The sequence below is a fragment of the Diabrotica virgifera genome, chromosome 1 (genome assembly GCF_917563875.1).
Source record: "Diabrotica virgifera virgifera chromosome 1, PGI_DIABVI_V3a".
Taxonomy (NCBI): domain Eukaryota; kingdom Metazoa; phylum Arthropoda; class Insecta; order Coleoptera; family Chrysomelidae; genus Diabrotica; species Diabrotica virgifera.
The window spans coordinates 118555883-118796213 of NC_065443.1; the positions used below are offsets into that span (position 1 = coordinate 118555883).

General features: G+C 33.7%; 5 protein-coding genes across 5 annotated transcripts; all 5 read left to right on the forward strand.

Moving 5' to 3' along the window:
* The first annotated feature begins 866 nt into the window (after positions 1-866).
* On the forward strand, positions 867-104943 carry LOC114349539 (ATP-binding cassette subfamily C member 4). Its single transcript, XM_028299946.2, has 11 exons — positions 867-1031; positions 27849-28082; positions 32222-32425; positions 37335-37561; positions 38264-38420; positions 44761-45345; positions 56053-56706; positions 63740-64100; positions 82916-83066; positions 87377-87607; positions 104010-104943. The coding sequence occupies exons 1-11, from the start codon at positions 955-957 to the stop codon at positions 104927-104929; spliced, it is 3801 nt and encodes a 1266-aa protein (XP_028155747.2). The 5' UTR covers positions 867-954; the 3' UTR covers positions 104930-104943.
* A 13422-nt stretch (positions 104944-118365) lies between these two features.
* Positions 118366-193121, forward strand: LOC114349541 (probable multidrug resistance-associated protein lethal(2)03659). The gene is made up of 11 exons (XM_028299947.2): positions 118366-118534; positions 125923-126156; positions 129608-129811; positions 132527-132753; positions 137630-137786; positions 143803-144387; positions 150347-151009; positions 167495-167852; positions 168186-168336; positions 171521-171751; positions 191709-193121. Exons 1-11 carry the CDS (start codon positions 118458-118460, stop codon positions 192632-192634), a joined length of 3813 nt encoding a protein of 1270 aa, XP_028155748.2. The 5' UTR covers positions 118366-118457; the 3' UTR covers positions 192635-193121.
* On the forward strand, positions 192860-193904 carry LOC114349526 (ATP-binding cassette sub-family C member 4-like). The gene is made up of 2 exons (XM_050660774.1): positions 192860-192914; positions 193393-193904. The coding sequence occupies exons 1-2, from the start codon at positions 192860-192862 to the stop codon at positions 193902-193904; spliced, it is 567 nt and encodes a 188-aa protein (XP_050516731.1).
* Positions 193905-199416: 5512 nt separating this feature from the next.
* LOC114324145 (3-hydroxyisobutyryl-CoA hydrolase, mitochondrial-like) lies at positions 199417-207875 on the forward strand. Its single transcript, XM_028271889.2, has 3 exons — positions 199417-199581; positions 206520-207498; positions 207632-207875. The coding sequence occupies exons 1-3, from the start codon at positions 199573-199575 to the stop codon at positions 207784-207786; spliced, it is 1143 nt and encodes a 380-aa protein (XP_028127690.2). The 5' UTR covers positions 199417-199572; the 3' UTR covers positions 207787-207875.
* Positions 207876-221305: 13430 nt separating this feature from the next.
* Positions 221306-230248, forward strand: LOC114324146 (3-hydroxyisobutyryl-CoA hydrolase, mitochondrial-like). The gene is made up of 3 exons (XM_028271890.2): positions 221306-221421; positions 225020-225998; positions 230035-230248. Exons 1-3 carry the CDS (start codon positions 221410-221412, stop codon positions 230187-230189), a joined length of 1146 nt encoding a protein of 381 aa, XP_028127691.2. The 5' UTR covers positions 221306-221409; the 3' UTR covers positions 230190-230248.
* Positions 230249-240331: the final 10083 nt, after the last annotated feature.

Sequence of the window (240331 nt, forward strand, 5' to 3'; positions counted from 1 at the left end):
GAATATAAATACCATGGAGCAAGGGTCGGAGCGAGGATACAATCCATTGCTCTTCGTAGTGAGCAAACCCATAGGATGCTTCGCCATTACCTACGTGTTCTCTACTCTTCTTTATTGAATAGAAACGTGGACACTAAAACAAGTGCTTATAAATAAGTTAACCACCTTTGAATTTTGGTGTTACAGAAGAATCCTACGAATATCATGGCTTCAAAGGATGTCAAACCTGATAACCTGAAAATAAAGAGAAGGATATAAAAACGAAGCGGCAATAATATTAACTATCAAAAGACAAAAAGTTGAGTACTTAGAGTATGTGATAAGAGGGCAAAAATACTCAATATTACAACTTATTATGCAAGGCAGAATTCTAGGAAAGCGAAATGTGGAAAGGCAAAGAAATGGGAAGACGGGAAATGGTTTGAATGCAATGAAGTAGTGCAGAATTATTTAGAATGTATGTTAACAGGGTCTGTATAAATAGCCAGGATCATTTCAAATCGATAGGAGATGGAACTTGAAGAAGAAGAAGACATAGATATGGATACAAGGCCTCAAATCTTGAGCAAAATCAAGCTTAGCAAAATCTATTAAAGCATTCGAAATGTATGTTTAAATATAATTACTCCATGTCTGCTGCTTTGGAATAACCTATAAATTCTTAGGCAACTTGTAAAAACTAAGGGACTAATATTTTTTGATCAAGAACGTCCTGTTAAAGAACGCAGTATAATAGGGAAATAAATGAAAACTCTTTTGAACACCCAGTAAAAGGACAAATAATCTATTATCTTCTAAAACAAATGTTACTTTGTACGTTAAAAAATTAATCAGACTAAATCAAATAACGTTGATCTATTACAAAAATAAAGAACTGGCTGATATTTACTTCTTCTTGATAAGATATTTAGTTTAATTGGAGTCTAGTCAGTCAATGTTAAGTATCTGTGAACAATGGATCATTGTCAAAGAGAGAGGAGAAAACCTAATCCTAGAGAGACAGCTAACATCTTCTCTTTTTTAACTTTTGCGTAAGTAGATGACGATTTCAAACCATTGTTCTAACTAATCTAATACACTTTGAAAATAAACTGCAAGGAAACAATGCTTTTATATTGTTCATCTTAATGCTAATATAATATTTATATGAAAATTGAAAATTCTTACCTACTTGATAGATAAATACTGTTCAATAAATGTTTCTTTCTAGCATCTCTTCCATTGAATTTTTTTCATGATCCTTTGTGTTAGTATGAACTTTTAAAATCCATTTCCAATTTCCACGAATATTTTCCTTTCGGACAGGTCTGTTTTGAAGTAGCAAACCCTGTTTGAAGTAGCTAGTGTCGATGCTCGCACCAGCCCAGGGGGACGGACGGCTTAACGTACTACTACTTTTATACTCTCTGAAGCACGGTGAACAGCTCGTATCATTTTTAGAAATGAAAATGTCGGTGCCTGGGAATCGAACCCGTCCACAGAATTCTCCATTGATGTTGATACATCATATTATAAGTATTGATATACTAGTTTTGGCGAAATCGTCAGCATATCGAAGATATTTTTCAATTATTATTTCGATGTCTCTAACTTTTTATCTTAATTTAACTGGTTCTATTCCTTAGGACACTTTTACTTCAGCTTATGCACTTACATATTAGTATGATACAATTGATCCAAATGAGTTGGTCTTCTCGATGAGTCGTTGTAGACCCAAGTCTGATGCTGTTGATATTTACGCCATTCACGTTGACTCCATCCTGAGAATATTCCAGTGCCTCTTTAAATAGAAACTCGTAGTAAAGATTAAACAGCAGAGGCGACAAAACACATCCTTGTTTAACTCCCGTCCTAATTTCTACTTCTGCGGATGTGGAACTTCCTAATCCTAACTTTGGAGTTTGGTTCCAGTACATGGCCATTCAAAAATTAAAATTGACGTGTTGTAAGATTTGTTATAAAGTCTTATGTATGTTTCCGACATAATGAATTCATTCCACAGATTTGCATCATACTGTATTATATAGTTCTTTTTCTTCTTCTTCTTCTTCTTCTTCTTCTTCTTCTTCTTTTTGCATAAACATGACTCTGTCTGTTTTTTCAATGTGCCTCTAGTAAGTTGTCGTTCTATCGTTTTCGTGGTCTTCCCCTGATCGTCTTCCTATAGGGGAACCGTGTCTCGCTGTCCTGACTATCCTATTTATTGCCATTCGGCTTATGTGGTCATTCCATTCTATTCTTCTGTTTCTTGCCCAGTTATTAATGTTATACACCTTGCATCTCCGTCGTAACTCTGTAACTGTTTTGTAAATTCTGCCTTTCATTTATTTTCCGATATTTTTATTTCTCCATATTGTGTCATTCAGGCAACCTGCGGCTCTGTTTGCTCTATTCACTTGATCTTCCACTTCTGTTTCGAGCCTTCCGTAGCTAGATAGTGTGATTAGTAGGTATTTAATCTCCATCACGTGTTCTATTATCTGACCTTCTAGCTCCAATTTACATCTTATTGCATATGCTGTTATAACCATGCATTTTGTCTTTTCTGAGGAAATTAACATGTTAAATTTTCTGGAAATTACGTTGAATTGGTGCAGCATACGTTGTAAATCATCTTCACTTTGAGAGATTAGTATTGCATCGTCCGCATAGCACATTATTGTTGTTTTTTCTCCCATTTGGTATCCTTTTTTAGTTCTTACTTTTTTTATTATTTTGTCCATGATCAGGTTGAACAATAAAGGACCCTTATCCATTGCCGGCTTCGATTGGGTCAGTTAATTCATCGTCCACTTTTACTTTTATTGTGTTGTTCTGGTAGATGTTTTCGATCGTTTTAATTATTCCTAGAGGTACCGCTCTCGAGTATAACAAATGGATAACGTCCTTTAATGTGACCCTGTCAAATGCTTTCGTAAGGTCCACGAAACATAAATATGCCGGTTTGTTGTATTCCAACGATTTCTCTTGAACTTGCCTCATTATAACTGCCTTGTTGTTCTTCTATTAATGTTATAATTTTATTCAATTTGTTTGTTATCACTTTGGTTGTTAATTTTAATGTTGTGTTTAATAAGTTAATTCCTCAGTAATTCTCCGGGTCCCATTTGTCTCCATTTTTGAAGAGATGTATTAGGATGCTTGATCTCCATTCTTGCGGTATTCTATTTTGTTTGATTATTTTTTTAATTTTTAATAGTTGTTTAGTTAGATCTTGTCCTCCGTACTTTAGGAGTTCGCTCGATATTCTGTCCTCTCCTGGAGATTTTCTATTTTTTAATTTTCTTAATGCTTCCTTTACCTCTGTCTCCTCGATGTTTATTTCTTCGTTTGTTGTAACTTCAGGTGTTGGTGGTTCATTATCATCGCCTTTAGCAACTAGAGATCGGAAGTAGTCTGCCCATGTTTCCTTCTGAATGTGTTTCGCTTTTATTAATTCGTTCATCTCCTTTCTTTGCCTTCTAATCATTCTCCATACTTCCTTTTGTGTTCCGTAGAAGTCGTGTTCCATCTGTTTTGAGAAACTCTGCCAGTGCTCCCTTTTTATTTGCCTCACTAAAGTATTCGTTTCTTTTCTGATTCGTTTGTAGTGGTTGTATGCCTGTTGTGTTTGTTTCGTTCTGTATTGTAGAAAGGTTTTCTTCTTTTCTTCACATTTTATCTTAACGTCCTCTCTAAACCACGGGGTTTTCTAATTTAATATGTGAGTATTCGTTACTTTTCTCTCTCCAAGTGATTCTGTTGCAGCGTTGATTATGTTCTCTTTGAGTTTTTGCCAGCTCTCATCGATGTTATCGTTTTCAAATATTCCATTCTCAGCAATCTTCTCTGATATTATTTTCCTGTATAAGTATTCCGTGAATTCCGTATGCAGTCCTTCGACTTTGATTTTTGTTTGTGTTGGTGCCGCCCTCTTGGTTGTGAAATATTTCATAATGATTCCTATTTTACATAATACTAAGCTATGGTCGCTACCTACATCTGCTGAGTTGAGGCATCTTACGTCGATTATTTTTGATGGATGTATATCTCTGTTGGTTACAACATAATCTATCATAGATCTTTGTCCACGGTTGTTATTGAATGTATATTTGTGTTGGTCTTTGTTGTCAAAAAATGTGTTGTTTATTCTAAGTTCGTTATTCGTGCAAAAGTTTATCATCAGTTCTCCATTTTCGTTTTTAACATTTTCATTGTGTTTTTGCTTAATTCCGGGTATTTCTTGGTTACCCATTCAAGCGTTAAAATCCCCCAGTATTATCATCTTCCCTCTAACTTGATCTACTACTTGTTGTAATTCGTTATAAAAGATTTCCCTTGTTGTTTGAGGCTTGTTATTTTCTGGGCCGTATACTCCGATGATGTTCAGGTCCTCCTTTTCCATTCTAATTTTTGCTGTGACAATTTTTTCCGATATATATTGACACTCTGATGTGATTTTGGTATTTTTTATGTATTAGTAATGCTACACCTTCTTTGGCCCTGTTTTCTTTTGCTACTCCACTGTAGATTAGGTATATATTCGCCTAATTTTGATTGTCATTTTCCTTTCTTTTTTGTTTCCTGTAGAGCATATATCTATTTGTTTCTCTTTTAATACTTGGATGATTTCTTGATCTCTAGTGTTGAGTGATCTGATGTTCCATGTTGTAATTCTCATCAATGTTTTTCTTTTGTCCTTATTTCTCGCCATGGTCGTCTTCATATGATCAATCCGGTTCCAAGGCTTCACATTGTTTCTTTGAGCAGTATTCGTTTTTCCGATTGGTAGGTTGCTAACCGTGCCAATCAACCCTCCACATTTTATCTGGGCTTGGGACCGGCTGTGGTCACCGCAGAGCTACTCGATCCACCCTGCAGTGTTTGTATTATATAGTTCTACTTGCAAATTCATTAAAATGCTAAATTAAGCAAAAATACCGGTTATTACCAGAGAACGGCAGTTCTCGTCAGTGGCGCACACACACATTCCCATACACGCGACACTATATATATGACATTTTCGATTTTCTAAATCTGGCTGAATTGAAAATTGGGCCCAACTCCCATCTTAAACTTCAGGAAAAGACTCACCCATTCATATGTCAACCATCCATTTTGGTCCAAGGGTGTGGATTTTACGGCCCTTCCTATTTAGAGTCTGTTTTTCGTTCTCATCCCCAAAACTCCCAAAAACTTCAAAAATTTAAGTCCGACCTTTGCTGCTTCGAACAGTACTGATCATTACCTTTGCAACGCATGTCTAATTTTGAAAATCGGTTATCCCATTCAAAAGTTACCGAGCTCAGAAATATGACTCATTTTCTATTTAAAAAAAAAAATTTGGTGGATATGTATATATGTATGTGGAAAAGTTAAACCGATCTGAATTTTTTCTGTGTTTGAAGAGGGGGTCAGGGCCGATTCAGAACCGGTGTAGTTTTTAAATTTTGACCAACCATAAGCCAACTATAGGACTTGGTAGGTACAAAATGACATATTTTTTGGGGGTATATATCTTCGGTTCAAGAAGAGACAGGAGAACCGCAAATGCACCAAATCAATAGTGTTGAGTTATGCTTTCAAATGGTGTTTAAGCCATCAGGATCAGACATACACACGGCTCAGTATAGCCGAAAAACTGAAAAACAAACTTTGAAAATTTTGGTTTTTCGACAATTACTCAAAATTTCAACCTACGAATTGCGCCAATAACTGAGCGTTTGTTAAAGGATTCTAGACGAATCTAACGGTGTATACCTCATATCCGGGAAAATTCAAATTTTTAAGTTATAGGCTTCATAAGTATGATTATATTTATTTCCTATGGGAAAAACGGTTTTTCAAGCTCAATAATTCCTGTAATAGCTTTAGTTATTATACTTAACCTTAGATGCGTCAGATACTACTTGTCAATACGTTTCAAACTCATGTTTAGTGATCAAAATCGGTTAAGCCATTTAGAAGTTATTAAACTACAAAAGTATAATCCAATTAACGATTATTCTCGAAATGGTTTATGTAGTTGTAGTGGTTACGACGCTAAATTTGATCTGGCAACGGGCAATCCGAGTATATTTACCGACCATCCCAATATTTATTCAATCTATTTCGAATAGAAAAAAATCTAGTATACATTCGATGGACACTAGATCACTTGGGAGATAATGCGACAAAGGCGACCATTTATAAAGCTTAACGTGTAATCGAGAAACATTGCATTCAACTGCATACATTTAATTTATAAATAACTTTGAAAAACTCCTGATACAAGAATAAAAAACCGCTAAACGTCGTAAAAATGAGTGGCGCATAAAATATTCCAGCTACAAAAGATCTGATATGAATACTACGTGGCGAGAAAACGTATTTTCATTTTGATGCAAAAAAAATTCTAGTTTTATTTTAAAAGATTTTTTCATAATATTTGCTAAATTTGAAGTAAACGCGCCACAAAAGAGTTTCAAAATTCAAACTCTTTTGTGGCGCGCGTTTTACTTTAAATTGAGCAAATATTATTAAAAAAATATTTTAAAATAAAACTAAAATTTTGTTTTGCATCAAAATGAAAATACATTCTCGCGCCATGTAATATTCATATCAGATCTTTTGTAGCTGGAATATTGTATGCGCCACTCATTTTTACGGCGTTTAGCGGTTTTTTATTCTTGTTTAAATACACGAATGAATTTGCATTTCTATTTCTAAAAATATTTGCAATGTACCTATTAAATATTTGTCTTTTATACTGTGTCAGTATATTTTGTTAAGCTGAAAAAAATCTTGTTGTGACATACCAGCCACTTTGATTTATATTATGTATTTGAATGTATTTAAATATATTTATTGAACAAACCAGATATCTGACGGAGTTTCCAAAAGCTTATCTTAAACGTACTTAAATTTACGTGGTAATTATAAAACGTGACAAAATAAAATTAGATATCGAAATTATATCTACGTAAACAAAAAAATAATTCATTCTTTGATAATTTAAATATTAAAAGGTCCATAATCTTCGAGATTTCCTTTTCCTTTACAGTTTCCTGATTGCTTTGTACTTACCTTCTACATTTCCAGAGCGTCGTCTGGTTTTGCAAATATTTTCATACCCAACCTGAAATTTGACCTTCTTCTTCTTTTACGGCACTACAGCCCAAATTGAGCCTTGGCCTCCTTTATTTTTTGCCTCCACCCTTGCCTGTCTGTGGCTGCTCTTCTCCATACACGGACTCCTAAAAGGGCTTGTGCGTCGCTGTTTACTGTGTCTTCCCATCGCTTTCTTGGCTTTCCAACCGGTCTCTTTTCCTGCATTCTAGCATTCAGTGCTCTTTTTGGTAGCCTATCCTCTCCCATTCTTATCATATGTCCGGCCCATTGCAATCTTTGTATTCGAATGAAGTCTGATAGGGGTGCTTCCTTACAAAGTTGATAAAGTTCGTTCTTGTATCAACTTCTGAAGATTCCGTTTTCCCTCACAGGTTCTAGTATTCTCCTCAATACTTTTCTTTCGAATGTGTCGAGTTTGTTTTTGTATGTTTCTTTCAGGACCCATGCTTCACTGCCATAGCATGTTTTTGGTCGAATTAAAGTTTTATAGATTCTCATCTTTGTATTTCGTTGGACACTTTTAGACCGAAATATATGGGATAGGGCAAAATAAGCTCTGTTTGCCCGCGTTATGCTCTTACGTATTTCTCCATCTTCTGATCCGTCGGCATATATTTCTACTCCCAGGTATGTAAACTTTCCAACCGTTTCAATGTTATCTTCATGTATATTGTTGTGTGGGACTATATTTCTTCTTGTCTGAGTCAATATTTTTGTTTTTTCTGTGTTAATTTCCAGACCTAGCATTTTTGTTTGTGTTTTTAACTCTGCGTATGTTTCCTGTGCTCCTGTTAATGTTCTACTCATAATATTAATATCATCGGCATAAGCGTCCAGTTGAACCGTTCGGTTGGTCAGTAGGTTTCCTCGTCCAGTTTGCAATGTTGGGGCCAGCCCATCTCCCTGCTTTAGTCTCTGCGAAATTTTGAAAAAGTCTGTCCGGTGGTTTTGTATTCGTACACATGCCTAAGTTTCATCCATTGTGGCTTTAATGAGTCTTATTAGCTTGTGTGGTATTGCCAATTTAGCCAATATATAGTATAGTTTGTTCCTTTTGACTAAGTCGGATGCCTGTTTGAAGTCTACAAATACGTTGTGAACATCAATATCGTGTTCCCATGATTTGCTCAAGACCTGTTTGACTGTAAATATTTGATCCAGTGTCGATCTTCCCCGTCGGAAGCCCGTCTGATAGTCTCCAATAATATTTTCTGCTAGTGGTTGGAGCCGCTGGTTTATAATATACGTGAGGACTTTATATGCTGTACATAGTAGAGAGATTCCAACGCAGTTTTTGCACTGGAGTTTGTCTCCTTTTTTATAGATCGGGCATTCTATACTTTTCTTCCAGTCGTCAGGTATTTTCTCTTCTTGCCATATGTCTTTGATAAGCGCGTGGATGTGATTTGCTAGGTGGTCGCCACCTACCTTATAGAGTTCTGCTGGTATTTCGTCAACTCCCGGAGCTTTATTGTATTTCTGGGCCTTAATAGCTTCGAGAACTTCCTCTATAGTTGGAGCTTCTACTCCATTATCTACTTCATTCTCTTCTACGTAGTTCATACCCATTTCATCTTCCATGTCTACTTGACATGATGACACTTGAAATTTGACCTGTCTATACTAATTGTTCTGCAGTTTTAGATAATTGGTCATATTTTACATAGATGATAATGAGTTGAAGGACATAACATGATTGTTCTGAATACATGATTCAAACTATTAGCCAGATCATACACGTAAAAATCGCCACGAGAACATAATATAAAACTGCATCAGAAATCTCTTCTTCTTCTTATTCTTATTCTCTTCTTTTTGTGTAGACATGACTCTGTCTGTTTTTTTAATGTGCCTCCAGTAAGTTGTCATTTCTTCCTATTGGGGAACAGTCTTTCGCCGTCCTTACTAGTCTATTTGTTATCATTCGACTTACGTGGTCATTCCATTCTACTATTATACAGAGTGGGCCAAAGAAAAGAGTACACCTCGATATTTGGCAGTATTTATTAGATTTTAAGGAAATAAAAAACAGGAAAATTTTTGATTTAAGGGGGACACATTTTTACGGTACCAACATCTGTCATTTGTCAACTCCCTCTCTTCCACCTTCACCACCCCTTATTTTTAAATAAGGAATAGGGGTCGTGTGATAGCTCATTTGAATGTTTATTCAATTCTCTCTTCAGTAATATCAACATTGACATAAACATTTATACAAGGTGTCCAAGAAAAATTATTTTGAATTAAATTAATTGACACAAAAAGAAGAATGTATGTAATTTATTTAACTCAAAATACATTCTACTGCTGACAGAAAACAGAAAAAAATGTTTATTTGATAAATAAACATTGTTTGTTGCTTAAATTCAATATTCAACCTACCAAGAGGCAGATGGGTGGAAGCTTGAACATTGAAATTAAGCGGAAAGCAGTGTCTATTTATCAAAAAACATTTTTTTCTGTTTTGTGACAGCAATAGAATGTATTTTGAATTAAATAAATTACATACATTCTTCTTTTTGTGTCAATTTATTTAATCCAAAATAATTTTTCTTGGACACCCTGTATAAATATTTATGACAATGTTGATATTACTGGATAGAGAATTAAATAACCTTTCAAATGAGCTATCACCCGACCTCTAATCCCTATTTAAAAATAAGGGGTGAGGGAAGTGGAAGGGAGGGAGTTGACAAATGACAGATATTTGTACCTTAAAAATGTGTCTCCCTTAAATAAAAAATTTACCTGTTTCTTTATTTTCTTAAAATATAATAAATACTGCCAAATATCGAGGTGGACTCTTTTCTTTGGCCCACTCTGTGTGTGTTACTCTCTTATTAGCGTTGTTCACCTTGCATCTTCGTCGTATATCTACACTTTTAGCTCTATCCCATAGCGTATTACCATTCATTTTTCGAAGGGTTTTCATCTCTTTTGTTTTTAGCATTATTTTTGTCCTCTCTGTAGGGTGATAGGTATAGGTCTGTGTAGGTGTGTTTTTGTCCTCAGGTCATGTTTCTGCAGCGTATTCCATTATTGGTCTGATTACTGTTTTGTAAACATTGCCTTTCATTTCTTTTCTGAAATTTTTATTTCTCCATATGGTTTCATTCAAGCAACGTGCGGCTCTGTTTGCTCTATTCACTTGATCTTCCACTTCTGTTTCGAGCTTTCCGTAGCTGGATAGTGTGATGCCCAGATCAGGCGCGGAACCCAGTGGGGGGGTCAATGGAGTTAATTGCCCCCTCCTTGAAACCTCGCCTGGTGTCTACTGACATTTATTTTCTTTCATTCTTTCTCATAATCCATAGTACTTTTCAGGGCGTTGGATGTCGGGTTCCGTCTCTTATCCATTTCTTCCAAGCGCTTCTATTGGTGACCAGGTTCTTCATATCCCTTATACTCATATGTCTCCTTTCACATAATATGCTGGATCTAGTCTATCCATGTCTTCCTCGGCCTTCCCTTTTTTCTTTTGTTTCTAAATTTGGCTTCATGCACCTTCTTTGTTAGTCTCTTTTGCTATATTCGTTGTATGTGGCCAAACCAGCTCAATTGTTTGTTTTCGATCTTCATCATTATCGGTTCTTGTTCCAGATCTTTTTTTATTTTATAGCTTCATTTCTGAATCTATCAAACTTCGTATGACACTTTTTTTTAAGAAAGAGATAATTACGATTGAATAAAACCCCCGAATAAGAGCTGCTTTTAGAAGGATGTCCAAATTATTATGCAACCATGACCTAAAATTCGCATTAAGGATCCCTCTACTTCGATCCTTCGTGTGCTCGGTCTTACTGGATGGTGTCTAGTTTTGGACTGTGAATAAAATCGATCTAAATCGCCTTCAGGCTTTCGAGGTGTGGTGCTATAGAAGAATTTTAAGAGACTCTTGGGTGGAGAAGATTCGAAACTCCACAATACTAGAACGTCTCAGCAAGACTACTAATATTAAAAAAGCATCCAGAAAAGAAAAGCAGGCGTATTTCGGACATGTAATGAGAGGTCCCAAATATAAGTTGCTACAAAATATTATGTAAGTGAAAATAGCAGGCAAACGCAGTCCAGAACGAAGAAGAACTTCATGGTTGATTTAGTATGGCAGTGAATTAAATTAAGATAGCTATGATGGTAACCAACGTTTTGAAAGGACATGGTTCATGAAAAAGAAGAAAATAACAGTCCACCCCGAAAAAGAATCCTTATTTTTATCCATTAAGAATTATATTTCATTGCCCCCTCCTTACAAGGTTGCCGGATCCGCCGTTGGCCTAGATATTTAAACTCCATGACTTGTTTAATTATCTGACCGTCTTTCTATAATAATTTACGTATTAGTAGATTTGCTGTTATAACCATGCACTTGGTTTTTTGGGAAAATTAACATTTTAAATTTTCTGCCGGTTATATTAAATTCGTTGTACCTTGTAATTCTTCTTCACTTTGAGAGATTATATAGTACTGCGTCGTCTGCATCTTTACCTTAACGTGCTTATCCGTCACGAATGTTGGCGATCATCATGGCAATCTTTATCTTATCTGCAACAGCGCGGAAAAGCTGCACCCTAATAATAAGTTGTGTTTTACCAGGCTCTGAGGTTCTTTAACCAGGATGTCATTCTTCTTCCTGGACCTTGTTTTCCAAATATTTTTCCTTGCGGAATGGCTTGTAAGAGGGCATAACTGGATTCATTTCGCATTATGTGTCCGAAGTTTTCGAACTTTCGAGATTTGATGGTGGTCAGTATCTCTCAGTTCTTCTTCATTCTTCTGAGGACTCCTCATTTGTGACCCGATCAAATGCTTTCAAATTTCTGCACATATCTTCGTTCTAGGTTCACAATTCAACACCATAAAAAAGACAGAGAAGACGTGGCATCACAGCATTCTTAGTTTTATCCCAAGAGAGAGATTATGGTTCTTGAAGAAGGTCCCAATCCAGCTGAAGGTTGATCTAGCTTTGCCAATGCGCGCTCTGCATAACTGATAACTTTAAGTTGTTTTTCTCCCATTTAATATCCGTTTTTAGTTCTTACTTTTTTATTATTTCATCATGATCAATTTGAACAATAGAGGACTCAGGGAATCCCCCTATCTCATCCCATTATCAGCTTCAACTGGGTCAGTCAGTTATTCTTCTACTTTTACTTTTATTGTGTCGTTCACATACTTCTGTTTCATAGTTTATGAAAAGTCCTTTGATAAATTCAAGTACGAAAAACTACAGACTGTTTATAAAAAAGAATATCGATCCCCGTGGTACGTAGAGCATATCAAAAAATGAGAAAGAAGGTCTATTCAGGAAAAAAATAGTAGAAAAAAAATGTGTTATACTAACATGAATGGAAGTCCTAGTACAATCTTGTCAGTATTATCAGAAATACTGCTATTGAAATACTTGAAAAAACAAGTTTGAAAATAATGAGACCGTTTGAAAATAATGAAACAGTTTAAGTAAAAATAAAGCAGAAACGAAAGTAATATAAACACTGGCAAGAAAATAAAATAAAACACGAAAATTATACCACAAAATATAAAACAAATGCAGAATTTATTTCTAGACAAATTTCCTACAAGAAAATAATTTTTAAGTGAAAAAGTGTAAGTTTAGCTTATAAATATGTTTTGGGTTTTTTTGGTATATCATTGTTTTCAACTTACTAAAGAAGTAAAAATCTTCCCTTGTAGATGGTATATAATTTATTTAAAATTTTCTAAAATAGATCCAAGTTGGACTCAAAGTGGGTACATCACTAGTACAATACAAACAAACGTTTTCGGACTAATCAGTCCATCATCAGGTTAAAGCTAAAGATCCAAAGTAGTTGAAACTAGCTACTGAGGTAGGTCGAATGACCTTACCAATATAAAAAATTAGCCATTTTTTATATTGGTAAGGTCATTCGACCTACCTCAGTAGCTAGTTTCAACTACTTTGAATCTGGAGCTTTAACCTGAGGATGGACTGATTAGTTCGAAAACGTTTGTTTGTATTGTACTAGTGATGTACCCACTTTGAGTCCAACTTGGATCTATTTTAGAAAATTGTAAATAAATTATATATATCATCTACAAGAGAAGATTTTTACTTCTTTAGTAATTGTTATTATGGTATACAGCCAAAGAGAGGGATTCATTCCTTTTTATTTTATTTGTTTTCAACTTGTTTTTGATTGTTTATTAAATTTTCGTAAAAAATTAAATTGTGTAAATTACTATAATTAAATTAGAGGCGCGTCATAAAATGGAAATTTTAAACAAGTGATTATTTACAAATGATAAGAAACAATAGCTTCTTTCAGCTGCAACAAGATACAATGAAAATGCTATTATTTATCTAAAGTTGGAATAATATTTAATAGTCACTAACTACATTATGGGATTTTTAAACAAATATTAAAAAATCAATATTTATGTACATATTTATATTTTATATATTTATATAAAATTAATGTATCTCTTTAACGAAGTTCTCGTCAGTTATAATTTTATTCATCATTTCTTTACATTAATTTTCATATCTTTAAAATACTCATAACATATATTATTATAATAAAAACTATCGATATTACGAGTAAAAATTGCCAAAAATAGTTGGAGAAAATGTAATCTCAAATCTCAAAATCGGTATACGCTAAAAAAATGAATTTTCTCGGCTTCCCATGGAGCAATTTTCTTCATTCTTTTTTGTTCCCAAGTAACTCGAGTAGAGCCCTCTATCTAACGCATTATTAAATGTCAAACTTGTTTTTGTTTTATTATAATAGATTAATTTATTTATAAGAAAAGAAAACTACATATTTTTCCAGTTGTAGACTTTTTTTAGATAAACTTACTACAAGTGTACCTGTTAACGTTAAAAAACAAATATTCTCATTTAAAAGCTGTATAATTATTTAAACAATCTTTATTTAAACAAATTAAAAATTTTTGTTATGATAAATAAATTAATTTATTATAACAAAACATAAGCAAGTTTGGCATTTAATAATGCGTTAGTTAGATGTCTCTACTCGAGTTCTTGGGAACAATAAAATAATGAAGAAAATTGCTCCATGGGAAGCCTAGAAAATGCATTTTTCTACGGCCGTGCTAAAAGAGCCACTTTCACGCACGCATTTTGTTTCCGAAAGTTGCACTTTCCCGCACGGCGTGCGTGAACGTAAATTTTCCCGCACGGCGTGGGGGAAAGTAAAATACCTTGTAATATGGCATTCTAATATATTATAATACATGCAATAAACTAATATTTAGATATTATTTACTAATTTATTTCAAATTTATCTTATCGTTTTAATTATATTGAAAGTTTGGTTTTGACAACCTTGTCAAAGAATTAATTTGTGTATTTTCACTTCTAAATAAAAATTGATATAACTCTATTTTTTGTGGCTTTTTTCCAAACGTACGGCCCTAGAAAAAATATTGTTCCTAACTCATGCGGAAAGTGTCTTCCCCGCTCTCGTCTGCTTGCCCGAACTCCGCTATCGCGTCGTTCGGGTCAACGGCAGTCTCGTGCGTGAAAGTATCACTTTCCGCACTAGTTAGGAAAATAACTAATTTTTAACGTATACCGATTTTGAACTTTTAGATTACATATTTGAGATTACATTTTTTCCAACCTAATTTTAGATTGGAATTTTGCTATTTTTGGCAATTTTCACTCGTAATATCGATAGTTTTTATTATAATAATATATGTTATGAGTATTTTAAAGATATGAAAATTGGTGTGGAGAAAGAGGACAAAAATGTAAAGGTGATGGTTTAAAACTTATGATCCTATTGTTTATATGTTTGCCGCAAATACCGGTCAACTTTGACCGGCTGTATCTCAGGAACCACTCATTACAATTAAACTTTTTTTCTTTTAAAAGAAGTGTCCTGCCTCTTTTTCTCCAATACCGTTCTTATGATTTAATTTAATTTAATATTTCCCGAGATATTCTATTTGTTTATTAGCCAAAAAATTGTTCATAATTTTAAAATATTCCTGAGGCCGTTTAGATAGACCAATTTCAATTCTGTAAAGTACATTAGATAGGTACAGTGTATTTTTGTACAAAAATCATAGTTATTCTTATGTATAATAATTATTGTGGTTATATTAGCGACCGTAAATCTTTAATTAACCACTCAATTGTTGCTAAACTGTTTATTCAATTTACATCGGCTTCTGGAATCGTAATATATACGAAATGAGCTTTTATATTACCAAGTTATTTAATTATTGATAAACAATTACTTATCTAAAACATTAGTTGAAAATTAAAGATTTTGTTGGAAAAACCCGAATTTTCCGGGGAAAATTTTCGTCGAAGTAAATCGGTAAGAACACGTTTATATGCAAAATTTAATTACGGTGAATTTTTTTGTGAATGTTTTTGGTGTAAAATTAAAATCTTTGGAGTTATAGAGCAAAAATTGAAAAAAAAAACACTACTTTCGGGCGCCATTTTGTTTATAAAAAAAGTAGCATACTATCTGCGGACTTTGCGTACCTATATTATTAATATATACAATCATAAGATTCGATTCCAGCAATAAAATTGCTGGTAAATAAATTTTCCCAAAAATGGCCTATTCTCCGATAATCTGCCAGACTAACAAGGTATTCTTGCACACTGTATAATATAGTTACTAACACCAGAGATTTTCTGAAATAACACGTATATTTAAAATCCCTGTTAATTATGTTGTTAGAGGCCACAGGGATTATTATGCAATGAAAATAATTAATAACACTAACAAAACTGAACATATTTTCAACTACATTAGATTTGTGAAATATCAACATTGGAAATTCCCTGTTATGTAATTCACTACTAAGGTAAATAATTTAGACCTGATGCAATCCCATTGTTATATAAAATTTATCATTATCTTCAACTTCTGACTTCTGGGGTTATTTCTATAAGTAAATATCTTATTCTCATCTTCCACAAATTTACTTTAAATACGCTTAGCGTGTGGTTAATTATCTTTATTTATAACTGTCTCAGATACGACCATTTGGGAAATGAATGTGAGAAAAAACAATCCAAAGAGCTGAAGAACTAAAGATTTCTTACATCAGAAAACAAATTCTGGTTAAAACCTAAATCCGAGCCTTCTACAATTTACAAAGCAAACGGACGGTAAATGAATAGACATGGGTAATCTAAAATAAGCATTCCAAGACACCTCAATTTGTCTAGGTAAAAATCTAAACAATTTGATCCCTAGTAGGTAATCAATGTATGAGTAAATGAAGGCAATTAAAACAAAGAAAGAAACTTCTGTTGGAGTGTAAGTAAAGAGAGTAATAAACTCCAACAGAAGTAAGGAAAAAGAAAAGGTATTTTGATTACTTAGTTAATTGTAACCAGAAGAAGAACTTCTGTTGGAGGGAAGGTAAAGAGAGTGATAAACTCCAACAGAAGTAAGGAAAAAATAAATAACTAGTGGATGCTAATAGAAAAAGAAATGACTAGAGAGGTGAGGTGGCTTCTCACGAGAGAAGCCGAAGTAGTAAAAATACTACTTGTGCAGTAGTATTATGTAGGGGGGAAATAATGATAAAATGATGAAGTTGAGGAAAGGGGAATCAAAAGGGATAGAAGTAGAAGTATAAAGAGACATAGGCAAACTGAAGAGAGTTGGCTAGCAAGAGATACAAGAGAACAACTTGACACTCAAGGGTGGATACGGCTCGTTTGCATGCCTGTCGAAGAACAGTAGCTCAAAGTAGATAATGATGACTAGCAAAGGTAAATACTGAAATAAGAATAATGTTCTGAAAATAAATAAAGATGAATAATTGCTAAATAAGAACAAGCTAAATAAAACTAACAAATCATGGGCGCCAAGAAAATGATCTTGGATCACTATCCCAGGTGTCTTACACTGCTGTCAAATATTATATATATTAAATCAGTAAACATGAACATAAAGGAATAATAAAATAAATGATATACAAAATAAGTAAATATTTATTAAAAATAACTACCTAGATTTTTGACAATCTTTGAGTTAAACAATGCATGTAATGTGACTCTAACATGAAAAAAGTTATCGTTAAATATGATATATCATATAACAACAGTCCTGTTATATGTATATACAAAACTTAAATACCTCTTACATATACATAAGGTACAACTCATATGAGACTTCTACCAAATGGTTATAGTACGCTTGCTACGTACCACTAAATTGAAACCGACAAAGATGAAAATAATACAAATTAATAGACGAGAAAATACTATAATCACTTAATCAAAGTTAATGAAGAAAAGTTATAGAAATGAAGTTAAGATAAATACCGAAACGACGAATTAACCGAACAAATGAAGTAAAGCGAATAAATAATAAAATATTTGGGAAAAACCATGTAATATTACACAATAAATATCAAACCAATAATAAAGTATAAAACCTAATTTTTTTAGGCTAATTCCTGTGCACAAGAACTTACCGTAGATCGTAAATAAGTTGGGAACCTAATACATTAATATACAAATATGTCATATAAAAAAACAAAAGTAAGCTAAATCTGGAAAAAAATTAATTAACATAGTGCATTAAACCGAGAGTCTGAAATATAAAAACCAATAGTTACTCAAATCACACCAAACTGAGTGTTCCCAAACAAACCCATTCCTAAAATGAAAAACCAAAAGGTTCCCAGAAAATGAGCACTAAGATAGTGCCAAACCATGCTTCCTGTAAGCACAGGTGTAGAGACCGAAGATGAAGCTGGAACGCTTCGCTTGCTCCCAGGTGACTGACTATGTAGCCGGAATAGGTTCCTCTCAGGTGGGTGAGGGTCTATGATTTCTCATGTTCGTTTTATATTACTTTCCCAAAAGGCGGGAATAAACTCCTAGTGGACTGCCATTTTCCCTGGTTCAAGACACATCTGGATACTATAATATTATTTTAAAGACAAACTGGGAACAGTAGACACAAATGCTTAATTAATTTATGGAGATATTCTCCGCTATTTTGGGTACTGGTACTTCACTATTCCGGCCCACGAGTCAAGTCAAGTGACGAGCGAAATGTCCTTCTCCGCCAAGGTAAACGTCAAACTCTCAGAGCGCGAGGTCATATTCGCCACCAGAGGCGTAGAGTATGTTCCGTACATAGAAATGTGACGTCACGTAAATTTAATTACGACAAAATTGGAGAATTTAATTAAGCGACCAAAAGAAAATAATTATAAAAATATTTAAAGAGCTAATTTCGTAACGTGAACCGTTACATAATGAAACACAGTTTAATATTTAATTTCGTTTCATAGACAAACACCATCTCTTTGTGCAAATCTCGTTCTCTTGAACTCCTCAGAACAGCCCGTGGTGTGCTATGAATCAAAACCATATCTCCCTGTCATGTAGTCATAGCTGACTACTTTTTTAGTTATTGTAGACCTGTAGGAAGAAAACCTACCTGTTTCCTGCCTAGAGTGCGCGTCCGCTTTTTAATTATTAACAATTTAGTGCAAAAATCGCGATTTTTTCGATTTTTTGCACTCCATTTAAAAGCTAAATGATTTTTATTATATTATTTATTGAAGATAATTTATTTATTAAAGTATACCTTATCTTTTTCTATGATTAATAACGATAGTATGAATAAAATCATGGATTTTTGAAAAAAAATAATTTTTTCAAAAATTGTTTAAACAAATTAGACTGTTTATTAATTAATAAATGTCATACAAATTACATACAAATTAAAAAAAGAACGATCAATAGTTATTTTCCTAACAAGTGCAGAAAGTCATACTTTTCCTCACGCGACTGCAGTTTGCCGAACGACGCGAAGAGGGAGTTCGGCAAGCAGTCGAGTGCGGAAAAGAGATTTAAATTATAATAATTTACAAAAATACCTAAATGCTATTTACCCCTAGTACGTGGCTGAATAATTGGTTGCTTACTATTACCAAATTCTATTTACCTATTGTAAAAATACAACTAGAAATAGTCAATATAAGTTCTATTCGTTTCCGAAAAATTATAACCTTGAATTTGTACCTACTGTCAGTGAATTTAATAAATAGGAAATGGCTGTTGTCGGTGGACGTATTTCATATATATATATATATATATGTATATAGTTAGGTATAATGTATATCTACATTTAACTATATATAATATAACAATATAACTATACATAATATGTTATAACATAATTAACACAATATAACTTGAAAAATAAACACAATATTAGTTATAAATTCCAGTTAACATAAACAAAATGAGCTAATGTCACTGTCACTAAAATAAATGAGAAACGTCAAAATTTTTAGTAAATAAGATATAAACGTAAAAAATATACTGAAATTGTTAGAGTTAAAATTCCTTTAAAGATTTTTCGAAGTTAATTATTGATATAAATTACAATAATTATTGTATTAAATAAACAAGTTTAAGTAATTTTATTTGCAGTTTATATACGATTAACATTAAAAGTGGCATGCGCCACTTGAATCTAACTTCAGCCCGTGAGTAATGACCCGTGAGTTACTTCAGCCGAATTATTACTCACGGGTACAGTAATGGGTGCTATTATCTATGAAAAAATAGCAAGCAAGAAATGTTATTCAACCCGACCTGTGGGAGATGTCCACCCTATCGAAAAAGTACATTCGGGTGTAACAATTCATTGGGGCGAGGTGTTTTGACCCGAGTTTAAAACAGGGATCACCCCATTGCTCGCTGCAATGCCACAGGCCATCCCTTCCCCCCCCCCCATAGCACGCTGATGCGCGATGGGGGCACAACTATCGTAGCCAAATGCTCTTCACAATGGAATCCTGGGTAATAAGATTCCAATGTGGTGCCCTAATCGAATTACAAAACTAGGCCAGCGTGAAGCGCTCTATGCCTTTATCTTCTATTTACTTATCCGCGGTACCAAAATTGCTTGCTTGGGCCCCAAGTCATTGTACTAAGCCCCACTGAGCTCGGTCCAATGACTTGGTGCTCAAGAACTTTATGATTTTTTTGTTTTTTATGATTTTTTTGGTGGCTTACGCCTTTTTTGTTTTTTTTTTGTGTTTTTTTGTTTGGCTTGCGCCTTTTCCTCTATTTTCTTACCTGGTCGTGATGTTGGACCTACGCTTGGGTTGTGTGTTTCTTCGGCACTTGGTGTTTCGAGCTACGAACTGACTACTACTTTCACTTTTACTTTTTCTTTTACTTTGTCACTCTTTGTTTGCTTTATTTGATTCACTTTATTCGACTATTTGCTGTTTAGGACGTTTGTGTTTCCATCGGTGGAACGCGTCATACCCTAGCATCTCTCGCAGTATGTGACTTGGGTGGTGCTCCAGCTCCGCGAATTTGACCCTTGCCTTATCTGTCATCATTTCGGTGACTCTCACCTGTTGAAGTTCTCTAAGTAGGAATCTTTCTGCGACGTATCTTGGGACTCCGGCTGCTTCTCTTAAGCTGCTGTTGTGGACCGCTTGTATCTTCTTTTTGTGGGTGTTGCATACTTGTCCCAATGCGAGAGATGCGTATGTGAAAAAATAGCGAATAATGAGCATGTTATTAAACGGTCGTAGAAAAAATGATTTTTTCTACGGACAATATTTTTAAAGTTATTCTAAATTTTATAAACTACAAAATTTCACAAATTTGACATTAGGATTTTTGACTATATTAGATATTTTTTATCTTTTTTTGTACATTTTGATGCATCAGTTTTCTACTTTCATTTGGCATACGCAGAATTGCCCTATCTTCATTATTTTCTGTCTTGTATTATTGCAAAATAAAGGTCTCTGGGATAAACAATTAGAATAACTCTTAAACTAATTAATGGATCGGTCTCAAATTTTGAGGTCTTATTAAGTACCCCAATACCCAACTTTGGGTGAAACATTAAAGTTCAAAGTTTTTAAAGAGTAGTTTTAGTAAAAGTTATTAACAAATAACGATTTTCACTTATTTTACAGTTTTCGTAGCAATAAATTAACTTTTTAACTTTCAAAAATCGGCATTTTGAAGGTTTTTTAATGTTCTAAAAAATTAAATTTTGTTATTTTATGTGAACTATTTAGCTTTTGAATGAGGTGCAAAAAATCGAAAAAATTGCGATTTTTGCACTAAATTGTTAATAATTAAAAAACGCACGCGAACTCTAGGTAGGAATCAGGTAGGTTTTCTTCCTATACATTTACAATAACTAAAAAAATAGTCAGCTACCTGGATCTTTGAGTATCCCAAAGACGGTCTATTTCTAGCTTATTACCCTGGAGTATTAGCAAATTATTATGAATTAGTTTACACCTAAACCTATGAATTAGTTTACACCTGGGGATGTATGGGATGTATTATAGGGGTAGTACCTTTCTATCGGAACGGCCACATCGAGCGTCATGGACGGGAGATGGTTCTTGATAACTGGTCCCCATAAGACATCCAACTCTCATTTATGGCTCCTCGTGCCACATTCCGGGCAACTGCATTGGCCTGCAGGCTAAACTAAGTGAGGGTAACCAGATATGGTGAAATCTACCGAATGATTGCCGGTATATGCAATCCCACCACTTACTGGCCAACGGCTTCGGGCGGATGAGCTAGTATGTGGAAGGGCACTCTTTTGTCCTGAGATCGAGAAATCGGTCTCGAAGGCGGATGAACCAAGGATGGTCAACGGTGGAAGGATGCAGAAGGCAACGGGGAACCACTGCATTAAAGACTCATAGAGTACCCCTAGTTAAGTCATTACGGTGTACACCAAAAATAGTGGAAACTCTACTGATCATGGGAATCGGATACCAAGATCCGGCAGAGAGAGAAAAGCACAAGACTACAAGGCTCACTCGGTCGTAAACCTGCAAAATCCTTGTACAAAAATGCAGAAACCAACAACTTTAAGAGTTGCAACGTGGAATGTGAGAAGTTTGTTTTCTGCAGGAAAACTGGATAATGTTGAACAAGAAATGAATAGACTAAACATCGATGTTTTAGGAATCAGCGATACACAATGGCCAGGATCCGGGAAATGTTCAACACGAAATGATGGCGTATTTTATTACTCCGGAATCGACAACAACACCCATCGGTACGGAGTTGGAATCATCATTTCAAAGAAATGGAAAAATTCTCTGATTACCTGTACTCCTTACTCAGAACGCTTAATATTAATACAAATTAAAGAAAGACATAACTTTATAAATCTTATTCAAGCCTATGCACCAACAGCAGATAAAGATGACGATGAAATAGAACAATTCTACAACGACTTAGAAGAAATGCTGAAAGCAATAAAAAAGCAACACATTAACATAATAATGGGCGATCTTAATGCCAAGGTCGGTCAAGGTAAGGTAGGAGAACATGTAGGAAACTATGGACTTGGAAACAGAAACGACAGAGGAGATCGATTGCTTCAATTTTGCCAGAGCGAAGACTTCGTAATAACAAACACCCTTTTTAAATTACCTCCTCGGCGATTATATACATGGACATCTCCACAACATACCAAAGAAAAAATAGTGAGAAATCAAATAGACTACATTCTGATAGCAAGGAGGTATCGTAATGCTGTTAAATGTACTAAGACGTACCCAGGAGCTGATATAGGCTCAGATCATAATCCGGTAGTTACTGTGATAGAGGCGAGACCAAAAAAGATAAGGAGACTACAAAGAAAGACATTAGATTTAGTTAAACTTAGAAACAAAAATATACAACAAGAAACAGGAGAAGAAATAAATGAAAACCTCAGTTCAGTGCAACAACAAATTAACGATACAGATAACGTTAAACAAAAATTAAAGTACATAATAAATACAGCTATACAAACAGCAGGAAAGAAACATCTGACAAAAACGACAACAAAGAACAAGGGGTGGATGACACAGGACATACTAGACTTGATGGAACAAAGAAGAAATATGAAGAATTACCTAGACAAATACAAAGAAATAAACAAACACATAAAAAAGAGAATAAAAGAAGCCAAAGAGGCGTGGATTAAAGAACAGTGTGAAGAAATGGAAACCTATGAGAAAACGTACGATGCGTTCAATATGCACAAAAAAGTAAAAGAGATAACAGGAAGCATAAAGAAATGCCAAATAGGTAAACTTAAAGACAAAGATGGAAACCTTATTGTAGATCTAGAGAATAAAATAAAAAGATGGACAGAATACCTGAATGAATTATTTGAAGACGATAGAAACAACTTAACTCAGATAATCAATGCAACTGGGCCAGACATATTGAAAGAAGAAGTAGAATACGCAATAAGAAACGCTAAAACTGGAAAAGCAAACGGACCTGATGAAATCCCTACAGAACTGCTGAAGCTTTTGAATGTTCAATCCGTAACCATAATATTGCATATATTCAATACAATATACAGTACTGGTATAATACCACAAGAATGGTTGCTGTCTACGTTTGTCACCATACCGAAGAAAACTAAGGCAGTGCAATGTTCAGATCACCGAACAATCTCCTTGATGAGTCACCTGCTTAAAATATTTCTTAGAGTCATCCACAACCGAATCTATCAAAAACTAGACATCGATATTAACGATACACAGATGGGATTCAGAAAAGGATTAGGTACAAGGGATGCTCTCTTTGCCCTGAACGTCCTAACACAGAGATGCCTAGATGTTAACCAAGGGGTACACGCCTGCTTTATAGACTTTGAAAAGGCCTTTGACAAAGTACGCCACAGTAAACTCAAAGAAATCCTGGAGAGTAAGAACATTGACACCAGAGACATACAAATAATATTAAATCTGTACTGGAATCAGCGAGCTAATATAAAAATAGAAGACCAAACATCGGACGAAATAGAAATACGTAGAGGGGTACGACAGGGTTGTATATTGTCACCGCTCTTGTTTAATATCTACAGCGAACAAATATGCCAAGAAACTCTCTCATATGCAAACGAAGGGATAGTAGTCAATGGAGAAGTTATCAATAACATTCGATATGCTGACGATACTGTGATAATGGCAAGAACAGCGGAAGATCTACAACATCTAGTTGAAAGTATGAATGAGATATGTAATAACTACGGCATAAGGATGAACGTCAAAAAAACCAAGTATATGACCTTCAGTAAGAATCCAATAAATGACACTAGTATCACAATAAACGGTACCCAACTTGAAAAAGTAAACGAATACAAATACTTGGGAACCCTTATCAATGAAACAGGTGACCAAAATCACGAGATAAAAAGACGTATTGAAATTGCCAGGTCTACTTTTATAAAAATGAAACAATTATTTTGTAATCGTGATATTAGTATTCATCTACGAACTAGAATGTTAAAATGCTATGTATTCAGTACTTTGCTCTACGGTGTTGAGTCATGGACTCTTAAACAGAGGAATATTAAAAATCTTGAAAGCTTTGAGATGTGGTGCTACCGCCGTATACTAAGAATAAGTTGGGTGGATAAAATTACAAATGAAGAAGTAATACGCAGAATAAATAACAAGCCAGAAGTTCTACTGAATATAAAAAAGAGAAAACTTGAATACTTAGGCCACCTGATGAGGGGACAAAAGTACACATTCCTACAAAACATAATGCAAGGAAAAATCCAAGGACGAAGAAATCCAGGCCGTAGAAGAATGTCCTGGATGAGAAATTTGAGAGAGTGGTTTGGCTGTACCACTAACGAATTGTTCAAAACAGCAGTAAATAAAATTAGAATCGCCCTAATGATATCCAATCTCCGATAGGAGAGGCACTCAAAGAAGAAGAAGAAGTTTACACCTATCTATCCAGTTTAAGTCAAATAAAAAAATGAATACCTATTAGCATTTACAAGAACAGACTAAACAAAAATTTTCTACAGTAGAAATAAAATAGTCCTTAAAATTAACATAACGTTAAAGAGTTTATAAATGTTTTATTATGTTCATTTGGCAAAAAAGTATCCATGGCACGAGTAAAAAAATTTGAGTATTTGAAAGTTCACATAATTAGGACAACAGACAATTGGGAATTAAAATATTAGAATGATAATCCTCAAAGAAGCATCTTTAGAACTTTTTTATATTTTTTTTATCTTAATTGTGTGTTCACAGATACTTTAACGTGCTTGTTTATAAAAAACAGTTCTATATTTAAAATAGTCTAATAAAAGAATAAAAGAAGAAAGTACCCAGGAAATAAATTTAATAATAGCTGGTAGGTTTTTGGAATGTTTATTTCTTGACTCTTGCATATACTGCTATTTGCTATGGACTAGGGTCTGTCATTACAACCCTACTTATTGGATGATAAAGAAAACCAAATATCTTGAAAACTTTCATAATAGAACACACGGAAAAGAACAACGCAAATATCTTATTTTATTCGGTGAAGTTAGAAAATTGCTCCAGTTTAGATACTTATAGATCTATTCAGATATGTGACCATTCAACAAAAGAATAAGTATAGCAGCTGGGAATTTGTGTCTCATCTTTCTCTCTTGTCGTTTCCCTATTACTCAGAATCGTGATTTAATCCAATATTCTTAACAATTTTTCTCCATTGGTCTCTATCTTCAGCTACTCTAAGAGCTTCGCAGAATGAGTTTCCAACTGAATTATTTATTTGGTCGGATCATCTAGTTGGTGATCGTCCTCTTGATCTTCTCCACGGAACGTTTCCAGAAACAATTAATCTCTCTAAACTATCGTCACCTCGGCCAACCACGTGACCGAAGAATTGCAGAATTCATTGCAGACATATTGTTGACAGCATTTTTTAATCTTGAGTTGGTTTAGAATGGAAACGTTTGTTCCATGAGCTGTCCAACGTATGTGCCATTATGCTCCAGCATCACTCTCTGGAAGCAATTTTTAAAGAAGAAAGAGACGCAAATCAATATTGAGAATTCTGTAAATTAACACCGAATAACTATAAGACTCTCAAAAGTTGCGCTTACTTGCTCTTCACGTTGTTTGCTTGATCATGCCTGTGCGAATCTTCGTATTCAAAAATGAAATATGAAAAAAATGTTTAAATTGCTGAATAGAGCATTGAATAACCTTTAAAATGAGCTAGCACACGAACTTTATTCTTATTTAAAAAAATCATCGATTACGTCATCACACTCAGATGGATGACGTCACTAGTATAACATATAAGTCAAAAAAATCATAATTTAAAAATAAAAAATCGACCTGCTTCAGGATTTTTCCTTATAGTCGCCAATTTACGAAATAACGAATTTATTCCTTTCATTTGTATCATACCGTATATTACTTCACCTAGATTGCGGCCCGCAAGATGTGGCAATAACTACTATGTGGCCCATGGGAAAAAAGGTTGAGTATCGCTGCTTTAAAGAGTGCCCCTTCGAATAGATTACAGCAATTCCTCGTCAACTCAGTACTAGCCCATATTCATGTACGTATATAAAATGTACGTATAGAAATAATAAATCAGTGATGGAAATACAGGGTGTCCCGAAAATATGGGTCATAAATTATACCACACATTTTGGGGTCAAAAATAGTTCGGTTGAATCTGACTTACCTTAGTACAAATGTGCCCATAAAAAAGTTCCAGCCCTTTTAAGTTACAAACTGAAAATCGATTTTTTCAATATATCGAAAACTATTAGAGATTTTCTATTGAAAATGGACATGTATCATTCTTATAGCAGGAACATCTTAAAACAAAATTATAGTAAAATTTGTCCACCCCATAAAATTTTATGGGGGCTTTCTTCTCTTAAACCCCCCAAACTTTTGTGTACCTTCCAATTAATTCATTATTGTGGCACCATTAGTTAGACACAACGTTTCTAAAACTTTTTTGCCTCGTAGTATCTTTTCGATAAGCTAGTTTTTATCGAGAGGCGGCTTCTTTTTAAATATATTTACATAAAAATGTTATGGCGGTTTTGTTCCTTTAAACCCCCCAAATGTAACCACCTATTATTGTGGTACCATTAGTTAAACGCAGCGTTTTTAAAACTTTTTGCTTCTTAGTATTTTTTTGATAAGTCACCTTTAATCGAGATGTAGCTTTTTTTTCAAAATATACCTAAAAATGTAAGTTATAAATAAATTTTCAGATTATTAACAAGTGTCTATAATCATACTTAATCATATACAAATATGTGATGGATTCGACAAATATTCAAAATATCTCGATAAACACTGGCTTACCAAAGATGTACTAGGAGGCAAAAAAGTTTTAAAAACATTGTGTTTAACTAATGGTGCCACAATAATAATTTAATTGGAACAGACACAAAAGTTTGGGAGGTTTAAGGGAACAAAACCCCCATAAAATTTTTATGGGGTGCACAAATTTCACTTTCCTGCCATAAAAATTCCACATGTCCATTTTCAATAAAAAATCTTTAAGGGTTTTCGATATACGAAAAAAAATCGATTTTCATTTTGTAACTTCAAAGGGCTGTAACTTTTTTGTGTGCACTATTGTATATAAAGTAAGTGAGGTTCAATCAACCTATTTTGACCTGAAAATCTGTGGTATAATTTATGACCAATCTTTTCGGGACACCCTGTATAATGCGTTCCATATTAACCAACAACTAAACTAAGGGTACTCCACCCAATTCTTTTCCAGATACGTTATTCAGTTGCATGCTGTATATTGTGTATATTATGCTGTGCAGTGCATGCGCTTAGACTTTCTATTCCGCATCTTATCTCCTGCGAAGAGTAAAATTTGAGATTTCGTTTTTTGACACGATTAAATTCTTAGTACTTAGTTTGTCGAATATTATATTCCCTATTAACCATTAAATAATTATTTGCAGATATGTTGGAGGATTGTTTCGAAAAGCAGGTAAAGCTGACCTCACTGAGGAAGACATTTTTGAAGTCATCACAAACTGTAAGTCAAAAACTTGTGGTGATTATTTGGAACAAGAATGGATGAATGAGAAAAAATTGGAGAAACATCCTTCGTTGGTCAGAGTACTATGGAATTGTTATGGTTTGAAATATCTTCTGCTTGGCTTTATTGATTTTGTAGTTTGTACATCAAGGAGGTAGGATTAAGTTAGAATTTTCTCCTAGATTAAATTAGAATTTGGCTTACATACAGATAGGCAATATACGAATGGAAATCTTCTTTAGTTGACATACAAAAATAGCTTGCTGCGGTATACCTAGTTATATTAAAGGTCAAGAAGTGTACAGATATAATAGAAAGCTGCACATAAATTAGTGACCAGATAGTAAAAACATGATTAAAACTTGATAGACCAAACATTGGGCACATGGTCTTAAAATAAACACTGATAAAACAAATGACAGTTAATAAAATAATTGTTTAGTTGAATTGTGGCTTATTTCCCATTTAGAATAGTTAATTACAAAAATTCCACAAGGAAATAACTTCAGAACAACATATAATGACAGTTTCGCTTTTGTAATGATTTACGAATAAGAGAAGCTCTATATAGTTTCGCAACTCTTGATAAACATTGTCACAACCAACAAAAAGATGAGATAGCTTTCGACAAAGTTACACGACATAACAGTCTCATACAACGTCTAAAGTGAAAAAGACTTGGCAAAAATGATATTAACATGGTGAGAAATTTCTATTGGAACCAACAGGCTGTAGTAGCATTAGATGAAAATAGTAAGGATGCGCAAAAGATAAGCAGAGGAGCGAGACAGGGTTGTGTACTTTTACCATTACTGTTTATATGTACAACTCGTATGAATTCATTAAACAAGAACTTGAAAATTATACAAAAGGGATCAAGGTAAATGGTGAAACTATAATAAATAACATTCGTTATGCTGATGATACGGTCATTATGACTGAAAATAAGAAAGACCTGCAGAAGCTACTAAACACAATGTGTGATAAAGAGGAATAGTTTAGTTTAACAATAAACATAAATAAAACAAAAACCATGGTCATCAGTAAGATGGGTAAAGTAATAACAAACATCCAGATAAAAAAAAAGATATTGAAAGAGTGGGTAAAAGAATGAAATAATTAGGAGTCTGAATTACTGAAGACCTAAATGCGAATTTAGAAATTCGATCAAGAATAGAACAAACAAGAGCAATCGTTTTGAAGATGGGAGAATTTCTCAGTGATCAAATACTCAGACTGCAAATCCGATATCCGATGGTAAAATGTTATATTCATTCTTTTCTTCTTTACGGCATCGAATCTTGGACTGTTAATGTTGCCTTAAAACCTGGAAGCTTTTGAGATGTGGCCTTTTAGGAGCATTTTGAAAATACCATGGATCGATAATATTACGAACGAAATGGTGTTGCACAGAATGGAAAGAGATAGAGAACTTTTGACTAGCATTAAAATGAGAAAGACAGCATATTTTGGATGCATACTTATAAATGAGAAGTACAAGTCATTGCAGTTGAATCATCATCATCAGTAGCTCGCCAACACTTTTTGGGTCCTGGCTTGTTCTAGAAATTTTCGCTATTCTGTTCTGTTCCTTGATTTGTTCTTCCAGTGGGTAATCTCAAGTGTTTTCAGATCTTGTTGCACTTGTTCCATGTATCCATGTATGTAAGTTTGGGTCTTCCCTTTGACCTTCTCCCTACTGGTGTTTGCCTCATTATATGTGTTGGTGTTTCGGTCTCCAACATCCGTTCAACATGGCCCATCCAGCGCAGACGTCCGATCTTTATGGATGTTATAACGTCGGGTTCGTTGTATGCTGCGTATAGTTCAAAATTATATCTTCTGCGCCATACCTCATTTTCTTTCACCCCCTTATATATTTATGTGTCTGAGAATTTTTCGTTCAAACGTACCTAATAAGTTCTCATCGCTTTTCGACAGTGTCCATGTCTCTGATCCATATATAAGGACCGGCTTTATCAGGGTTTTGTATACTTTGCATTTGGTTTTTCTCGTGATGAAAAAGAGGTCCTGGTCTTTAAGAAACGCCAAATATAGACATCTGTTTGCAATGGGTATAGCCAACCTTCATGATTGGAGTCGTCACTAGAAGACCAGGAAGGGCTGACTGAAACTAAAAGGTGCATGTGTTATCTCCATTGCTAATAAAAATTCCCTTCAATCTTGTTTAGAAAAACATTTTTGTAACAACTATAACCTTCATGCTATTCCTCTAGCTTTTCGCTCAACTGCTCTACACTAAGATGTTTTAGAATTAATACGGTAGACAACAATAAAAACAATAATAAAATAACAAAAATACAACAACCATTATAAAATGATAGACAACATTTAAGACAATTTTATGAAGAACGAAGTAGGTAAGAATAAGACATGGATGACGACAGAGATTCTGCAACTAATGGAAGAAACAAGGAAAAACAAGAACGATAACTCCATGTATACAACATTACAGCGAGAGATACAGAGAAAGATCAGAGAAGCCAAACCGAAAGAAGTGGAGAAAAAATGTCAAGAAATCGAAAATCTGCAAAGTAAATACGACGACTTTAACGTGCATAAGAAGGTAAGAGAAATTACAGGCTAATGTAAAAACAGAAGAATAAATAAACTTGTTAATGACAATGGAGAGATAATCGTGGATAAAGAGAGTATCAATAATACCTGGAAAAATTACATACGAAATTTATTTTTTGAGGAGAGGGAGAACCAGTCCCCAATACCTACGGAAACAGGACCACCTATACTAGTGGTAGAAATAAGAGCAGCCATAATATCACTAAAAGAAGGTAAAGCTCCAGGACCAGACGTAGGACAATCTGAATTTCTTAAACTTCTTGATGATGAATATTTACGAATAATATGTAAAATCTTCAATAATATCTATGACACAGGACATATCCCAAAAGATTGGCTAGTTTCAGAATTTATTACCTTACCAAAGAAACAGGGAGCAAAAAAGTGCAGAGAATATAGGCTAAGCCTAATGAGCCATACATGAAAACTTTTTCTTAAAATTATACATCGTAGAATATACAAGCTATGCGAAGAGATAATAAAAGACACACAATTTGGATTCATGAACTTGCGATATTTACACCTGCTTTGTGAACTACCAAAAAGCATTTTATACAGTTCAACACCGAAAAATGATATATGTTCTAACAAAAGCCCAAATGGATGATAAAGACCGACGTATAATATAAAATTTATACTGGAACCAATCAGCCACAATACGAACGAATCTTGGAGGTTAACCAATGGAAGCGATCCAGATTCTACGAGGCGTTAGACAAGGTTGTATACTTTCACCTATTATTTAACCTATATTCAGAGGAAATATTTAGTGAAGCCTTGGAAAATTGCGAACATGGAATAACTCTAAATGGAGAACGCCTAAACAACATCCGCTATGTACACGACACCGTTATTTTTGCAGACAGTTTGAATAGTTTACAGCAACTAATAAACAAAGTAATTGAAGTAAGTGAAAGATTTGGACTTCAAGTAAATATATCAAAAACTAAATTTATGATCATCAGCAAAAATAAAATTAGAAACGCCCAACTAGTTATCAATAATACACCAGTGGACCGAGTAAAACAGTATACCTATCTTGGAACAATAGTAAACGAACAATGGGATCACTCACAAGAAATAAAATGTAGAATAGAAAAGGCTAGGAGTGCATTCAATAACATGGCCAAACTCTTTAAAAGCCACAACCTTAATCTCGAGATAAAAATAAGGCTCCTACGATGTTATATCTTCTCAATATTGTATTACGGAGTTGAATCCTGGACACTCACTAAAGCAATGGAGAAAAAACTTGAAACCTTCGAGATGTGGCTATACAGGCGAATCCTAAGGATATCATGGACGGACAAGATAACCATCGAGACCGTATTACGAAGAGTGGATAAAGAAAGAGTGGTGATGTATACCATTAAAAGGAGAAAGTTAGAATATCTAGGACACATAATGGGAAACGGCACTAAATACAGATTTCTGAAGGTAATCCTTCAAGGTAAAGTATTTGGAAAGCGAGGAATTGGGAGAAGAAGAATATCATGGTTAAAGAACCTGAGGAAATGGTTCTCCACAACAACAACTAATCTATTTAAAGCATCAGTTAATAAAATAATTATAGCCAGAATGATCGCCAATATTCGAAACTAATAGGCACTAAAAGAAGAAGAAGAATTAATACGAATTTAATAATTGTTTAACGTAAATATGAATATTATATATGTACATATTTTTAATTTTTAGTATCATGACACCTTACTTCATAAGTCATTTGGTTGGATACTTCTCGCCAGGACAAACGACATATACTCGAGAAGATGGATACTTTTATGGATATTCCTACCTGATATATATCTGTGTGGACACTGTTTATAATCATCAGTATTTGTTGTGGGTCCAAACGCTTGGAATGGAAGTGAGGACTGCATTTGCATCTTTGCTATACAGGTAAAGTATTTACTAAGTAGGTACTATATTAGTTCATTTATTAACTCAGCATTACAATCCCTAGGGATTATAGCTAACGCCATGACGTTCAAAATCCCATTCTTGGGTGAGTTGAATTACTCCTCTGTCATTTATAATTTGCCGTTGTCTTTACTGATGGCGTAACCCGTTTCCATTTCTTCCTATCCTTGCACTGAACTTTTCAATCTTTCACCTTCATTGCTCTTATGTCTTCTTCTGCATCATCCAGCCATCTTCTTCTGGGTATTCCTCTACACCTGGTCCATAGTGGTATCCAGTTAATTATCCTTCTCATAATATTTCATTGTGGGCCAGGGATGGGAAAAACCTACCAGTTTAAACCTAAAACCGGTTTTTTACTTCTCAATAGCCGGTTTTACCGGTTGTTGTTTGTCCCGGTTATAACCGGTTTTTTCTTTTTAAAGTAAAAACCGGTTATTAGGTTTTTAGGGTGATTAGGATTAGGTTAGGTATTATTTTGGATACAAATCATAATTATAATCCTCAAGTAATTATTCCAAACAAAACCATAATTCAAGTTTTATTTTATAAATACAAAAGCAAACTGAAAGTGCAAACTCACATCAGCCAGAAACAATTAAGTTTTATTATAATATTTCGTTGAAAAGATATTTGTAATCATAATATTTACATAAGAAGTGATTTGGTTGAAGTAGACGCAAACATCATCTATTTTTCACACTTGACTCTTGACATTGAAAGTGGGTGAATGACTTTTTCTGATTACCAAAAATAATATTCTGACTATGAATATCGAATTACCGATTACGAATACGAATCTCCAAGGATTTCCCTACGTTTTCAAAACGATACACCCATACAGGAAGTATTAAATGAGTTAAAATGTACCTATTATACAAATATATAAACGTGTTAAAAGAAATACATGATCAATTTTTTTGATGGTGGTAAAAATAAAAGATAAATTGCATTATCCAATTTATTTCTAAGTAAAATATTTATCTTGATATTAATTTTTTTAAATCGCATTTGAAAGAGTCTGGGAAATTTTTTATAAGTTTAAATGGTTGGGTTAAATTGTATACTGTTGCAATATGTATATATTAGTCTTACGCTATATTATATTTAATAATGATCAATAAATATATAATAATAATAAAATAATAAATAAATATAATAATTAATAGAATAAAATGATTTCATTAAAAATTGTGTTTTATTTATATTGATATTAATGTTCTTTCAATATAGTCCTGTCGCCAGGGGGGTACAACGGCCTCCTTAATTCAGATGGTCTTACCCAAGTTTTTTTTATGTATTTTGACCCGTAGAACACGGATTTTTTGGGTAACAGTTGATCCGGATGTCGATAAGTTTGTTATAAACAAAGAACTTGAGGAATTACATAAGAGCGATTTTTCGCAAAACAAAACATTTTGTTGTATTTTTTGGGTGATTCTCAGCAACAAATGATCTTACAATTTTTTTCGTAAGATGCATAGTTTTAGAGATAAACGCGGTTGAACTTTCAAAAAACCGAAAAAGTGCAATTTTTGAACCCGAATAACTTTTGACTAAAAAATAAAATAGCAATTTTGCTTATTGCATTTGAAAGTTCAAGTCAAATTCTATCGGTTTTGATTATTTGCATTGCTAAAAATTAAGTTTTTACTTGTTAAACAAAGCCATAAACACATAGTGTTTCCCGTTCCCAATGCATGCGTTTTAATGTACGTAATCTACGTAGAAATGATCTGTATGCGCGCCTACTCGTTCGATTTCAAATGGGAAATGCATTGAAAACATCATTCAATCACTATGTGTTTATATGTAGCTTTGTTTAACAATGAAAAAATTAATTTTTAGCAATGAAAGTAATCAAAACCGATGGAATTTGACTTGAACTTTCAAAATGCGGTAAGCAGAATTGTTATTTTATTTTTCAATCAATCCTACTTAGAAATAGCCCCGCTTGCACTTTTACCTCCTCTACGTACTCGTTCGATTTTAAATGAGAAATCATTGAAACATCACTCAAGCACTAGGTGTTTATAGCTTTGTTTTAACAATAAAATAATACATTTTTGGCAATACAAATAATTAAAACCGATATAATTTGACTTGAACTTTCAAATGCGGTAAGCAGAATTGCTATTTTATTTTTCAATCAAAAGTTTTTCGGGTTCAAAAATTGCAATTTTTCGATTTTTTTAAAGTTCAACCGCGTTTATGTCGAAAACTATGCACCCTACGAAAAAACTTGTAAAAACATTTTTTGCTTAGAATGACCCAAAAACTACAAAACAATGTTTTGTTTTGCGAAAAATCGCTGTTATGTGATTCCGCAAGTTCTTGGTTTATAACAATCTTATCGCCATCCGAATCGACTATTACACAAAAAATTCGTGTTCTACGGGTCAAAATACATAAGAAAAACTTGGGTAAGTCCATCTGAATTAAGGAGGCCGTTGTACCCCCACTGGCGACAGGACTAATAGTACTAATTTTGATCATATTGATATCGAGTATCGAGTCGAGTGGAGTATCGCAAACTAAAGTGCATTGTAAATGTAACATTGTAAACCTATTGGATTAAAAAAACCGAAAACCGGCTTTTGTAAAAACCGGTTTATTGGCCGCTTACAACCGCCGCAGGTTAAACCGTAGGCAAAAAAAACCGGTATAACCGAAAACCGGTGTTTTGTCAAAAACCGCCATCCCTACTGTGGGCGTCTCTGTATATGCCCTATCCATTCTAAGCGAAGAGATTTTATGTATCTGACTGCAGGGTGAGGCAGATAACTGGCCTATTAGAAATATCTCGAGAACTAAAGGCAACAGAATCATGAAAATTGGAATAAGGGGGTTTTGAAGGATGATCTATTAAATGAAAATATTTTCATCTCTTTGCAACTTCCGGTTAACTTCGTTTTTTTAAATGGGATACCCTGTATATTTTTACATTTTTGGATTTTCTTTGATGTCTTCTTTCTTAAAATATAAGGTTTTGTAATATTATACAGGGTATTTTAAAAGATAATTACGTTTTTTTATTAATTTCGTAGCAATATTCACACTCTGTAGAATTGTAGTAGTTTGACATCTAAAACTCTACTTACGTTCAAATGATTTTTAATATGCTCTACTATTGTTAAGAATCATTAGTATAGCTAAATTTTTAATTTTAGTATACAGTGTTGGTCGAGACTCGGAATGAGTATTTTCTGAGTTTTCTTAAATGGAACATCCTGTATTTTAGTATTGTAATGAAATGATATTTTATGGTACTTTTCTGTTTCTTAAGCATTCCCTATACCTAACTGCTTTAATTTGTGCTTAATTGTTAATCGTACCAACAATCTTAACTAAGTAGGTATTTCGATAGCTAAACCATTATTGGTAATTTTAAGGACCAGTCTGGATTAATATGTATTTATTTCTGAAAAATTATTTGGGATTGAGTATTTTCACGGCCAACCTAATAAAATTTTACGTATTTTTTGTTGCAATTAATGTTTAGTTTGAATCACCAATAACTCACAAATTAAAGCAGTTAGGTATAGGGAATGCTTAAGAAATAAAAAAGTACTATAAAATATCATTTCACTACAATACAAAAATATAGGGTGTTCCATTTAAGAAAACTCAGAAAATACTCATTCCGAGTTTCGACCAACCCTGTATACTAAAATTAAAAATTTAGCTATACTAATGATTCTTAACAATAGTAGAGTATATTAAAAATCATTTGAACGTAAGTAGAGTTTTAGATGTCAAACTACTACAATTCTACAGGGTGTGAATATTGCTACGAAATTAATAAAAAAACGTAATTATCTTTTAAAACACCCTGTATAATATTACAAAACCTTATATTTTAAGAAAGAAAACATCGAAGAGGATCCAAGAATGTAAAAATATACAGGGTGTCCCATTTAAAAAAAAACGAAGTTATAAGCAACTTCCGGTGTAACCGGAAGTTGCAAAGAGATGAAAATATTTTCATTTAATAGATCATCCTTCAAAACCCCTTTATTCCAATTTTCATGATTCTGTTGCCTTTAGTTCTCGAGATATTTCTAATAGGCCAGTTATCTGCCTCACCCTATATATTTTCTGTCTTTAATTCTTCTTCAATTTCGGCATTTGTGTTCATTATTATTTCTCTTGTTACGTTTTGGCTCAGTATTGTTCTCATTACTTTTCTTTCAAATTTCAAAAGGCTATCTTCGTATTTCTTGTTAATCGTCATTGTTTCCATTCCATTTGTAACAACAAGTCTTGATCTTATATAGGTTCATCTTTGTTCTCTTACTTAGAGTCTTGCTTTTCAGCAGATTTCTATTCATTCCATAAGTTTTTTTGTCATTTCAGAATTCTTTTAGATGAGATTTAACGATTTATTGGTTATAGAAGTTGATTTTTTTACAACTAATTTATTATTATATTCTTTTTTAACCTGACCAAATCTATCAACATGTCTAAAAAGGATCTAAGCTACTCAATTTGATCATGGACTATGTCATAAAGAGTCAATAAAATAAAAGGATACGGAATGGACAATAATGAAATTAAATTCTCTATTACGCAGATGCGGCAATATTGATAGCACTGAATGAAGATAGCCTTCAAATACTAGTTCAAGGATTTACTTCGGAACTTTTTCCAACCTAACTTCTCAACACAGTTTATTCATTTCTTTCTCTTCATTTATTTTACCTCCCTTGACAATCATCAGCTCCCTTTAGCCCCAAATATTTTTCTTGATAGTGTTCTAACTGAACCAACATCTGTATCTACTCATGGACGCGTCCTATAGGAGTTACAGACTCTCTTTCTAAGGAATTTGTATAATGCTTAATAATTAAAATAATTAAATTACATTGTTGCCATATTTATGTTTTAGGAAAGCTCTGAGGTTATCACCTGTCGCTGTAGCAGAAACCTCTTTGGGAAACATCGTAACACTGATAACAAGAGACGTACAGTCGTTTGTCGCAGTAATTTTTACCATCAATGATTTGTGGATTGCTATAACACAGACAGTTATTATATGTTACATGCTTTACTCTAAAATTGGAATTGCCTCGTTCGTGGGGATTGGAATTTTGTTATCATCTATCCCTTTACAAGGTAACGCGTATTTAATTTGTTAGTATATTAATATTACATTTACAATCTGATCATAAATGACCAATGAACAATGTTAATTTAACCTAAATTACTACTGTTGCATAAAATTAAGAACTTACTCTACAACGTTTCTTATCTCAACTCTCAAGATAGTGCAGTATTCTAACATGCACATGAGCACAAGCACTATACTCTGCTTTTCACTATCATTTTTGCTTTGTATTCTTGAATCTTTTTGGTTTCCAGTAGTATCAGGGAGCTGGATTGTCTCAATATTTTCATGCATATGAAGTCGTTGCTACGGACTTCCTGCCATGTTCTTGATGACTATAACCACAGTTTTCATTCTTAGGTCCTTATTGAGGTCACTTTTTGCCACGTATCAGAAATAAATCTACAATGCTCAATGTTTCTCTGTATTTTGTTCTGCTGGAATCTTTGTATTATTATTATATTCCTTGGTCTAGCACACCTCTGTAGTTGCATCTATATGACCTAGATGTAAATAACTCTCTATTCGACAAAATATAGACTCTCATAAATCTTAGTCCTCTAGTATTCTCAAAAGTAGATTTATATTGCTTTATGTAAGGGGGAAATTCCACTTTTTAATCTTAAAAACATTTTTATATGATTTCTGATTTTGTTTTAATACTTTGTTTAACAGTCAATTTTTATTTGATATTTTTTTTATTTTTACAGTACTTATAACTACTTTCATTGCAAAATGTAGGTTGGCAGGATGTAAAAAAACTGATGAAAGGTTGCAGCTTACTCAAGAAATTCTTACGACGATAAAAATAATCAAAATGTATACTTGGGAAAACTTCTTTTCCAGAAAAGTTTCACAGGCCAGGAAGTAAGTAAAGTTTATTGTTGTTACATTTATTCGTTTGTAGTATTCGTTTTTTTTTATATAATCGGTTCTCGATTTTGATTGTAGAATCGACTACCGATATACCAACATTATTCAACATATACAGGGTGTTTGGTAAAGAATGGGCCATAGCTTAACCTCAGGTTTCTGAGGTTAAAATAGGCCGATTTAAGCTAACTTACCTTAGTACAAAGTTTATAATAACCGAGATACAGGGTGTCAAAGTTAAACTTTTTTTTTATTTATTATTGAATATTTCCTGACAGGCATGATATATCAACACGAAATTTGGTATGTGGGGTTTTTTTGGACGAGAAAACTAAATTCCCTACCAAAAAGTATGTGTTGCCCAGAGGACGCTACATACGCCTTTCAGCACTCATTTAATACGTTCTATTTTTTTATCCGTCACTCCTTATAATTTTGACATTAAAATTTTACATCAGTCTTAATTCTTTTGGTCATCTCTGTCACGTAAGTTTATTAACAGTTGCACTCAAATTATATCACGCTTGTTTCAGTTTGTCCACTCCACTACCAATTACAAAAAACTCATATTTCGCTATCTCAGATATTTAGTAAATTTGGATTCTTCATTACATATTAACATTAACACACACTTAGACCTATATTAGTTAGCTTTCTTTCCATTATTCACTCATACAATAACCACTTAGTTGGAAGCCTAGCATGTTATATTTTCTAGAATTCTTTTTTTTTATTTCATTGAAAACAACATAAATTTCAATTAGATTTTGCTGCCACATATTTCATTCCCCCTTTTGGTTATTCATTCCATTACAAAATTTTATTCATTTCGTTATTTAAAATTAATTCTTTAACATTATCATTCACTTCCGGATCTTTATTTTATTTTAGTTAATTTAACTGCTTCACAACTGCTACCCAATCTTAACAGACAACAACAGAGTTTATTATTACAACAGTATGCAGCTGAATCTGAACACTTCCCATCTTGTTAGGCAACCAATAGTACATAAAAGTACAAATAAAAATAGTACAACATAAAATTAGAACTTTTCTTGATTTACCATCCAATCTTTCCACGTCAGGTTATTAATTGTTTACTATGTAGTATATATCTCTTTTTATTATACTAAATTAAAATGTCATCTTATCATTTTACAACCAATGACGTCACATTTTTAACCATGGATTATACCAACCTTAAATCCTACAATCCAAAAGTTTTTTCTGGAATAGAGAGTTGCTAATTTAGACTTTAAAATAGATTCTAATTTTTTATATTAATTTAATTACATTTTCAAACAGTTATTAACAACCATTACATTTTAATCAAAATCCGAACTTAAAACTACGCACTTTTTGAAGTTCTTAACCAAAAATTGCCTTTATCTTATCTTGTCATGTCACTCTTTGTCATGTCATATTGAAAGTACATTTCCTATATTATCAGTTGGTTTGTGCCCATTGAACTGGCAAATACCTAGTTTTTCGAGCAGGGAAGCATGTTGTCCTTTACGCATGTACTATTTTAATCCTTCAACATCGACTGGTATTCACCATATTTTATTTAAATATATCATGTAAACCATATATTATTATAATGTTACCACTCTAATTGGTGTGCTAGTTTCAAGTACTCAGCAGAATATAAGTATTCTCCACATGTTTTTTCTAATTAACAGTCACAATTTTAATTTTTTGCATTCAACTAACGTGGAAATACTTCATTCTAAGCACTGAAGATATTCTGAATTAGAACGAAAACGTTTTGCACGACTTTTTATGAAGTTTTTTAATAAACCATTTTATACCAGTATACAACTTGAAGTTTTTACTTCTGTATGTTTTTTTTATTAAAATTTTTATTTCCCTATTAGTTTTACTTAAAAAAGGTAATTCTTTCATCTCCCTAAACTCAACCGATTTCGAGATAAACGCATTTTAAATCTGCGGTGCAACATAATTTTTGGCATATCATTGTAGTTACACCTGAAAAATGACTTAAAACCATAAAATTGCCAAAAATGTATCACAAATTTCTTCAAATGGAATTTGCGATGCAATGACATAAATTTGAGAACTGGCACAGTTATTATAGTTTTAAGTTATTTTTCGTGTGTAACTACAATGATATTATGCTAAAAATGATGGTGTATCGCAGATTTAAAATGCGTTTATCTCGAAAACGGTTGAGTTTAGGGAGATGAAAGAAGTATACCTTTTTTAAGTAAAACTAATAGAAGAATAAAAATTTTAATGTCAAAATTATACAGAGTGAGAGATAAAAAAATGAACATAATAAATGAGTCCTGAAAGAAGTATGTGGCGCCCTCTAGACAACACATAATTTTTGGTAAGAAATTTAGTTTTCTCGACCAAATAAACCCCCACATACCAAATTTCATGTTATTATCTCATACCTGTCAGGAAATATTCAATAATAAAATAAAAAAAAATTTAACTTTGACACCCTGTATCTCGGTTATTATAAACTTTCTACTAAGGTAAGTTAGCTTAAATCGGCCTATTTTACCCTCAGGAACCTGAGATTAAGCTATGACCAACCACCCTGTATATGAAAATGCCACAGCAGCAATAAACCTCCACACCAATCTCAAAAAATAAAAAAAAATAAAACTAAAAAGGGAGTAAGACAAGGAGACAAAATCTCACCAAAACAATTCAATACCAAAAGATGTTAGAAGGGAAAAACAGAAAACCGCATTACGAAGTTGATGTGGAATTGGTCAGGACACGTCGCATAACAGAGTGACAAAAGATGGACAAAGAAGAGTTTAGAGTGGTGGCCAAGGGCAGACAAGCGGAGTCGTGTAAGATCACCTACCAAATGGACGGACACATTAAAAGAATAACGACAAACTGGATTGCAGCTGCGCAGGATAGAGAATAGTGGAGACATCTTGAGAAGGCCTATGTCGGACAGTGGAGAAATTTGGCTATGATGATGATGATGAGTACTCGTTGCTTTTTGTATATTTATACGATAGCCTATATATAATATATGAGGACATTAGAAGATGAGTCTGGGTATATACGTTCAGTCTAGAACCCGTTAGTTTTTTCCCCTTAAATTGAGTATGTACATCTATAAATACAAAAGCAATAAGAAAGAAGACTAAAACGTATTATTGTGATCTACCTTGATTAGTTAATCAATTAATTATCTCATTAATCAAACAAATCAAAACATAAATAAATTGTAAATCTCAGGGCTAAATTATGCTATCAATACTTACTTTCGTGGCTTCAAAATATTTCTCAGTGGCTTCCTAATAGGGATAGATAAAAGAGAATAAAATAATACACATATGAATTTTAATTAGAAATTATAAAAGTCGTTTATTTTATCAAACGGAAATAAATGTTTAATATTGCAAATTTTATTTATACTTCTATCTTTATTTTATCTAACAATTATGAAAATAGGAATCTTATTTCTTTTTGTCTCCAAATTTGTTTTTTTAAATAATTAACTATGAATCTCTCTACCTCTGCTATACAGGATTTTCTTCCTGTTCAAATTTTTTTGATATAAATGACTATAATGATTTATAAGTAACAAAATTGATTGAGGTTTGATGATTTTATAATAGTGAAATGTGTAGTTCAATATGCACTGTGGTATTTAATACGCAAAATCATACATTCATGTCTCAACAAAAAAAAAAAAAAAATAATAAAACTGACCTTTGCTGATGATTCGACAATGTCTTCACACAAAACACGTTTCCTTCTTTGCTGGTGTTGCGATCCAAAGAAACTCGTCCACGTTTTCCAATAATGTCCCTGCTCCTCTGCAAACTCGTTCTCCCTTTCCTCACTATGCCTCGTACAGTACTCGTTCGGGCTTTCTCCTGATGCAGTATCCCAACTTTTTAAAACACTGAAACAAACACTGGATACTTTAGATTCAAGGAGTTATATCATCTCTCAACTTGGCCTATTACTCGTTCCACGATATGCTTTCTTGTCACTTTTCCAAAAACCAAACGGCCTTTTACTTTTCTTGTACACTACACTCAAAACTGGACTCCTCCTTTCAATCCAACAAAACACACTGACCCACTCTCCTCATTTATTCTCATCCTTTTAAATCGTTCCCCTCCAGAATCAATTTTCTAACCAATCATAACAACTTTCAATCATGTCGTATTTACCAAAAAACTCTTTCCTTTTTCTAAACATGTCTTTATGGATCTCCAAGAAAAAATAATATTCCGACTATTTTAATTCTAGTTTCTACACTAATCATATTTTTATCTATGTTTAAGAATCTTAATCCACAGGTATATTTTAACTATCTATTATGTACCGTGCGGCTAATGAATTACCTACCCGCATATCTTGAAAAACTTAATGACCTATTCTTTTGTATAATAAAATAAGTATAATGTCCGTGGTTTTGATAAACAGTTCAAAGAACACTTTCTTAAACCAGCACCCTAATTGGTTACTTAAAATGCATTGTTCATGGGGCTAGTAAATAATTCTGCGAAAACACTTTCTTAAAAACTAGCTATAACTTTTTTTTTCAAAATTTGTCTTATACAGGGTGTTCAAACTTTATATGCTCGTGGTTGAGAAATATGAAAATTTTTATTTTAATTTGAATTTTAAATATAAATATAGTCTTTTATTGCTCATGTCAAATAGGAATATAACAGTAAATAGCAAATAAAATAAAATAAGAAAATATCATATAAACATGTTCGAACATATATACGTGCTGCCATCTACTGAAAGAATTGTTAAACGTTTAGTTCCTATGATCACCAACCATTTTGACTGTGGCGTTTACATACCCCCTTAATTCTAACTCATCAATTTCTACAAAATTAAAGTTATTAAATATATATCTATATTTATATTAAAAACGTGGAATATTATTATATTAGAATACTGGACAAATTGATCAATTGTAAAATATATAAAAGAAAAATATTTTTTTTGCGACTTGAGCGACTATATGAAAGCGTAACAGATAGAAGAAGAAATAACGGATGTCTGATGAGATAATAAGTATAAAGGACAAAAATTCAGAAAAAATACAACAAAATTTCGAGCTGATGAGAAACATGGTTGCGATGGAAATCTCATTTCGGAATCATCAATGATCTTAGAAAAATGGAATTACTACATAAAAAGATATTTGCATCGTACAGGACTGATGATCAGCTATATGGACAAGAAGAAAGAGGACCTTCTATTCTCAAATGAGAGATAGAAGATGTCATTGCAGTAGGTACTAAAAATCAACAGGGCAGTTGGTCCGAACAGTGTACAATGCGAAATACTAAAGATCCTATATAAATTAGTCACATATTTGCTTGGTAGTCTAGTTGTAATTTTCAACAGCATATATGTATATACTTGCAAAAAAATCCCGGAGAAATAGCTGCAGTGGTTGATTTATTACAATAGCAAAGAGTTACATATCCATAGATCCTAGTTTGGCTTTAGGACAGCTCTTAGAACTAGAGAAGCAGTTTCGCCCTCCTGGTGTTTGTACAGCGGTTTAGAGATGTTAATAAGGATATGTGTGGTTTTGAGAATTTAAAAGACTTTCTGGATTTTAGAAAAGCACGTGACGATATTAATCATGAACAGCTTATAGATATTCTACGAAAGTTGAGTTGAATTTTATCTTTCTCTATGTGAAGAAAATTTAACTCAACAACCCACGTGCTTCGTGGAAGGTCATATAATGCCTTAGTGTAGATCCTTAGTGATTTCATCCATCATCTGGATTTAACATTTAATACCTACACCTCTACATTTAGTGTAGATCCTTAGTGATTTCATCCATTATCTGGATTTAACAGTTAACACTATAATGTAAGACATTTAGTCGACATTTAAACGGTTTTAACCGATGTATTTTTGGTGGCTTAGCATGTAGAGCTTTTCAAGAACACTGATGATGCTCTCTTTAGAGAGAAAACGTTCTCTATTGTATTTGTAGCCCTTTTGTGGGGTTTTTACAAATAAATATACCTTTTATGCAGAAGATTTTTCTTCAAATTTCTGTAATTAATGGTATAAAGCCAGCTAGAGGTACAGGAAATTCTTCCTTGTGGCATTCTACGAAAGACACCTGTCTCTGGAGGAGGGGAAATATTTTGGCTAGCACTGTACAACTGAATTATGTACCTACCCTTTTTGTAAAAAAAAGAATATGAGGGCCCTAATAATTTGATCACCCACTGTAGGTCAATATACTAATAACTTAAATGATAAGTTTTTAATAATAAATAAATATTCATTGCCTTAGAATTTTTATTTTAAATTTTATTATCAAAAATTTCTCTTTCAGAGTCGAAATGAAAAAGCTTACATTAGCATTCTACCTCAAAAGAGTTCTAATCCTTAACGGAATATTATTTACAAACCTCGGTTTCTTCATGGTTATCTTGGCCACAATTTGGACAGGTGTATCAACCGACACAACAGTGATTTTCTTCGTCCTGTCTAACTTCAGATACCTTAGAGGATGGTTGGGAGGAGCAGTTCCATTTGGTTTAGGCTTAGGGAGCGAGTTCGTAGCATCATTTAAGAGAATATCTAAAGCACTAAATGCTGAAGAATTAAATAAAGATCAACACAGTGAGCAACTCATAGAAAAACCGCGTGTAGAGCTCGATGAAATCTCAGTGCAACTCAAAGGAGAACCAGTTTTGGACAATGTTTCCTTTACGATAACTTCTGGTTTGACTATGATTACTGGTGCTGTGGGATCTGGTAAGAGCTCCATTTTAAAAGTTATTCTGAAGGATTTGCCGTTGACGAAAGGTTTCGTTGAAACACAGGGAAGGATTTCCTATGCTTCCCAAGACCCGTGGCTGTTTCCTTCATCGATTAGGCAGAATATTTTATTTGGAGAACCATACAATGCACAACGGTAAGTACATTAGTTTTTCTTATAATATTAATATAATAAAATAGTAACACTTTCTGAGAAAAGTTATTAAAAAACTGCCTTTTTTTAATTGTTTTCAAAAGTTCTGTGAGCAAGCAAGCAAGCAAGCAATTTGATTTAACCCGACCTGTGAGAATGTCCACCCTCTCGAAAGAGTACATTCGGGTGTAACAATTCATTGGGGCGAGGTGTTTTGACCCGAGTGTAAACAGGGATCACCCCACCTCGCTCCAATGCCCCAGGCCATCCCTTTCCCCCCCCATAGCACGCTGATGCGCGATGAGGGCACAACTATCGTAGCCAAATGCTCTTCACAATGGAATCCTGGGTAATAAGATTCCATGTGGTACCCTAATCGAATGCAAAAATATTAGGCTCAGCGTGATGCGCTCTATACCTTTATCGTCTTACTTACTTAACCGCGGTACTAAAAATTGCTTGCTTGGGCCCCAAGTCATCGTGCTGAGCCCTATTGGGCTCCGCCCAATGACTTGTTGCTCGAGTTTTTATGTGATTTTTTTTTGTTTTATTATACTTTTTTGGGGGCTTACGCCTTTTTATTTTTTATATATATTTTTTTGGGGGCTTGCGCCCTTCTATAATTTTCTGTAATTGTCTTACCTTGAAGGTGATCGTGGTGTTGGATCTTCGTGTGTAACGCTATCTTCGGCACTTGTTTTTGAGCTACGAACTGACTACTATCACTTTTCACTTTTGTTCACTTTATTCCACTATTTGCTGTTTCGGTCTTCTGTGCTTCCATCGGTGGAACTCATCATACCTTAACATCTCTCGCAGTATGTGACTTGGGTGGTGCTCCAGTTCCGCGAATTTGACCCTTGCCTTGTCAGTCATGATTTCGGTGACTCTCACCTATTGGAGTTCTCTGAACAGGAATCTTTCTGCTACGTATCTTGGGACTCTGGCGGCTTCTCTCAAGCTGCTGTTGTGGACCGCTTGAATCTTCTTTTTGTGGGTGCTACATGCTTGTCCCCATGCGAGAGATGCGTATGTTAATACCGGTAGTGTAATGCTGTTTATCAATCTTAACCTTGTTTTTAGTCTTAGTTTGCTTTTTCTGCCTGTAAGTCCTCTTAGTGTTGCTTTCGCTATGTTGGCCTTATGGACTGTGGCTTCTACGTGTTTTTGGAAGGTTAATCCTTTGTCCATGATGACTCCTAGGTATTTAGCTTCATTTTTCCACTCGATGGGGGTGTTCTGTACCGTCAGCTGTTCCTCTGGTTGTTGTCTTCCTTTCTTGTATAGAACCGCTTGTGTCTTTTCCGAGTTGATGGCTATCTTCCATTTTATACTCCATTCCTCTATTTCTTGTAGTGCTGTTTGCAGGTTGGTCACTGCTATATCTACATTTCTGTGTTTGGCCGCTATCGCTGTGTCGTCGGCGTATAGGCTCATAAGGGTACCTGGTGTTCTAGGTACGTCAGCGGTGTATATCGTGTACAGCAGGGGTGACAGGACCGCTCCCTGGGGTACTCCAGCCTCCGGGTTCCCGAGTTCGGACAGGACTTGTCCTATCCGAACCCTGAAACTCCGGCCGCCCAAGTACGACGAGATTAGCCTCGTCATCGCCCCGCTGTACCCGTATCCCCTCATTTTGTATAAAAGCCCCTTATGCCATACTCTGTCGAACGCTTTGCTTACGTCCAGGAACGCTGCTCCAGTGTACTGCCTGTCGTTGAACCCAGCTGCTATGTACTCGGTTAATCTGAGTACTTGTAGCTCACTGGAGTGCTCTGCTCTGAATCCGAATTGAGCTTCTGGGATAATGTTTAGTCTATTTGTTTCCGCTTGCAGTCTGCTAAGAATGATTCTTTCCACTATCTTGCTGATCGCTGGAAGTAAGCTGATTGGCCTGTAGTTCTGCGGGAATGTGTGGTTCTTACCAGGTTTTGGGATCATAATGACATGGGCCATTTTCCACCTGTTCGGTAATATCTTATATCTTAGTATCGCGTTCACTATGTTTGTGAAGTATACTATAGCTTTTCTGGGCAAATACTTTAGGGCTCTGTTTGTTATTTCGTCTGGACCAGGCGCTTTTCTCGGTGAACTGTTTCTGATGTGTTCGTTGATTTCTTCCGGTGATGTTGGGGGAATGATGTCCTCTGGGTCTTCTGGTCCTTCTTCTTGTTCTTCGACTTCTTCCAGGAAGTCGTCGTCTTCGTTTTGATGGAAGTTTAGGTCGCATTCTCTTTCGAGTGTAGCCCTCATCGCCTCTACTTTATCCTCTATGGTGTATACCATGCCGTATCTTCCATGTAATGGGGGGATGGGTTTTCTGTCGCTTCTCAACATTTTTTGGAGCTTCCAAACGTTTTTCATGTTTGAGTCTAGTTCTTCCATCTCTTGTACAAAGTTATCCCATTTTTTGCTGCGGTGGAGTTGTAGGGCCGTTTTGACCTCTCTGTTTAATGTATTTGCCCAGGTTTTGTCTACTCGATTTCTTGTTCTTCTGGCTATTTGTTTCGCTCTATTTTTTTCCCTTATCAACTCTTGGATTTCTTGTGGTATGTCTTTGAACCTTCCCGTATGGATCTCGACTTCTTCCTCTGTTGTGCTGTTTCTGATTGCCTCTTGGATGATGTTTTCGAGCTCTAGGACTTTTACTTCTATTTCTTCAGGGTTATTTATAACTGGCACTATATTTATTCTTTCACTCACTAATCTTTTATAGTTCGTCCACTTTGTTTTCTTTTTTGTTCTTTTCGGTGGGTTTGTCTCTTCCCATGTTCCAATTTCTAGTAGAATGGGGTTGTGGTCTGTTGATCATTCGTCCAGCGTGATTAGTTCTGATTGTAGTCCTAGGTTTTTGGCCACAACTATGTCGATATGGGTGGGAAGTCCATTTCCTGGGAAGTGTGTTGGTTCTTCTGGGCCCATTGCCACTGTATCTTCGTTATTTTCTATGTAGCTATTTAGTAGTCTTCCATTTCTGTTCGTAGCTCTATCGTTCCAGTTGGGGGATCTTGCATTCAGGTCTCCTATTATGATGGATGTTTCAGCGATGTTAAGGAACGCATCTAGGTCATCGTCCATTAATGGGTGTTGTGGTCTTACGTAGGCTGATGTTCACTTCTACTGTTGTTGCCTCCATGTTAACTAGTGGTGGAGTCGTGAATCTGGTGTGAGTGATTCCCTTCTTAACTAGGATGGCCGTTCCTCCTGATCTTCTAGTGAGGTCGTTCCTATATACATCGTACCCAGGAAACTTTAGGTTGAAGTTGTTTGTTAGCTTGGTCTCCTGGATTGCTACGATGTCCATCTCATATCTGTTGGCGATTTCATCCATGATGTTTTGGTTCGTTGATATACCGCCCGGATTCCAGGAGCCTATCCTCAAATATCCCCTGTCTGTCAGCATTACTTCTGTGCCTCCCTGGTGCCTAGTATAACTTCTTTGACTACCCTAGTCACTATTCTGACTATGTAGTCTTCATCAGGGATCGCTGCTTGGTGTTGTTTATTCTGCGTGGCCTGGGCGTAGGTGGTGCCGGTAGCTTGTGGTCGTCTTGCTTGTGGTTGTTGTTGTTGCGGCCTCCTTGGTGGGGGTCTTCCCCACGTAGGGCATCTAGGGCATCCTCTGTAGCTGGCTGGATGGCTGCCTTTGCAGTTGGCACATGTAGCTTTGACTTCTTTGGCCCTTTTGCACATCTTAGTGGGGTGATCCTCACCGCATTTGACACACCTGGGATCCTTGTGGCACGCGTTCTGGGCGTGGTGGTAGCCCTGGCAGTTGAAGCACTGCGTTGGTCCTGTCGCTTTTCGAAGACCCTCTACCACGACCTTCATGTGGCACAGGTTGGTTATGCGCCTCGCCGCCTCGACGTCCCCCTGATCCAGAGTAATGACGAACATAGGTAGCTGTCTTCTTGGGCCGGCTCTTGTTGACAGGTACTTTGCTGCTTGGCAGTCAATGTTATATTGATCTGCCATGTCATTCTTGATGTCTTCCTCTTTGGTGTTCATTGGTAGCCCTCTTATTACCATTTTAGGCTTTACTTCTTCCTCGAATGGGAAGGCTATCCATTGTAGTCTCTTCTTAGGATCTTTTAGGGTCATATTCTTTGCATAATCCTCGATAATGTGGGTCATCTTACGATAATCTTCCGGGCTTTTCGCCTGGATGAGGGTTTCCCTTCCGCTTCTGGAGATCTTGTTTATCGTGATCACGCTTTGTTTCTGGGCTATACTGAGGATAGCCCCTGTCTCGCTCACGCTCTGTAATTTAATTACAGGCGGCTTTCGTTGACGGGTTACCTGTTGTTCAGGTAACGCGGCAGCTTCTTCTTGTTGGTTCGTCACCATTTGGTCCGACTCTGAATCATTGGGATGCCGTGCGGCAGGCGTATCTCCACCCGTGCTCGTAGATGGATGGATTGGTGGGGCATTCCCTCGGGGCAGATTGAAGGATTCTTCTGCTGGGGGTGAAGCAGCTCTCACGGCGTTGTTCGCTTGGAGTTCCCATGCCGTCGTCTCGTCTTTTGAGATTGGAGTCTTCAATTTTGGAAAATCTTCTCGAATTTTTTTAAGTCTTTCCTCTGCGGGTGACTTTTTAACTTCAGGGAGTGGCTGCGATTTTTCGACTTCGGGAACTGGCATCTGTTGGAAATTCTGTTGGGACTTCTCTATGAGTTTTCTCGTTGCTATTTGTTCTGCTAGCAGATTATCCAATCGGGCTGACATTTTCTTCATCTCTTCTTTTTGTTCATGGATTACGATCCTTAGTCTCTCGTTTTCGGCTCTTTGTTGGTCTCTCTCTGCAGTCATCGCCTCTAGCATCTTTCTCATCTCTTCTTGTTCATTCGTCTTTAGTACCTTCTCTTTTATGTCTTCGTTGGCTTCGCTCTCTTTTGGTTTCGCTCGTTTGGTGGTGCCTCTGACTGCCTGTTCCGCTTCGTCGTCCATGGGCTCTGCTTTTGGATTTTCTCCATCCTTCTTCGCTTCTGCGTCGTTCTTCGTTTTCTCCTCTTTCTTCTTTTTGGATTTCTCCTTTTTCCTCTCGCTCCTAGGTTTCTTGAAACCATTTTCATCCGTGGATGAGCAGTCGTCTGTGTCTGAACTTAATCCCTGAAACAGGTTTGGGCCCACTTTGCGTGAGCCCTCATAGATTGGCGGGGATTGCGCCATGGATTGGGGCTGTGATCGAGACCTGGCTCGATCAATCGTCTGGGGTTGGGGGCGAACGGTCCTAATATTGACGAAGCCTTTTTTTCTGCCGACTGGCCCGACGCCAGCTCGACTTCAGGGTTGGCTCCCTGCACCAAGCGCGGTAGATCACGTACCCAGACAGAACTAGATACGGGTTCCTCTTGCGTTTCTCAATCTACTGACCTAGGGGCCGGGGCTGCACGATGTAGGTTTCTAAAGAACTACACCTTGTAGTGTCGAGGTACAATGTTTTAAATTGCACCCATCCCTTACGGAGGCACAGTAGATATCCCGTAGCTGGCTCGCGTCGAGCCCGCTAATTCTTTTTCTGCTAGCCGATCTCTAGCTGTGGCGTCTCAGAGAATCCAATAAAATCAAATTCCCTCAGTTTCACCACATCCAGCCGATCGGCCTTTGCCTCTCCTTCTTGCCTAAGGCTTAGAAGTGCACGACTTCGCTATCACGCTTACATTCGTGATTGGAATGAAAATTCCTGCTAGTCGTACAACTTCTTCCACCGTTGGCTCCTTGTCGTCTTCTCGCCTCGGAGAGTGAAAACGCTCAACTGCTGCCTCGCTTACATTCAAGGCAGGACTGAAAAGTCCACAGTCGAGCTATCCCCACTTCTCGTTGGCTTCTCTTCGCTGCCGCTGCTCTGCTCCGCTCGCACGCGTGTTACCAGTCCAGTGGTCGGCACCAGACTTACTAAACTAACTTACTCACTAAAAGTTCTGTGATCTTAAATATTTTAGCTTTTATACCTTTATTTGCTTTTATTCTACTTCTACTCGGAACTTTTAACACAGCAATTCTTCTTCAACGTTAAAAATTCATTATTCATATTAAAATATGTAGCTAAGATACACATTCTTAAGGGGGTAAGGCCAAAACTTTGGCTCCAGTGATTTTTCAATGCATTCATTTCTTTTTTCGAATCATGAGAAAACTAATAAATATTTTTAAAAACTTTGAACGCAGAATGAAAGATAACATTATTACAATACCGACGGCCGAAAGTCCCTTAGAATAAACAGAAAGTTTCTTTTGAATGAGTTATTTGAAATTAATAATAACACTAAATTTTCCCTTTTTTTCACCCCTATAACTTATTAAAATAAATATTCTAGAAGTTTTCAGGGACTTTCGGCCCTCGGTAATAACGTAATCTTTCATTCTGCGTTTAAATTTTTCAAAAATACTTATTAGTTTTTAAGAATTAAAAAAAATGAGTGCATTTAAAAAGCATTGGAGACGAAATTTTGCGCCTACCCCCTTAATTTTTTCTGATTTGCCCCTTGTAGTAAGTCCGCTAACGGTAAAATATTGCAAAACCTCTAAACTTTAAAGAACCGCTTGGATTGACATACAATCTGGCATACACATATTTATGGGGAACTTATATTTTTTGGGAAAGCTCATTACAACTTTTTTTAAAGTGGCAAGTTTCTGGCATTAATTAAAAGTAAGGAAGTTACGCTCAAAATAAAGTCGATCCTTTCTTTTTGGTAAAAAAATCGTGATAATCACTGCCTAAATAGAATCACATATAAAATTAATCGTTACCATTTCACAAGTTGCTTTACTCGTTTTGTGTATTGTTTATTGCTTATTTTTGATGGGGATGTAGTTGAAAAGGCTTGAACTAGTCAATAATCACGAGTGTATGCAAATTTTGAATAGCCATATCGTAACCAATTTCGGCCTTACAAAAAATCAAAAAATTAAAAATATTCAGAAAAGCAAAACCTACATTTTTTTGCTCCTTGTGATTTTTGGTATTACTAACAAATTTTAAGTTATTTTGAAAAAATGGATATTTTTCAAAATTAATCATTTAAAAAAAAATTATTTTAAAACCAAATTATTTAAAAAATAAGCCTTTTTCTTCAACCGATGAAACTTACAAACCATATTATAAATAATACATAAGTAGAGTAACTTGTGAAGCGGTAACGATTAATTTGATTTAAGATGCTAATTAGGGGATGCTCTTGCCCAGTTTTCTTGACAAAAAAAGGGACCAACTTTATTTTACAAAAACAAAAATAAAGTTTATTTTATACACTTTACAAAAGTTGAAATGAGTTTTCCCCAAAAAGTGTACCGTTTTTTGGATATGAACCTATTTTTCATTAGCTACAACTTTTGCTTCTACTGGGTCTATATAGTTCATATCTCTCTCTTCAATCCTGACCCTCCGGAGGGAGTGTAGTGGTCGACGTGATGTCGTGTATTGTCCGTCTCCAAAGATCTCTGTCTCTGGTCATTTCTTTTAACTCATGCATAGGTCTTTTGCATATTCCTGTAATCTGATCGATTCATCTTGTTGGGGATCTTCTTCGTGATCTTCGGCCTTCCACCTTTCCTTGTATAATGAATCTTTCCATGTTTTCTGTGTTGGCTCTCATAACATGTCCAAAGTATTTTAATTGTTGGAGAAGGACTTTACTGGAAACTTTTAGCTCTCGTAAAATCGAATTATTTGTTCTATGGTCGGTCCAAGGAATTCGTAGCATTCGTCTCCAACAGAACATTTCAGTGGCGTCTATCTTTCTTCTTTCCGAATTTCTCAGGGTCCAAGATTCACATCCGTAAGTCAGTATTGGGAATATTAAGCAGTTGATCAACCTCATCTTTAACGCTCTTGAAATTTGACAGTCCTTCCGTATTGTGGTCATTTTTGCTATGGCGACTTTTCTAGATCACATCTACGTTTTATTTCTTCCTGTAGTGACCCTGTGTTTGTGATTAATGATCCCAGATATAAGTATGAGCTCACAACCTCAAACCGATCAATTGTGGTTATATGTGGATGATTGTTCTGTAGTCTATCCACTATCATGATCTTTTTTTTTGATATGTTTAATTGCAGACCAAATATTTGACTTTCGTTTTCAACCAGTCGTATAAGATCAATCAGCTCTGCTTGATTATTTGCAAGAAGGACTGTGTCATCTGCGAAACGTAGGTTGTTTATTTTATGACCATTTATTGAGATGCCTTTTTCCCATCCTTCAAGTGCTCTTCTCATAATATGCTCTCCATATAGATTGAATAATTGTGGAGATAGTATACATCCCTGTCTGACACCCCGTTCTGGATGAAATTCGTTTGAAAGTGTGTCAAGCACTTAAACTGATCCAGTAGTGTGTTCTTATAGTTCAGTCATAAGCGAAATAAGGTGTTGGGGTACGCCCACTTCTTTTAGTATTTGCCAGAAGTGTCTCCACTTGACCCTGTCGAACGCCTTACGATAATCTATAAAGCATATGTATAGTGGAATATTGAATTCCCTAGATTTTTCGATTATCTGTCTTATATTTAACAGGTGTTCTCTAGTACCTCTACCTTTGGTAAATCCAGTTTGCTCTTGTAGAATTTCTCTTTGAAGGAAAGTTTTTAGTCCCTCGTTGATTATATGTAGCATTATTTTACTGGCAAGTGATACACGAGAAATAGTTCTATCATTGTCGCATTTATGGAAGCTGCCTTTTTTATGAATTGTGGTTATTGTAGATTTTGTCCAGTCTTCAGGCCATTGTTTTGAATGCCATATTTGGTTACAGAGTAGATGAAGTAATTTTACGCCAGTTTCTTCTGTGGCTTTGAGCATTTCTGCTGTTATCATATCTGGACCTGGTGCTTTATTATATTTGAGCTTACTGATCGCGAGTCTTACTTCATTTTCAAGTATATCAGGTTCTTCTTCCACCTCGTCAGAGATTTGGTTAACAGGTTCTTGGCGTTGATCATCTTTAAATAGGTCCCTGCAATACGATCTCCATGTCTCTGCTATATCTTCTCTGTTTGTTCTCAGAGTTTCAGTGTTGTCTTCAATGGCCCAAATTCTGGCTTTAAAGTCTCTTGTTAAGTAGCGTATTTTTCTAAATAGATCTCTGGACTGATTATTCTGATCATGTCTCCCAATTTCTTTGCATACACCCTGGTAGTACTAGTTTTTGTCTGTCTTGCATCTTCGTTATATTTCTCTATTGAGGTTTCTTAAACTAGCTTTTTCCCTTTCACTATGCACGCCACTTTGACAAAGATTTCTTCTATTCTCAATTATTTGAAAGGTTTCATCTGTTATCCAGTGTTTCCGTTTCACAGGATTATTTATCTTTGGATGATCAATTGGTGTTGTTACACAATGTTTAAAAGTCTCCCATATTTCTTGTGATGTTCCGTTACGAATAGAGGGCATTATTTTTTGTACTTCCTGGAGAAGGTCGTCATTCTTTCTTAGTTCTATCCTATTTGTCTCTTTCCGTTTGTTGGGCGCTTTAAGTTTAAGCTTTACTTTAGCTACGAGTAGAGTATGATTGGATCCGCATATCGCCCCTGGATATGATCTAACTGTTTGAATTGACGATCTCCAGGGAATATTGGTAATGATGTAATCTATTTGATTTCTAGACCTATCTCCAGGATTTTTCCAAGTATAAAGTCGACGTACATGGTGTTTAAATCGAGTATTCATGATAGATTAATTGTTTGTGATAGCAAACTCGATTAAACGGTCACCTCTTTTGTTTCTCTGGCCTATACCGAACAGTGCATATATACACCATTTTTCACTTATTTAGAAGCAGCGTTTTTGCTAAAAATGTTTTTTGTTTCGATAAAATACTTACTTTTTGAGCTATTTGCAAAAAACCACCTAAAACGTGTTTTTTTTTGTTGAAAAATGAACATATTTATTCAGAATTAAGTCAGAAGTCTTAAATTGGTGAAAAAATGCTATAGAACAAAAGTTGCTTAGAATTAGTAAGTTTATCTATTTCCGGACTTATTTTGAAATTCACCCCCAGGGCACAATATCACTTTTTTTTATTTGACTTGTTAGCTATGTGTGTGCCAAATTTCATGACAATCCAAGCAAAATTTGGAGCAAAAGCCGTGATTCAATGTAATATTCACTAATCCATCCAAGTTTTCTCATTTTATCAAATGCATTGGTTATTCTTCTTTGTCTTTTGTTTCAATCAAATTTTTCTGTGACTCACCTGTTACTAGTTCTCCTGTGCATTATGCTTTACTTGTTAGTTAATATCTAGACCAAAATCTTGGCTTAGGTATTGGATTGGAACTTGAACAGCATTGAATGGCCTCCCCGGTCACCAGATTTGTCTCTCCTGATATTTTTGTTGAGACACTTAAAAAGACAAATCTATAAAACGCCACTCGTATCTACACGTCAAAGAATTGTCGACGAATGCCTCCACAAATTCACTTTCCACAAATACTTTGGATTGTTGAAAAACATTTCGAGCAAGCCTTTATGATTCTATGATAAAGGTGTAACTGGATTAGGGGTAAAAGTCAAATAATCAAAAATGCTGGAAAAATGTGCCCCCCTTTAATAAAAAATTGACCTGTTGCTGGGTTTTTGAAAAATATTGTCATAGTTCCTGATAATGCACTGTTTTGTTTTCGAACAACTCTGTTGCTCGTATTCCCTCTGTCTTTCCTTTTGCAACTTCTTATGGTAGGACCTATAACTAAATAACTATTTTTTAGGTATCAAGAAGTAGTCAAGGCCTGTGCTCTTCTATTTGATTTTAACCTCTTTGAAAACGGAGACGAGACTATATTAACTGACAATGGTCAAAACCTGAGCAAGGGTCAACAAGCCAGAATAAACCTGGCAAGAGCAGTATACAGAAACAGCGATATATACCTTTTAGATGACAGTTTGACCGCACTGGATGCTTCAGTTCAAGATCACATTTTTCACGAATGCATCCAGAAATTTTTAAAAGGAAAAATATGTGTTTTAGTGTGCCAAACAGCTTCTCAGATAAAAGAAGCTGATAACGTGATCATAATGGAAAACGGCAGAATTAAAGACATGGGTAAACCTACTGCCAGAATTATTCAACAAAGTTATATGATAGCAGATCAGGATGATAGTATAGAAAAAGAAGTCATTCATGATTCCAACCAGCCAACTATAGAAGAATCGAGTGAAAAAACGGGACTTATAGAAGCAGAACAAAGCACAGCAAGAACTAAAATTTATAAAGAACAGAAGAAGGAAGGTTCTGTTGATTGGTACGTGTATAAAAAGTTCATGATTTATGGAGGAGGAGTATTCTTGATTCTTTTGAACATAGTTATGAGAGGGTTCACTCAATTTACTACTACTTCAGCGGATAGACTTTTAACAAAATGGTAAGTAAAAAAACTAAATTATTTTATATTATTAACTATTAAAAATGGTTGATTATAGCATTTAAAATTATATACCACATTTATTTCCTCTTCTTTCTTTGTCTTTCACCAGCCATCCTTTTTAATTAACAGCTTCTCTGACTTTATCATTTCAGCCCTACCTTGTTCTTGTATATAATAAGGGAGTCTTCTACAGCTGTCGCCGCTTCTCGCATCCTAATTTCCAGCGTTTTCTGTCGAAGCAATCTTCAGTTTTTAGATCTCTGGCGGTCATTGCATCTTCAACATCTTCCCTTCAGGATCGTCTTGGTCTACCTGGTTTCCTTCTTGTGGGTGGAGTCCATTTTTCTATTTTTTTTGCCATCTACTTTCAGGCATTCTCTGAAGGTGTCCATACCAATTTAGACTTTTGGCTTCGATTGTGTCTATTATATGTAGATCGATTTCCATTTCTCTCCTAATATCTTCGTTTCTCACCCTATCAAGTCTAGTGAACCGACAACATCGTCTTCAATAGTTCATTTCCATGGCCTTAATTTTTGATTTATTTCTTTGGTTTATTTCCCAGAGTTCGGCGCCGTACAACCCAATACTTTCTATTATTGTTTTATATATTCTTCTTTTATTTTCTTTTGTTATTTTATTATTCCATAATAACCCGTGTATCTGTCTGGTGGCTGATCTTGCTTGGCCAATCCTATAATGTATTTCGTCGTTACTTCCTGCTTTTGAAGTTGTTTGGACTCCTAAGTATTTATAAGTTTCGATTGGGTTTATAGTTCCCATTTCAATTTGTAGGCTTTCTGGTGTTTCTCCTACAACTAAGTATTCGGTTTTTTGTATATTAATTGTAAGGCCCCACTTAGTGTACTCCTCTTCCAGTTTTCTGAGCATATAGTCTATATCACTCTCGTCTTCAACTAGAATAGCTTGGTCGTCAGCGAATTGTATTGTGTACAATCTATCGTCATCGATTGGGATGCCCATATTGCAGCACTTTCTTCTCCATGGTGAGAGTGCCTCATTTAAATTAATTATAAAGAGTGTAGGTGCTATGCAGCAGCCTTGCTTTAGACCCTTACTAATTGGAATTTCTCTCGTTAATTTGTTTCCAGTTTTAATGTTTACCGTCATATTTTTGTAAAGCTGTTGTACTGCTTGTATATTTTCTTGCTTATCCCTTGTTTTTTCATTGCTACCCAGAGCATTGAAAGTGGTACATTATCGTATGCCTTTGTCAGATCTATAAAGACTACATGGGTGGAAAAGTTGTGGGCTAATCTTTTCTCAATAACCTGCTGTTGAGAAAATATGCTGTCCATACAGGATCTGCCTGCACGAAAGCCATTTTGTTCTTCTACATCTGTCATCTCCTTTTCAATTTTATTTTTTATTATTTTTCCATAAAGTCGTGAGAGTGAGTTTATGCACTAAGCCCCCTATAATTTGAACAATTTTTTCTATATCCTTTTTTGTATATGTTGTTAATATTTGCTTTTGTACACTCCGGTGGTAAGTCATGGCCTTTATAGAATAAAGTGAACACATACGCCAGTAATTCTCGTAATACTTGTGGGCTGTGTTTTAGTAATTCGTTCGGTATTCCTTGTGGTCCGCATGACTTTCGATTTTTTAGGGTTCGTATTGCATTATTGACTTCCTGTACTGTTATTTCATCGTCTTCGTCGTATTCTACTTTATATGTTGTTGTACTGATGTTCGTGAATTGCGGTCTTGTTTCTGTCAAAAGTTGTGAGTAATGTTCGATCCAAGATCTTTCTTCTATTAAATATATTCTGCTTAGTTTCTTTTCTGTTTGATCTCAGATTTTTTACCGTTTTCAAACTTTACCGTTTGTTCATGTTATTTGATAATTTCCCTCTAACGTTCACCATATACATCATAATAGTCATATCAACACTATATTTGCATTTATTATTATTTAGACTTGGTTTTATGTTCTTTTCGAGAGGTAATAAATTTTACATTACTTAAGCTCTTTGGATCATTAGTAAAACGAATCAACAGAGTACTAAATATTTCCATAAGAGCAGCAAATCAAAAAGAACGACTTAGACTCAGTAATTACTATCCTTCAGATTTATAGATCAATAAAAATATTAATCACTTTTACGGACATGTTTGAATAATATTGTCTTTTTTGACTATCCTCTTGTACTCCATCTAAGACTTAGATAATCAGATGCTCGAACTTTTTACCATATTGGATGACCACCATTCCGACTTTGAACTAATTGACCGAACTCCCTTACTCCATGCTTACTCATTTTGGCTCACTATAACTCCCATTTTAATTTTGCAATGCCGATTCCAAGATCTTTCCTTTAAACTCTCCAGTATTTCGTGCTCTATCATACGGTGATTCAATAAAATGCACTTTTTAATTTTATAAAAAAATGACCCGATTCCTGTCATTTCATCCATCCTCCTTCAACTCTACAAGATGATACCTTCTTTTTCTTATGGTGCCTATCCGTTACGGATGTTGAACATGGCTATTTTTACTTTATTGCCTGCCACCCTAAAAAGTAGGATAATGGTCATCAAGTCAAACCATTTTCGTAGGTTATGAAGACAGAATACTCTTCTTTCTCCTGGTCCTGTTTTTTGAACCATATGTTAATGTTTTTAACAACAATTGTGAAAAACACATGAAAAGCATTAACATATGATTCAAAAAACAGGTCCAGGAGAAAGAAGAGTATTCTGGCTTCATAACCTACGAAAATGGTTTGACTTGATGACCATTATCCTACTTTTTAGGGTGGCAGTCAATAAAGTAAAAATAGCCATGTTCAACATCCGTAACGGATAGGCACCATAAGAAAAAGAAGGTATCATCTTGTAGAGTTGAAGGAGGATGGATGAAATGACAGGAATCGGGTCATTTTTTTATAAAATTAAAAAGTGCATTTTATTGAATCACCGTATGATAGAGCACGAAATACTGGAGAGTTGTAGAGAAAAGATCTTGGAATCAGCATTGCAAAATTAAAATGGGTTATAGTGATATATATATATATATATATATATATATATATATATATATTCGGTTTTATAACGTCTTACGACGTTGTCCGACTCCCAAACGCCACTCTATTCTGTCCTGAGTTAGGTCTTCATTTAGATTTCCAGCGCTAATCGCTTTCCTAACTCCCAGATTCCAGCTCTGTGGTGGTCGTCCTCGTTTTTTCTTCTCTGGGGGTTGCCACATCATAGTTTTATTTTTTATGTATAATTTTTAAAAAAGTTTCTGGATATGACTCATAAGATTTATTATTCGACAGTCTTAATATTTTTTCGCATTGGTTTTTGTTATGATACCCAATTGTATTGTTATTTTTACACAGTATTACTGTTAAAATTACATATACTGCTTAGTCACATTATAGGTATTTTTTTTCTTCTTCTTTTTCACACGTTAGATACATGATATGTGTTTACTGGGTAATATTTAGTCTTATTTTTGATTCTCTAAAGACCAGTTGGTTTGCCATTTCTTTGGTGGTCTTCCTGAGAGTCCTCTTCCGTGTGATTTCCCATCTCTTACAACTTTTGTAATTATATCTTTTCCCATTCTCATTACGTGTTCTCCCATTCTCATTACATGATTTATTTGCTGTTCTTCACTTATAACAATCATTCTCCTTAGTTGTTTGTTGTTTTTTTGTATACCTTTCGATATGATTTGCAGCTGTTTTCTATTTCTATTTCTATTTTTATAGTTGCCTGGGCTCGCCAGATCCAAGAATTTCGGTATCACTAAAGTTGAAGCTTATTTGTGTGCTCCTTATTGTTGTTTTCTGCACCCATTCCAGAATATTGGTACCCTGTACAAATGTGTACAGGTCTTTTGATTTTTGTAGCTTAATATATATGTTTCACATCTTCTGGTTCCTTTATTAAATCCCTTCTTTATTCAAAAATTATCTTACTGATGCGTGTCCAGTCAACATTTCTGTTACTGTTCTCAGTTTATTCCAGCCCATATTGAGCAGTCTTTCTGTTATTTTTGTATATAGTCCACCAATGAACATTTACCTATGTGTTTTGAAATTTTCTCCCGATATCCCTTATGACTTCCTCGAATGCAGTCAGCTACTGCCTTTCAACCTACAGCCTTTGGTGCTCCAAGGGTTAAGCCGCATTCTCACGGTTCGATTTTAGTTGATCAACTTTAGTGGATCAACTAAAATCGGTCAAGTTTGTTGTTCACACATTTTAAACAAAATTGATGAAAATAGTTTCAATAAAATGGCACCCAGTGTAGTTATACGTGAAAATATAAATATTATTAAAAAAAATGGATTACTCCTTTGAGTAACTAGGTACATTTTCAGTTGGAATTTACCAGCTGAACAGACGGTGTCGTGAATTGTAAGTTTTTGAATTCCCTCTTGTCTTCTTCGCTTCAGCATCCATCTGGCTTGCAATTTATAGAAGCCATGGAGGTGTTACCAGGGAAATGGACCAATAAGTTTTCAATTAAAAATCTTTTAGTAATATTTTTAATATTTTTCAATATTATTGTTTCTACTAGGTTGAAACCTTTGCCTATAAATATTATTAGTAGTTTACTGATTCAGCAACTCGGGAAAGTTGTGTTAAAATGGAATAAAGAACATCAAAAACATCAAAATGATCCAAAAGACAGCCATGGCTATGATATAATCTGTAACACTTTCTGACCACTTATGCCCATTTTGTTGATTTGAAGGATAAAAATTTAAGCAGACTGACGAGATAAGGATGATTCAAGTTGACCAACAAATGTTCATACGCTTGAAACGCGATTTAACTGATCTGAAAAATGTCGATGGTTTATAACTTAAACGATAAAGTTTGACTCTATCAATCTTTTGTTAAATTAACAAAAGTTGACCGATAAAAATTGAAGCATATTATGTTTCACAGCTTTTCTCATTCGATTTTAGTTGATCAACTAAAGTTGATAAACTAAAATCGAACCGTTACCTTTACAGATAGTTAATTTGTTCCCTTCAATCCTCTTTTATCAAATAAACCTGCTTTTTTACTGCCTTCGACACCCTAATGCTCTGGTACCCAAACAACCTCCACCGTGTTCCAATCTTCCAGTTAATTGAGTTCTCCGATACAGTCTGGAGTTAAGTCCGTGACATGCCAATTTGGATCGCACAAATCTTTGCTTGGAAAATGGTGCAACTCTCCCCAAAATAAAGCTTTTGCTAACTCTTGGGTTTTTGGAGAATATTCCTGCTCCCACGCCCTCTAGTTTTGCACCCGTTTGTATACCAGATTTTAATCTGGTGATTGTGGTATTTCCTGTGTCTCCATACATCCCTATCTGGAATAGGTCCCCTGTTGCTCCAGTCAATGGGAGCAAGAATAGGATATTACCTCCGAATTCTATCCTACTGCATAAATTTTAATGAAATTTTGGGCCTAGCCTCTACTTATCTCCTAATTCAAAGTCTACCCTATGCCGATGTGTGCTTTTATCTTGGGGGTGGTTCCCACCCCTTCTGAGGGGTTGAAAATTTTTTGGTTAAAATTATCACGGAATTCGCTATAGAACCTAATTCTAAGCAAAAACTGATCTATATATTTTTTTTTGAAAACTCAATACTTATTGAGTTATTCGTGGTTGAAAATAGACCATTTTCATCGAAACAATACCTTTTCGAAAGGTTTTGCGAATACCTTAAAAACTATGCATCTAACTAAAAAAACTATAATTGCCTCCATAACTATTCTAGTGATAATACAAAAAGAGATATGGTGGGTGAAAATAGTTTGTTTTTTGGTACATTCTCAAATTGGTGTATTCAACTTGAAATAACAGAGAAACGGTCGATTTTAGGTGTATAATGCTACCAATACCTTTTGTAGTGCTTGAAAAGATCTTTAAAATGAGCTATATTAAAGGCCCATTACATTAAAACTAAGCAAGATATGCTGAAAACAAAATTGATAACTAATGTGTTTTAAGAAAATAATGAGAAGTAATTTTAACCCCCATCCACCAAAATGTAAATACATCGTTTTCCTTCTACAATACCTTTTACTATAGTGTTATTTATATGTTGAGAAAGTTGGACGGCTTTAATGAATGGTTTTTGAAAAAAAAAGATCAAATTATAGAGAGCATTTTTAAATTTTCTTTAAAATCTTCCTTTTTCTCCATATAACTTGAAAATGATAAGAGTTACAGTAATGAAAAGAAAAAATAAATTTTTATCTGAAAAAACCCTACAGTTTTGTGTGGTATCTTTTTTTCGTATCTCTTATCATTTTCGAGTTAGATGGAGAAAAAGGAAGATTTTTAAGAAAATTTAAAAATGCACTCACAGGTTTTTTTATAACCTACAGAAATATGAAATATTTCATATAGTTTTTTTGTTAGATGCATAGTTTTTAAGGTATTCACAAAAATCCGCCCGAAAAGGTGTCATTTTTCAATGAAAATGGCCAATTTTCGACCCCGAATAACTCAAAAAGTATTGAGTTGTCAAAAAATAATTATAGAACAGTTTTTGCTTAAAATTAGATTTTCTAGCCTCTCCTGTGGATATTTTAACCAAAACATTTTTCACCAACGAGGAGGGGTGGGAACCACCCCCCAAGATAAAAGCGCACATCGGCATAGGGCAGACTTTGTTTTATGAGCTATTCCCTACTTACTGTGAAAATATCAAGTAAATCGATGTAGTAGGATGGAATTCGGAGCCAAATACCCTCATTGACTGCCGTATGTATGAATTTTTTGAATTTTTTTGTCATATGATCCGATTTATCAGTTCTGGTATTGCGTCCTCAACTTGATTGTCTGTTATTGTCATTAAATTACATTAGGCAGGAGCTAACCTTATCTAAGAATCCTCCTTCTTTATCCGGGCTTGGTGCTTTAACCGTCAATGGTGAGGATTGTTTCTGAGCTACTAGATCCATCTAGTCGCCATTCCAACTACAGGCGGAGTTTATCTTATGTATTTTAATTCTTATATTATAAATAAGAAATGTGTTATTTCAGGGTCGACAAAAAACAAGCAGTCATGACTATACAGAATAGTATTGCAAACATCTCAACAGAACAATTCAGCTACATGAATATAACACTGGAGACTGCTCAAGCCGAGGAACATACCACTTTTAGGTTCTATTATTTATGTTTACTAGCCTCTTCATCATTGGAATTACTTACGACATGGCTACTTTTAAGTTTCTGCAAAACGGCTTCGATCAATATCCACAAGGCCTTGGTGTATCAGATTAACAATTCGGTTATGCGATTTTTCGATACCCACTTGATCGGAAATATCTTGACTAGGTTTTCCCAAGATATGATGAATATTGATGAAAGTATTGCATATAACCTGGATCAGTTTTGCAGGGTAAGCAATGTGAATTAAAATGAATTAAAGGCAATTTATATTTTATTTTGTAACGTTACAAACGTCACATCTTTGATAATTTATTTCTAAATAATTGTTTTACTTTATTTTCTTTAATATTTTATTAGTAATAATTTTCTTCTATTTGTTTTACCTGTTTTCTTCGTTAAAAACTCGTTGGCGCCCTCTTTTATTATCCTCTTTTATTATCCTCTTTTATTACTCTCTTTTATTATCTCCTATTTAATATATCTCTTTTCATCTAAAATTTAAATCATCATACTGAACGTACCCCGTATATTCTTACTCTGTGAATATCTGTTTTAATACGAAACATACCCAACTTCCTACAGTTCACGCTGTCATTTCAATTCACAAAATAGTGGTGGTAATGTCATAAAAGGCAAAGAAGTTGGTTGAAATATTATTTTCAATTCGCTAGGGGAGTCTATTGTCGTTTTTTCGTTTCACTGGCTGAAATCAATAGAATAGAATAGAAATATGCTTTATTGTCACTGAAAGTTTTTACAATTTTATGGACAAAGCTTACATACAGTCAAAAGAAAAATAATGTCAACAACAAATAACAAATAACAACTACAATTTACTAAAATTAGATAAATCGTCAATATACAGTAAATATGATAGAAAACCAAAGACAAAAACAATTAATTGCAAAATTTATATAAATTGCAAATTGAACATACTTACAACAAATAAAATACAACATTAGGAATTGACAGTTTAAGCTACTGCGTATGAAACCCAATTTTCTTAGTTATTCATTAAGAAATTCTTCTATTGAATAATACGGTCTTTTAGATAGATAGGCTTTGGTCATTTTACGGAACTTTGGGAAAGATGTTGCAGATTTAAGTTTTAAAGGGAGATGGTTGTAGAGTTTTTTTGCGGAATATAATATAGATTTCTTTACTAACTCAGTGGATGGGATCGGTAAATAAATATCAAAGATTGAATTTCTGGTGTATCAAATTGAGCAGCTGTACTAGAACCCCAAAAAGGAAGACCATATCGAAGATGAGACTCGAACAAAGAAAAATATGTTATTTTAGAAGATGCTAAATTGAGTTCCCTTGAGACAGATCTTATTGCATAGCAAGCTGATGCGAGTTTCTTACTTAACGAATCGATATGAAGGGACCATTTGAGGTTGCTGTCTAAAAAAATACCAAGAAATTTTACAGAATCAACGGTAGTGATCTGGATGTTATTAAGATGCAAAGGTTGAAGAGCTCCTTTATAGGATAATGCTACTGTTTTACTTACGTTAAAAGAGAGTAAATTAGAGTCAGACCAGGTATTTATCGTCAATAGATCCAAAGTTATAATTTCATGAAGAGATGCAATAGTTGAGTTGCTCCAAGTGATACTGGTATCATCAGCAAAAAGAAAAATTTTCCCATCGATTTTTAAATTAGTGATGTCATTTATAAAGATAAGGAACAGAAGAGAACCCAACACTGAACCTTGCGGTACTCCACATACAATGTTTTTGAGACTAGAGTCAGTATCATTTGTTCTAACTAGTTGTTTCCTATTATTCAAGTAGGATTGGAACCAATTCAAAGAAATACTTCTAATTCCATACAAATTTAGTTAGTTTTTTAATCAAGATGTCGTGATTTACACAATCAAAAGCTTTGGCATAGTCACAGAAAACAGTGGCAGTATAAAGATTATTGTTTTGTGCTTGATAAACCTCATGTAGTACAGAAAACATGGCATCAGTGGTACATTTATTAGTTAAAAAGCCGAACTGATTTTGAGATAAAATGTTGTTATCAACGATAAAGGACATAAGTCGAGTTTTAATGAGTCTCTCAATAATTTTGGAGAGTGCCGGTAGTAAGGCAATAGGTCTATCCCAGCAAACAGACCGACGTGTTAATTACGTGAATTTTGGGTACATTTGTCACCAATATACGTAAATTGCTTACGTGAATTTCACGTGAAAATTTGGTTGGAATGTAGAATAGAATAGAAGTATGCTTTATTGTCACTGAAAATACAAATTTTATGGACAAAGCTTAATTAAAGTCAGAAAAAATAAATAAATAATATCTAACAATAACAATAACAAATACAATTTTCTGAAATTTGATAAATCGTCAATATAAAAAAAAAATATACATAAATACAAAATATAAGTTAATAAAGTAAAGAAAAGAAAACAAAATCGATATATTTGCAACAATTTATAGAAATTGCAAAGTGAATATACAACAAAGTAAACTATTTATAGACATAGGAACTAATAAGTTTAAGCTGCTGCATGTGACACCCAAATATAGATAAGTTTGGTTACTTGTACATTACTGTAATTTCTTAGTTAGTCATTCAGAAACTCTTCTATTGAATAATATGGTCTTTTAGATAGATGAGCTTTTGTCATTTTACGGAACTTGGGGAAAGATGTTGCAGATTTGAGTTGTAAAGGAAGATGGTTGTATAGTTTTTTTGCGGAATATAATATAGATTTCTTTAGTAACTCAGAGGACGGGATCGGTAAATAGACATCAAAATTTGAATTTCTGGTGGAGTAGTCATGACGAGGCCTTGCTGGAAAGACATGCATGTGTTTACGAATTAAGCAAACAGTTTCTAAAATATATAAAGATGTAAGGGTTAAAATGCCGTGATCTTTGAAGTAACTTCTGCAATGTGTTGTTCTTCTGAGGCCAAACAGATACCTTATTGCTCTTTTTTGTAATTTGAAAATAACATCTAACTGGGCAGCAGTACTACAACCCCAAAAAGGAAGACCATATCGAAGATGAGACTCGAACAAAGAAAAATATGTTAGTTTAGAAGATGCTAAATTGAGTTCTTTCGAAACAGATCTTATAGCATAGCAGGCTGAGGCGAGTTTCTTACTTAACACATCGATATGAAGGGACCATTTGAGGTTGCTGTCTAAAAAAATACCAAGAAATTTTACAGAATCAACGGTAGAGATCTGGCTGTTATTAACAAGCAGGGGTTGAAGAGCACTTTTATAGGATAATGCTACTGTCTTATCCACGTTAAAAGAGAGTAAATTAGAGTCAGACCAGGTTTTTATCGTAAGCAAATCAGAAGTTATAGTTGCATGAAGAGATGCAATAGTTGAGTTGCTCCAAGTGATACTTGTATCATCAGCAAAAAGAAAAATTTTTCCATCGATTTTTAAGTTAGCGATGTCATTTATAAAGATAAGGAACAGTAGAGGACCCAATACTGAACCTTGTGGTACTCCACATACAATGTTTTTGAGACTAGAGTCAGTATCATTTGCTCTAACTATTTGTTTCGTATTATTCAAGTAAGATTGGAACCAATTCAAAGAAATACCTCGAATCCCATAGAAATTTAGTTTTTTAATCAAAATGTCGTGATTTACACAATCAAAAGCTTTGGCATAGTCACAGAAAACAGTGGCAGTATAAAGATTATTGTTTAGTGCTTGGTAAACCTCATGAAACACAGAAAACAAGGCATCAGTGGTACATTTATTAGTTAAAAAGCCGAACTGATTTTGGGATAAGATGTTGTTATCAATGAGAAAGGACATGAGACGGGTTTTTATGAGTCTCTCAATAATTTTTGAAAGTACCGGTAGTAAGGCAATAGGTCTATAGTTGCAAGCATTAGATTTTTCACCACCCTTATGAAGGGGAATAATAATGGCTATCTTTAGGCACTCTGGGAATTTGCCTCTTTCAAAGGAATCATTAATTAGTGAGACGAGGTTTTCCAACACATTTTCTGTGAGATTTGAGAAGATTTTTATGGATAGTCCATCAGTACTACAGGATGATTTGCTTTTGATACTATTGATAGTTTGGATCAGTTCAGTTATATCGATTGGTCTTAAAAAGAATGAATTCGAGAACACTCCTGAATTGGGGAGATAGGAAATGGGATCTTTTTGTGGCAAAATAGTAGAAGTTATATTTTTACTCACATTAACGAAATATTTGTTTAGATTTTCCGGGTCTGGAAGGGCAAATGTTTGAACTGCGTGAGTTCTATTTCGAAGATCGTTTATTATGGACCAAGTTTCTTTTGCAACACTTTTAGAGCTTTCCATACGATTTTGATAGTAGGCTTTTTTAGCTGATTTGATGAGTTTTAGATAGGTTACCCTGTACTTGGTGATATATTGAGTGACAGAGACGTTGGTAGCAAATTTCTTGATATACAATAGTGAGCGCATATTTTTGGCTGATATGCGAATACCTTTTGTAGCCCAGGGTTTGTGATGTTTTGGCTTAATTGAAATTAAAGGAAATGCCTTATTGAAGATAGAGACAAGCTTTTCTATAAAATCGTTGAAATTATAGTCCACGTCCGCAGAAAGAAAATGCCACTCAGAAGTTAAGCATAAATTTTGAAATTTATGAAAATTCCCAGCGGAAAAAATCCTACCTAAACGTCGGGTTTTCGAGGAGGGTTTGCTGAAGATGTTAAACTTCGTAAATACTGCTTCATGATCTGATAATCCCGCATTAATAATTGTAGAGCAGACATCAAGGGGTGAGAAATCTGAGACAATATAGTCAATTATGGTAGATGAAGTTTTTGTAATCCTTGTAGGAGAATTAACGTGCATTGAGAGACCATATGATTCAAATATGTTGACCAAGGACATTTGGGTAGCACAAGCAGCATCATAATTAATGTTGAAGTCCCCGCATAGAATTTTTCTGCTTCTATGAGGCAAGTCATCTAACAAATTTAGCAGGTTCTGAAAAAATAGTTCCACAGGGGAGTCAGGTGATCTATAGATACAAATAATGTAAAGATTAAGATTTTTATTATAAACTAGGGAAAACTCAAAGAAGGCTTCATTTAACAGAAAGTCATATTTTGTAATCAGAGAAAAATCATTATTTCTAGAAAGAATTAGGGTGCCTCCATGAGCTGAACTTGGACGATCATACCTAGCAATTGTGGTATATTTTTCTACAAAAAAAGGCTCGTTGACTTCAAGCCAGTGCTCTGTAACCGCAACTATCGGGGGAAATCCTAATTCTTCCAGAAACAAAAATAATTCGTCAGTTTTATTTCTTATAGAACGAATATTAATCAGAACCATACTAAAGTTGTCATCACTAAAATTATTCGAGGTTTCTAGTTCCTCAGAACACGTCGTGTTATTTAAAAATTTCGTCTTGGAGAGCTAGTAGAATAATAATTTCGGTGACATTCCCTTGATTTTTGTAGATGTATGATTCTTTCTGAACTTAGAAAGGACCTATAAGCAACAAGATCAGCTTCCACCTCAGCTGGACCAATTCCATAGGCATCGTTAAATTCTAGAAGAATTTTTCTTAGTTCCTCAGTCTTGGTAGGTAGTCCTTCGGAAGCCAAAAATAGTTTCACACTGGTGTTGGTATATCCATCACAAAATACTGAGGCAGGCTGGTCGTGTAGGAAAGCAAGAGGTAGCTTAATTGCTTTTAATATATCCGGTTCCCTTAATCTTGCTAGAAGATATCGACTGTTTGAGTTATTGGTTAATCTAACTCTTGGTGGTGTTAAAGGATCCAAATTTATCGATGGTTCCAAAATATCTTTCTTAATGAAATTAATTTGGGAACGGAACGGATCTTTAGATTTGCAAATTTCGATGGCCTGCTTGTCAGTAAGTATATTTGTGTTTTGAACTTCATTTTTGTTTTTACTTGGAATGGTAATTGGATTTTCCAAGCTAACTGGGCTTCTGATGTGCTTCGGTTTCATATTTGCCTCAGATGAAGTTGTTGGTTCGGAGGATGAGGATTCTGTAGACCATTTAATGTTTACACCAGGTGGCCAAATTTCCTTATTAAATAATAAGTCAATAGATGTTTTAGACTTAATACCTATTTTGAATGAGGACCCTGTTGTTGTGTTGGCATCTTTAAGAAGGGCATAACATCTTATATATTCCTTGATACCTAGCTTCTCTTTAATGTAGTGAACTATTTGAATAGGAGTGTAAATTGGGGTTAAGTTGCTAATAACGACAAAGTGGCATTTATCTTCTACACTTTTTGATTTTGTGACTGGACTAGCTTCGAAATGTTGAGTGTCTTCGGTTTGAGTACTTGAAGTGGCATACACAATGTCTCTCTTCGATACATCTTTCTTCGTTGGTATAGCAGGTAGTTTATTTAAAAGATTACTCATTTGATTAGATATTTCACTTACTGTTGTTCTGAAGCTATTTTCTTGTGGCATTTTTACAATTTTAACTATTTAGAATGGGAAATAAGCCACAATATTATTAAAAAATGATTTTTTATTAACGTTTCGACGCCCAAATCGGGTGCCGTTGTCAAAATACAAAATACTATTAATATAAACAAAAATGTTGTTGCTTAGTAAAAAAATTCTTCTAATAATTTATTTAATTTGACTCATTTATATCGGCAATTCAGATACATATGATACATTTTAAAGTAGAAGACTTTAAAATGATATTGCCAATATTTATGAGTTGCGTTCCTGGGACGACTTTACTGAAAGATAGTTCATTCGATTACATGAAATCAACCCCAACTCAAGAATATCCGTCACAAAAAAAAAAAAAAAAAAAAAAAATCATAGCATGTGATCTTTCTTTAAAAAGACAACCACATGCAACGGTGACATTAAAATTCTCGCGTTAGAGATCTCATAGTAAATCACGAGGGAAAACCAGGAAAAACCTCGTGATACTATCCCGACATCGTAAGTATTTGGTCTTACATTTAATTTACTCTCAAAATTAATACCAAATTCTGACTTTACTATAATTTTGTTTAAATTATAAATAATATCAATAATACATGGGTATATAAGTAATACTAAAATATAAAATATGTACTAACTCGACTATTGACTTACTAATTGTGGTATTTTCTTTCTATTGACTTCCTCTTTCAGTATGGGTATCCACATCCTACTGCATTCCACCGAGGAATTTGCGACACAATTGGTTTCGTTTAGCATAATTAGAGCCGCTTCTTTGATTTTTCTCTTTTTACTATCTGTTTCTTTCAGGACTATACTTGAATCTCTCCACTGAACTCTATGTTCATTATCCCATGCGTGTTGACATATTTGAGATCTATCAAATTCTCTATTTTTAATATAAGATTGATGTTCACTTATTCTAACGATATTGGATAGTATCACGAGGTTTTTCCTGGTTTTCCCTCGTGATTTACTATGAGATCTCTAACGCGAGAATTTTAATGTCACCGTTGCATGTGGTTGTCTTTTTAAAGAAAGATCACATGCTATGATTTTTTTTTTTTTTTTTGTGACGGATATTCTTGAGTTGGGGTTGATTTCATGTAATCGAATGAACTATCTTTCAGTAAAGTCGTCCCAGGAACGCAACTCATAAATATTGGCAATATCATTTTAAAGTCTTCTACTTTAAAATGTATCATATGTATCTGAATTGCCGATATAAATGAGTCAAATTAAATAAATTATTAGAAGAATTTTTTTACTAAGCAACAACATTTTTGTTTATATTAATAGTATTTTGTATTTTGACAACGGCACCCGATTTGGGCGTCGAAACGTTAATAAAAATCATTTTTTAATAATATTGTGGCTTATTTCCCATTCTAAATAGTTAAAATATTTCACTTACGTTTGAAGAGAGCCTATCTAGTCCCAATTTTATCTCAGATGAATTTGAATCTTGGACTTGCACCTTAATCGTGTCATTGGAACAGCCGAAAAAAACTGACGATATATTGAAGATATCTTGTTCCATCTGCCTTATCGATTTTAAAAGATATTCAGGATTTAGCAGGTTATTTAATTTATGTATCTCGTCAATTTTTTTCGTAATATAGTCTAATTTGCCGTCATTTTTGGTTAATAAATCATATGTCTCGATGAAAATTGGCAAATTATCAGTAAGTTTTTTTGTAACTTGAATTAAGGCGTCAAAATTCTCTTGTGGTATTTGATTTTTTGAAAGATTGTTAATTTTTTCATTTAGATATCTGAGACTAGGCGAATCACATAAAGTACAGAAAAATCTTAAATGAGAATTTTTTGGGTCCAGTAGAGTTTTTGCCGTTGTTTTATTGAGACCAGAACATTTGATGCAAAAATACCGTTTACAATCTCCATGGCAACGTATCTGATATTTTTCGTTTTCAGAAAATTCAGCTAAGCAAATTTCACAATTTTTGGACGTCATGGTGTCAAGGTTAAATATTATACAAATATTTAACTAGGTCGTTTAAACTTGGTGATGTGATGATATTAATAAAAAAATAAAACACTTACAGCTAGTATTCACAACACATCAAATCAAAACAAATAACAAAATGTGTAAACACAAGAACAAAACAAAACATACAACCGTACGCTTCCAGTGCTGGTAAACGACTGAATATAACGGCTGGTAAACATGTCACATTGAAAATACGTTTTTAAATTACGTGAATAACTCGTCTTCAATAGACGTGTTATTTACCTTAAATAGCAATAAAATGTTTCAAAATGTTGCAAATACGTGTTGATTAACGTATTTTTTAGGGAATGTATATATTAGTATTCACGTGAAAGATACGTCCTCGGTTCACGTAAATAATTCGACCTTAATTAACTTATGAATCACGTAAATATTATCCTCATGTGATATAAATAAAACAAGCATAATATAAAGTATTAACAATGTATTTATTTAGTAGAATTTAGAGACTTTAAAACATTTGTCTTGTATAATTATTATACAATATAATGAACTAAAAATGGTACCGACCTAGTGACCTAGACACATTAAAAAATTTGCCAACACAAAACACAACACAGGTCACTTTTTATTTCTAGGAGGACACTTCGACACTTTCTTGTTTTTTTCTAATTGCATCATCGGTACTTCAACCCTCGAGCAGTGAGGTAAACGTTAATACGAAAGACATTATTATATATAAACCCGCCTAAAATAAAACGAAGGAAATGGGAAATAAAGCTCTTCACGTTTCACTTTCACTTTTTGTTGTGAGAAATATGAGAAGCTGATATAACAGGTTATGATCATCGATTTTAAAAATCGATTATTTTTAAATTACAGTTAAACTATTCTACTTACTTTAAATTAGTATTACGTATTTTCTTTTTGTTCTTAAATTTCTTCTACTATTAACTAATTGGTCTTACTAAAAATCTTTTTCAATACCAGAATAATATAAAAAATAATTCTATCGAAACGTATCTATTATTCGATAAATCTATTAATTTAGTTTTCGAACCAACTATGTCAATCATGTACCGTGGTCACGTGATAGTAATTAAAGGAGGAGAAAGGCTTGGTAGTACGTCATCACCGCGCACGATTTGAAAATTAAACTCAACATTATTTTAGCTCCTGTGATATTTTTAAAGAAAAAAATAGCAAAAATAGCGTCAAATCAAGGTTTAATTGAAATAGTTGTGCTAAATGATTTTAAAAGAGAAATCATAAAATTTTTGTTTAAATATTGGTATTATTTACATTACTTTTACGTGAAATACATCTAATTTTTCGACGTCCATAAAATACAGTGAGTAAAATTCAAGCGATACGTATTTAACCAACACCGTTGTAGAATTTTGTTTTCCAAAATATTTCTCAAAATTTAACCAAAGGAAGTTATTTCTGTTTCGTGATTATTACGTGAAATAAACGTACCTTTGCGATGTAACCGAAATTCACACCTATTATAAAAAACATGTACTATATTCGTCATTATGATTTTATATTATTCTAATGTCAAACATTTATAAAGGAAGCCCTAATATATAGGTGAATGATTTGGCACTGAAATACGTTTTATTCCCGTCATAAATCACCGAGTTACGTATTCGTTGAAATTTGCCGAAAATTTTACGTAATCATCACGTAACTGGGCTCAAACCTGTTTGCTGGGATAGTTGCAGGCATTAGATTTTTCACCACCCTTATGAAGAGGAATAATAATGGCTGTCTTTAGGCACTCTGGAAATTTATCTTTTTCGAAGGAATCATTAATTAGTGAGACGAGGATTTCCAACACATTTTCTGTGATATTAGAGAAATTTTTTATAGATAGTCCATCAGTACTGATGATTTGCTTTTGATACTATTGATTGTTTGGGTCAGTTCAGAGTTATCGACTGGTTTTAAAAATAATGAATTCGAGACCTTTCTTGAATTAGGGAGATAAGAAATGGGATCTTGTTGCGGCAAAATAGTTGATGTTATATTTTTACTCACATTAACGAAGTAATCCTACTTTCAGGATTTGGTAGGGAAAATGATTGAGCTGTATGAGTTTTATTTCGAAGATCGTTTATTATAGACCAGGTTTCTTTTGCAACACTTTTGGAGCTTCCCAGACGATTTTGATAATAGGCTTTTTTAGCTGATTTGACAAGTTTTAGATATGTTGTCCTGTACTTCGTGATATATTCAGTGTCAGAAACATTGGTAGTAAATTTCTTGATGAATAGAAGTGAACGCATATTCTTGGCTGATATGCAGATACCTTTCGTAACCCAAGGTTTCCGATGTTTTGGCTTAATAGGAATTAAAGGAAATGCCTTATTGAAGATGCGGAGAAGCTTATCTAGAAAAACACTGAAATTATAGTCCACGTCTATACAAGGAAACTGCCACTCAGAAGTTAAGCATAAATTTTGGAATTTACGAAAATTCAGGGCGGAAAAAATCCTACCTAAACGTCGTGTTTTTGAGGAGGGTTTGTTGAAGGTGTTAAACTTCGTATACACTGCTTCATGATCAGATAGTCCCGCATTAATAACTGTAGATCAGACATCAAGGGGTGAGAAATCTGAGACAATATAATCGATTATGGTAGATGTAGTTTCTGTAGTCCTTGTAGGAGAATTAACGTGCATTGAGAGACCATACGATTCAAATATGTTGACGAGGGATACTTGGGTAGCACAAGCAGCAGCATAATTGATGTTAAAGTCACCGCATAGAATTTTTATGCTTTTATGAGGCAGGTCATCTAACAAATTTAGCAGGTTCTGAAAGAATAGTTCCACTGTAGAGTCAAGTGATCTATAAATGCAAATAATGTAAAGAATTAAGATTTTTATTATAAACTAAGGAAAACTCAAAGACGGATTGACTTAACAAATAGTCATATTTTGTTACCAGAGAAAAATCATCAAAAAGGCCATGGACAAAGGTCGTTTTTCGTGCCCCACATTGGGCGCCAGTGAAACGAAAAAGGAGATGGACTACCCCAGCTAATTAAAATAATATTCGAAAATATTGCCTCAATCATCCAACATAGCCATCGCTACACCCTTAGCTTAGCTTAGTCTCTCAGGTGTGTGTTCGTCTTGTCCTAATCTTAGAAATGAACTATGAAAATTTAGAATGAAAGCAAACAAAACAATATTTTTAACTAATCATGTTTACTGTTCTTCTTCTTCTTTCTCATAATCCTTAGTGCCCTTCAGGGCGTCGGATGTCGGGTTCCGCCTTTTATCCACTTCTTCCAATTGCTTCTATTGGTGGCCAGGTTCTTCATATCCCTCATACTGATGTGTCTCCTTTCACCTAAAGCTTGGATCTGGTCCATCCATGTCTTCCTCGGCCTTCCCTTTTTTCTTTTGTTTCCCATTTTGGCTTCATGTACCTTCTTTGTAAGTCTATTTTGCTCCATTCGTTGTATGTGTCCAAACCAGCTTAATTGTTTGTTTTAGATCTTCCTAATTATCGGTTCTTGTTCCAGCTCTCTTCTTATATCTTCATTTCTGAATCTGTCAAACTTCGTAACTCCGGCTATTCTTCTCATCTATTTCATCTTGGTCGCGTTTATCATTGATTCATGTTTCTTTTGGACAATCCTTGTTTCCGCCCCATATGTCATTATCGGATTTACTATGCTGTTATATACTCTGAGTTTAGTTTTGTTGCTTATTTCTGACTTTCCAAAAATTGTATTATTTAAAGAGTAATACACGCTAGTTGCCTTCTTCAGTTTATTAGTTATTGCCAAGTCCGTTTTCCCATCATCTGTTATTATATATCCCAAATATTCAAAAGTAGATACATGTTCTATTACTTTTTCCTTTACTATTATATTAGTATTCCTTTCTCTTTTCTCATCTTCATTTATTATCATAAGTTTTGTTTTGTTGAGGTTCATTTCCATTTTTAATTTATGAATCTCTTTTTGCCAAATATCTATTAGTTTCTGCATTTTCTCTACTGTGTCTGTGATTAAAACTATATCATCAGCGTATAGAAGGGAGTTGATCTTTATTGCATTTAAGTTTTTATATCCTACTATGTATTAAAGGTTTCTTGTTTGATCTTTGGTATTTTTGATTAAAGTATCCATGACTATTATAAACAAGAGGGGGCTTAGTCCATCTCCTTGTTTAATTCCCTTATCCCATTTAAAAGTGCCTGATCTTTCTCCATTTATTTGTACTTGGCCTTCTACTTCCATATATATAGATTTTATGACTTTTATCATCTTTTTTGGTATATTATAGCTCTCCAATATTTTCCACAATATTTCTCTATTTATTGTATCAAATGCCGCCTTCAGATCGACGAACATGAGAAATAATTCATTCCCTTTAAGGCATTGTCTCTCTATTATATTTCTTATGATGTAGACGTTATCGTTTGTTTGACGGTTTGATCTGAATGCAGCCTGTTCGTCTTCCAATTTTTTCTCTATCACTGATCTTAGACGCTTCTCTATAATTCTCGTGTATACCTTGAAGGCGACCGATGACAAGCATATTGCTCTATAATTTTCGCATTCATTATGTTTTCCTTTTTTGTATATTGGTAGAACTATGTTCTTCTTCCAGTCATCTGGGATTTTCTCTGTACTCCATGCTTCCTTGCATATCTGTAATAGCCAGTCCCCTCCTTTTTCACCCATCCATTTTATCATTTCTGGATCTATTTGGTCCTCTCCTGCCGCTTTTCCAAGTTTAATATTGTTTATAGCTTCTTCCAGTTCTTCCTTCCTTTTACTCTCTGGTTCCTCTTCCTCCTCCAGTTCTGGTCTATTTCTTCCTGCTTCATATCTTTCTACTTCTTCGTGTTTGAATTTATCTTCGTAGTATTGTTTCCATACTTCTACTATTTCTGTAGTCTCTATTTTCAATTGGTTATTTTTATCTTTGATTCCATACTGTTCCCTGCCTTTTTTCCTCTTAAACCCTTTATACGGTTCCAGAATTTTCTTTTATCTGTTTTGTAATTTGCTTCCAATTCTTTTCCGAATTCTTCCCAGCTCAGATTTTTAAATCAGATATTTTATTTTTAAATTGATTTTTTAATTGATTTTAGGCTTACTTTATTTATTATGGTTTAAAGAATATTTATACTATTATAATCCAATACTTTAACCATCCAACCGTCCAGAGGATCCAAAATCTATTTTTAATAATAAAAATATGGAATATTCTTACCTTGAATTGCTACGCCTATGTTTATGTTATTGTTATTTTTGAGTACCTTATTAAATTCTGTCACCACGCGTCTTACTTGTTTGTAGGTTAATAAACTAAATTTACACTTCCACAATAAAATATTATGAATTTTCACTATGTAAATAATTTAAACCATTTAACTATTAATTAAGATTTATTCATTGTTGTTTGTAAGTTTTAAAACTTTTTTCAAAGTTTCACTTTTTACCACTAAAAACTTGATTTTTAGACGATCGATCTAATTATCCGTATCTTCTAATATATAGCCAGTGGCGGAACCTCCGTTTATTGTTCATAAAGATATAATAAAAATACATGACATTAAGTGCATTAACATATTCAAATTCTTGCCAAAAACTAACAATTTGTAGATTATACTTATGCATGGCTTTTGGTATCTGCTGATGGTAACTTCTTGATGTCGAATGGTACTGCTGTTGACTTCTTGTAGACCTGGGCAGATGTTCGGCCCTAGGCCCCTGCAGCTAGAGATGGTGGTCGTTGCAGTCTGGATGACATGTCCCTCGTTCTTGTATTGCCGGCGATTTGAGGATGTTTGAAGCTCCCGGAGGGAGAAAAGTAGTTTTATTCCCAAAAACTATAAAGACACATATCAATCATCAAGAAGAAAAACCAAAAACGAGAGTTTGCCAAATAATGGTAAAAGTAGTTATTGGCAAAAGAATAAAATAAATGGAATTAAGATTGATACTACTAGCATTGTTTATATAGGGATAGTTGGTCAGCCCAATAGAAAAATTTGTTTGATTAAAATTGAGACAGTCACTAGATCTCTCCACAATTTCTGTCAGAGGCGCAACGTCAAAATGCATAGACACCAAGTTGGATACGATCCTGTTCATAACACCCCAACTCGCATACATATTAAGAAAAATAAATATATATGGAAGAATATACTAGAATATATGTAGAAATTGAATTAATGATGTCATGCCATTATACATATTATAATGTATAGTAGCATGACATCATTAATTCAATTTCTAAATATACTCTTACTCTTCTATATATTTATTTTTATTAATATGTATGCGAGTTGGGGTGTTACGAATAGGACCGTATCCAACTTGGTGTCTATGCATTTTGACGTTCCGATCCTGACAGAAATTGTGGGGACATCTGGTGACTGTCTCAAATTGAATCAAACATATTTACCTATTGGGCTGACCAACTATCTCCCTATATAAACAATGCTACTAGTTAAAATTTGATTACTAAAAGCTTATCAATAGATAAAATGAAATACAGAAACCAAACACATGGTTGAACATTTGAAGGTTAGGTATAAAAAATATTGGAAAGACTGTTATAAGAAACTAGGTAGGCATGGAATTTAATGAGGAATATAATGATTGTAATAATTAGAATTCTTAGTATTCTTACCCCAAGAGAAAGATCGTCTAGAAATAAAATGTTTTAATTTTGAAGCTTCTTTGCCTTTTATGACATTACCACCACTATTTTGAGAATTGAAATGACAGCGTGAACTGTAGGAAGTTAGGCATGTTCCGTATTAAAACAGACCCAAGTAGCAATTTGTCGACGCGACAACGTTATCTACCGCGTGGCAACGTTTTCTTACAACGTTGTTATTGCCTAGAACAGCGGTTCTCAATCTTTTTGTGTCATGTACCACCAAATACTTTTTATTATTTTTGGTACCACCTAACTGAAATACATATCTAACTAGGTGATCTAATTAACTATAATAGTAATGCTGATTTTGGCTGTTTTTGCGTTTTGTGTACCACCTCAAAAAATGAAATGTACCACCAGTAGTACATGTACCACATATTGAGAACCGCTGGCCTAGAAGACGACCCTATTCTGCACTGATTTGGTGGACGATTTTTGAGTTGTCTTGACGTTGCCTAGGCAACTTCCTGTTTAAGCAACATCGTTTCGTATACGCGTTGCATAAGACAACTGAAGCGACTATAAAAAGCACCTGCGCGTGCAATGGTTGCTCAAGGAGTCAGACTAGTTATGTTTTTTTACCTATATTTTTAACACCTGTAAGGTGAATGCGAAAACCAAAAAGTAAACTGTTTTGACATCGTATTCGGTATTTAAATTTATATAAATACATAAAAGACTTATTACCTGATGTGAAATTTATAAACGCATCTCAGATTACCGTCAAATATGGATATTTCACCTTTAAAAAACACACGCGCTCCTTTTTTATGACAGTTTTGACGAAAAATATGCAAATTTAAAAAATCAAATTTTAATATAAAAGTCAAAATTTATGTTAAAGATGGTCTGTATAAATTTAATGTATTTATGGTGCTTTTAAAGATATCAGAAAATGCCTGCATTTTTTATATTCTGTGTTTTCATTTTCTTTACATTCCAAAAATCTCAAGTAAAACCAAAATGGCGCATTAAACAATATTACCAATATTACTAAAAAAATACCTTATCACCAACCTTAGACGGATAAGAAAACTTCCAATCGCCAACCAAACCCGGCTGCGCCGACTATCAAAACCATTTTAGAACGCACCCTCTTATTGGGTGACAGAGGTCATGTGACCAGTGTCAAAAGTGTATCATTCTCATTAACAGCGTTGTCACATTTAGTAGATTTCTACTTTTTTGGTAGATTTTTGATATTTTTTAAAAAATTCTATAGTTTATTTTTTAACCAGGAGGAGTAAACTTAAAAGGCAGATTCACGCCTAAGAAAATCACTAGAATAATAACCAAATACATCTTTTTTGGTTGATCATATCGGCCCTCAACGGTAATCCATAAATATTATATTATATTAAAACGTCGCTAAAGAGTTCTAAAAACGACTGCTTTTTATAAAAAAGCAGACTAACAATCTAAAAATTAAAAGAATAACACAGATAACAAAAAAATCGCCGGTATAACTTAACTAACCTATGAAATTCCACTAGTGTCAAAATTTGATAAATGTCATTAGTGTCAAAATTTTATAAGAGTGGAGTAAACTTGCCTGCAGTTGGATCAATTACAAACAAGCATTACGGCGCGGTAAATTTGAATCACTCCTCTTGGTTAAAAACAAACCATTAGTAGGCAATATTTTTTAGTAGATTTTTGGTATATTTCAACAGAATTTAATCCATTTTTTTCGAATCATGAGGAAACTATAATAAGTATTTTTGAAAAATTTAAACGCAGAATGAAGGACTGCATTATTTAGATAAACCAAAACGTTTCTTTTGAACGAGATATTTGGAATTAAAAGTCACACTAAATTTTTTCTTTTTTTCACCCCTGTAACTTATTAAAATAAACATTATAGAAGTTTTCAGGGACTTTCGGTCCTCGGTAATAACGTAATCTTTCTTTGTGCGTTTAAATTTTTCAAAAATACTTATTAGTTTTCTAAGGATTCGCAAAAAATGAAAACATTTAAAATACATTGAACATTTTAACAGACGACATTTTGCGCCTATCATCTTAAGTTAGCTGTTGTTTTTATTATAAAAAATCCCAAATATGTCCCAAGAATCCTTAAGTATATTTTAGTTTTTGATTTAGTAGATTTTAGCTAAAAAATGGTAATTACCAGTTGGTGGTTTGGAATAATTAGGTTTCCAATTTTAGGACATTTAGGACGGATGTGCATATCACTGTATTACTGTATATTTACATGGCCTAAAAAGAATCTACTGATTTTGTGAAAAAAAAAACTACTGAAAGAGTAAAAACTGACCTGGCAACCCTGTCTACGAAAGCTGATACAAAGATTAAGGTTATCAAATCTCAAATCTACTGATAAAACAATGGAATGGAAACCAGATATTAAAAAAACAAATAAACAGGTTGTAAAATAAATCGAAAATTTATATCAAAATAAAATATATAATAATAAGAAAAAAATAAGGTTATAAAGTAAATTCTTTTTCTCCTCTGGAAGTTGCCTCAAACGTGTCACACCTCTAGAACAACACAAGGGTCGTAACGTGACAGATAACTACACTACAGAGTCGGCCAGGGCGTAAATTAGTTTAGCATTATAACATTTTTAAGTCGTTGTGCTTGTTGAAAAAACTGAACCACACTGAACTGTGATATGTAGTTGTCACAATCATTGTGACACAATGGTAATAAATTAGTTGCCCGTATAACTAAAGGTTGTAACATCGTAATGTCAGTCGGGGTAGGGGACGTTGGCCGAAACAACTGAAAATGCTCTCAGGCAACGTTGTATACAGTGCATTTGTTTGTACTGACAACCAATGCGTCGAAAAATTGCTACTTGGGGATACTCACAGAGTAAGAATATACGGGGTACGTTCAGTATGATGATTTAAATTTTAGATGAAAAGAGATATATTAAATAGAAGATAATAAAAGAGGGTAATAAAAGAAGATAATAAAAGAGGATAGAGTTTTTAACGAAGAAAACAATTAAAACAAATGGAAGAAAATGATTACTAATGAAATATTAAAGAAAATAAAGTAAAACAATTATTTAAAAATAGAATATCAAAAATGTAACGTTTGTAATGTTACAATTTCGATTCCTAGGCATGGCATAATCTGCAGACAGCGCTATTTCTGGTATCACCATCGTCGGTATATATGCTTGCCCGCCTCTGAATCAACACAAAACCAAATTGCCTATTTAAGGGAAATTTTAAAGATAGGTTGAAATCCCCTTTGAGGACGCTGCAGCGGCATCTATTAAAAAAATTGAAAATAGGAAGGTCTCAGATACAGAATACATTATTAAAAATAATAATATACACTAATTTAAATCCAGAAACGTTCCTTATTTGAACCATTCTCTGTTAACATCCTGCATCTCCGCCTTCTACCATTTACAAGGTATAGAGAGGACGAGATAGAAAACGGAAAGGATTCTACAATATTCAATCACATTATGTTTTCCTTCATATAGGAAAAGGTACAAGAAATGGTTTCTATTACTCACAATCTGAGTAAAGATAGAAGTGAAAGGCAATTTATGTTTTATTCGATTTATAGATTTCCTTTCAATTGCCTTTCACTTCTACCTTTGCTCAGATTGTGAAAACTAAGAACCATTTCTTGTACCTTTTCCTATATGAAGGAAAACGGAACGTGATTGAATAATGTAGAATCCTTTCCGTTTTCTATTTCGTCATCTCTATGCCTTGTAAATGGTAGAAGGCAGAGATGCAGGATGTTAACAGAGAATGGTTCTAATAAATAAGGAAGGTTTCTAGATTTAAATTAGTGTACATTAATATTTTTAATAATGTATTCTGTATCCGAGACCTTCCTATTTTGTAATATATATATTATTTCTATACATATTTTTCCATACAGATCCACCAAAGTGTTCTTTAAATTTAAATTATCCTGAATTTTAGATGCTGTTCAGTATGGGTGGAATATTAACCCTGACGATTTTCATCAACCCTGCATTTGCAGTATGTGTCATTGTTGTGACTATCATGTTGTTTTGGGTAAGGAGTTGTTATTTGCCAGCAGGACGAAGTATGAAGAGATTGGAGGCATCATGTAAGTTTATACAGTATTTAAATTTAGTGCATAACTTCTAGGTTTTTTTAGGAGTTTGTTAATATTTGATTTTTTTTTATCATCATCATCATCAACAGCTATTTCATCTGTCGTCGGATGTAAGCCTCCCTTATGAGTGTCCATTCGTTACTGTTGGTTGTTTTTTGCTTCCATTCACGTCCAGCTATTCGCTTAATGTCATCAGTCCATCTGGCTTGAGGTCTACATCTACTTTTCTTATCTGATCTTTGTCGCCATTATCTTGGAACAATTATCTTCGTGCAACGGTTGTCTTTCATTCTTACTATGTATCCTGATCAGTCCCTTTTTAACATAGCCATCTTTTGGATTAAGTACATAAGTTACTTTTAGTCGCCTTCTTATTTCTTCATTGGAATTGAGGGGGTTAGAAGGAAAATGGTTTAAGTGCACCGATTTACTAAGTACAGATTCGCATACTTAAATGGTATTGGAGCTTGGTGGTAAAACGATTTAAGCATATTTCGCCCTAGAGTCGCCATCTATCGCCATTATATACAGTTCACTGAAAACAATTGCAGTTTGCTTTGGTAGTAAACAGGTTTAACCATGCGCTTGACCACAAAACTATTTTTAGTATTCTGTAAACAAAAGTAGTAATAAACGGGTTTAAGTGCGCTTGAACCGTTTTACCACAAAACTATTTTTAGTATCCTGTAATGTGTAAACACATGTTAATACAGGATAAATAAATATTAGATTTGTGACCAATTTTGAAGACTAATTAAGTATTATGCAACGTGCCAGTTGTAGTTACACTGTGGATAACATCTGGGACAAGAATTTTTAGTAATATTTAGTTAATATCTGCACTTGAACCGTTTTACCAGTTTATCAACACCATGTACCGATTCAAGTACATTTTTTTTATTAATTGAAAAAAAAAAGGAAGGATATAGTAAGATTAATAATATACCCTTGTATTTTTATCATTTTATAATACAATGTACATCAGACTTATTTTAGTTTAATGGCCCCTAGAATTTATAAAACTCAAACAACTTTGAAGCTGATTATCTCAGAACTATCAAAACTGCACTTAAACCCTTTTACGTCTGGCCACCTCAATTGCGATTGCTAAGTTTAATGTTGAGCATTCTCCGTTCCTTAGCTGCCTTGAAGTCATTTGAAGTTTGTGAATTGTGTTGTTGTTGTTAAAAGCCCATGTTTTAATCGCATACGTCAGAGTCTCAATACATACTGTTCAAAAGATTTTGCCTTTAAAGTATTTCGTAAGTTTGATTTAAATATTGTTAATAATCTTCCAAATTCTGTGCATGCTAGAGAATATCTTCTATTTAAATCAGCTTTTAAGTTAAGCTTTGATAATTGATGGATTCGACCGTTACTTGATGGAAGTTCATTTTATCTGACAATAAAACACTGAAAACGTTTGTTTTCTATACTTCCACAAAATTTATTATAACTAAGTGACTACAGCTGTTTCGGCAGAGTGCCTTTCTCAAGTGATATAGTTTACAATGTGTTTGCCTTTTTAAGTCTTCAACTGAAGAGCTCCCCACTCCTCAACCTCTTCAGTTGAAGACTTAAAAAGGCAAACACATTGTAAACTATATCATGTATACTATATCATGTATATATCATGTATGTTGTACAAATCATGCCTCTACTCTCTTTGCGCTAGAGCAAAAAAAGAGAGGTTGTTGCGAGTGGAACGTAGAATCTTGCGTAGATGCAACTACGAGCACTGGAGATATCCCTCAAACGAAATCCATAAAATCTCAAACATCCCCAAAATCACTGAGAGAATAAACTCTCTGAACAGGAACTTCACAATCAAAGTAATCAACGGTCCCCCCTCCGACACACAAGAATCTCTCAAATGTTCCTGTTCATCTTCCGGCCACGTATTCTACCGAAAGCCCAAACGCAAGAAGATTCATCTACCGTCTGCTCTAATGCAAACATGCATTGACGAACTCCCAGTAGAATACGAAAACATCCTCGAGGCTATCCCGTTAGCCTTCCGTACCCACCTATAACACATCCTCTTCCCTACCCCGAACAGGGAGAAGTTGGTTTTTTGCGGTTTCCCAACTTCATTGCACAATTATACCTGTTCGTCCCAAGAAAATAGCCGCAACTATTTTCATCACTCGAACGCTCACTGTCCACGCTGCGCTCAAAAGCCACCTCCTGACCGCCCACGAGGGCCGCTGGTTCTACCAGTTGGCGTACAATGGTTTCTAGGGAGACTGGTCGAGAGCAAAGCACGGACAGTACACGTAAATGTCTATGGAACCAACAACAACTCCATCAAACTTTCTTCTCTGTTGCCTTTTTAGCCTTCTGGACACCACCGTCCGGCATAACCCAGGAAACCAGAAACAGCAGGACACGACACTTGCCCCAGTGTGTTTTTCGGACTGTTTGCTTTTACGGCTACATTTTACATTTACTACAAACCCTGAAGAGGACTAAATCCTAAACGGGGACACTCATTGATAGCATTTCTACATAGCAATTTATTCTATACACGTAAATCAAACAATGAGAAGAAGAAGTAAACTATATCACTTGAGAAAGGCACTCTGCCAAAACAGCTGTAGTCACTTAGTTATAATAAATTTTGTGGAAGTATAGAAAACAAACGTTTTCAGTGTTTTATTGTTAGATAAGCTTTGATAGTTCAATTTTATGCCTTAAATACAGGGTGAGGCAAATAAAGGGCCTATTAGAAATATCTCGAGAACTAACGGCAACAGAATCATGAAAATTGGAATCAAGGGGTTTTGAAGGATGATCTATTAAATGAAAATATTTTCATTTCTTTGCAACTTCCGGTTATACCGGACGTTGCTTATAACTTCGTTTTTTTTTAAATGGAACATCCTGTATATTTTTACATTTTTGGATTCTCTTTGATGTCTTCGTTCTTAAAATATCAGGTTTTGTAATATTATACAGGGTATTTTAAAAGATAATTACGTTTTTTATTAATTTCGTAGCAAAATGAACACCCTGTAGAATTGTAGTATTTTGACATCTAAAACTCTACTTACGTTCAAATGATTTTTAATATACTATACTATTGTTAAGAATCATTAGTATAGCTAAATTTTTAATTTTAGTATACAGGGTTGGTCGAAACTCGGAATGAGTATTTTCTGAGTTTTCTTAAATGGAACACCCTGTATTTTAGTATTGTAATGAAATGATATTTTATGGTACTTTTTTATTTCTTAAGCATTCCCTATACCTAACTGCTTTAATTTTTGCTTAATTGTTAATCGCACCAACAATCTTAACTAGGTAGGTATTTTGATAGCTAAACCATTATTGGTAATTTTAAGGACCAGTCTGGATTAATATGTATTTATTTCTGAAAAATTATTTGGGATTGAGTATTTTCACGGCCAACCTAATAAAATTTTACGTATTTTTTGTTGCAATTAATGTTTAGCTGGAATCACCAATAACTCACACATTAAAGCAGTTAGGTATAGGGAATGCTTAAAAAATAAAAAAAGTACTATTAAATATCATTTCACTATAATACAAAAATACAGGGTGTTCTATTTAAGAAAACTCAGAAAATACTCATTCCGAGTTTCGACCAACCCTGTATACTAAAATTAAAAATTTAGCTATACTAATGATTCTTAACAATAGTAGAGTATATTAAAAATCATTTGAACCTAAGTAGAGTTTTAGATGTCAAACTACTACAATTCTACAGGGTGTGAATATTGCTACGAAATTAATAAAAAAAAACGTAATTATCTTCTAAAATACCCTGCATAATATTACAAAACCTTATATTTTAAGAAAGAAGATATCGAGGAGAATCCAAAAATGTAAAAATATACAGGGTGTCCCATTTAAAAAAACTAAGTTATAAGCAACTTCCGGTATAACCGGAAGTTGAAAAGAGATGAAAATATTTTCATTTAATAGATCATCCTTCAAAACCCCTTTATTCCAATTTTCATGATTCTGTTGCCTTTAGGTCTCGAGATATTTCTAATAGGCCAGTTATCTGCCTCACCCTATATACATAAATACGACTTTTCTATATCATTATTTTTGTCTGGTTGTATCCTCAGTTAGATCTAGAGATTCGTTTGTTAGATGTATATTTAGTTTTTCCTAAATTTGTGTTTTAATCCTATTTCTTTTGATTTTGTATTTTGATCTAAATTATAAATACTATATCATTTTATATTGTGATTTTCCGATACCAATAATTTTTCAAAATATAACCATCGAAAATCATTAGCTAACTAATTTCGTAATTTTCTTTTTTGCAGCTCGCAGTCCCATGTTAGGCCATCTGAACGCCACACTGGAAGGCTTAACTACCGTGAGAGCATCCAATGTTCAATCTATCCTCATCGAGGAATATGACAGACATCTAGATTTATACACGTCTGCCAATTTTACTTGGTACATGAGCTCGAGAGCTTTTGGATTTTTCGTCGATATGCTCAGTAATTTCTTCTTGATTTTCATCATAATGGATTATCTTTTCTTTAAAAGAGGTAAGTAATTTTAAAAATAAAAATACTACTCGTTAAATATAGATAGAGACGTCGCAATTTTGATATCTTCGCAGAAGGCTGAGAACGCAAGGAAATAAATGTATAATGCGCTATCTCCTTTCGCCTCTTTGGCAAACTCTGTGCAACAATGGAATACAGCATAATAATATGTTTCATTTCATAAAATTGAACGTGAAGTAAAACTCCCTGGTGTAGTTGGTATATTTAATAAAAATTTAAATTTTTTTTAAAAATACAAAAGGATTACGTTTGGAACGTTTTCGGACTTACCAGTCCATCATCAGTGAACCTAACAGTAAGTAATCCCACTTAATAAAATTGAAACGGGTGAAATTTTGAATGTTAAAAATTGAAAAGTGTGGCTAAGATTACTTACTCCCTGTCATTGCTAAATAGCCACAATGCCAAACACTGGCTCATATGTATGTTCCAACTACATATTAAAATTTGCAAAAGAATTTGGCCTAAATTGGATGCCAATGGATTACTACCAGCAACATGATGCTCTACCGTATCACATTAAGAGATTTTTTTTAAGTGATTAGGTATTCATTGAACCACGTTTAGTCTGTCAATGATTTAAGGGAGTAGAACTACTTCAAATGTCAGTGACATTGACATCCAGGAAAGGGCAATTTTTAATGTATTAACCAAGGTCAGAATTCAATGTGGTTACGGAAATTTAAGTTTTTGTCTGTGTTGAAATTTTAATTTTAATGTTAGAATTTAAATTTACTTTTTTAAATATTACAACAATTACTATAAAATTGACGATAAAATTAAATTTGATCGAAATTATTATACTATGGTAATGAAAACAAAATGTAAGATTGAATTCATGATTATAAGTAAAATTTTTTTTTGTATATAATCTTGGGGGTGAAAGTTAGAACGTTGAACAACGTTTAAATTCTAAAATTAAAATTAAAATTTCAACACAGACAAAAACTTAATTTCCGTAATCAAATTGGATCCTGACCTTGGTTAATACATTAAAAATTGCCCTTTCCTGGATGTCAATGTCACTGACATTTGAAGTATTTCTACTCCCTTAAATCATTGACAGACTAAACGTGGTTCAACGAAGACCTAATCACTTAAAAAAAATCTCTTAATGTGATACAGTAGAGTATCATGTTGCTGGTAGTAATCCATTGGCATCCATTTTGGGAAACATTCTTTTGCAAATTTTAATATGTAGTTGGAACATACATCTTAACCAGTGTTTGACATTGTGGCTATTTAGCCAGGACAAGGAGTAAGTAATCTTAACCACACTTTTTTATTTTTAACATTCAAAATTTCACCCTTTTCAATTTTATTAAGAGGGATTACTTACTTTTAGGTTCCCTGATGATGGACTGATAAGTCTGAAAACGTTCCGAACGTAATCCTTTTGGATTTTAATTCTTTTTTAATTTTTATTAGATATACCAACTACACCAGGAAGGTTTACTTCACGTTAAATTTTATTTAACTAGAAGGTATACAGCCAACCTTCGGGTATTATCCCGTTTTATTTATGTTTCATTTCAGATCAGAGATGATCCCCTTACGCACGTTTCAGTCTCCCCAGACCTCATCAGAGGGGCTACATGATCAGCTCTGAATCGAAATGAAACCAAACTGTCTATTTAAGCAGAATTATAAAAATAATTTTCGTCGTGGACGCTATAGCGACATCTATTAACAAAGTGAGAAGTCCCTGATATGTATATCTGAAAACTTCTACCGTGGAACTTATTTCTGGATACATCCTTAATCTCTGCCATTTACAATGTATAAGACAAGCATACGACGGATAAACGAGAGGAAAGGGAACAAGTGCAATACGTTTACAGAGTGTGAGCTTAATTTGTAATGAAATTTCTTACTTAAAAACAAATTTTTCAAAATATTTATTTCGTAATTGTTGTTTAATCTTCTTCTTTAGGTGCCGTGTCTGTATTCAGACGTTGGCCGTCATCATGTTTACAATTTCCTGAAATCCCTCTCTATCGGCTGCTACGCGAAATAATTCTTCTACTGTGCAGCCACACCATTGTCTAATATTACGCAGCCATGAAAGTTTCTTTCGACCAATCCATCTCTTTCCCTCCACTTTTCCTTGTATTATAAGGCGAAGCAGATGGTGTTTAGGTCCTCTAATTATATGGCCGAAGTATTCTGTTTTTCTCCTCTTTATGATGCTTATGAGCAGACGTTCCGAATTCATCATTTGAAGAACATCTTCATTGGAAGTGTGCGAAACCCACGATATCTTTAGGATTCGTCGATAGCACCACAATTCGAATGCTTCTATTTTGTTTAGCATTGTGGTTTTTAACGTCCATGTCTCACAACCATACAATAGGATAGACCACACATAACATTTCAGCACCTTCTTTCGAATATTCATCGACAGGTTTCTATTACATAAAAGTGGTTTCCAGGTCATAAAAGCCTTCCGTGATATTTCGATCCTAGTTATTATCTCTTCATCAGAGTCACAATTTACATTTAACCAGCTGCCAAGGTACTTGAAATGATTTACCCGTTCTAACTCCTCTCCATCAAGAGAAAGCTGACCTTGATCTATATTAATCTTTCCAACTGCCATCCACTTTGTTTTTGAAATGTTGATTTTAAGGCCTCTCCGATGGCTTGCTTCACTGACTAGATTTAGTAGTGTCTGAAGATCTTGTAAATTTTCAGCAAGAATGGCTGTATCGTCAGCGTATCTAATATTGTTGATTACTTCTCCGCCTAGCCTTACTCCCTCTTGTCTGTCATCCAAAGCCTCCCTAAAGATTTCTTCAGAGTACAGATTAAAATGTGTGTTGTTTAATAATAAAGATTAAATATGAGCTTAAATATTAATTATTTTTCTTTTAAATAAAAATTACTTTGGAAAACGTATAACTTGACCACACAAACAACTTGAGATTATTTAGTTTTTAACATACCATGAAAGATGAGATTACAGTTAACTTTCAAATGGTTCGTCTTCTGTCTCGGAACTATTATTATTCAGGGAATCTATTCTATCTTGATCACACTGTTCCTGCAAAAGGCAATGTTAGCAACCTTTTTTCCAATCCACTTGAGAAATTTTGGAGAGAAAATCATCGGAATATTTATCAAAATTTTAAAACTTACCGTCCACAAATAATAAGGGGATTCCAAATTGTCAGAGGTTAAAGAGTTTTATTAAAATTGCGTTTACACTCTGTCCGGTTTCAAGATGCCGTAAAAATAAATATAACCGACGACATTGAACGTTACGAGGAGCACGTCCAAATCATGATTTACAATGTATAAACATGTATTATAATCTTGGGCTCATAAATTATAAAACATACTTTGTATACGGTACCAGCAGACCGAATCATGTAATAGAAAATAGAAGCGAAGGAATTTAAACAACTTATTTGGACTATTGTTCATATTGGCGATAGGTAGATGATAGCTCTCGAATAGAACGGCGGTGAGGGGTACACACATGAATAATAAAATAAATTAATTTTTACTTGTGTTTATTTGTATTACAGTTAATACGTTTTTGAACGTATTTGAACGAGGTTTTCTAATAATGTGAATACGTTATTTTATTGCAATTAATTAAGAAAATTATGTAAAATGTGTAAACATGTGTTTCTCGTTTTTGATATATTAAGACGTTTATAAAAATGTTGTTCTTTTAAAATTAGGCAGATCATTATCCTCGTTAAGTTTGTCCACAGTAGGAATCTCGTTTCTAAAATATTCCTTACTACCCTATTTGTTGTCATTCGGCTTATGTCATATGTGGTCATTCCATTCTACTCTTCTGTTTCGTATCCAGCTATTAATGTTCTCCACCTTGCATCTCCGTCCTGTATCTGTAATTCTAGCTCTGTCCCATGGTGTCTTCTCATCGATTCTTCAGGTTTTCATCTCCGCTGTTTCGAGCAATCTTTATGCCCTCTCTGTGTCATGTCGTGTTTCTGCCGCTTATCTCATTATTGTGCCTGATGACTGTAAAGTTTGCGTTTCCTTTCTTTTCCGATATTTTTGTTAATTATGAGTAGCTGTATACTTTTTATTTTTTTATTTAGCTTAATACCTCGACAACTAATGGGCCATTGGCATGGTACAGTGATTTTGTAACCAGATAGTGTAATGTGTAGTATGTGTACTGAGTAAATGTCTTGTTATTTAGTAGAGTCGACTTCATTATCTTTACAAAGAGACGATGATTGTGTCCGAACGTTTGCGGTCCCTCCGGTGAGTTTCAATCCCACAAGGATAGAAACTATTTTCATGTAATTGACGATCTCGGGAAAAACATGCTAATCGACGTTGTCACAATTTACACCAGCGTTAACTTTTTTTTGGATAATTTTTAAAGTGAAAACTTTTAGCGACGTTGTGCACTTTTTGGAGGAAGAAAAAGCTTTGATTTCGCGTCTGATTGTTGCGACCAAGGGGTCATCCATAAACTACGTCGTTGAGAAGAGGGAGGGAGGGGGGCTTGCTTATTTCGACGATATACGACAGGGGGGTGGGGGGTATGAGTGCACATTCGACGTCGTTTAATATATTGGTATATTTAAATTTGTCGCTATTGTCTCTATAAATATAATTTTTTACTAGCTTTTACCAGCATTAAAGTATCAGATATTCGTATAAAAACGTACCTATAGTTTTTGAAATTAAATTGAAAATAAAACAAAACGTTTACGAATAAATACACCTTTGTTAAAATTAAAAAGAATTCTCTTATAGATACTTTTATCACATAAATTTCGTATTTATCAGTCACAGTCACATTAAAATAATATTAGGTAGCACCTTTGCAAAAGTTTAGCACAGGACAACAAACAGTAAGACATTGTTCTTTGAGTTTAAACAAGCGCTTCTATATACAGAAAAATGTTTGGAAGCAAACAATATTCAATTGCTAGTTTATAGGCTATTGATAATGTTCAAAATAAGAGAGCTAAAAGGAACTACAACGTTAACGGGATTTTATTGTCTCATATGGTCAATGGATCTCTAAATTTGAAAAAAACGCTGAGTGCTACCATTTAAATGGGTGCGTTTTTGAGAAAGGGGCGAATTAGTCCCTAGGCACAGGGTGCATTAGGGTAAGTTCTATGCAATTTTGGTACAAATATGTCTACAGAAAAATTGTTCCAGATTAAATTTACTATCGAAACATCACCTCTTAAAGTCAAAAATATTTTATTTTACAAAAATATATTCAAAAGAAAAGCAAGGAAAAACACGAAAGACAGCAATTTTGTTTTTTGCCCCATAACTTTTTTCCACAGGGATATAGGTATAGGCATTGCTTTAGTGAAAAATAACTTCTATTCTTCCTCTTTAAAATAAAGTTTAGTAAAAGTCTCTGGGATTTATAGCTTCTGAAATAGGATTTTTCAAAATTCGCCGCTCACATCATTTTTGGGACATTTACCCCATTATTTCGGAAACATTGTTCTGTAACTTTTTTCTACGCATTTCTAGGTATATGCAATGGTACATTTAGTAGAAAGAAAATTACCTTTAAAGGTCAATTACCTTTAAAATGGTCTATTGTATAAGGTTACACGACTCTTTATAAGCAAGCTATGCTTTTTCAAGGTTTTATACTTTTAATAATTTTTGATATTTTTAATGATTATTTTTTAAATTTCGCATTGTGAATATTTTCCTTGTAAATTTAGGTATGTACATTGTAAAGCTTGTTTTCTTTACTTTAAAATGGTGTATTGCAAAAAATTCTAGGACTATTTTAAACAAGATCTTCGTAGGATATCCAAGGGTATCCGTAATTAGAGAAAAATTTTAAATTTTTTTTATTTTTTTCAATTAGAAGAATATAATTGCATATTATAACATAATTTTTAATTCCAAATAACTTTTCTTAATAACACTTTTCGATATTGTGAAATATAAAGGTACTTTACTCTTGAGCGAAATTCATATTTTTTAATATACCTCGTACTCTATTGAAACAATTTTATATCTGATGATTGGATCTTAGGTTTTAGACTATGCAGAGCATTTTATAAACAATATTTTTTTTTATAAATTTAATAATAAAAAAGTTTTCCATGTGGTTTCAACTTAGTAGGACCTCTTGCATGTGTATATGTCACATTTTGAAAAAGCATACCTTGTTTAAAAATAGCCCTACAATTTTTTACGATACACCATTTTAAAGTAAAGAAAATAAGCTTTCTTTTTTATTGTACAATGTATATACCTAAATATACCATAAAAAACGTTATAATAAAAAATTTAGAAATAATCGTAAAATATATAAAAAATCATTAAAAGTATAAAACTTTGAACAACCATATCTTGCTTAAAAATAGCCATACAGCCTTCTATAGGAGATCATTTTAAGGGCAATTAACTTTTCTTCCTATTAAATGTAAGAATGCATATACCTAAAGCTACGTAGAAAAAAGTTACAGAACAATGTTTGAGAAGTAACAAGCAAAATGGGCCAAAATCGCTGTGAGTGGCGAACTTGGAAAAATCATATTTTGGAAAATATAAATCATAGAGACTTCTACCAAACGCCATTTTAAATAGAAAGGATGAAATATTTTTTTCCGTGAAGCAATGCCTATACCCACATCCCCGTGGAAAAAAGTTATGGGGCAAAAACAAAATTGCTATCATTTGTGTTTTTTCTTTCTTTTCTTTTGAATATATTTTTGTAAAAAAAAATATTTTTGACTTTAAAAGGTGATGTCTCGATAGTAAATTTAACCTGGAACAATTTTCCTGTAGACATGTTTGTACCAAAAGTGCATAGAACTCACCCTAATTCGCCCTGTGCCTAGGGACTAATTCACCCCTTTCTTAAAAACGCACCCCTTTAAATGGTAGCACTTCACGGGTTTTTATTATTTAGAGGTCCATTGACCATATGAAATAATAAAACCCCGTTAACGTTGTAGTTCCTTTCCAAAATACATAATCAATAGCCTATTATTTATGTGCTGCATACTGTGTGTGGAAAAACAGTTCTGAAAGAATGAATGGAAATAAAATATTGTGTTATATTTAGTAGTAAGTCGTATTTATACTTAGAGAAGATTTATAAGCAAAATCTTGATCCAATGCTATTTAAATGCATTCATTTTTTTCGAATGCTCAGAAAACTAATAAAAATTTTTGAAAAATTTAAACGCAGATTGAGAGATTACATTATTACCGAGGACCAAAAGTTTCTGAAAACATCTATGATGTTTATTTTAATAAGTTACAGGGATAAAAAAATATTTAGTCTGATTTTTAAGTTCAAAAATTTCATTCAAAAGAAACCTTTTGTTTATTCTAAGGGACTTTCAGCCCTCGGTAATAATGTAATCTTTCATTCTGCGTTTACATTATTCAAATATATTTATTAGATTTCTCAGGATTCGAAAAAAGAATGCATTTAAATAGCATTGGACCAAGATTTTGCGCCTACCCCCTTAATTGTTCTTGTTGTGATACATTCGCAAATAAAGTTTCAAGGTTGATTAAAAAAAACAGAAATAACATTGAATTTTTTTAAATCAATGAAAGGGGGGTCGTGTACTGCAATGACGACGTCGACATGGGGGGGGGGGTTCGTCTGTAACCGACGAATTACGAAGAAAGGGGGGAGGGTATTAAAAAGTCCAAATTTTTTACGACGTAGTTTATGGATGCCCCCCAACACTGCTATGATCGTGACGCTATACCATAGCTCCGTTGTTATTGATCTGGTTGGAGAGTGTGATGCATTAAATGAAAGGAGAGGGATAACGATTATATTAAGGTAGAAAAAACAAACAAGGCGACTACTAAAATGGCCCTTCATAGCATCTTCGTTATTAATGAATGTTTAGTTACATACGATATATCAGATGTCACTATGGATGAATATAGAATTACTATAAGACAGATTTTGATTTATTAACTTGAAGAAAGCCTTTGACCGAGTACAAAATGAACAACTGACTGAATATTAACATGTGACAAAGCAAATGAAAGGGGAGGATATAACGAATATATTAAGATAGAAAAAACACACAAGGCGACCAATAAAATGGCACTACACAGTATCTTCATTATTAATGAACGCATAGTTACATATGGATGAAAATACAGTGTATTCAAAATAAAGACGCACTGGAAATAAACAAACTAACGCTAAGTCACGTAAGAAGCCATATGCATGCGGTTTTCCTTATCTATTAAATTATTAAAATAATATGTTCAATAACAGATTTGTTTACTATGAATAACAAAGATAAATTGTAAATCATCATCATTCCTCAACCACTTCTGTATAAAGTTTCCCACTGTTTTTCTCAAGTCTGTTTGGTGGTCCACCTCGGTGTTTTTTATCTTCTTCAGGTCCTCATTCTATATTTTTTTGGTCCACCTATTACCATTTAAACGTGTACCAGTCTGTCTCCATTTGGCTTGTGCAATTTTGTCTATAACATCTGTCACTTTAGTCTTCTCTCTCTCTCTCTCTCTCTCTCTCTCTCTCTCTCTCTCTCTCTCTCTCTCTCTCTCTCTCTCACTATCCTATTTGGTACCATATCTCTTCTTGGTTACCATATCTCACATTGCCGTGCCGCATGTTAGGATTCAATCAGTTGTTTATTTTTTACTCAGCCAGAGGCCTTCTTCAAGTCAATAAATCAAAATTTATCTGATAGTAAATCTATTTTCGTCCAAAGTGACATCTGACATCTCGTAAATAACTATACGTTCATTAATAACGAAGATGCTGTGTAGGGCCCTTTTGGTACTCGCCTGTTTTTTCTATTTTCATATATTCTTTATCCCTTAACTTTCATTTAAAGCATCACACGGTCCAATCGGATCAATAATAACGGGGCTATGATATAGCGTCACGATGTTAGCGGTGTCGGTCTCAAAAATCTGATGCGAAATAAAAGTTTCTCCCAATCCAAAAAGTACACAACGTCACTAAAAAATCACCACTTCAAAAATGATACTCAGAATTGATAGAATACATAAGAAACAATCTGATTAACATTCACTAATAAGAGAAGAGAAAAATATTTTGTAAGAATGATATGAATTTGCGAAACTCTAAATATGAATACTGAAATGTTATGTATTTTCTGGTTTATTAAGAAAAATACGCATGGACGCTAAAAAGGAAATATAACTAGATATTGTAATATTATAAAAGCATTTGACACGTGGGAGTAGTATAGAAGAATTTTAAAAATAAGCTGGGTTGATACTGTTATGAACAACGACCATGTTTTAAAAAGGAATGAACAAACAAAATGAGATATTAACCATAGTTAAAATAAGAATTTGTGGTATCTGGTCGTTGTGGGAAACGAGATATATATGCGTTGTTGTAGATCATTATACAGGGAAAGGTAACGGACAGCAGAAACATATTATGTCGATGAGATATATTCTGCTTAGACAAATCGGAATATTGGTAAAATACAAATGTAGCTTGTAGCTTTGTGGTGCTGCTTATAGATAGTAATATTAAAATAAATGTGAAAATAGCCATGATGACCGCCACTTTTTGAGGGAGACAATACTTTTGAAGAAAAATAATAGGAAGAAGGTCCGTATTTAAATCATCTGGCAATGGTGTGTTTACAAAATGTACTTAATTTATCAAATTATAATGTATATTGGAGAGATCCTTAATATCAGTTTTACTATTGATGCAATTTTGGTCTTTCTTTACGTGAATCATCTCCAATATACATCTTTTGTTATAATTACATAAAAGCACATACTTATGTGGATGTGGTCTTCTATTGTCCATTTAACAGATTTTTTAAAAATAAAATCGAGATTGTAAATTGTAAATCGATTGTAAATAATCAAGAAAATATTAGTTTATTTTTTATTTTTTTATGTGTCCCAGACTAAATCTCCCAGGCTATATCTCGTAAACGAATAGAAATTTTCGAATGGGCCAAAAACTGATATATTCCATTTGTAATATGGAACACTGTAATATGGCGTAGAAAAAATCATCCCCTAAATATTCATCCCCTTAGTTACAACCCCTAACTTTTATTTTTAATAAAGATACCATAATTAAGAAAAATAAAAAATAAACTGATATTTTCTTGATTATTTACAAACCAATTTTATTTTTAAAAATCCTGTTTAATAGACGATAGATGATCACATCCAAAACTATAAATAGATATACAAGGTGCTATTAAAAAATTAAAGTTAGGGGTTGTAAATAAGGGGTGAATATTTAGGGGAGGATTTTTTCTACTCCATGTTAAAGTGTATGTATTACAAATGAAATATATCAGTTTTTGCCCCATTCCATTTGACAAAGTGGGCCAAAGAAAAGACTCCACCTCGATATTTGGCAGGATTTTATTAGATTTTAGGGAAATGACGAAACAGGTCGATTTTTTATCTAAGGGGGTCACATTTTAATAGTAGGTTCATTTGTCATTTGTCAACCCCCTGCTGTCCACTTCCCCACCACTTATTTTTAAATAGGGAATATGGGTCGTGTGCTAGCTCATTTAAAATGTTATTTAATTCTCTATTCAGTAATATAAACATTAACATAATTATTTATGCAGGGTGTCCAAGAAAAAAATATTTTAATTACATTAATTGACACAAAAAATAAGAATGTACTGTTGTGACAAAACAGAAAAAAAATGTTTTTTGATAAATATATACAATAAACATTGCTTTTCACTTAAGTTCAATGTTCAAGCTGCCACCAATCTGCCTCTTGTAGGCTGAATATTGAATTTAAGCGGAAAACAATACTTATTTGTCAAATAAACATTTTTCTCTGTTATCTGTCAGTAGTAGAGTGTATTTTGAGTTAAATAAATTGCATACATTCTTCTTTTTGTGTCAATTAATTTAATACAAAATAAATTTTCTTGAACACCCTGTATAAATAATTATGTCAATGTTAACATTATTGAATAGAGAATTGAATAAACTTTCAAATGAGGTAGCACACGACCCCTATTCCCTATTTAAAAATAAGAGGTGGGGAAAATGGAAGGGAGGGGGTTGACAAATGACAGATTTATGTAATTCTTCATTTCCTTAAAATCTAATAAATACTGCCAAGTTTTGAGGTGGACTCTTTTCTTTGGCCCACTCTGTATATATATTATATTTCATTACAAACTCTTCTATTATTTCGACAAAATGTCCGAACTTCTCAATTTCACAGAATACAAACGCGTCCCAAACGATCCCACTACATATCTAGAAAAACGACCAAATCCATTATAAATAAGTCCACTCTATTTCCAGATATCAAAAAATCTCTTAGACCCAGAGACAAATCGTCACGGATTCCAGGAATATACCATTTCATGCAGAATATATGAATACGAATCTATATTTTATGTAGTATATGCTTTTCTATTTCATTGGTCTTCGGAAAAACATTTCTTTTTCACCCTCAGATATACTAGTTAATTTTGACATTGTTTCTTTATTCACCAACATTTCTATTGATGAAACCGTCTCCATCTTTGACTCTAAACATCAAATTATCCAAGACACATTACCTATATCTTATAAAACACTGCATGCCTAATACATAATTTTCATTCCAAAACCAAGTCTATCGTCAAATCAAAGATGCCCTAACGGGATCCCCCTCTCTCCCGTAATAGCTGATATCTACATGAAACAATTCCTGGTGACATTTGTTATGTGGCTCATGCGAGTTTTATGGTTTTTCAAAATAAAATTCGGAAAACATAATAATATACTACTGCGTAATATTTTGAAATTAATCGTTACAGTGTCACAACAACGTTACAATTACTGCTTTATAATTTTTGTCAAGCCACACGTTTCCGTTTTCTTTTTACAGTTAAAAAGCTTATTTTTAATATAACTGATCAAATAGTATCTACTGATTTGAATTTTCTTAAAAACAATACTAACATTGCATATTTGATCTTCGTTATTAAAGTAAACAAATCTGCTATTTTGTAATTATTCTTTTAATAATTTAATAGAAAAGCAAAACCGCACGCTTACGATTCTGACGTGTTTCATGCTTTGGTTTGTTGATATCTCCTGCACCTCGAGTTCGGCTGTAGTGTAGGTATCATTAATTTACCGATTACCGATGTTATTTATTTTAAATACTATTTAGTTAGTGAATTAAGATAACTTCCTTGTTTATCAATTGTATGGGAATTCCTTATTTTAGGAAATATTTTGTCCAACACTATTTTTATTTATTTATTTATATATTAAAGTTTTATATTTAATCATTGACCTTTTGCACTGAAGTGCACTACACAATGTTTACACACCAGATAAGAAAATATTAAAAATATATTTATTTGCTATTATATTTGTATTTAATACTGTTTTCATTATTATTATCTATTGTTAATCCTGCTTCAAATTAAACAATACTTTTTGAGATTAATAACACATACTCTAGCAATGTTAAAATTACGAATAACCCATATAATATTATTCAGGTCTATGTTGCAACTAGTGACAAGTTAGAACAAGAAATCAAAAATTTTTATAACAATAAATGAATTAATGCGGCTGACAAAAAGGGGCGAGATAACGATGATCATGAAACAATAGTGGATCATGAAACAATAGTGGATATAGACTTGTACAGTTTTGCGTAGACAAAAACCTGCTAATAGCCAACACCCTTTTCAAACAACATCCTAGATGGCTATATACTTGGAAATCAGCTGCAGACAAAGAATTGTTAGGAATCAAATTATTTTGCTCGATCTTAATTTTAAGAAGTAAATAAAATCTACTAAAATATTAGTTGGAGCTGACATTCATAGTGATAAGTGATAACAATCCAGATATAATAAATTTTTGGGTAAAAAAATTTCTGAATGTTAGAAGGAAAAAACTGACCAGGAAAATTGATTAACAATTGAAGAACCTTGAAAGAAAAAAGGAAATAAATATCAAGGTTAAAAAAGAAATAGAAAAGATAGAGAACTTAAAGTACAGACAAACGTTGAAGTAACATGGATTACTTTAAAGACGAAAATAACAAAAATACAAAAAGAAGACATAGGGTTCATCAGAATCAACAAAACAGAAGAATATTGACCCCCCGGAGGAAGTGTAATGGTCGACGTGATGTCGCGTATTGTCCGTCTCCAAAGATCTATGTCTCTGGTCATTCCTCTTATCTCATGTATAGGTCTTTTGCATATTCCTGTAATTTTATCGATGGATCTTGTTGAGAATTTTCCTTGTGATCTACGGCCTTCCATCTTTCCTTGTATAATGAGTAAATCCAGTTTCTTTGTGTTTGCTCTCATAACATGTCCAAATTATTTTAATTGTTGAAAATGGACTTTACTGGAGAGTCATTGTCTAACTTTTACCTCTTTTAAAATTGAATTATTTGTCCTACGGTCGCGTCGTGTCGTTCCAAGGAATTCGTAGCATTCGTCTCCAATAGAACATTTCAGTGGCGTCTATCTATCTTCTTTCCGATTGTTTCAGAGTCCAAAATTCACATCTGTAGGTCAGCCCACATAACAATTTCATGTTCTTAGTAGATTCATAGAACATACTTTTCAGAAAAAGTATATACTAAGAATATGCGTAATTACCATTGCGAATGTGCAGAGCACATACTGAGTATATACTACATTACAGTACTTAAACGTTCCATGCATATACTTAGAATGTACTACCGCACTTCTTTTCAGTATATACTAAAAATATACTTTTTAGAACATTCCAAGGACGTGCTATAAACCTTCTATTTATATACTTAGAACGTACTACCGCACATCTTTTTAGTTTATACTAAGAACGTACTTTTTAGAATATTCCAAGGAAGTGCTATAAACCTTCTATTTATATACTTAGAACGTACTACTGCACATCTTTGTATTAGAAGAATATATTTTTAAGGATATTCTAAGAAAGTGCTATCAAGTGCTATATTGCTCAGAAGTATGTTTTCAGCATCACCTAATCTCATCTTAGGTTCTACTGGTTCTACCAAATACCTATTATATTTACATATTTTAATGGCAAATGTGAATGTAGTTAGTACCTACATTCTGCAATATTACTTAACAAGTAAGTACATATTTATAAATTTTAGTTATCTAGGTATAGAAACTATTATATTATAATATTTAGCTAAACTAAACTATGTATGAGTAACTAAAATTTATATACTTATATGTACTTACTTTTACTTATATGTATTTATTAAATAATATTGAGTTACCAAAATAGATTATTACTAGTACTTTATTATCATTCGTCTTCATCCTTAACACTGCCACACTGCATAGATAGATACATTGATACATATTTTCGATTTAATATATTTTACCGTTGTTCCCTACCCTGATCCATTCAGGTAAGAAATGGTCAGATTAAGACAAGACGGGGTTAGGGGGATATGTATTGTGGAAGTGGAATAACAACGGTGCACCGGTGAGTGTTGCCAAACGGAGGGAAATTTCACTTTTTGCGGGAATTTTTAACATAAAAGGTGATAAAGGGAAAAGTTAACTCAAAAGGGAATTTTTGTTCCAGTCCAAATTATTAAATATTAAAAAAAATCAAAATATTTGAAAATAATAATCTTCTCAGATTTTGTAAACAGGAGGGAATTTTTTGATAAAAGTGGGAATTTTTAAGGTTGACGGAAAAAGCTTACTCGATGGTTGGCAACACCAAAGCCTTTGGTTGTGGGTCGTGGGGTTTGGCATGCTTTGGTTCTGGAATGGCCCGTATCACAGCCTCCCGTATTGAATTGAATGTACCTAAATTCAAATTCCAACGATGTAAAAATACTCGTGATAAACTCGAAATGGTCAAGTTATTTCAATTATGCAAACGAGTTTTTAATAATAAACTTTAATACAATTAATGTTTAAACTTTCTTACCATACAACAATTTTGAAATGAAATTCGTCCAATATTACCTACATACATAAATTTTATTAATTATTCTAAAATATAACGAAGTTGATAATCTATAAGGCTAATATTATACTTCCAATACATACATATTATTTTTTAAATATTTTAAAAGTATCTACTTATAAGTATGTGTTAAGAATGTACTTATAAGTATGTGCTAAGAATACTCGATAAATGTATATTCTAAGAATAAACTTTTACGAATATTCAGAGTTACTACGTACACGAATGTACTCAGTATATTCGGTACGAGAATATACTTTAAAGTATATGCAAAGAACATGAAATTTAGAATGTTTTTTAAGGTACATGCTATGTTTGTACTAAAAAGAATATACTCCGACGAATGTTGGTAGTATATGCTTAGCGAACATGATGCGAACATCATTGTTATGTGGGAGGGTTGTTAATATTAAGCAGTTGATCAACATCATCTGTAACGTCATCGTTAACGTCTATGTCATATAGCATATCTAATATAGCTAACATAATAACAAGATTTTTATAAATAATATTACATATGCGACAAATATGTGAAAAGCTAATAAAAACTTATGCTAGAGGAGCCCAAGCGGGAATTTTTGCAGATTTTTGCAGTTACTCGAACGCGTCAGATTATCATATGGGGGGAAACCTTGTACCCTGTAAATGTACCTCTACCATATATTGGCTCTTAATACAGGGCAGTTCGTTTAGGTGGGTTCGAAAAAAAATCTATCCTTAAACTCGAAATCGTCAGATTAAGATAAGGTAAGTTAAGTACATGCAGAACAGTATACATTTCAAAAATGTGGTTTGAGCGGGGCTTAAGGAAATGGGTGTGTCACAAAGCTTCACAATAAAAAAGCGAATATTTCGAGAAATAAACGTCAGATAAAATACGTGCGAAAAATACGTCAGATAAAAAATTTTTCAAAAATCTCGCGAATGATACCAAACGCGACCCCCCCACGGAGAGGGGTGGGGGGTAAATTAAAAATTTTAAATACGAACCCCGCGATATTTCGCGAAATGAACATCAGATCGAAAAACTGCAAATTACACGTATTCAATATTTTTTAAAAATCTATCGAATATGACCAAAAACGACCTCCTTCGCAGGTGGGGTGGTTGTTTTAAAATCTTAAATAGGAGCCCCAATTGTTATTCCAGATTTGGATTCTTAACGTAAAAATAAGCAACTTTTCATTTTTTCGAATTATGGATAGATGGCGCTATAATCGGAAAAAACGATTGTTGGAAACGGAAAATTAAATTAAAAAATGGAAAGTCCCCACTTAAATGGAAAACTTTACTTAACTTTTTTTGGTTTTAGAACCTACTCTTCACAACCCAATAGGTCCCTATAACGCTCGAGTAACTGCAAATTTAGCATACTTTCCTCCCCTACTATTAAGATCATAAATAATATTTTGCCTGGTTATAACAAAATTATATTTTTTTATTTCAGATATTACTGCTGGTGATATTGGTTTATCTTTAACGCAGATTTCGCAATTATCTATAGTACTAACCTGGGGTATTAGAGTGTTTACCGAATTGGAAAACCACATGACGTCACTTGAAAGAGTTATAGAATATACAGATATCAAAACAGAAAAGAAGGACGGCACCACAGTTCAAAATTGGCCCAGTACAGGAAGTATTTCTTACCAAAACGTATATTTGGCATACGGTGATAGTGACAGCTTTGTGTTGAAAAACTTAAATTTTGAAATTAAACCTGGAGAAAAAATTGGTGTGGTTGGTCGTACTGGAGCCGGGAAATCGTCAATTCTTGCTACTCTTTTTAGGTTGTACGAAGTCAAAGGCAAGATAATTATCGATGGAGTTGATATTAAGACACTGGCTTTGGACTATTTGAGAAAAAATATTGTTGTGATACCACAAGATCCGATTTTATTTTCAGGAACTATCAGATCAAATCTAGACCCTCTGAATGAATTTGAAGATAAAGATCTCTGGCATACACTGGAAAGAGTTGGAATTAATACATCTATTGTCAGTTTAGAACAACCAATTAATAGCAGCATCATGAATTTCAGTTCTGGGCAAAAGCAACTGCTCTGTTTAGCTAGAGCTATCTTACGTAAGAATAAGTTAGTAGTAATGGATGAGGCCACAGCGAACATGGACCATGAGACTGATAGGATGTTACACAAGATTATTAGTGATAATTTTGCTGATTGTACGGTGTTAACGATAGCACACAGATTACATTCTGTGTTAGTATGTGATAAAGTAATGCTATTAGATAGAGGAGAAATGAAAGAATTTGATCAACCCCAAGAATTACTTAAGAATAGGAATGGAATGTTTTACAAAATGGTTAAGCAAGCAGGATTACTAAATTATTTAGATTCTAAATAAAATTTATATATCTATTTTAAGAATTTTATTTTTACCTACCTTATTCATCATCATCCCAGCGCTGGTAGAACAGCTAGACATTTAAAAAAACGTCTATAGCCCCAGGTCGACTCAGCTTGAATAAAATGAGTACCTTGGGTAAAACCAGGGGTAATAATAGGCGGTTTAAGCGTAGCACTGGCCCTGTTACCTTCCTTGTATACCGTAGGCCCTAGATATAGCAGACTACCCTGCTATAATCCTAAAGCCGCGTTAGCGGCATAAAACGGGATACTATTACAATATAATGCATCATCATTACTTTTGAGATTACCCCTATGTATTGCGGAAATTTTGTATTTTGCACAGATATGTCCTCTCTAGAGGTGTCACGTCAACTCTTGATATTCCTCTTCTACTACTTCCGGAAACTTATTATCATTTCGGCGTTGAGCATACCGTAACCAACTAGAATTCCTCTAATAACCAAATATTAATTTTATCCGTTTTTTTCATATCGTTTATCCATCAGAGTGCTCTCACTTCTATTATACATTATGGTACAAATGACAGGAATAAATTCGTTATTTCGTAAACCGGCGACAAAAGACAAATCGCAAAACAGGTTATTTTTATTTTTAAATTATGATATTTTGGCATATTTTGGCATATATAGGTACTAGTGACGTCATCCACCTGGGCGTGATGACGTAATCGATGATTTTTAAAATAAGAATAGGGGTCGTGTGCTAGCTCATTTGAAAGGTTATTAAATTCTATATTCAGTAATATAAACATTTACATAATTATTTATACAGGGTGCCCAAAAAAATGCATGTAATTTATTTAATTCAAAAAACATTTTACTGCTGCCACAAATCAGAAAAAAAATCTTTATTTCACAAATAAACTTTGCTTTTTGCTTGAATTAAACGTTCAAACTTCCAAGACACAGGTGGCTGGCGGGAGTTGGCTTAAACATTGAATTTAATCGGAAAGGAATGTTTAACTATTTGTAAAAAAACATTTTTTCTGTTTTCGGGTAACAGTAAAATATATTTTGAATTAAATAAATTACATACATTCTTCTTTTTTCGCAGATAATTTAATTAAATATTGTTTTTGGACAGCCTGTGCAAATAATTATGTAAAATATTTATAGTACCAAATAGAGAACCGAATAACCTTTCAATTGAGCTAGCACACGACTCCAATTCCTATTTAAAAAAATAATCGATTACGTCATCACGCCCAGATGGATGACGACACTAGTATGACATATATGCCAAAATATCATAATCTAAAAATAAAAATCGACCTGTTTCGTGATTTTTTCTTAAAGTTGCCGGTTTTGCGAAATATCGAATTTATTCCTTTCATTTCCACCATACTGTATGTGTTTGTTATAATTTACTTGACATTTATTTACGTCAATTATAGCTGGTTTTACAGCAGATTTATAGATTCCTCGCAGCTACATTAAATTTTTTATTACCACAGGAACTTTCTCCACTCATCTCTTTTTATTTCAGCCACCTCCTCTACTGCATGACTCTAAATCTGTTTCCTCGTTCCTTCGTAATAAAAATCCTAGGTCATTAGACCTATTACTTTTTATAATAATTTTACAATCTACCTACTTTAGAATTAACCTTAGGACACCGGTACACCATGGACGCTATACTTAGATGAAGGGAAATATGCTTTCAAATCTGGGCAAAACGTGAGATAGACTGAAACTAAGGACTAACTTCGGAGTTTCATTTGGATTAACCGTTTAATTAACATTTGATTATATTTTGTCCACATTTGGACTGATTTAGGATTACGTTGGACCGTAATTAAATGAGAAAAAAGAGTAAAAATTGGCAAAGCAAACAACAGATATAAATATAAAGCAATGCGAAAGTTATTAAAAATAGCTCACCCTTTAATAGGGGTCTCCAAAAACAATAGTGAAACTTTTATTACATACTGCTCAGCGAGATATTATGCCTTTTCATAGAGAAATATTTAAATTGGGAGAATACCGTTACTTTGAGAGAGATTAGTTACTATATTCAACATATTACAAATTACATCATTTTGGGAGTGCCTGCCGCCTAAATTTGAATTTAATCTGGGGTCACGTGGGCACCAAGACAGTAGTAGAAGTTTAAAAACAAAAAGTGTCCGAACTGAATTGGTAGATTTCGTAGCATTTAGGTAAACAGCTACAAAAGCGATAGTACAGATTTAGACAAAAACCACCGTCAACGTTATATTAGTCAAAACAGCGAGGTAGGTGGTTCTATCGGGGAATTATCTTATATCACCCGAGCGGTATTTTTTGAAAAGGTTTTATTACGGGCAAGTGCAGAAGAACCTAATGGTTAGTCAAAATAGATGAGTCTTAAATATTTTATTTTAAGTATTCGGGTCGAAAATGACAGTTTTCCGAAACACGTGGTGACCATTCTCAGAACTTGACAAACATTATGAGTCTAGCCAGTATCACAAACAGGCCTTAAAAAATTTAAAGTATTAAATATATACAAATAACCCAGATCATTACGTATGTAAAATAACGAGTATTAAATAAATATAAAACAGGATCGTATTTAAGTAAGTTCATAGTTAAATATGTACTAAGAAGAATAAATATAAAATATACACGAAGACATTTTGAAAAATGTTTAAATAAATACTAAATTCTTTTGTAAAGAGCGTTTGCGGACACCCTGTATTAAAAACCACATAAAAACTGAATTTCTTCTGGAAAAAATTAAATGTTTGTTTAATATTCTTATCTTATCTTCCCGTGTGTATGCATATTTAAGAAATTGATCTTCATTGCAAATCTAGAAATAATTACATCAGTTTTTTGTACAAATAGGCTCAGTTTCAAAAAAGAAAAACCAAGGGGAGTTTATCATAAACAAGCATGATTAGCAACAGAAGGACTATTTTATGTAAAGTTATGTCATAGTCTAGCGAAATATACAGGTTGTTTTATGTAGACATTAGATTAATCTCTAAAAATAAGCAGACTTGAAATGGGAAAATCCAGACTTAACTTTTATGTAAGTAATGAAAGACCTGTGAGGAATTTGATATGAAAATAAACATTAAACAACTAAAGTGATTTCAATCCGAAAAAACCAAAACGTACCTCAACCTTGCATAATAAATAGGCACCTTTTAGAACAGGTCAATAGATTTAAGTACGTGAGATGTTGGATCGATAGCAGCCTAAATCCTTATCTAGAAATAAGATCGAAAATAGGACAGGCCGGAAAATCTTTCGAAAAGATCAAAAAACTGCTTTGTGATTCTCGAATAAAACTCGAAATTCGACTACGTTTATTAAAACGCTACGTCTGGTTGACTCTTTTCTATGCAGTTGAGACATGGACCCTTAAAATGTCAACCGTAAATATTTTAAAGACCTTTGAAATGTGTTTTCAAAGGACAATCCTCAAAATTTCATAGCCATCGCATACCTCAAACGAACAAGTGCTGCATAGGATAGGCAAGGAAAGACAAGTTTTCAACACAGTGAAAGTTAGAAAAACATCATACCTAGCCACCTACTGAGAAATAATAAGTACCAATATGCTCAACTTATAGTGAACGAAAAGATCGAGGAAGAGAGTGGACTAGAAAGGAAGAGACTATCGTGGCTCAGAAACAACCGACAATTGACAGGGCTAACTTTGGAACAGCTAATAAGAACAACTGAAGACAGAGAAGAGTTTGAAATTGTAGTAGACAACCTCCATTTAGAAAAGGGCACTTTAAAAGGAATAATTAAAGACAATAGGTAAATTGAAAGAACACTCTGAGAAAAAATTGCGTCACATTAGTTATAAAAAATGTATGACAACGAATTCAAGAATGCAGGAAATACCGGATAAAATACTTGGACAACGATCAATGAAAATGGAACGTACAGGGCTGACGAGGTAAAACGGAAGACTTTACTAAAGGACTAGAACTGAATACATGGATGAAAACGAATCCTTTAAATGTTTGTTAAATTTGTATTATACCAATTACATGGTTGCTGATAATTTTATGGAATGTTAAAATTTTAAGTAGATTCACATCACGGCAATATAAAACTCCCAACTGAATAAATAAGACTCGCAAAAAGTTGTCTTGTATTTTGGTTATCGAAAACCAATTTTTTCAATCATAGAATGTGTCGACTAGCTTATCTTGTTGTGTATTAATTGTAAATACAATTTTAATTTCAATATAAATATTATTATTTTTAATTTTTAAATAAATAATTAATTAACTTATACACCCAAAATATTTGATATAAGATAATAATTGATTTTGTATACAAATCCTAGGAAACTTTCCTTGCCTGGTATTGTCGTGGATTTTTTAACGATATGGTTTCTCTAGATGTGCATAAATTCTCAGATATAGTCGGTTTGCTAAACTCAGACACAACTGGCTAGTGATAATTTTAGTAGGTAATTTTTTTGTTTTTAGCCAATTCTGCCAAGATTGGCAAAATTACTAACTATTTAGTAATTAATAACTATTTAGTAATTATTTTTTTGCAAAATTTACCAAATATGTAAAATTACCTACTAAAATCACTAGCCAATTGTGTCTGAGTTTAGCGAACCGACTATATAATCTTCTTCTTCTTTAAGAGCCATCTACGCGAGGAAGGGTGGCAATCATCATGGTTATTCTGACCTTCGTGTCAGCTGCTCTGAACACTTGCCTTGAGCTGCAACCAAACCATTCCCTCAGGTTCTTCAACCAGAAAACGCGTCTCCTTCCTATGCTTCTCCCACCTTCTATCTTTCCTTGAATTATGAGTCTCAAGATGTTATATTTTCTACCTCTCATCACATGTCTTAGATATTGCATATTCCTTTCTATTATTGTCTTTTCCATTTGCCTTTCTTTGCCTACTCTCCTTAACACTTCTACATTCGTGACTTTATCTACCCATGAAATCCTTAACACTCTGCTAAATGTCCACATTTCAAACGCTTAACCACAGAGAAACAGCCATAACCAGAGACTATTTAATATTAAAATCATAAAAAAAACGCTGGACGGAAGGGCCGCCCGGGAATTTTATCGTACCGATCTATTATCGTTATCGTACTAGATACTGGTATTCTATAAAAATAACAAAGTTATTTTGATATTTTAGAAACACCTTGTATACTTGAAAATATTTTATGGTCCTACGCATCATTAATTCCCGTATTTGAGAAAATGTTCGGGGACACACTATAGATTATTGCATAAATCAATAGAATATTAGTCATACTTTCATTTCAAATTAGTCCATTTTTCTGATAAATTAATAGTTTACAATATTTGCATTTTACTGCATGGATTGTAATGAAATTTTGGGAGTAGCCCAAAGCCCAATCTCCTAATTCAAAGTCTATCCTATATACTATGGCGCTTTTATCATGGGGGAGGTTCTCACCACTTCTCGGGGATAGAACATTTTTATTTTCGAATTGCATGGAGCAAAAGGAAGAATTTTAAGAAAATTTAAAAATGCGCTCTATAATTTGATCTTATTTTTTTCACCCGTCCAACTTTTTGAAAGTAGAAATAACACTATATTAAGAGGTATTGCAAAAGAAAAACAATGCATTTAAATTCTGGTGAATGAGGGGTTAAATGTATGTACTTCTCATTTTTCCTTAAAGTACATTAATCATATATTTTTTTGCACCATATCTCGCTTAGTTTGAATGTAACCGACATTTAACGGTGCTCGTTTTAAAAGCCTTTTCAAACACTATAAAAGCATGAGCACTTTGAGCATGCACCAAAAAACAAACTCTTTTTACCTACCATATCTCTTTTTGTATTATAAATAGAAAATTTACGAAGGAACGAATCTCTTTGTTATTTATAATTAAAAAAAATTTATATAGTGTTTTTAGTTTGATGCATAGTTTTTAAGGTATTCACAAAAAACCGTCCGAAAACGTGTCATTTTTAAATGAAAATGGCCAATTTTCAACTACGCATAACTCAAAAAGTATTGAGTTTTAAAAAAAAAGTATAGATCATTTTTGCTTAAAAATAGGTTCTATAGCCACTTTAATGCTTATTTTGACCAGTAAATTTTCTACCCCCTTGAAGGGGTGGGAATTGCCCCAAGATAAAAGCGCCATAGTATATAGGGTAGATTTTGTTTCTTGAACTATTCCCTACTTACTGTGAAAATATCAAGTACATCGATGTAGTAGGATGGAATTCGGAGCCAAATACCCTCATTGACTGCCCTAATAATGCTCTGCTATGATCGCGTGAGAGGGGACACACACAAGATTCTAGCAAAATTTCAATTTTCTGTAACTTTTTGAGTTTTTGAGTTAAAGCAACGAGTTTTATGTCATTGGAAAGATAATTTTACATTCTTTCAAAATATGTAAAAATATACAGGGCCTATGTAAAAAATTAAGATTTTTTTTTCATTTTCGGTAAAACCGGAAGACATATTGTGGGTAAAATTTATTGTGCTAATAGATAACAAAGTATTGTATATGTCTGCCAAATTTCAAATTTTAGTTTCTAATACAGAGGTAGTTACGGGCACTCGAATATTTTTTTATAAAAAATTCCTAACTCCCCTCCTATGAGGAGTTAAGACATATGACCAATGTTATTCAATTTACCCATAGGATATCAAAAATATATCAAAAAATAAACAAATTCCTTGGAGTCATTTTTGAGAAAATTTAGTTCAAATTTATGTCAAATTTTGACCCCTTAAATATAGGCAACCCATAACTTTTTCTGAAAAACGATAATATTCTTGTTATAGCCCCATCTTTAGGCTATATAAATGTTTTTTCAAATTAAATTTATCTTAAACAAGTTTTTAGATTGATAGGGAAATGTATCGGGTGGGCGGTCGGCCATGCTGGCCGCCATTTTGGATTTGGAAATGTCAAATTCCGTATTTCTATTTACCTATCGATGAGCTAACTTTAAGTTAAATTTCATTCGTTTCGGTCAAAAATTTGCAAAAATGGGCCCCAAATAACCCCCCTATTTCGGCCCCCCTTTGAGAGGTTTTTTTCAAAAGCTTAGTTTCTCGACAAAATTCTCTTAAACTTACTCATACCGAATTTCATCGAAATCGGTCCAGTAGTTTTTGCTGGGCGGTGGCGACATACGTACATACTTCCGACATGTTTTTTTTTATTTGCTTTTTAGACTTAGGGGGACTCAAAACGTCGAAAAAAAGTGAATTCTGAAAAAAATTTTTTTGCACGATCCTATAACTTTATCTATTATACTCATACTGCGTATGTAGTACGATAAAGTAAAACAGCTGGATCAGATGAAATTCCCAAAGACCTGATTAAAAACTCAGGGGAAAGATTATAAACAATCTAATAGTTAGAACATAGGGACCAGAAGAAATGCCCAAAGACTGGAAAGAAGGCACAATTATAACAAATTCTTCAGAAAGGCCTGAAAGGAGTACTTCTTCTTCTTCACGTGCCACTCCTAGCGGGGATTGGAAATCATCATGGTCACTACGATCATGGCTAATCGCACTACACCAGAACCATTTACGTAGATTGCGAAGCCACTGTATTTTTCGTCTTAATAATAATAATAATAATAATGGAGTTTATTTGTAACAAATAAATTGTACATGATAAAATAAACTCAGTTCCTCACTGAAGTTGTACATACAACTTGTGCGTGAGGGTTAAATTTTGATTATAAAATACACTAAATGATTTTAAAAATTACAAAAAGGAATAAAAAATAGTCTTTTTGCTCATCTCTCTTCAAATTTGGGCCCCTCTTCTCACTAATTCAGTTACTGAGAAATTTTGTTTATTGGACCTACGAAATCTTATAAAATTCAAGAAAGGATTTTGAATAATTTGCGATGGGACTCCTCTGGTGGGACTTCGTCTTCTACGAGAATTACCATGACTTTTTATTGTGTTTTAGCAATTTTTACAATAATTTGTACGATTTACAAACTTCTAAGTGACGTTTCAAAAAAAAAAAATAAATAAAAAAAAGTCTTTCCACACTTCTTTTGCCCTTAATTTTGCCCTGCATGATATCTCTTAAAAGTTCGTACTTTTCACCCCTCATAATGTGCCCCAAATATTCCAACTTTCTAGTTTTTATCTCATTTATAATTTCGCATCTTTTGTCTAAAGTATGGAGTACTTGCGTGTTAGTGACGCGGTCCATCCATGATATTTTGAAAATGCGCCTATAGCACCACATCTCGAATGCTTCGATGTTTTTTATGGTCGAATCTTTTAGTGTCCAATCTTCAACTCCATATAACCGGGCGGAAAAAACATAACACCGCAGCATTCGTTTTCGTAACTTTATTTTGATATCACGATTGCAAAAGGAGTACTAAGAGACTGTAACTCTTCTTAAGTTTCTCTCCTATGGAGCTACAGCTCTAGTCGGTCCCTGGCTTCAACTCAACTCAACTCGTCTGAACACAATATACAAAATACTCTCCAATACCCTGTATAGCCATTTATAATTAAGAACGTGGAAGAACTTCTTCGTGAATATTAAAACGGTTTTGGACCGGATATGTTAACAATTGTCCAGATTTTTGTGTCCAAATCAATGAATTTAACATTGCCATGAATAAACTTAACATTCCCCATAAATTAATAAGAATTGTAAAACCAAATATGAGTAAAATGATTTGAAGAATGCAAGTACAAATGGATCTGCACAAGCCTAGAAAACTTGGCGTCTTCTTCTTCTTGTAGTTCCTTCTCCTATCGGAGGTTGGCTATCATCACAGCTATTAGTACCTTATTGGCGGCTGCTCTGAAAATATTTGCTAAGCTGTAACTATACGATTTTCTTAAATTTCTCAACCAGGAAATTGTTCTTCTACCTATGGATCCTTTCCCCCTAATTTTACCCTACATTATGAGCCTTAATATCTCATATTTCGCACCTCTAGTAATGTGGCACAAATATTCCAGCTTTCTTGTTTTGATGTTCTTTATCACTCCGTAATCCTTTTGTAGCCTTCTTAACACTCCTGCATTCGTAACTCGTTGGATCCATCGTATTTATGGTGTATCTTATCTTAAATATAGCGTTAGAAAAGACCATAAGAGAGGTAGAGTTGCACAATAGGGGAACAATCTTTAATAAGTCAAAGCAGAGTATGGCTTACGCTGACGATTTGGATTTGATCTCACGCACCATACGAGGAATTAAAAATTTGAACCTTAAAATAAACGAAGAAAAACCCAGCTACTATAATTTTGAGGTAAAAAAGTTTACATATCTGGGTTTCATAGCAAGCAATAACACCACATCTAAGAAGTAAAACAAAGGATACTACTAGCGAACAAATATTATTTTGGACTAAAGAGGCAGCTAAAATAGAAGCTTAAATAAAAAAACCAAATTAACAATATATAGAACACTAACCTATCTTCTTCTTCTCTAAGTTCCATCTTCTATCGAAGGTTAGAAATCATCATGGCAATGCGGACCCTGTTGAACGTTGCTCTAAATAGCTCTGCACTACTGCATTCGAACGATTCCCGTAAGTTATTAAGCCAGTGCTGGCATATGGGTGAGAAATATGGAACATCTCCAAAACAAAATCTCAAATCTTCTGCTCGTGTTTGAAAGAAAGATCATCATCATCATCAATGGTGCTACAACCCTATGAAAGAGCCTCGACCTTCCCAAGTCTATTACGCCAGTAGCCAGTCTATCCATTGCCAACCGTTGCTAGTTTGCTGCGCCTATTTTTCTCCCATCCCCATCTACACCATCCTTCCATCTAAGTTTTGGCCTACCCCTATTTCTACTTCCCACAGGTTGTGACATAAGGATTCTTCTAGGAGGGTTGTTATGCTGTGATCTTGCTAGATGTCCTGCCCATCTTAGTCTTCCTATTCTTGTAAGAGATACTACGTCTTTACCACCAAATATATGTTTATATCTGTGGTATACCTAATATGTAGTTGTACCTCCTCCTCCAAATACCATTTTCGCAGATGCCACCGAATATTCCGCTTAGGATCCGTCGTTCAAATATAAGCAGAAGGTTTTCATCTGCCTTGGAGATGGTCCATGTCTCCGATCCATATGTCAACACTGGTTGTATATGGGTTTTGTATATGCTTATTTTTGTTTTTGGCTTAAGAGTAAAGAGTAGCGATCAACAGGTAGCAATAAAATATAACTTCGGGAGATAGTATCATAAACTTTGACATTTATCTAAGATTAATATTATTGACAATTTAACTCATAGGCGCGCTAAATGGAAGTAACCGAAAACAATTTTGTTACTAGTAAATAAATATTTATAAAAATAAACCCAAATGGGTGAAAATTTTATGTTAACCTAGGTATTTGTACGAAAAAATAATAATAAATAATAATTTCATTGTGAAGCGAAACGAGAGCAGTCTTGTTTTATTTAGTTCATAGAGCGCCAAAGGCACTCTAGAACACCCTTTAACCCTTCTTAGAGTCCCATCAGAGGTGCATATTTCATTCTCTTTGAACTACTAAAATTCGGGCTACCGTTATCGGTTCACAACGAAATGATGGCATGAATGCCGTGGCGGTATCTGCTAAAGACGAACGAAAGTTTTACTTCTAATATTAACAATATCAAAAATAAAATAAAACTTAGAACTAGTCTTCTGGTTAAACCAATCGTAGCTTGTGGCTTCTAAAATTTGCAAGCCAACGAATTGCCGGAGCTAAGAAGGCCGAGGGAACTCTACCAGGTTAAGTCGTACTTCATGGAATGATTATTACTTTGATTAGTTCTACTCGTAATCTGAGTATTCGGAACTAAGCTTTGTTGGAATTTTACCGTGCTGGACAGGCGGGAAGTGAGATGCAGCCTGATAGATCTTCCTCGGCATTGTTAGCTCCTGCACTTTTTATAAAAATACACTTTCTTCAATTTTTTTATCCGATGCCTAGATTTTGTGTCATTTTGGAACTACTAATGAAATAAAAAATTTTAGTAGTTCCAAAATTACACAAAATCTAGGCATCGGATAAAAAAGTTTATTTGAAGAAATTTTATTTTTTTGTTCTTCTTAATGGCGGTACAGGCTCGTTTTTTTAATATTGTATTTAATTACAGAGTAATTTCCACATATTAATATATTTTTAAAATTGGGCCCTGTACCGCCATTCTTTATTTTATTACGAATACGTGTGCCAAATATCTCGAAAAAATATTCAAAATTACAGCCGCCATCTTGGAACGCGTTTTTGCTACCTGTTGATCGCTACTGTATCACCTTTAGCAAAAATAAATTTTTTCGGGTTCAAAAATTGCAATTTTTCGATTTTAAGTTCAACCGCGTTTATCTCGAAAACTATGCATCCTACGAAAAAACTTGTCAGAACAGTTTTTGCTTAGAATGACCCAAAAAATACAAAAAAAAAATGTTTTGTTTTGCGAGAAATCGCTGTTATGTAATTCCTCAAGTTCTTTTTTTATAACAATCTTATCGACATCCGAATCAACTGTTACCCAACAAATTCGTGTTCTACGGGTCAAGATACATAAAAAAATCTTGGGTAAGACCATCTGAACAAAGGAGGCCGTTGTACCCCCTTGGCGACAGGACTATGAATATCTACCTAAAAAAAATTGGCATTTGTACTGTAGTCAGGATTTCTGTACCTAAACATAGATTTATTACGAATTTCATTTTCATGGGAAACAACTTTTCACACTTTTTTTATGTATGACAACAGTAGATTACTTCTCATAGGTACTTACATTGTTAAAATTTGTGGTGGCTCCAATTTCGATGTTCTCATAATTTTGGAACGGCTTTTAATGGACTTTTTCTTGGAATTATTCGCTTTATTTGTCGTTTGATTAACTTTTCCCATTTAGTTAAACTATTGATAATATGTTAAAAATAAAATATCCTCCTAAATCTTTATACTCGCATTAGAATTCGAAATGTTTTTACGTAAAATATACTTACCTACCTACATAGAACTGAACTAAAACACAATTAACAACAATCTATTATTTCAAACAGGCCAACAACTTATACAACAACAACAAAAATATAATAAATAACTATCAATAAACACTATTTTCCTATGAAACAACTATAACGAATTCTTAAATTAACACACTACTGCACTGGACTGATATCAATAAAGATGACAGAACAAATTAGAGAAAATCTGAGGCAGGTTTGTCAAAATGACACTGATAATTTCTCTATGTTGCCTAATTAGTTATTTAGTTATAATATGTTCGATTTCTTGTTAGAAATAAAAAATTTTAGTAGTTCCAAGATTACACAAAATCTAGGCATGCGATAAAAAAAGTTTATTTGAAGAAAGTTTATTATTTTTTTCTTCTTAATGGTGGTACAGGCTCCTTTTTTCAATATTTTATTTAGTTATAGAGTAATTTCCACGTACTAACATATTTCTAAAATTGGGCTCTGTACCGCCATTCTTTATTATATTACGAATATGTGTGCCAAATATCTCGACAAAATATTCAAAATTAGAGCCGCAATATTGGAACGCGTTTGCTGCTACCTGTTGCTCGCTACTGTAGCCTCTTAAGTTTCTGCTTCTCATATGTCTACTCAGTCCAAAATAGCATTTATTCGCTAGGATTATCCTTCGCTTGATTTCTTCCGTCATGACGTTCTCCTTGGTGATCAAGGAGCCTAAGTACATAAATTTGTCCACCACTTCAAAGGTAGAGTTATCAACAGTGAATTGATGACCGATGTTTCTGGCTCTATTGTTGGGTGTTGATGCCATCATCTTAGTTTTCACCTCTTGAAAGCAAGATACCAAGAGGAATAATGGGCACAATCTGTGAGAATGTTATTTAGAGAAGGCGATAAAATTTCGAATTATACGAAAAGGATAAAGAAATAATAAATGGTAAAGACGGAATATCTTTCATAAAAATAGGTAGGATTAGGTCATGTGTCAATAGCAAATCAAAATTACCTACTCACCCAGACAGACCCTATTAGCGGTACCATTACGAAAGAGAAGAGGTAGACCAACACTGAGATGGCGGAAAAATGTGGACGAGACGAGGGCGCAAGGTTGGCGATGAACAGAAACGAGTGGCGAAGTAGACTGAGGAAGTTCGAGGCTCAACTAGGACTGTGGCACCAGGCACCACTGATAATGATGAATGTGTCCAGCTATAATATAAGCTTAATTACTCTCACTTCTTAGAACTTCTTAGAAAAACTTGCAAAAAGTAGTAGAATAAAAAATATTCTGATTTTTGTCCCCCAGACTTGCGAAACATTAATACTATAAGTACTCGTACTTTAAATCTTAATTTAGATATTTAATAAAAAGAGAAAAACATTAGGTGATTTGCATTTTCACTCAAAACAAATATTTAAACTGATTAGTAATAATTGTATCAAACTAAAAATGACACTACAACGATTCTTATAAAAATAAAGTAGTTTAAGAATGTTTACCTCTTTGCGATAAGATATTTTTCAATTTCGTATTGTTCGTATTGTTACATTGTTTGTGCAACTTCAAAATGGATCACTGCAGAAAAGAACAGAAAAAAACCAATCCAAGGGAGACCGCTAATATATTTTCTCTACTTACTTTCGCGTAAGTTTTTATTTTTTTTATAAATTTAATATGAAAACTGTTCCAAAATGGTCAAACAAACGGGAATAGAGTTTAAGCACGTGTTAAGTGGATGCAAGAAGGGCAGAAAGAAATGTTTAATTTGGTAAAAATTCTCTTCTTGCTATTGTTTTCTTTTTATAATATTAATCTTATTCTATCTGCTTTATATTTCTATATCATTTGCCAAATTTAGTATATGTATCTAGCTTCGAATATTTCATTCAGATTCATTCAGAATTATGTTAATTTTATATTTTTAACTAATTCATTGTTCTCTAGTTTGTCTAATCGATGACAATTAATTTTTTATGTCTTTTTTGCAGAAAAAGTTATTAGTTAGTTTGAGTTTATTCTTCTTCCTTTTATTCTTTATAAGCTGTTCATTGGCGGACTAAAACCTCTACGAAAAGTTGTCACTCCATATTTTGCACGGTCGTCCGATATTTGTTCTGCCCATTGGTGATTTATCTATTGCTATTTTGACCACACGTGTCTTCACCATTCTGGTTATGTGGTTGTTCCATTCTTCTTTTTTCTATTTAGTGTCCATTCATTTATACACTAAGTGTTACATTTTCTTCTATTTTCACTACTCTTTCAATCTCTCAACGTTTTTCCTTTAATTCTTGTAAGTGCTCTCATCTCGACCATTTCCTATAGTCTTTGTATTGTGGCTCTGTCTGGTCTTATTTCTGATGCATGACACCATTAGTCTTCCACTATCTATCTATCTATCTATCTATCTAATCAGCCCTAAACATCCATCCTCCCCTTCCTTCTTCCATGCCTCTATATCTTGGGAAATTTGCATCCATTTTGACCCAGTGTGCTTCTTCAGGTCATCTGACCATCGCATTTGTGGCCTTCCTCTTTTTTGTTTGTGGTTCCACGGTCTCCAATGTATAATTGTCTTAGTCTATCTTTCATCCTTCTGCCGTAGGGTGTGTCCGGCGAACTTCTATTTAAGCTTTGCTACTTGGGTTGAGACATCTTTCACTTTTGTTTTGTTACGGATCCATTCGTTTCTTTTCCTGTCTGATAGTTTAATGTTCAGCATTTGTCTTTCCATGGATCTTTCTGTCTATGCTATTTTTTCCATATTTTGTTTTGTAAACGTCCATGTCTGAGAACCATATATTAGAACAGGGAGTATACATTGATAGAAGACTCTTGTTTTTAGATATTGCGGGTATTTTCTGTTCTTTAGAATATAAGACAGTTTTCCGAATGATGCCTAGGCGAATCTTATTCTTCTCTTTATTTCTTTGGTCTGATATTCTTTATTTAATCTAGTGATTTGTCCTAGATATATATACTCTTTTACTTGTTCTAATCTTATTTGTGCCACGTAATTATTAGTTCTTCTTGTTGATTGGTCATGGTTTTGTTTTACTGTAATTCATCTTCAGTCCTATCTTTATCGATTCTCTGTCTAGTTCTTCCATCATTCTTTGTAGTTCTTCACTTCTTTCTGTTATTAATACAATATCATCAGCATATCGTAAGTGATTCAGATATTGCCCGTTTATGTTTATACCCAAGCCATCCCGGTGTAGTTGTTTGAACACATCTTCTAGAGCTTGGTTGAATAGCTTGGGCGAGATGGTATCTCCTTGTCTTACTCCTCGGTTGATTTTAATAGGTTCCGTTTGTTTCATTAGCTTAATAGTTGTTGTTGCCTTATTATACAGTGAGCACGTAAAGGTTGGAATAGATTCATTTTCTCGAGAATGGACAACTTTGGAAAAAAATTCCGAAACAAGTCAATTTTTATTTTGGAATTAAGACTTTTTGGAATATATATCAAACTAGTGACGTCACCCGTCTGGGCGTGATGACGTCATCAATGATTTTTTAAATGAGATTAATAGGGGTCGTGTGATAGCTCATTTGAAAGGTAATTCAATTCTCTATTTAGTGATATAAGCATTAACATAATTATTTATACACGGGGTCCAAAAAAATTTTTTTGAATTAAATTTATTCACATAAAAAGAAGAATGTATGTAATTTATTTAATTCAAAATGCATTTTACTGCTCTCAGAAAACAAGAAAAAATGTTTATTTGAAAAATAACCGTTGCTTTTCGCTTAAATTAAATGTTCAAACTGTCAAGAGGCAGGTGGATGGATGCTTTAATATTGAATTTAAGCAAAAAACAATATTTATTTATCAAATAAATATTTTTTCCTATTTTCTAATAGCAGTAAAATGTATTTTGAATTAAATAAATTACACACATTCTTCTTTTTATGTCAATAAATTTAATTCAAAAACAATTTTTTTGGACACCCAGTATAAATAAATATAGGAATTTTTATATTACTGAATAGAGAATTAAATTACCTTTCAAATGAGCTATCACTTTACCCCTATTCTCATTTAAAAAATCATCGATGACGTCATCACGCCCAGACGGGTGACGTCACTAGTATGTTATATATTCCAAAAAGTCGTAATTTCAAAATACAAATTGACCTGTTTCGGAATTTTTTTCCAAAGTTGTCCATTCTCGAGAAAATGAATTTATTCCAACATTTACGTGCTCACTGTATATATTTGTAATTAAGTCGGTATATCTGTAGTCTATTCTGCTGTTTTGTAGGGAATTCTTTACTGCCCAGTGTGCCACACTATCAAATGCTTTTTCGAAGTCAATAAATGCAATGTATAGTGGGATATGATATTCGTTAGCTTTTTCGATTAATATCTTCATCGTTAAAAATTGGTCACTTGTACCGTTGATTGAGGTATTACCTCAATCAACGCTTGTCCTGAAGTTTTTTCTAAATCTGGCTTGTTCTCTTGCCTGGTATCCATCTAATTTAGTTGTTAATCTGTTTATTAATATCTTGGTTAATAGTTTGTACATCACATTTAGTAAAGTTATGGGTCTGTAATTCTTTAGATCCTTTTTATCTCATTTCTTAAATAGTAACAGTGTTGGGTATTTGTTTTGTCATTAGTATTTCACTTCCACTAGCTTTATAAAATTCCATCTCAGTGTTATTAGGTCGGTTTCGCTGTAGAGTGTTATTAAGGTGTTTATTTTCCTAACATATCTGCTTTTTTATTGATCTTTTACTTCTTTTTTCAGGTCTCTATAGCTGGACATTGTAAATTCAAGTTATTTTATTTCCATTACTTGTTCAATAGCCATCAATTTCTATATTATATTATATCTGATTGATTCTTTGCTGATTAATGTTGTTTTAATTTTCTAAGTTAAAACTCTCTTCTTAATACTAAATTCATCTGCTTGTATATTAAATCTATGGACAAGACTTTGTATACCATCTTCATCTTGGGCTATCAAGTATTTTATTTCTGTTTTCTATTCTGTATCCTCTTCATTTGTTGATACTTTTGATGATTTCATTTATGGTTAAACTGAAGAGCGTAGGGCTCCATGAGCCCCCTGTCTTATTCCGCTGCCCACGTCTATAGGTTGTGTAAGTTGTCCATCTATTCTGAATTCCGTGTTGTTAATATGACAGGTCTAGGTTTTATGATATTTCAATGAACTTCTCTATTTTACAGAAGATGGATTCAACCTATGAGTCTACCCTATCAAATGCTTGCTTCAAGTCAATAAGACACATAAAGTCTCGTTCTAGCGATTTCTCAGCAATTTGCTTCATATCGAATATTTCATCTTTAACCGATCTTTCAGTATAAAAATCCCGTTTCTCATTTGCTAAAATTGCTCTGTTTCATTCGTTCTTTTAAAATTTTAGTTGTTAAGATTTAGTTTAGTATTTAACCAACTTATAATCCTATATTTTTCTGGCTGTTTTTATTTTTTTTTTAATAGTAGAATTAGTTCGCTAGCTCTCCATTCTTGCGGCAATCTATAGCGCTTTATAACATTCTTAGTTAAAGTTGTTAATAGTTCGGTCATTGCTACTCCAAAATATTTCAGTAATTCGTTTGTCATTCCGTCTTTACCTGCAGCTTTTCTGTTCTTCAGCTTTTCAAATGTTTTTAACATCCTATTGTATTTCTCTCTTCTTCTTCTTCTTCTTCTTTTTGTATAGACATGACTCTGTCTGTTTTTTCAATGTGCCTCTAGTAAGTTGTCGTTCCATCGTTTTCGTGGTATTCCCACTGATTGTCTTCCTATTGGGGAACCGTCTCTCGCTGTCCTGACTACCCTATTTGTTGTCATTCGGTTTATGTGGTCATTCCATTATATTCTTCTGTTTCTTACCCAGTTATTAACGTTATCCACCTTTCATTTCCGTCGTATATCTGTACTTTTAGCTCTGTCCCATAAAGTCTTACCATCGATTTTTAGAAGGGTTTTCTTCTCCGCTGTTTCGAGCAATCATTTCGTCTTCTCTGTGTCGGGTCGTGTTTCTCCCGAGTATGTCATTATTGGTCTGATGACTGTTTTGTAACTTCTGCCTTTCATTTCTTTTCAGATATTTTTATTTCTCCATATTGTGTCATTCAGACAGCTTGCAGGTCTGTTTGCCCTATTCACTTGATCTTCCACTTCTGTTTCGAACCTTCCGTAGCTAGATAGTGTGATGCGTAAGTATTTAAACTCTATCACTTGTTCTATTATCTGATCTTCCAGCTCCAATTTACATCTTATTGGATCTGCTGTTATAACCATGCATTTTGTCTTTTTGGGGAAATTAACATGCTTAATTTTCTGGCGGTTATGTTAAATTAGTGCAGCAAACGTTGTAAATTATCTTCACTTTGAGAGATTAGTATTGCATCGTCTGCATAGCAGATTATTTTAAGTTATTTTTCTCCCATTTGGTATCATTTTTTAGTTCTTACTTTTTTTATTATTTCGTCCATGATCATTTTAAATAATAATAGACACAAGGAATCCCCCTGTTTATCCCATTGCCGGCTTCAATTTGGTCAGTTAGTTCTTTTTCCACTTTCACTTTTATTGTGTTGTTCTGGTAGATGTTTTAGATCGTTTTAATTATTCCTGGAGGTACCTCTCTCGAGTATAACAAATGGATAACGTCTTTTAATGTGACCCTGTCAAATGCTTTCTTAAGGTCCACGAAAGATAAATATGCCGGTTTTTTGTATTTCAACGATTTCTCTTGAGCTTGCCTCATTATAAATATAGTGTCAGTGCATGACCTTCCCGACCACTTTGGTTGTTAATTTTAATGTTGTGTTTAATAAGTTAATTCCTCTGTAATTCTCCGGGTCCGATTCGTCTCCTTTTTCGAAGACAGGTTTTAGTATATGCTTGATCTCCATTTTTGTGGTATTCTGTTTTGTTCTATTATTTTTTGTATGAGTTTTAATAGTTGTTTAGTTAGATCTTGTCCTCCGTACTGTAGGAGTTTGTTCGAAATTCTGTCCACTGCTGGAGATTTTCTATTTTTTAATTTTCTTAATGTTTCCTTTACCTCTCCCTCCTCGATATTTATTTCTTCAGGTGTTTGTCGTAACTTCAGGTGTTGGAGGTTCTTTTGTATTTGTACTATTGTATTTGTATTAACTTATTCATTTATTCATTTGTGGTAATATTTAAGTTCCTTTTTCCTCTGTATATAGGATAGATTTTTAGATAGTTAATCCATGTATCATTTTGTATGTGTTTTGGTCCTATTAGTTCCTTTACCACCGTTCACTGATCTCTTTAGAAAAAATTATGTTCCCTTTTTTCGAAAAAATTTCCCAGTGAATTTTTATCCTGCTTACATGACATGTGTATTGTTGTCTTGTATCTTTTGTCTTGGTTCACAAGTATTTCAAGTAAGTTTTTTTTTTCTTTACGTGTTTCCTTCGCTTTGGTAAAAAACCATGGATTTCTTTGCTTTGGGAACTATTTTTATTAATGTTCCTTTCACCAAGAACTGTCTTGACTGAAGCTAAGATATTAGATTTATTTTAAGATAATTGAAAGTGGCAAATTGTCTTAGAACTTATCCAACCTTATTAAGTGTCGTATCTTCTTGATCTTCAACTGAAGCCAAGTACCTACTGGGATTTTGCGTATCTGGCTGTGTTAGATCACCAACAACTATTACCACAAAATGATTCTTATTTAGACGGTCATATCATATTATTTTTTAAATGCTTTGTAGGAAGTGGTTTTATTATCTTTGTTCAACTCTGGTGCATACACTCCAATGACCAAGACGGGACCTCTTTTGGTATTTAATTTAACGGTAAAAATTCTTGAACTCTTCGTTGTTGGTATACTCTACACCACATCATCACATTGTTCTGCAAGTTTGTCGTTTCCTAAGAATTTTTGGATTAGTTAACAGTAGGATATTTATTCCTTTCCTTTTAAAGTTTTTTTGATTTCATCGAGTTTTTGTTGATAGTCTTCTTTCTATATTCGAGTTTATAGTCAGTATCTTGCAAAACAAACTTTCTCGCTTTCACTTTTTCGAAATATAGTACGTTCTTTAAAGGTAAAATATTGCAAAACCTCTAAATTTTTAAGAACCGCTTGGATTGACATAAAATTTGGCATACACATAGCTAACAAATCAAAGAAAAAAGTGATATTGTGCCGATGTGTGCTGTTGCATTACAGATCATAAAAACACAACATAAGTAAAGTAACTTGTGAAACGGTAACGATTAATTTCATTTAATTTGCTAATTGGGGGGTGATTTTCCTGATTTTTTGTGCCAAAACAAAAGGGACCAACTTTGTTTTGAGCACTATGCTTACATTTGATGCTAGAATTTTTTTTATAAAAACAGAAATAAAGCTTTTTTTAAACACTTTAAAAAAGTTGTAATGTGTTTTCTCCAAGAATGCTTCGAATATGGTCCTATTTTTCATTAGCTATAACTCTGCTTTTGCTAGGTATAGAGAAATAGAGACCTAATATATACACCGTTTTTTTTTCACTTTTTTATAGGCTACAGTTCTGCTAAGAATATTTTTTTCGACAAAATGCTTACGTTTTGAGTTATTTGCGAAAAACCGTCTAAAAACGTGGTTATTTTGTTGGAAAATGAACATATTCACTTACAAATAACTCGAAAAGTATTGATTTGGTGAAAAAACTCTATAGAACAAAAGTTGCTTGAGCTTAGTCAGTTTATCCATTTCGGGACTTATCTTGGACATATATTTCTTCACCCCCGAGATGGGGTGAAAGTCACCCCCAGGGCAAAAGCAGACATCGGTACCATATCACTTTTTTTCTTTGACATGTTAGCTATGCGTATACCAAATTTATTGTCAATCCAGGCGGTTCTTTAAAATTTACAGCAAAAACCGCGAAAGAATGTACCAATAAAATACTTTTTCTTTGTTTAACTAACATATTACAGTTTAGGATAATGTTTTCTGTAACTAGTACGTCTAAGGTCTTCTTTAAAAAACTATAAAAATTTTATGATTTTTTGGTTTCAGATATGTAGGAAGTTTATTCAAAAAAGCTTTTAAGCTCGACCTCCATGAAGACGATATCTATGAAGTATTAAATCAACACCGAGCCAAAAAATGTGGTGATCTATTAGAACGGGAATGGTTAAGTGAAAAAAATCGCTCAAAGAAGCCATCGGTTTCTCGGGTTATGTGGAGATGTTACGGCAAAAGATATTTGTTTAGAGGTTTCATTGATTTCGTTTTTAATACTATTAATAGGTAAGGTTTAAATTTCGTTTTTATTTAAATGATGTGTTTATATGGGATTAGCCACAGTTAGGTTGTGATGACAATTACATAGCTTACTTAAAAAAAGTTTCGATTTCCGTTCCGGAAATCGTTATCAAAAGAAATTTTGATAACGAAAGAAAACAATCATTTGTTGGTAAGTACACCGAGAGGAAAAAATTCTTGACATAAATAAACTTTATTTATATTTAAGAAAAATCGACTTGGCATATTGCCTAAGAAATATATCAAACCCATTTATCAGAAAGAAATTACACTTGATGTTAATTGATCTTATTAGTCATAAGAATATATTTTCTTGCCATTACAAAACTATTCTTTCTGAGCAATAATATTTCTTAGTAAGGAATATTATTATTATCTTACTATTAATAATTAATGTATATAATGTTAAGAAATATATTTCGCAGATATAATCATATATTTAGAATTAAGTTACCTAATATTTCTTGAAAATAAAGTTTTATTACATCGGGCGAAATAAATCATTGTGTTAAGGTAAAATCATTATTTATTAATAAAAACAAGATATAAAACGTTAATATTACATACAAATATTTTCTCCACTCTTAAACCACTGACTTCTACACAACAATAAAAGGATGCAGAGGCAAATCCAACTTCATCAATTTTCCTTTCTTTTGTTAATAGCACTTTGTATATCAGCAATTCACTAAAACACATCGTTATGTAGAAAGAGTAAACTTATTTTAATAATTTTTTTTTATAAAAATATAGATATTTATTTTGACAAATTTAGGAAATACGTACAAAAAAAAAACAAATACACGGCCCCACATAAGAACTATTAATACTAATAATAATTAATCATATTTAGTTCAAATATGGCATTATTTAACCTACACATAATTTAACCAATACACATTGTTTAGCTAAAACAAGAGGCCAAATACAACCAATGTAAAACATTGAAGCAGACATAATATGTAATTTTCTTTATTTTTATAATCTAAAAGAGACATCATACCTAAGCATTAAGAAATTTTATTACGGGAAAATATTATTAGTTTACATCTTAAGTCATTTAATACATATTAACTAATTCACAGTTTTCGGCAATAAAATTTATTAACCATTAAAATATTTCTTTTAGGCTAACTGATTCCTTTATCACAAATAAATGAACAGAAAACATCCTCAGCGTTGCAGCCGCCATGCTTGATATAGCGGTGTATTGTATATTTTTATAGAAGACGATACATTCAAGAAACCTATTATAGAAAAAGGCACTTACATGTATAAAGTTCTACCATTTCTGGAAGGCCCCGCAGTTGGTTAATAGCTCCCTATTGTTCTGAAGCTATATATTATATCATTCTGTCCCAGCTTTAAATTGTGGCTTATTTCCCAGTTAGAATAATAAGCTGCCTTTTTTCAGAGTTGTCCATCATTATACCTAAAAAGCATAATATAAAAATTCTATTATGTTTCTTTTATAACCATTCGGATACGCAACAATATTATTATTACATCTTAAATTACTCAATTTACTTTTATTGAATACCTATTATGTATTGAATACCTATATTATGTACGTACCTTCAAAATATCCGTTAATTTTTAAAGAACAACCACAAATCAAAAATCCATCTATATGAACATGAATTAATATCACGCCATCTTAATAAACACTGACGATTAAATCATACATAGTTAATCTGCGCAATTCTTTTGTGAAAGAATATCTATTTGCAAGTATTATTTCGGCTTAATGATAAAGTTTTTATTTTATAACCACAGTTACTACAGAGGGTATTTCTGAAGAATTATTTCTTGTGGTTTAAAATATTTATTTGATTGCAAGAAAATTTCTTGTTCACAAACATAAATGTAGATTAACTTAACATATATATTTCTTATAGTGAAAAATATTTGTAGTTTTCAATTTAAGAAAAAAACTTTAGGATAAGAAAATAAAAATGTAACTATTAATGCATTTCTCAGTATTGAAGAAATTATTTGTAAGAAATTATTAAATTCTGCTAAAAAAACTCGTTTCTTTATACGTGTACCGGTATGTTTAAGGTTAATATGATATGTTAAATTTTAAGAAAGATGGCTCAAAGAAATCAGTGTTTTAGGAGAAAAGAAATTGTTCTCTCATCCCAGTCACATCCCAGTTAACAAAATTATCATTATGTCACATCCCAGTTAACAAAAAATTGTACTTTGCCTATGATGGCTGTAGCTATGGCTGGAAAGATATGAGGGCGGATGTTTTTCTGCTCTGTGATATAATATCAATAATAATAACAATTGGCGATTGTGTTGTACACACTTTACTCACCTTAATTGTCATTACAACCTAATTATGGCCAATCCTATATAAACACAATATTTATCTCAAACATGTCACAAGTCAACAGTTATGATGAATGTATTGAAATTAATATCAAGTTTTGTAATTACAGTTCTTTTTTTAAATTCATTGAACTTGTTAACTGAACTGGCATCCAAAACTTATTTCGCTCGTTCCGAAGAAAAGTGTAGCAAATCAAATTTTTTTTTATCTTCACTTTTCTATAGGAATGGATAGTATATCTACTAAAGCACTGTCCCCTAAGAAAACTGTAATAATTAAGTTCGATCGTTATTAATTGCCTAGATGTCACATGACTCTCTATTCCTCGGAACAGATGCATCAGAATTTTCCGATCAAAAGTGTAATAATTGTAGTTAGGAAATATTGTTTAATTTAAAAGTGTAAACTTTAGTTTCGTGTTCCCCCAGTAAAAGCGTAAAATTTCGAGTTGCTGCTCTTATTATCGGAAGTTTTACCAATGTTTAAATATTTTACAGGGCTTCAGGTATATTTTGAGTTGATTATTAGATAATATTGATAGTGTATTTGATAAATAATTGATTTAAGACGTGAAATTAATAAAAAAATATTTATTGTTTATTATTTATGAAAGATCTAACCACAGAATACACTAGCACTAGGGTATATACTGTGATCCAAGTATTTTGTTGTTAAAGATGTTCAAAATTGAACCAAGCGTTCCATAGTAACAATATATTATTAAAAAAATCACTTAATAACTTTTCCTCTTTTCTCGATTAAGTATTATTTTTATTGTATAGTATATAAATTACTATAATTACTGAAAGAAAAGTTACATAGTTACTGAAAGAAAAATCATATTAATAAACTGAATTAATAATTTAAGCTATTATACAAGTAACAGTTATCCAATAACATTCAAAAGCCATCTCTTTAGTTAATGATCACAATGCCATTGTCAAGTAATGTTTACACATCCATACCAGTGAGAATTTTAGTACACGTAATTTGTCGTGTAAAGAAAGAAAAAGTAGGGATAACCGTAAAATATTTGCGTCTACACTCTTAAGCCTTAAAGATCATCAATATTTTGTGCAACTAATAATTTTTTTTCAGTATTATACGCCCATATGTGATCGCCCATTTCGTTGCCTACTTTGCTCCCGGCCAAACCGTTTTAACGAGGAATGACGCCTATTTTTATGGATGCGGCATTTTGGTCATCCACTTTGTGGCCTTATTTTACAACCACAATTATATGATATGGATTCAGATGTTTGCCATTGAGATGAGAACTGCGTTTTCATCCCTTTTATATAGGTAACATACAAGACATTATATCATATTATACACATTGAAAATTCTGAATTTATGTATTACTATACGTCTGCCAATTTATTAAGTTAAATCAATAATAATTAGGTACATTATTAATGTCATTTGGCTTTGGTACACGTATTGTTTAAATAAGCTGTTTAAGCGATTATTTTCTTTTTTTTATTATAACAATCGCTAGCGAACCTTATTCTTTTCAATGTTGAGTAGCTAGGGGAGAATAAAAGAACACATCTTTACTTGACGAAGACCCAGTTTACTCTCATTTATCAAATTTTATCCCAAATTTAGTTTAAATTTATACAAAAGCCGATACAAAGAAAAAACTTTACTAATACTAAAAAACACCTACTTTACTAAATGAATATGGAAACTGATTAATCACACAAATATTAACTTAAGACTCCACGCTAGTGAAATGACATTACAATATTTTGATATACCTACAGAGAAAAGGAGACATAGGCACAAAAATTAATATCTTCTCAACCAATGGGAAAATAAAAAATACATAACAAAATTGAAATAACATATAAGAAGATTCATTGAAAAAGAATAAGAGAAGGACGGACGCCCCATGAAAATATTGAGTTAACTTAATTCTGGAACAGGCAAAACTGACTAAATCCTGAATTAAGAAGTAGAAGAACAAGAAATAGATGAAATAATGAAATAAAATGAATCAGGGATACAGAATTTGTGTCCTAACCATGAGAATACTTGGCTACGCAGATGATGCTCTCTTAATAGCTGAAAACGCAGACGAATTACAACGCTTACTGCAAAAATTTAAAATAACCGCCCAGAAGTATAACCTGAGACTATTAACAGAGAAAACCCAATCGATGAGAAAATCGAAGAACCCCATTAGGTGTAAATTAGCAGTGGACGACCATATAATCGAACAGGTAACGTATTGTAGATACTTGGGTGTGGAAATATCTAGCGACTGGCATTTGTGTCAATAATCAAAACAGCAGGTAACAGAATTAGCGAGAATATCTGGTTTCTTGAGGGATATAATCTGGCGGAATAAATATATGAGCACTCAAAACAAAGTCAGCATTTATAAGACATGTGTTAGACCCGTACTGACATACGTAGCTGAAACAAGAGCTGAGACAACAAAGACCAAACAAATAATGAGAACAACAGAGATGAAAACCCTAAAATCCATAAGAGGTATCACACTCAGAGATAGGATACGAAACGAAGACACATTGAGAGAGCTAGGCGTAGTGAGATGGACAAGAGCACGACGACGCATGTGGAGAGACCACGTAGATCGGATGAACCCTGAATGAATGGCGAAATTTGCAAAGGCACAGAAGCCCAACAAAAAGCGACCCATAGGAAGACCCCAAAACGATGGTACGAGAGCTGGAACTCCAGATCGCAGCAGAGATTGTAAGAGAAGAAACATTACATAGTTGATGGACTCGACCGTTACTTGATGGAAGTTCATTTTATCTAACAATAAAACACTGAAAACGTTTGTTTTCTATACTTCCACAAAATTTATTATAACTAAGTGACTACAGCTGTTTCGGCGGAGTGCCTTTCTCAAGTGATATAGTTTACAATGTGTTTGCCTTTTTAAGTCTTCAACTGAAGAGGTTGAGGAGTGGGGAGCTGTTTGTCTCGAGTTGGTCATTCAGAATTATATCTGTATTTTTCAGTTTATTAATTTCCATAGATTCTAAAAAAGATAGCTTAAGGCCTTTATTTTGAATATGTAGAATTTGAAACTTTTCATTGAAAGAATGATTATGATCTAGAAGGTGAAGTGCGTATGTAGAAGTGTCTGTTTTTCTATTGTTGAATGCCCTTTTGTGTTCTGCTATCCGTTTGTCAGTTCTGCCAGTTTGACCGATGTACGTTTTCGGACAGTCACCACAAGTTAGTTTGTACACACCACTCTGTAGTTGCTTTCTCTTTCGGCTTTTATTGTTCTTAATATATTTGCTTAAGTTGTTGTTAGTTCTGAAAGCTGGTGTTATTCCTTTCTTTTTTATGTATCTGGCTATCTTTGTTGTTATCTTGCCAGTATACAATAGAAAAACAGACACTTCTACATACGCACTTCACCTTCTAGATCATAATCATTCTTTCAATGAAGAGTTTCAAATTCTACATATTCAAAATAAAGGCCTTAAGCTATCTTTTTTAGAATCTATGGAAATTAATAAACTGAAAAATACAGATATAATTCTGAATGACCAACTCGAGACAAACAGCTCCCCACTCCTCAACCTCTTCAGTTGAAGACTTAAAAAGGCAAACACATTGTAAACTATATCACTTGAGAAAGGCACTCCGCCGAAACAGCTGTAGTCACTTAGTTATAATAAATTTTGTGGAAGTGTAGAAAACAAACGTTTTCAGTGTTTTATTGTTAGAACATTACATAGTCCTATTAAAAGAAGAAGAAGTAGAGGAAGACAGTATTTTTTGTGTAAGATGAGGCAAAAACGTCAACAGCAGACTTGTGTTAGGTAACCTAACCGAGCACCATTAAGATGTTTTGAAAACTTACAGTTTTATGTCATGTATTCCTGCTTACCAGCAAGACTAGTGGATACGCATTAACTGGTTTTATAAATGAGAGCTTTTGTTTAACACGTACCTTAAACTTAAATGACGACCATGTTGATTTTATTATCAACTTTACTACAAACTCTGTTATAATTTGTTTTTTAGGAAAGCTCTAAAACTTTCATCAGCTGGTACAACCGACACAAATCTGGGAAATATAGTTACGCTGATCACCAGGGACGTCCAAGCATTTGTGACAGTAATTTTTAGTGTAAACGATGCTTGGGTATCTATAACGCAAGTTTTGGTCATTTGCTATTTGCTGTTCAATAAAGTTGGAGTCGTATCATTCGTAGGCATTGGAATTTTAATATCAGTTTTTCCTTTTCAAGGTAATATATACATTTGGTAACATAAGGTAAAGAAGGGAAATAAGAGATAAGCAAACGATGAACATTGCAGAGCTAAGTAATTTAAACAAAACTATTTCAAAAGCTATTAGGAAAGACACAAGGAACTTTAACACTAAAAAACAACTAACACCATAGAACAAAAGCCTTAAAGTTTTAAAACGAAAGATGAAGACAGGAACCAGGAACATTTATAAGCTAAAAAATAGACAAGGACATGCTGTAAAATAACAAAAAATCCTGAAAATTATAGAAGAGTACTTTAGAACATTATATCGTCGAGATGCTCACATTCCAGAGGTATATAGAAATCCCAGCCATACAAAATCAAGGATCAGAGAAACTTAATTATATAACCGAAGAGTAAATAGAATCACCGTTAAAAGGTATGAAGAACAACAAATGACCTGGAGAAGATGGCATTGTAAGTGAACTGATAACACTAAGGAGCGAATGCGTCATAAAATTTTTAAAAACTTTTTATAATGCCTGCCTCGTTGAAGGAATTGTACCAGAAAAATGAAATAGTGCCATTATGATAATATTTTACAAAAAAGGAGATGTAACACAAATTGCAAACTACATACTCATCAGCTTGTTATCTCATTTATATAAGCTCTTTACGGGAATAATTATTAACAGACTGGAACTAGACCAGTAAGGATCTGTTTTTAGGTGGATGTGAGAGATGGCATTCAGATTTTTGCGGATAAAGTTAGGTGATAACTTCGTTAATAATAATTGATTTATGCTTCTTCTCAAATATGCCCGAAACATTAATAAAAAAAAATAAAATATTTCAAAAAATTTTCGTTTTTTTTCTATTTTTTTGCTTATAACTTAAAAACTATTCATTTGAGAACAAAGTCCTATAGAAATAAAACAAAGATAATAAATTTTCTATCAGATGCGATTAGTTAAAAATGTGTTAATTTATCACCCTTGCTTCAAAATAGCAATAAATATAAAATAAGGGGGCAAAACAAGCTTGTCCTTATTCGATGATTTTCCATCACTTAGGTTACACTTGGAACCTTTCTAATTCGCTTAGAAAATTTTTGTAATGTGCTAAAACCGTACACCAAATTTCATTAAAATTAACTTACTAGATTTTGCATAATAATTTTGCAATCTAAACTTTTTTTTAAAAATTAAAATTTTTAAAATCTTGCACAACAAAAACTAGAACATACAAAGATTTGTCAATTTTTTTACATATAAAGAAGTACTTCACCTATCTAATGCACTTTACAGAATTAAAATCGGATTATTCAAGGAGCCTCAGCAATGTTTTAAAGTTATAAACAATTTTTTGGATTATAAACAAATTAGTGCTGTGGCCAGGAGGGGGTGCTACGGGCTCCTTTATTTAGATGGACTTACCCAAGTCTTTTTATGCATTTTAACCCGTAGAACACGAATTTTTTGGGTAACAGTTGATCCGGATATCGATAAGATTGTTATAAACAAAGAACTTGAGGAATTACATAAAATCGATTTTTCGCAAAATAAAACAGTTTATTGTATATCTTGGGTAATTCTAAGCAAAAAATGTTCTTACAAGTTTTTTCGTAGGATGCATAGTTTTCGAGATAAACGCGGTGGAACTTCTAAAAAAAAGAAATTGCAATTTTTGAACGCGAATAACGTTTGATTAAAAAATAAATTCTGCTGACAGCATTTGAAAGTTTAAGTAAAATTATACCGGTTTTAATTATTTGCATTGCTAAAAATTAATTTTTTTATTATTAAACAAAGCTATTTGTTAATAAGCCAAAAAATTGTTTATAAATTTAAAACATTGCTGGGGACCCTTAAATAATCAGATTTTAATTCTGTAAAGTGTGTTAGATAGGTAGAGCACCTCTTTATATGTAACTTTATATGTAAAAAAATTAGCCAACTTTTAAATGGTCTACTTTTTGTTCAGAAAGATTTAAAATAATTTGAACTTTTTTAAAAACATTTAGATTGCAAATTTATTATGCAAAATTTATTTGGTCGATTTTAATAAAATTTGTTACACGATTTAAGCATGTTACAAAGAATTTGATAAACGAATTACTAAGATTCTAAGTGCCACCAAAGTGGTTAAAAAATATTGAATAACAACAGACTTATTTTGCCCCCTTATTTTGTATTTATTGCTATATTGCAGAAAAGGTAATACCTTAAGACATTTTTTGCCAGTCGTATATCATACAAAATTCAATAATCTTTATTTTATTTCTCTACGACTTTGTTCCAAAACGAATCGTTTTAAAGTTATAAGCAAAGAAAGCAGAAAAAAATCGACGTTTTTCGAAATTTTTAAATATTCTAATTTTTTTTATTAATCTTCCGGGAATATTTGAGAAGGAGCAAAGTCAATTATTATTACTGAAGGTGTCACCTAACTTTATCTGCAAAAATCCGAATTCCACCTCTCACATCCAAAAATGGACGTTTTTTCGCAGATCCTTACTGGTCTAAACCTAAAGTTGGATTTTCACCAAACTTGTACTGGCGAAAAACATCTCAATTAATGTCACGTAAATTGAACAGGTGTATAGCTGTAAATATCTGGGCCACGAGATCAAACTAGGAAGAGATAATCAAACAACAGAGCTAAACATGACTGAAAATAAGACTGGCATGGGCGGCTTACGGAAAGCTGAGAGAAGTCCTTAGATCAGATATTCCCATGTGCTTCAGAAGAAAGGTCTTTGATCATTGTGTTCTCCCAGTTCTAACGTATAGAGCAGAAATATTGACCATTACCAGAAAAGTCTTCTTCTTCTTTTTGTATAGACATGACTCTGTCTGGTTTTTTAATGTGCCTCTAGTAACTTGTCGTTCCATCATTTTCGTGGTCTTCCCACTGATCGCTTTCCTATTGGGGAACCGTCTCTCGCTGTTCTGACTATCCTATTTGTTGTCATTCGGCTTATGTGGTCATTCCATTCTATTCTTCTGTTTCTTACCCAGTTATTAATGTTATACACCTTGAATCTACGTCGTATATCTGTACTTCTAGCTCTGTCCCATAGAGTCTTACCATCGATTTTTCGAAGGGTTTTCATCTCCGCTGTTTTGAGCAATCTTTTTGTCCTCTCTGTATCGGGTCGTGTTTCTGCCGCCTATGTCATTATTGGTCTGATGACTGTTTTGTGTAAATTCTGCTTTTCATTTCTTTTCCGATATTTTTATTTCTCCATATTGTGTCATTCAGGCAAACTGCGGCTCTGTTTGCTCTATTCACTTGATCATCCACTTCTGTTTCGAGCCTTCCCTAGCTAGATAGTGTGATGCCTAGGTATTTAAACTCCATCACTTTTTCTATTATGTTACCTTCCAGCTCCAATTTACATCTTATTGGATCTGCTGTTATAACCATGCATTTTGTCTTTTGTGAGGAAATTAACATGTTAAATTTTCTAGCGATTATGTTGAATTGGTGCAGCATACGTTGTAAATCATCTTCACTTTGAGAGATTGGTATTGCATTGTCCGCATAGCAGATTATTTTAAGTTGTTTTTCTCCCAGTTGGTATCCTTTATTAGTTCTTACTTTTTTTATTGTTTCGTCCATGATCAGGTTGAACAATAAAGGACTCAAGGAATCCCCCTGTCTTATCCTATTACCGGCTTCAATTGAGTCAGTTAATTCATCGTCCACTTTTACTTTTATTGTGTTGTTCTGGTAGATAATTTCGATCGTTTTAATTATTCCTAGAGGTACTTATCTCGAGTATAACAAATGGATAACGTCCTTTAATGTGACCCTGTCAAATGCTTTCTTAAGGTCCACGAAACATAAATATGCTGGTTTGTTGTATTCCAACGATTTCTCTTGAACTTGCCTCATTATAAATATAGCGTCAGTGCATGGTTCCCGACCTAAAACCTTGTTGTTCTTCTGCTAATGTTATAATTTCATTCAATTTGTTTGTTATCACTTTGGTTGCTAATTTTAATGTTGTGTTTAATAAGTTAATTCCTCTGTAATTCTCCGGGTCCGATTTGTCTCTTTTTTTGAAGAGAGGTATTAGGATGCTTGATCTCCATTCTTGTGGTATTCTGTTTTGTTCTATTATTTTTTTTATATTAGTTTTAATAGTTGTTTAGTAGATCTTGTCCTCTGTACTTTAGGAGTTCTTTGGATATTCTGTCCTCTCCTGGAGATTTTTTATTTTTTAATTGTCTTAATGCTTTCTTTACCTCTCCCTCCTCGATGTTTATTTCTTCGTTTGTTGTAACTTCAGGTGTTGGTGGTTCATAATCGTCGCCTTTAGCAAATAGAGATCGGAAGTAGTCTGCCCATGTTTCCTTCTACCAGAAAAGTAATCAATAAAATACAAGTGGCACCGAAAGAGAAGGAGATGTCAATGCTAAATATATCCCTCAGAGACAGAGTTTCAAATACAATTGTTAGGAAAAAAACTGGTGTTACGGACGCAGTTCAAAGGATTACAACATTGAGATGAAACTGGGCGGGACATGTTGCCAGATTCAAAGATGGAAGATGGACAAAGAACATTATATAATGGAGACCTAGATACGATGCTTTTCGTAATCCAGGACATCTTCTGACAAGGTGGTCGGGCAAAATCGTCGAGCACAACGTGATTCAGGGTGCTCAAGATATTAAGCACTGGAATTATTTACGGGAGGCCTATGTCCAACAGTGGATTCAAAACGGCTGACGATGATGTACATTTGGCACAAAACTTTTAAGATTGCAACAGACTTTCGCAAATTCGGGCATTCGCAAACCATAGGAAATTTCATTCACAAAGGGACCTATTTGGTGCTATTGTACTATTTTTGTTCTAATACGCTTATTATCTTATTTTTAAACATGTTTTTTGATTTTTAGTTTATATCAGTACGTGGGTAACGAAGTTTAGGCTGCAAACGTGCCAAAAGTCTGACGAAAGGCTACAACTTAGCCAGGAAATATTGTCTACGATAAGAATAATAAAAATGTACACCTGGGAACTGTTTTTTACCCAAAAAGTTACTAAAGCAAGAAAGTAAGTACGCAATGCAATGCATAATACATATATATTTTGTGATATATGTTTAATTATTACTGAAAACCGTGTTTTCTTCCAACACTCCTAACAAATTTTACCATTGGTCTCTCTCTTCAGCTATTCTAAGGGTTTCGCAGAATGAGTGGCCTGGTGAATTTGGTCGAACTATGCTGTTAGTGACCCTCTTTATGGTTTTTTCACCTAAACGTCTCCAGAGACAATTAACCCCAGTTTCACACACTAAGAATTTGAACGTGCGGTCGCTAGAACGCACGATCTCCAACGAGAAGGTTTCCTTCGTACTCCAAAAAGAGTAAATAAATTAAACATTAAAAATGTATAAACAGTTTAAATTTCAAAAAACGAATAAAATCCTTTATAAAACGTATATATTTAAAAATCCCTAAAAAGGGCTACAGCACAGAACTAGTTTTCGATTGGATGACCAATCATCATCAGTGCTTACGTGATCTAACATGCTAACCACCAAAATACAATATTATAAAAAGATATGGGTAAAAACTCTTTAAAAGTAATCCGTCAAGGAAACATAGATGAAATATGCGAACTTAAACATGGATGTTCAAAGTATTCCATGTAATATGCTCTAGGTACCATCTGAGCTCTAATTCGATTTGTTGTGACATTATGGTAGTCACTTGCTACCATACTGTCAACATGTGAACAAGTCGAATTAGAGCGCAGATGGTACCTAGAGCATATTACATGGAATATTTTTAACATCCATGCTTAAGTTCGCATATTTCATCTATGTTTCCTTGACGGATTACTTTTAAAGGGTTTTTACCAATATATTTTTATAATATTGTATTTTGGTGGTTAGCATGTTAGATCACGTAAGCACTGATGATGATTGGTCATTCAATCGACAACTACCCTCGAAAAAACCCTCCGGTGGGACCCACTCTAATATTTTTCTCGGTCAGCGAGTCTCATTCATTCTTTTAACGTGACCGAACTATGTCAGCTGTCTCCTTTCAATATCGTCTATTATAGTTTTTCCACCTTCATATGTTCTCTAATTGTTTCATTTCTTACATGTTCTAACCTTGAGACCTGACAACTTCTCCTGAAAAATTAAATTTCTGTACTAAGTAGCTTGCACTATTTCTTGCACTTATGTCCCAAACTTCTGCACCGTAGATTGTAGCGCTCTTCATTATACTTTCATATATTCTTCTCTTTGTTTCCTTCCTGATGTCTTTGTCCCATAAAATTGAATTGAGGGATCTAGTGATGCTTCTACCTTTATTGATCCTGTGTTGTATTTCATCTTCACTATTTCCTCGTTTGTTAAATATAGCTCACAAATATTTGCATTGTTTCACACCAACAATATGTCCTTGTTCCAATGGTAGGTTTTCAATGTCTTCGTTTCCCACTATGAAGTATTCTGACTTGTCCATATTTTATTACTAATCCTGCCTGTTGGTAATATTCATTTAGCTTCCGTATTATATAGCTTAAGTCATCTTGATCTTGGGCTATAACAACTTGGTCGTCCTCAAAGTATAATGTAAATAGGGAGGCGTCTCCCACTTTCAGTCCCATCGGTTTTACTGCTTTTGTCCACCTCTGTAAGGATTGGTCAAGATTTATTTTAAAGAGAGTGGGAGATAGACAACATCGTTGTCGGAGGCCTTTTGAAGTATTAAATGCCTCAGTGAAATTTTTGCCGTTTTTGATTCTGGTGTTAGTGGTCTCATATAACATTTTAGTTGCTTGTATGAGTTTTCCCTCGATACTGATGTCTTTCATTGACTTCCATAGTTCTATTATAGGGACACTATCATAGGCTTTTTCTAGGTCGATAAGAGCGATGTGGGTTTCCTGATTTTTCTGTATTCTTTTTTCTAGTGCTATTTTTAAAGTAAAGAGATTGTCTACCGTTGAACGTCCCGCAGGAAAACCAGCTTGTTCCTCAGCTTGTTTTCCTTGAATTTCTTGTTCTATTTCATTTCTTAATATCCTGGAGTATAATATTCCAATGGTGGTGATGACTGCGATTCCCCTATAGTTTTTGAGGTTATTCTTAGGTCCCTTCTTATGTATGGGAGTAATATGTGATGATAGTCATCCATCTGGTACTTTTTCTCCATTTAGACATCTTTCGAAAAGTTTTTTAAGCATATCTCATAGTTTGGGTGGTCCATATTTTATTAATTCAGGATTAATTCCTCCAGCCCCGGGTGCTTTCCGGGGTTTCATAGTTTTAATAGCTTCTTTCACTTTGCTTTTATCTAGTTCTATTTCGTGTTCTCTCCGTATATCATTCTCTTTTTCTTGTTCTCTTGTTATGTATTGTGGTCGTTTTTCTACTAATAATTCCTTAAAATGTTGTTTCCACTCTGCATCAGATATACTCTTAATTGTGTGCCCACCTTTTTGTGATGTTCTGACATTCTTTATCATCTTCCATGCTTCTGAACTCCTAGTTCCTCCTAATTGTTGATCTATGTATTCACATTTTTTAATCCAGGTTGCGTTTTTTCTTTTAATCACTTCTCTTTTTACTTCTCTATTTAGGTCCCTGTATTGTTGCTGAATCTCAATGTTTTCCTGATTTTGTAGACGTTGTAGGTGAAGTTGTTTTTCTTCTCTATTTTCTTCTCGATATCTTTATCCCACCATTCTGGTTTCTTTCCGTTTTCTAAGTTTTCTAGTGCGTCTTGTGCTGCTTGTTTTATGCATGTTTTTATGTGATTATATTTTTCTTCGGTTGTTCTTTGTCCTTGATTTAGTTTCTGTTCAAGTCTGTTACGGTACAGATATTGTGTACTTTCATGTTGTAAGCTGTCAATATTATATTTTTCTATTTCTGGATCATATGAATTCCTTTTGTGTTCTTTTTCTTCGGAGTTATTTTGTTTCAGTATAAATGGAACATATATTTTACCGATTACTAAGCAGTGATCTGATCCGCAATCAGCCCCTCTGAAAGCTGTAACATCCTGGATGCTAAATTTTGCATTTTGTCTCGAGATTAGATAGTAAATGATTGAATTAAGTCTACGTGTATGTTGGTACCAAGTAAATTTATGGATATCCTTATGTTCAAAGAACGTGTTGTATATTTTAAGTTCATACTCCTCGCATAGATTAATCAACCTTATCCCATTGTCGTTAATTCTCTCTTCTCCATATTTTCCCACCACATTGCTATGGTCTTGTTTGCCTACTCTGGCATTTAAATCTCCTGCTATAATCAATTCGTGAATATTCGGAACTAGTTCTATTTGATCTTTTAATAATTCTTCAAAATTGTTTTTTACTGCTACCTGGGCATCGTCATTGGGAGCATATACGCCTAGAATTATAATCGTTCTTTCTCTAATTGAGATGGTCAGTTTTATTATTCTTTCGTTTGTAGCTTCCCATGATTTTATTTGGTTTTTCCATCGTTTGCTAATCATTACTGATATCCCTGCTTTCGCTCTTTCACTTTTTGATACTCCCGTGTAGCAGTGTATATAATTCTGAAGATCTTCATTGAAGATGAGAGGATAATCAAGTCCAAGTTTCTTTTTTCTACTTCATAAGAATTCCTCTTTGTTTATTTCTAATTCCTTGTATATTCAAAAAACCAATATTCAATGTCCATTTTCGTTGCCGTATTCGTCTTTGATTAAAACAGTCCCGTTTCCGAGGTCAATTTCTGGGTGTTTTAGCATTTGTTTATTTTTTTACGGGTGTTGGGTTGCTGGCCCTACGACCTAACCCTCCTTTTTTCGGGCTTGGGACCGGCAAGAATGACCGTCAAGCTACTCGATCCACCCAACAGTCATTCCAGGCGGAGTTTGTAGCCCTTTTTATCTTTTATAAAGGATTTTATTCATTTTTTGTATTCTGGTATACAGCCAACTACAGGAAAACTCTTTCCTTGTGAATTTCAAATTTCGTTGCAACACGAAAATGCAGCAGCATTATATTCTAGTTCAATCAGAGAGTGCAGGGAAAGTCAATACCGGTTTCGGGGCTTTTTTGCCCTTTATCAGTAGACACATATCCTCTTCTCTCCGACTGAACTAGAATACTTCGACGCGTGCCGTCCCGGGTTGCAACGAACGAAATGGCTGAGGTGTCGTAGCGACGTCTGCTAAGAAACAAACTAAGTACTCAATCTAATAATACATAAACCGACAATAAATATCGTTCTACGAGCCCTAACAACTATATTTATGTTGGAACAAGCAGTTATTTTGTGAATAAAATGCCAATTTATCGAAATTCTTTTATTTAATTTTTTTTAAATGTAAATATGAAATTAACAATATTTTTTATGATTTACGGAATTATTTCTACGGTTTAATTATATATTTTATGTTGATTATTGTTTAATTAATTGTTTAATAATCGAAAACTGCTGACAACTAAATATTGGAACATTTTTAATTTTCCTCGCGTTTTAGCTTGCCTGGCGAAAAACGCGTGAAGTTTTATCAGCTTGACGGAAAGAAGGCTTTGAAATCAAACATACGAGTAGCTAGTTTGTTATCAACAATAATTTTAACCCGTCATTTGAGTATGAATAAATTAACAACTGTCAGTTTTATTATCAGTAAAGTACAATAATGGCACGTGGAAAACCTACTGATACAAAAGTGCGAGAAATTATTATTCATCAGTACCACAAACGGAAAGCAATGCGTGAAATTTCCAGTGAACTGACTCTAGCAACAACTACTGTGATTAATATAATTAAGAAATATGGTGAACTGCCAGTATTGATGTTCGCGGCAAAAGCTCAGGTCGTCCAAAAGCTGTTTCTCAAAGGAGTGTAAGACATTTAATCAGAATATGTAAGTCAGGAAGAAGAAATACACTACGAGAAACAACTGCTAGATGAAATATAGAAACTGGGATTAATGTTTCCAGAGAATGCTGTCGCAAATATATCAACAAAAGCGGTCTTAGTTTTTATAAGGTATGTTTGATATGTTCTTATTTGCGATATAAATTTTCAATTTTTTTATTTATTCGAATAGGCCAAAGAAAAACCATTGTTGACGGAAACTCAGAAAAGGAATCGTTATATTTGGGCTAAATCAAAACTTTCGTGGACCAAACTTGACTGGAACAAAGTTATCTATAGCGACGAAAGCAAATTTGATGTCTGTGTGGAAGATTACCGAAAGCGTGTGATTGGGGAAAAGACAGAAGCATTCCATAAAGATTGTCTCAAAAGGACTGTAAAGTTTCCACAGGGCATGATGGTGTGGGGTTGTATGTCGGCCAAAGGGGTGCGAACTTTACATTTTATTGAAGGCATAGTAAACGCAGCCAAATATCAAGATATACTTGAACATTCGTTTTTACCAAGTGCGGCAACGCTATATCCATCCGGAGATTTTATCTTTCAACAGGAAAGCCTCATGCCATATGGCTAAATCTACCAAAAAATGGATGGGAGAACATGACATTAAAGTTTTGTCACATCCTTCTAGTAGCCCGGATCTTAATTAAATAGAGACTAGAAACACTTTGGCACAAAATGAAATAACGTCTAAGAAATAACCCTCAGCGTACTTTGCCACAACTACGTACACGTAAATTTCAAGAAATATGGGATAGTTTCACCCACCCCTGAATTTTGTGAAGGCCTAGTTCTAGTTGATACAATGCCAAATAGAGTTCGGGATGTTATTCAAGCTAACGGCGAAGTTACGCCTTATTAATTTTAATTTTAATTTGTTAAAAACCGCTTGTTCCAATATTTATGTAGCTGTCAGCATTTTTCGATTATCTAACAATTAGTTAAGTAGTAATCAACATAAAATATATAATTAAATTGTAAAAATAATTGTACACACCAAAAGAAATGTTGTTAATTGCATGTCTACTTTAAAAAAATAAACAGAAGAATTTCGGTAAATTGGTAATTTATTTGCAAAATAACTGCTTGTTCCAACATAAATATTGTTGTTAGGGCTCGTACATACCGCCAGATTGAAAACAGTGTATTTTTAATTTACTTATACTAATTATTTTTTAGAGAGGAAATGAGAAAACTTGTTCTGGGATTCTACTGCAGAAGAGTTATTATAATCACAGGAGTAATGTTTTTAAATTTTGGCTTTTACATGCTAATCATGGCTTGCATATGGGCAGGCGTATCTACAGACACCACCATAATATTCTATATTCTATCTAACTTCAGAGATCTCAGACATTTTTTAGCTATTGTGATGCCTATGGGTATGGGAAACGTCAGTGAGTTTGTATCTTCGTACAAGAGATTAGTCAAGGCCTTGAAATCTGAGGAACTTGTCGAAGAAATTACACAAGAAGACCCTAAATCTCCACCTTTTATTAAATTGAAGGAAGCTACTGTTAAAGTCAGAGGCCATGAAATTTTAAAAGGTGTTTCATTTCAAATATCTCCTGGTCTAACTGTGATTACAGGTCCTATTGGATGTGGTAAAAGTACATTATTTAAAACTATTTTAAAGGATATACCATTAGAAAGCGGATCAGTACTCACACAGGGTAGGATTTCATATGCGTCACAAGATCCGTGGTTGTTTCCTTCGACGATAAGGCAGAATATACTTTTTGGAGAACCTTATCAAGCCAAAAGGTAAGTCAAGTAGTCTTTAATTGAGGCCATCCCCGGAAAAAGGGCCCATAAGCCTATGGGCCGTTTTACCGCAGATCGTTTAAATCGATCCGCCATGATGTAAAGTTCATTTCGGCCAAGTTTGGCAACAATGTCTCAAACCTGTGTCATTCGACAAACAAAACATTTAACTACCATTTTAACAAAATTGTGTTCGCGTCCGTTGTTCGTTTGCTTGTCGTTCACGTAAGTGTGTTTATTGAGCTTTAAAAATGGATTCTGACGAAGAGGTAGTTAGACAAAAACTGACAAGATGTAAGAAGATTAATGTGACGCGAGAAAAAAGAAAAGTTAAAAGGCAATCAGGTAAAATATACGTCACCTCGGCAAGTCGCGATGTTGCAGCTAAGTCATTTCAGTTAATCATAAAATGCTGCCTGGACAAATGTTTTACCCGTTTAAGTGTCGATGATCAAAAACATTTATTTCAACACTTTTCTTTACAAGCAAAGCCTCAACAGGACTCTTTGTTGGCTCAGTTTATGAAAAAACTTAATGTGGACCGTAAACGACTCAAGAATAATCAAAAAGTTTTACGAGCGTATACATGGGAATATTTCGTGTCTCAAAAGGGTGACAGAATAAAAACATGTCGGACCATGATCCAAAAACTTTTTCAAGTATCTGTGAAGCGCATTCGTGTAGTACAAAAGAAGGTAATTGAGGAAGATTCATTTACAGAAAAGCGAGGGACACATGCCAACAGACCCCACAAATTGGCTCCCAACATTCATGACTTGCTTAAAGAGCATTTGGAAACTATTCCGTTTAAGAAAAGTCATTATTCCCAACACAAATCCGAACTAAAATATTTTGAGAATCCCGAGTTAAATATTTAAAAGCTGTATGAGCTTTTTGTACAGTACTATAAAGAATGTTGTTCTGAAGCTATTTTCTTGTGGCATTTTTACAATTGTAACTATTTATAGTGGGAAATAAGCCACAATATTATTTAAAAAATGATTTTTATTAACGTTTCGACGCCCAAATCGGGTGCCGTTGTCAAAATACAAAATACTATTAACATAAACAAAAATGTTGTTGCTTAGTAAAAAAATTCTTCTAATAATTTATTTAATTTGACTCATTTATATCGGCAATTCAGATACATAATATGATACATTTTAAAGTAGAAGACTTTAAAATGATATTGCCAATATTTATGAGTTGCGTTCCTGGGACGACTTTACTGAAAGATAGTTCATTCGATTACATGAAATCAACCCCAACTCAAGAATATCCGCCACAAAAAAATCATAGCATGTGATCTGTCTTTAAAAAGACAACCACATGCAACGGTGACATTAAAATTCTCGCGTTAGAGATCTCATAGTAAATCACGAGGGAAAACCAGGAAAAACCTCGTGATACTATCCCGACATCGTAAGTATTTGGTCTTACATTTAATTTACTCTCAAAATTAATACCAAATTCTGACTTTACTATAATTTTGTTTAAATTATAAATAATATCAATAATACATGGATATATAAGTAATACTAAAATATAAAATATGTACTAACTTGACTATTGACTTACTAATTGTGGTATTTTCTTTCTATTGACTTCCTCTTTCAGTAGGGGTATCCACATCCTACTGCATTCCACCGAGGAATTTGCGACACAATTGGTTTCGTTTAGCATAATTAGAGCCGCTTCTTTGATTTTTCTCTTTTTACTATCTGTTTCTTTCAGGACTATACTTGAATCCCTCCACTGAACAAAATAGAACGGGATCCTACAACATTCACAAGAAATATTACGAGGAAAATATCAATACCATACATAAAAGGACTATCCGAGAAACTTAAAACAATAGGAAATAAATTCAACATTTCAACAACATTCAAAACAACCAACACATTGAGATCTATTCTATCTAAAACTAAACCTAACAATGAACAAGAAAGGACAAAGAATTGTACTTATAAAATACCTTGTGAATGCGAACAGTTTTATATAGGTGAAACATCAAGACCATTAAACGTTAGAATAAGTGAACATCAATCTTATATTAAGAATAGAGAATTTGATAGATCTCAAATATGTCAACACGCATGGGATAATGAACATAGAGTTCACTGGAGGGATTCAAGTATAGTCCTGAAAGAAACAGATAGTAAAAAGAGAAAAATCAAAGAAGCGGCTCTAATTATGCTAAACGAAACCAATTGTGTCGCAAATTCCTCGGTGGAATGCAGTAGGATGTGGATACCCTTACTGAAAGAGGAAGTCAATAGAAAGAAAATACCACAATTAGTAAGTTAATAGTCAAGTTAGTACATATTTTATATTTTAGTATTACTTATATATCCATGTATTATTGATATTATTTATAATTTAAACAAAATTATAGTAAAGTCAGAATTTGGTATTAATTTTGAGAGTAAATTAAATGTACAAGTTATTTTGAGAGTAAATTAAAAGACCAAATACTTACGATGTCGGGATAGTATCACGAGGTTTTTCCTGGTTTTCCCTCGTGATTTACTATGAGATCTCTAACGCGAGAATTTTAATGTCACCGTTGCATGTGGTTGTCTTTTTAAAGACAGATCACATGCTATGATTTTTTTATGACGGATATTCTTGAGTTGGGGTTGATTTCATGTAATCGAATGAACTATCTTTCAGTAAAGTCGTCCCAGGAACGCAACTCATAAATATTGGCAATATCATTTTAAAGTCTTCTACTTTAAAATGTATCATATTATGTATCTGAATTGCCGATATAAATGAGTCAAATTAAATAAATTATTAGAAGAATTTTTTTACTAAGCAACAACATTTTTGTTTATGTTAATAGTATTTTGTATTTTGACAACGGCACCCGATTTGGGCGTCGAAACGTTAATAAAAATCATTTTTTAAAAAATATTGTGGCTTATTTCCCACTATAAATACAGTAGGAAAAATGAAAGAATACCCATGAACGAACATATAAAACACGCTGTATTTTCCTGTCACCTTGTCATACAAAAAATTAGCCAGTGCAAGTACATGTAATAATTATTATTACATGTACTTGCGCTGGACAATTTTCTTTGTGACACGGTGACAGGAAAATACAGCGTGTTTTATATGTTCGTTCATGGGTATTCTTTTATTTTTCCGACTGTAGTTAAAATACTATAAAGAAGACATGCACAAATCTAAAGATGAAATACAAGACATACTTTCAGTATTTTAAGTCACTGCGTTCATACAGTTTCAACAATCCCAAAACAGACGTATGTGATTTCTGCACAGGGTGTAAACAAAAACTATTAATCCTAACGATGCCTGTGCAATTTCCTATCGCCTTCACAATGTGAAAGTAAAGCGACATATAGCAATGAGAAAGAATCTGATAGAAAAAAGTAAAACTGACAGTAGTTGCCTTGTTATTGAATTTTACTATGGACAAAATCTACCAGTTCCGAAACTCAATGTAACAGTGCAGTTTTATAAACGTCTACTTTGGTGTTATCTCTTTAATATACATATTCACAATGATGGGTCGGCTTTTATGTATACATTTATGGAAGGACAAGGAAAAAAGGTGCCGATTCTGTTATTTCATTCGTCTATGACTGCTTGTGCAAAAAAATTAATGGCGATGTCACTGAAATCGTATTTTTGTCGGATGCGTGCGGAGGACAAAATAAGAACATTTCAATGGTAAAATTTGGAATGTGGTTAGCACACAAGTTTAACGTCAATATTCGACATACATTTCCGGTTCGTAGCCATTCCTTTAACCAGTGCGATCGCTGTTTTGGGCTGGTAAAGTCATCTTTAAAAAAGAAGGAATACATAGGGACGGCAAAGCCATATTTTGAAGCAATAGTGCATTGTCGGAAAAATCCATCTCCTGTTAATGTTGTCATGGACAGAACGCTAATCAAAAATTGGGCTGAAAGTTTGGAAGGACTCTTTCTAAATAAGCCAAAAACAAAGGGACTTGTTTTCAGCATTCAACAGTATGTACAAATGAAATACAAAAAAGACGGAACATTAGCTTGTTCTCAAACATACATGGAAAATTACATACCATTCACAATTTGGAAAGGAAGAAACATAAACACAAACATTGCCATTCAAACTGTCCCAGTGGTTGGAATAAAGCCGGCGAAGGAAAAAGACGTGAGAGATATATTTTCGTTTTTGTCCCAAGAAGATGAACAGTGGATATGCTGGATACTAGAAGAAGTTTCTGTATAACTTTCTTCATATAATCATAACTTTTTTTAATGTTTATTTTTTACGTCATTTGCCAAATAAAGATTTTCTTAAAATTATTTCATACTTTCGCAAATGATCTGTGGAAAAAGGGCCCATGACAAGCTAATGTAAAAAAATTATATTTACATAAAAATGTGTCTATATCTTTGAAACGTAACTTTAGTTTAAATACAATACTTTTATTTTAGCTTTAAATAAGGTTTAAAGTTTAAATCTTTGTTTTCAAAATACTTGTTAAATTTTCAATTGCGTTTTCCTCAAAAGCGCCAATTGGCATATGGGCCCTTTTTCCGGGGATGGCCTCAATTACAGTCAACTTAATTGCAAGACTAGGAATAGGAATAATATACACTTGGTCTAATACACATTATTTAATGAATTTGCTAGTGGATGTGTAACTATCGTGTGCTAGCTCAAGGTTTGCTAGCACATTAACACCTTCCTGTACGGCATCGTACAACTAATCTTTCTACCAACTCGATTTCTCCTTCTTCTTCTTATTTTTCTGGTTCTTCTTCTTAGATTGCCGTATCTTATCAAACTTGTTTTCCCCACTTTCCAGTCTATCACTCTAAGACCCATTTTTATGGCAACGTTGGATATGTTCTTCTTCTTCTCTTTTTGTGTATACAAGACTCTATTTTCAAATGTACTTCTAGCAAGTTATGGTTTTCGTGGTTTTTGCACTGATCGTCTTCCTATTGGAGAACCGTGTCTCGCCGTTTTCAATACTCTATTTCTTGTTATTCTAGCTCGGCCCCATAGTGTGTAACAGTAGACTTTTCTAAGGGTTTTTGAAACATCTGCGGTTTCTAGCATTCTTTCTAGCATTTTCGTTCTTTTTGTTTCTGGGCATGTTATGGGTCTAATGACTGTTTTATAAATTCTGCCCTTCATTTCTTTTGCGATATTTTTATTTCTCCTTATTTTTTCATTATGATCGAGCAAAAGATGCAGTGACAACGTTACATAGACCTATCAATCCGCCAATGAATAAGCAGAATTTCTTATAAAGAGAAAGAAGAAGAAGGAGAAGAAGAAGATATTATTTCAGTCAGGGAACCTGCTACTCTATATTTGCTGTATTTACTTGATCGTTCACTTCTGTTTCTAGCTTCCCGTCGGTAGATAGTGTGATGCATACCTATTTATGTAAACTCCATCACTCGTTCTATTATCTGACCCTCCACCTCTTGTTTACATCTTAGTAGATTTGCTGTCATAACCACGGATTTTGTCTCTTGTGGGAAGATTAGTATGTTAAATTATCTAGCGGTTATATTAAATTGGTGCAACACACGTTGTAAATCATCGTTACCTTGATAGATTAGCAGATATGTGTGTCGTCTGGATGGCAGATTATTTTAAGTTGTTCTTCTCCCGATTGGTATCCTTTCTTATTTCTTACTTTTGTATTATTTCATCCATGATCAGGTTAAACGCTAGAGAACTCAGGGTATCCCCCTCTCTTATCTTATCTTCCAGCTTCAGTTGGGTCAGTTCGTTCTTCCTCTAATTTTATTTTTATTGTGTTTTTCTGCTAGATATTTTCGATCGTTTTAATTAATCCTAGAGATATCTCTCTTGAGTACAACAAATGGATAACGTACTCTGTTAAATGCCTTCTTAAGATCCACGAAACATAAATATGTCGGTGTTTTTCCTTCAGTTTATGTAAAAGCTTTTTTTATTTTAGGTATAATGAAGTTATAACAGCCTGTGCCCTAACATTTGACCTAAGTCTTTTTGAACACGGAGACGAAACTATATTAACCGATAGAGGACTCAACCTAAGCAAAGGTCAGCAAGCAAGAATCAATTTAGCGAGAGCTATCTACAGGTCTAGTGATATCTATCTTTTGGATGACTGTCTCACTGCATTAGATGCATCAGTTCAAGTTTATATATTCAACGAATGCATTAAGAAGTTTTTAAAAAACAAATCGTGTGTTTTGGTTAGTCAAAATCCTAGTCATATACAACAAGCTGATTATGTGATAATATTGGAGGATGGTACAGTAAAAGACGTAGGTAAGCCAAGCGAGCAGATTATAAGAGAAGCAAAAGAAGTTGTAGATCATGGTGTGGACTTACAAAAACAAGAAAAACAACAAATTAAAGAAGATAACTCTGCAGATTTCGATAACGAAGTGACAGATGATATAAAATTGCTTGAAAAAGACGAAAAGTCGACGAAAAAGATCTACAGTGAAGTAAAGAAACAAGGATCTGTGGATTGGAGAGTTTACAAACAGTACTTTATATACGGAGGAGGATTCTTATTCGTTCTTTTTAATATTTCTATGAGAGGATCCACTCAGTTTGCAGTAAGTTATGCAGAGAGGCTACTAACCAAGTGGTAAGTGAGACTGTGTCAAAATTATGTAGTTAGTTCAATGTTTGAATCTTTGACTGTCAATCCATCTTCGACGTCTTTCCAAGACTGCCTGTTCTAACTTGCTCTCTTCTAGTGGGAGGTGTGCATGTTTCTATCTTTTTTGGACATCTCTTTTCACTCTTTTCAGGCATTGCTGCAGGTGTCTATACCAGTTTTTGGTTTCAATTATGCCTATAATGGATACAGAAATCAAATTAATGGTATGGACAAACTATAGAACAGCTGTTTAACGACAACCGAGACACAATAGATAACGAATATCTCGTTGAGGAGACTGGACCAGAAATAACAGAAAGTGAAGTAAAACACACCATTAAAGAAATTAAAACTGGGAAAGCTGTAGGACCGGACGAAAGAGCGACAGAAATATTGCAACTTATAGCCGACTGTAATATACATGTAATTATCGACTTATTTAATATCATATACAGAACAGGTATACTACCTAAAGAATGGCTTCTATCAACATTCGTGACTATACCGAAAAAGAGAAACGCCAAACAATGTTGCGAACACCGTACCATCAGTCTAATGTGCCACATACTCAAGGTATTGCTAAAAATTATTTATCGTAGAATATAAAAAAAGTTAGAACAAGACATTGTACAAACTCATTTCGGGTTTAGAAATGCTCAAGGAACCAGAGAAGAATTATTTGCAGTAAATGTGCTAATACAGAGATGTTTAGATGTAAACCAGGACATCTATGTCTGCTTCCTAGATTATAACAAGGCATTCGATACGGTGAAACATAATCCGTTAATAAAACTACTGAGAACAAGGAACATCGACACACGGGATATAAGAATAATAAATAGTCTGTATTATGAACAAGAAGCTGTCATAAGAATAAATAATTTAAACACCAATAAAATAAAAATCAAAAGAGGCATTAGACAGGGCTGTGTCTTGTCGCCATCACTGTTTAATGCATCCTCCGAAGAAATATTCAAAAAAGCATTAGAAGATGAAGTAGCATTCATAAAAATAAATGGCCTACCCATATGTGAAATTAGATACGCCGATGACACAATACTAATAGCAGAAACTATTACAGATCTACAAAGAATTTTAGATAAGGTTGTTGCAACGAGTGAAGAATTTGGTCTGTCACTTAACATAAAGAAAACGAAATTCATGGTTATATCAAAGAAAAATATTAGAAACCGCAGAAATATTAGTCCGCAGAAGAATTCTGCACGTGCCCTCTGGTTAACACTAAATGAGCTAGAACGAACAGGCGGCCAAACTATCTAACGATCTCCTGGCCAATACACAACTGCAAACATGAACGCCCAACCAAGAAATGGTTCTTATGAGAACCAAGCGACTAGAACTCTGGGACATATTGTCCGGATTTGTCAGATAAATATTGAAGGCATTAGTCGATCCAAAAGCGAAATGCTGTCAAACATACTACTTTCTAACGACATCGACCTGGTAGTCATACAGGAAACCCATGCTGCGAACGAACAACAACTCGCAAGTAGAGGCAAAATTCCAGGCTATGATCTTCTGGGAGCAACCTATCACCATGCTTATGGTACCGCCAACTACGTAAAAAACTCCGTAGAAAACGTTCACCTCATATCTGCCACCATGCAAGATAATATACATTTGACCGTTACCAAAATAGGTGAAATGGAAGTGACAAATGTTTATAAACCCCTAAGTATTACATGGCCAAGCCACGTCATAGACATAAGGCCCCATCCCGCCATCTATTTAGGTGATTTTAACAGCCATCATCAAGAATGGAAATACAGAAATAACGATGAAAATGGGGAGACACTGCTAGACTGGGCAGAGAGTAACCACCTGCATCACGTCTTCGATGCCAAAGACCGGGGCACTTTTAAATCGGCGGCATGGAAACAAGAGTACAATCCAGATTTATGTTTTGTGAGCAAAAACCAGAAAAGCTACACAGCACAGGCCGATCATTATTGAGATTGGTATCCAAATCCCACTAGTCACAACCATTCCACGACCACGCTGGAACTTTAACAAAGGTAACTGGCCCGCCTTTACCAACGAACTCGATAAAATCCTACGATGGATTCCACCAACATACAAAAATTATGAAAGGTTTAGAGGGGCAATAATTGCTACAGCAAAGAAAGACATTCCCAGGGGCCATCGTAAGCAATACATACCAGGATGGAGTGAGGAAAGCCAAAACCTCTACGAAGAATATCTTGAAACCGGTGAAAGTGACATTGCGGACGAACTTCTCCTGAGCCTTGATGTAGCAAGAAGGAAGAAATGGACAAATGAAGTCGAATCGTTAGATTTCAAAAAGTCCAGCCGTAAAGCGTGGTCGCTCCTAAGAAAACTCGGAAGTGACAAACTGACAACACGACAAATCCACGACTTCAACCCTAATAAAATTGCATCACATATAGTTGCCACCTCCAGAGGAGCATGTGATAAAAAGTTTACCACTACTATAAAAAGGGAGCTTAAACATCTAAAAGCTGCCTGTCCATCAGATACAGAGTACTCCGCACCGTTCACTCCAGAAGAAGTCTCAAACGCCATTAAAGACATTAAACCTAACAAAGCTCCTGGTACAGATGGTATACCTTCCGAATTCCTGATCCATTGTGGGAAATTTGCAAAAACCTGGTTGTCTAAATTCTATACAGATATACTCAAAACAGGTAACCTACCAAACATCTTTAAACAAACAAAAATCATAGCCATTCTAAAACCTGGAAAACCAACAGACAACCCAGCGAGTAACCGCCCCATCGCTTTACTCAGTTCAGCTTACAAGCTACTCGAAAGACTGGTCCTGAACAGAATCGGCCCAAAGCTACTTCAAAAAATACCAATTGAACAAGCAGGATTCAGGCCTCAACGAAGCACCACTGACCAAGTGCTCTCTATAACTACCTACATAGAGGCAGGTTACCAAAGAAAACTAAAGACGTCTGTGGCATTCATCGATTTATCGGCTGCATATGACACGGTTTGGAAAGATGGCCTCATCTATAAGCTCCTGAAAATAATCCCCTGCAAAGCAACCCCCAGACTCATAAATACTATGCTGAGCAGTAGAAACTTTCGTGTAACCCTGGGAACTACAGTGAGCAAACAGAGAACGCTTAACAACGGCCTCCCCCAGGGCTCCGTACTTGCACCGCTGCTATTTAGTATGTATATAGCTGATATGCCCCCTACCAGATCTAAAAAATTTGGATATGCAGACGACTGGGCACTTGCAACTCAAAACTCCTTAATACAAAACTCCGAGGCAATCCTAACGGAAGATCTGGAACGCCTGGTTAAGTACTTTAAACAATGGAGACTTAAACCTAACCCCAAAAAAACCGAGGTTAGCTGTTTTCACCTGAACAACAATATGGCCCACACAAAACTTAAAGTGTACATTGATAAGCAACTGCTCACGCACAACTATAATCCCAAGTACCTCGGCGTCACCCTGGACAGAACACTCTCCTTTAAGAAACATCTTGAGAACACCGCAGCAAAGCTGAGAACCCGTAACAACATCATACAGAAGCTTTGCGGGACTACATGGGGTTCAACAGCAAGTACACTTCGGTGTTCAGCCCTTGGACTCGTATACTCCGCAGCTGAATACTGCTCCCCTGTTTGGCTGAACAGCGTTCACACAAAAATTATAGATACTCAGCTCAATGTCGCCATGCGTCTCATATCTGGAACGATCAAGTCTACACCTGCGGAGTGGCTTCCACTACTGAGCCACATACCTCCACCTAACCTTCGTCGTCAGCATGCTCTGCTTAGAGAATTCCAAAAGCTGCTTAACAACCCGCAGTTACCTATACACACATATGTCGCCGACGCTAACTCACATCGATTGCGCTCCAGAAAACCTCCGACTAGAGATGCAATAAACTTGAGTTCCAACAATTTCCAAATGAACTCCCAGTGGAAGAACATGCAGAGCGACAGACCGAACCTAATAATGAGAAACACACCATGCATCACAGAAACTCCACCAGGTTTTGACCTCCCCCGAAAATCATGGTCAACTCTTAACAGGATAAGAACGGGTCATGGAGTCTGCGCAGATTCCCTTTATAAATGGAAAATGAGAACCTCTGCTGAGTGCGACTGCGGCGCCGAGAAACAGACCATCCAGCATATGATTGCCGAATGCCCTCGGAGGAAGTATGATGGAGATCCTCTGGACTTCGCCTCTGCAACACCAGCGTCGATTGAATATATTAATACATTAGATGTTAGACTATAACATATGTGTGATAATGTTGTGTATCAAATTGCCATACGCTAAATAAATAAATTAGAAACATAAATCTACACGTAAATAATAAGACGATAGAACGAGTTCAGAATTATAACTATTTAGGGACAAACATTAGTGAAACAAACGATTATACCAAAGAAATCCGAATTAGAATAGAAAAGGCTAGAAGTGCATCCACTAATATCAAACAAATATTATGTAGTAGAGACCTCAGTCTAAATCTTAGAAAGCGAGTTCTAAAATGTTATGTATTTTCTGTTATTTTGTATGGTGTGGAGACATGGACTCTCAATAAACAATGCCTCAATAGATTGGAAGTATTTAAGATGTGGACGTATCGAAGAATGCTGAGAATCTCCTGGACAGACAGAATAACTAATGAGGAAGTACTAAGGAGAATACAGAACAGCAGGGAGATACTGGATTCCATCAAAATAAGAAAACTTCAATACTTGGGTTATATAACACGTGGTGACAGATATAAACTCCTTAAATTAATTATGCAGGGAAAGATTCAAGGAAGGCGCAGCATACGTAGGAGAAAAATGTCCTGGCTGAGAAATCTCAGAGAATGGTTTGGATGCAGCTCAACTGAACTCTTTCGGGCTGTAGTGTCAAAAGTGAGAATAGCAATTATGATTGCCAACCTTCGTCGCGAAGATGGCACGTAAAGAAGAAGAAGATGCCTAGTATCTCGATCAATTTCAGTTTCTCTTCCAATATCTTCGTTTCTCACCCTATTAAGTCTAATGAGACGACAACATTGTCTTCGATAGTTCATTTCCATGAGCTTCATTTTTCATCTGTTAATTGATTTATTTCCCAGAGTTCGACGAGGTACAACCCAATATTTTCTATTAGGTATTGTTTTATAAATTCTTGTTTAATTTTATATTGTTACTTTATTATTTCACTACAGTCCATGTAGCTATGTAATTGGCTGACCTTCGTTACTCTCTGATTTTGATGTTATTTGAGCTCGCAAGTATTTGAATGTTCAGTTGATTTTATAGTTAACATTTTTTCAATTTGTAGGTTTTCTGGTTATCTCCTGCAACTAAATACTTGGGTTCTTGTACAGTAAAACCTGTGTTACCGGGCACCTACCAAAATCGGCCACCTGTAGTTACGGCCAGTTTCAAAATTCCCCAAACCAATTATATTATGTATATTCCCTTATTTATGACCTGGTATTTACGGTCACCTTTATAATACGAACGCGGCCAAATAATCACATATTTTTAAAGCCATTGTATAGAAATTTACCTGTAAGTGTCGGCCAAAATAATATTGTTAAAATAATTTTGTTTGATGTAAATTTCCATTAATATTTATTACCTATGGTATCTACCTAAATAACTGTATAATTAGGGTCGGTGGTCAGAAGGTTCTTAAAATCCTATAATAAAATGTCGTAAAAGCTTTGTAAAATAGAAACGTTTATCACTTTATAAGTATGATTTAATTTCACAAAAGTTGGCCGAAAAATATGGTGTTGTAAAAACTCAAATTATTAAAGGATATTATAAAAAAATAAAAGTAAGTTGAAAAATTCTTTAAAAAAGCTTAGCATCAATCTGTCTTTTCCGTAATGTAGTCCTACCTAGTTTTGTTTTATATTATTATGTTAAAGTAGTTTACGTTTTTGTATCTATTAACAACATAAGATATGCAGATGACACCGTGATTATAGCAAGGTCTGCTGAACAACTCCAACTACTACTGAACAAAACAAACAATTTCTGTAAAGAATATGGACTAAAATTGAATATAAAAAAGACCAAATACATGATAATAACTAAGAAAACAAACATACAAACAAGCATACATTTGTGAAATGTACCGATAGAAAGGGTTGATAAATACAAATACCTAGGAACCTGGATTCCAGAGAAAAATGATCAAACAACAGAAATAAGGACCAGGATAGAAATAGCAAGAAATGCGTTTGTAAAAATGAAAACAGTTCTCTGCAACAAAGACCTTAGCTTAGAACTGAGAGCAAGAGCTTTGAGATGCTACGTGTTCTCGATACTACAATATGGACTTGAAAGCTGGACATTAAAGCAAGAACACATAAATAAGCTACAGTCATTTGAAATGTGGTGTTACAGAAGAATGCTTAGAATAGCATGGACACAGAGGAAAACGAACACGGAAGTACTGCGAGAAATGGGTAAAGAATGCGAAATAATAAACACAATAAAAATAAGAAAGTTACAATATCTGGGACACGTAATGAGGGGACCGCGATATGATGTCTATTAAGCTAGAAAGACCATTTCATAAGGGAGCCATGAGACACACCCCATATTTTTTTGCTATTTTATTGCTAATTTATTACGCAAATTAAAAATTTATTGCTTTATCCCCTTCAGAGAAACAGGTGGCCATTCCAGCTTAATATTAAGCTAGAAAGGCCAACATTCATATATCCGGAACTAAAGTAGATAGAGAGTTGCTTCCGGTGGCCTATTTTATTGCTAATTAATTGCTAATTTATTACGCAAAACAAAAATTTATTGCTTCATCCCCTTCAGAGAAACATGTGGCCATTCCAGCTTAATATTAAGCTAGAAAGGCCAACATTCATATATCCGGAACGAAAGTAGATAGAGAGTTGCTTCCGGTGGCCTATTTTATTGCTAGTTAATTGCTGAAAGATTGAGTTTACAAGAATTTACAAACTCACCCCCTTCAATCCCTACCGATATCATCATTCCCCGGAATCCACAAAACGTGAAAATAACCAGTTTAAAGAGCTAAAACCAAGTACGTATTTTTTGCTTATTCATTGCTACAGGTCTAAGCCAAAAATTAATGTTTTGCTTCCTCCCCTAACGAGCCACAATGGCTACTGCGGTTTAATACTTAAGGCTACAATACTCAACACTCCTATTTCAGGAAAGAAAGCAGATAGACGGTCGCTTCTGGCGGAATATTTAATTTTTAATTAATTTCTAAAAGATGGGGTATACCAGAATTTACAAACTCACCCCCTCCAACCCCTACCGTTATCATCGTTCCACGGATTTCACAAAGAGTGAAAATAATCAGTTTAAAAACTTAAAACCAAGTGGGTATTTTTTTGTAATTAATAGCTGCAGGTCTACGCCAAAAACCAATTTTTTGCTTCATCCCCTAACGAGAGACAATGGCTACTGCGGTTTAATCCTTATGCTACAATACAAAACACTCCTATTTCAGGAACGAAAACAGATAGAGGGTCGTTTCCAGCGGCATATTTTATTGCTAATTAATTTCTGAAAGATATGGTATACAACAATTTGCAAACACACCCCCTCCAACCCCCACCGTTGTTGTCATTCCCCGGATTTCACAGAAAGTCAAAATTACTAGTTTATAAACCTATGACCAAGTGGGTATTTTTTTCCTAAGCATCTGCTGCAGGTCTACACCAAAAACGACTTTATTGCTTCATCCCCTAACGAGCAACAATGGCTAGTGCGGTTAAATATTTAAACTACAACACTCAATTCTCCTGTTTCAGTAACGAAAACAGATAGAGCGTCGCTTCCGGCGGCCTATTTTATTACTAATTAATTGCTTATTTATTACGCAACTTACAAATTTATAGCTTCAACCCCTTCAGAGAAACAGGTGGCTATTCTAGCTTAATATTAAGCTAGAAGAGCCAACATTCATATTTCTGGAACGAAAGTAGATAGAGAGTAGCTTTCGGCGGTATATTTTATTGCTAATTAATTGCTGAAAGATTGGGTATACCAGAATTTACAAACTCACCCCCTCCAACCCCTACCATTATCATCGCTCAACGGATTTCACAGAAACTGAAAATTACCAGTTTAAAAACCTAAGACCAAGTGGGTATTTTTTTCCTAAGCAACTGCTGTAGGTCTACGCCAAAATCGATTTTATCGCTTCATCCCCTAACCAGCAAAAATGGCTACTGCGGTTGAATACTTAGCTACAACACTCAATTCTCCTATTTCAGTAACGAAAGTAGATAGAGGGTCGCTTCCAGCGGCATATTTTATTGCTAATTAATTTCTGAAAGATATGGTATACAACAATTTAAAAACTCACCCCCTCCAACCCCCACCGTTATCATCATTCCCCGGATTTCACAGAAAGTCAAAATTACTTGTTTAAAAACCTATGACCAAGTGGGTATTTTTTTCCTAAGCAACTGCTGCAGGTCTACGCCAAAAATGAATTTTTTGCTTCATCCCCTTACGAGCAAGAATGGCTACTGCAGTTTTATAATGAACCCACAGTACCCAACACTCATATTTCATTTATAATTTTCTTTAATGCTCATTAAGAATATCTGTACAGTTCAATATTGATTTGTAGAGTTTTTTATACTTTAGAGTCCATGTTAAATTGTCGATACCCATTATCACATATCTGTAGCACGTGACCCAATGCTCAGTTTTTGTATATCGTTTTTTAATAACTAAATGGTAATATTGGCAGATTCTCTAAAATCTGTACATTTAAAATAAAGTATGCAACGTCCTTAAAAAACGAATTTACTAAGAGAGTTGACCATAATTTTTGCATTTATGCGTGCTAATAATAAGCTGCGAAAGAATTTAAGCATAGGTACCAAAAAATTAAAGCAAGTGTTGTTTATTTAATTTTAATTTATTTTATCTTTAATGTACATTAATAATCTGAGCGCTATTTTTTTTGTTTCTTTAACGAAAAATGATTTTTCTAGTAAATCATCGAAGCCCATCCAAGATGTGTTTCCTCTTCGATAGGTATAGGTTATATATTGACCACCTCGATTTTCATTAAAATCAGACAAACTGGTTCCTCCTACACCAGTGTATCCGATAGCACCCATTAATACTACCCGATGATCGTCGTCGCGGGGTATGTTTAAATTTTTATGGAGTGTCTTTAAGGGTATGGTTTTAATTTCTTCATGTTCATTATAGACTTGAAAAACCACAACATCCCCTGCAATAAATGTAAATTAATTAACTTTTGTTTTTTATAAAATACCTGTAGAGAATTTGGAATGAAATTCAGTACAAAAACAGACAAAAAGGGTGGTCATTGGCAAGCACCTAAACAGAAGTGTGAAGGTCAATGTCGACAAAACATTGACCTTCACACTGTGACAAAACAAAGATCTGGAAGGAGTGAGGAGTAACAAGAATAACGTACCTTGAAAGCAACCTTGATGAAAGTTTGTACCACTCACTGGAAGTAAGAACACATCTGGAAAAGGAACGTACAGTGTTTTACAAAATACAAAAAGTTCTATGCAACCTCCAGCTGGATATCTCATTGAGAACTAGAATACATAAGTGCTATGTTTTCTACATCTTGCTCTATGAGGTTGAAGCCTGAGCAATGACAGAAGTAACACAAAAAAATCCAAGCATTCGAACTCTGGTGCTACCGTAAAATGCCCAGAATGTCCTAAATGAGCCATACGACAAATGCGGAAGTCTTTCGGAGGGTGAACAAGGAAACAGAGCTTATGCTTATACCTTATACCTACGACAATGGACGAATATGACCTCCACAGAACTATTCAGGATGGCTGCAAATAAGATTAAATGGGAAAATGTAATGGTCAACGTCCTTAAGGATAAGGCACCGTAAGGAGAAGATAAAATATATGAGTAATTCCACATAAATTCTCTATATTTCTGTCACAGATTGTGGATTTTTTGAAATTTAGGGGCATGCTTCTGAAACCACTCTTTGTTCGTTCTTTAGGACCTGAAAGTCAAGCTGTTTTGGGAATTGAAATCGAAACTTATGTCATATGTCCGAATTATCTTTCCTATCGTTGTTTGCATTCATTAAATGCTATTTTGTAAATTGTTTGGTACAATATATCAACACTGTCGATGTAAACTTGCACGTTAAAGAAGATGACCTTAACAGAATTTGTCTAAAGTCCAAAGTAACGTTCCTATTACCTATTTTTGAAAAAGAGACAAGTGTATTTTAGCATGTTTTTAAAGCGAAGGAACATTCCTACTAGCTATATTTTTGAACAAGCGTATTTTAGAATTTTTTGCGTTTTTCTGTACTCCGACTATAATTGCAACACAAAAAAAGATACAAGAAACATTTCCATATGGTATAAACAGAATTTGCCTAAAACCGTAAGGAACTATCCTACAAGCTATTTTTTAATGAGAGATTAGAGTATTTTAGCATGTTTTTTTTTCATTTTTATGCATTTATTTGTAATCTGGCCATAATTACAACGATAAAAAAGTAACAGGTCGGTAACATTTTCGTTGTAAAATTTTACACTGAAAAACGTGATACTAACAGAATTTAGCTAAAGCCTGAAGGAACTTTCCTATAACCAATTTTGGAAGGATAGATTAGAGACAAGTGTAGTTTAGCATCATTTTTCATTTTTATGTATTTATTTGCACTCTGTCCATAATATCAACCCTAAAAAAAGTATCAGGTAACATTTTGGATTTAATATTGCAGGATAAAGAAGATGATACTAATAGAATAATTAATACAATGCTCGTAGGAACATTCATATAAGCTATTTTTAAAGTAGATGTTAGTGGATTTTTTCTATAATCCATCTTCATGTGCCGTTCTCGTGAGGAATTGATTAAAAATAATACTTTTATACTTAAAAGTAATTTAAGAGAATACCCTTACTGTTCTTAATATTGTATTCAGATAAAAATCTCAAACTAAATCACCACCAAAATGGCGCATCAAAACGGATTGTAGAAAAAGTAATTAAGCTTAAAAAACATCTTAAAATCCACTAATCTCTCCTTCCAAAATTGGTTATAGGAAACTCCCTTCAGGCTTTAGCTAAATTCTGTTAGTATCATGTTTTTCAGTGCAAAATTTTACATCGAAAATATTACCTACCTGTTACCTTTTATCGTTGTAATTATGGCCAGAGTACCTACAAATAAATGCATAAAAATGAAAAAAAAAAACATGCTAAAATACTCTAATTTCTCATTAAAAAAATAGCTTATAGGATAGTTCCTTACGGTTTTAGGTAAACTCTGTTTATGCCATATGGAAATATTTCTTGTATCTTTTTTTGTGTTGAAATTATAGTCGGAATACAGAAAAACGCAAAAATTCTAAAATACACTTGTTCAAAAATAGCTAGTAGGAATGTTCCTTCGCTTTAAAAACAAGCTAAAATACACTTGTCTCTTTTTCAAAAATAGGTAATAGGAACGTTACTTTGGACTAGACAAATTATGTTAAGGCCATCTTCTTGAGCGTGCAAGTTTACATCGAGAGTGTTGATATATTGTACCAAACAATTTACAAAATAGCATTTAATGAATGCAAACAAGGATAGGAAAGATAATTCGGACAGATTGCGACATAAGTTTCAATTTCAATTCCCAAAAAAGCTTGACTTTCAGGTCCTAGAGAACGAACAAAAAGTGGTTTCAGAAGCATGCCCCTAAATTTCAAAAAATCCACAATCTGTGACAGAAATATAGAGAATTTATGTGGAATTACTAATATATTTCATCTTCTTCTTACGGTGCCTTATCCTTAAGGACCTTGACCATTACATTTTCCCATTTTATCTTATTTGCAGCCATCCTGTTCATATTCGTCCATTGTCGTAGGTTTTTAAGCCAAGAGTTGCGTCTTCTTCCTGGTCCCCTTTTGCTATTAATTTTGCTTTCGATTATGTTCGTTAAGTTGGAGCAGTTCATATTTTTGATTTCTTACGATGAAAAAAAATTGTATTTCCTTTTTTTTATTATAATCATAAGCTCTGTTTCCTTGTTCATCCTCCGAAAGACTTCCGCGTTTGTCGTATGGCTCATGTAGGACATTCTGAGCATTTTACGGTAGCACCAGAGTTCGAATGCTTGGATTTTTTTTGTGTTACTTCTGTCATTGTCCAGGCTTCAACCCCATAGAGGAAGATGGAGAAAACATACCACTTATGTATTCTAGTTCTCAATGTTGCGGTTTTTCAAGTCTATAATGAACATGAAGAAATTAAAACCATACCATTAAAGACATTCCATAAAAATTTAAACATACCCCACGACGACGATCATCAGCTAGTATTAATGGATGCTATCGGATACACTGGTGAGGAGGCACCAGTTTGTCTGATTTTAATGAAAATCGAGGTGGTCACTACATAACCTATACCTATCGAAGAGGAAACACATCTTGGATGGGCTTCGATAATTTACTAGAAAAATAATTTTTCGTTAAAGAAACAAAAAAATAGCGCCTAGATTACTAATGTACATTAAAGATAAAATAAATTAAAATTAAATAAACAACACTTGCTTTAATTTTTTGAAACCTATGCTTAAATTCTTTCGCAGCTTATTATTAGCACGCATAAGTACAAAAATTATGGTCAACTCTCTTAGTAAATTCGTTTTTTTAAGGAAGTTGCATACTTGCCCTCTATCTACTTTTGTTCCGGAAATCTGAATGTTGGCTATTCTAGTTTAATATTAAGCTGGAATAGCCACCTGTTTCTCTGAAGGGGTTGAAGCAATACATTTTTATTTTTCGTAATAAATTAGCAATTAATTAGCAACAAAAAAGGCCACCGGAAGCAACTCTCTATCTACTTTCGTTCCAAATATATGCATGTTGGCTATTCTAGCTTAATATTAAGCTGAAATAGTCACCTGTTTCTCTGAAGGGGTTGAAGCAATAAATTTTTGATGAGAGACTAATAAGTTTCGAAACCGGTAGAGGTGCTTGCAGCACTCTCTGATTGGACTAGAATATGGTTCGGCTGTATTTTCGTTTTGCAACGAAATTGAAAATGGTTATTCATTTTCGAAATTGAAAATGGTTATTCATTTTTTTCAATAAATTTTTATTTTGCATAATATAGCAATAAAATAGGCCGCCAGAAGCGACCAGCTATCTGCTTTCGCCCCTGAAATACTAGGGTTGAGTGTTCTAGCTTAAGTATTCAACCGCAGTAGCCATTGTTGCCCTTCAGCGATGGCCTTCAGGGATGAAGCAAAAAAATCGTTTTTGGGGTAGACCTGCAGCAGGTACTTAGGAAAAAAAATACCCACTTGGTCTTAGGTTTTTAACTGGTAATTTTCAGTTTCTGTGAAATCCGCGGAATGATAACGATTGGGGTTGGGGGGTGAGTTTGTCAATTGTTATATACAACAAATTTCAGCAATTAACTAACAATAAAATATGCCGCTGGAAGCGACCCTCTATCTGCTTTCGTTTCTGAAATAGGAGTGTTGGGTATTGTAGCTTAAGTATTAAACCGCAGTAGCCATTGCTGCTCGTTAGGGGATGAAGCAAAAAATTCGTTTTTGGCGTAGACCTGCGTAGAAGTTAATTAATTAGAAAAAATACCCACTTGGTTTTAAGTCTTTAAACTGGTTATTTTCAGTCTTTGTGAAATCCGGGAAACGATGATAATGGTAGGGGTTGGAGGGGGTGAGTTTACAAATTCTGGTATACTCCTCCTTTCAGCAATTAATTAAAAATAAAATATGCCGCCAGAAGCGACCCTCTATCTGCTTTCTTTTCTGAAATAAGACTGTTGGGTATTGTAACCTCAAGTATTAAACCGTAGTAGCCATTGTGGCTCGTTAGGGGCTGAAGAAAAACATTCATTTTTGGCTTAAAACTGTAGCAATTAATAAGCAAAAAATACCCGCTTCCCTCTATCTACTTTTTTTCCGGAAATGTGAATGTTGGCTATTCTAGCTTAATATTAAGCTGGAATAGCCACCTGTTTCTCTGAAGGGGTTGAAGCTATAAATTTGTAATTTGCGTAATAAATAAGCAATTAGTTAGCAATAAAATAGGCCGCCGGAAGCGAAGCTCTATCTGCTTTCGTTACTGAAACAGGAGAATTGAGTGTTGTAGTTTAAGTATTCAACCGCAGTAGCCAATGTTGCTCGTTAGGGGATGAAGCAATACAATCGTTTTTGGCGTAGACCTGCAGCACTTGCTTAGGAAAAAAATACCCACTTGATCATAGGTTTTTAAACTAGTAATTTTGACTTTCTGTGAAATCCGGGGAATGATGACAACGGTGGGGGTTGGAGGGGGTGAGTTTGCAAATTGTTGTATACCTTATCTTTCAGAAATTAATTAGCAATAAAATATGCCGCTGGAAACAACCCACTATCTGCTTTCGTTCCTGAAATAGGAGTGTTGGGTATTGTAGCTTAAGAATTAAACCGCAGTAGCCATTGTTTCTCGTTAGGGGATGAAGCAAAAAATTAGTTTTTGGCGTAGACCTGCAGCCGTTAATTAGAAAAAAAAATACCCACTTGGTTTTAAGTTTTTAAACTGATTATTTTCACGCTTTGTGAAATCCGTGGAACGATGATAACGGTAGGGGTTGGAGGGTGTGAGTTTGTAAATACTGGTATAACCCATCTTTCAGCAATTAATTAAAAATTAAATATTCCGCCAGAAGCGACCCTCTATCTGCTTTCTTTCCTGAAATAGCAGTGTTGAGTATTGCAGCCTTAAGTATTAAACCGCTGTAGCTATTGTGGCTCGTTAGGGGAGGAAGCAAAACATTCATTTTTGGCTTAGACATGTAGTAATTAATGAGCAAAAAATACGTACTTGGTTTTAGCTCTTTAAACTGGTTATTTTCAATTTTTGTGGATTCCAGGGTATGATGATAACGGTAGGGGTTGAAGGGGGTGAGTTTTTAAATTTTTGTAAACTCAATCTTTCAGCAATTAATTAGCAATAAAATATGCCGCCGGAAGCTACCCTATATCTACTTTCGTTCCGGAAATATGAATGTTGGCTATTCTAGCTTAATATTAAGCTGAAATGGCCACCTGTTTCTCTGAAGGGGTTGAAACAATAAATTTTTGTTTGCGTAATAAATTAGCAATTAATTAGTAATAAAATAGGCCACCGGAAGAAACTCTCTATCTACTTTCGTTCCGGATATATGAATGTTGGGCTTTCTAGCTTAATATTAAGCTGGAATGGCCACCTGTTTCTCTGAAGGGGATGAAGCAATAAATTTTTGTTTTGCGTAATAAATTAGCAATTAATTAGCAATAAAATAGGCCGCCGGAAGCAACTCTCTATCTACTTTCGTTCCGGATATATGAATGTTGGCCTTTCTAGCTTAATATTAAGCTGGAATGGCCACCTGTTTCTCTGAAGGGGATGAAGCAATAAATTTTTGTTTTGCGTAATAAATTAGCAATTAATTAGCAATAAAATAGGGCACCGGAAGCAACTCTCTATCTACTTTCGTTCCGGATATATGAATGTTGGCCTTTCTAGCTTAATATTAAGCTGGAATGGCCACCTGTTTCTCTGAAGGGGATGAAGCAATAAATTTTTGTTTTACGTAATAAATTAGCAATTAATTAGCAATAAAATAGGCCACTAGAAGCAACTCTCTATCTACTTTCGTTCCGGATATATGAATGTTGGCCTTTCTAGCTTAATATTAAGCTGGAATGGCCACCTGTTTCTCTGAAGGGGATGAAGCAATAAATTTTTAATTTGCGTAATAAATTAGCAATAAAATAGCAAAAAAATATGGGGTGTGTCTTATGGCTCCCTTATGAAATGGTCTTTCTAGCTTAATAGACATCGCGATATGAAATGCTAAGACTGATAATACAGGGAAAGATAAGAGGCGGAAGGAGTATAGGAAGAAGGAGAATGTCATGGTTAAAGAATTTAAGGGACTGGTTTAGATGCAGTTCTATAGAACTCTTTAGAGCAGCGGTGGATAGAGTAAAGATAGTGATGATGATATCCAACCTCCGATTAGGAGATGGCACTTGAAGAAGAAGAAGAATCTATAGAATTAAATTTGCTTTTATTAACAAAATAAACAAAGTTCCAATTATTTTTTATGTAGGTATCTGTGGACTACAAAAACCGGCAATACCGGCGTCCTTTCTATATCGGCCTTCATTTTTAGTGGCCGTTACTGACAGGTTTTAAGTATATTAATGGTGAGGCCCCACTTGGTGTACTCCTCTTCCAGTTTTCTAACCGTATAGTGTATACCACTATCGTCTTCAGCTAGAATGGCTTGGTCGTGAGCAAAGTGTATCGTGTACAGTCTCTTTTCCTTTCAATCACTTTCTTCTCCACACTAAGAGCGCCTAGTATATGCTGTTTATGATGCCAGATATATTTGTAGTAGCACATTATTGCGAACAAAATACATAATTTTAAACCAATACTTTATTTTTTAGGGTGGACAAAAAGCAAATTGTGCTAAACATCGAGAAAAACATTTCCACCAATCCGCTTTCTAATGATACCTTATTTCCCTCATTGTCATTGGCCAAATCCATCGAACAAGACACGTTTAGGTTGTACTCGGTATTTGTTATGTTGGGTACAGGAATGGAACTGCTCACTACTTACGCATTGTTGGAGTTTTGCAGGAGGGCCTCTGTTAATTTACACAAGGCGATGATCAAGAAGATCATCAACTCAGTGATGATGTTTTTCGATACGCACTTGATAGGAAATATATTGAACCGGTTATCACAAGATATGCTGAGTGTCGATGAGTATCTTTCTGCTGTTTTGGATCAATGCTGCAGGGTAAGATTTTATGCAATGTTTTCTTTTAACACCTTCACTTTTGCAATGGTAATGTAGACTAGGAGTCTACTATGTGTAAGGCTATTTTAATATTAAATATAGCGGGAATTATGTTCTGTAAATCTAAATGTTTATTATAGTAGGGGGAGCATTGGATGTCAAATTTGCAGTTATTAAAGCGTCACGGGAACCTATTGGGTGACGAAGATTAGGTCCTAAAACTTGATTTGACTCCTAGACTTTATTGAATCACCCTGTACACCCTGTACAGGTTATTACTAAACTTATTAATATACTCATGTGTGTCAATTGAATATGAAATTTTTGTTTCAGACGATATTTAACGTCGGTGGAATAGTTTTCTTGGTTACATTAGTCAACCCTTCTGGTGCTTTCATCATCGCTTTGATTTTTGCGCTGGCTTTTCTAATGAGAAAAATGTACTTACCTGCAGGAAGGAGCTTAAAACGTCTGGAGGCAGCAAGTTAGTATTTTATTTATAATAATATAGCTATTATTAGTTTAGTTTCTGATGACATATTCTTCATAATAGCGTCTTATTTACTCTGTTACAAGCTATAATACCTTGGTTCTTTCAGGTGGTAGTTTTGATTATTATTTAGTTATCTCGCTAGTCATGATACCTTTTGGTCATGGCTTGTCTGATGCCTTCCTGCCATGTATTTCTTTGAGGTTTTCTTCTTCTTCTATGCACTGGTTTCACTCCATCATAATCTTTGGTCACTTGTCTCCATTTATACGTATTACATGTCCTTACTATCTCAAACTCTTATCTTCAGTAGTGTCAATAAAAACCCTTTCTTTTCCATCGTTTCTTATTTTGTCGTGAAGTGTAAGCCTACAGAAATATGTAAAAATGCCTATTTCCAATGGCAGTAGCTTCTTTTTTACAATAAGATTGTGTTAATTGCCAGAACTCAGCTCCATAAATTGCGATAATTTCGACTATGCGGTATTGTTTATTCTGATTTTTGTATCTGGTCTAATTTATATTCATATCACATAATTAAGTTCTTCTTCTTCTTCTTCTTCTTCTTCTTCTTCTTTTTGTACAGGCATGACTCTGTCTGTTTTTTCAATGTGCCCCTAATAAGTTGTCGTTTCATCGTTTTCGTGGTCTTCCCACTGATCGTTTTCCTATTGGGGAACCGCCTCTCGCTGTCCTGACTACCCTATTTGTTGTCATTCGGTTTATGTGGTCATTCCATTCTATTATTCTGTTTCTTACCCAGTTATTAATGTTATCCACCTTGTATCTCCGTCGTATATCTGTACTTCTAGCTCTGTCCCATAGAGTCTTACATCGATTTTTCGAAGGGTTTTCATCTCCGCTGTTTCGAGCAATCTTTTGGTCCTCTCTGTGTCGGGCCGTGTTTCTGCCGCGTATGTCATTATTGGTCTGATGACTGTTTTGTAAATTCTGCCTTTCATTTCTTTTTCGATATTTTTATTTCTCCATATTGTGTCATTCAGGCAACCTGCGGCTTTGTTTGCTCTATTCACTTGACCTTCCACTTCTGTTTCGAGCCTTCCGTAGCTAGATATTGTGATGCCTAGGTATTTAAACTCCATCACTTGTTCTATTATCTGACCTTCCAGCTCCAATTTACATCTTATTGGATCTGCTGTTATAACCATGCATTTTGTCTTTTTTGAGTAAATTAACATGTTAAGTTTTCTGGCGATTATGTTGAATTGGTGCAGCATACGTTGTAAATCATCTTCACTTTGAGAGATTAGTATTGCATCGTCCGCATAGCAGATTATTTTAAGTTGTTTTTCTCCCATTTGGTATCCTTTTTTAGTTCTTACTATTCTTATTATTTCGTCCATGATCAGGTTGAACAATAAAGGACTCAAGGAATACCCCTGTCTTATCCCATTTCCGGCTTCAATTGGGTCAGTTAGTTCATCTTCCACTTTTACTTTTATTGTGTTGTTCTGTTAGATGTTTTCTATCGTTTTAATTATTCCCAGAGGTACTTCTCTCGAGTATAACAAGTGGATAACGTCCTTTAATGGGACCCTGTCAAATGCTTTCTTAAGATCCACGAAACATAAACATGCCGGTTTGTTGTATTCCAACGATTTCTCTTGAACTTGCCTCATTATTAATATAGCGTCAGCGCATGACCTTCCTGACCTAAAACCTTGTTGTTCTTCTGCTAATGTTATAATTTTATTCAATTTGTTTGTTATCGCTTTTGTTGTTAATTTTAATGTTGTGTTTAATAAGTTAATCCCTCTGTAATTCTCCAGGTCTGATTTGTCTCCTTTTTTGAAGAAAGGTATTAGAATGCTAGAATGCTGAAGAGATATAAGAATTTCCATTCTTGTGGTATTCTGTTTTGTTCTATTATTTTTTGTATTAGTTTTAATAGTTGTTTAGTTAGATCTTGTCCTCCGTACTTTAGGAGTTCTTTCGATATTCTGTCCTCTCCTGGAGATTTTCTATTTTTTAATTTGCTTAATGCTTCCTCTCCCACCTCGATATTTATTTCTTCGTTTGTCGTAACTTCAGGGGTTGGTGGTTCATTATCGTCGCCTTTAGCAAATAGAGGTCGGAAGTAGTCTGCCCATGTTTCCTTCTGAATATATTTCGCTTTTATTAATTCGTTCATCTCCTTTCTTTGCCCTCTGATCATCCTCCATACTTCTTTTTTGATTTATTTTTGATGTATTAGTAATGCTACACCTTCTTTGGCCCTGTTTTTTTGCTACTCCACTGTAGATTAGTATATATTCGCCTAATCTTGATTGTCCTTTTCCTTTCTTTTTTGTTTCCTGTATATACTTGGGTGATCTCTTGATCTCTAGTGTTGAGTGATTTGATGTTACATGTGGTAATTCTCATCAATGTTTTTCTTTTGTCCTTATTTCTCGCCATGGTCGCCTTCATATGATCAGTCCGGTTCCGAGGCTTCACATTGTTTCTTTGAGCCGTTTTCGTTTTTCCGTTTGGTAGGTTGCTAACCATGCCAATCAACCCTCCACATTTTATCCGGGCTTGGGAGACCGGCTGTGGTAACCGCAGAGCTACTCGATCCACCCTGCAATTACCCCAGGCAGTGTTACATAATTAAGTTGTAATAAGGTATTATATGATTCAACATCCCAGTGGCCTAGTAATAGACTATTTCAATCTGCATTTCCGACTAGACATTTATTGTCAAACACCAAGCATTATATTCTTTATACATCTTCAGCTAATTTGACCCATTAGAGCTATTTCAACTATTGACTTATAAATTTAAATTATTCTGGAGAGGCGAAGAGCTACTCCTTAAGGGGAAAACTGCATAATATATCGGTAATCTTTATAATAATAAATGTGGCTCGAATTCCTGTATAGTTTAAAGGAAGGATTCACATTTTGTAAAATTGGTTAAAACAATATTTTTTAAAATAAACCGGTTCGAGTCTCTTACCCTCCTCTAACATGTGTTTCTAGGTCTATCTCAGTTCCTTTGGCAACGCTGTTCTGACATAGACATATCTACGATAAGTATTGGATTGGTAGCGCCTTCCTATATCTTCCATATCGTTTTAAATATATATTAAATACAAGTCTCGATATTGCTCACCTAAAAGGCTAATACTAACGTTAGATTATTTCCCAAGTAAGTAAAATAAATTGAAATTTTTAGGTCGAAGTCCTATGATTGGCCACCTCAACGCAACCTTAGAAGGAGTCACCACGGTGAGAGCTTCAAAAGTGCAAGGAATTTTAATAGAAGAATATAATAGACACCTAGATTTATACACTTCAGCAAGTTTTACATCCATGTGTTCCGCTAGAGCTTTTGGATTTTTTATTGACTTAATATGTTCATTATTCATCGTCTTTGTAGTGATCAAATTTTTATTCTTTAACAAAGGTAGGTATCGATTTCTTTATGATTAATATGTAATATTTAGTGGTACTTTTTTGGTAGTGATTTTATGGGAGATCGTGCATGAATCGTGTCACCGGACATTGCGTTTTATTCAGTATTGTTTGACATTTCATCGTGGAAAAAAGAGTTACTTAATGGTCCACGTAATCGGCCCACCGAACCTACAATTAGCTACACCATCAGTAAGTTTGAAATCCAGTTTTCATTCTTGGATAACACGCGACCAAGTAGACCACATTCAGTACATACTGAAGGCCCCTTTGTTGATTAACGGGTACGAAAATAAACAAACTGTCCCTATTTGGGGTGATGAGCAGCCAGAAGACGTTCAAGAATTTCTACTATATTCAGAAAAAACAACTGTTTGGTGTGGTTTATGGACCTGTGGGATCTTCGGTCCATATTTCTTTAAAATAAAGGCCGACCCGAATGTTACTGTGAATGAAGACCGTTCTCGTATCATGCTAGTGGACTATTTGGTGACAGAAATTTAAACTCGTGGTCTCGACGACACTTGGTTCCAACAAGTTGGCTCCACTTGCCATACAGGCCGTGAAAGCATCTGCAACTGCGAGAACAATTCGGTGAACCATTTTTTTACACCTTCAGACTCTTTCCTTTGGGGCTACCTAAAGTCAAAGTTTACAAGAATAATCAGGATACGATTCAGGGATTGGAGGTCAACATTAATGGGTCATTGGTCAAATGCCAATCGAATTGCTCGAACGCGTCATCAAGAATTAAAACCTCAGAATTGACTATCTTCCCACATAACAATTTCATATTCTTAGTAGATTCATAGAACATACTTTTCAGAAAAAGTATATACTGAGAATATGCGTAATTACAATTGGGAATGTGCAGAGCACATACTGAGTATATACTACATTACAGTACTTAAACGTTCTATGTATATACTTGGAATATATTACCGAATTTCTTTTCAGTATATACTAAGAATATACTTTTTAGGATATTCTAAGGACGTGCTTTAAACCTTCTATTTATATACTTAGAACGTACTACCGTACATATTTTTAGTATCTGGGAAGAATATACTTTTAAGAATATCCCAAGGAAGTGATATATTGCTCAGAAGTATTTTTTCAGCATCACCTAATCTCATCTTAGGTTCTACTGGTTCTACCAAGTACCTAGTTACATATTCTAATTGCATATGAGAATGTAGTTAGTAAATTCTACAATATTACTTAAAAAGTAGGTATGTATAAATTTTAGTTATTTATTATAAATATTATATAATATTTATCTAAACTAACCTATAAATAACTAAAATTTATATACATAAGTATATGTACTTACCTACTATTTAAGTAATATTGAGTTACCAAAATGAATCATATTTTGAAGCACCGCAAACAAAATAAAGAGATTATGTATGTTCCTAATAACCCTACTCCTTTTAGTACTTTATCGTTCGTCTTCATCACTTCATCCTTAACACTGCATCTGCATAATTAGACACAAATGTCTCTTTTCGTTTTCATATTTTACCGTTGCGCACTTAATCCCTATCCAGGTAGGAAATGGTCAGAATGAGACTGGCCGTTTGCAGTTGAATGGAATGGCCTATATCACGTCGATATAATTCCGATCCGATCTTTTATAAATACTTGCTTTTACGATCTGGTGATAAAAATGGTGGATGATGTATTCTTTCAGTTCTTTGTAACTGAATGTACCTAATCCAACGATGTAAAAATACTCATGGTTAACTCGAAATGGTAAATTCATTTCAATTATGAAAACGAACATTTTTGTTTCGTTAATGCAATTAATGTTTAAATTTTTTTACCATACACTTAAAACAATTTTAAGAAATTAATTAGTACTAAAAAAGTAATTACTAACTACATAATAGTAAAATTAATTAGTAAAATTAATTACTAACTACATATATAAATTTTAATAATTATTCTATAAATTAATATCGAAGTTAATTATGCATAAAGCTAACATTATTAGATATATAATATTTTTAAGATATTTTAAAAGTATGTATGTACTTATAAGTATGTGTTAAGAATATACTCAGATATACTTTTAAAGAATATTCGATAAAGGTATATTAATTCTAAGAATAAACTTTTACGAATATTCTGAGATACTACGTACACGAATGTGCTCACTATATTCGGTACGAGAATATTCTTTGAAGTATATGCAAAGAACATGAAATTTAGAATGGTTCTTAAGGTACAAACTATGCATGTACTACGCATATACTAAAAAGAATATACTCCGACGAATATTGGTAGTATATGCTTTGAAAATGATGCGAACATCATTGTTATGTGGGTTAACCGCAGTCACGGCCAACATTTAAAAAGCAATTGTCTTTAAGAAATAATTGTAGATAACAAGATAATAGTCTAAGAGCTAGAGCCGAAAAATCATCGTCATAAGTAATATGGAGTTTGGCATGTGAAATGTGTCTATTGTATATTGATAATTATGACCCCTTAAATATATTTTACTTAAAATTTGTCCCTCTATTGATTTGTGGGGTTATTTTTAATAAAATAGTTTTCACCCCAGAGAAGGGGTGGTATCCACCCCAGGGTAGAAGTGCAAGTTGGCACCAAATCAGTTTTATTTCTTGAGGTATGCTTTAACTAGTCACCAATTTTCATGCAAATCGATGGAGGTTTAACAAAATAGGAGGTGAAAACCTTAAATGACTACACTAACTTTCCCCTTTCATCCCTTATTGCTACTTCCTGTATCCACTGAGGTGTAAGCCTGAAAGGGGTCATAATTATCAATATACAATAGACACATTTCACATGCCAAACTCCATATTACTTATGACGATGATTTTTCGGCTCTAGCTCTCCATCTATAAGTACGAAAACAAAAATAATAATTGACTTCGAACCCCAAATAAATAAAATGTCCTTCACGAAAAGCAGCAAAAAATATAAAATATATTCGTTATTAACATTTTGCTTTTGCTTTTTTGCTTCTGTAAAAACTACATGATAAGCAAATATATTCATTTATGGCTAATTTTTATCTCCTTATTAAAAATTATAATTACTAAGTATATTAAACTGTAAAATATAATATTTTAAGATTCTGAAACTGTTTTCTTGTGGCATGTCTGTAAGTTAAGTTTATCTAGTCTGGTCAGATTACACAGGCCTGCAAAAAAATACTTTTTTAAAGTTGTTTGAAATTTGTGTTTGGAATTTACTCGTTTCCTGTCGCTGATAATCGAAATAAACACTAGTGGACTGTATGATACTTGTAATTAATTGAAAGAGGTACAAATTACATAAAATACACTTCTTGGTTCGCGTATTCGTCTGTAGTCTGTTTTCTTGTCTACACTCTTAACAACATTAGTTCCCGAATTCTAGTTTTTAGGTGTCACTGAGGCGCGCGCGGTGTTGCCACCGTTGCCATTTTTTATAAAGGTTAAAAGTCCTAACATAGCCCCCCTTTTGAAGGGCACCTTCAAAAATATATACATAAAATATTGAATAGTAAAATATCTAAATACACAAAAAATAAAACAAACACAAATAATTGTCAATTGTTGATGTCTTCTTGCATTGGTAAAGGACACAAATGTCTTACTGAACGAGTAACTGATCCCTTCATGGTGGTTACTTCTGCTACTCTGGTTTCTCCATCTCTACCTTGACATAACTTAGTGATTCGTCCAGTAATCCATTGACAAGGAGGAACAGAATCATTTTTAATAAGAACCAGGGTTCCTAATCGAATTTTGCTAGCTGGATCCTTCCATTTGTACTGTTGATGTAATTGAGACATATATTGTTTGGAAAATTGACCCCAAAATTGCTGGTACAGCTGCTGCACATGTTGGAATCTGGTTAAGCGACAGCTGGCTATATTGTGAACGTCATACTCTGGCAATGACGTAAGAGGTCTACCAATTAGGAAATGGGAAGGTGTAATAGGAGATAAGTCATTAGGACTATTTGACATGTCAAACAATGGTCGTGAATTTAATATACCTTCTATCTGTACGATAAGGGTGTTAAATTCTTCAAATGTTACATTATTATTAATTAATATTCGTTTAAAATGATGCTTAGTGCTTTTAACAGCTGCTTCCCACAGCCCCCCATGATTAGGTGTATAAGGAGGAATGAAGATCCATTTTATTCGTAGCTCGCTTGTAGCCGTTTCAATAGAATTGTAATTTTTCTGTAAAAAATGTCCTAACTGTTTCAGATAATTGTTGGCTCCTACAAAGGTACTGCCGTTGTCTGAATAAATAGTACTAGGTATACCACGTCGAGCGGTAAATCTTTTTAAACTTGCTAAAAAATTCTCTTTTGTGAGGTCCGACACAACTTCTAAATGGACAGCTTTTGTGCAAAAGCAAATGAATAATGCCAAATAACATTTTAATAGTTTAGCTCCGCGCCCCTTTTTACTAAGAATATTAAAAGGACCTGCATAATCTATACCAGTCACATCAAATGGAAAATTAGGTTTAATTCGATTATTTGGTAGATTTGACATTGGACTTAAAAAGGGTGTAGGATTAAACTTGAAACAAGTCAAACAATTTTTGACAGTTTGTTTTGCTAAGACACGTCCTGCTATAGGCCAGTAACGTTGTCTTACTGATGCAAGCAATAATTGAGGACCTGGATGAAATAGTTGCTTATGTTTATACTCGAAAATTAACTTAGTAAAATAGTGTTTGGATAACAGAAGAATAGGATGTCTAGTATTGAACAATAAATACGTATTGTTGAGTCTTCCACCTACTCGAAGAATTCCTTTATTATCCAAAAATGGAGTTAATGAAGAAAGTCTATTATTTTTTGGAAGTTGCTTGCCCCTTTTGAAAAAGGATAATTCGTCAGCAAATGACTCTAATTGAGCTTGTTTGACGATACTAATATGGGCTTCATCTAATTCTGCAATAGATAAATTACCCGTACGTTTATTAGATTTATTTCTTAAATTGTAAATGAAACGTAAACAATAGGCTGTTATTCTTTGAAGTGTAATAAAATCTGAGTATGTAGTGATTAAATCTGACAATTGTACTGATATAACTTGAAACACTTTAGAAGTCTTTTTCAACTCTGTCAGTTCTGAAGTTTTTAACTTAAAATCCACATTAGGCCATTCTGACTGTGGCAATTGCAAAAACAGTGGTCCGTTCCACCAAATTGTATTGGAAATTAATTTTTCAGGCATAATACCACGAGATGCAATATCTGCTGGGTTACTTGAACTGTTAACATAATTCCAGGTAAATGTGTTGGACAACGATTGAATTTTGGATACTCGATTAGCAACGAAAACTTGTAATTTACTAGGATCCGTATGAATCCAACTTAGTGCTACCTGAGAATCAGACCACATGAAAATAGGAACATTGACTTGAATGGCTTCTGTTACGGTGTTTATTAGTTGTGCACCTAATAAACAAGCACAGAGTTCTAGTTTCGGAATAGTTACAAGTTTGATTGGTGCAACTTTAGTTTTTGAACACAAGAGATTAATGTGATATTGATTTGAATCATCGATGCTTCGAAGGTAAATGCACGCAGCATATGCAGCTTTTGATGCATCACAAAAACAATGAATGTCAAGTAAAGTATTCGAGACAACTTTACGAGGAATAGATATCTGATTAAAAATATTAATATTATTTTGAAATTGTAACCAAGTCTGTTGCAAATCCAAAGGGATTGGAGTGTCCCACGAAATATGAAGAGTCCATAATTGCTGAATGAGCATTTTTGCAATAATAATAGACGGGCTTAACAGACCTAGAGGGTCATATATTTGCGCAATATTCGATAGAATATGTCTTTTAGTAAATGGTTCGTGACTACGTAATTTGTTTATGTTAAAGGTAAACGAATCAGAAGAATTTAGCCACTGGACACCTAATGTTTTACAACTATCGTGATCTCCCAAATTTAATACTGAATTTGAGACATCGGATTCTTGAAAATCTGTAATTACTTGCTGATCATTTGAAATCCATTTTCTCAGAATAAAATGAGCTGATTTGAGCATATTGTAAATAGATTTGCATCTTTCTTGTAGTTCGCTTAGATCATTAGATCCTGTTAATAAATCATCAACATACATATCATTTAAAATTGTGCTAGAAGCTAATGGAAACTTGTCTAAATTGTCTTCAGCTAATGTTCTGATACATTTAATTGCTAAATAAGGTGCTGATCTAGTGCCATATGTGACAGTATTCAGTTGATAAATAGAAAATTCTTCATTATTATTTTCACGCCAAAGAATTTGTTGTAAATATTTATGTTCTGGATGTATGAGTATCTGTCTGTACATTTTAGAAATATCTGCTGATACAACATATTTATAAATTCTGAATCTTAGCAAAATGTTTAAAATATCGTTTTGCACTTTAGGACCTACATATTGAAGGTCATTAAGAGAATATCCTGATGAGCTCTGGCAGCTTCCATCAAAGACAGTTCTAAGTTTTGTAGTTACACTAGACTCTTTTAATATACCATGATGTGGTAAAAAATAGGAATGTTCTGAATTAATAGAAATTTTACTCATATGACCTAGGTTTTCATATTCATGAATAAATTCAAAATAGAGTTGTTTAAAATAGGAATTGGAGAATTTTGATTCTAATGACTTAAATCTTTTAATAGCTGTTTGCTTTGAATCACCTAATAGACTAGGAGAATATTTTAATGGTAATTTTACCACGAATTGTCTATTCTCATTACGAGATGTGTCTTGTTTAAATAAAGATTCGCAAATGAGATCGTCTTGAGACAGAAATTCATTCTTGGTTTGAACATCCTCTAGTTCCCAAAACTTTTTTAATTGATCATCTTCAGGGATGTGTACTTCAACAAAATTGCATACATATTTATCTGAATTAATTGGAACTGTACCTGTTACAACCCAACCTAAATGAGTATTGATTAGTAATGGAAGATTTTTACCTAATGATATTTTATCTTGCAATATAAGATCCCAAAAAATGTGAGCGCCTAATAACAAGTCAATTTCTTTAGGACAATTGAATTCTGGATCTGCTAAATTAATATTGTGAGGTAATCGAATATTATTCATATCAATAGGATAAGCAGGTAATCTACTTGATATAACGGGTACTACAAGACATGATATACTAGAATAAATTGAAATCTGAAAATTGTGAAGATATTTTTAATGAACATTTTTTACTAATGTTAGAAGAACGCTGACTAATACCAGTAATTGAACAGTTTGCATCAGTTAATTGTAGTTTTAATTTATTGCAAAAGCGTTCGGTGATTAAATTCATTTGTGCACCGCAATCAAGTAATGCTCGGCACTTATGAAACTTACCATCTTGGTCTTTAATATTACACATAACTGTAGCTAATAAAACTTGACTCTCATTTTTTGCAAAATTTATACTTATTTGCTGTTCTACACCATCATTTCTATGATCAAAAGTACTAGGTGAACTTACTTGATGATTAGTGTCACGAATTGAAACTTCTGCATAATCTTTATGAAGCAACGTGTTATGTTTGTGAGTCTTACAAACAGGACATGGACCAAATTTACAATTTCTCTTATCATGACCACTTAATAAACAATTTTCGCATAATTTAAGTTTTCTAACTTCCCGAAACCTCTCTTCGACTGATAACGCTTTAAAGGTGGGACATTTATAAATTGAATGTTCCTTTCTACAAAAATTACATCGGTTTTTAACCGCAAAGTGCACTAGATTGTTAGATCTGTTATGATACTTATTTGAACTTGAAGACTGTGATTTAGCCGTTTGAGATTCATCCAAACTTTGTAGTATGTCCGTCTTATTTTTTAAAAAATTGATAAAATGTTCTAAAGTAGGCAAATCGTTTGCAACCTTAGTTTCTTTCCATTCGCGTATAGTATTTTTCTGGAACTTGTTGATTAAGATATGTATCATAAATGAATCATATAACTTTTCTTTTGGTACGTCTATACCTTCCAAGGAAGTTAAATGTTTGGATATCTCGTCTAACATATTTCGAAAACTAGCATAATTATAATTATCTTTTTGCATCATGGTTAAATTTAGTAATGATTTAAAGTGGCTGTCTATTAAAAACTGTTTTTTATCGAACCTATCGCATAATAAATCCCAGGCTTTCTGAAATGGTTGATCTACGCTCTCTAAACCTTCAATACAACTGGCTGCGTACCCTTGCAAGGAAGCCTTCAAGAAATGAAACTTCTGCCCATCACTAAGGGATGCATTATTCGCAATGGTCGCATTGAAGCTATTTTTGAAACTAACCCAAAATTGAAACTCCCCAGAGAACGTTTGCAATTTTATTCTCGGTAATAGGACATTTTGCAGGGGATCACTCACTGCTTTAAATTCACTAGATTGACCTAATTGACCGTATTGTACGTTATTACTGTTTACCGCTACCGGTCTTAAAATGGTTTTTAAATATGCTTGTGCCGCATAAAATCGATTTTCAAACTCCTCTCTTTCTGAATAGTGCTCCGGTAATTGACCCTCAGAACATTTCTTTTCTATCTCTGTTTGAACTATATCAAAATCATTTAATAAGTTTATATGATTATCATATCTAAATTGAACATCTTGAATATCAAAGTCACCCTTGTCTTTTGTTTTAGTAATGAATTTCTCTAGCAAAGTTAACTTTTGTTTATTTGTTCCACGAAGTCTAACTAAATCTTTTAAATCGTCTACTACTACTACTTCATTTGAGGTCGCCATCTTAGTAAATAAAATTGATAAAATCGACAAATGGGTACTTATAATTTAACTATGGATTATTATTGAAATTAAATATGAAAACACATATATAATTGTACACAAATATCGCAAACAGAAGGTAATATCATTTAACTAGATTGATATTGATAGAATTGCATAAAATCGTTTATAATTATTGTCAAATAAACCAACTAATTATAAAATGATCGGTTAAGAATGAAATATATAAAAATGGAAGGATCTGACCTTTATTTGCAGTGGTCCTGATGAATAGCTGTCGCTTGTCGCGTACCTTGCTGTACGTACTTCTCTTTCGCTGAATTGGGCCACTGGAAATGACACTAGAACTTGGAACTATTAACTTGGTTAGCGTCTACTAGTTTTTGGCGCTAATATTGCCTCATGCCGGCTAATAGATAATAAATTCGGCTCTTTTGACCAAAATGTTTGGAATTTACTCGTTTCCTGTCGCTGATAATCGAAATAAACACTAGTGGACTGTATGATACTTGTAATTAATTGAAAGAGGTACAAATTACATAAAATACACTTCTTGGTTCGCGTATTCGTCTGTAGTCTGTTTTCTTGTCTACACTCTTAACAACATTAGTTCCCGAATTCTAGTTTTTAGGTGTCACTGAGGCGCGCGCGGTGTTGCCACCGTTGCCATTTTTTATAAAGGTTAAAAGTCCTAACAATTTGATAACTGATTTTTATGTATTTTTCAGCTCTGATTTCAAAAATGTAAACCATTTTTGTCTATCACGTCAGGTTTTCTCACAAAGTAGTGGGTATATTTGGGTATAATAACAAAATGTAAGCAATTTGTCACCTCTTTCCAAAGTTATAAAATTTATTTTATTTATTAGTCATGTTCTAATCTACATTGCCGGTTCACTTACATTTATTTTTTAAGCTCAAAAGTCCTTATAATAACGCTTTCGCTGTCTGTCGAAGCTTCTTTTACTGCTTTTCTCACTGTGGACTCGTTGAGGATCATCTCTTTTCATCACCCAGCAGTAGTCTGCTATCATGCTGACGTTCCATCTTCCTTGGTATCTTCTTTCCATTTCTTTGATGTCTCGGTGAAATCTTTTGCCCTGCTTTTCACTGACATCACCAATGTTTGCCGGGAAGTACTCAAGATGTGAGTGGAGAAAGTGAAGCTTAATGCTCATGTTACAGCCAAACTTCTTAAAGTTGTCGATCATGTCTGCGACGATTGTCTTGTAGTTTGGATTTTTTTTGTTACCGAGGAAACCGGTAACACCTAATTTAAAAGATGTCCAAGTCGCCTTTTCATTCTGTTCACAAAGTTGGGATCTCTCAATAGTTTTATAATGTCCAGTCCGACAAAGATTTCTTCCTTTAGTTTTGCCGTGGATAAACCAGGATACTGTCCGCAAAGATATCTGAAACACTCCCCTTCTTTATTCAGTGCCTTGAAAAATTGTTTAATCAGCCCTAACTTAATGTGAAGTGGTGGAAGTATGACCTTTTTGGGATCCACAAAGCTTTTCATTTCAACATTTTTAACTCCTACTTGTAAGCTTTCTCTCAGGGCCCAATCTTTTTTATGTAGTGTTGCTTTCTGTCTCTACTGTCCCATTCATAGAGAAAGCAAGGGAACTTTGTATAGCCACTTTGTTGACCAAGCAGCATTGAAATAACTTTTAAATCACCACATAGTGTACATTTGTGGTCTGAGTAGCAGAGTATGCTTAACACCAGGTCATCTTCTTGGGAGAAAAAAGATACAAATTCCCTTTCCGTACATCGATACCAAGAGAAAGATGTATCCGGAACCAGCATATGTTTATTTTTTATTATAGATCCTAAAACTTCTGCCGATTCTTTAGAAAGGCCTAGATCTCTTACTAAATCCTTCAGCTCAAATTGTAAGAATGGAATGGGGATCGGTTGTGCCAGGATCGTAGTATTGTACAAAATACTGCTGCTTTCTCATAATTACTCTTTATTTTTGTGAAATAACTGTATTTGATAGAATGTTTTCACTATTTTTCCCGAAATCAGCGTTGAAAACAGTATGAAAATCACTTATGGCTGGTTTCTCCTAAGAACTCTTTATTATCATTTTGTGAAATAACTGTACGTGATCGAATTTTTTCACTATTTTTTCCGGCATCAGTGTTGAAGACATAATGAAAATCACTTAATAAATTTTAAACAATTTTTTAGTCGCAGACCTGTGTTATCGGAGAATAGGCCATTTTTGGGAAAAGTTATTTACCAGCAATTTTATTGCTGGAATCGAATCTTATAATAATAATAATGTTTATTTACTTCTCATTATGCTCTCATATATAACAATATTATAATAGAATAATTCAATACTAACATAATTACAAATTAATTTTAAGTTAAATACCTATTTTCACATATAAATAAATAGTAAATATACCAAAAGAAGAAATTCCCTGAAGAACCAGATGTTGTGCTCAGGGATTACATTATTCAAATATTAAACATTAACAATACAAAAACGCATAACAAATATTAAAAATTAACAATACATAACGCATAACAACTCATAATGCATAACAAATATATTATATATTAGTAGTTATATTATAAATTTAATTAAAGATCGCATTCAAAAATTCAGTTCCAGTGTTCTTAATAAATTTTTTAAAAATGGATTTAATCATGTTGAATGAGTTTATTTTTCTGAAATATATTTTATAAATTTCGGGTAAATAATTAAATATTTTAGGAATATAGTATGTGAAATTATGTTTACCAATTGATTTAAAATTACTAATAATTTTTACATAGTCATGAAGTTTTCTTCTAGTGTCGTAATTATGATCTATCGATTTCAATATTTGTTTATTTGTGTATGTATGCAAAATTATGTTTAATAAATATAACTGTCTAATTTTAAAAACACCAGCTTGCTGATAAAGAAGTTCTGATGAATATAAGCGAGTTTTTTTTAACATTATTTTTAAAAATCTCCTTTGAAATATTTCGAGTTTAATCAAATGTGAGGAATATTTTTATGTGAGGTATATTCTTCCCACACCTTTTTTGCACTGATACATAGATAACTTGAAAGTTTTAGCAACTAGATCCATACTGTCTGTGTGCGCATGCGCGTGGCATAATAAAAATTCACTCCCAATCGCGCCTAAAGAAGTATAACTTCAAAAAAAAAGTTTTAAACAATTTATAAAAATCAATTTTTTCGGCTCAGGTAAATATTACTTTCGATTCTTTGGATAATTGGGAACAAAAAAATATTTTGTAATTTTTCTATAAAATTAATCGTTTCCGAGTTATAAACAATTTAAAACTGAAAAAAATCGAATAATGACGATTTTCAAGGTTCAAAAACACAAATAAAAAATATAATTTTAGAAATTACGAAGTACCCAAATTCAAGCTCAACCCTTTTTCTAGGAGCTCGCCATTAGAGTTTTTGGCACGTTTTATTCTAAAACATCGCTTTTTAATTTGTTATTAAAGCGCATATGAGAGGACGGGCGATCGGGGCTGTATTCACAACTAAAAAAAATATTTTAATATGAAACAAGTTCAAATTACTTATCGGTATCTGATAAAATAAGGCTTGAACTTGAATTTGGGTACTACGCAGTTTCAAAACTAATAATTTTTATTTGTTTTTGAACCTTGAAAATTGTCATTATTCGATTTTTTTCAGTTTTAAATTGTTTATAACTCGGAAACGATAAATTTTATAAAAAAATTAAAAAAGATTTTTTTGTTCCCGATGATCTAAAGAACCTAATATAATATTTACAAGAGCCGAAAAAATTGAATTTTATAATTTGTTTGAATGTTTTTTAATAAATGTAGCAATAACTCCGAAATTATGGCATTTAGGTATAGAATATATCATGAAAAATAATCAGTATTTCTTTAGGACTTCAAAACGCAAAAAATATACAGGGTTTTTTATTTGAAATAAGAAAATTTATTAGATTTACAGAAAAACGGAAAATATGACAACAATGTAATTGCCACTATAATATCGGCCGCCTCAGAAAACCCTTACCCACCAAAATCTATAAAAATCGTGCAAGCAGTTTCCGAGATAATTGAGTGTTTCCATACATAAAACTCTGAATTTTAATTTTGCTACTCTTTTAGGCAGGTGTTCTCTAAATATGAACAAAAAAAACTAAACAAATTGTATACAGGTATTTAAATGTCCAAAAGGTATAATAAAGCCATATGAAGGTTAGCTAATGACAATTAAGTGAAGACACTTTTGTTTGTTTTTTTATTAAACAATCATAAAAAGTAAAAAAAATATGTTTTTATACAAAAAATTTCTTATTATAGAGAAAAATGGTTCAAATAAATATTGTAGATCATAAAAGGTTTCTTTATTTTTGAAAGTTTCAAAATTAAAATACATAAGGAATTGAACAAGATAATTGCAAAAACCCTTATCTTCTTCTTTAGGTGCCGTGTCTGTATTCAGACGATGGCCGTCATCATGTTTACAATTTCTTGAAATCTCTCTCTATCGGCTGCTGCGCGAAATAATTCTTCTACTGTGCAGCCACACCATTGTCTAATATTACGCAGCCATGAAAGTTTCTTTCGACCAATCCATCTCTTTCCCTCCACTTTTCCTTGTGTTATAAATGCGAAGCAAATGGTATTTAGGTCCTCTAATTATATGGCCGAAGTATTCTGTTTTTCTCCTCTTTATGATGCTTATGAGCAGACGTTCTGGATTCAGCATTTGAAGAACATCTTCATTGGAAGTGTGCGAAACCCACGATATCTTTAGGATTCGTTGATAGCACCACAATTCGAATGCTTCTATTTTGTTTAGCATTGTGGTTTTTAACGTCCATGTCTCACAACCATACAATAGGATAGACCACACATAACATTTCAGCACCTTCTTTCGAATATTCATCGACAGGTTTCTGTTACATAAAACTGGTTTCCAGGTCATAAAAGCCTTCCGTGATATTTCGATCCTAGTTATTATCTCTTCATCAGAGTCACAATTTACATTTAACCAGCTGCCAAGGTACTTGAAATGATTTACCCGTTCTAACTCCTCTCCGTCAAGAGAAAGCTGACCTTGATCTATATTAATCTTTCCAACTGCCATCCACTTTGTCTTTGAAATGTTGATTTTAAGGCCTCTCCGATTACTTGCTTCACTGACTAGATTTAGTAGTGTCTGAAGATCTTGTAAATTTTCAGCAAGAATGGCTGTATCGTCAGCGTATCTAATATTGTTGATTACTTCTCCTCCTAGCCTTACTCCCTCTTGTCTGTAATCCAAAGCCTCCCTAAAGATTTCCTCAGAGTACAGATTAAAAAGGGTGGGTGATAAAACACAACCTTGTCGTACTCCACGTTTTATCGGCTGTTTTTCAGTACGACTGTCTCCAATTTGGATAGAGGCTACTTGATTGTAATATAAGTATTTCAGCAGTCTTATATCGTAGTGGTCAAGTCCTGCTGCCTGCAGGCAATCGAAAAGTGTATCATGTTGTACTCGGTCGAATGCCTTCTCGAAGTCGATGAAACAAACATAAACGTTATTTCGGATTTCACAACTTTTTTGTAATAAAACGCGCATACAAAATAGTGCTTCTCTAGTTCTATCTATTAAGGATACTTGGGATCATAGCTACGAAATAAAAACTCGTATTGAAAAAGCCAGAAGCTCTTTTAACAGTCTTAAGAAAATTCTCTGCAACTTGTCTTTAAGTATCAATATACGCATAAGAATTCTTAGATGTTACGTCTTTAGTGTCCTCCTATACGGAGTTGAAAGCTGGAGCCTGACAGAAGATGCCATTAAACGGTTAGAGGCGTTTGAAATGTGGTGCTACCGACGTATGTTGAGGGTCTCATATATACACCACACAACTAATATAACTATTCTCCAGAGGCTAGGAAAAGACAAAGAAATAATTAACACCGTAAAGAACAGAAAATTGGCTTACTTCGGCCACATTATGCGTAATGAAAAATACCGACTGCTGCAGTTGATTCTACAAGGCAAGATTGAGGGCAGGAGAGGCCCTGGACGTAGACGTATATCCTGGCTGGCCAATCTTAGGAAGTGGACTGGTCTAACGTCAACTGATCTATTTCGAGCTGCCGTAAATAGAATAAGATGGGTCAATGTGGTCGCCAACATCTCCAGAAGATAGGCACTTTTAGAAGAAGAGGAATATGTTCCACCCCATGCTATAATGGCATATCTAAGACGTGATTCTATTAAGAAATAGTATACCATCTTTAAGTAAGATAAATCAAGAATGTTGCTGAGATATCTAAATCTGTATAGTATCATTCTTAGAGTTTTACATACCATATCAATATGTATATCCCATTTTAAGTGACAATCTATATAAACGCCTAAATATTTTATATATTCTTTCCTATTTATTTTAATGTACGCCTTATTATAGTTTAGATTTAATTCCATGAATTTGGGTAAATTATTTTTATATATTGAAAATGGTATAAAATAAGTTTTATCTGTATTAACTGTCAGTAGTTTCCTACTTAGTCAATTTAGAACCTTTACAGTTTCTGTTTCTGCCAAAGTTTTAAGTTCATTCCAAGAATTACTAGTGTAAAGTATAACTGTGTCGTCAGCAAAACAAATAATCTTTCCATTTATTTTCATTGCCGCTAGATCATTTATATATATTGAAAACAATAAAGGGCCTAAAACAGTACCTTGAGGCACACCATACTCAATGCTTCTTTCAGTACTAAGTTTGTTATTAATTTTGACAATTTGCAATCTATTTTTTAAATAACTTTGAAATAGTAAATATGGTATTCCTCTTATTCCAAGATCGTCCAAAGCACTTAACAACTGTTGATGACTAACAGTATCAAATGCTTTCGCTAAATCTAAAAATATTGCTAAAGTAGGAGAACCACTGTCCAGCATCTTATATAAATAATCAGTAGCAGATGTTATAGCATCTGAAGTTGAATATCCTTTTTTAAAACCAAATTGGTTTGCAGAAAGCAGGTTAAACTTTTTAAGATATTGATTAACTCGTTCGGCTAATGCCTTTTCAAAGATTTTTGCAAGGCTGGTAATAAGTGATACTGGACGATAATTTTGCACTAATTTTTTATCACCTTTTTTAAATATAGGTATAATTACAGTTTTTTTAAAATTGTCAGGACATGTACCTTGTTCAAATATTATATTTATTAACAACATCAACAACATAACAACAACAACATGGATCAACAACATAATAGACAAGGCGGAAACGGCGGGTTCGTTGGGAAAAATATTCCCATGAGATATTTTTGCATAATCATATTCGTGAGACATCCCAGAATAAGGTTCAAGAAGTCGCCCACGAGAAAAGTGGGCCAATTTTTTTTAACAATTTTTTTTTAATCAAATTGCAAAAATCAATATTTTTGGCCCGGACTAATTTTTTTTTAGGTTTTTTTGACCAATATGGACAAAAAAGGTCTCTTATAATTTTTCTCTAAAGTTGATCTTTTTCGAGTTATAAGCAAGTTAAAATTTGGAAAACGCGAAAATGGCCATTTTTAAGACTTAATAACTCAGTCAAAAATTATTATTTTGAAAGTCAGAAAGTGACTAAATCAAAGTTTAAAGTCGCCGCTACATGATCCTGAAGAAATCGGTGTCATTAATTTACTACTAAGCTGTTATTTTTAATTAATAACAATGAGTGGTTAGATCGTATTGACGCTGTTGTAAATGTGAGTGCGAGTAAGATGCACAATTGGACTGCTGGAATGGCTTCTCTCTCGCACTCAGCATTTACAGCCCCGCACACGTGCATGGCGCTTATTATTATTTCTTAAAAATAACAGCTTAGTAATAAAATAATGACAAAAATTTCTTCAGAATCTTGTAAGGGGGGCTTTAAACTTTGATTTAGTCATATATTGACTTTCATAATAATAACTTTTAACCGAGTTATTAAGCCTTGAAAATGGTCTTTTTTCGTTTTTTTCAATTTTAAATTGCTTATAAGTCGAAAACGATCAACTTTAGAGAAAAATTATAAGAGACCTTTTTTGTCCAGAATGGTCCAAAAAATTAAAGAAAAAATTGTTCAGGCCAAAAATATTAATTCTTGCAATTTGATTAAAAAAATTGTTAAAAAAAAATAGGCCCACTTTTCACATGGGCGACTTCTTGAACCTTATTCTGAGATGTCTCACGAATGTGATTATGCAAAAAATCTCATGGGAATATTTTTCCCTTCGAACCCGCCGTTTTCGCCTTGTCTATAACGGGAAATTATGATTGAATATATTAATAATATAGGTATGCAAAGTCCGCAGATAGTGTGCTACTTTTTCATTAAAATAAATGGCGCCCGAAAATCGTGTCTTTTTCAATTTTTGCTCTATAACTCCAAAGATTTTAACTTACCACCAAAAAGTCCGAAATAAAATTCACCGTAATTAAATTCTGCATAGAGACGTGTTTTTCCCGATTTACTTCGACGAAAACTTTTCCCGGAAAATGCGAGTTTTCCAACAAAATCTTAAATTTTCAACTAAAATTTTAGATAAGTAATTGTTTATCAATAATTAAATAACTAGGCAATATACAGGCTCTTTTCGTATAGATTTTAATTCCAGAAGCCGATCGAAATTAAATGAATAGTTTAGCAACAATTGAATTGTTAATTAAAAATTAACAGTCTCTTTAATAGCCACAATAATAAAATAATGACAAAAATTTCTTCAGAATCTTGTAAGGGGGGCTTTAAACTTTGATTTAGTCATATATTGACTTTCATAATAATAACTTTTAACCGAGTTATTAAGCCTTGAAAATGGTTTTTTTTCGTTTTTTTCAATTTTAAATTGCTTATAAGTCGAAAACGATCAACTTTAGAGAAAAATTATAAGAGACCTTTTTTGTCCAGAATGGTCCAAAAAATGAAAGAAAAAATTGTTCAGGCCAAAAATATTAATTCTTGCAATTTGATTAAAAAAAATTGTTAAAAAAAAATTGGCCCACTTTTCACATGGGCGACTTCTTGAACCTTATTCTGAGATGTCTCACGAATGTGATTATGCAAAAAATCTCATGGGAATATTTTTCCCTTCGAACCCGCCGTTTTCGCCTTGTCTATAATGGGAAATTATGATTGAATATGTTAATAATATAGGTATGCAAAGTCCGCAGATAGTGTGCTACTTTTTCATTAAAATAAATGGCGCCCGAAAATTGTGTTTTTTTCAATTTTTGCTCTATAACTCCAAAGATTTTAACTTACCACCAAAAAGACCAAAATAAAATTCACCGTAATTAAATTCTGCATAGAGAAGTGTTTTTCCCGATTTACTTCGATGAAAACTTTTCCCGGAAAATGCGGGTTTTCCAACAAAATCTTAAATTTTCAACTAAAATTTTAGATAAGTAATTGTTTGTCAATAATTAAATAACTAGGCAATATACAGGCTCTTTTCGTATAGATTTTAATTACAGAAGCAGATAGAAATTAAATGAATAGTTTAGCAACAATTGAATTGTTAATTAAAAATTAACAGTCTCTTTAATAGCCACAATAATTATGTTACATAAGAATAACTATGATTTTTGTATAAAAAGACACTTTACCTTTCTAATGTAGTTTACAGACTTGAAATTGAACTATTTAAACGGCCTCAGGAATATTTTAAAATTATAAACAATTTTTTGATTAATAGTTAAAAATGCAATATTACAGTTTAAATTAAATTTTAAAAAACCTTTTTTCTACAACCGTGTTAAAATAGTTATTTATGAAACAGTTCGTGAAGTATGCTTTTTGCGAACGCACGCGATTTTTAGAGCACGAGCGACAATGGAGCGAGTGCTATAAATCGCGTAAGTTCGTAAAAAGTACTTCACGCACGGTTTCATACAATATTTTATCTACGATAAACAAATAAAAAAGCTGTAACCCTTCGTCACTGGAATTCATTTCTATTCTACAATTTTTAGAACTTTGACATTTAAAAATTCTAACTACTTTCAAACCACAAACTTGTCAAAACTTTTGTTGTAATTCATTGCTCATATTGTCATCACCATGATAATGCGAAAATTAAGGATTGTCACCATGACAACGAGAAAGTTAAAAACAGTGCGAAAAAGTAAATCCCATTTAAAATACGTTGTTACTTCACGCACACTTTAAATCCTTCACGCACTGTTATCTATAATGACAGTTTTCACAAACTAAAAACTTATATATATTATATGACATAGAGTAGATAAATGCAATTTTTAGCACTCCATAAGAGCGTTAAAAATGCTACTTTAAGGCACTAGACTAGTGTTAAAATTTTATTGTCAAATTGTGAAACGTCAAAATATTTATATTTCATTTATTAACATTAATATTAATAGTACAACTTGCGCAATTTGAAAAAAGCGGTTTAAAAGGTTTTTTAAAATTTAATTTAAACTGTATTATTGCATTTTTAACATGTTTGTAGAAAAAACTATTAAAATTTGTTAGAATATACAACAATAAAAGTAAGATGTTATTCTATAGTTGTTATTATTTACGTATTGACAGTATAGGCAGGTTTGATATAATGTCAAGAAAAATATAAAAATGGAATGTCAGTCAACTTCAAGTAAAAGTTTTTGTAGATACTGTCCGGTAATTGAGAATGAAGAAATTATAATTGTTGATATATAAGACGTTTGTAGAAAAAAATATTGTATGATATACGTGTTAAAAAGTACATTTTTAAGGAACTCATGTGAATTGCAGAATTCGCTTCGCTCATTCTGCAAACTTTCACATGCGTGCCTTAAAATTGTACTTTTAACACTTATATCATAAATAACTATTAAACTACCTTTTTCAAATTGCGCAAGTTGTACTATTAATATTAATGTTAATAAATGAAATATAAATATTTTGACGTTTCACAATTTGACAATTCACTTTTAACTGCAGTGCCTTAAAAATTTTAAAGCACTTAGTGTGTTTTAAAATTTTAACACTAGTCTAGTGCCTTAAAGTAGCATTTTTAACGCTCCTATGGAGTTCTAAAAATTGCATTTTTAACACGGTTGTAGAAAAAAATCATTTATTAATAAAATTGTGGCTTATTTAGCATAAAAACTAGTTAATTTCCCCTTTATATTTATTCTTTACCTTATTTTTAATGAAATGACATTGTTTTTTACAGATAATACAGCTGGTGACATTGGTCTCACTATCACTCAAGTCTCCGCCCTTTCCATTAGCATAACGTGGTGCGTACGGCAGTTTACTGAGCTAGAAAATTACATGACGTCTTTGGAAAGGATCCTGGAGTACACCAACATCAAAACAGAGAATAAAGAAGGAGCTGAAATCAACAACTGGCCTTCACTTGGAAGCATATCATATCAAAACGTGTACCTGTCTTATGAAGGCAATACTCATTATGTTTTAAAAGACCTAAATTTTGAAATTAAACCTACAGAGAAGATTGGTATAGTAGGAAGGACAGGTGCAGGAAAATCTTCAATAATATCTACGCTTTTTAGACTTTATGAGGTTCAAGGCAAGATCCTTATTGATGGAGTTGATATTAAAACTTTGTCTCTAGATTTCTTAAGAAAACATATTGTTGTTATCCCCCAAGATCCCACGATATTTTCCGGAACTATTCGATCAAATTTGGATCCTCTGAATGAATTTGAAGATAAAGACCTCTGGAATGCTTTACAAACAGTTGGAATCAACGATTCAATCACAAACTTAGAACAACCAACGAACAGTAACTTACTAACTTTCAGTTCTGGCCAAAAGCAGCTTCTCTGCTTGGCCAGAGCTTTGCTTCGGAAGAACAAGATTGTAGTCATGGATGAAGCCACTGCCAACATGGATCACGAAACTGATAAACTTTTACATAAGATTATTAAGGAAAACTTTTTTGACTGCACAATATTAACCATAGCGCACAGATTGCATTCTGTGCTGGGCTGTGATAAAGTGATGGTGTTGGACAGAGGAGAGATAAAAGAGTTTGGAGAACCTACGCGGTTGCTCGAAAATAAAGAAGGGATTTTTTATAATATGGTACAGCAAAATAAACGAAATGACGTTTTAGTTGAGTATTTAAATTAATTTAGATTTCCTTTATTGATTAGATTCCATAACGTTATTAGTATCGTTTCATTTGGTCGTAATTATTTCACATCAGTTGTACAACCAATCAAAATTTTTCAAATACTATGTTTTTTGAGTTTTTAGAGCGCTTGGTCAACTTTTAAGCCTTTAAACAGGAAGCTGAAAGAAGTAAATAACAATTTTTGTAAAATGTAAAATTTGAAGTAAAAAAAGTAAGGAAAAATGACTTTGAAACTATTTATTAGTGTCTCCAGTGATTTTATGATATTAGCGTTTAGTATTTTTAAGAAATTGAATATAGTTCATCAGCTGATGGACAAATTTCAATGATTTATCTAAAACTGTGGAGTTATAGATCCATGATCTGCGATTTGCTTGTCTGTATTCTAACAGATCATATTGATCTGATTGAAGTTGATAAAAGTTAAACAAAAAAAAAACTGCGAAAAAAATATATTTATTTATAATAAAATTTTGCACTGAATCTACTGTTTTATTTTGAAGCACTGATCAAGTAAATTTTGATCTTCAACAATTCTAGAAATCACAGCTATAGTTCTACAGTGTTACAACTCCAGGAAATGAATACACCCTCTATTTTGAAATACTTTTTAAACTAAACCTACGGAGAAAATTTGGTATAGTCGGAAGAACTGGTGCTGGAAAATTTTCAATAATTTCTAGGCTCTTTAGGCTTTATGTGGTTCAAGGAAAGATCCTTATTGATGAAATTGATATAAAAACGTTGTCTATAGATTTCTTAAGGAAACATATTGTTGTTATCCCTCAAGATTCCACGATATTTTCCGGAACAATTCGATCAAATATTGATCCATTGTGCGAATTTAAAGAGAAGGACCTCTGGAACGCTTTACAAACAGTCGCTATCAACGATTCAATCACAACCTTGGAACAACCAACGAACAGTAACTTACTAACTTTCAGTTCTGGCCAAAAGCAGCTTCTCTGCTTGGCCAGAGCTTTGCTCCGCAAGAACAGGATTGTAGTCATGGATGAAGCCACTGCCAACATGGACCACGAAACTGATAAACTTTTACATAAAATTATTCAGGAAAACTTTTTTGACTGCACAATATTAACCATAGCTCATAGGTTGCATTCTGTACTTGGATGTGATAAAGTGATGGTGTTGGATAGAGGGGAGATAAAAGAGTTTGGAGAACCTACGCGGCTGCTCGAAAATAAAGAAGGGATTTTTTATAATATGGTACAGCAAAATAAACTAAATGACGTTTTAGTTGAGTAGTTGAATTAATCTAGATTCCATTTAATAGGGCTTTTCATCGATTGTCATTTGTTTCGAGCTTCTGTCAAATGTCGTATAATCCGTGTATAATATTAATATACACGGATTATACAACGTGTGACAGAAGCTCTAAACAAATTACTGTGAATAATGAAAAGCCCTATTATTTAGTTTTCATAACGTTATTAGAATCGTTTCATTTGGTCGTAATTATTTCATATCAGTTTGACAACGTCTATTAAAGAAATCGTAAAAAGTAATCAAAATTTTTCATATATTAAGTTTTTTAAATTTCTAGAACGCTTGGTCAACTTTTAAGCTTTCAAACACCAAGCTGAAAGAAGTAAACAATAATTTTTGTAGAATTTGAAGTAAAAAATAAGGAAAAATGACTTTGAAACTACACTCACCGGCACAAAATTCCGCCACAAAAATTTTTTGAGTAAGTTTGTCAATCTATAACTTTATTATATGTACTTCCATCAATCCATCCAATGACACTACAGCCCAAATCGAGCCTTGGCCTCCTTCAACAAGCTTCTGCAATCATTTCGATTTACCGCTGTTCTTTTCCATGAACGCGTTCCCAGGAAGTTCCTGGCATCCTCATCGACTTCGTCTTCCCATCTCTTTTTAGGTCTTCCAACAGGTCTTCTTCCCTGCATTCTTGCATTCAGCAATTTTCTGGGGATTCTATTCTCATGCATGCGGACCACGTGCCCTGCCCACCGTAATCTCTGCAGTTTAGTGTATTGTGCTAGAGTTGGTTCGCTATATTGCTCGTATGTGTACTTAGATTTTCAAAATTCTTGCATCAGTTTGTAGGTACATGCATTGATGTCGTTTTTTATTATTCCGGTAATAAAATTTTTTTGCTTAGATGACATTATAGGGGGATGAATGGAAACGTTGTATTTTCTCCTAACTTTAAAAAATTCTGTGAAAAATTGGGGTCTAATATTATTTCATACTCCTTTTTTATTATTCTGGAGGTATTACTAACGTTTTGCTTTTTGAATTAACCGAATATATCTTTTCTTGTAAGAGCTGCAAATAAAAACACTGCTTTGGAGGTTTTTTTAATTAAAAATATCAAACGCACTAAAATTAACAAAACAAAACAAAATTAACAACAAAATAAAACAATTCAATAGCGGGTATGTCCACCTCTTGCAGCAACAACAGCTCGCAATCTGTTAGGCATCGATAAAGATGTGTTATCCTTGCCTGGGAAATAACCCGATATTCCTGTAGCAGGGTAATTACTGTACCAAATTTTCTGGAGGCCTAGGATGCGGCGAAAAGCTTTTTTAATTCATCCAATAAATACTCAATAGGATTGAGATCTGGGCTGCATGCAGGCCATTCTAATCTTATCAACCCAACCTGTATTTTATGAGTCAATCAGTGTTTTTATTTAAAAAAATGGTACAGCTCTTACAAGAAAAGAGATATTCGAATCATTTAAAAAACAAAATTTTAGTGACGCGTCCGGGATAATATGACAGGAGTACGAAACAAAATCAGCTCTTCCATTTTTCCACACAATGTTTTAAAGTTCGGAGAAAATACAACGCTTCCATTCAACCCCGTATAATACCATGCAAGCAAAATTTTTGTGTTACCGGAAAAATACCAAACGATATCAATACATGTAGCTACAAACTGGTGCAAGAATCTTGAAAATCGGAGTGTAGATAATAAAGTTATAAATTATCAAACTTTATCAAATATTTTGGGTGGCGGAATTTTGTGCCGGTGAGTGTATTATTACTGTCTCTAGTAATTTTAATATATTAGCGTTTAGTATTTTTAAGAAATTGAATAAAGTTGATTAGTTGATCGGCAACTTTCATTGCTTTATCTAGAATTGTGGAGTTATAGGTCCGTGATCTGCGATTTGCTTATTTATATTTTAACAGATCATATTGATCTGATTGAAGTTCATAAAAGTGAAACAAAAAAAACTGTGAAGAAACTATATTTATTTATAATAAAATTTTGCATTGAATCTATTGTTTTATTTTGAAGCAATGATGAATGAAATTGAATCGTTTATTTCAGAAAGGGGTCAAGTGACTAATTTTGACAAAATGAGTTTTTGGTGGAATTTTTTAATTTAAACGTAAATACAGCTTTTGTTGCAGAAAGGAATCAATTGCTGCCATTGGTGTTGCCTTGGCAGCGCAGGGAAATTAGCGTTTAGTGCAGAAAGGAGCCATGCAACAAGGCAACGCATGACTCCTTGCTTAAAAATTGTGTAACCATCAACTTTATTTCAGAAAGGGGCCAAGTGCAAAAAATTATTTATTTTTTTCTTAAACAAATTAGCAAGATAAATTTTTGAAAAATACAATACTTTTTGACAAACACTACAGGTTATTAGTGAGAATTTTTATTTTATATAAATAAAAATTTTGTTGGATGTAAACACGTTTTTTTTTGTTTTTCTCAAAAGCAGGTTTTTGTGACGACCCCTTTCTGAAATAAACGATTCAATTTTGGTCTTCGGAAATTCTAGAAATCACAATTATACCACACCGGTAAAATTAGCCGAACACCTTAAAAATGGGACATGTTTGATGTCACGAATTTCCTAAACCAGTGGCCCGATTTGAGTGATTCTTTTAGTATGCTATAGCCTTATTATTTAAGAATATCGTTGTAATAACATTGTTGCTAGACAGCTAAATATCATTTTATACCGGGTGTAACAATAATACTGTGATTTTTTCTTAAAGTTTGGAACACCCTGTGGACTATTCTAGCATAATATATAAAATATTGAAATTAAAACTTAATTATAGCCTTAGGCTTTCTTAACATTTTCTTTTTTGATTCATTTACTTATGTTGGAAAATAAAAAGTTATGGGCTTTAACAACTAGCCATGTTTTTCATCGATAAATCCTCATAGTAGGGGAGGAAAGTATGCTAAATTTGCAGTTACTGGAGCGTTATGGGGGCTTATTGGATTGTGAATAGTATATGCTAAAACCAGAAAAAGGCTAAGTTAAGTTTCCCATATATTGGGGGACTTTTCATTTTTTAATTTATTTTCCATTTGAAACAACCGTTTTTTTCCGATTATAGCGCGATCCATCCATAATTCAAAAAAATGTGTCGAATAAAAGTTGCTTATTTTTACGTAAAGAATCCAAATCTGCAATAAAAATTGGCGGCTCCTATTTAAGATTTTAAATTAAATCCCCCACCCCACCTCCGTGGGGGGACGTGTTTGGAGCCATTCGATAGATTGTTCAAAAATATTGAATACGCAATTTGCAGTTTTTTGATCTGATGTTCAGCTACTTCAGCTGAAATCCACGGGAGGTCGTCATTGTGACATCGCTTACATCGCTTATTAATTTATTTATTTAATACATCTATTGAATTACTTTAGGCTTGTTTATTAAACTAAGCAGATAATGATGGTAGGGGAGTCCAAGCGGGGATTTTTTCAGTTACTCGAGCGCGTCAGATTATCACATGGGGAGAAACCTTTTGTACCCTGTAAATGTACCTATACGCTGTGAGCTCGTACATAGAGGGGATATTTATAAATTCGTGAGCGCCAGTAGTGACAAGTCTGTAAACGTTTACCGGAAATTTGACATAAATGTCAAAGTGATTAATTTTAAATTAAAATTAAAAACATTAATTATAAAAAATATTTGTTGATCAAAGCTGTGGTTTATATTTTTACCTTAAATATACTTACGTTTTAAATACTGAATTTGCGTTTTTTAATGTTCTGTAATATGTAATTATAAATTAATCTTGGCGCCATCTACATGATAATTGTGAAAGTATCTGAAGTAAGAAATTAATATTTCATCAATAGAACGTCAAAATGATTAGCAAAATCTTAAAAAATTCTATTACAATTTAATTACCTTTTAGCGTTGTAAATATTAAGCGATAACAATTAAATAATAAATTTAAAAATTACCAGTAAAAGTTGAATTCGTAACCGCTAGGAGCGACACCAGCGAAGCTCACAGTCTATACCATATATTGGTTTTTAACACCGGGGAATTCATTAACCGATAAAAAATCTATTCTTAGAAATCTAAAAAATCTATTCGCTTGGGGGGTAATTAAAAATTTTAAATACGATATTTCGCGAAATAAACATCAGGTCGTAAAACTGCAAAATACACTTATTCAGTATTTTTCAAAAATCTATCGAATGGCCCCAAACACTTCCCCCATGGAGGTGGGGTGGGAGGTTACTTTAAAATCTTAAATAGAAGCCCCCAATTTTCATTGAAGATTTGGATTCTTGACGTAAAAAATAAGCAATTTTTATTCGCAACATTTTTTTTAAATTATGGATAAATGGCGCTATAATCGAAAAAAAAACGATTGTTTCAAATGGAAAATAAATTAAACAATGAAATGTCCCCAATATATGGAAAACTTAACTTAACCTTTTTCTGGTTTTAGCACATACTATTCATAATCCAATAGGTCCCCATAACGCTCCAGTAACTGCAAATTTAGCATACTTTCCTCCCCTACTATGAGGATTTATCGATGAAAAACATGGCTAGTTGTTAAAGCCCATAACTTTTTTATTTTCCAACATAAGCAAATGAGTCAAAAAAGAAAATGTTAAGAAAGCCTAAGACTATAATTGAGTTTTAATTTGAATATTTTATATATGCTAGAATATTCCACAGAGCTTTCCAAACTTTAAGAAAAAAAACACAGTATTATTGTTACACCCGGTATAAAATGATATTTAGATATGTAGCAACAATATTATTAAAACGATATTCTTAAATAATAAGGCTATAACATACTAAAAGAATCACTCAAATCTGACTACTGGTTTAGGAAATTCGTGACATCAAACATGTCCCATTTTTAAGGTGTTCGGCTAATTTTGCCGGTGTGTGTAGTTCTACGGTGTTGCAACTTCAAGAAATGAATACACACATCCGATCTATTTTGAAAGCATTAAATTTGAAATTAAACCTACGTAGAAAATTTGGTGTAGTAGGAAGGACTGGTGCTGGAAAATCTTCAAAAATTTCTACGATTTTTAGGCTATATGAAGTTTAAGGAAGGATCCTTATTGATGGACTTGATAGTATAAAAACTTTGTCTCTGGATTTTCTAATATCTTTTCTGTATCTAATTATTGCAAGCTTTCAAATCTACTCCCGCGGTGTCAGGGGGTTGCATTTAGTACAGTCCTCACTCACGAATGTAAATAATTAATGTTACACTTTTCCAAGACAGCAAAGAGCACGAAAAAAATGATTTCAAAGCGCATGGACACGGTAGGCTATTGGTTAGTACGGTAGTACTACATTAAAGGCAAAAAATGAAACATTAAGTTATTTAAGAAAAAAGAAGAAATATTTAAGAAAATGTTACACCGAAAATCAAAAAATTCCTCTTTAAATAAAGATCAACGTATTACTACGTTTTTCCAAAATGTTATCATTAATTTGTTTCTGTTTCTGTTAAGCCACCCTGATAATTAATTCATTTAAGCATCAGTGATAACGATATTCGCTCCGTGAACTACTTACTTGTATATATTCCGTTATTAAAATACCTTTAAAATACCGCTTTTAAAATAATCGGTAGTAAACTGTGTGATTTAATATCTATAAAATGTATTTTATTTGTTAGTATGTGAGAAGCAGCTTACAATGTTGAAAGTAAGTAAACGTTTTATTATAAGATTGTCAGCTTGTGTTTTTTAGTCTAGTCGTAACATAAGGGGTCCGGTGGACACTTTTAGTTCGCCGCGATTTGATGGTGATATTATAGGTTTTTTGGGTCCCTGAATCCAATGGAAGTGGTCTGGAAGCCCAAATGTGATGCGTTTAATTGTTATTAACAAACTGGTAAAATTGGGTGTTTTTCAGGAATTATTAGAAGCTCTGTAAATAAATTGATAGTGTTAAGGTCTTCTCTGGTGTATTTTTGGTCGCTGACGCGAATGTGACTAGTCGCGATTACCCAAAATATGTTCTTATTTTGTTAATAACAAAATAATAGCAATGAATTGCATAGTGTAGAATTCCTTCCCTCTCGTCTTCACTGCAGCATCCATTTGACTTGCAAATTGTAGAAGTCTTGGAGGTGTCACCAGGAAAGTGTACCAATAAGTTTTCAATTTAAAAATCTTTTAGTAATATTATATACTTAGTCTTTCAATGCCAGATGGCGCTAGCCACCTACTATCATCACTTCAGTTGCAATGGGTGAGAAAACCTCTCGATACGAATCAGTTAAAATATGGAGAACAGTGCCTACGTTCCTTCCGATGAAGGCTCCAATAAGAGCCGAAAATCGCGATTCAAGGGACTGGACTGCACTCCGTATTCTAATTGAAAAGTAAGATTGTTTTGCCTTCGCATTGCAACTGAATAAAAATGGTATACATTTTATTTTTGTGTTATAGTCGTATTACTCCGTAGAGTAACTAGGTGCATTTTTCCGTTGGAACTTTACCAGCTGCAGACGGGGATGTGAATTGCATAGTGTAGAATTCCTTCCCTCTCGTCTTCACTGCAGCATCCATTTGACTTGCAAATTGTAGAAGTCTTGGAGGTGTTACCAGGAAAGTGTACCAATAAGTTTTCAATTTAAAAATCTTTTAGTAATATTTTTAATATTTTCAATATTAATAATTTACTATTAGGATTGAAAACTACTTCGTCTTTTAATGCCAGATGGCGCTAGCCACCTACTATCATCACTTCAGTTGCAATGGGTGGGAAAACCTCTCGATACGAATCAGTTAAAATATGGAGAACAGTGCCTACGTTCCTTCCGATGAAGGCTCCAATAAGAGCCGAAAATCGCGATTCAAGGGACTAGACTGCACTCCGTATTCTAATTGAAAAGTAAGATTGTTTTGCCTTCGCATTGCAACTGAATAAAAATGGTATACATTTTTATTTTTATTTTATAGTCGTATTACTCCGTAGAGTAACTAGGTGCATTTTTCCGTTGGAACTTTACCAGCTGCAGACGGGGATGTGAATTGCATAGTGTAGAATTCCTTCCCTCTCGTCTTCACTGCAGCATCCAACTTGCAAATTGTAGAAGTCTTGGAGGTGTCACCAGGAAAGTGTACCAATAAGTTTTCAATTTAAAAATCTTTTAGTAATATTTTTAATATTTTCAATATTAATAATTTACTATTAGGATTGAAAACTAATTAGTCTTTCAATGCCAGATGGCGCTAGCCACCTACTATCATCACTTCAGTTGCAATGGGTGGGAAAACCTCTCGATACGAATCAGTTAAAATATGGAGAACAGTGCCTACGTTCCTTCCGATGAAGGCTCCAATAAGAGCCGAAAATCGCGATTCAAGGGACTGGACTGCGCTCCGTATTCTAATTGAAAAGTAAGATGGTTTTGCCTTCGCATTGCAATTGAATAAAAATGGTATACATTTTTATTTTTATTTTAACAAAATAATAGTTTATTCGTCGAAAAGCTCGAAATGCGCTATCTACAGCAAATTTGTAGTCTTTTTCAAAATATTTTTATACGCTAAATCGATTGCCGCTAGTTGTGATACCTTAAACCACGTTCCGACTTTGTTATTAATAAATTATTGCAAAAATAACGGTTTATAATAAGTTCACTCACGGTTTTTGCTCTAAATTTCTAAAAACCACTTGGACTTACATTAAATTTGGCATACACGTAGCTAACATGTCAAACAAAACAAGTAATATTGTGCCGATGTCTGCTTTTACCCTGGGGGTGAGTTTCACCCCTTTTTAGGGGTGAAAAAAGAAACCTTTAAAATAAGTGCGGAAATGGATAAACTGATTAATTATAAGCAACTTTTGTTCCATACAGTTTTATAAGTCAATACTTTTCGAGTTATTTGGTTTTTTTTTTTTTAAATAACATATTCACTGGCAAATAAGTCGAAAAGTATTGACTTAGTGAAAAAACTGTATGTAACAAACGTTGCTTAGAATTAACCAGTTTATCCAATTCCGGACTTAATTTAAAGGTTTCTTCTTTCACCTCCGGAACGGGGTGAAGCTCACACCCAGGGTAAAAGCACACATCGGCACAATATCACTTGTTTTGTTTGACATGTTAGCTACGTGAATGCCAAATTTCATGTCATTACAAGTGGTTTTTTAAAATTTAGAGCAAAAACCGTGAGTAAACGTGCTATAAACCATTATTTTTGCAATAATTTATTAATAACAAAGTCGGAACGTGGTTTAAGCTATCATGACTAGTGACAATCGATTTAGCGTATAAAAATACTATGAAAAAGACTACAAACTTGCTGTAGATAACGCATTTCGACCTTTTCGGCGAATAAACAATTATTTTGTTATTAACAAAATAAGAACGAGACCTTAGCACGTCAATTTATTTACAGGGCTTCTAATAATTCCCGAGAAACACCTAATTTTAATATAATTTGTTAATGAAAAATAAACGCACCACATTTGGGCTTCCAGACCACTTCCATTGGATTCAGCGACCCAAAAAACCTACGATACCATCATCAAATCGCGGCGACCTAAAAGTGTCCACGGGACCCCTATGTTGCGACTAGACTATTTAAAGAAAATAGAATATATCTGATAATAGTTAATTTCGTTAAAAAACATTCTATCCTGGTGCTAGAGTCTTATTTATGGCTCACCTTCTTCGTTGTTGTTAATTTAGTGGTAAGACCCCATTTTAACAGTCCCCGTTTCAGCGGTTCTCGATTCCACCGACCCTTTTCAGCAGTCCCCGGTACAGCGGTACCCATTTCAGCAGTCCCCGTTTCGGCGGTTCTCGATTCCACCGACCCGTTTCAGCGGCGCGGCGTTTGGTTCTGCAGCATGCCGTTTGAGAGGCATCGTTCAGGAAAATGAGTAAAAGCAGGACCCTCTTGGGGACAGTAGTTTTAACAATAAAAAATGAATTTTATAAAATAAACAATAAATTGTCCCAAAATCACGCTATATATAGCTTTGCAATTGCATAAAAAGTAGGGTAATACCGGGTGTCCACTTATATTTTCCCCTCATTTTAACTGCCTATAACTTCTAAACGGCTCAAGAAATGTTTTATTTTAGTAAAGGTTTTGTCTGAATGGATTGAATTTTTTATATCGCTTTCAAATACGAAATAAAATATGGCGGATTTTTGAAAAGAACTTTGTTGACTTCTTTTTTTTAATGGAACACCCATTATATTCTTTTGTAAATTAAAACAAAGGTCATTCACCTATCTAGCAATATAAAATTTTTCAAAATCGGTTGTCAAATCACTGAGTAATTAATTTTTAAAATGAGAGGTGCAACGTGGATATCACATACCTAAATAACATAACTAACCAAGTTACGTGATTTCCACATTGCATCTCTCATTTTAAAAATTAATTGCTCAGTCATTTGACAACCGATTTTAAATATTTTTATATCGCTAGATAGATAAATGACCGTTTTTTCAAGGTTTTAGGTAAGTGACCATTTTTTATATCGCTTTTAAATAAAAATGGCGGATTTTTGAAAAAAAACGTTGTTGAATTTTTTTTATTAAAATACCCAGTATATTTTTTGTATAGTTAAAAAACGGTCATTTACCTATCGAGCGATATACAATTTTTTAAAATCGGTTGCCAAATGACTGAGCAATTAATTTTTAAATTGAGAGATGCAATGTGGAAATCACATATCAATATAATTTTGCTCATTTTAAAAATTAATTACTCAGTGATTTGACAACCGATTTTGTAAATATTTATATCGCTGGATAGGTGAATGATATTTATTTCAATTTACAAAAAAATATACTGGGTGTTCCATTAAAAAAAGTCAACAACGTTTTTTTCAAAAATCCGCCATTTTTTTTCCTATTTGAAAGCGATATAAAAAATTCAATCCATTCAGACAAAACTTTTACTAAAATAAAACATTTCAGCGAAAACCGCATATTTCTATTGAGCCGTTTAGAAGTTATAGGCAGTTAAAATGGGGGAAAATATAAGTGGACACCCGGTATAGTAAATAATTTGCAAAAATTTTTTTAGATTAATTCATGCAATAGTTTTTGTAAAATTGTAAAAGTTTATCCTAGAGGCTAAATATTTATAACATTGTTATACATAAACCAATTTACTTAGGATGATTCTGCGGGTACCTATCGAAAGAGGGAGAGCGGGTTTATCAAATCAATTTGTTAGAAGTAAAAAAAATTTTTTTTACGTCATTTTTTACGTCAAATTTCACGTCATTGTGCAAAAAATAAAGTTATTAATATTTATAATTTACTGCAAAAATGAGGGTTTTTGCAATTATCTCGGTCAATTGTTTATATATTACAATATGCTTACAACCAAATTAAAGAACTTTTTAAGATCTACATTTATTTGAAACATTTTTCTCTAAAATGTACAAGAAACGCTTTATAGTCAAAAAACTGCTTTTTCATTCTTTACAATTGTTAAAAAAAAGCAAAATCAGCTGTACGTCTTCACGGAATTATCATCAGTTATCTCTCATCTACCGTTTAAAGCTTTGAAAACCCTGTGGAACATTTTTACGTGAAATCCATGATTTTTTCCCTATTAACTGGGGTATATACCAGATACTTAGATATTACCTGTATATTTTCAAACAAGAATAGGTTAAAATAATATCCTACAATAAAACTAATTACTTATCATTGTCATATTATTTTCTTATTGAGACCGCTCTATTGGGGACCGCGTTTATGGGGACCGCTGAATCGGGCACCGCTGAATCGGGGTACCGCTGAAACGGGGACGTCTGTATTGAGACCGCTCAATCGGGGACCGCGCTTATAGGGACCGCTGAATAGGGATGAAACCAATTTAGTACTGGTTTACAAATTAATTCGTAAATATACATAATCTCAATAGCCAGGCATTTGATGAGATTTTCATTAACATCTTCTTCTTCTTCTCGTAGCATTACAATCCGGGGTGGGTCTTGGCTGACTGCACAACTTGCTTCCATCTAGAACGATCGTCCATGATAGTTGGGTCAGTGGGTAGCCCCATTGTTCTTAAGTCTAACCATCTATTTTCCATCCATCGCATTAATCTACGTCCTAAGCGCCTTCTTCTTGTCGGGGTTTCTTCCAAGATTAACTTGGCTGGGCGGTTATTAGGAAGTTTATGAACATGTCCAGCCCATCTTGGGCTGGACGTTTGGATCTAATCTTTTGGACTCCTAGCTAGCCGAGTAATATCTAGTCGCTAGTGATGTTGAAAAAGTAACTGTTCGTTACAAAGTATTCGTTACTTACGAATACCGAAAGTAACGATTACTATACAGAGAGGTAAATCGTTACATTAATTACTTTGATTGCTCTGATTACTTCCTTACTGCGTACCAATCGTAACAGAGCAAGTACCAATTTTGATTTTTTGATTTTGAGTTTGAATATTATATCTACTCGCTTGATATCGGAGTCGGACCGGTATTCTACGAGTGTTCGGTATCAGTACAGTTAACTAAAATTTTATCTATGAAGGGCGAAGGCTATGAAGAGTTTTACAGGATGACAGGGCGCTGAGAAGTAGCTGAAACAGAGGGAGGTATATCATTTAACAAATCATGCACCCAGAAACAGATGTCTATACGATTTGTCGAGGTTGATAATTCACAGAATTTCACAGATGTTAGTTCTTTTGAAAATAAAAATTCAATACATAAGATTTTAATAATAAATAGACAATATTCTTATCAGACCTAAAAAAATAGATTAGATTGATCGGAAAATATGTAGAAATGATAATATTTCTAGACTATGATCATCTACTTTAATTTTACACGTAGGTATGGCATGGTTTTTATTAGACTAAGGCATTTAACACTAAAAACACAGGAATAAATATATTTTTAAATATAGTAGGTACATAAAGACTTGCAACTTTTTGTATTGTATTTAGGATTAGGATGACGTCTGGAAAAAATTCTACAATACAAAAATAGGTAGAAATGCATTATTACATTTTAAAGTGTATAAAACGCATCGAATAATGCATAAACATGTTAAAATCAGTATATTAAGAGTTAGCTTTTCTTATTTCGGGGTATTCGGGGTCACTGAACACGAATTTGCAATCAGAACCGACCTCCGAAGCACCTGGGTGTACAGGGTTACTGCTAAGTTACGTCATCTAGAGTTTCGAGGGTTTGTTTTTGGCACTTAATTGATGCAAACAGATTACTCGAGATTACTGATATTGTGGAGCAGCAATGACAGAACAATTACATATCATTTAATTTCTATCCATTAAATAGATCGTCGAAGGTCGTTATATCGGGTATTATACTTATACGAAATACTGAGAAATGCGATTCTCGATAATATGATTACCGGTACTCAAATTCAAAAGTAACAAAAGTAATCATAGTAATTAAAGTAACGAATACTTTAAATGATTACTTTATACAAAAGGATCGATTTGTATCGAGTACTCGAAAGTAACTAAAATCAACATCACTAGTAGTCGCTAGCCCTATACATTTGTTTGACGTCGGCATATATTCCTCGGCTCTTGTTTGTGATACGGTTATAATATAATATTTTATTCATTAGAAATTTTGTATATTTTTATTTAAAACGTTTTTGGTTTCAGAGAGGTCCTATAAAATTGATCCAGCTTTTAAGGAAGCAAACCCAAACAGCCTTCTACAGCAATTTTTCTCAAGAATCTCTAGTAATTAGTAAAGAAGTAGGAAATAATGCTATGGCAATTCTTAATAGACCAAAATCTCTCAACGCTCTTACACTTCCCATGCAAAATGAAATGGACAAACTAATACGAAAATGGGAAAAAGGAAAATCGTTAGTTTTAATCAGGGGTGCAGGTAACAAAGCATTCAGTACAGGAGGCAACGTGTTAATATTTCGGGATGAAGTGAAGAAAAATACAGACTACTTAAGGGATATCGTTATTACTCTTAACGCGACTAATTACTTAGTATCCAAATACCAAATTCCTATAGTAGGTTTAATGAATGGGCTAACTTTGGGTGGATCTGTGTCATATATTATGTTTGCGAAATATAGAGTAGCAACAGAAAACAGCATCTTTGGAATGCCAGAAATAAAATTAGGGTTCCATCCCAATTCAGGTGCTACCTATTTCTTTAACAGATGTGCTGGAAAATTAGGATATTATTTAGGCTTGACGGGAAAAATTCTACAAAGTTCTGACATAGTTAGAGCAGGCTTTGCTACACATTACTGCAAAAATAACAATTTGGAGAAGTTACAAAATACACTTTTAAATTGTACAAATAAGGATAATATTGAGGATATATTCGAAAATATTTGTGAAAAACGCTTTCCAGAGTTTACTTTAAATCCTGTTATGGATAGAATTACCAACTGTTTTTCTGCAACAACTATTGAAGATGTCCTTTTAAAACTACAATATGATGGGACACCTTGGGCTAAGGAAACTCTGAACATTTTAAATAGGCATTCTCCAGTGGCCCTCAAAGTTACCCTTAGACAGTTTCTGAAAGGACAAGGCTTGGATTTGAAAAGCTGTCTTGAGATGGAGGGCAACATTTCTATAAACTTTTATAAGCATCCTGATGTTTTTGAAGGTGAGTATATTAGTAGTTGTGTCTCAATGTATGGTGTCAACACGACCATTTTTTGATACAGTTACAAAAGACTATTTAATCTAGTTAACCTATAGAATTTTCCCCTATTAAGTAGTTTTCTTTTATGCTTTAGGTATTAGGGTTACACTAGAAGACAAGCATGACAATCCAAGTTGGAATCCACCTAAATTATCTGACGTGACTGAAGAAATGGTGGATAGATATTTTATTCCAGTGGTTGAAGATTTGCAGAAAACTTTGTTAAAAGAAGTTGACGAAAGAACTTAAAAATGTTTGGCTTATTATCTACTATAATACTTAGAAATAATAAATATGATCCCATTTTTATCTGAGTTAAGTACGGATAAGTTTTATGACTCGATTATTTATTATTTGCCGTGGGTTTTAAATGAGTTTCTAAGCGGTAAATGAATTATAATATTATGCCATTATAAATGATTTATGCCTGGTTGCACCAACAAATCTTAAGCTCCAGCTTAGCCCAGCTTAGCTTATAGATAGGACTCGTCTGCCGTAGCACGTCTTAACTGATAAGTTTAAGATGCAATTCACGTGGAAATTCATTGCGGCAAGCTGAAAATTGATCTAAGGCCGATGCCACATTATGCGTTTTGACCGGATGCGTTTCCGCCGCATCCGATGAAAACGCATAGTATGACAGATCGGTCCGGTTGCGTTGGAAACGGATGCGTTTTCACCGCATCCGGTCAAAACGCATAATGTGACATCGGCCTAAGACTCAATGGTGCAACGGGTATGTTTCGTAAGCTGAGCTTAAAGCACGTCTTAAACCTAAGATCTGTTGGTGTAACCAGGTATTAGTACCTAGTGCGATGTCACATTATGCGTTTTGACCGGATGCGGTGGAAACGCATCCGTTTCCAACGCAACCGGACCCAGAGCCGTGCGGTACATCTTTTTAATATGATGCAAATCTTCAAAATGCCGCCCCTAAAATATTATTGAAACTTGATACTAGTATTTATTTTTATTGAATGAAATTACACAAAATGAACGAAAACTTTTATTTTAAAAACAAAAGATACTTTAAATTAAATGAAATATGTATTAATATTAAATAACATTTATGAAAATTACAATTACATTCGAACCCGCTTATTGGCATAGCCTTTGTACCAGGCAAAAATATTCTTATAACCGGGATATTCTAATAACCGATCATTGGTGGCTAGTCGAAATAAGTGTACCGAATATACGTAATAATATTATTTACATACTATGCCAATGTGTAGTTTTACATACTATGCCAATATGTATATCATATATGTACACCTACATAATCAGTATATGTAAATGGTTTTAGGTCTTTTTACGTCAATAATACAGTAGTGTAACTACTACTTATCTATGCATGTGTTAAATACCAAATTACATTATATTATACAGGGTGGTTCATCTTATCCGCCTCGGTCTCTGTACGGAAAACCACTTGATATTTTAAAAAAATTTCTTCACATAAATATACAGGGCCTTTAATACTACAACCTAAAAATAATGTGAATTATACAGGGTGTTCCAAAAAAGAGTGGTATATCAAAGTTATATTTTTTCTTATGTAATGCCCTATATCTGATGACATTATTGAATTGACCTTAAAAAATAAGCTATACTTTCATAAGGGTTCCCTATACCTAAATACAGGGTGTTTTGATTTATTTCGGTTTTTATAAAAATGTAAGGTTTTAGAAAAAAATAAATATCTACGAATCTAAGAAGCAGTAACAAATTATTTCTTGGATCTTAATAACAGACTATTTAGCATACTTAAACAGATGCTTATTGCAACAAAATTTCTTACAGGGTGGTCAAAATATGAGATTGTTATATTAACAAATTCAAGCTGTAATAACTTACTTATTTTAAATAGAACACCCTGTATCTTACTAGTCTATCGCGTAGAAAATTTACTTAGCTTTCAATTTGTATTAGGGTTTCCTATACCTATCTTTTTACAGGGTGGTCAAAATATTAGATTGTTCTATTAACAAATTCAAGCTGTAATAACTTACTTATTTTAAATAGAACACCCTGTATCTTGCTAGTCTATCACGTAGAAAATTTACTTAGCTTTCAATTCTAATTAGGGTTTCCTATACCTACCTCCCTTCATTTTTTAAATATTTAAAGATTTCCTAATTTAGTAAGCTTTAAAAATTAGAATTAAGTACCTATGTCGTGTTTATGTACAACACATCACCAACACCGGCAATATACTTAGACAAGATACTGTCATTAATAAAATTTTCATTGTTATCATGTAATCACACAGAGTGTTGTATTATTTTAGTTGATTTTGGCCTACATGTGACATTGAATAATATGTTTATATTAAACTGCATACTCTATATTAGATGCCGTATTCTGGAAGGTATTTAAATTATATTTTATTCCGTATAAGTATATTCCATATCTTATCCCAACGGTTATTGAGTAAATTTAAGAACACCACTTTTTGTTTGAATCTTTGAATCGCAATTACAAACAATTAAATGCAATGGCTACTTTGACGAAAACGAGCCTATTGTACAAAAATATGTAAAAATGGGTATTTACAGAATAACATGGGAATTTATATTTACAGAATAACATGTGTATTGAGAATATTTACATGGAATTGAAGAGATTTTAAATATCTTCCATTATAAAGAATAGAATATCAAGTATGTCATTTAAAATAAGAACACTCTGTGTGTTGGTGATGTGTTGTACATAACCACGACATAGGTACTTAATTCTAATTTTTAAAGCTTACAAATTAGGAAATCTTTAAATATTTAAAAAATGAAGGGAGATAGGTATAGGAAACCCTAATAAGAATCGAAAGCTAAGTAAATTTTCTACGCGGCAGACTAGTAAGATACAGGGTGTTCCATTTAAAATATGTAAGTTATTACAGCTTGAATTTGTTAATAGAACAATCTAATATTTTGACCACCCTGTAAAAAGATAGGTATAGGAAACCCTAATACAAATTGAAAGCTAAGTAAATTTTCTACGCGATAGACTAATAAGATACAGGGTGTTCCATTTAAAATAAGTAAGTTATTACAGCTTGAATTTGTTAATAAAACAATCTAATATTTTGACCACCCTGTAAAAAGATAGGTATAGGAAACCCTAATACAAATTGAAAGCTAAGTAAATTTTCTACGCGATAGACTAGTAAGATACAGGGTGTTCCATTTAAAATAAGTAAGTTATTACAGCTTGAATTTGTTAATAAAACAATCTAATATTTTGACCACCCTGTAAAAAGATAGGTATAGGAAACCCTAATACAAATTGAAAGCTAAGTACATTTTCTACGCGATAGACTAGTAAGATACAGGGTGTTCCATTTAAAATAAGTAAGTTATTACAGCTTGAATTTGTTAATACAACAATCTCATATTTTGACCACCCTGTAAGAAATTTCTTTGCAATAAGCATCTGTTTAAGTATGCTAAATAGTCTGTTATTAAGATCCAAGAAATAATTTGTTACTGCTTCTTAGATTCGTAGATATTTATTTTTTTCTAAAACCTTACATTTTTATAAAAATCGAAATAAATCAAAACACCCTGTATTTAGGTATAGGGAACCCTTATGAAAGTATAGCTTATTTTTTAAGGACAATTCAATAATGTCATTAGATATAGGGCATTCCATAAGAAAAAATATAACTTTGATATACCACTCTTTTTTGGAGCACCCTGTATAATTCACATAATTTTTAGATTGTAGTATTAAAGGCCGTGTATATTTCTGTGAAGAAATTTTTTTAAAATATCAAGTGGTTTTCTGTACAGAGACCGAGGCGAATAAGATGAACCACCCTGTATATGTGAATGAATACAGTAGCAGTAGGTAATTAATATAAAATGTATGCAATATGTAGATATGTAAATATTTTCTTATTAAAATGCATATAACAAAATTACTTATTTTTTCTTGAGAAATTATCGGTAATTATAGCTTTTTGTTGTTAATCCGTGCGGTCATCCTTAATCCATTGGTTGAATGGAACTTTTATTGGCGGCAAGAAATGATGAATTGAATTTAACAAAGCCATAAGCCTCTCTGGGTGAATTCTAAATAAACTGCTTCTAACAATTTTATAGCAGGCAACAGTGCCTTTGTGTAGACAAATAAAAATTACTTTATGACCCATGCATTTGTCGGCTAAAAATCGAATTGGTACTCGTAACAAAGTAATAAATATTTATTACCCTAATAATATCTAATCCATAATCCTTGACGACTGACCATAATAACCAAAAATAATTTAAATTTTTAGTAAAATTGTAAAAAAAAAATAGTCGTTGACCTGCAAAATATGCTAATAAGCGATATTATCTAATTAGAACCTATTCCAATAAAAGGATAAATTTATTAAGGAGTAAATGGAAACGTTTCGGGAACTCGAATTTATATTCCATAAACCGGGATATTCCTATAACAGGGATTCTAATAAGCGGGTTCGACTGTATATCCTTTTGATTTGAATTTTGGCAAACTCATCAATCAGATTGGTGTAGTCTAAAGTAGCAGCTAGTGAGGACTCTATTGAAATAAGTGCTGAATTTTTTTAGTTTTGTTTGTCTTATGGAGTTTCGTAAATAGTTTTGAATCATTTTTAGTTTTGAAAAACTTCTTTTTCCAAGTTACCGAGACACGGAGACAGAGAGTGTTAATAAAATTCTTGGGGCAGGTACTTTCTGCACCTCGCATGACAAAATTCCTCTAACCGGGGTTTAATCGGGACAGATAATACCGGCCCTTAGTGATACAACTGAAAGAGATTCAAGACTAATAACACACCTCTATTACAATCAGCGAGCAATAGTAAGAATTGAAAAAGAAACATCTGAAGAAATGGAAATAAAGAGAGGAGTCAGGCAAAGCTGCATACAATCACCTCTATTATTTAACGCTTATTCTGAAGAGGTAATGCGAGAAACTCTGGAAGATGAAACAGTCGGCATAAGAGTAAATGGAGTGTTAGTTAACAACATCAGATATGCAGATGATACAGTAATAATAGCCAATAGTTTACAGGTCCTGCAAAAGACTCATGAATAAAATAGTAAGGTGTAGTAGGGAGTACGGACTCTCTCTCAATATCAAAAAGACGAAGTTTATGAAAATTAGTAAAAACAACCATAATAATAACGAAATCTTGATAGTAGAGGGCCAGCAGATCGAAAGAGTAAAAAGGTACACTTACCTAGGAACACTTATAACAGAAAATAATGACTACACTGCAGAAATCAAAGTCAGAATCGAAAAAGCACTTTCTAATTTTATGAAAATGAAAAAGGTCCTATGTAGCAAAGATTTAATATTAGATCTTAAAGTACGCCTAACAAAATGTTACGTATACAGTGTACTATACTATGGAGTGGAATCATGGACGTTAAATGTAGAGACAATGAGACGACTTATCGCCTTTGAAAGGTGGACCTATAGAAGAATTATGAGGGTTTCCTGGGTAGATAGAGTTACGAACAACGAAGTACTGAGAAGGATAGGCAAAGAAAAGGAAGTTGAACTTACAATTAAAGAAAGAAAACTACATTATCTCGGACATGTGATGCGGGGCGAGAAGTATGGCATCCTGCGACTCATAATGCAAGGAAAGATAGATGGCAGAAGCAGCATCGGAAGAAGACGAATTTCATGGCTAAAGAACCTGAGAGAATGGTTTGGATGCAGCTCAAAACAACTATTTAGAGCTACTGCCTCAAAAATTAAAATATCTATGATGATTACCAACCTCCGTAGCAGAGATGGCAGCTGAAGAAGAAATGATACAACTATATTTGGGTATAAAGAAATTAGGTTATTTTGGCATAAATAGTTCAAAACCTCTAAAAGTTTCAAGGATCATTTGAGATAAAGCATGCAATAATTCTTCTAGAAAATTGTTTGCCTCTATATCCTATTCTTTTTCTATGAAAAATATTGAATGAAGATTTTCTAGTATTTTATCATCTTTCCCTTTTCTTATATTTCCCCCAATTTAAAAATATCATATAAAAATTTAAAATTTTTATTATGACTTTCTAAAAGCGAAAATCATCAATCAAAGAATTAAAGGCAATGTCTAAAATATAATGAAAAAATTTACTTTAAATTTATCTTCCTCTGTTGAGAGCTTATCCACAGATCAAATTGACGCATTTTTCTCTTCATTGCCTCATTGCTCTTGCCTCAATATTCATTTTCAGCAGGAAATTCGGAACTTATTTACAAGATTTTCTGCAATTTCATTATCAGTAATTTTCATTAGGTCATAGCCAAATTGTCAGCAAATTTTCATTTTTTCCATAGTTTCTGACGACATTTTTACACAATCTGACTTTATAGTTACATGTTGCAACGTCTTCGAGACTGAATTTATATGAAATACAATATCATGCCAAAGAACTACACGGCATATAAATTTATAATCTTTATAATAATAATTTTTACTAGTTCTCGTGCTTTGACTTTAGTTTCTGAATTATTGTTGACGTCTTCTACTATTTCGAATAAGGCATTATATATTTCACAAAATTGAAATCTTAGAGGTTTCAATTCATCTATTCGACTTAAACATCTAGTAGTACTCAACAGTTTTAGTGTTAGTTGTGCAACATGTTTTTTTTTTTCAGAACTTCCCAACGCATTGTAAAAACAAGAAAAAAAGTGTACAGTTCTTGTATAATGCAAAAAAAAAGGTTGTTTCTGTAGAAGAAGACGCTGCGTCATTTATGACTAAGGTGGCATGCACAGGGTACGTAAAACTCCCTCAAATATTTTTCAAATATTCTGTTTTGCGCACCCTTTCTTATTCCTTTCACATTAACCCCGTTATCATAGCCTTGTCCTCTGAGCCATTTTAAATCAAGATCAAATTTTTCCAAATTTGTCAAAATAAATCCTGTACCTTCACCGGTTAAATATTTTCGGCTGACACTTGGTCCTATACAGGGTGTTTAATTAATAATTGTCCATATTATAACTGGAAAACCCTTAGCACAAAATACGAAGATTTAACCTAAAACACTTAAATAAAATATGGTTCCATACTGAGTTACAGGGTGTTTTATCTAAAAATTTACAAACTATTTTTGCTCAGCATTTGAAAACTATTCGACGTATACTTTTTATACTTGGCAGGAAGTATAGGTACTGTACAAACTACTTAATGTGTTAAAAAAACGAGTCTGGCTGTTACCAGAGGCGTACGACGGGGGAAAGTGAATGGTTGACCCTTTCCAAATTCTACGCCACTGACGGAATTGCTATTTTAGTCCAATTTTTGGATTCTCCAATACTTTCAATGAAAATAATATACTCTTCATTCGTAACGATAAAGTCATTAGTTTTCGAGATCTTTGAAGTTAAGAAAGAAACTACAGGGTTATATTATTGATTAATGTATTGTGTCACTTCAATTTTAATTTCAAATATCTCGAAAACTTACCATTTTATAGTTACGAATGAAGAGTATATTATTTACATAAAAAATATTGAAAAATCAAAAAATTACACTAAAATAGCAATTTCGTCAGTGGCGTAGAATTTGGGAAGGGTCAACCAGCCACTATCCCCTGTCGTACGCCTCTGGTGGTAACTAGAAACGTTTATTTATCTTAATTTAGTAGGGTCTACAGTACCTACACTTTCTGACAAGTATGATAAAGATACGCCAAATAGTTTTAAAGTACTAAGTACAAATAATTTTTAAATTTTAATCATATGAATCATATCATAAATTAATCAAAATAACTGTGCTGTTTCATATTTAACTCCAAATATCTCGAAAACTAATGACTTTATGGTTACCAATGAGGAGTATATTATTTACGTAGAAAGTATTGGAGAATCTAAAAATGGCACTAAAATAGTAATTCCTCCAGTGGCGTAGAATTTGAGAAGGGTCAACCATTCACTATGCCCTGTCGCACGCCTCTGGTAGCAGCTAAAAACGTGCGCTTATCATAATTTAGTAGGGTGTATAGCAGTCGCACTTTCTGCCAAGCATGAAAACGATACGTCTAATAGTTTTAAAATGCTGAGCAAACATAGTTTTTAAATTTTTAGATAAAACACCCTGTAGCTCGGTAAGGAACCACATTTTATTTAAGTGTTTTAGGTTAAGTCTTCGTATTTTGTGCTAAGGTTTCTCCAGTTACTATATGGACAATTATTATTGAAAGACCCTGTATATATTTTTTAATTATTGAATGGCTCAATTATTTGTATTTTGATTTTACTGATTATGCCGCCCCTCTTGTGATGCCGCCTGATGCAGCTGCCCCACCGCATCATAGCACCGCACGGCCCTGACCGGACCGACCTGTCACACTATGCATTGCCTGATGCAGTTTGTAAGCGCGTAACGATGTCTCAAAAAGCATCCGTTTCCAACGCAACCGGACGGACTTGTCACACTATGCGTTTTGACTGGATTCGGTGGAAACGCATCCGTTTCCAACGCAACCGGACCGACCTGTCACACTATGCTTTTAGTTTGGTGCAGTTTGTAAACGCGTACCGATGACTCAAAACGCATCCGTTTCCAACGCAACCGGACCGATCTGTCACACTAAGCGTTTTCAACGGATGCGGCGGAAACGCATCCGGTCAAAACCCATAATCTGACATCGGCCTAAGGCATCGGTACGCGCTTACAAATTGCACCAGACTAAACGCATAGTATGACAAGTCGGTCCGGTTGCGTTGGAAACGGATGCGTTTCCGCCGCATCCGTTGAAAACGCTTAGTGTGACAGATCGGTCCGGTTGCGTTGGAAACGGATGCGTTTTGAGACATCGTTACGAGCTTACTAACCGCACCAGGCAAACCCGTAGTGTGACAGGTCGGTCCGGTTGCGTTGGAAACGGATGCGTCTCCACCGCATCCGTTCAAAACGCATAATCTGACATCGGCCTAATGTAGCATCGCCCAACCTGGATAGAATACGTATGAATCGATTATTGCTGAAAGTGGGTAAGCGCCATTTTCTATTTTTCGAGTTACAGTTTTTCGAGTTTTCTTTATTTATCCGCGTCATTTGGTGTTGAAAGGAACAGAAATAAGCACTGATGCACTGCATGGATATAGTTTATACTATACTACGAAATTGAAACAAATGACGTGCAAATAGAAGGAGAGAAGGGTTTCTTACTAGTATAGGTATAACTTGAAAAGTTGAAAACGGTGCTTACCATCTTTTAATAATAAACGATTCGTATGTAGTAGAAACTCTATCCCAACCAAAATAATATATGTATATATAATACGGTTCTCTTCTACCGCGAGGTGTCGAGAAACCATAAATATATATGTAGTATGTATTAATAAACTAGATACAGAACTTAATCTACAGAGGAAATAAAGTGTTACCGATTTTTTAAAGTTTGTGGAACCAATAAGGGGGCAAAAAATGTAACCAATTTTAAAACTTTATAGATTCTTCTTCTTAGGGTGCTTGTCCGTTCTGAACGTTGGCGATCATTCTGGCTATGATGACTTTGTTGGTTGCTATACAGAATAGTTGTGTTGAGGTTTTTCTATGCCATGCTCTCAGATTAGCAAGCCAGGATATTATTCTTCGTCCTGAGGCCCTTTTTCCTTTAATTTTAACTTGTAAAATGCATTGGAGTAGCTCATAGATAACTCATAGATACCAGTCTATTTTTAAATTATAAATTGAGACATAGTATTTGTAATTATGATTTTACTAAATTTATTTAGACAAGGCGAAAACGGCGGGTTCTTTGGAGAAAATACTCCCATGAGATTTTTTTGCATAATCACATTCGTGAGACATTCCAGAATAAGATTCAAGAAGTCGCCCACGCGAAAAGCAGTCTAAAGTTTTTAACAATTTTTTTTAATCCAATTGCAAAAATTAATATTTTTGGCCCGGACTAAATTTTTTAGGTTGTTTGGACTATTCTGGATAAAAAAGGTTTCCTATAATTTTTCTCCAAAGTTGATAGTTCTCGAGGTAAAAGCATTTTAAAATTGAAAAAAACGAAAAATGGCGATTTTCAAGGCTTAACAGCTCGGTTAAAAGTTATTACTATGAAAGGCAGAAAGTGACTAAATCAAAGTTTAAAGCCCCACATACAAGACCCTGAAGAAATTTTTGTCATTATTTCATTAGTAAGCGGTTATTTTTAAGTAAAAATAATGAGCGCCATGCACGTATTAGGCGGCCGTCTATGATGAGTGCGAAAGGGTACACGACAATTAGACCGAAATCATTAGACCGAAAGCAGTAGACCGAACTCATTAGACCGAAAAGCACTTTACCGAAACCCCACTATACCGAACAGCATTAGACCGAAATGGTAAATAAATTTAAAAAGTTTGCACTAAATTATACTAAGATTTTGTATATCTGTCTTTTTGTTTATTGTATTTTTTTGTAATATTTTATATGTATATTTATATACATAATATTATGTAGACTGTGTAAATTGTTACACTGTACAGTCTGATATGAAATAATTTTCATACGTTAAACAAACTAGTAAAGGTAAAAATAAATTAAGGGTAGGGTGATGTTAACACCATTTTAACTGTTTATAGTAACCATCCAAATAACATTTAGTTGTAATTACATTAGTCTTATCTCTTTTACTGCGACAAGTAAAAAGAACTGCTTTTCAGTCTTCTGCTGTTCGGTGTCTAGTGAGGTTTCGGTAAAGTGCTTTTCGGTCTAATGAGTTCGGTCTACTGCTTTCGGTCTAATAATTTCGGTCTCTTTACAGTAAACCGTGAGAAAGAGATGCCATCGAGGCAGTCCAATGGCGAATCTCACTCACACTCACATTTACAGCCGCGGAAATGCGATCTTACCGCTCATTATTATTAAATTAAAATAACAGCATAGTAATAAATTAATGACACAAATTTCTTCAGGATCATGAAGGAGGGGACTTTAAATTTGATTTAGCCACTTTCTGACTTTCATAATAATAATCTTTAACCGAGTTATTAAGTCATAAAATGGCCATTTTCGCGTTTTTCAAATTTTAAATTACTTATAACTCGAACACGATCAACTTTAGAGAAAAATTACAAGAGACCTTTTCTGTCCAGAATGGTCCGAAAAATTTTTAAAAAAATTGTCCGGGCCAAAAATATTGATTTTTGCAACTTGATTAAAAAAAATTGGACCACTTTTCGAGTGGGCGACTTCTTGAACCTTATTCTGGGGTGTCTCACGAATGTGATTATGCAAAAAAATCTCATGGGAATATTTCTTCCAACGAACCCTCCGTTTTCGCCTTGTCTACTTAGTGATTTAACATTTCGAATTTATAATGAATTTTTAATTTAATTTCTTTATTTTAATTTATTTACATTTATTTTATTTTTCTATTTACATTTATAGAAAATTTCCCTTACAATATAAAAAGAATATAAGCGCGATTGTGAGTCTATAAGGTAATAAATACTTTATTACTTTGTTATGAGTACCAATTCGAGCCTTCCCTCAAAAATCCACAAGTCATAAAATACTTTTTAATTTATTTAAAAATTTTATTTTGTTCACCCACTTCATTGCCTGTTAATAAATTATTAGAAACAGTTGATTTAGATGTCACCCAGAAAAATATGGATATTTAAGTATCAACATATTGCTTATATTTCATATTTATTAGTGTAGGCATATACAGATAATGCTTTTTTTTTAAATAGGTAGTAGTTACACTACCCTACTATTTACATTAAAAAACCTAAAACCATATACATATACATATTAAGTATGATGTATGTACATAATTAGTCTGAAAATTGAATGTGCATACCTACATACATTATAATGTATATTCGGTACACTTATTTCTACTAGTTACTAATCAGTGGCGTAGCGTGAGTGTCGGTCACCCGGGGCGGAAGACAATTTTGCCGCCCTCTTATTTAGATATTTTAAGTTATTGTATACCATACATTACATACATTAATTATAGAGAACTTTTCGGCGAGAACAGTCATTATTTTGCATTATACAGGTTGGATTTTAAATAAAAAAGTTTATCTAAGTTTTACAATAACGTTTATTAATACAAAAATTATTTTACTTTAACCAATTAGATACATTGATATAACTTAGGTACCTATCACTTAAGATTAGGTACACCTCGACGATCGACAAAATTAAATAAAATCAATTTTTAATTACAATTAGAACGATACTATAATCTTATATTTTTATTCTTATTGAAAAGTAATATGAGTATTAGTTAGAATTAAAAACAAAACTTCCTTCTTCAATTAAAAATTTATACGTCTACTTTTTTTAAGACCCAAATCTTTTATTGCACCGTCAATGTCTATCGCATCAATCACCTCTTGGTCAATAGACAAAATAGCCAAATTAGTTAGTCTAAAAAGAGTACTCATTGTCGATCTTAAATAATTTTTAATCAATTTCAATTTTGAAAAACTCCTCTCACAGTATAGCAAATGTGAAAAATATTCGGAATATTTTTAAAGTATTGGGCAGAGAATCTTCCAGCTTGGATTTAACAATAAATTTAAATAATTCAAGCGAGTCTGCATTAATCAATTTCGTTGCCTATAACAGCAACGAAAGTCCGCAGTCGAAGTTTTTCCAGCTTGAAATCCTGCTGTCAATTTCGTCAGATGCGTAGTCTAGATTACATTCAGTGTTGTCTGGATCTAATAATATAGCCGGCGTTAAATAAACAAACTTATCCGTTAAATTCTGTTGCTGTTGAAAAGGCTCACCAATTTCTACAATAACTTTATCTAACGAAGAAAACAGCTTTCGTCTCAACTCATTTTCACAAGACAAGTTAGGACATCTAGTTCCGTCATCAAAAATATGATTTTTTGTTATGCGCCTCCGAGGTTTTATGGAAACTCCAAGTTCTTCACACATATTTTTGCATAACCTACCTACAGCGCCATTTGCCCATTCCTCTCTTTTCTCTGTCAATATCATCTGCAAAGCATTTACTTTCTGAGCGCACAATCTTAAGTCCCCTTGTTTGTAAATATTTTTGTGAATCATTCACTTCATGTAGCATCGGTTGCCATAGGCCCAAAAGCAAAGAAAGGAAATTGACTGCATCGAAACTAGTAAAGCACCTGCATCTGTCCTAATGTTTAATCTTTCACCTGCCTCTGTCAGTTTTTCCAAAGTGACGAGAATGTCTTTGTAATGATGCCATGTCACATTTACGGCATCGTCTCTTGCAGTCCACCGCGTGTTTTGAATCCTTATTTTGCCTGTAGCTGCTATCAGAAATCCTAACGATGCATTTGTCGATGAGGAAAAAAAGAATAGCAACGTTCTAAAATGCCGAAAAAAGTTGTACTGATTGTTGGTCATAAACGGGGAATTTCCACAAGTCAGTATAGACGTTCTTGCCAGTCGCTATAAAATGTCATTCAAGGAAAAGGAATTCCTCGAAGTCGTCACAAAATAAGTAATGAAAAATTTCGTGCTCCTTTCAACCGGTCCGAATTTGTAGTTGCGTTAAAAATATAAAATGGTTCAAATATTTACAAAATATTTTTATTATTTATTGTTAAATTTTGCCGCCCCCTAAAAAGTGCCGCCCCCATTACGCTACGCCACTGCCACTAAGGATCAGTTATTAGAATATCCCGGTTTTAGGAATATTTTTGCTTGGAATGAAGGGTGTTCCAATAAGCGGGTTCGACTGTAACTTCTTTTTGGTTGCTTTCATTAAATATTAAATCTAGTTTTATTTACTTTCTTTCGCCTACGCTACTGAGTTCTTCGAAGTCACAGATTAGAATACGATTTTTTTTATTGCTGATATTATTAATTTGCTAAGCTGTTAGTTAGAAAATACCAATTTTAGTGTGTGCAAAGAAAGGAAATTAACAATGTCATTAAATGTAAGTAGCTTTTTTTGAGAATTATTTATTCAGAAAATCTGTCTACATACATTGACAATAAGACAAGTGTTCATTTCACTTAATTTATAAATTTAGAAAAACCTAATTCCGGTGACTACTCACCTTATAAAAGTCAAAAAGTATAAGGTTTGGCTTAGCCTAAAAAATAACCTAACACCTAACTAAAAGTAAAACTTAAAGTAAGTTAGATGGGTTGAACGGATGTATTGTGTCTTTTACTTTCTTCTGGTAGTTTATTAGATCATTTTTTGCTTAATTTGCTAATTTGTTTGGCTGCGATTTCACTCGTTTCCGATAAGGTACATATGCTTTTTAAATATGGGTTCTGATGCTAAAAACAACGCACCTTACCATATACTTTTTTTGAATTTCCAATAATGAGTTTTATAGAGTGCGCTGGAATAAGTGTTACCCCCCCTATTAACTTATTTATTTTTAGCACATAGGCAAAAAGCTCGGACAGGTCGATTTTTAAAATAGTCATAGTATATCATCCATGTTTCGAATTTTACGCGATCCATCTTCAGACCTTTCATTTTTTAAATGGGAAAGTACATTATGCGACACCTCATTTAAAAACTTTTGAAATATTGATTACAAATAATATGTATAATACTTTAATACTTTTTAAGAGCGTAAACTTTTTGTTTATTCTTTTGAGGGCTTTCGACCCTCGGAAATAATGCAGTCCTTCATTCTGCGTTTAAATTTTTCAAAAATACTCTTTAGTTTTCTCGGGAATTGAAAAAAAAATACATATATTTAAAAAGCGTTTTAACGCAATTTTCCGCCTACGTTCCAAAAAAAGTATTAAAGTATTATACATTTTTAGTCAGTATGTCAAAAGCTTCTAAATGAAATATCACATGATATACTTTCCTATTTAAAAAAATCAATGTTATGACTGTCAACTGAAGAGGGACCGCGTAAAGGTCGAAACATTGATGCTATAATATACTCTGATTATTTTAAAAACCGACCTGTCCGAGCGTTTTGCTTGTGTCCTGAAAGTAAAAAGTTAGGGGAGGGGTAACAATTATTCCAGGGCAGTGTATATGAAACTATTTTTTGAAGTAATGTCTAAAATACATTATAGCGCAGTATATTTTTGAAATTTGTCTATTAAATTATTGCGTCATCATAAGAAAACTATGGCTGGTCACATAAATACACTGCGCTGGAATAAGCGTTACCCCCCCTTATTAACTTATTTATTTTCAGCACATAAGCAAAACGCTCGGACAGGTCGATTTTTAAAATAATCATAATTAATTTTAGCATCAATGTTTCGAATTTTTGCGGTTTCTCTTCAGGTGAACGACATAACTTTGATTTTTTTAAATGGGAAAGTACATCATGTGACACCTCATTTAAAAGCCTTTGAAATACTGATTACAGAAATGTATAATATTTTAATCCTCTTTGACAGAGTAGGCGCAAAATTTCGGTCGAATTGTTTTTAAATGCATTCATTTTCTTAGAATCCTGAGAAAACTAATTTTCAAAATTTTCAAAAAATTTAAACGCAGAATGAAATATTACAATATTCTTGATGGTTAAAAGTCCTTGAGAATTTATATAATGTTTATTTTAATAAGTCACAGGCACAGGAGTGAAAAAAAGAGAAAATTTAGTTTGATTTTTAATTTCGAATATATTATCATTCAAAAGAAACTTTTTCTTTATTCCAAGGAACTGTCAGCCCTCGGTACTAATGTCATCTTTCATTCTGTGTTTAAATTTTTCAAAAATACTTGTTAGTGTTCACAGGAATCGAAAAAAAGTAATGCGTTTAAAAATAATTCGACCGAAGTTTTGGGCCTACGCTCTCAAAAAGGATTAAATTATTATACATTTTTGTAATCAGTATTTAAAAAGCTTTTAAATGAGGTGTCAATGATCTACTTTCCCGTTAAAAAAAATCAAAGTTATGCCTGTCACCTGAAGAGAGATCGCGAACAGTTCGAAACATTGATGCTATAATATACTATGATTATTTTAAAAATTGACCTGCCCTAGCGTTTTGCTTATGTCCTAAAAATAAATAAGTTAATAAGGGGGGAAACACTTATTCCAGCACACTGTATAAAAAATACATTAAAATTCAGATTGACATTCAAATTGTGGAACATTTTACCATTAGTCTGCTAGATTGTAGTTGTTTAAGATAAGTGCAGTTTTTTGAGGCCGATTCCAGGAGTGCCTTAAATTTAGGGCCATATTTTTTTACCAGTAATACAATTTTGAGAAGCAATCCTTTGCATTGCTTTGTTCCTTTTCATCGTGACCACGAATAAGTTTTCTTCCTTTTACTAGAACTACAGGAACTCTACCGACAAACGAAACAGGAGATTCCTCAGATAATTTTAAGACAATTTAACCCAATTCACCTAGTCCGAAAATGCTTCCCAAGGGAGCTAGAGCTCTTTGAAGATGGCGTCTTTTATTTAGTTTTTCTTAAATACCTCTAGAACGTTTCTCTCTATAAAAACGAAAATTGTTACGCATTTTCATCTTCCAGAGATAAATCGATTCCATTCATTGCGAATTTCTAATATTGGTCATAGACGTCCGTTTTGGTTAGGGCAACGGTTATTTTATCGCATGACTTTTTGTCTTGAACTTTTAAGCATTTTTGATACTGGATAATTAAATGGTGCTGTATTCTAGCACTAACAGTCATTTTTGCTTTAAGTCGGTAGGATGCACGGTTTTCTAGAAAAATTGATCTATAAATTTTTCGTTTTTTGAATTTTAAAGAAAATTAAAAAAAAAATTTCACAAAAAAACGGTGTATTTTACCATCTTAATGCAAGAGTAACTTTTAGCGCTAGAATATATCATAATTTAATAATCTAGAGCCAAAAATGCTTAAAAATTCAAGACAGAAAGTTATGCGATAGAATAACCGTTGACCTACACAAAACGGACGCATATGACCGGTACAAGAACTTCGCAATTAATGAAATCGATTCATTTCTGGGATATAAATAATCGTACCAGTTTTCGTTTTTCTAAATAGTTTTTTTTTAAACATTTTTTGGAAATTCAAATGCCGAAAAATTTTCAAATCGATTTTCCTCGAAAATGGTGTATCCTATCTACTTCAAGCAAAAGTACCTTTTAGTACCAGAATACTTCATAATTTAATAATCCAGAGTCAACAATGCTTAAAAGTTAAATACAAAAAAGTTATGCAATAAAATAACCGTTGCCCTACCCAATAGGGACGCCTATGACCGGTACTAGAAATTCGCAATGGATGGAATTGATTTATCTCTGGAAGATAAATATGCGTACCAATTTTCATTTTTCTAAATACATAGAAGCGTTCTGGAGGTATTTAAGAAAAACTAATTACAAGACGCCATCTTCAAAAAGCTCTAGCTCCCTTAGGAAGCATTTTCGGACTAAGTGAATTGGGTTAAAATGTCTTACAATTATGTGAGGAATCTCCTGTCCTCGTTTGTCGGTAGAGTTTCTGGACACCCTGTATACTTAAATAACGCAGTAATATATTTTCATAAAAAAACCGTATAGTTGAGTATTTTTTAATTTAATACGTTTCTTGTTTCAGAGAAGTCCTATAACATTGATCCAGCTTTTAAGAACAGAAACTAAAACAGTCTTCTGTAGAAATTTCTCTGAAGAACCTCTAGTTATTAGTAGAGAAGTAGGAAATAATGCTATGGCAATTCTTAATAGACCCAAATCGCTCAATAGCGTTACACTTCCCATGCACAATGAAATGGACAAGCTAATAAGAAAATGGGAAAAAGAAAAAACATTAGTTTTAATCAGGGGCGCAGGTGACAAAGCATTCGGCACCGGTGGCGATTTGTTCATATTTCGGAAAGAAGTGAGGAAAAATACAAACTACTTAAGGGATATCATTATATCTGCTAACGCGACTAATTACTTAGTATCCAAATACAAGATTCCTATAGTCGGTTTAATGAATGGGCTAACTTTGGGGGGTTCTCTATCATATATTATTTTTGCGAAATATAGAGTAGCAACAGAAAACAGTATCTTTGGAATGCCAGAAGTAAAATTAGGGTTCCATCCCAACTCAGGTGCAACCTATTTCTATAACAGGTGTGCAGGAAAATTAGGATATTATTTAGGCTTGACGGGAAAAACGCTACAAGGTTCTGATATAGTTAGAGCAGGTTTTGCTACACATTTCTGCAAAAATAATAATTTGGAGAAGTTACAAAGTACACTTTTAAACTGTACAGATAAAAATAGTATTGAAGATATATTCGAAAATATTTGTGAAAAACGCTTTCCCGAATTTACGTTAAATCCTATTATGGAAAGAATTACCAACTGCTTTTCTGCAACAACTATCGAAAATATCCTTTTAAAGCTGCAATCTGATGGAACACCTTGGGCTAAGGAAACTCTGCACATTTTAAATAGGCATTCGCCAGTGGCCCTCAAAGTTACCCTTAGACAGTTTCTGAAAGGACAAAGCTTGGACTTGAAAAGCTGTCTTGAGATGGAGGGCAATATTTCTATAAACTTTTATAAGTATCCTGATGTTTTTGAAGGTAAGTGTAATAGTTGTGTCTCAATGTTTTTGGTAAAATTCACTTAAATGACCAGTACGGTATCATCTCGGCCATTTTGTGACTTAATATCAACGCAATTAAACATAAGAACAGAAGATGGAGATGGAGAAGATGGATGGGCGTAATGAGTAACAACATGGGGAGTGAAACATGGATTTATATTGTCGCCTATATAATATCTTAATGTAAGATACCAGCTCCGTTTATTATCCTTAGTATCTTAGCCAATGGACAAGCGAGTATGTATAATGCGTTGGTGATGTTTCTGTCAAGTACCAAAATAGTTTTGTAGTGTCAAGTATTAAAAGTATATGTATATGTATATGTATGTATATAGAGAAAATATGGTGAGCAACTTGGACAGTCCATAGCAAGGCGGCTTTCGAATTGAGTAGGGAGCCGCGGAAGATAAAAACAAAGAAAAAAGTTGCTATGGAACTTTGAGGACCTTACCGTCTTGTTTATTATTATTCTTATTTTATTATTCTTATTTTATTGTTATTGTTATTAAATTTTTGTAGATCGTTTTTGAACACATTTATGATGTTGAAAGGAGGCTATATTTAGCTTACCTTAGCTTAGTACCATCTCTTTATTTCAGTAAATAAATTACCTCTCAACAGCTATTGAACTAATTTTTCTTCGTTATTGATATCTTCGTTTTCACCGAAAGATTGCCGGTATAAGCAATCCCCCACTTACTGACCAACGACTTCGGGCAGATGAGTTGGTAAGTGGTAGGGCACCCTTTTATCCTGAGGTTGTGAAATCGGCCCCGAAGGCGGATGAACCAAATATTTGGTCAACGGTATAAGGATGGGGAAGCACAAGTAGGGCAAACACCCCATTAATGATCCAGAGCGATACGCCCTAGTCAATCAATCATGGTAATGCTCAACACTAAAATAAATTCCGGAATAAGTCCTCCTAACGGTTCTCCGGGGAGGATAGTTTTGAGTTCACCAAAAGATAATAAATTAAAGTGCAGAAAGAATATTAAGGTCTGTATATGGAATGTCAAAACCTTACATAAAGCAGGAAAAATTCACAATGCAATAAAGGAGATGAAGAGAATGCATATTGAAATCATGGGAATAGCAGAAATGGGATGGCCAGATTCTCGGGATATACAAGTAAAAAATCACAAGGTATACTACTCGGGAAAAAGTGATGGATCACATAAATATGGAGTCGGATTTATCGTATCACCCAAAGTTGCCAAATACGTTAATAACTTTACGCCAATATCAGAGAGAGTGATGTTACTACAAGTACAAGCCAACCCCGTTAATATAAATATTATCATAGTTTATGCTCCCACTGCAGACATAGAAGAGGAAGAAGCTATTGAGTTTTATGAGAATATCAACAGAATTATACAGAAAACTCCACGACAGGAAGTTCTTATAATTATGGGAGACTTTAAAGCCAAGATTGGAGCTGGAGATAAGGCCCAGTACATCGGCGCACATGGACTTGGAGTCAGAAACGACAGAGGAGACTTCCTAGAAAAATTCGCAGAGGACTCAGAACTCGTTGTCACTAACACATTTTTCCAATTACCACCTCGAAAGCTGTACACATGGAAATCCCCTCAAGACAAACCCGGGAGAATTATTAGAGATCAAATATATTACATTTTAGTAAACAAAAGATTCCGAAACAGCTTTACATCTGTCAAGACTTATCCTGGAGCAGACTTAGAGCCGGGCCACGTTCCACTGGTGGGAGTATTTTGCGTCAAACTCAAAATAGTACAGAAAAAGAAATCACAATCATACGACCTACGTATGCTACCCTGCCACGAAAATGAGGGTCGAAGCCACGTTAAACGAGCAAGTGACTGCAATAAGAGACGCATCAAACGAAGAACAAATGATCAAACAGATGACCGAAATAGTTCAATATGTAAAGGATAGACACTTAAAGGCAGATAAAATAACCATGAAGATATCATGGATGACAGATGAGATCCTGAAACTAATGGACGAAAGAAGACATGCCAAAAATGACCCAGACACATACAAAACAATTAATATATCAATAAGAAGAAAAATTAGAGAAGTGAAAGAAAAAGAAGCAATGGAGAGATGCCAAGAAATTGAGATTCTACAATCAAAGTACGATAGTCACAATGTACATAGGAAAGTTAAAGAACTCACAGGTGGACTAAGACGGAGACAGAGAGGAAATCTAACTGATTTTGACGGAAACATCATCTTAGATAAACAGTGTAAAATTAGAACGTGGAAAGAATATCTAGAAAAACTATTTGAAGACCAAAGAGATAACACCTTTGAGCTAGAAGAAGAGGTAAATGATGGACCAAGAATATTACAGCAGGAAGTTTATTCTGCCATAACACAGCTAAAGGATGGCAAAGCAGCAGGTCCCGATAATATACAAGCAGAACTACTCAAACTGATGGACAACGAATCAATAGCAATAATCACAAAGATATTCAACAACATACACAACTCTGGACAAATACCAACAGAATGGCTGAAGTCTGAGTTTATTGCACTTCCAAAAAAACCAGGAGCCAAAAAGTGCGAAGAATACCGTACGATAAGCCTGATGAGTCATCTCCTAAAATTGTTCCTAAAGGTAATCCATACAAGAATTTACAAGCTATGTGAAAGTCAAATTTCGCCCAACCACTTCGGGTTCATAAACGCTCTTGGTAAGAGAGAGGATTTGTTTTCAATACAGAAGTCTTATTCCAAAGATGCAGAGATGAAAATGGCGACGTATACGCATGTCTGGTTGATTACGAGAAGGCGTTTGATCGAGTACAACACGCCAAGATGATGCAAATACTAAAAGAAGCAGGAATTAACAACCAAGATCTGAAAATAATTAAAAACCTTTACTGGAATCAGACTGCAAACCTCAGAGTTAACGGTGAACTTACCAAATATGTCAAAATCATGCGTGGAGTGAGGCAAGGCTGCATTTTGTCCCCCCTAATTTTCAATATTTACTCTGAAAGAATATTTATCGAAGCTTTGCACGAAACTGAAAAAGGTATTCTACTAAACGGGTACCGGCTAAATAATATCAGGTATGCAGATGACACCATAGTATTTGCGGACAACCTAGAAGACCTACAAGTCCTCATGGACAAAATCACTTATTACAGTCAACAATATGGACTCAATATAAACGTAAAGAAAACAAAGCTTGTGATCGTCAGCAAGATAACAGAAGATAACAGAAGGTCAACTCTATATGAACCAAACCCCTGTAGAAAGAGTGAGGCACTACAACTACCTCGGCACCATAATAAATGAAGAATGGACCAACAACCAAGAAATAAGAGCGCGCATCGGAAAAGCTAGATCAATCTTCAACCGTATGGGCGCGTTTTTCAAGAGCCACAACCTTTCTCTTGGTATAGAAGTAAGAATGCTGAGATGTTACGTCTTCTCTGTCCTTTTTTATGGTGTTGAATCATGGACCTTGAACGAGGATATGTGCGGAAAATTGGAAGGATTTGAGATGTGGCTATGTCGTAGAATTCTTAAAATCCCATGGACTGATCGGGTCACAAATGAGGAGGTTCTTAGAAGAATGGGGAAGAGTCGAGAAGTACTAACCACCATCAAATCTCGAAAGATGGAATACTTTGGACACATTATGCGAAATGAATCCAGATATGCCCTCCTACAAGCCATTCTGCAAGGAAAAATATTTGGAAAGCGAGGTCCAGGAAGAAGAAGAACATCCTGGTTAAAGAACCTCAGAACCTGATTTAACACAACATCTATGCAGCTTTTCCGCGTTGCTGCAGATAAAGTGAAGCTTGCCATGATGATCGCCAACATTCGTCACGGATAGGCACATCAAGAAGAAGACTTGATATTTTATGGACTTACGGTCTTTAAATATTTAATCTTCTTGATATTATAGTCATGTTTTTACTGGCTGATTGACATAAAGTCCATGCCATAACAAACAAAAAAAAAAAGATTAAAATTGTTCCTTTTTTAATTAGTCTTATTTTGCGTTTTAGGTATTAGGGTTGTCCTAGAAGATAGGCACGACAAACCAAGTTGGAATCCATCTAAATTATCCGACGTGAATGAAGAAATGATCGATAGATATTTTATCCCAGTGGCTGAAGATTTACAGAAATCTCTGTTAAAAGAAGTTGAAGATAGAACTTAAAGAATAATTGGCTTATATCTACTTTAATTCTTAGTAATAATAAATAAGATCGCATTTTGTATCTGATTTAACAGGCCTGGATCCCGCGTACCAAAAAAAGTTGATTAATAGCATGCTGAAAATTTGTAAATAGCTTAACGGTATCTAGTCGGACAAAATTTAATGTACGGGAACACTGAAACAGGGGAAGTTTTAATTGTGGAACCATGGACCCATGGAATTTCTTCACGGTTTTCATCCATTTTCTCCTGTCCATGACCGCAGTTCTCCAATTTGTTATACCGATTGTTTCCAGGTCGTCCTTACACGCCTGTAGATACTTTTTTCTTGGTCGTCCTCTTCTCCTCTTTCATTCCCCACTTATCAGCGAGTCCTTTGAACACCTCCCGTCAGCTATTCTGGTAAGATGACCTAACCAACTAAGTCTGTTTATTCTGACGATCTGGCTTATTGCTGGTTTCCTGTAAAGCTCTCTGATACCTGCATTTGTTCGTCTCCTCCAAACGTTTTTATTGTCTTTTTTTCCCCGAATATCTTCCTTAGGACACTCCGCTTCCAGACATTGAGCATATTTTCTTGATTTTTGTTCATGACTCATGTTTCGCTTCCGTAAAGGACTGTGGGCTGGATCACTGTTCGGTGTAGTCTAAATTTTGCCTCTCTGGAAATATTTTTGCTCTTAGTAGTTTATGTAGGGCTCAGACAATCTTCCTTCCTCTCGAAATCTCTTCTCAATTCGAGGGTTTAGTGTCAAACAACGTTACCTACATTTTTTGTGAAATTGAGATATATCTATAACCGAGGTCACCGTTTTCGACTTCATTTAGTAACAAAAACCTGTATCTCTATCTGAAGCAGATTACAAAATACATTAAACGTTAACTACCAATTGTGAAAAAATTGTTCATGTTAAAAACATCTAATGGAGAATTCTCACGACGAGGTCGAGGCGCGTGTTGAAGCGAGATTCAAGTGGGTCCTAATTTAAACGTCGGCAAAGAGAGATATAATATATATAATAGTGGAAAAGAAAGAGAACGCAGATACCCTACAAGACGGTAAAATTAGTAATATTTACACTTTGTGATAAAATGTCCCGAAGAATACCGGCAACCAAAAAGTTGACCGCTCTCAGTGGTGGAGATAAAAATATTAGTTGGTTTTTTTAATTCTCACAATGATAAAAATTAGAACAAAACGTAGTTTGACCATAAAATTACCACGCCACTGATCATACCCTCGGCTGACGAGACATCCACACTATCTACAGGCTAATAAATTTTACCATTTGGTGTTATTTTAAGGGTCATAAATACCAAATTTTGACAGAAATTTCTCTATCTCTTCTTACGTTTAATCTTTTTCACGTTGGGTTGAATTCCGTCTTCAGTTTTTATCTTTTTCTGTTACATTTTTTTTATTTCACTCATAATGTCGCAACACGCTCTGTCAGTTTTCCTCTTAAGAGGTGATAACGTTATTTCACAGTGAATTTCGCGATACATCAAAAACAGTTATCGACTGTTAACGTTTATTGACACTAATTTATTAAGCTGTAATTGTAGACAGCGTTATTATTATAATTCGTATTTGTTTGAAAAACGTCATTTTGATACTGGATAGCTAAATACATTTGTTTATTTTCGATGTTGTTCGATTCTTCCATCTGATTACTCATTACATTACATGATTACAATAATCTGATTACTCATTACATTTTTTAGTTTTGCCGAAGTTAAAAGAAAACCTATATGTTATTTTCTTATTGCCGGTTACGTATATATTTGTCGTAATTATTTAATATTTTGATTTTGTCAGTGTTTAACAAAAAAATGTCCAGTCGTAGCACACAATTTTGTATGACATGAAGCACCAGCGGGTCTTGGATCTTCTGAGGTAGCCTCTTGCCTTACAAATACAATGAAGTGAAGTTACTGGGAAAGACTTCGCTTTTATGTCTGAAACTTGTGCGGGCCAAAATGGAAATTCAATTTATTCCGCAATATTTCTGTTTGCTGTTGAAACACTAAATATTGCAAAAATCGACCAGTTACTTTTTGAGCCCGGACATTCCCAAATTGAATGTGATATGGTCCATGCCCACATCGAAAACGCGAGTGAAGACTTGGACATTTATGATCTATCGGGATGGTATATGTACAATGTACAGTGATTAACCTTTAACTACACGCGCTGGCGTATTTGTACGCCAGATATAAGAACTCTACTGAAAATATATTTAAAAATTTAATTTTAGACCTTGTTTATCTCTCTAACCTATCACTGGAATGTGCTTTACAATTTGGTTTTAGTCCAGTTATTCCATGATTCCAGTTATAAATCCCAATTGGTTTACTGAGAAGAAACTCACAAGTATTCACTGATGCCGAATAAGGTTTATAACAAACAACTAAGTGTATTTTTTCAAAAAAAAATTAACAAATCCGCTGTTTTTAAGTGTATTTTCTTGTGGCGTATAAAGTACGCCACGCGTGTAGTTATGTTATAACTTGATGCGTGGGTAGTTAAAGGTTAAAATGGCTTTAAAGAAATCAAAATACGAAGTAGTTGAAATAGATCAGGAAGACATTTTGGATTTTAAAGAACTTCAAATTCAACTGATTAAAAATAAAAAAACTGACATTGAAGGAAATGTCAAATGGATGAACATAGTTTGGCTACAATATACATAATTATAAAATAAGACACTGCACACAGTTATTTCAAATATAATTTTAAATCAGAAAACGTTACGAACTTTAAAATACAGAGAAGGCAACTTTGAACATTTACAATTAACAAACTTGTGCCAAGAAGAGAATATGACAAACCGTTAACGATTAATAATAAAAAGTTAAAAGGTTTAGTAGATCTCTGTGGCTAAAAATTAAAGAACAATATCACTTCTTTTACTAGAATCTTCAAGGAATGGGTGATGATCATAATGAAAATGTTTCAGAAGATGAAGACGTTTAAAGATGGTATAAGTATTTAGAAATTTCATAAGGTTAGTATTTGTATATTATTAGAAAAATAAAGTTTTTTATTTAAATGCACTTATAACATTTTTAATAATACAGGGTTAGTGCTGCATTGGATATCCTGAAAATTTTGAAAATATCAGCGAAGTTAAAGTCAAACTGGATATCCTGAAAAAAGGGGAAATATCTGGGAAATTTTCGCAACATTTTAGGGAAATTACATTTTTACATTTTCACCCAGCAGTACTAACCCTGTAGTAAAACTATTTTTATCAGGTGCGACGTTAACGGTTACAAAAAATATATATCGGTAATATCAAAAAGCGTTATCAGGTCATTAGAAAAAAATTCTATTTTTTTTCTCTGTAGAATAACAATAACCTGTAATAATTTTTACAATATGTCAAAGAAACCATAATAATACTATATAAATTTACAGATTTCTATTGTATTTTGCCTCCGTAATCACAAATTTGTTGGCCGATATTATGTTTCAGAACAGTTTTTCGCATTTTATGCCACTTTATGTTTTTGTAGTTAACGTTGTTTGATACTAAACCCTCGAATTTCTTGACTATCTTCCCCTTTACTTGTTAGAGTTACTCCTAGATACTCAAATTCCGTCACCCTTTTGAAGCAATACTCTTTACTCTAGTTGTCTGTGGTAATCTTCATTGGTGTTCCATCACATGCGGTCTCTCCCACTTCCGTATACTTTGTTTTTTACTCAGTAATTTAAACAATGTTCCGGACCATTTTGAGTGGGAGGATAACTTAAATATTATTATTTGAGTTATTTTGAAACAATTTCTGCAAAAAAATTTGAGTCACATCTCAACGCCCATCTAAAAACAGATGCGCCCTGGATTATAAAATTAGTCCAGCTTTCAAGCTCGAAGGTTATTCTGTAGATATTTCTCTAAAGAGTCTCTAATTAGTTAGTAAAGAAGTAGGGAATAATGCTATAGCAATTCTCAATAGACCCAAATCTCTCAACGCTCTTACACTTTCCATGCAAAATAAAATCAGCGATCAAACAACTGACATAAGAGGGGGTGCCAAGAATCCCTGGGCAGGACCCGGCTGCCACAAGATGACAATTTGGCTATTACAATATTTGAACACTGACGGACGACAATAGATTCCCAGAAAATAAACCAAAGGATATAAAATGGGATATCCTGGGTATATGCGAAACCAGAAGGAGAAGTGATGAGTATATAATACTAAAAAATGGCACACATTTTATGCATAAAGGTGGCGAATGCACTGGAGTGGGATTCTTGGTAAATCAAAGCCTCACACACTGTATCGAAGAATTCAAGCCCATATCAGACAGAGTAGCATATTATATTATTATCAGAATTAATAAAAGAACCACTCTGAAAGTGATGCAAGTATACGCTCCAACCAAAAGCCACGATGAAGAAGAAGTAGAAATATTTTATGATGAAATAAGAACAGCTATTGAAACAAATAAAGAAAATTACGAAATACTGTTAGTAGATTTTAATGCTAAATTGGGCAAAAAAGAAAAAAAATATGAACATTTAATTGGCAATTATGGCTAAGGGAAAAGAAACGATAGAGGAGAAATGCTTCTCAATTTAATGAATGAACACAACACGTACTCAATGAACTCATTTTTCAATAAAAAACCAAGCAGAAAATGGACATGGATGAGCCCCGATAAAAAGACAAAGAATGAAATAGATTATATCTTAACGAAAAATAGAAACCTAGTAAAAGGCATATCGGTATTAAATCAGTTTGAACTATACTAGGAAGCGACCATAGAGTAATAAGAACAAAACTAGAAATAAACAAAACACTAGAAAGAAAAAGAATACATGAAGAAAGATACGAATGGACATCTGAAGAAATAAAAAATAGTGAATTTAATAAAAAGATAATGCATGCATTAAATCAAGTCAACATGCAGCAGATAAACTCCAATGATATTGATGATTTGAATAACCTTATAACTGAAACAGTGAACAAAAGCATTCTGCAACTGAAAAAACCAAAAACAACACACAATGAATTAGACAAAGAAATATTACAACAAATAGAAAAAGGAAGACCTTAAATAAATCTAACAAAAAGGGAACCGAAGAATATAGAGAACTAATGGACAGATTAGAAAAGGAATCAGAAAACAAAAACGAAAACAAGAAGAAAAATTAATAACAAAAACCATGGAAAAAAATAAGAGTATGAAATGCCTCAGACCGACACTAGGACGACGTCAGATAATGTCATTGATGGGAAAAGACGAAAATGAAATCACAACTAGAGAAAACATACTGAATTGAATAGAAGAATTTTACACGAAACTCTACAGAACACATCAACAAGATGATGAAATGAGACCAGCACGGAAATTATTAAAAAATGTTGGATCGGAAATAATGCCAAAAGTAACAATTTCAGACGTAACTACACCATTGGAAAACATGAAGAGAAACAAAGCTGCAGGAGAAGATTGCATTACCACAGATATGATATTAGAAGTAGGTAAGGAACTCATTGCAATTGTAACTAAGCTTGTAGACAATTGTTTACACCAGGGCAAAGTCCCTAAGAGCTGGAACAACTCTAAAGTAATCTTATTAAACAAGAAAGGTGATAATCGAAAGTTGGAAAACTACAAGCCCATCAGTCTACTGTCACACCTGTTTAAAATACTCACCAAAGTCATAACTACCCGACTAACAAGGAAATTAGATGAATACCAACTATATGAACAGGCAGGTTTTAGAAAAGTCTATTCAACTTCCGATCACCTGTTAACCACAAAAATATTAATATAAAAATGTAACGAAACAAGTTTCTAGTTTTTATAGCATTTGTAGACTACGAAAAAGCATTCGACACTATCGAACACGCGGCCGTAATAAAAGCAATGCAAAATTGTAGAATAGACAGCAGATATATTAACTTAATAAAAGAAACTATGAATCAAGCTGCAGCTACATACTACCTAAATGAATATAAATACACGAACCCTGTACCATTAAACAGGGGAGTCAAACAGGTAGACACTCTATCACCCAAACTGTTCACCTTAGTTTTGGAGGACGTGTTTAAAAATCTAAATTGGAAATATAAGGGAATAAACATCAAGGTAATTCATTCAAGATAATCAATGTAATTCATCAATGTAATCAATGTAATGTAATCAATGGGAGTAAACATCAATTACCTCAGTAATCTACGATTTGCGGATGACATAATCCTGATAGCTACTGACCTACAAGGACTGCAAACCATGCTTTCAGAACTACACACAGAATCTTCTAAAATAGGACTGAAAATGAATTTAAACAAAACAAAAGTCATGCACTCCGAAGAAACCGTGACAATAATAAACGACAAAGTTATAGAAAAAGTTGAAGAATTTATATACTTAGGACAAAGAATAATACTAAATAGGGAAATTCAAACGGAAAAAATGAAAAAAAGAAGAAAGTTAGCATGGGCAGCATTCGGAAAACTGAACTATTTACTCAGAAATCAGCAAATTCAACTATATCTTAGATCTAAAGTGTTTGGACAATCACAAAAAAGAATATGAACATACTCAGAGTCACTCAACACGCGATGGAAAGAGCAATGTTTGACATATCACAAATCATTTAAATTGAAATGGGAATACGCTGGATATGTAGCCAGGAGCGATCTAAGCAAATGACACAGAACAATTTATTCTAACCTGGAGACCATACCAACACAAAAGACCCAGAGGCAGACCTCCTATGAGATGGACCCATGATCTGAAACGAACTGCCGGGAAAAATTGGCTACAAGTAGCGTACAACAAAAAACAATGGAAAGGAAGACTTGAAGGGGCTTATGTTCAGATGTGGACGTGAATGGCTAAACGAAGAAGAAGTCAACGTTCCTGTTGTAGATAATTTTGCGTGCAAAAAAGACTCACCTGATCCACATAATTATCTAAAGAAATCTCTTTTTATTTTAAAATTAATGTTCCCATTTATCTACCCACGAGCCGACGCTGAATTTAAGTAATAATTTATAGGCCTGGATCCCGTGTACTAAAAACAGTTTATTAATAGCAAGCTGAAAATTTGTTGATAGCTTAACGGTGTCTAGTCGGAAAAACTTTGATGTATGTGAACACTTGTTTTAATTGTGGAACGTTATTTTAATTGTGGAACGTGTCATTCTGACAAGTTCATGATTCTAAAAACTAGCAGGTTGTTTTTAATTTTATTCAATAGCAAACTTTTCTTATAATATATGAAAAAATGTTTGTCCGATATATATGTTGGGCCTTTTAATTAAGTCCGACACGTAGAACATGTCAAATGACAGTAATTACCTATAGTCCAGAAAGCCACGGCGCATCCGCTAGGAAAAATATTCTAATTCGGATTTTTTGCACAATCTTACCCAAAAAGGACTCCTTTTAACAAATTTGCATGTTGCCAAGACCAAAAGTTGGTCAAAAATTTTTTAAACGTTTTTTTTTTGTTTTTTTCCTAAAATTATTTTTTTTGCATGGAAAAAGTTTTTTTAGGTTTTTTGGATCATTCCAAACAGAAAAGGTCTTTAGTGACTTTTCTCTAAAAATGATAGTTTTTGACAAATAAGCGATTAAAAATTGAAAAATTGCGAAATCGGCCATTTTTAACCCTCAAAAACTATGTGAAAAACTGAAAATTTGAATGTTGCAAGGTAGGTAGATATTCTTTAAACATTGATTGATGAAATCCCGAAGAGTTTTTTGCAATACAATATTCAAAACTCCTTTGTTTTTTAATTGCTAATCAAGCGTGCGCGACACTATTTTCCACCGACAGTATGGTGCAAATGAAAGGAATAAATTCGTTATTTCGTAAACTGGCGACTTTAAGGAAAAATCCCGAAACAGGTCGATTTTTGTTTTTAAGTTATGATATTGTGGCATATATGGTATACTAGTGACGTCATCCGTCGGGGCGTGATGACGTAATCTATGATTTGCTTAAATGAGAATAGGGGTCGTGTGGTAGCTCATTTGAAAGGTTCTTCAATTCTCTATTCAGTGAAATAAACATTTAAATAATTATTTATACTTCTATACAGAAGGGTGTCCTTCTACTTTTTTTTTGTCAAATAATTTAATTTAATAAAAATATTTTGGACACCCTGTATAAATAATTATATAAATGTTTATATTATTGAATAGATAATTGAAGAACCTTTCAAATGAGCTAGCACACGAGCCCTATTCTTATTTAAAAAAATCATCGATTACGTCATCACGACCAGATGGATGACGTCACTAGTATACCATATATCCCACAATATCATAACTTAAAAATAAAAATCGACCTGTTTCGGAATTTTTCCTTAAAGTCGCCGTTTTCCGAAATAACGAATTTATTCCTTTCATTTGCACCATACTGTCGGTGGAAAATAGTGTCGCGCACGCTTGACTGGCAATTAAAAAACAAAGGAGTTTTGAATATTATATTGCAAAAAATTCTTCGGGATTTCATCAATTGATGTTTAAAGAATATCTACCTACCTTGGCAACATTCAAATTTTCAGTTTTTCACATAGTTTTTGAGGGTTAAAAATCGCCGATTTCGCAATTTTTCAATTTTTAATCGCTCATTTGTCAAAAACTATCATTTTTAGAGAAAAGTTACTAAAGACCTTTTCTGTTTGGAATGATCCAAAAAACCTAAAAAAACTTTTTCCATGCAAAAAAAATAATTTTAGGAAAAAAACAAAAAAAAAACGTTTAAAAAATTTTTGACCACCTTTTGGTCCAGGCAACATGCAAATTTGTTAAAAGGAGTCCTTTTTGGGTAAGATTGTGCAAAAAATCCGAATTAGAATATTTTTCCTAGCGGATGCGCTGTGGCTTTCTGGACTACTATGTTGGTGGTAAATAATAGCAGACTGATTTTTGCACGAGAGTATAACAAAAGGGTAACAAATCAATTGGAAGTTCTGTCCGACAAAATACATGGGACGTTTTCGTAGTCTGACGTGCGAAACCTGTAACCTGTTCCACAATTAAAACTTCCCCTGTTTCGGTGTTCCCGTAAACCACATTTTGTCCGACTAGATACCGTTAAGCTATTAACAAATTTTCAGTTTGCTAATAATACATTTTTTTGGTAAGCGGGATCCAGGCCTATTAGTTTTGGATTTTGGTTGCTTTTAGGCCGGGGCATTTATAAAAAATAAAAATGTATACAATTTTTATTCAGTTGCAAGCGAAGGCAAAACAATCTTATTTTTCACTTAGAACAGGGAGCGCAGTCCAGCACTCTGAATCGACGATTTTCGACTCTTATTGGAGTCATCATCGGAGAGGCATAGGCCTGCTGCTCTCTGCTCGAGGTAACCAAACCATGAAAGTTTATCCCCGCATTGCAACTGACGTGTATTGAGTAGGTCACTAGCGTCATCTGGCAACTGAAACGTAAAGTTTTCAATCCTAATAGCAACATTAATAATATTGAAAAATATTAAAAATATTACTAAAATATTTTTAAATTGAAAACTTATTGGTCTATTTCCCTGGTAACACCTCCATGGCTTCTAAAATTTGCAAGCCAGATGGATGCTGCAGTGAAGACAAGAGTGAATTCTAAAAAGTTGCAATTCACAACCCCCGTCTGGGAAAAACATAACATTTAATAGAAGGGGCTCAAAAATGTCATTATATGGCAGTATAACAAGTTATTTTGATTCACAACTAGTTTTTGATAAAATTTTATAGTGTAGAAAACGTTAAAATACCGTTTTTTACATTTTCCCCCATTCCCAAAATACATCATAATCGATTTAGCTGAAAATTTGCCCACAGATAGCTAAGACATAGTTAAGTGGTTAGAAATGTTTGAATTATATTACAATACCAAAACATGCAATGCAATATTATACTCAAAAATATAGGCGTCTACTGTAATTAACTCTGAAAATATCGATCTCACGACAAAAATTGTTAAAAAGAAATTGTAATAACTGTAAATACGATTTATTTGGAACAATTTCAGTTCCTACCATTTTTGTCTAAAAGTTAAAAATGGCGGAGATATTGAGCAAAAACGGTTCTCCTTTAAAATCAAGATGGCGGCTAACGTAACGGAGGAATTCATTCCCGATTTTAAATTTAGGCTACTATTGACCCCCCTA

Bases quoted from the DNA above. Each gene is read 5' to 3' on its own strand.
- LOC114324145 (XM_028271889.2), top strand. The intron at 207,499-207,631 runs GTGAGTATATTA...TTTATGCTTTAG, and splicing joins GCATCCTGATGTTTTTGAAG to GTATTAGGGTTACACTAGAA.
- LOC114349526 (XM_050660774.1), top strand. From the start codon at position 192,860: ATGACTTTGAAACTATTTATTAGTGTCTCCAGTGATTTTATGATATTA. The intron at 192,915-193,392 runs GTATTTTTAAGA...CGTTGTCTATAG, and splicing joins TTTTATGATATTAGCGTTTA to ATTTCTTAAGGAAACATATT.
- LOC114324146 (XM_028271890.2), top strand. The intron at 225,999-230,034 runs GTAAGTGTAATA...TTTGCGTTTTAG, and splicing joins GTATCCTGATGTTTTTGAAG to GTATTAGGGTTGTCCTAGAA.
- LOC114349539 (XM_028299946.2), top strand. From the start codon at position 955: ATGGATCATTGTCAAAGAGAGAGGAGAAAACCTAATCCTAGAGAGACA. The intron at 1,032-27,848 runs GTAAGTAGATGA...AATTATTTGCAG, and splicing joins TTCTCTTTTTTAACTTTTGC to ATATGTTGGAGGATTGTTTC. The intron at 45,346-56,052 runs GTAAGTACATTA...ACTATTTTTTAG, and splicing joins GAACCATACAATGCACAACG to GTATCAAGAAGTAGTCAAGG.
- LOC114349541 (XM_028299947.2), top strand. From the start codon at position 118,458: ATGGATCACTGCAGAAAAGAACAGAAAAAAACCAATCCAAGGGAGACC. The intron at 151,010-167,494 runs GTAAGTGAGACT...TTTATTTTTTAG, and splicing joins GAGAGGCTACTAACCAAGTG to GGTGGACAAAAAGCAAATTG. The intron at 168,337-171,520 runs GTTAGTATTTTA...TGAAATTTTTAG, and splicing joins AAAACGTCTGGAGGCAGCAA to GTCGAAGTCCTATGATTGGC.